This window comes from Sphaerodactylus townsendi, linkage group LG13 (genome assembly GCF_021028975.2).
Source record: "Sphaerodactylus townsendi isolate TG3544 linkage group LG13, MPM_Stown_v2.3, whole genome shotgun sequence".
Lineage (NCBI taxonomy): Eukaryota > Metazoa > Chordata > Lepidosauria > Squamata > Sphaerodactylidae > Sphaerodactylus > Sphaerodactylus townsendi.
The window spans coordinates 37,797,869-38,044,877 of record NC_059437.1 but is presented as its reverse complement, the minus strand read 5'-3'; the positions used below and the strand labels follow the sequence as shown (position 1 = coordinate 38,044,877).

The 247,009-nt window shown below is 46.3% G+C and overlaps 7 protein-coding genes and 1 non-coding gene across 14 annotated transcripts; 6 read left to right on the top strand and 2 right to left on the bottom strand.

Annotated features, from left to right (window-relative positions):
* Positions 1-4,724: 4,724 nt before the first annotated feature.
* On the top strand, positions 4,725-16,713 carry NIPSNAP1 (nipsnap homolog 1). Its single transcript, XM_048514988.1, has 10 exons — positions 4,725-4,853; positions 6,889-7,016; positions 7,949-7,994; positions 9,589-9,683; positions 10,336-10,406; positions 10,941-11,081; positions 11,811-11,842; positions 13,314-13,408; positions 14,478-14,561; positions 15,287-16,713. The coding sequence occupies exons 1-10, from the start codon at positions 4,783-4,785 to the stop codon at positions 15,349-15,351; spliced, it is 828 nt and encodes a 275-aa protein (XP_048370945.1). The 5' UTR covers positions 4,725-4,782; the 3' UTR covers positions 15,352-16,713.
* A 3,882-nt stretch (positions 16,714-20,595) lies between these two features.
* Positions 20,596-22,981, top strand: LOC125442760 (phospholipase A2-like). Its single transcript, XM_048514414.1, has 3 exons — positions 20,596-20,717; positions 21,866-21,993; positions 22,795-22,981. The coding sequence occupies exons 1-3, from the start codon at positions 20,611-20,613 to the stop codon at positions 22,914-22,916; spliced, it is 357 nt and encodes a 118-aa protein (XP_048370371.1). The 5' UTR covers positions 20,596-20,610; the 3' UTR covers positions 22,917-22,981.
* Positions 22,982-25,225: 2,244 nt separating this feature from the next.
* THOC5 (THO complex 5) lies at positions 25,226-49,445 on the top strand. Of its 3 annotated transcripts, none has more exons than XM_048514872.1 (20): positions 25,226-25,342; positions 26,488-26,600; positions 28,267-28,410; positions 28,554-28,667; positions 29,319-29,416; positions 30,298-30,444; positions 31,352-31,466; positions 32,116-32,248; positions 34,132-34,209; positions 36,144-36,184; positions 37,397-37,496; positions 38,064-38,172; positions 45,205-45,306; positions 45,395-45,491; positions 45,671-45,785; positions 46,107-46,210; positions 46,407-46,494; positions 47,201-47,316; positions 47,889-48,079; positions 49,140-49,445. In XM_048514872.1, exons 2-20 carry the CDS (start codon positions 26,505-26,507, stop codon positions 49,201-49,203), a joined length of 2,052 nt encoding a protein of 683 aa, XP_048370829.1. In that variant the 5' UTR covers positions 25,226-25,342; positions 26,488-26,504; the 3' UTR covers positions 49,204-49,445. The 3 variants fall into 3 exon arrangements, with proteins under 3 accessions (XP_048370829.1, XP_048370831.1, XP_048370830.1); XM_048514874.1 differs by having other exon boundaries at positions 25,292-25,342; positions 45,674-45,785; XM_048514873.1 differs by having other exon boundaries at positions 25,341-25,472.
* Positions 49,446-55,231: 5,786 nt separating this feature from the next.
* On the bottom strand, positions 55,232-72,282 carry NEFH (neurofilament heavy chain). The gene is made up of 4 exons (XM_048514310.1): positions 71,376-72,282; positions 60,951-61,150; positions 59,783-59,907; positions 55,232-57,819 (listed from the first exon to the last, which is right to left on the bottom strand). The coding sequence occupies exons 1-4, from the start codon at positions 72,244-72,246 to the stop codon at positions 56,142-56,144; spliced, it is 2,874 nt and encodes a 957-aa protein (XP_048370267.1). The 5' UTR covers positions 72,247-72,282; the 3' UTR covers positions 55,232-56,141.
* Positions 72,283-99,468: 27,186 nt separating this feature from the next.
* Positions 99,469-146,267, top strand: AP1B1 (adaptor related protein complex 1 subunit beta 1). Of its 5 annotated transcripts, none has more exons than XM_048514460.1 (23): positions 99,469-99,569; positions 111,298-111,360; positions 113,769-113,874; positions 116,440-116,575; positions 117,810-118,055; positions 121,639-121,829; positions 123,202-123,423; positions 123,809-123,929; positions 124,103-124,198; positions 125,363-125,478; positions 126,167-126,332; positions 127,353-127,451; positions 128,956-129,215; positions 130,267-130,468; positions 131,368-131,388; positions 133,201-133,341; positions 134,207-134,352; positions 136,020-136,149; positions 137,497-137,581; positions 138,695-138,781; positions 142,251-142,405; positions 144,439-144,447; positions 145,669-146,267. In XM_048514460.1, the coding sequence occupies exons 2-23, from the start codon at positions 111,324-111,326 to the stop codon at positions 145,741-145,743; spliced, it is 2,847 nt and encodes a 948-aa protein (XP_048370417.1). In that variant the 5' UTR covers positions 99,469-99,569; positions 111,298-111,323; the 3' UTR covers positions 145,744-146,267. The 5 variants fall into 5 exon arrangements, with proteins under 5 accessions (XP_048370417.1, XP_048370420.1, XP_048370419.1 ...); XM_048514461.1 differs by having other exon boundaries at positions 99,502-99,601; XM_048514463.1 differs by lacking the exon at positions 131,368-131,388 and having other exon boundaries at positions 99,470-99,569.
* LOC125443198 lies at positions 134,432-134,529 on the top strand. Its single transcript, XR_007246097.1, has one exon. It is a non-coding gene; the product is annotated as a small nucleolar RNA SNORD125 (small nucleolar RNA).
* Positions 146,268-160,470: 14,203 nt separating the features above from the next.
* RASL10A (RAS like family 10 member A) lies at positions 160,471-176,583 on the top strand. The gene is made up of 3 exons (XM_048514940.1): positions 160,471-161,839; positions 171,953-172,077; positions 173,705-176,583. Exons 1-3 carry the CDS (start codon positions 161,624-161,626, stop codon positions 173,973-173,975), a joined length of 612 nt encoding a protein of 203 aa, XP_048370897.1. The 5' UTR covers positions 160,471-161,623; the 3' UTR covers positions 173,976-176,583.
* Positions 176,584-177,189: 606 nt separating this feature from the next.
* Positions 177,190-234,844, bottom strand: GAS2L1 (growth arrest specific 2 like 1). Its single transcript, XM_048514395.1, has 6 exons — positions 234,032-234,844; positions 228,271-228,945; positions 188,690-188,797; positions 186,159-186,255; positions 184,130-184,496; positions 177,190-179,939 (listed from the first exon to the last, which is right to left on the bottom strand). Exons 2-6 carry the CDS (start codon positions 228,919-228,921, stop codon positions 178,268-178,270), a joined length of 2,895 nt encoding a protein of 964 aa, XP_048370352.1. The 5' UTR covers positions 228,922-228,945; positions 234,032-234,844; the 3' UTR covers positions 177,190-178,267.
* Positions 234,845-247,009: the final 12,165 nt, after the last annotated feature.

Sequence of the window (247,009 nt, the reverse complement as noted above, 5' to 3'; positions counted from 1 at the left end):
AACGCGACTTTCCTCGGCCAAGTTGCTGACCATAGAGAACAAATAGAGCGTCTCCCGCCTTTCCGCTTGCCAAAAAGGTTAGTTGCAGAAAGAACCTGAGACTGGACTTGGAGAGAAGGACAGTATGCCCACTAGTGGTTAATGTAGTGAATTACTTAACATCGGTTGTAACTAGTGCCACTGTGGTATATTTCAGTTTTCTCTAGGCAGGAAGACCTAAGGGCCATTAGCTGTTCTTTCTGTGGGTTTTATGTATCGTAACCAGAGGTGGGATCCAGCAGGTTCTCACCAGTTCCCGAGAGTGGGTTACTAATTATTTGTGTGTGCCGAGAGGGAGTTACTAATTGGGTCTGCTTTTCCGTTAGAAAAACCATTAGATCCAAGAATCATAAAGTCCTGTTGTTTCCTATGTGGCTGGTTGGTGAAGGTAGAAAACAGGATAATTCTCCCTGTTGGGCTGTTTTAAAAACATGTTTTAGAAATATGGTAAAGTTCTTTGTTTAAGGAAAGTATCCTTCTTTTGATTTCTAGAAACAAATTTAAGTATTTGAAAGTATTAAGTATTTGACAGGCAGTCAATTAGAGAAGTAGTTGTTTCTGTTGGCAGTAGACTATAGGACTTGCTATAATGAGTTTAAATTATGGACAGAAAGATACCAGCTGGAAATTAGGAACCTTTTTTACAGTAAGAGGTTTTTACAGTAACAGAGAAATTATTAATGCCCCACCCCTGGAATGCCTGACCACGCCCCCATCGTGTGCCGCCCAGCCCCATTGGCGCTACGCCACTGTTTGAATCCCACCACCATGGGAACCTGTTACTAAAATTTTTGGATCCCACCACTGAGATTCGTAACCATTTTATGACTTTTTGCTCTTATTCAACTGGGTGTCAGGAAATCCTAAAAAGGGTTACTACAATCTAAGGACACTCATTTCAACGGATTTAGACTGGATTAACTCTGCATAGGATTGCACTGTGAATACGCATGTCAGTTTTGCATCAGTCATCTACAACTCAGTGCACACTATCTCAGGATTTTACACCATGTCCTGAAGCTTCTTCATTTTCCAGTGTTTCATTCTTGCGTGTCTATAGATTACAGGGCTGCGAACACTCTCAACCTAAACCGGTATATTCATCCCACTCGGGTCTATTTAATGGGGATCACTCACAGGAAAGTGTTTATTGGATTACACTGAAAGTTGAGAAACATAAATCCTACTGAATTCAACGGAACTTACTCCCAGATAAGAGGACCCTGACCTTAATCAAATGGTCTTTTAGCCAATCAACAACAGCCAGTTTTAATTATTAAGGCTAATAGTACACTGTTATTGGTTTTTTAAAGTTATTTTGGATCTACTTTGTCACTATCGGAATATGGAACCATATAGTGCAGCCCAATCTTACCACATCTTAGAAACTAAGCAGGGTTGGTACTTGGATGGGGGATCACCAAGGAAGACGCTGCAGAGGAAAGGAATGGCAAACCACCTCTGCTTCTCATGTTTTGTGGGATCACCATAAGTCAGTTGCAACTTGACAGTATATCCACACATATGTAACTATTTATCAAGAACAAAAAACACCAAAAAATCCACACCCCAGAATAACCAAGAAGAATTTGGCACTCACTTTGTTGTTTTCATGTTCTCTTATACTTTATTCAAGATATTTCCTACCCTTTTAATCTCCTAAAATGAGTTCCCAAAGCAACCAGTGTTTGTGTGTGTGTAAAGGGCCATCAAGTCGCAACCGATTTATGGCATTCAGAGGTGGTTCGCCATTGCTTTGCCTCTGCATGGGCTAAAAGAGTTCTGAGAGAACTATCACCCAGCAGGCTTCATGTGGAGGAGTGGAGAATCAAACAGGGTTCAGCAGAGTGAATTCCACACAGCATATTTATAACTATTGCAACTTGTTATAAATATGCTGTGCAGAATCACTTTAGGTCAGAGTTCAAAAGCACCCAATAGAATTTCAAAACAAAGAGAAGTACTAAGAAAAAAAATGGTAAGGTCTTTAAACAGGCACGATAGGATACTGAGCTGCAAGTCTTTTCTCCTTCAAATTAGAGAGTTAATAACTGGATTTATGTTGCTAAGATTCTGCAAACACATGAGAGTCAGACATTCAAGCATCAATCCTTGCAGAATCAGACTTGCTGGCCTATCACTCAATGCAGGTCACCTTCCTCAAGAAGAGAGATAATTCATTTTCTCAGAAGCCTGGCCAGAGAAATTGAAACACTTCTGTTTGCAGGAAAGCAAAGAAATAAGATGCATCAATGTCACACTTATTCCTGGAACCCAGATATCCTTTTGCTCTTGTTTAAATGAAAATGCAATTGTTTGACCAGACTGCATTTCTCAAATCTTGGTGCCGACATGCTTATTCCCTCTTCTCAACAAATATTTCAGGCTTTGCCTTTTCCAACTTGCTAACATCAAAACATTGTTTTTATTCTCATATGAGGATACCAAAGGAGGTTAACAGTATATTAAAGATCACCTTTATGCCTCCTTTTCAGCATATCAGGTAAGTGCTGAATGTTCCATAGAGCAACCTTAAACAGAGTTACGCCCTTCTAAATCCATTGTATTCGATGGGCTTTAGGACCAAACTGTAGGTTGAGTTTTTAAATAACTGGGCCCCGGTTCAGCCACATACCCGTTTCCCCGAAAATAAGACATCCCTTGAAAATAAGACGTAGTAGAGGTTTTGCTGAAGTGCTAAATATAAAGCATCCCCCGAAAGTAAGACGTAGCAAAGTTTTTGTTTGGAAGCATGCCCATCGACCAGAGCATGTAGCTGTGGAGCGGAAAAATAAGACATCCCCTGAAAATAAGACATAGCGCATCTTTGGGAACAAAAATTAATATAGGACACTGTCTTATTTTCAGGGGATGTCTTATTTTTCCGGGTCCCAGTTATTTAAACTGGGCCTAAGTGAAATGTATATAATCAGGACTAGTTTAAAGCTACGGGAAATACAGAACACTGACTGGGGCAGCAGAATTCCAAATACTCTAAAGCAGGGGTAGGGAACCTGCGGCTCTCCAGATGTTCAGGAACTACAATTCCCATCAGCCTCTGTCAGCATGGCCAATTGGCCATGCTGACAGAGGCTGATGGGAATTGTAGTTCCTGAACATCTGGAGAGCTGCAGGTTCCCTACCCCTGCTCTAAAGTAACTATCCATTTTCCCCTGCCTTAGACCCTATGGCATGAAATGTGAGATAATTAAACATAGTAGTTCTCCCTGCTGATTTCCCATGACTTTGTCTCTACACAGTTTGTATGACCAGTCTTTCCCAGTTCCACCCAAATAATTTTATTTATGTAGCATATTTTTGTGCCAGCTCTTCAGGGTCATGCTTGGGGCAGCTTACAATTAAAAAACAAGCCATCAGATATATGCAGCAAAAAAACTGTCCATTAAACACAGCAGACTGTTAAAAATCTGCTGCTAAAGTCCCTGATTAAATGCCTCAGTAAAAAGAAGTGTTTTAGGCTGGCACCTAAAAGAACACAAAGTAGGTGCCAGGTGAGCCTCAAGGGAAAGGGCATTCTAAAAGGGAGGTATCACCACAGAAAATGTGCTGTCTCTGGTCACCATCTGCCTCATTTCTAAAGATGGGGACATAACTAGAGAGGAAGGTCTTAATTAGTGGGGTGTATAGTAGGTGATTCTTCAGGTATCCTGCCCCCAAGTCATTTAGGGCCTTAAGGCTTAGAACCAGCACTTTGAAGAGGGGTAGTCAGTGCAGATCTTTCAGCACAGGGGTGATCTGATCCCTGTAACCAAACCTTGACAGGAGTCTGGCCACTGCATTTTGGACAGGTTGAAGTTGCTGAACCAGTGTGGTGTAGTGGTTAAGGTGGATTCTAATCTGGACAACCGGAGTCCTTTCCCCACTTTCGTCCTTCCCCTCTATGCTGCGCGCTGCTCTCAGCGCGCAGCATCCCAGGCGCGCGCCCGGCCGTCCCCACGACCCCGTGCTCTGCGCGGGGCCATCAAAAGGCGCCGTTGAGAAGAGCGCCTGGGATTCTGCGCACTGAGGGGCGGCTGCGCTGTCGCCGCCCCTCTCAGTGGGGAGTGCTGAGGGACCCCGCGCTACTCTCCTCGAGTAGCGCGGGGCTTAAGGGAAGTGGGGAAAGGCCCCGGGTTTGATTCCCCACTCCTCCATCTGAGTGGCGGAGGCTCATCTGGTGAACCAGATATGTTTCTGCATTCCTGCTGAGTGACCTTGGACTAGTCACAGTTCTTCAAAACTCTCTCAGCTCCACCCAAGGAGTCTGTTGTGGGGAGAGGAAGGGAAAGGCGCTTGTAAACCACCTTGAGTCTCCTGACAGGAGAGAAAGGTGGGATATAAATCCAATCTCCTCCTCTTCCTCTTCTTCCTCCTCTTCTGCTTCTTCAAGTTCCAAACAAAAACACAAATACTAAAATGGCATAGGCTACGTTAAGGAAGAAGAGCAAACCCTATGGGGCTTCATACATCCAGTCGGATGAGTCCATCATACATGCATGTTAAGGGGCCACTGGTGCGCGCACTGTCTAAACTCCAAAGAGTATGCGGGTGTCTTGTTGCAGAGGAAGCACGGCCAGATCTACCCCGAGGCTTAGTAGAAAACTTAAAAACCGCGCTCGGATGTAGCTCTGCGAGGAAATGTTACTTCCACGTGGGGCGGAGTTAACTATACTCGGTGGTGCCGGAGAGCCGCCCAGTTCCGTGGCTGGTCCGCCCTGGCTCCCGGGTGGCTGCAGAGTGGAAATGGCGACGCGGGTGTGCAGGATCCCGGCACGGTGTTTGCTGCTGGTGCGGGGCGGAGGACTGCACGCCCGGTGAGCAGTGGGGGCTCGGCAGGAGGGGCAACCCGAACGGAGCCGGCGCTTCCCCCCTGGGCCCTTCTCCCTCTCGGCTCTGAGGCTCACCCTGCCTCGGGGAGGCCCCTGATCCTGCTGGGCTGCGCGTCCTTCCCCCTTAACGGCCAGCAACACCACTCGCCCGGCCGCTGCTGCGCCTGGGGAGGGGGGGGGGGTCTCTTTGCAAAGGCATCCCTACTTTGCAAACACGCAGGGAGGTGCCGGGGCTCAAACAAGTGGCGCGCGGCGGAGGCGGGTTATGAGCCAGGGACTTTTTTTAACTCGGAGGCAAAGTTGCGGAGGCCGCAGGTCTTCCTTCCCCACTGCTGGTTCCTGTACTCAAGGCTGAGGCCGGACAATCGTCTCTGTCGGGCGCCCCAGAGACTCCTGCTCTGCCCATGCACAAGTATTGTGTGTCTTGCGCCTCCCTGCCTTTTGTGTGTATTTGTTTTTCTTGGGGGAAGGAGGCTGGCACTTTCTCACACTTCCCAAGGCTTCACTATATATCAGATCCCTGGTTTACACACTTGCTAAACGTCGTAGCGCCCCTTGAGAAATGTCAGGAGGTCCTTGTGTTGCAGGTGCCAGCCCCAACCAGCTGCAGATATGTTGTCGAAGGCTTTCATGGCCAGAATCTCTGGGGTGTTGTGTGGTTTCCAGACAGTATGGCCGTGTTCTAGTAGCATTTTCTCTTGACGTTTCGCCTGCATCTGTAGCCAGCTGAAGATGCCAACCACAGATGCAGGCAAAACGTCAGGAGAAAATGCTACTAGAACACGCCCATACTGCCCGGAAAGGGGTCAAAGACCCTTAGCCAACCTATATTCCGTCACACAAACACCCTATCACTGACAACCTTGACCAAAACCAATCATTTATGCTCAGTGCAGGGGGCAAAGAAGGGAGACTGTGACGTCTTCCGCCATGCAGAATAATACACTTTCAATTCACTTTCACAATTGTTTGCAAGTGGATTTTGCTATAATGGACAATAAAATCTGGCTGCAAAGTGCACTGAAGGTGGAATGAAAGTGCATTATTCTGCATGTGTGGAAGGGGCCAGAGTTATGGTCTGTTTTTGCCAGATCTGTGTATCCTGTTCTGCAGCTGAACCTGCTGGGGCATTAAAATAAATTTAGAAATTAGGGGAGGAGGGGAAAGACTCAGGCCTACGTATCGCATGGAGCATGTAGGAAATGGACTTCAGACAGAGTTGACATCTTTCTCTGCCTGAGTTCAAACTGGGGGCATGTATCACTCCTGAAGAGCTTTACTTTAACCTTTTAAAGAATTCTGCTTTCAGAAATGCCCGCACCGTTGTATTTTGTATGACTTGTATGATGTTCTTCCACACAGGAGCTATGGACAGGAAACCAGTGCAGAACAGTGATTCATGCAGAGGCATGATAAGCAGCGCTTGGCTGGATGCCCCACAAGGAGCAATAAACATACAGGCCACATTAACATTGATACCTCTGGAAATGGTTGTTTACCATAGGTTTCTGAGGTTAATGAATGACTAGAATTGGGGCAAAGGTCTTGATCCACAGAAAGTGTGTCTCTGTTTTAAATCTTTGTCTTCAAACAGAGGAACATCATGGTTTGGCAGAGTATTGGATCTATGGTGATAGCCAAGGTTGATATCCAATGCTCTTCCAGACTATCTGTACACTCCTATTTTTAAGCCATGGCAAGGCTATTTGTTTTTAATTTTGCTCACTCCTTTTTAAAAATAAAGTTTCAAAGTACTGTTCGTTCTTTAAAAATGAGGCAGGTTTGTCCAAGAAGGGTGTTCCTGCAGGTAGAAAGTTTGAAGACCATTGGACTAGGTCAAATAAGGCTTACAAAAGTCATACACAGAGATACTTATAGTTATCCCTTCCACACCACTGGGGTGAAGGGCGCGGTGCCCCCGTGATCTGGAAATCCATGTAAAAAAACTAGGCTCTCCCTTCATCTTCCCATGCCTAGTCCTCTTGGGTGCCACCATTTTGACCTGTGTCCTTTTTTCCAGGAACTACTCCAAAGACAATGAAAGTAGCTGGTTCCGCTCCCTCTTTGTCCACAAGGTGGATCCCCGGAAAGATGCTCATTCTACCCTTCTGTCCAAGAAAGAAACCAATCACCTGTACAAGATCCAGTGTAAGTTTCCACAGCAAGTCCTTTATATACTTCCCTGCCTCTCTGGGGTTAATGTGAATGACTTTGTTGCTTTGGAGGAGGGATCCGCAAGGAGCATCTGGGGAGAACACAAGGACTGTAGCTGCTGCAAGGGGATGGGAATTCCTTGTCTTCTGCAGTGGGGCCTGGTCCCATCTTGGGAGAGCAGGTGGAACTAGTAAATGGTGAATGGTCCCTACTAGGATTGGATGTTGGAGAAAGGCTTGGTCAATTGACTGGTCAAATATAGATCAACTATTTTAAAAGCATTAATTTCAGCAACTTCTGTCATCAGTAAGTGCGATTGTTTCACAGTAATCAACTATGAAGAAACTAAATTTCTAACTCAGTGAATGTATTGATCAGTGCTCAGGTTTCTATGAGCTGTTACAGCAATCCCCTGGTAGGAGCTAGGATGCTACGTCAACTTCCTACCTAGACCTGTTTCCTTCCTACCTGTGCCTTTGCTAACAAAGGTTGTTGTAATGGAATAAAAAACTAAGCTGCCTCCTACAAAGTAGCATCTGTGGTTTCACTGAATATTTGGCAGTATTTGATCGCAGTCAGATAATAAGCTTTCATAGCCTAGTAATTCAAATGTGGTGAAGAGCAACTGTGTGCTGAGTGCACAAATTGCATCACTCTCTTAATTTGTGTATTTTTTCTCCCTTGGAACTCAGGTTCCGGAATCTGGATTTTGATTCTGTTGGGCTGGCACAGCATAGAAAATTACTGGTGCAGCACCATTGCCATTCCTCAGCTGCTGTTCCCCAGCTGTGCTGTTGAGGGGAGCTGTTAGACTGGCTTGAGGTTACTTTTCAGTCCAAGCAAAGCCACTTCACACTGTTTCTGTCCCCTGCAGACTGGGGGTGATCTCAACTTTTCTCATATAGCTTCTTTTTCTCTCCTTTCAGTCCACAATGTGAAACCTGAATGTCTGGATGACTACAACAGCCTGGCGTAAGTGCTTTCAACACCACCCACCATCCATGCACTGAATTATTTGAAGGGTGCATCATGCTGTCAGGTCATAAAGGGTAGAGGTTGTAGGGCCCAAGTATCTCCCTGCACCAGCTGGCATCGTTCTCTGGAAGGTGACTGAGCTCATCCTTTGTGGGGGAAAAATGTCAATGGAGAGTAGGCCATCTTTTGTCTTCTGTCACCGACATCCTGTAGAGGATGACAACACAGAGGCCCCTTCCGCACATGCAGAATATTGCATTTTCAGTCCACTTTCACTCTGTCTTGGTCTCTGCATTCTGCTAGTTGGCCCTCCAGGACAGTTGGTTGGCCTTTCTGTGAAACGTGATGCTGGACTAGTCACTAGATGGACCTTTGGTCTGATCCAGCAGGGCAACTCTTACCATTATATAAGATGCAGGGAGCATATTCAGATTCAGTAAGACAGAGATAGGCCTTTGTTTAAGGCCATTCTGTGAGTTAACAGTCCATTTGATTTAGCTGGCCTCCCGCACCCGGTGCTATGATACCATCCGGAACATCACACAGGCTTTCCATCTTGTGTATTGGCCCTCTCCCCACGTTGTCCCTCCCCACTTTGGGAAACTGAATACCACAGGGGATGGAGAGTGTTTTTAGGTTTGGAACTTTCGTTGCCATCTGTATTAGATTAAGATTCACTAAGGTTGATTGTTGCACCGTTTTATCTTTTGCATTTGTATTTTTATACAAATGAGAGTTTTATACAAATGGGAGTGGGAGTTTTAAAGCCATCTATAATGTTTTATGGTTCTTATTTATTGATTGATGATTGTTAGCTGTTTTTAAATTTTTATCATTCATGTTGGACACTGCCCTGAGCCCTTTGGGGGAGGGCGGTATACAAAATGAATGAATGAATGAATGAATGAATGAATGAATAAATAAATAAATAAATAAATAAATAAATAAATAAATAAATAAATTTATCTGTTTGCCACTCTGAGCCCCACTTTGATCACGGGGGAGCGGGGTATAAATTCAACAGAACAAAATAAATACATAGCTGCTGTTCCTTATCCTGAGGAAAGTAACCCAGAGTGTATTTCAGCCTGGATAAAATTATATCCCTCTTCTGATGTTCATGCGGGCTCTTCCAGTTATGCAAAATGGACTGCTTCTCTTGTTATCAAATTATGGGAGGAGAAGGGCATATCATAATCTTGGGAAGGATCCTAATGGGGATCCCCAATGGCACACACACACACACACACGTCAGAGGCATATCTAGGAAAAATGTAGCTCGGTACAAATCTGAATTCCCCCCCCCCCCCATTTTGGGCGGCCACCCTCCCCCACCCCAATCAAACAACTTTTTTTGCACCAGGTCTTGAAGTCAGTGTATGGACCTGGGGGAAAGGAGAAAGAATGCTCGGGGGGGGGGGGGATTTTCTACCACCACCCCATGACTAAATGGCCGCAGCCCGGGGACATTTGATCCCATTTGTCCCCCTGGGCAGTACACCCCTACCCCCCATCATCAGGCCTGCTACACATGTACATTGACAACCAGCTAAGTCCACATTTGCCTGTTGATTCCATATCTCCTTTGCAGGGAGCAGGTCCTTCCAAAGCTGCACTTGGATCCTGGTTACCCTTGCGACCTGGTTGGGAACTGGAATACTTGGTACGGTGAACAGGACCAGGCAGGTGAGGTGAGGGGCCAACCAGGCAGGGTGGGGTTTGGGTGCTTCAGACTTTACTTTGGCAGGACACTCATTACCTAATCCATGAGGGCTGGGAGTACTTTAAAAAAAGTTTCAGGAATTGTATACAGCTTTTTAAAAAGTTTCAAGAATTGTTTAATTTCAATAACTAAGCAGAACCTCTCCGTACAGAGGCAGTATACTTTTTGTATTCAAGAGCTTAGGATTTAGTTAGCTGCATAGCCTTTCAGTTTTTCTATATATTTTTTGCCAAAAAGAAGGAAATGGTGAAGAGTGGAGGCAGTTCTGAATTGTGGGTGAATTGCTAGCGACTTGTGTACTCGCAGTGTTCAATGACCTGGATATCCTCTGGGACCAGAAAGGTAGCATCAAGGCCAGCCTTGCCATTTAGCAGGACGAGGTCACCTGCCTCACATAGCCCATCTTGAAGATCAGCTATTTATATTGTTTTATGTTTTGACCAGCTGGGGAGCATGGCACTTCGCTTTCCTGCCTGGGGCATCACCAAACATCTTGGGCTGCTCCTTGGTGACATTTTAAGGGAATGTGGCTTGGAGTTGGCACTCAGGCTGGGAGCTTAGCCGGGACTTTGTCTGGCTTTGCAAGAATACGAGGCTTGTCTTTTCTCACTGCAGTGCACCTCTGGCGATTCAGCGGTGGCTACCCAGCCCTCACAGAGTGCATGAACAAGCTGCGACAGAACCAGGTATTTAGCATGACTTTCTTTTTCCTAAAACGCTGAGGGTGACAAGGCAGCCAACTGCACTCTGTGGCAAGAGCCAGGATGTTCCAGTGGCTGCAGCCAATGTGGCATTTGTACCACTAGTACCCAAGATGCCTTAGGCCCGTGGTGGCAAACCTATGGCACTCCAGATGTTCATAGACTACAATTCCCATCAACCCCTGCCAGCATACCAATTGGCCATGCTGGCAGGGGCTGATGGGAATTGCAGTCCATGAACATTTGGAGTGCCATAGGTTCGCCACCATTGCCTTAGGCAAAACTCTTCAGTTTGCCTGAGCAGAATTAAACCACATTCACCAAGTCTGGGAATCCTCCATTCTCTTCTATCCCATTTCCTCTGCCCTCCTGATTCTGGGTTGCTTCTGCCTTCCACAGTAGATAGTACTGGATCAAATAGAGTTGTTGGTGTGCTACAAGGGTGCAGAAGTCCAGGGCTTGCACAGTCAGCCCACAGCTGCCTGCCCCACTGAGCCCTTCTTCCCTTCCCTTCCCTAGGCATACCGGGATTTCCAAAAGGAGAGGAGTAAGATGCTGCTCTCCCGGAGGAACCAACTGCTCCTGGAATTCAGCTTTTGGAATGAGCCTTTGCCACGGGCTGGACCCAACATCTATGAGCTGAGGACATACAACCTTAAGGTGAGTGGAGGCAGCCGGCCAAGTGGCTTCAGTGCAGGAGGTGATGATGGCGTAGTGCTTAAGAGCAGGTGCACTCTAATCTGGAGAAGCGGGTTTGATTCCCCGCTCTGCCACTTGAGCTGTGGAGGCTTATCTGGGGAACTAGATTAGCTTGTGCACTCCAACACATGCCAGCTGGGTGACGTTGGACTAGTCACAGCTCTTCGGAGCTCTCTCAACCCCACCCACCTCACAGGGTGTTTGTTGTGGGGGGAGGGGAAAGGAGATTGTAAGCCCCTTTGAGTCTCCTACAGAACAGAAAGGGGGGTATAAATCTAAACTCTTCTTCTTCTTATCCATCCCAAAGACGAAGGAGCAAGGGGTACTTGAAGTACCTGCCTCTGGGGATAGCAAGCGGGGGCTTCCATTCCACAGCAGTAGCCTCTTTGGGCTGGTGGGTGGAGAGGCAGGGAGCAGATTCAGGTTCCAATCTGATTCCAGAATGGGCCTGTAGAGTTTGGGGGTGATGCCTGCACAGTTATTTCAGAACGAGGAGGCCTGGAAGCCCAGGATGGTTTTTGCAAATGCAGTTTAGATTTGGGTATTGGGTGGGTTCATGTGGGGAAAGCATTCCTTAATGACCAGTTCCCAAATCTGTACCTGAGGTATTGCTGAGTTTGCTGTAACTCCAGGAAGGAAACGCCAGATACAAGCTAGATCACAGCTGTAGCTCTCTCTTCTTGCTTTCAGCCAGGAACCATGATTGAGTGGGGAAACAACTGGTAAGCACCACATTTTTCAAGTACCTTTTTAAAAGCACCTTTACCTGGAAGATGCGCTTAAGGGGAAGCTGATGGATGGATCACTTGGTGGTCTGTGATGGAACTATGGGCTGTTCTACACTTGCAACAATACAGTGATTTATGCCTTAAGTTTTCCTCCACTTTGAAATTCCCCTGGAGCTCATCTCCTCTACAAACTCACACTTTTCCTCATTTCAGTGAACTGCATCTGTCTACATAAGCAGCGATTTCCCACATCTTGTTTTATCCATTTGTATAGTGCTGGGGGGGTTGCAACAAGGCAGGCTGCTTGTGATTGATAATTCGGGGTCTTTCGCATGGAGGTTTTATTACAGTTTGCGTACTGACCTGAAGCATTGCTTCCCATCGTCCCCATTCCCCATTTATGGTCTCCGTATTTCCTTGTAATTTCTCTGTGCTTCCTCAAACCATAGTTGATCCAATTTTGAGAAAGCGCAGAGGAACAGTGAAGAAAAGACCACAAATGGACAACCAGGTTATGAGAAAGAATCACTGCCACTGGGCACCCAAACGTCAGCAAAACCTCTATATGAAAGATCCCTTGAACCACCATCTCAGTACTTTGCTGTGTCTGCTGTGTCCAGATAACCTAACAGAAAAGAAATGAATGTGTGCACTTTGGAGAGGAAAGAAACAGAGAGACTTTTCCCAAGAGATGCAGTAACTTTATGAGTCCAAGATTTATTAGGGACATTCATCTGTATAATTCACTTCTTTTATTGGGAGGGTTAGAATGTATATAGGTGACCTTGGGCTAGTCACAGCTCTTCAGAGCTCTTAGCCCCACCCACCTCACAGGGTGTTTGTTGGGAGGGGAAGGGAAAGGAGTTTGTAAGCACCTTTGAGTCTCCTTATAGGAAAGAAGGGTGGGGATATAAATCCAAACTCTTCTTCCAAGCTCTTCTTCATGGACATCAGCAATTGGTATTTAATTGCAATTTTCAGCATGCAGAGGAGAAAGGAGCGAGCCCAATAACAAGCTTGGTTCTTGGATCAACATATATATTGTTAGTTGTCCCCCACCTATCGACCGCATTGGGTCCCCAATCAAGGAGAAAAGCAGGAAAGCGCCAGGGTCCTAAACTAGAGTTCAGTCCAGGATTTGAACATTGGGAAGGGAAGAGCCTGCTTCCCCCTTCCCTTTTCACTGAGACTTCTGCCAATTGGTGATGTTCAGACGGAGCCATCCAAATGGCTGCTGTCTGGGGCACCTGCTTGCGTGCTGAAATGTGGCGCAGGTGTCAGGAAAAGCTGTCAAGCAACTGGATGGTGCCAGCAGGAGTCCACAAGTCTAGCGGGTAGCATGTCAATAGCAATCCCTGCTTCACAGGCGGCTCTTGGAGAAACCTCTCATTCAAACTAAGCATTGTAGAAATTACCCAAATGTAGACAGGTGTTTGCTTCATTCTTTCCTCCTTGGCGTTAACAGGGCGCGGGCCATTGAACACCGCCAGGAGAACCAAGAAGCGGTGGGTGGCTTTTTTTCCCAAATAGGACAGCTGTACGTCGTGCATCACTTGTGGGGTACGTGATTACCTTGAAACAGGCTCTCTTCCTTTGCAAAAGACAGGCCTCTTTTACTACCTCCTGACTCCTTCCCTGGCTGCTTTCCCTTGTCTTCCTCCCACCCCACATTGGCATGCATCCAAGAAACCAGTTGAGTTGCAAGACTCAGAATGGTGTAGATGAGAATTGGAGGGTTTGGGGGAATGGATGAGGCGTGTGAGGTGATTCTTCAGAATAAAGCTAAGTGTCAGAGGAGATGGAAGTAGCTTTAGTTTAACTGTGTAAGGGGTTTTTTATGTAAGCTTACAAGGGAAAGCTTTTGGACCAAAAGGCAGGGAAGAAGAAATCAAGTAAATAAATGTGCCTGCCAAGTCAAACTAAAGAGCCTCTTTTGCAATCATCAGAGCTGAGTGGAAATATTTTTCTAGACTATACCATTGCTGGGGGGTCATATCTGAATGTTTTCTACATGGTGGGGGCACACAGACACTTATGTGCATTGCGGACACCACACATAGAAATCTAGCATGTCAGGGAGAAGGCTTCCTCTTAGCTTTCTCCCAGATAACTCGTGGAGGTTTCATCCTCCATGTCAGGGACTGTTCAGTCATGTAATCTGAAATGCAGCCAGGCAAAGTTCTCGGATCTACTGATGATAAAAACAGGCCCAAACTGTCTGAAATGATGCTGATTAGCAGCCTTGTTGAACTGGTCCTGATTAGCAGCCTTGTTGAACTGGACCAAAGCTCTCCAGTGTCTGAGGCAGAGACCGGTCTTTCCCACTGCCTGCTACCTGGAGATGCTGAGGCAACCTGCATGCAAAGCATGACCTCTGCCACTAATCCATCATCCATTTCCAACAATGACAAGACTGAGAGAACTCCAACCGCTTGTCTCTCACACATGTGTAATGAATGTATCTGAATGTGGAAATCCTGTTCAACTGTGGTGGCTGTGAATTGGTCTAAAGTTACCTTCTTTGAAAACCATTGTAGTATTACATTTTATGAATGAACTACAGGACATCTTCCTTTCCTGTCCAGTCTGATAAGGACTCCCCTGATGGGGTTGTTGTTTCTCCTTTTAGCATACAGAGACCTGCAGTCCCGAGAGGAAACAAGGAACGCAGCCTGGAGGAAACGAGGCTGGGACGAGAATGTTTACTATACAGGTGAGGTATCTGGTGGGGCTTAATGGGGACTCCTGTGACTAGTGTTCCAGCCAGCCTCCCCTCTTTTCCCTCTTCCACCACACATACTTCTTCAGCATGATGTAGTGGTTAAGAGCAGGTGGATTCTAATCTGGAAAACCGGGTTTGATTCCCCACTCCTCCACCTGAGTGACAGAGGCTTATCTGGTGAACCTGATGTGTTTCTGCACTCCTACATTCCTGCTGGGTGACCTTGGGCTAGTCACAGTTCTTCGGAACTCTCTCAGCCCCACCTAACTCACAAGGTGTCTGTTGTGGGGAGAGGAAGGGAAAGGAGCTTGTAAGCCACCTTGAGTCTCCTTACAGGAGAGAAAAGGGGGGGTATAAATCTAAACTCTTCTTCTTCTTCCACCAAATGTTGGAGGATTTTCTAGAGACCTAGGATGAAGGCTTTGCTTTGTTGGCCAGCATGGCAGGGGCTTATGGGAATTGTAGTCCATGAACATCTGGAGAGCCACAGGTTGCAGACCCCTATAATGTGAGTGGTGAGGCAGAGATCAGGAGAAGCTTCGACAGAGTTTCCAGATAAATTCAGGAACTACAATTCCCATCAGCCCCTACCAGCATGGCCAATTGGCCATGCTGACAGAGGCTGATGGGAATTGTAGTTCCTGAACATCTGGAGAGCCGCAGGTTCCCTACCCCTGGCATAGACGAATCTGACTTTCCTTCCTTTGTTTTCACAGTACCTCTGGTTCGGAGCATGGAGTCTCGGATAATGATTCCCTTGAAGATCTCACCTTTGCAGTGATGCTGTCTTCCCATCTAGGCACCCCTCTGTCAACCGCTAGTCTCAGCAGCTGTACAGAAAGAAATTAGTCTTGCCATCTCTACATTCCCTTCCCACCTCCGTTTGCCCAGCCCCTTCTCCTGTTGCTTCATTTGTAAGCTGTATGAATTTCCACCCCTTTTTCATCAGGCTGCTGGCCTCTGACCAGGACAGTGTGTGCCAGACAGCCTCTGTGCTAGGCTCACAGCAAACTCTGCTTGGAGCCCGAAGTTGGGTGGCCTGCTGGTCGTAAGACGTGCTCCGGAAATGATTTCCTTGGGGACCAGCTGAATGAACACTCTGCACTCGACACATTCCTGACAGCCTAAGACTTCATCTAGAAGCTCTGCTAAATGCAAGAAGAACTGTATGAAAATAGGAACATTTTGTGCCTAGTTCCTCCTGCTTATGGTCATTTCGGAGGGGGCGAGGGTGTAGTCCTGGACATTTGTCCAGCAAGTCTTCACTGGCATTCCTCTGACCTGGAATCTTACTTGGTGAGCTGCATGATGGAATAGTGTGCTCTAGGGTGGGGGAAACCAAATTTCATTAAAATGTCACACTATCCAATTCGTTGGGCATACCATAGCCAGAGGTGTTTATCCAACCACCAATGGCTGTACATTCCTCTTCCCTGGGACAAAGCGACTAGAAGATTGGCTTGTCTTCCAAGAGGTGAGACTCCAAAGACAGTTTTGGGATGAGAGATGATTAATCATTCCCGTCCCCTTTACTTTTTATATTGGCTGTTTGATGTTCTTCAATCTCTTTCTTCCCCTCTCCCCCCAGTGGCATCTTTTCCTACCTCCCAGAGTAGCTAAGCCTTGATCTGATATTTTGCGTAGCTGCTATTGATCTCGTCTCACTGTACCTCATTGGGCTCGTCCAAGTTTCTGGGGTTCCAACCGAGGCACCAGGACAAGAGTGCCCTATCATGCATTGTCAGCTAGCAAAGGAAGTGGTCCTGGATGAAGTGGAGCTGTCTAAATTCTCCCTGTCCCCCCAGTTTTGGAGCTAGGAGCTGTTTCTCTTGCCAGCTCTAAACCTCTCTATGGAAATGCACAAGACCGAGGCAGAGTTTTAGGAATGTGTAACAACCTTCGCTGTCTGCCTTTCTGCCTACAATTTATTTTTCCCACTTCCAGAATACCTCTAGCTGAGCTCACAATGAGGTAGGAGGGGCTAGAGTCAGGGACGTCAGATCTCTTGACAAGCATGCGGTGCACGGCAGGTGGAGTGGACTAATGAAAGCAGTCTTGCAAGGAAACAGTCTTTTTGAAGGGAAACATTATTTTGGTAACCAGCCTAACTAACTACACATGTAATTAAATATTTAATATGGTGGTCTGTCTTTTTGAGCAGGGTTTTTTTTGGGGGGAGGGGGTTATATGTTAACATTCCACATCTTTGGAGTCAAATGTTCACAGCAATTGGGTGGCAAAGTTTTACAGCTCTGCAGCAAATCTTCTGAACTGCTGAGAGAGAAACAATATAAACCACAATGGGCTCCTATATGGGAAGAAAACTGGGTATAATTTACATAATTTATATCTTTACATAAATTAGGTCATTTTTAGAAGTATGAACACATCACAGATCCTTAGAAAATATGCCCTGTGCAACACTGTGTAGCAGAATTACATTCTACTTCACAAACAAAATTTCAAGGCAGAAAACCTGACAGCCAACCTCTCAGCAAATAAATGGCTGCTTTGCCGATGGCCTTGGTTTAATCGCTTACGACCCACATCGCCATTTGACAAAACAGGGCTGCTTATGGAAAGGCAAACAACTTCCTCTTGTTATCTTGGATCTGGGGGCCCAAGGCAAGGCCATGATATAAAAGAGCCCTATGATTATTCATATAGTCTTTCCTGCTGTACTTTGCTTGCAGGATGAACTTCATCTTTCTCTTTCTCCTGGCAACAGGTAGGATACAGTTATCCAGGCACAGTGGGTTGGTAAAGGACACAGTTTTACTTTAGAATGACTTTCATTTTGGACTTGAAAGTTGTTTTTTTAATTATGATGGCTGCATTAAACTCTTTCATTACGAGTTGGCCATCTGAAAAGCTCAGACAATGTTCTTCATGGTCCTCCCCATTGTGGAAATCCCTCCTGATGGACACTTGCCAGACTCAAGTACCTTTGAGGAACTTTATCGTATCTACTTACCTCTTGAGGTTCAAGATAGAGTCAGGAAAATGAAATTGAGAGCACCTTATTTTGTTAGGAGGGGCTTTCTTTGATGTTTGTTACCTCCCTGAACCTACAGAAAGGTGTGCACTGTAAATCTGCCTACCTATCATGCTGTCCTATTTGAGAAGGCTTGTTGGTGGTGGTCACACAGATCAATGGGAATACCATTGTATATAAAATACCCTTTTGTTCACACTGACTCAAACATCACAAAATAGCAGGCCTCTGAAGATGCCGGCCATAAATGTGGGTGAAGTGTTAGGAACAAAAGCTACCAGATTGTGGCAACATAGCCTGGAGAAACAACAGCCAGTACAAAAAAGGGGAATGAAAATATTAGAGCATGTTGACAGTCTCAAATTGCAGACAATCGGCTTCTTCATCACACCTTCAATTCTCCACCCCGCTCCCATTTTTTGTATTGAATGTTCAGCCCAATGAAGAGTTCTGTGAACCTTGAATGCTTTTTATTTTGTGAAATGTTGGTGGCTTTGAACACACAAAAAAAAGGCTGTTGTGCAATATAGCTGTTGGGTGGAAATTTCCCACAAACCAACAAGACAATCCTCAATCTTTCTGCGTTGCTGCTTGTGTGATATTTTGTTCAGTCCTTATGGGTAAAGAAATGCCTACGTGCATTTCCAGCCTCTGAAATCCAGGTGAGTGTTTCTCTTTCCTCAAGGGAGGTGGGCTGTGTTTACACAAACATTAACCCCCAAGGAATGTTGAAGATTTCTAAATGGATGTTGGGGACAACTCAGTCAAGACATCAAGTTGGGCTACGACTGGTTGCTAAATTCAGACAAAGTGGAGGTAGTAAATAGTTTAGTTGAAGATTATATTCAGCCAGCTTCACATGGCTTTAAGCACAAGGTCTGCGAAATGCGGGTGCTTTTCAGAACCTGCATGGCTAGTGGTTAAGAGTATCAGACACTGATTTGGAGAACCAGGTTTGATTCCCCATTCCTCCACATAAACTGCAGATTCTAATCTGGAGAACCAGATTAGGTTCCCCATTCTTCCATATGCAGCCTACTGGGTGATCCTGGACTAGTCACAATTCTTTCCAAATTCTTTCAATTCCACCTCCCTCTCAAGGTGTCTGTTGAGGGGAAGGGGAGGCGATTGTAAGACACTGAAAGAATCCTTAAGGGTAGAGAAAAGTGGAGCATAAAAATCCGACTCCTTTTTCTAGATCCAGCTTTGCTCCCAAGACACAGCCCAAATCCTCAACACCTGTTTGTCCAGAGTTGGCTTCATGTTTCAGCAACAGCTTCTATTTGCCACTGGCGTAGGAGTTTTAAGAGCTCGTGAATCTAATCTGGATGAACCGGGTTTGATTCTCCGCTCTGCCGCCTGAGCTGTGGAGGCTTATCTGGGGAATTCAGATTAGCCTGTACACTCCCACACACACCAGCTGGGTGACCTTGGGCAAGTCACAGCTTCTCAGAGCTCTCTCAGCCCCACCTACCTCACAGGGTGTTTGTTGTGAGCGGGGAAGGGCAAGGAGATTGTAGGCCCCTTTGAGTCTCCTGCAGGAAAGAAAGGGGGGATATAAATCCAAACTCTTCTTCTTTCCGCAGAGCTACTAATAAGAAGTATTAGAAAGCTGCAACTGGGCCAGAACAAGACTGCTAAGTGGAACTTGGTCCTATTGCAATGCTAGCTTTCTATTTTTTTCCCTTCTCTGGTCAAAGTGCTGACTTTGCTCTGTAAAACTCTGTGTGGCCTTGGACCAGGCAGTTCAGTTGAAGGGCAGCCTTCTCTGTTAGGAACCGGCCCCCTTGTTATCTTTCAAAGCCACATTCCAGGCACTTCCTCCCCCAAAGAGTTGATGGGTTTCTACTGGGGTTTCTTCCTTCCTCTCCTGCCTTCCTTGCACCTGTGAAATTCCTCCCCAGGAACATTTGCTAAGTGCTTTCATTGATTTCTTTGGGCACCAAGTAATAATGAAATACCAAAGCCTTTTCGCTGTGATTATTGATAGGCTTTCCATTCTATCTCCTGTCAATTGTGGGTGTTTTTCTTTTCTTTTGAGATCTTAAGTACAAATGGAGCATTGATGTATAACCTTGGAACAGATGGGATATATTTGAAAAATTAAATATGATAAAGTTAACACATATACCCTCTCTAAACAAAGATGGCTCACATTTTGCTACCTGGCTTGAGAGGTTGACCCCAGGATATCTTGAGAGCCAGCGTGGTGTAGTGGTTAAGAGCAAGTGGATTCTAGTCTGGAGAACCGGGTTTGATTCCACACACCTCCACCTGAGTGGCAGAGGCTTATCTGGTGAACCAGATGTGTTTCCGCACTCCTACATTACTGCTGGGTGACCTTGGGCTAGTCACAGTTCTCTCAGAACTCTCTCAGTCTTACCTACCTCACAAGGTGTCTGTTGTGGGGAGAGGAGGGGAAAGGAGCTTGTAAGCCACCTTGAGTCTCCTTACAGGAGAAAAAGGTGTGGTATAAATCCAAACTCTTCTCTTCTTCTTCAATCTTGGGACACTACACACAGATCATGCATGGCTGTACATGATCCCAAAACAGACTTAGCAGCATTATGTAAGATCCTCAACCACAATTGACAAATTCCATGTAGCTGGTTCAGGGGAACGTCTAAACATACTGTCATTGCAAGCAGATCTTTTGGGGTGGGGGGAATGGGCCAGTCATAACCATACCACAACTTAATACTATCCCTCCTTAACTTGGGGACATCTGGGTACCGCTGTGTATCTACATGAGTTGCTGCTTTCCTTCATGCCATTAGAGGCATGGCCAAACAGGTGACAAGCACACACTCAAAGGGCAGGCGTCTTTGACACCGGTGACTCAGAGTCTTTCACCATTTAAAAGAGAACCTTTTGGAGATGCACCTCCTGTTGGGGTCAAGGAGGAAAAGAAGAGTCCTTCAGCTATTTAAATAACTGGCTTGGGCCTTGCATGTGTAATCTTCTGATAAATTTGTCTCTTGCTTAGTTGGCACGCTGAGTGCAGCCATCGGCCCCTCCTTTCGGAACTTACTGCAATTCCATAACATGATAAAATGCACCATTCCAAGCAGCGACCCACTGAAGGATTACACGAACTATGGCTGCTACTGTGGCCTTGGCGGAAGTGGGACTCCAGTGGATGACCTGGACAGGTAAATAAGTTCCTTGTTACAAATGCATTCACTTTACTAGCCATTGCATCTTCTCCTTATATGGCTTTATGAAATAGATGTTGTTTTAAAATACCTACTCGTGATGTAGTCAGTTAGAGGATCGGCATTCCAAACTTCACTTCTAAGTATTTACACTAAGAGTTCACTTTGTGCACTTACAGTTTTTGGTGTGGCTGTGTGCTTCACAGTGGAATCTTCCCTCTGTTTCCACGTTCACAGGGGAGGAAAAGACCTCATGCTTCCCACATGCCTAGCCACCAATTTGCCTATCCCCTGAGAGTGGTTGTTTGCCGCCTGTTTATGATTTAGGTAGATTGACAATGTTTAATTTGTTAAACAAATCAAAAAGGAGCCCTACTGATCCCCCAGAAATGCCAACAGAACTGCTCCTGTGTGGGCAGGGAAAGGCAGAGAGGAAAGGCCAAAGGAAGCAAAATTCATAATGCTCTACTCAGTTTTCCCTGAGTAGGCAGGGGGGAAAATCGTGCTTTATTAGCTCTTAGAAACCATGAGGCTTCTCTGATCTGCAGCATGGTGAGTTCTGAAGAGGGGGGGGAAAGCATGCACAATTAAGAATCTGACCCAACGGTACTGTATGCTTGACTGCAACAGCAGCCACAGCCACTGAAGAATCAGGATTGGTAAGCACCCAGGCTCTCCGTAGTTAGTGTATGATTTCATTTCCTTCTCAAGCCTTCCTTTATATTTTGTTCCCCTCACCCCACCCCTCCCCTCGTGTTTTTTTCCTTCTTTTCAGCTTTTCTTTCTTTCTTTTTATACCTCTTCTCTGATTCTTTCACAACATGAGGTGTTGCATTAGGCTGCGCCTGCTGCAGCAGCCATGTTGGGTTTTACTTTTTCTCCTGTGAGAACCATTTTAGGGTAGTATTCACCATACCATCTTGGAAACTGATGTGAGCTTACAGACTCGAAAAGCTTGGAGACCCCCAAACAAGAGAGCCAACATTTTCATGTCCTGCTTTCATACTTCCTGGGTTGGGAGCTAGGTGGGCACTGTTGCAAACATAACGCAAGGCTAGATGGAACTTGGTCTGATCCAACATGGGCTACTCTTAAACTTTTGGTAAATTCTGTGGATGGTCTGAATGCTTCTGCTTGCCGAACAGGTGTTGCCAGACTCATGACAACTGCTATGGAGATGCCCTTAAACACCGTGATTGCAAATTCCTCATGGACAACCCTTACACAAAGACCTACGTCTACAGCTGCTCTGGCAGTGATATCACCTGCAGCGGTAACATACATCTTCACAGGATACTTATTCGTAGGGACAAAGCGCATACTTTGCTTGCAGCCTCCTCTGGGCTTAAGCTGCAGTCCTGATAACACTTTCCTCAGAGTAAGCTCCATTGAATTAAAAATGGATTTACTCATGAGTAGACCTGCTCAAGATGCTCCCTTCATCCTCCATATATTTAGTTTGAAAGGATTGTAGGGATCCGAGCTTGAGCTGGGAAAGGTCTCGCCAATGGGGCTGCTACCTTCCAATTGGCATCTGGAGGTCTCCAGAAGTTGATCTCCAGGAGGTCTCCATCGATCAGTTCATCTGGAGAAAATGGCTGCTTCGGAGGGTGGCCTCAATGGTACTATACCCTGCTGAGGTCCTTCCCCGCCCCAAACCCCACCCCCCTCAGGTTTCACCTCCCAAAATCTCCAGGTATTTCAGAACCCAATATTTAGGTGGCCACCATAAACATGAAAGAAACATTTCTATGTAATTTTCAGTATATACGCTTGGCCCTGCAGATCACTTCTCCTGTTTACTCTAGTCATGCAGCAGCCCTTCCCAGCTGTACGGCTCGAAAATATTCCCAGCAAAGATGGTGGTGGATGAACTTGAGCCTTTATGCATACAAGCTACAAAGCTACCCCAGAGATTTTTGTTTTCCTATTTTTAATGCTGGCGAGAATTCTTCCTAATGAGGAAGAATGATCTCAGCTTTTTGCTGTTGGAGAAAAGGGGGTGGGTTGTTTTCCGACACACGCCCACTCCTCCGAGAAGTCATCCACAATTCTCTTCTCATTCCCTCCCCAGAAGAGAATGACCCATGTGCAGCATTTATCTGCGACTGCGACCGAAGTGCTGCTATCTGCTTTGCGGGAGCTTCGTACAATGAGGAATACAGGAAACTGGACACCAGCGAATTCTGCAATTGAAACTCACCTGCACAAGTGCACAGGAATCAGACTTTTGCTCAGTCTTTGTATAGGCTGTTTCCCTGAGCAGGATCTCTCAAACACTTTTGCGGAGAACAGAAAGGATAGAGTTAGGAATACAAGGGAGAATGTGTTAAGGTTTCCTTATAGCAAAGGGGTCACCCTCTAATAAAATTAGGCATCTATACTGTTTTTGTTTACTGTGTTTTCTTTTGCGTTCTGTCTATTTTACAAAGCCCCATCTGGACATGTTGATTTTTCCTCAGTGCCTGTTTCTAGGGGGAAGTTAGAAAAAGGAGGCAGGCCGAGGGCTGGTGTGATTACAGTGCCCCTTAGGCCCCTTCTGCACATGTAGGACAATGCACTTTCAATCCACTTTCACAATTGTTTGCAAGTAGATTTTACTATTCCGCACAGTAAAATCCAGCTTCAAAGTGCATTGAAAGTGGACTGAAAGTGCATTATTCTGCATGTGCAGAAGGAACCTAAATTAGTATCTGGGAAATTCGGGTTCAGATGCCCACTGAGCCATGAAACCTGCTGGGCAACCCTGAGCCATGGCTCCCTTTTGCGGGGTGGTTGTGAGGATGAAACGGGTGTGTGAGGGAGACCTGTTTAATACTGTGGGCTTCTCAGAGGAAAAGAAGGCAAAAATGTAATCAAGAATAATACTGACTTGTCTGTGTTTGAACCACTGAACCCATGGTGACATCCACGGGACTCCCTGGATGCCTTTTATACAGGTTCTGGCTGTACCTGGACCTACAGCTTTTCCAGGTGCTCTCCAAATAGGGCTGCCAACTTCAGCCCGGGAAATTTTTCGATATGTGGGATTGATGCCTGGAAGAGCAGAGTCTAGAGAAGAAACTCAGCCATTTCTTCTCCATTTACACACATGTGATCTCCTTCACATTCAGTGTACATTCCCATTGAATTTACTTTTTTTGTACGCAGGCATTTTTCCTTCTTCAGCACTGACCCCGCTTTCAGTTCTGGGATTCTGTGACTGTGAATGCCCGTTGTTCTGAACTTGTGAATTAACTCTTTAAATTAGTCTTGAATCTGCTCATCACTTCTGGAATTATCTCTTTGGGCTAATGTTAGGTGTAGAGAGGAGACAATTAAAGGGAACAATAATTAAGGAGGAAGAGGAGGAGTTTGGATTTACACCCCACCTTTCTCTCCTGTAAGGAGACTCAAGGTGGCTTACAAGCGCCTTTCCCTTCCTCTCCCCACAACAGACACCTTGTGAAGTAGGTGGGGCTGTGAGAGTTCAGAAGAACTGTGACTAGCCCAAGGTCACCCAGCAGGATTGAGGGAGTGCGGAAACACACCTGGCTCACCAGATAAGCCTCTGCCACTCAGGTGGAGGAGTAGGGAATCAAACCCGGTTCTCCAGATTAGAATCCACCTGATCTTAACCACTACACCACGCTGGGTATCATGACGCCCACCAGTGTGCCCCTAGGTGCCCATTTACCTTTTCAGCAAAGCAAAATGCTAGTCCTGGTTATTTGTTGGAGCAGAAGGTGTTTCCAAGGACCCCTTAATCTGGGTGACTACGATGCATTCCTGTCATTGTAACTGCTTTTAGATATATGTACTTTGCCTGTTAAATGTAACCACTGTGTTAATGGAACATTCTTTCCTTGATCCTGCTTTCATGGTTTCACACGCTTGGTAGATAACTTGGCTTATCCCTGACACTCTCTACTCCCATGGGAAACAGGATGTTTCTGCTGCTCTGTGGGGGTAGAAGGCCAGGTGGCTTTATCTCTATCTGTTGCTGACCTTGGGGCGCTTATGCTCCAATGTAACCCTTTCTCACATTCTTTGGGGAAACGGGGGGGGGGGTCATTTCTGGATAAAGGGGGTCACAAAAGCCAGGTCTGGCAGAACTGGCTTCTTGCAAGCTGGGTGCTTCGTTACCTTTCCAATTAACACGACTGATCAACAATCCAGAGCCTGTTTATTGTTTCAAGGATCGAGACACAACAATTGCTCAAGATACATCCGCACCTTTGCTTTGCTTCCAATAAAAAGAGGAATGCAATAGAAAAGAACACCATATCAGCACGAGACATTGATGCTGCACTAGTTCGAGCATCATGGACTCTTCAGCTGATGAAGCATCTGGAAAGGGGGAGGGGAATCCATCCAGCTCTCCTGGGTACACTAAACATCCTTTCATCTGTTAAAGCGCCATAGATAATAACGCTCCTGTTTAACGCGGCTTCCAGCGCTGAACTGAAAGGCAAACAATTCACAACGCACAGACGAACGACTCTTTCCCAAGACCCTCCACTGGGGGTCGCATGAGGACTGGCGTTGACACTCTAGCAACTGCAACTCGTTGACTCCCCGATTCCGGAACATCCGGTTTGGAGTACTCGTGAGTGATCCAAGAGAACTTGCCGGCGAGCGCGGTAAGAGGGAACGGAAAGGGAGGCGTTTTTACCTTCTCGGAGCGTGTGTGTGGTTGTGTTGTGTGTGTTTCCTCTCTTCGCCCTTGAACTGTATCCCTCTCCTCTGTTGGACAACGTTGCCCGTCTCCAGGTGGGGTTTGGAGATCTCTCGGAATTATGACTGATCTCCAGACAACAGAGTTGTGAAGTCTATGACATTAGACCCCCCCCCAAAAAAAAAAACTGGGGTTGCTCCGCTTCCCAAAGCCTCCCCCAGGTTCCATTCCCAAATTTCCAGAAATTTTCTAGCCTGGACTGGGTGGTTGTGGACTTTCCGGACTGTGTGGCTGTGGTCTGGTGGATCTTGTTCCCAGTGTTTCGCCTGCATCTGTGGCTGGCATCTTCAGAGGTGTATCACAGAGAGAAGTGTTATACACTATAATACACTGTGTCCAGGTATAACAGACACAGTGTATAACAGACTTCTCTCTGTGATACACCTCTGAAGATGCCAGCCACAGATGCAGGTGAAACGTTAGGAACAAGATCTACCACACAGCCCAGAAAACTCACAACAACCCTTTGACAATACAGTCTAGCCTGGAGTTGGCAACCTATGTAGAATGATTGAGAGAAACTACAGAGAGACATGGCATGAGCTGAAACCTGCCAAACTCTAGCTCCAGTTTGCACTGCCAAGTCTTCTTCAATCACTATTTAGGTCTCTTGTCCCAAACAATAGGGGATAGGCTTCTAGAGGTTATTTTTCACAGGAGCCTTCATTCCTCTTGCTTTAGGAATTAAGCACTGCTAGAGGGAGTAGTAGTTTAGACTGAGAGGTGGCACCTTAGGAATAGCTGATGGCACCAAGAAATGGATGGAAATTCCTACTTTATATTGAATTTACTTGTGTCCTGTTGGCTTCACTTTTGTATGTTTGTTCTGGCAAGTGAATATTCAGTTGGCTTTGGATTCCAGCAACAAAGGAGGAACTTGAAACCAATAGTAACTCAATTAAGCCAGTGGTGACTTAATTGAGCCAAAGGTAGAAGATTTTTGTGATAGTGATTAGTAGAGAATAGTTCCTCCCCTCCAAATAACCAGATACACATTCTATCCATAAAATAATTATTAAATCCTTAGGATTTTTTCTCTCTCACCTGCAGATTCTGAAAAGGAAAAAATGTCATCTGACTCCAGCAAGAAACGGAAGCCCAAGGTTATCCGCACAGATGGAGGACCACAGGAGGGCAAGAGAAGCAGGCCAGATGCTGACCAGGTACCTTCTCAGTGCCAGAATGCTGATGAAGCATACAGTTAGTTAGATGTTCTTTATAAAGGTTGCTGGAAAGCAGAGAATTTGCCTGTGTCTAAAATGCAGTCTTCAGCATACAGGGCAACTCTATCATAGCAGTAGGGTTTAGAGTACTAAGCAGGTTAGTTTGGTCGCTGTTGAGCAGGGGTCCCCAAACTTTTAAAACAGGGGGCCAGTTCACTGTCCCTCAGACTGTTGGAGGGCCGGACTAAAAAAAACTATGAACAAATTCCTATGCACAAATGATTGTAAAATGTTTGATGTCACCTTTCAGCCTTTCTGTCATGGTCTATTTTTAGAACAGTGACCAAAGTATGTCAAGTACAGGGTGGGCTCCAAATATTGTTGGGGAGGCTGTGGAATACCTTCCCCTGTAAAAAACAACCACAGAACTTCCCTAATGACGCATTCCATCTAACCCAGGCTCAGGTATCTTCCTGGGTTCTTTCTTCCCTAGCAGCCAAAAGCTGAAATGATTCGCCAGCCTGGCTGATGTCAATGGGAGTGGAGGTGGAACAGAAAGCCTGCAAAGGAAGCAACACATGGAGTAGCCGTAGGAGGGAAGGGAGCAGGCGTTGCTACACATGTAAGTGGTTTCCAACTCTGGGTCAGGAAAATGGGCATGTGGAGATTTGGGGTAGCCATCATGTAACTGCAATCAACGGCCGTTGGGGCCAGTTCCTCCTCTCCCTCGAGCCCCCACTGCACATGAATGGAGCCATCACTGCCATGCCTGGCAGGCCGGATAAATGCCTTCAGGGGGCCACATTTGGCCCCCGGGCCGTAGTTTGGGGACCCCTGCTGTTGAGCTACATGGAAGTTTGACCATTCAGCACAGTAGGGCTAAAAGCAGTCTTGGAAACACACTGGAAATAGTTTGACCGCCCCTTGTAGAATATGTCTCATAAAATATATCATATGCATTTACTGTTTGAGATCTAGATATAGAATAAAGCTGGTTTACTGAATTCTAGCACTGTGGGTGGTATACACAGCACCAGCTTTTAGCTAGACCCCTTTCTATTGTGTCGAATGTTGTTTGCCTTTTCCACTTTGGTGTTGTTTGCCACTCAGTTGTTTGCCTTTTCCACTTTGGTAATGGCTCTCACCTTATGGAAAGGTCTTTCAGAGGAACTGGGGCTACCATCTTTAAGGGTTTTATGAGGCTGTGTTAGATCATCTTATTCAGGAGGGCTTTTAATGGGCTTAAAGCTGCAGGCAGAGATCCATGTGGCAGAGGGGCAAGCTGCAGTCAAAGCTCTGCTCACAAGCTGAGTTTGATCCTGCCAGGTGTCAGTTTCAGGTAGCTGGCTCAGCATTGACTCAGTCTTCCGTACTTTCAAGGTTGGTAAAATGAATACCCAGCTTGCTGGAGGTAAAGTGTAGACGTCTAAGGAAGTCAGTGATCCACCACCCCAAAAACATAGTAAATGTCATGATGTGACATCACCCCATGGGTCAGTAATGACTCAGTGCTTGCTTGTGGGATCTATCCCTAAAGTTGCAGGCATTTTTTCATAGGGGTGGTAAATGGGATTTGGCTGCATTTTGTTTGTTTTTCATTTTTGGTATTGTAAACTGCAGAGAGTGAATTAAAAAATAAGTGCCTTCATCTTTGTTCTGTTTCCAGGATGCCAGATACTACAGTGAAGAGGCAGAAGTTGATCTGCGAGACCCCAGTAAAGATTACGACCAGTACAAACAGACCTGCCAGGACCTTCAGAAGCTTATGGCAGAGATCCAGGAACTGAAAAGCAAAGGCAGCAAAGACAGCGTAAGACATGCGCAGGGGGAGAGAGTGGGTATGGATGGTAGGAAACCCCTGGCAGATCTGAGGGATGCTTGAAAGAGAAGAGATTGCTGAGCAGGAGGAAGATTTAGATGCACATCAGCTTAACTGTCCTCTCTGCTGTTCAGGCTGCTGAGATAGAGGAACGTCGCATTCAGAGCTGCGTGCACTTCATGACTCTGAAGAAACTCAATCGTTTAGCTCACATTCGCCTAAAGAAGGGAAGGGACCAGACTCATGAGGTAAGGTTGAAGGCAGAGATCCAGGAAGGGTGGTTTGAATTCTAATGGTGGTATAGTGCACAGACCGGAAAGGGTGATTTCTAGATCCACCCGCTCTAATGTATGCACATTTGAATCCAGGCATATGAGGATGAAAATGAACAACAGTTCTTTCCAACTGATTAATATAGAATTACAACAACTGCGAGATCTTTGTGACTCTGCTGTTTTTGGAGCTCATTACTTCTTTGTTTTTAATGACTGCTTTTAGTCACATGACAACAGGAAATTCCACGTTTTTGTATGACCAGCGAGTGCAGATCTTCTGTGCCTTCATTTAGGCCTGTGCAGAATAATTCACACCAGTTTGTCTTTTAAGGTCTCATCCCTCATTACAACAACTGCGAGATCTTTGTGACTCTGCTGTTTTTGGAGCTCATTACTTCTTTGTTTTTAATGACTGCTTTTAGTCACATGACAACAGGAAATTCCACGTTTTTGTATGACCAGCGAGTGCAGATCTTCTGTGCCTTCATTTAGGCCTGTGCAGAATAATTCACACCAGTTTGTCTTTTAAGGTCTCATCCCTTGAGTGCATTTTGGCTTTGAAATCTCTCTCTCTTTTTTAAGCTAACCTGAATCTTAATGCTTCTATTCCGTATTGTGTTGCAGGCCAAACAGAAAGTGGACGCGTATCACTTGCAACTCCAGAATCTGCTGTATGAAGTCATGCACCTGCAGAAGGAGATCACAAAATGCCTGGAGTTTAAGTTAGTGTAGCAAAGGAATGTGGTTTGAGGGTGGAAATGCTGAAGTTTGGGCAGCTTCAGTAGTGTGAGAAGGGGGAGTCTTCTGCTTTGCGGAGGAGAAGAATGTGTGAGTTCACTGAAGGGCTTTTGTAAGAAAAAGACTTAAGTCCAGTAACACCTTAATGCCTAACAACATTGATATCATAAAAAAAAAAAATTCAACATAAGCTCTTGCAAGTCACACCCCACTTTTTTGGGTATCTGAAGAAGGGATCGGTGATTCACAAAAGCTCATACTGTTTTTTTTAATTTAGGACAGGGGTAGGGAACCTGCGGCTCTCCAGATGTTCAGGAACTACAATTCCCATCAGCCTCTGTCAGCATGGCCAATTGGCCATGCTGGTAGGGGCTGATGGGAATTGTAGTTCCTGAACATCTGGAGAGCCGCAGGTTCCCTACCCCTGATTTAGGATATCAGTGTTGTTAGGCTTTTATCTTATTTTGCTATAGCAAATTGACATGGCTACCCCTTTGCATCTTTCAGAAAAGCCCCTCGCAAAATGCATATTATTATGATGGACCCTTCCTCACAAACCAGAAATGTTTCCCCCCATGAACAGAGAAAACAGGATTCTGACAATATGATTTCCTAGGTCCTGCCCTCCCCCCACTCGCCCAGCCGCTGTTCTCTTAGCCAGCTTGGTGAATCTCCTGCTGGTCCCATGTATCCTCTTAGAAGGTTGAAATATGTGGAATCCCTGTTTAAATGTACCGCTTTGGGGTCTTCCATCGCCAACCTGTAGCCGTTGAATCCTATGGTCCTCCTAATAAATACTAGCAGCTGGGCCAAGGCAAGGCATTGCCCCTGAGCTACATAAGCAGCTTTTGGTTTCTTCCTTTAGATCCAAACATGAGGAAATTGAGTTGGTGAGCGTCAAGGAGTTCTACGAAGAAGCCCCTGCAGAAATCAGCAAGCCAGAGATCACGACGAGTGACCTTCACCAACAGACTCTTTCCCGTCTTGATTGGGAGCTGGAGCAGCGCAAACGGTGAGGATGCACGTTCAGCCCTTCTTGTTCAGATCTGCCACTAAGGTGGCCTTGGGTATGCCAGTATTCTTAGCTCTGCCTCCTTGCCCCAATTTGCAGTACAATGATGAAGCCTTTGTTACAAATCCTTGATTTCCCTTCCATAAGTAAGCTCAACCACATGTAACGTAATTTATTCATGTTCACCTTGCCTCCGTCCCTCTCCCCTCCTTTGTGTCTCTCGTATGAAACGTTCGACTGTCAGATCCTTAAGGCAGAAACTAGTCTCAGATGCAGTAAAGTTCCACATGTGCTGATGCTTCTATGTAAATGGAATAATAAGACTGCTTGTTTCAAATAGTCCCAATGTGATATATGAAATAATTTTAAGTGCTCCCTGGAGATGTTAAACATTGCTTGTGAGTTAATATTGGGAATTTCATGCTTATTTTTCGCCAAGATAATTTTTATAGGGGTGCTGTATGGTTTCCGGGCTGCATGGCCGTGCTGCATGGCCGTCAGGATCCTCTGAAGATGCCAGCCACAGATGCAGGCGAAAAGTCAGGAGAGAATGCTGCTAGAACACGGCCATGCAGCCCGGAAACCACACAGCAGCCCAGTGATTCCGGCCGTGAAAGCCTTTGACAATACATAATTTTTATAGCTTGCAGCTTGGTGAAGCTATATGTAGCAAGGAGATCAGGGCTGGCTCTTCCTTTACTACCACTGGTTGCTTCCTCACTGATTGGCAGAGACATTCCAATTCTAGCTTTCCCTGGGATAGTCGCTTGAATTACTCTGGAAATGGCCTGAGGCTTAAATTCATAGGAGAGAGACGTTGGAGTTTGTGTTTTTTTCTTCCCTCTTCTGAAGCAACTTCTCTGCTGTTTGTCACTCCCTGTCGCTAACTGTGGACCTTCCTTGGCAGGTTGGCGGAGAAGTATAAAGAATGTCTAGCCAACAAAGAGACGATTCTGAAAGAGATAGAAGTGAAGAAGGAATACCTGAGCAACCTGCAGCCTCGGCTCAATAGCATCATGCAGGTAGATTGCAAGCCTGATTGAGTTTTCTTTTTTAAAGAGGCGTGGGGGCCTAATTAATTTTGGATAAGGTACAAGTGGTGATTCCCAGTTTGGGTAGCTTTAATCAAGGTTATTTTTTAAAAAAAGTTATCTTCCTTTCAGGATTTTTTTTTTCTGACCGTAGAAATACATAAGATGGATAAGAAATTTATAAGATAGAGATACATAAGGAGAAGCAGTGGTGTGGTGGTTAACAGCAAGTGCACTCTAATCTGGAGAACCGGGTTTGATTCCCCGCTTTGCCACCTGAGCTGTGGAGGCTTATCTGGGGAACTAGATTAGCCTGTGCACTCCAACAGTTGCCGGCTGGGTGACCTTGGGCTGGAGTCACGGCAGCCTCCACGGAGACTCTCTCGAAGCTCTCCACCCACCTCTACAAAGTGTTAGGTGGAGGCTGGGGAAGGGAAAGGAGATTGTAAGCCCCTTTGAGTCTTCTTAAAGGAGAGAAAGGGTGGTGGGGGGTATAAATCCAAACTCTTCTTCTTCTTCTAAAACAAATCAACATTAATACACCAGCGGCACAGAAAAATGTTCCTGATCAGATTGTGTCAGCCAGATTTTTTAGCACAAACCATGACATACTTTTGCATCTGACCTCTTTTCCCGCCAGGCTTCTCTCCCTGTCCAAGAGTACCTCTCCATGCCTTTTGACCAGGTGCACAAGCAGTACGAGACGGCCAGGCACCTGCCACCGCCTCTCTATGTCCTCTTTGTCCAAGCCAGTGCCTACGGCCAGGCCTGTGGTGAGTCTTTTAAACTGGTGGGGGCACGTTGCCTTTCTGTCCCCTGCAGGTTTGGATTTCACAGGTGCTTGCAGAAAATACAGCTTGTCTATTCTTATTCTAAGGCTGTTTGGTGGGAGGAAGGGTTGGGGGGGGGTGTTTTTAAAAATCTGATCAGCCAAAGGCTGTGTAGCGTGCTTCCAAAATCCGCAGAGTCTGTGGGGTATTGCAGTGGAGCCGCCTGATGAGACAGCTGTATTTGAGAACCTCCTTCGTTCGGAGGTTGGAGCTTGAAAGACCTGTCAGTTCCCTCCGTGTCTTTGAAAAATTGTTTTTCTTTGCAAAGAGCGCATTTGCATGTGTTCCTCTTCTTTTCAGTATTGTATTCCGCTTCTGACTGGTGGGGGTGGAAAGGAGCCAGATAAGCACTGTGAACTCCTGTACAGCAGTGGTGTAGTGGTTAAGAGCAGGTGCACTCTAATCTGGAGAACCGGGTTTGATTCCCCGCTCTTCCACTTGAGCTGTGGAGGCTTATCTGGGGAACTAGATTAGCCTGTGCACTCCAACACATGCCAGCTGGGTGACCTTGGGCTAGTCACAGTTCTTTGGAGCTCTCTCAGCCCCAACCACCTCACAGGGTGTTTGTTGTGAGGGGGGAAGGGAAAGGAGATTGTAAGCCCCTTTGGGAGTCTCCTTACAGGAGAGAAAGGGGGCATATAAATCCAACTCTTCTTTTACTACTTGGCCACTGAGGTTATGAGAGATAGAAAATTGTGAGAGTGGTTTGGGGAGGTTAGTTTTGTGTTAAAAAACCGAACACGATGATTCTTGTTCGGTACCACCTTCTGGCTTTTCTGCACTGCCAAAGAACTACAGCTACACACAATCCTGCAAATAACTGCTGTGGATGTCTTCCTCTTTCAACACACACCACAATGTGTTTCTGCTTCTTTTCTTTTGCTTTCTTTCCTGGTCTGCCCTCTGTATTCTTCCCTCTCATTTCTGGCCTACTGTCTTATTTCCTTCACATGCGTAAAACCCCTCCTCACTCTAGGGCAGGGGTGAGTATCTTTGGTTCCCTTTTCTCTTACCTAAGTGCTACTTTAAAAAAACACCACACATTTCATTCCATCGTTTTTAGAAATACAATCTTCTCCACAAACAGGTGTGCATATGTTAGGAAAGTGCAAGGTGTTGAGATCTCCTCCACTATGTGACTAACTTTGTAGAGTTAGATCTTCCGGCATGATGGGAACCCCCGGGAATTCTTTCAGCAAGTTCCCAGACTGTTTAGTTTGAACCACAGTGCACAGAGGTAGAGCCGTGGACTTGCTCCAGTGTAGGCTATACAGAATCCTGGACTGTATTAATGTTATGCATTAGTCAAATTGCTTTTTATCTGTAGTTGCATAGGAGTTTGGGAGGGCTGTGTCTCGACGTGTACAGAGGGCATGTTACACTTGCCCAGTTAGCCTCTATGATTCTCATTCTCGGTTAGTGCTTCTATAAATCCAACTCTTCTTCCTTTACAACCCAAGAGACTTGGGCTTGTCAAAGACGCTACAGTAGCAGCAGCTGAGCTGTCTTCTTGCACCTGAGTCTCTGGCAAGCTGTGGTCGTGCTGTTTTTTGGCTTAGTAGTAAAAAGATATTGCTTTCATTGTGAAGGGCACCACATTGGTAGCTCCGACGAAGTGTTCTCAGGCATCACCTTAGGAAAGGATCAGTTCTGCTTCAGGCTAGAGAAGGTGTGGGAGCAACATTCTGACATCACTGGACTGGCTAAGTTTCAGTGTGGATTTTTATAAAGCCATTCCTTTCCTTAGAAGGTAAGCATGCGCTGCTAAACAACCCAGAAATGACTCTTAATGCTGAGGGTGTTGTGCTTAATGGTTTCTTCCACAGATAAGAAGCTGGCTGTTGCTATAGAAGGAAACGTGGAAGAAGCCAAAGCACTCTGCAAACCCCCAGAGGACTCTCAAGGTGAGGCCCTGAGGACGTTGGTCATGTCCTTCTGCTTGCTGCCAGTGACTCGATAGTAGATAACGTCCTTTGCGCGTGTAGGATCCCAAGACTAGTCGCCATCACCTTGGGAACCTGAGCCGTGCAGTATCTGGGACAGCTGTCTCTCAACCAAAGTACACCAGAAGTGAGCGAACTACGGACCTTGTGAAGCCTTCTGTCCTTCCTTTTAAAAGCTGCAGGTGTGGAGGGATGCTGCAGTAGCGAAGCACAACTCAGAGAAGTGGTGGCTTCCCTTTCTCTTGCTGAATACACAAACGGGCTTTTTTGAGGAGGGCTCACTATTGCTCACCGAGCGCTGGTGCCTCCAGCAGCTGCACAACTAGTAGGGCAGCCACAGAAGGAGTCACCCCTTAACATCACTGTCCTTTTGCGTGGAGAAAAAGACTTAACAGTGCTGTCCTAAGGAGAGTTACTCCAGTCTAAGCCCACTCATTTCAATGGACTTAGGCCGGGGTAACTCTGCATAGGATTGTTCTGTGTAAAACTTTCTAGTTATTAAAGGCTGCTGAACGTGGCTCTTCAGTACTTTTATTGTTTTCAAAAAAGCAAGTTGAAAGCCTTCAGTATTCCAAGACAAACAAGTTGGTACGCATAATCACAGCGTAGCGCAGGTAGGCTGAGGGTGGAAGGCACACTTTGATCTTCAAAGAGCAAAAGCTTATAAAAGGCAAATTGTGAATTTTAAAAGAGCAAGCTGAAAACATATAAGGACAGAAAGGATGGAATTAGAACAATGCAAACAGTTCTGCACTGCCTGCCAGATGCTTCTCCAGGCAAGTTCCAGAGCTTATTGTCTTAGAGCACAGGAGTCAAACTCGCGACCCTCCGGATGTTATGGACTACCGTTCCCATCATCCCCTGCCAGCATGATGCTGGCAGGGGATGATGGGAACGGTAGTCCATAACATCTGGAGGGCCACGAGTTTGACACCTATGTCTTAGAGTGCCTGTCTCATGCAGATCACGCCCTTTCTCCTGTGCACTGGAGAGGCCCTGCCAAAGGCTCTGTCTTGCGGGAAGGATGGGCTGGCTACCTCTCTAGTTGTCCTAGAGTACTGGGATGCTTTGCCTCTAAAGGCTCATTTGGCCTAATTTCTTCAGGCATTCTGCCAAGCAGCAAAAACATGTCTGTTTTTTTCCAGGGCCTTTTAAGTATTTCAATTTGAGCTGTTTGAGGTTTTACACCCAGGTCATTTTATGCTGTCGCTCTCTTTGAATTCATTTCTTGCCTTAAACGTTGTGGGTTTATGTTGAAGGCCAGATTGATAGGCTAGATGTTATTTGGCACCGTTAGTTAAAATAAGTTAGAGCCCCCCCTCCTCCAGGACACCACTGAGAGCTTGAGACTGGAGGGGTACATATCAAAATAAAGTTCTACTCCTGCGGCATGTTAGAAACTAACAACATTTACTCCAGCTTAAGCCAAACTGAGCACACAGAATAAATGTTTGTAGTCTTTATGGTGCCACTGCACTTCTGTTTTATGTTGCCACTGCAAATTAACTTAGCCACTCACTTGGAAGTCACCTCCCAGTAGAGAGACTACAAACAGAGAAGGGAAATTTCTTAGGGTTGAGTCACAGCCCCTTCCGGACATGCAGAATAATGCACTTTCAATGCACTTTGCAGCTGGATTTTACAGTGCAGAGTAGCCAAATCCACTTGCAGACAATTGTGAAAGTGGATTGAAAGTGCGTTATTCTGCATGTCCGGAAGGGGCCTTAGTGTGAGATCCTGAAGAACACTAAACCTAATTTGTAACAGCAGATGTGTTGTAAAATAGGGATTGTCTGTGCATGGATTTGTGGAAGTCCTATGACCAGCAGCCAGCCTCTCTGCTTTGGATATTAAGGCTACATTCATTTCTTATGTGTATTGATTTTGATTCACAGATGATGAGAGCGATTCAGATGCTGAGGAGGAGCAAACCACGGTAAGACGCTTATGTTGCCATTATGTATTAGGATGGAAAGCAATGGGAGGAGGAGGAAGGGTGGTTGAGGTGCGAGTCAGTAGTTTTTTTTCTGCTTATGGCAAAACACATGCCCATGTTTTTGGGTGAAATGTATCCCATTACAATCTATAAAAGCAGAAGCAAAGGATTTTTTCCTTCATGTACTGATACCTCTTTATTTATTTTGTAAATGTCTACACTACTTTTCTGCCAACATGGAATCCAAGGCAGTGTCCAGTCAACCAGGAAACCTGTAGAGTAAAATCCATTTAAAAACAAAACAAAAAATCTTAACTTGCACATATAACAAGATCAGGTCAAGCATAACAGCTCAGTAGCTGTGGGGTGGGTGAAAAGGGAGGCGAGAGGTTAAAAAGCACTCGTAAACAGATAACTTCTGAAAGTTCCTTTGCTTTATCTTCCCTTTTTGACTTATCCCCATACTGTTTTTCTACCCATATGGCAGGGGATTAGTTTCACAACAGGGGCAAAATGCAGTAACGAAGTTCCAAAGATTTAAGGGTCCTTAGAAAGACTTTAAAAAGTGACAATAATTTCTGCTGATTCCCACACACCCCACACACCATTTTGTTTCTTGGGATGTCATTGAATCTTGGGAGTAGTATATTGGAGAGTCTAGAGGGTTGGTAAAAGTAGCTGCCATATCTAGATGTTTGAATTGCCCTTAAGTCTTTGGTATGTGGCAGATTCAGGCCAGGAGCTGAAGTACCCATGTTTCCCCGAAAATAAGACAGGGTCTTATATTAATCTTTGCTCCAAAAGATGTGTTAGAGCTTATTTTCAGGGGATGTCTTATTTTTTTCCCCCGTGATTTTGCGCCCCCCCCCCCATGTGACCAGATCAGCTGCATCGGGAAATCTGTAACTAGGGCTTATTTTTGGAGTAGGGCTTATATTTCAAGCGTCCTCCAAAAATCCCGAAAAATCATGCTAGGGCTTATTTTTGGAGTAGGGCTTATTTTCAGGAAAACAGGGTAGCAGTTTCTAGGGGAAGTTGAGGTATGGTTTGATAGTTTATTGCCCCGTTTGCCACAAATTACACCTGCTTTTGAAGGGATATGGACAAGGCGGGCAGTGACTTAACAGGGTACGCCATTTAACCAGTGCCAGTTTGGAGGGGGTCTGCAGAAGAATGGCCGCATATCCTTTGACTTTGCCTTTCCCATCATAGAAACGTCGTCGCTCAACGCTGGGGGTTCAGCTGGATGATAAGCGCAAGGAGATGCTAAAGAGGCACCCTCTGTCTGTCACGATTGACCTGAAATGCAAAGGTATGAGAGTGCCAGGTAAATGGATTCCTGGTCACTTGGGTTTTTATGACTTGCACATGGCACAAAACATAACAAAGGGGAACCTACCCGTAGCTCATGGAAAGTTGCAAATCAAGCCGCAATCTTTGCTCAAAGCAGATCAAACTGTGCAAGGATTCCAAAAAAATGCGATAGTGTGAGGAAACAAGGATTGGGATTTGTGTGACAGTCTTATCTAACTAGTAACTAGTGGGGAAAGGATTGGTTAGCTACCAAGGAGTGTAATTCCCTGTTTGTCACCGGAAGCCCCCTATGGCCCTTACTATTTTACATTTTGAGGGCACAGTCTTTGGCTATGTAATCCAGATGGATTCTTTGGACACTGATGGTATTATGATGTGATCAAAACAGTTCAGCAAACATCACCCAGTTCTTACTTGCTGCCAGCGATTCAAGGAGAAGAAGCAGACAGAGCTCCCCAAAACATTGGAATTCCCGAAGGTGTAATGCTATACCATCCCCCTCCCCAACCTGATAAATTCAATTTCCCTTCTGAAATCTCTTCCCTTCTTGGCCATGTTGTTGCAGACGGCAGCGTGCTCCACTTGACCTTCTACTATTTGATGAACCTCAATGTCATGACAGTCAAAGCAAAGGTGACTGCAGCAACCGAGATGACCACGGCAATCAGTGCTGGGTAAGCTTTGAATGGGGGCGGGTTGCAGGTCAGCATTAACATTCACTGTTCGGATTTTGTGGTTGCCCACAAGATCAACGTGAGCACTAGATTTGTTTTTCTTGAAGGAAGGGAAGGTATGCTAATTCAGTTGATCACTGTGGAAAGTGGCTGAATTGTTATTGAGGGGAAAAGTTTCAGTCCACTGGCACCTTTAAGACCAACAAAGTGTTATTTTTGTTGTTAAGTGTTATTTTGGATGTAAGCATGGTGTAGTGGTTAAGAGCAGGTGCATTCTAATCTGGAGAACTGGGTTTGATTCCCCACTCCTCCACCTGAGTGGCAGAGGCTTCTCTGGTGAACCAGATGTGTTTCTGCACTTCTACATTCATGCTGGGTGACCTTGGGCTAGTCACAGTTCTTCGGAACTCTCTCAGCCCACCAACCTCACAAGGTGTCTGTTGTGGGGAGAGGAAGGGAAAGGCGCTTGTAAGCCACCTTGAGTCTCCTTACAGGAGAGAAAGGTGAAGGGTAAATCCAAACTCTTCTTCTTCTTTCATGTCCACGCACACTTCTTCAGATACACTGAAACAGAAGACACCAACCATTACATATAGACAGAGGATGGGGAGAGTGTTGCCTGGAAGGGCTAGTTAAGATCAGTATCCATAAGTAACTGAGCATTAAGTAAGATAGATTGGATTATTGCAGATGGTGAAACCTGTGAATGGCAACAAACTAGCTTACCACAAGATAAAAGAATTTACAAATAGATTCAGGAACTGAGTGACATTAGTATATGTAGTGTGATAGGAATCTGATATCTCAATTGAGTCCTGGTATTTCCATTGTACTGAGTGTTGTAATAAGTTTTAATTCAACAACCTCCCATTCTAGTCTATTTCTGAATAATAATAATAATAATAATAATAATAGTAGTAGTTGTTGTTGTTGTTGTTGTTGTTGTTGTTGTTGTTGTTGTTGTTGTTATTATTTGCACTGAAACAGCATTGAATGTCCCAGAAGGTTGAAATGTTCCTCTACCAGTTTCTCAGTTTTGTGATTCCCGGTGTCAGACTTGTGTCCATTTATCCTTTGGTGTAGCATTTGACTTGTTTGCCCTATATAGAGAACTGACGTTTAATGGCATAGCAATGTTAGAAGACAAGCAAGTTAGTGACCTCCAGATGGTGTAGTTGATGTTGTTGGATGTAGTGATTGTGTTGTCTGGGTGTATGTGGCAGGAAGATTGGCATCTGGATCATTGCTTTAGGATCTCATCCAACATAAGCAGCTCTGAATTAGCAGCTAATGATAACCCATCAACCATCCATGGATCTGCCTTTTGCCGAGTCAGTTGGTTGATCCTTGTGCCCAAGACTGTCTTTGTCCAGCCGAGGTTTGTGTGATTTGGACATAGGCCTTTCCCACTCCCCGAACCTGAAATCTTTACAAAGTAGATGCACGCGCAAAATATTCACTGACTGTCCAGTGAGGTGGTCTTGAGGGTGGCTTCACAGTATTTTAACATTTTTGTATCGCTTTCAGATACTCAAGGTTCTTTGCAGACATTATCCTGTAATCCTTAAAAGGTGCCTTATGAAGAGAGTTAGTATTATGGGGAGGGGCAGAGCCTGAGCTGGTATGGTTTTCTGAAAATCACTTGGTGAGCTTTTGACAGTCGAGCTCCAAGCTTCCTGGACGATAGCTCAGCCCCCAAACCACAGGACCAGAACTTGTGTCTGCAGATTGAATCATGTCATACAATTCCCTAGCTTAATTGCTCTTCTAAAGAGGGCTACATTTGTAACCACTTCTAGTAACCTCAAAAGAGGTTATCTATTTATTGATTGTAAAGGTGTTGGCACGCGCAGAACCATCTTCTTATGTTCTTGTATTCTAATGTTGATGCAAGAAGCCGCATCTCTGGTACCTTTCCATGGGTTCACATTTAACTGAAACCAGAAGGCCTTTTATGGTACAGCTGCAAAGTCATAATGTGGCAATTCAGGAAAGGGGCTGAAATCTACCCTTTTGTTTCTCTACTGTACCCTCAAGCGTTCTTAAAAATAGTAAGTTTCTAGTTCTTGCAGAGTGTGAGCTTCCTGTTAAAATCTCAGAAGCCAGAAGTGAAGGAGGATCAGCTTTTGAATAGTTCAGCCTTTGAATAGTTCAGGGGGTGGGTTTCAGCTGTGTTACTATGTTCTGTCTCAGAAAAAGATATTACTGGGGTCAGTTGAGGGTCAGCAGTCGAGAAAACTGTATGCTTCCATATTAGAATGTAGCCCCAGATGAATAGGAGAAGTATCATTCATTTTTACACACTGGCTTTGTCAAAATTGTTATTTTATGCATTGTTGAACAGGGTACTTTGGTACAAGAGCATTTATACCAAAGTGTCTGCTTATAACCATGTTTAGCTCATCAATGAAGCCAACTGTGTTGTTTATCACAACGTGTCTGTTGTGGGGAGAGGAAGGGAAAGGAGCTTGTAAGCCTCCTTACAGGAGGGAAAGGTGGGATATAAATCCAAACTCTTCTTCTTCTGACACCGACTGTTTTATGTGCAAATCTGGAGAGGATTGTGTGACTCTGGATTCCTTACTTTGTTTGCCCTCTCCATCATCCCACGGCATCCCTTTTTCAAACACTGCAAGGAGGCCTGTCCAGCTTGTTCATTAAAAGCCAACAATTCCCCCTCCCCACTCAGTTCCCAAAATAGGACCAAAATTTTAATAACTAGGATGATTTTTATAACTAGGATGCAGGCTAAAGGAAATATATGCGGACCATCTGATATGCAGGATTTGGATTTCTTAGCCTGAAGATTTGCTGTTTTAATTTCTTCAAATTATTTCAGCAAAATCTTGGAGCACAAGAGATGGTACTTCCATCAGCTAGCAGCGAGGGGAGCTGTGGTTATTCTGGGTCCCTTAGGGATATCCTTTCCTTCAACTGGGCAATTGTGCCCCCCCCCCCCACTTGGTTGGCACTGCAAGCATCCCTCTGAGTACCCGTTGAAAGGAGGTTTTTAGTGGAAGTGACAGAATCGGCCTCTGATCTCTTTATCTCGGCTGCCAGGCGAGGAGGAGCCTGACAGAAGCCTCCTGTAGCTTTAGGTTTGATTGCCAGGGGAACAAACTGCTTGAGCTGCCCGGGGTGAACCGCTCTTGTTGCAGCTCCTGCCGATGAATTGGAGGGGCTGATGGCATCTCGTCTTGCTGTCGCATTTAATTACTCTTTTGCAGACAAATCTCTTCCCTTTGCCAGGCGGTGTGGCGTGGGCGTTCACTCGCCTCCTTCTCCCTTGTCTGCAAATCCCTGCCTCTGCCTTCCTCGCCTGCTCTGTGGGTCACCTTGTCCCAAGGACTGGCGCTTATCCTTTGAGAGCCTGGCTTGACTTGGTTGGGAAGCTGGCTGGAGCCACAACCACTGAAATGAACTCAGAAGCAGCAGCGCTTTAGCTGCATCTCTGGTGGACAGTAGAGAAGAAGAAGAAGATGAGTTTGGATTTATATCCCCCCTTTCTCTCCTGTAAGGAGATTCAAAGGGGCTGAAAATCTCCTTTCCCTTCCCCCCCCCCACAACAAACACCCTGTAAGGTGGGTGGGACTGAGAGGACTCAGAAGAACTGTGACTCGCCCAAGCTCACCCAACTGATATAGTTGTAGGGGAGGGGAGACCGATATAGTTTTCATCCCACCCTTGGAGGAAGGTGAAAAATGCACCAAAGGAATATTGATGTGGGCCCTGACTGAAAAACCCGCCTCTGGATAAACCACTTCAGACTATAAGAGAGGGATGGGGGTGGAAGGCTAACAATTTGAAATGCTTCCCCTCCACAAAAGAGAAGATCATTCTATGCAGAAAATTAGCGTGTTGGGGACAATGGCTGAGCTGCAGGCCTTCTCCCTGAAATGCTACATTTCTACATTAAGCATTTTTTTCTATGTAGGGCTTCAGCTGGGCAGTCTGCATTGGTACAGCCCTGGTCTGGTTGGTCACATTAGTGAAAACTGGGCCCAAGTAATGGTGCTGTGAAGCAGTCACGTTTCTGTTCAAATGCATCTTCTGCTATAAAGTCACCAGGTAGCCTTGGAAATGGAGCTCTCTTTTTTTTGGTCCAAGGACCAAACTGCACATTATGCTCGAGACCCCTGATTGGATTCCCCTAATTGGGGTCACACTGAATGAGACCAAGAGTTTGGATTTATATTCCCCCTTTCTCTCCTATTAGGAGACTCAAGGTGGTTTACAAGCTCTTTTCCCTTCCTCTCCCCACAACAGACACCTTGTGAGGCAGGTGGGGCTGAGAGAATTTCGAAGAACTGTGACTAGCCCAAGATCACCCAGCACGAATGCAGGAGAGTGGAAATCAACCAGGTGGAGGAGTGGGGAATCAAACCTGGTTCTCCAGATTAGAATCCACCTGCTCTTAAACAGTACACCACTGGCTCTCATTGCTGGAGAAGGAAGGGCTCTGCCCCCAAAACTTTTCTCTAGTGGAGAATCTTTCCCTCCTCAGGACTGCTTTTCACTCAGGTAGCAGATAATACTGTAACGTGTCTGCCTTATTTAATTGTGTTTTTCACTACTGAGGCTGAAAACAACCAGTGAAGGAAATTTCCACTGGCGAAAACACTATGAAAGGTGTGAACCCCACACACACGTACAGTATCCACTTCTCCAGCTGTTTTTTGAGGTTGAACTATGGATTGGGGTGTTCAGTCCCAGGTCCCCAAAATAGCCTGCCTTTTGGCCCTGAACCTCAAGGGTAAGGACCCTGGCATAACCTGTCGGTTATTTGTTGTAATTGCGGTTTGTTTATATAACACCTTCAGTATACCTACTGCTTTCCAAAGTTATATAAGAAAGAGGGGAAAAAACCTGACAAGATTCCCAGGAGCTTACAGTTTAAATATTAACAAAGACAGAGACGGCGGCGGAGGGGAAACAAGCACGGGGATCCCAGGATGTGATGCACAAGCACTGTTAGTCCCGTTTTGGGACCAGAAGGCTCGTCTGCAGTCTCACAGTTAGAGCCAGCACGGTGTAGTGGTTAAGAGCATGTGGATTCTAATCTGGAGAACCGGGTTTGATTGCCCACTCCTCCACCTGAGTGGCAGAGGCTCATCTGGTGAACCGGATGTGTTTGCACTCTCCTACATTCCTGCTGGGTGACCTTTGGCTAGTTCACAATTCTTTGGAACTCTCTCAGCCCCACCTACCTCACAAGGTGTCTGTTGTGGGGAGAGAAAGGGAAAGGAGCTTGTAAGCCACCTTGAGTCTCCTTAGAGGAGAGAAAGTTGGGGTATAAATCCAAACTCTTCTTCTTGTTTGGAAGACCACACAGAGGGCTGCTGCTTTGCTCCACTCTCACTGCGTGATAGTTTTTTTGCACTGATATTGTGTCACCGTGTCCTTGCTTTTTACCCCGACATGGAACTTGTGCCTTGTAAATAACAGTAACGTGTGAATGGCCGTTAAGATTTCTCGGGAAACGGGAGTTCATTCCTGCAGTGTCGCCATGGCAACTTAAGAAGAGGGGGGCTGGGATTCCTGCTCTACCCCCTTGTCACCTTGAACGTTCTTGCCTTCACTCTCTGATCTTTTGAAATGTAATTTCATATTCCATTATCTCTGCTGTTCCCCTTTTAAATGGGCTGCAGATTGTCATCTCTCGTACTGCGAAGAGGAAGAAACAACTTCTGTGATGAGCAGAACGTTTATGGGTGGGGGGGAGCCGAATTAAACAGGGTGATTGGCTAAGCGTGGAGCCCATAGGCATGGAATCTGACCCTGAAGCTGGCGGAGTCAGGAGTGGGGAGTGGATGGGCTTATCTCTGGTTTCAGGAATTTCCATAATTAGTATGGCCAGCCGAGTGCTGGGAAGGCTCTGGAGAAGGCTGAGCTGCGCAAAGTGGGCAGTTGTGGAAAAGGAGCACAAAACTGCAAACCTTTCCCCAATTTGGTACATAGAAAAGTATATTTTAATTGCACAGGACCATCAGTGTGTTAGACAGTTACACTTTACAGTAGGCAGTGGGGATGTGAACAGAGAGAGAAGGGCATTGCAAGGAACGTGAGCCAGTGGACCTGCGTACACCTGAGCTTATTTACAGTGTAGCAAATGAGGTCAAAGGGAAAGGCAGTGACCTTGTAGAAGGCGAGTGGGGGGGGGGGACCATCAGTTCTGAACGGAGCAGAGGAGTTGGATGGAGCCATGTTAGAAGGCAAGAGACATGAATTCACTGGGACTGGAGGAACAAAAGGTTCAGATGGCCCTAGAGATAAGGACCCTTAACGTAAAATGGGGGCAAAGGTGTCTAGTTTTAAAGTGGAGGACCAAGGAGTTTGTGCTGAGATTTGTAGAGGGGAGTCTTGTGGGCCTTCACAGCAAAGGAATAAATGGTTTTGGCAGTGACATTTTGGACAGAAACAAGGGAACTGAGTCGGATGCAGCAGGGGAAGGCCAGAGAGGTTGACGTGTTGCAGGCAGGTGGTGACCGGGACAGGAAGCAAAGGGGGAGAGAGATGGGGTGGGTCTTTACAATGTGTGGATGGAGAAACGGCATTACTTGGCAGCTGATTAACAAAGTCGAGGGAGGAATCGAAGATAAAGGCAAGACTGCGTTCCTGCTAAGCTAGGTAAACGTTGATGCTGCCAGTAGATACGGAGAGCTGTCAAGGAAGGGAAGATTTAAGAGAAAAGATGTGCTGCAGTGGATTCAAATGTATTGCATTCACATCATCTCAGATTCTAAACTTTGGATGAGTCTCTTCCCACCGTGAACTGCTTAAAATTGTGTGAAATGCTTATTTCCTGTATTTGAATTGCTCCCTCTGTTGTAATTAAGACTATAAGGCTACAGCCTATCTGTTTTTCCCATGGAACTCTATAAGCCGTAAGTACACAGACGGTATTGGGTAAGCGATACCCTACTGCAGAAGAACAGTCAAGGATTCCCAAGCTGCGTAGCAGATGGAGAGAGGTTCTTGGGCTGTGGCACCTGAAAGACTGAGAGTTCACATCATTCTTCCCTTTCTCTGCAGTGACCTGCTGTCCCCTGATTCCCTTTTGAGCTGCTTGTACCCTGGAGATCATGGGAAGCGGACTCCCAATCCTGCCAACCAGTTCCAGTTTGATAAAGTTGGGTAAGCCAAGAGCAGGCAGAGGGCTGGCCCTGTGGACCTTATTATTTTTCCTGTCTGTCTTTCCATCTTGCTCTGTATTTCTTTCCAGTATCCTGACCCTGAGTGACTATGTGATAGAGCTGGGCCATCCTTACGTGTGGGTGCAGAAGTTGGGGGGTTTGCACTTCCCCAAGGATCAGCCTCAGGTGAGCTTGACTACAGAAGGTACCTCTCCAGCGGGCTCCATCACTGTGGCTGCCGCTGATGTGGGAGGGCAAGTTTCTCAATTCTGGGTCTCCAGAGAATTTAACCTGATCGGGCCTTCCTGCTTTGCCAGGCAACAGAAGTTGTTAGTTCTCCTCTCCTTATTTTCTCTTGTTCCCAGCAGCCTGTGATAGCCGACAGCTCTCTGAGTGCCAGCCACATGGAGAGGACGATGAAATTGCTCAAGATGAGGCTGGAGTCCCGCCTGGCCCTGCACAAACAATTTGCTTCCCTTGGTATGTTCCAACGCCCGCCCACCCCTTTTCTCTGAGATGATGCTTACTTTAGTAGAAGCAGCCGCATTTTTCAGCGGCTTTCTCCATTTATTTTGAGTGCTGAAAGAGAGATTTCTGAGCAGCCTGTTTCCACATCTGCAAGGACCATTCAGGATTCAGGCTGGACTTGAATCCAGACAGCCCTGATTTGTTCCATTTGTGTATTTATCTACTTCTTTTCTATCCCATCTCCCTGCCACTGGGGACCCAAAGCAGCTTCCCTGCTTCTCCTTTCCTCTGATATCTTTGATCGATATGCTTCTCCTTGGTTTTGGTTTTCAGAGCATGGAATCCTCCCAGTCTCCAGTGAATGCCAGCACCTCTTTCCCACAAAGATCATGTCGCGTTTGGTGAAGTGGATCGCTCTCACATATGAGGATTACCTGGTAGGTAGGGGTAGGGGTTGTTTTGGGGAGGAGTGACCTGCTAATAGCTCCCTGCTATTTGTAGGGAGTTGAAGCTACCCAGCCACTCCCCAGTTGTTTTGTGAGAGACGGGGTGGGACAGAGCATAACCATTGTGTTGGCTTTCAGAGAGTATGCCTGCACACTGCTCACCAACTCGGCTTCCTTACCCTTGCAGGAGCTGCCCTACACCAAAGATGTTGTGGAGGCTGGTCTGGCTGAGGATACTCACCTGTATTACATGGCACTGGTCGAAAGAGGAACAGGTGTGTTGGTTGCCCTTCTCCTTGGCTTGCATCTAATGCCCTCTGGAATAATGCATTGCTGTCACAGGGGGAAGAATTCAAATGCCCCACAAAAATGTCCCATGTTCTGTGATGGAGCTTAACTAATGCAGCTGAAGTGCATTGGATTAGGGAGGTTGGAGTTTAGATGCGCTGCAGTCCAAGGGAAGGGGTGGAGAGGCCATGACAGCGGAGAGGGACTGAGATAGTTGAGTGATGAAAGCTTTGGACAGCCAGAGTGTCTCCTGTTAACAACTGCAGTTCTAGTGTGCTCTTATTAATCCTTCCTTGTGTACTGAATAGCCAGTGAAATGGGCAAGCAGGAGGAAAGCTACTACTCACAGCCCCTACCCCACCCCCACATACACAAAGGTCTTGTGTTCAAGACCCATTTCTTTTTCCTCTCCCCCCATCTCAGTTCTCAAAATGCAAGTTGCTGTTTTTTCAATTTGCATAATTCTGCTTACTCGACATAGGTTGCCAAAATCATGTTTAGCTTTTGGGGCGGGGGTGCAGATTAGGAGGGGAAAGGGAGAGAGACTTGTGTGAACTCTTCCCTTGTCCCAAGAGGGGCTAGATTTACTTGGATGCACGTTGATCTGTGATCAGGTCTGAGAGTTCCAGCCCTGCGCCAAATAGCTCTCTCCTCACACTCTGCTCTGCTGAGTCACCTCCCTTTGTGTCGTAGCCAAACTCCAGGCTGCTGTGGTGCTGAATCCAGGGTACTCTTCTGTGCCACCTATCTTCAGCCTGTGCCTGAACTGGAAGGGGGAAAAGACCCGCAGCAATGATGACAACATCCAGGTGAGGTGGGAGACCTAAGCCAGGTGAAGGCCTAGCCAGAGGAACTTAGGTGCACTGGGCTTGGCAGCTCTTATTTTACTCCCACTGTGCTAGCCCCAATAGTACCCAGATCTCCTATTGCTTTGCTGTGTCCCAAGTCCAACTGTCCCTATTGTACAGAGAGCTCCCTGTTTCCCTGAAAATAAGACCTACCCCAATAAATAAGCCCTAGCATGGTTTTTCAGGATTTTTGGAGGATGCTTGAAATATAAGCCCTACTCCAAAAATAAGCCCTAGTTACAGATTCCCCAGCGCAGCTGACCTGGTCACTTGGGGGACGCAAAATCATTGGGGGTGGGGGGAAATAAGACATCCCTTGAAAATAAGCCCTAATGCATCTTTTGGAGCAAAAATTAATATAAGATTCTGTCTTCTTTTTCGGGGAAACACGATATTTAACTGAAATATCTGTTGTGCTGGCCAAAAATGTATGTACTTGTTAAAATAAAACAGGAGGCTAAAGCTTTGATAATGCAAGCGGAACATCTGGGAGATTGATTACTGTCAGCGACTCCTGGGTTTATTTCCCTTAGTCCATGGAGAGTGAGGTCAATGTCTATTACAAGGAGCTGTGTGGCCCCAAGCCAGGCTACCAGCTCCTGACCAATCAGCTGCAGCGCTTGTGCGTCGTCTTGGATGTCTACCTGGAGACGGAGACCCACGACAACAGCGTGGAGGGGCCCAAGGAGTTTCCACAGGAGAAGATGTGTCTGCGCCTGGTGAGGTAATGAGTTACACAAGCTGCACAATGTGTTGGGAGGAGCCTTCGGTGAAACCTCGGCTCCTCTGTGCACGGGGGTGGGTTTCTAATCGGAGAAGAGAGGCATGATTTTGCTTAAAGTCTCCTTCACTGACATTCCATCCTTGAGGGCAGATATTGAAGATTACCTTTTAAAGAATGTGTTAGCTCATGAGGGGGTGGGAGAATGGAGACCCTGGAGCATTTGATTGAAAGATCTCTAGTCGTATTAGAGAAGCTCCTATTGCTTGTATAATTTCTCAGTTTCCTGAGAGAAGCAGGAAAACTCTTCTCTTGGTTATTTGGGCAGATAAGAATCAGGAAATTACTTGTAAAGTTGTTAAATTTGGATGGATTGCCTATAAATATCAACAAAACTTGGGGAAGCCACGGGTAAGGTTTTAGTCTCAACATAAATGGCATTTGATAAGTTTCAAAATTTGTACTTTTATTTTTAAACAGCAATTTGAAAGATATTTTTGATATAATTAATATGTTGTTTACCACTTTGGAGGGTTTTTTTTTTACTGAGTTATGTCCTGTTCATTGTACTTTTTTCCGGTTCATGACCGGACCTCTTTGGGCAACATGTGTTGCCTTCCTGCATTGTCCTGAAGCTCACCCTTTGTGTTTTGTATTCTGGTGCCTATCCTACTTCACAAGGTGACTGCTGAGGTGAAAGGAGTTTGTAAGCCACCTTGAGTCTTCTTACAGGAGAGAAAGGTGGGGTATAAATCCAAACTCTTCTCTTCTTCTTCCTCTGGTAGTTCTGCCTCGTCTTTTCAATTGTCAGCTGCTTGGGGCTGGGACCTTTTCTTTTTTATAAAGCACAAGGCATAGCGGTAGTTTGGTTCCAGCCTGTGAGGGCGTTTTTGGTCCATCAGCAGTGGGAAACGTTTGCTCCACTTGTGCAGCACTTTTTTTACAAAGGTCCGAGTGAGTTACCAATAATGCAGCCACCACTTTTTGAAAGACTTCCCCTGGTAGCCTTTGAAACTCAGCAGTCTCTCTCTCTCTCTCCCCCCCCCCTCCCTCCCTCTCTCAGGGGACCCAGCCGAATGAAACCTTTCAAGTTCAACTATCCTCAGGGGTTCTTCAGCCATCGTTGACCTTTGGTGCCAGGGATCGTCCTCTTCCAGACAGCTGCCTCCAAGGAGAGTGTCTCTTGTCTGGAATTCTTCAGTGATGGTTGTTCAAATTCCTCTTGCCCAGGCAACACCAGAGACTCCTGGTCACCTGCCACTCTGGCTCAACCATTCCACTGTCAGTTCCCTGTTGTGTGTGTGTGTGGGGGGGGGGGGGGGCGGCGGCGGCGGCACATAGGGGTATCTTTCAAGTATTAAAACCGAAAGTACAAAACTCCTAAATTCCCTGTGTAATTCTTGTTTTGTGCTCATTTCTGGTGAGCGGTCGCCCAGACATGTCGTGCTACAGGCTTGGGTTTCTCAGCTGTGCTGTCTGAGATCACGTTAACTAGAGATTCCTCAGGTTAAATCAGGGGTAGGGAACCTGCGGCTCTCCAGATGTTCAGGAACTACAATTCCCATCAGCCTCTGTCAGCATGGCCAATTGGCCGTGCTGGTAGGGGCTGATGGGAATTGTAGTTCCTGAACATCTGGAGAGCCGCAGGTTCCCTACCCCTGGGTTAAATACTCAGCGTATGCGTGCAAAGCTAGGACTCTTCCATACAGCTGGTAGGTGGATGCAGCTGTATGTGGTGTAGTGTAGTGGCTAAGAGCAGGTGGATTCTAATCTGGAGAACCGGGTTTGATTTCCCCACTCCTCCACCTGAGTGGCAGAGGCTTATCTGGTGAACCAGATGTGTTTCCACACTCCTACATTCCTACTGGGTGATCTTGGGCTAGTCACAGTTCTCTCGGAACTCTCTCAGCCCCACCTACCTCACAAGGTGTCTGTTGTGGGGAGAGAAAGGGAAAGCAGCTTGTAAGCCACCCTGAGTCTCCTTACAGGAGAGACAGACTCCTCTTCTTAAGTGGCAAGGGTGATTTGAGGGGCTGTGATTTGTGATTTGTGAGGTAGGAGGGTCTGAGAGGCTAACAGACAGGGGATCCTTGCATGATTAGAGTGCTCACTCCTACTCCAGTTTTTTGCATATATCCGCTACACCAGGAGTCTGCAACCTGCAGCTCTCCAGATGTTCATGGATTACAAATCCCATCAGCCTCTACCAGCATGGCCAATTGGTCATGCTGGCAGGGCTGATGGGAATTGTAGTCCATGAACGTCGGGAGAGCCGCAGGTTGCAGATCCTTCACTATGTATCCCTTCTTTCAGTCTGTTTTGAGCATGTTTGTCAAGTCCTTGGGGATTCGTATATGCCAGCACAGAGAGGTTAAGATCCGGTTGCTCTGAATGTTAATTAGGTGCTGCCTCTGTCAGATTTGCTGGAGAAATCTCCTGTTCAAGGCTCAGGACATTCCACTTGGCTCCCGTGGCATCTATCAACAGGAAGCTTCCTGCAAGTGGGATTCCTCAGCCCTTCAGAAGTAGACAGTGGGCAGCTTGGGGAGAAATGTCCTGAAGCAAACACATTTCAGAGCCTTGTCTGAGTGAGTGTTGACTAGCTTGCCAGTGGCTTCTGAGGGCCACTTCGTTGGTTTGTCGTAGCTCCAAAGGGTAAAAAGCAATATTTGAACATTGCAGGTGTTTGGAACTACAGCAGCCTTTTTCATGCACTTGTGTAACAGAAACATTTTTGTATGGAGCAGACCTGAGCCCTTCCCCAGTCCTGCTTTCTTATCTCTGTTTGAAAATATCACAGAGATGGCAGAGTAGTATTGGGGAGGATTTAGTTGATTAAATAAATCCTGAGATTCTTGAACTATCGCTGTTTGGGCTTAACAGCTAGGACAGAGGTCTGCAACCTGCGGCTCTCCAGATGTTCATGGACTACAATTCCCATCAGCCCCTGCCAGCATGGCCAATTGGGAATTGTAGCCTGAAGCCAATTGGCCATACTGGCAGGGGCTGATGGGAATTGTAGTCCATGAACATCTGGAGAGCTGCAGGTTGCAGACCCCTGGGCTAGGAGCTTGCGTGTGGCACGTGCACAGCAGAAGCAAGTTGGAAGAAGTTGAAGAATAAAAAATGGAAGACGGAATGGGATTGGGGGAGGCATTGGCATGCGCTGCTGCAGGGAAGTTGTAACAGTCTTCCTGAAGACAGGGCCTCCAATAGGGAGCAGTGAGAGGTCTCTCAAATCACCCTTTGCTTGATGGAGAGCTGGGGGGTGGGCAGGGCAGACTGTCTCCTTTCCCACCTTCAAAAATGTACTTCCCGACTTCCTTTTCTGTCAAGTCAGCTGGCCCCCTGCCATCAAAGAACGCGAGAAGGGAAGTCTGCATTGCAGCTTCCATTAGGACACTATTTTTAGCCCCATGTCTGACTGACTTTGGTACATGCAGCAGGAAGAGGCGGCTGGATTGCAGGCAGCCCTGGTGTGGGGGCTGGGGGAACAACAGAAGTCAGATGAGAATGGCTGGGGTGGGAAACCCAGTGTGCTTTGTGGGAAGCCAGCAAAAGCCAGGCCACCGGCTGGCTGTTTTAAAAGGCTGACACTTTGCTGTGCCTTCCACATCTCTCTACTGGTGAAGAGGAGTTAAGCCAGAGATTCTCATCGGCGGGGCTGTTGAAGCGTTTCTACAGTCATTTTGCTCAGCACCTGAAGCCCCTCTTGCCTGTTATACATAATTTTCACCACAACCTTCCAGTCGCATCTCCAAATCAGAGACTGAGGAAAGAAGGATATCGGCAACACTTCACTACATTTTATTCTTCCGGAATCTGGATTTTTTTTGTTCAGCGTGCATTCCTGCAAAAAGTGGAGTCAGAATTTATATCCCACCTTTCTGCTCCAAAGAACTCCCAAGCTGGCCCATACAAAGCCTCAATACAATACAAATATAAAATCCTATCACAATATGACACATAACTATTAAACTCTCCATCCTGACTTGGGTAGGCCGATCTTGTCAAACTGGGGAACTAAGCTGGGTCAACCCTGGCTGGTGTTTGGAAGGGAGGGCCCCCCCCCCCCCCCCGGGAAGTTGAAGGTCACGACACAGAAGCAGACAATGCCAAACCACCTTTCTTGGTCTCCTAAACCCTACAAGATCATTATGAGCATGGCTGTGACTTGATGGTGCTTTCCACCACCAACAAAATCTCCCCAGCGAGAGAGAACAGTTCCTTTTAAGAGCCGCAACAGTCAAGGCTGAGCAGGGGGAAAAATTCAACCTAGATAGAAAAGTCTCCTGGCAAAATAAGACTACTCAGAGAATGCAGTTGCTGTGGGTGAACTCGTCACTAATTGTGTGGGAGTCCAGACTTCTCTTCCACCTTGCAGTCTGCAAATACCTAAATGCCTTGCCAAAATTTCATGTGTACTTATTTGCACGTGCAGAGAGCCTGCTACAGTCCAACATACTGTCCCAGTGAGTTTTGCTAGCTCTTGGGTTAGGCGTCAGCCCTCCAAAGAAGTAACCTTCATCTCTTAACCTTTCCTAGGATTCTGGGAGTCTTGGATTACACCTGGGTAGTAAATTTCACCTGTGCAGCACGTGTAAAGGTAGCTGAAGCATTTTTTTGGTGGAGGGAGGAAAGACACTTCATGCCTCCCACTTGGAGGAAGAGATTTGCAAACATTCCCTTTCTGGCTGTGTCAGAGCCTTGGACTACCTGTGGATCAAATCTTGGGAACCTGGTTCAGTTGAAGCACCTTTACAATTCTGATACCTCCTTACGGAAGGGAAACCCAGGACGAAATTGGAAACAAGACCACTTATAGCTGTGTTGGTCTGAAGATAAACGTTAGAAACAAGGTACAAATACCTTGACATCAGGACCAAGCAAAATATCACAAGACAGGGTGCAAGATTTTGATTTTTCCAGGGCTCTTCATCAGGCAGTTATAAATGTTAAGAGATTGTGCACACAGTGTGTAACAGACTTCCCTCTGCGATACACCTCTGAAGATGCCAGATGCAGGCGAAACGTTAGGAACAAGATCCACCAGACCACGACCACACAGCCCGGAAAACCCACCACAACCATGTGCAATACTTGTTTTTTGGGGAACCAACTGGAGGCACACTTTAGTTCCTCTGTTTTGAAGGAGAGATGAACCCATTCTCCACCCCACTTTGCCCCCCATTCAGGCTTTTTTCAGACCTTTGTACTAAATGTCAGGTCTCTGGTACATCAGAGAATATCTAAAGAATGTTTATGACCTTCAGGAGTGATTGAATGACTGAATCAGTCTGGGCCAAATATAGGTGCATAATTTATAACTAATCAGCGCTTTGGCTGGCAGGCTTCGTGCAGGTGGCAGAACTGGCATCATATTTTATGTACACCATGAATGCACGGTTGATTATCCCTATGGAGCTGAGGCATGAATGGAGTCCAGGAGAGGGGGGGGAATGGCACTCCATGAAGAGCAAAGAGTTGGTCTTAATTGTACCTTGCAGGTAGCTAATCAAAAAAAGGGACTTGTGCTGCTTTCTTGAAAGCATACCAGCTCACTCTTAGAAAGGGAGGTGTCATTATCAATCAGGGATTCATTAATAAAAACTGAGGATACAAAGAAGGACAGGCTTGGACTTGGTGCCAGGAATTTTAGGCTGGAACAGGTAATGTGAGACATGAGCTCGGGAAGCATACATTAGACTTGAGCAGTGGGGATAATGGAGCCCACGATGCAAAAGCAATTTAATGGTTCACTTTGTATGTAAGACGTGGAGGGGAAGCAGCAGGGGGCCATCTTGAATATGGGCCAAGGCTCTGGCTCTGTCAAAACTTGTAACGCCTCTGCTGAATTGTCAAGAAAGGACTGTGTGGTGCCCTTTCCAGAGTGGGAGCAACAATTAAGAAGAGGAGGAGTTTGGATTTATCCCCCACCTTTCTTTCCTGTAAGGAGACTCAAGGTGGTTTACAAGCTCCTTTCCTTTCCCCACCATCAACAGATACCTTGTGAGGTAGGTGGGGCTGAGAGAGTTCTGAGAGAATTTAGCTAGCCCAAGGTGACCCAGCATAATGCCACACAGCGCACCTTCCAAAGCAGCCATTTTCTGCAGGAGCAATGGAATAAATGCTTTATTGGACAAGTGATTCATGTAGTCTGGGAGATCAGTTGCAATTCCAGGAGATCTTCAGCCCCCTTGGAGCCTGGCAACCCAAAGCACTGTTACTCCCACTTGGAGCCCGGCAACCCTAAGCACTATTACTCCCACTTGGATCCTGACATTCCTAAGCACTATTACTCCCACTTGGAGCCCGGCAACCCTAAGCACTGTTCTCCCACTTGGAGCCCGGTAACCCTAAGCATTGTTACTCCCATTTGGAGCCCGGTAACCGTAAGCACTATTATTCCCACTTGGAGCCTGACAATCCTAAGCACTATTACTCCCATCTGGGGCGGTGCTGAGGCTAAAAAAAGGGCTTGCTTAGAAAACGTCCATGCCTCTCTTGGGTCAATTAATTCCATATATTGAACCAGCTTTCTGTGACATAAACAATATAAAGCACCAAGGAGACACTACCTCCAAAGCAGAACGTTCAGCCAAGCTCTCCTTTGCTTGTCCTTGCAATACTGGAAAAGCCACCAACGTAACAAAAATGCCAGATGACTCAAGAAAGAAGGCTGCATCAGGGAAGGAGAGAGAGCGATTCTGACTGAGACTACAGAAGGGGGGGAACAGGAGGCTGTTTTGGGCAGACTTCAGAGCTCATCATAGAGGAGAAAGTGGGAAGAAGGCAGATATCTAAATAGGCCTGTGGATGCACAGTTGTGACACTCTCCTTATCAAGCAGTTTGGTTGCTTTAAACCTAAGATCGTTGCTCTCCAGTCCTCAGTATTGCTACAGTTATGCCCTTCTATTTATTCTTTAGTTGGACAAGTGATTTATTCAAGTACTGGGAAAGGAGGAGAAAAGGGGATGAGAAGGCAGCGGGGCATCAGGAAACTGGGGGCAAAAAAAAGAGAAGGGCTTAGAGGCATGAACATCCAGGCGGTTTCAGGTATCTCACTTCCATTTCTCCGCCCCTCCTTGGCTGCTTTTGAATTTTTGTGGCAATTCGTGTCCTGAAATGAAGATCACAACATGGAGGAGACAGGCAGCATTTTGTAAGCATTTTTATTTGCTCATATTGCACAAAAGCAATTGGAAGTGAACTTTTGAGTGAGTCACCATAGTGCACTTCTCCTGGTGTGTACAAGTTTGTACATGATTGTATACAGAGGGCATGTTCACCTGCAAACTGAGACCAGTTTCAAACTGGTTTACCTGGTCTGTCTCCCTCCCAAACAATTCTGAGAATGGTCATGCCTGAACCAAAAAGCACAAGGCTGTCTGGTGAGAGGACATTTCAGCACACTCTCCCAGCTATATTTCCCAGAGTCCCTTGAGATTGGGGGGGAGGAGTCAAGACCAGGAAACCTTTTCCAACCCCATATCAGCTTGCAGCGTAGGGATGCCCAGAACCTTCTTCCTCCTGAGTCTAGCTAGGGATGAAGCCGTCAAGTGAGGATGACAAAGGGTTGTGTGTATGTGATGAAGACAAGGCATTTCAGATCGTTTTGGAATTCTCTAGCCTACTGTACATCTTCCAAAGCTTAACTTTTTTCCAGCTCTACATTCATTTATTGCATTCGACCCTAGGTTGCCCATTAGGTAAATAAATGCACTTATTTGAAAAGGGCAGTCAAGTTTTGCTCTGAGATCTCCCCCCACCCCTGTAAATAATTCAAGTGTTTAAATGTGGCATTCTGCGTATATCACATTCTGCTACAGAAGCTATCATAACATAACCGAACCCCCCTTCGGTGGGGAGATTCGTTTCATTGCTTGGTTAGGGTTTTTTTATTTTTCTTTCACATAAACATATTGCTAACATGCCTTGGTGAGAGAGGGACGGCTGCTCACCAAAGCAAAGTCTGGTCTTTGGAGGGCAACGGGTGGCAGCCCTGGGGCAGGGAGACCCTCCGCAGGACCTCAAGAGGGGCCATCATGCATCTCTGGGGCCTCTTCACTTCTCACTCTTTGCTTTTGCAGCCGGCTCCACTTTCTCTGTGGCTTTGCTATCTTTAGGGTCTGTACTGGAGGACTTTTCCACTTTCTCTGTCTTGGGTTTGGCTGGCTTGGGGGCTTCCTTTGCAGGCTCTGGTTTGGGCGTCTCCTTGGAGTCTTTGCTGGGTTCCTTCTTGGCCTCTTCTTTGCTTGGCTCCTTTTTAGCCTCTTCTTTAGACTTGGCTTCAGCTTTGGGTTTCTCTTCCTGTTCCTTTTTGGGCTCCTTCTTGGGTTCTTCTTTCTTCTCTTCTGTCTTTGGTTTCTCAGATCCCTTCTCAGCTGGCTTGCTTGGTTCCTTGGTCTTTGTATCTTTCTCCTGAGGTTCTGGCTCAGGTTCTTTTTTTGTTGCTTTCTCTTCTTTCTTAGGCTCTTCTTTGGGTTTTGTTGCTGGTTTGGTGGGTTCCTTCTCTCTGGGCTCTTCAGCTTTAGCAGCTGCCTCCTTCTTCTTCTCCTCAGGGGCAGGTTTCTCAGGCTTGGTGTCTTTCTTGTGGTCACCTTTGTCCTCTGTTTTGGCCTTCTTCTCCTCCTCCACTGTCTTAACTTCAGGCTTCTGCACCTGCTTGGCTGTGGTTTCCTTCTTGGGTTCCTCTTCTTCCTTGCTTGCTTTCTTCTCTTCCGTTTTTGCTTTTGCTGGAGCTTTCTCCTCTTCTTTCTCTTTTTCTTTCTCTACTTTCTTGTCTGCCTTTGCATCCTTCTGAGGTGGCTTAGCTGGTTCCTTTTGTGGGGTTGCCTCCTTTTCTGGTGTTTTGGCCTTTTCCTTTGTGGGTGACTTGACCTTCTCTGGAGGCTTGGCCTCCTCCTTTGATGGAGACTTGACTTTCTGTGGAGGCTTGGCCTCCTCCTTTGATGGAGACTTGACCTTCCTTGGAGACTTGGCCTCCTCCTTTGTAGGGGATGCTGCCTTCTCTGGAGATTTCACCACCAGGGACTTGCCCTTCTCTGAAGACTTGCCTCCTTCCTTGGTAGGAGATGCAACCTTTGGTGGGGACTTGGCTGCTTCTTTGGTGGGGGATGGAACCTTCTCAGGAGACTTGACTGCTGGAGTCTTCGCCTCTTCCTTGGTTGGGGACTTCACTTTGGCAGGGGATTTGGCCTCCTCCTTTGTGGGAGAGGAAGGCTTTGCTGGGGATTTCGCTGCAGGAGATTTGGCTTTTTCCTTCTCTGGGGACTTCAGTTTGTCTGGAGATTTGACTGCTGCTGCTTTCTCTGCAGGCTCTTGTTCTGGGGATGTAGCTGCTTCTGCTGAAGGGGACTCTTTGCCTTTCTCTGGAGATGCAGCCCCTTCCTCCTCCTCACCTTCAGTTTCTTCCTGCTCCTCTTTTTCTTCTTCTTCTTCCTCCTCTTCTTCTTTATCTTCCTCTCCTCCTTCCTCCTCTCCTTCCTCTTCCACCTCTTCTTCTTCCTCTTCTTCTTTTTTCTCACCATCTTCCTCAGTGACCTCTTCAGTTACTTGGATTTCCTCAGTCTGCTCTTCCACAATCACCGTCTCCTTCTCTGACTTCTCCACCACTTTTATCTTCTCTTCGCTTTTGACCTTGATATGGGTGGAAATGCTAGGAGCTTTGGGGAGGGCTTCAGGGAAAGGAAATGGTCCCAATCCGGCTCCGATGCGGCACTCCTCTCCTTCCAAAAGCTTCCTGTTTCAAAGATGGGTGGTAGAGAAAAAGAAAGTCAGAACTAGTTTTTGAGTGAGTCATACGGTCACACTGCAAAAAACAAAACAAAACAGATGGGCAGGAAACTCATTTTTAAAAATTACTTCTAATTTAAACTCTAAGATCTGATGAAGAATGTATTTATTCATGTGCTTCATTTATACCTCAGTGGGGACTCTACGTGGCTTCCCCATTCTGCATTTTATTCTCACAGCAACCCTTTGAGGTAAGTTAGGCTGAAAGTATGAGACTAGCTCAGAGGTCTGCAACCTGCAGCTCTCCAGATGTTCATGGACTACAATTCTCATCAGCCCCTGCCAGCATGGCCAATTGGCAGGGGCTGTTGGGAATTGTAGTTCATGAACATCTGGAGAGCTGCAGGTTGCAGACCCCTAGACTAGCTCAAGGCTACCCAATATGCTTCCATGGCAAGGCAGGGATTTCAATTTGAGTCTCCCAGATCCTAGTCTGATCCCATTACACCATGCTGCCTTTGATTAACAAAATAATGGGATTGCCCCAATACAATTAGCAATAAAATAGATCTATGTCTAAATGTGATCCACAATTTACTTTTTGAATTGTCACACTGTGAATGGCAATGTAGTTCTATCAAAAATAGAGAGACAGATTGCATAAAGAGGTCTGCAACCTGCGGCTCTCCAGATGTTCATGGACTACAATTCCCATCAGTCCCTGCCAGCATATGTATATGTATATGTCATTGCAAATGCAGTGGTAAAGGCTGAAACTCATTGGCTAAGCCAGGGGTCTGCAACCTGCAGCTCTCCAGATGTTCATGGACTACAAATCCCATCTGCCCCTGCCAATTGGCCATGCTGGCAGGGGCTAATGGGAATTGTAATCCATGAACATCTGAAGAGCCGCAGGTTGCAGACCCCTGGGCTAAGCTAACAGATTGCCAAATGTTTTGTCACCCAGTTTCTTTGAGGGAGGGGAAGACTGTCAGTTTGGCTGAGATCAGACATACAGGCAGCACGAGGAATGGGAGCAGGAGGACCCAGAATGAAAGGAAGACAAGGGGAACAAAGCTCAGAGTCAGGGAGGATGAAAGAAGGTGTGATGAGCAGGAAATGGACTGAGGAGGAACCTCTTGGGAGGTGAGAATGAAAAGAAGGGAGGAAGCAAGCAGTGTTGGGAAGGCAGACCAAGAGTAAAGGTTATAGAATTAGACAAGCAGCAGCCCGAAAGCAACAGCTGGTTGATAAGTGGCAGTGGAGGAAGCATGATTGGGAGAACTCTGCAAAGCAGGGACGAGGCCTCACCCACCCTGCAGAAAAAAAAGGAGAGAGGGGTCATAGGGTTGGATTCCATGGGGAAATCTCACTAACAAGAGAGGGTGCCATTTTTGCTGATTGCCCCTCCCACTGCAGGCTCTCACTCTACCCTCACACTCCACCTTTAAATGCCTTCCACAAGTGGAGATTTAGCACAGGATGTAAGCAAAGGGTTGCAAGACCCCAAAAGGATAATTCGACTGGTTATGGCTTGTACTGCCACAGTAGCATTGTAACCTAGCAACCCCAGGCAAGTAACAAGGGCCAGAAAGGAGGCAAGAAGGATTTGCTTCTCATAAGGATTCGGATTAGCCAGCCACCTATGACTGTAGGAGTCTAAATGATTTCCATTATCCATAATAATAAGTATAGTCATCGTTGTATTATTTGAAGTTAGGACAGTTCTCACAGCTGATGCAGCTAAAAGATTGTTTTTCTTTAACACCTTCCCCAAATTCTCCTTTGGATAAAGACCAACAAGGATTGTCTGAATAAAAGAGTAGAAATCTGAATTCAGAGCAAAGAATCTTAAGGACAAGGGTTGTGGTACAAGAATGACTAATTTGGGCAAGTTGCCAAGGCCAACACTTAAACAGGCTGAGAAGATGGGAATGTCAAGAGCCGGGTCATTGGTGTATGAAGGGTACCTGTATGCAGCGATCTCTATATCCAGGGCCATTTTGACATTGAGCAGATCTTGGTATTCCCGGAGCTGGGCTGCCATCTCCCACTTGGTATTCCTCAGTTCATTGTCCAGCTGTGCAATTGACTCCTATGAAAGGGAAACAGAAGTGTTCTGGTTTTGGGAGGGTACCCATGTTCGTCTACAGTAGAAGAGCTGCATTTTGAGTCTGGTAGCTCCTTAGATAACAAAATTTGAGAGGCAAAGCTTCCTTCATCAGATTCGAAAGCTTATATCCCCCAAATCTTGTTAGTTTCTAAGATGTTGCTACTACACTGGAATCTACAATGGTTTTGTTCATCTTTTGCCTAGTTCCAGACTTGATGGCTCAAAGGCAGATCTGGCCCTGAAACAATTGAATCTGACAGTCAGGGCTGTTCGACAGTGGAATGCACTACCTCAGAGAGTGGTGGACTCTCCCTTCTTTGGAGGTTTTTTAAAGAGAAGTTGGATGGCCATCTGTCAGGAGTGCTTTGATTGTATGTTCCTCCATGGTGGGGGGTTGGACTTGATGGCCCTTGAGGTCTCTTTCAACTCTATGATTCTATGACCTTTTGTGGGCTTTTCCAACCTTAACCAAGCGATCTTTAAATGTGAGTCAAGTCGGAATGACCCCAGCCAACAAATAATAAGCACAATCGAAATAAATAAAGCATCTTTTGCATCACCGCTTGCTGCATCTTGGCTTGAACTTACAATATTTGCCTACCATGTTTCTCCAAAAATAAGACAGTGTCTTATATTAATTTTTGCTCCCAAAGATGCACTATGTCTTATTTTCAGGGGATGCCTTAGTTTTCCGCTCCACAGCTGCATGCTCTGGTGTTCTGTTTGACGGGCATGCTTCCAAACAAAAACTTTGCTATGTCTTACTTTCAGGGGATGTTTTATATTTAGCACTTCAGCACTTCTTATTTTCAGAGAAACAGGGTATAAACGAAACCTACAAAATTTGTCTATAAATATTTGATGTTAAGTAATAAATATGATATGCAGAGTCTCAGGAATGAATGGAGTAAGGAGTTACATCACATTTTGCAAGAACAATGGGATATGGCCTCCAAGGTTATACCTGAAATCTCTATAGATCTTAAGTTGTGAACCTCAGCAACCTTTGGAGTAAGAAGAGTTACCTGATAAGACAGGACGTCAACATGATGGCGATCTTCCATGTCAATCCTCTGCCTCTCCAAAGACTCCTTGGTCCCTTTCATAGTTTCAAGCTCAGTAGTTTTGGATTGAAGGTGTCGCCGATATTCGGAAATCTCTTCCTGGGCTGTGCGGATAGCATCCGTATTCACTTTGGCAGCTTCTGACAGCTTGTCCAGTCTTACTGATGGGAGAACAAGGGGATTGGAGGAGAAAGAGAGTGTCAATAACAAATATAAGAGGCCTTCAAGATCAGACCAAAGGCTCCTCTAGTCCAGTTTGGCTGTTTCTATCACTGGCTGATGGGCAGATGCTTCCTGGACATCCAAAAGATTGTAAAGGCATCAACATTCCTCCATCCTCCAACATATGGTATTTTGCCTCTGAAAATGGGGGTATTCCTTAGCTGTTGTCATTACTAATCCTGCAGAGAGCTTTCCTCTAGCATACCAGCACAGATTATCTAATTCAGGGTTTAATATTAGCCAAGTCATTAATAATAACAAGAGAGTCTCTGAGCATCTGCATAATGTTTCCTAACCTTGACTTGGAGGTGAGGATTCCAGTTAGGAAACAATTTTGTTTCTGGTGAATGGAAAGTAAAATAAAATTTCAGAACTTTTGGGGGGAAGGACTATATAATGCAATGCTAAACAGAGTTAATCCCATCTAAGTCACCTATGGATTGATAAGGATCTAAGTCAGTTTAGGATTGCACAGTCCATGTTGTTAAGCATTGCATGGTTCTGTTCATATGGTTTTCTCACTATTATTACTGTTTCTTCCAATGTCTCTGAAAAAGATCCTTTTGAATTGATATTCATTGAGTTATATTCACTCTTCACCTTGTATTAGCATAGAATCAACAGTAAAGAAACATCCAGCAACAGTTAATCAGATAAAATGCAGTCATTTTAAAATAGTCCCCAAAAATAAAGCAACTGTATCAGTAACATCAGGATTATGGTCCTCTAATAAGAAACGTATGGCACATTTGGAGTTTTGGATATTCCTTGACGATAACAGAGTGTGAGTTAATCAAGATTGTACATCAGCATGTATTCCAATTTGAGACGACCCAATTATTCAGTCTGGTTAGTAAGAATTTAGCATAAATTTTCCCGGTACTGATAGTAGACTAATTGGCCTGTAGTTTTCTGGAGCAAGATGGTCACCTTTTTTGAAAATAGGGACTATTATAGCCTTTGTCCAGGCCTCTGGGATTAAGCCAGTTTTATTGATTGTTGTAAAAAGGGAGGCCAAAAGTAGGGCCCACCAATCCACATGCTTTTTAAATATCTCAGGTGGTAATGCATCGGGGCCTGGCGCCTTGCCTGGCTTAAGTTGTTTAATCATAGACGTTACTTCTGTTGGGGTGACTGTAGGCCAGTCCATGGGAATGTCATGGCTTGAGTTGTAAGGCCATACTCTTCAGCACTAAAAGTGTTCTTATAATGCTGGTACCAGGCCTCAATTGAGATGCCAGCAGACAAGTTGTTATTAATCCTAGAGCTACTGGACACTATTTTCCAGAAAGACCTGGTGTCATTGGAATTGGTGGCCTGGATGAGTTTTCCCACTCTGCATTGATAATGGACATTTTAATGTCCTTTAGCCGCTGGGTAGGCCGTTTTTTAATTGAAAAATATGTATCTGGAATGGAAGGCTCATTATCAGCTCTCTGCTGTAAATACAGGGCTCTAAGTTGTTGTTTCAGATGTTGACATTCCTGGTCGAAGGCATCTGCCTGGGGTCTTTTTACTTTCTTTGGCTGATGGGTGATGTTAACTGCGCATAAGGCATTAATGTGCTGTACTAACTCTTCATATAGGCTCAGCAATGAGTCGGGAGACTCATCAGCATATAAATTGCAGTCTAAAAGAATATGAGGCAGGGAATCAAGAGAGTCGCAATGACAATATCTTTGTTACTTTGGAACTTGTTGGTATCTTCTTATTGTCCCGTTGAGTTATATAATAAATTTGGTTTGGAGCATTTCTTTGAGGCTTTGCCCATGTTATTTTCTTTAATCAGTTCACCCATATTTGTTTACTTCAGCATATTTGTATCCTGCAAGGAACTCAAGGTAGTATGTATCATTCTCCCTCCTCTATTTTATGCTCACAGCTTGTGAAGAAGGTTAAGTTGAAAGTGACTGACCCAAGGTCACCCAACAAGGTTCATGGGACAGTGGGAACTTGAACCTGAGGCCCCATCCGCACATGCAAAGTAATGCACTTTCAGCCCACTTTCACAATTGTTTGCAAATGGATTTTGCTCTTCCGCACAGCTGCAAAGTGCATTGCAAGTGGATTGAAAGTGCATTATTCTGCATGTGTGGAATTTATATCCCCCCTTTCTCTCCTGCAAGGAGACTCAAAGGGGCTTACAATCTCCCCCCCCCCACAACTACTAATGCCTACACCGCACTGATTTTATGCTCTAATCTTTTCAAATATAAGCAAGATTTTGAATGAGTAATATCTTCTAGGCACATCGCTCTTTGCTTCCATAGTTGTGCACTCTTACTTAGAGAAAAAAAAACATTCCATATTCTTCTCTCTAAGCAAGACACAAGCAATTATCGTCTAAGGCCGTGGTGGCGAACCTTTGGCACTCCAGATGTTATGGACTACAATTCCCATCAGCCCCTTCCAGCATGGCCAATTGGCCATGCTGGCAAGGGCTGGTGGGAATTGTAGTCCATAACATCTGGAGTGCCAAAGGTTCGCCACCACTGGTCTAAGGTATTTTATCATCATGCTAAATTAAAGCAAGGCAAGTTGTTAGTCTTGCAAGCAGTAGGAGAAGGAGGGAAATACAAGTGATGTGCAGAGGTGGGTTAGCATTTGATGGACAAGAGGCAGCTGTTCAGAGCAGGGCCTTCTCTGTGGCAGCACCACCCAGGAATTCTTTCTCAAGTGAAATCTACCTGTATAGCTGGCCTGTTCACTACTCATGCCTGGACAATTGCCTGGGATGTCAGTCTGTCCCAGAGTTAGCAGGGCACCAAACCAACCCTCCTGTGGAATCAAACACAGTTGGAGGCACTGTGCCAAAGCAGCTGGAGATGGACTCTTGTGGCTAGGTCTGGGATGAGATTGGGAGATGTGGCACTATGGCTAGCAGTAGCTGTGGTTGTCACCATTCTGCACTGATGCACCCAGGTGGTGGGTTGGGCCTTCCCCCATTGCCAGGTCTGGGATCAGTGGCAAACCACAGCCTTTGCCCCACTTAGAATGGCCTAAGTGGAGATGGCTTCCCTGCAGTGCTAAGAGTAGGGACAAAATAATTCACCTAGGGTGCCACACTGGTCCCATCCACTTGTTGACACAGTGTCAGACTATCCCAAATTTAATTAAATTAATTACATTCCACCCAGGTTTGTGGCTTTGAATTTTCCTTAATTTTTCTTGTACTGTGATATTTTAGGGACCATTGCATTAGAAGTGTGATTATTTTAATTGTGGCAGGTGTCTGGTAATTATGAAAAAGCATCTGAGCCAATTTAAAAATAAACTTGTTCTCAGAACATGTGGCAAAGTAGGCGTGTTTCCCTTTAACTACACAGGAGAGCGAGGCTGAGCTTTTGCAGGCTGCTACAGTCATGTATTTTGTAGGGAATACCACAAGTATTTTAACACAAACTGCCTTCCCAACCAATTGGATGGGTGTACAGTTTGTAGAAGAAGAAGAGTTTGGATTTATATCCCACCTTTCCCATAAGGAGACTCAAGGGAGCTTACAACCACCTTTCCCTTCCTCTCCCCACAACAGACACCTTGTGAGGAAGGTGGGGCTGAGAGAGTTCCAAAGAACTGTGACTAGCCCAATATCACCTAGCAGGAATGTAGGAGTGTGGAAACACATCTGGTTCACTGGATAAACCTCCGCCACTCAGGTAGAGTTGCCCCTTCCCCTTTTCCTTGCGACCCACCCCCCATGACCACCCCATGCAGCCCCCCTTGCGGTGCCCTTCCCGCCCCCTTCCCACATTTACCTTAGTTCCTTTTCTTTTTCTAGTACTTTTTCAGGCTGAAAAAAAGCAGCCTATTTACAGTTCAGGCTCAAAAACGGCCTGAGGAACTACAGTTCCCAGGAGACCTTGGGGCTCACAAGGTCTCCTGGGAAGTATAGTTCCTCAGGCAGTTTTGAGCCTGAACTGTGAAGAGGCTGCTTTTTTTCAGCCTGAAAAAGTACTAGAAAAAGAAAAGGAACTAAGGTAAATGTGGGAAGGGGGGCTGGGGGGGGCGCCGCGGGGTCCATGGGGGCGGAAAAAACACACTGCGCACCTGGCGCAGTTTGGCCCAGCTACGCTTCTGATCAAACCCGGTTCTCCAGATTAGAATCCACCTGCTATTACAATGAAAGAAATTGTCTCAACAAAATCAGCCAGGACAATAAAAAAAACTAAGAAGCAATTACTTAGGGTTATCCGGGAGTTCAGCTCAGCAGGTAACACGCCACCATCTTCCATCCTGCTATTAACCACTACACCATACTAGCTCCCTGGACAGCTGCCTTTCAGCACAAAACACAGCTGCAGAATCTACCTGGAGTACTTTGTATCCACAGTCCATTGTTAATCCATAACTAATAACATATTATAGTTTTTCATTATGTTATCGAGTGCCTTTACCCTCAGAATGGATTGCATGTGAATGGAGGAAATATGGATAGGAATCCTGTAAGACACAAGGTGTACCTGTTTATTCTAAACCTCCTTTTATTCCATAAATAGCAGCCAATCCCTCCTCTGGAAAAAAGTGAAAAGGTGTATACATGAGCACCATTGAGAACTTATGTGAAACCTCCCTCTAGTAAGTGTGGCGTGCACAGGGAAGCATTTACCCATTCTCAGCTGAGAGCCAGCATGGTATAGTGGTTAAGAGCAGGTGCACTCTAATCTGGAGGGCCAGGTTTGATTCCCCGCTCTGCCACTTGATCTATGGAGGCTTATCTGGCAAACTAGATTATCTTGTGCACTCCAACACATGCCACCTGGGTGACCTTGGGCTAGTCCAGGGGTAGGGAACCTGCGGCTCTCCAGATGTTCAGGAACTACAATTCCCATCAGCCCCTACCAGCATGGCCAATTGGCCATGCTGACAGAGGCTGATGGGAATTGTAGTTCCTGAACATCTGGAGAACCGCAGGTTCCCTACCCCTGGGCTAGTCACAGTTCTTTGGAGCTCTCTCAGCCCCACCCACCACGCAGGGTGTTTATTGTCGGGGTGGGGGGGGGAAGGGAAAGGAGTTTGTAAGCTCTGAGTCTCCTTACAGGAGAGAATGTGGGGATATAAATCCAACTCTCCTCCTCCTTCTAATAATGTTCTTTTAGTTTGTCCCATAAAACATAACAGGAATCCTTCACAGCAGAATCAGCTCCTTCTCCCCTTCACCTGGGGACTGGGGAGTTTAAATGGCCAGGGAGCAAGCTAAGCTGAGTGGCTAGTGTAGCAGTCCACCCAACCCCCACAGCACTGGCAGAAGTTCTGAGATGTGGCTCCGCTTGCTCCTACCTGCCAGTGGTCCACCAGGGAAGTGGTCCACCCTGTGCATAGCCCCAGCACAAGTTAAGAAATGAGAGAATGTCCCCCCAAACTTTTTTTAACAAACAGGTGATGAAGCCCTTTAAAGTGTTCTGGCCATTTGCATAAAAGTTAAAAACAAAACATGTTCCTCCCTCCTTGCAAATGGCAACGGGTGTAAATTAAACAAGGAGAAAAAGGGGAGCAACAAGGAATGATCTATGTAGGATGCAGCAGCCTGGCCAGTTCCTTTTTGGGATCTAAGACCTGCCCCTTTGTGATGTCATGTCCTGAGATGAAAGGGTAGCCCAGCCCCTTCTCTGGTATCTGCAAGATGACTCAGCAACCTGAACACCGTGGAGGCAAGTTCAAGGGGGTGGCTGTAACAGGGTTTCTATTAGATTTCTCCATCAAAAGGCTTTGGCTGCGCTTCGTTTTACCATATCTTAAATCTGCTTCTCTTATGTGTGTGAGTGTGTGTATGCTTGACTCAGTGTGTGTGCACTCTGCACCATTCATCTGCTCCTGCATATATTGCTACAAAACTAGACCTCTCTGTGTTATCCTCTCTCTCCACTCCTGCATATATTTTGTGTTTTACTCCCTGACTTTATCCTGCATTTATGACAGCTGGTACAAAAGCTGCCTCAGGCATTTGTAGGCATCTCATTCAGAATAATTCATCAGTTAATAAATTCACAGTGTAACTGAGGTGGGAGAAACATGGGTTTTAACTGGCATCCTACAGAAGAGTGATGATTGGTGTTAATGCATTGCTGTATTTAATCTACGAGCATGCATTAATTATGGGCTGCTATTGCTTTTCTAAGCATGTGATTTCCAACAACTTGCACAAAGATGAGGCAGGGTTTAGTTTTAATTGGCTCATTCATTACCTGCTAAAAATAAGCATTCCTTAATTTTTATAAATGAATTAGTTGAAAACAATGAATAAGTGGCTGTTTACATCTAATTCCTACCCTCAGCTCATGTCATATTTGTTTCATTTGGAAGGTTTTGTACAGCATTTGGCAGGGGCTCCAAAAATCCTGACTGGTATCAATTGCATTCCAAAAGTTCTCAACCAGTACATTTGTGTATCTGATTCTCAGGGGACACTTGCTGCAACCAACGGCAGTGGGGCCAAATCTAAGAGCCCATTTGTGATGGTACAAGGACAATTAACTTGCAGAACTTGCTGTTACAAGATGGCCATTGACTGTAAAGAGAGGTGGGTCACATTTCTGGGGTAGAATAGATCTATTTAGGGCTATTAATTAACCTTGAGGTCTGCCTTTAACAGTGCTTAGGACAAACAGCAAAGGCAGGCTGTCGTTTTTATGCCCTGCTTGTGACAACTATTGGAAACACAGGTCTACAAGGATCATAGATATGATCCAGCTTTTCTTATATTCTTGTCATTGCTTAATGCCTATTGCCTACCCCTTTAACATACTTAAACCTGTATCACATACAACTAGTGTGTGTAGTTGAAAAGGATGGGTTCTTCCGTTGCACGTTTGAGTGGATGCCTGAAAAGTCAGTTGAAGAATAACCACCTACCCACTTAGGTCAGGGGTGATTTTGTGAACCTTCAGAAAGATTATTTGGAAACCTGGAGCCCCTGTCCCAATGGTTAGTCCAGTGCAAAGATGCAGAGTGGAGACAAGGAGGGGGAAATAGGATAGCTCCTGCAGAAAGGTCAAAATATGACGGTGTGCAGCTTGCAGCTGAGGAAAATCTGCACCAGTCCCAGGCAGGGAAAAGAGGAGGAGGAAGCTAGAGATAGTCTGAATAATTTTGGAATGTAGTGTTCTTCTGGTGGAATGTATCACCAGTCTCTCTCTCCAGGGTAGGCGTGGGGCAGCCTTTTCTTACTGGGCTGCATATATAGGAGAGGAAGAGCTGCTTTTATACCCCATTTTTCTCTCTTAAATGAGTCCCAAAGCAGCTTTCAAGTATCTTCCCTCCCCCAAACAGACACCTTGTGAGGTAGGTGAGGCTGAGAGAGTTCTGGCAGAACCGTGACTGGCCCAAGGTCACCCAGCAGGCTCCTTGCAGAGGGGTGGGGGAATCGTATCCCAGTTCCCCAGATTGGGGGAGTGGAAAAATCAAATTCCTGTTCTCCAGATCTTAACCAATACACAGCACTGGGGAGTGGGGGTTAGTTCCCCTCCACCTTGTGGACAGTTACTGAAATGGTAAACTAGTTTTCACATTTTAACATATTCTTTGAAACTAGGTCATTTATAAAAACCAGACTTTCTAGTTGTCATGGTTTGGATCTTGACATTCGAGGGAGCTTGACATTTTTTAAAAAAGCTGCAGCTCTTGACAGCAATCGCTGGAGTAAAAAGAGGGCATCATCGCCATGGCTCCCTTAAGAATGGGATAATAAGGGGGTGGGGCGGGATAGATATCAACACTGAACATAAGTGCCGTGGAGATCCCCCGGAAATGAACAAGCCGCGTTGTCAATGCTCGTGAGCAGACGGATCGGCACCTTGGACAGCGCCAGTCCTTGTGGAGACGCTGGCAAGCGACCGGCCGCTAGTAGGCCCTGCTGCTCCCGCTAGTAGCAAAGAGAAAGGATTAGAATAACGCGAAGCGAATAAGGGCAGGGAGGAGGCTGGTCGCTGTGACGCGACTTGTCAGGACGTCAGGTGGGTTCGGGGAACTTTTCTGCTGCAGTCGCTGGCACTCGCCCATCTTGGGTGGGTGGGGACGGGCAAAGGGCTGTTTTCTGCATTCCCGGCTTCCGATTCGAATCGTGAGCAGCCGTGTGGACGCAGCAAGTCCAGAATCTGGAAACTCTGACTGAGAGCACATCAGGGTTTTGGGGAGGTTCTCCCCCTTTTATCCACTCTCATACACCAACACACACTAATTCGCCCTGCTTGGGTCTCTGGAGTGACTCAAATAGCGAAAGCATCTTGTAGACCCAAAGCAGCCGCAGACCGGCGCTTCTAGCAGCTGATCACCTGGCTTGGGCCAGCTCCCCCTGTCGCCTTCTGCAGCCGTTCCGGACGCCCCACCCTCCACCCCGTCTCTCTTGCTCCGCCTCTGTAACCAGCGCCAGCCGGTGAATGAATGAATCCCAGCCGGGACAGAGAAGGAAGGGGAGATCAAAGGAGTCAGTCACTCTGCGCCACCCCCAAACGACTGCAGCCTCCCACTCCGGCTCAAGTTGCGGCAGGAGGGAGGCCCTGACTCAGCAGAGAGAGGCTGAGACACGTGCTCCTTTCCAGACGGACCTCGCTTCTCCCCGCAGCCTCCCGCCGACCGCCAAGCGATTGAGATTTGCCCTTAGCCGTCTCTGCAGGACAACTGGGTCCGGGTCCGATTTCAGCGCCACCCCCCGCCATGCATCCGTCCCAATCAGCAAGACGCAGAGCCATTCACCTTCTCCCCCACCAGAAACCGTCAGCTGCCGACTACATCTGGCCTGCTCCTTGTAGCATCTCCTTTTCTCCGCAGGCTTGTGAAGGAGGAGGAGGAAGAAGAAGAGTTGGATTTATATCCCCCTTTCTCTCCTGTAAGGAGACTCAAAGGGGCATACAATCTCCTTTCCCTCTCCCTACCCCCACAACAAACACCCTGTGCGGTGGGTGGGGCTGAGAGAGCTCCGAAGAACTGTGACTAGCCCAAGGTCACCTGGCATGTGTTGGAGAGCACAAGCTAATCTGGTTCCCCAGATAAGCCTCCACAGCTCAAGTGGCAGAGAGGGGGATCAAACCCGCCTCTCCAAACCCGGATTAGAGTGCACCTGCTGTTAACCACTACACCACGCTGAAGGAAGGCATTTTTATTGCCTCTTGGCAGGGGCAAAACAACGCCTGTTCCCACCAGGTCCTCTGAACGCGCTTGTGGGCCAGAGATCATTTCCTGTCCCGGCGGTGGGGGCACCCGGACTCTCTGCTCTGGGTTCAAATGCACAGGTCTCTCCCACCCGCCCACCCCCCATTTTGATCTCTTTACTGAGCCGCCTCCTTTCTCTGCAGTTGCAAAGTCAGTCTTACCATTTATCTTCTTTTCTCCCCCGCCCCCGCCCCCGCCCCCGCCCACCTACCCCCGGCCCATTTCGCTCTTCTTTATTCTTTGCCATGGGAAGGAACTTTTCAGAATGTAAACTCGACTTCCTCGATCATCTCAGGCCCTCCCAGCCCTCAGGCCATCTCAGGAACCTCCCAGTCAGAGGGTCCTCACCCCTACTAGACTCCTTCAAGTAGGCTGGAGGGGGTGGCCTCGAACAGCCCGTTGCCCCCTTCCCTTCCATTCAAAAGGTGATATTTCCTCCGCTTCCAAGCGAGCCCTCTCTCCCCTGCATTGCGTTGATTTGTCCCGCAAGAGATACTCATCCCTTTTTGACCCAACTACACTTTTTTTTGCAGCGGGGCTGGAGCTTCAATCCCCCCCCCCCTCCCCGATGATACATGGGGCTGGGGGAAGGAACCAAGAGCTCATATACCAGTTGGCCACAACTGGGGGGGGGGGGGAGTGACAGGGGCAACATGCCTCGGGGAGAATCCTTCTTTGGGGGCGGAGTCTCGGCTCGGTTTTTTAAATAGGGATGCCACTCCCCCCGCCCGCACTGCAAAAGCGATCCTATGCAGCTGGAAGTTCCCACCTACCCGCATCTAGACACCCACGTTGGCGTCGGGGCCTGGAGAAAGAAGTGCCAGGGGGCGGGGGATTCTCAGCCATCTCCAACAGGGGGGGGGGAGGGGACGACACAGGAACCACGGGGGTTGGGGACCTCTTGCATGCGCCCTAAGAATTTGGACTGGGTGCTGCCCTTTCAAGGCGACTGGGAAGGAGAGCCCGGGCCACCCCCTCCCTCCCTCCCAGCTCTCCGGAGGCGCCTGAGCCCGGCCTTACCTCGGAACCACTCCTCGGACTGCAGAGTATTCTTGAAGGTGTGTCCCTCCATCTGGGCACGGATCTCCTTGAGGGCCGAGGTGACGTCGGCCTTGCAGGCGGACTCGAGGGTCACCTGGACCCCCCCGCCGCCGGCGCCCTGGATCTGGAGCAGCAGCTCGGCCACCTCGTCGTCGTGGCTGCGGCGCAGGAAGAGCCCCTCGTCGCGCAGCGCCTGCAACTTCTTCTCCAGCTCGCCCTTGGCCAGCAGCGCGTCGTCGGCGAACTTGGCGAGGGCGCGGGCGGCGGCGTCGGCCTCCTCGCGCTGCCGGGCCTCGTCGTCGAGGCGCTGCTTGAGGTGGGCCACGTCGTCGTCCAGGCGCTCCTGCTCGAGCTGCAGCTGCCCCTTCTCGGCGCCCAGCCGCACCAGGGCGCCGCGCATCTCGCGGATCTCGCGCTCGTACAGCTCTCCCAGCGCCGAGCGGCCGGCCTGTTGCTGGCGCAGCGCCGCCGCCTCGGCCTCCAGCTGCCGGTTGTGCAGCTCCAGCTGCCGCACCTTGTCGATGTAGCCGGCGAAGCGGTCGTTGAGCGCCTGCAGCACCTCCTTCTCGTTGCGGGCGCGCAGCTCGCCGTTCAGCGACGACTCCAGGCTCTCCGTCGACGAGCCCAGCTGGCTCAGCGCGCCCGGCCCCGCCGCCGACACCGCCCCCAGACGCCGGTAGCCCGTGGCCGTGGCCGTCGAGCCCCGCGACCACGACTGCGAGTGGAAGCCGCTGGAGGCCAGCGAGGCGCCCGAGCGAGACGCCGCATAGCGCCCGCCGCCGCCGCCGCCGCCGCCCGGCTCCTTGCGGTAGGCGCCGCCGAAGAACGGGTCCGCGCCGTAGCTCATCATGGTGCCGCCGTCGGAGCCGGAGGGCACTGCGGCAGGCCGGCCCGGGAGGAGGCTCTTATAAGCCGGCCCGACGGCCGACTTGCCGGGGCCGCCCCTTTGCCGGGAAAGGGGCGGGAGGAGGAGCCCCGGATCATCCCCACCCCTCACCCCTTGTCCGTCGGTGGCTTTGCCTCCCCACCCTCGGCAGCCGGCGAAGGAGCAGACCAGTCGCCTGGCCGAAAGAGTCTCGGGGCGACGGGGGGCAAAGCAGGGCACCGGGGATGGAAGCTCAGCTGCCCACCCCCCACCCCCGGAGAGAAGGGCTCCACCAGTCCCGGGCGACTCAGCGGCACCATCCCGGACCCAGTGAGAGCCTCCTGAACCCGCGGGAGCCCCAGGACGGCGCTGGAGGGAACCAAAGGCGCTTCTATCTGCCCCGCCCCCTTCCCTTGGCACCTCTGTTTCCAAAGGCAGTTTCTGGGAGACGCGAGTCAAGGCTGGCGCCAGGAAACCACCTCGGATCTAAACCGCCCCCCAGCCCCGTAGAGGAGGGGAGGGGACGGCGTCGGCTTTTGAAAGGTCCCGCGGCTCAGATCCGTGAGAAAAGAACAGCTCTCTTGCCTGGCTTGGGTGGGGGATGCTCTCGGCGTTTCCTGCTTGAATTGTTGAGCGGGTCCGTCCGGGGGCTGATCCCTGGATCAGTCAGAACTGAGATTTTGTCCTCCCCCAGGTACCAATTGAAAACGCGGCGATTGTGGAAGAACGTGGGCCAGTGACTGAATGGTAGAACATGAGCAAGACGGAGGAGGAGGAGTATGGATTTATACTACCCCCCTCCCTGTAAAGAGACTCAAAGTGGCTTACAAGTTCCTTTCCCTTTCTCGCCCCACAACAGACACCTTGTGAGGTAGTGGGGCTGAAAAAGTTCTGAGAGAACTGTGACTAGCCCAAGGTCACCCAGCAGGAATGTAGGAGTGCAGAAACACATCTGGTTCACCAGCTAAGCCTCTGCTCAAACCCGATTCTCCAGATTAGAACCTGCTCTTAACCACTACATCCCACTGGGGTTAAAGGAAAGGAAGAAGTAGGGAGGACCAAGAGGGAATTTCAACATGTTTCTCACATGTATTAAGATTGAGTGTGACTCCAAGGGGTTAAACCACAGAGACACAACATGCAGCCAACTGACCAAATCTGGCGGCTCAGGGAAGCAGTGGACTGAGATTTTAACCCCCAAAATGTTTTCAAGATGTTCAAGTCTAAATCTGCTTTAATTACATAATTAAACTGGGTTTTTGGAAAGATTTACTGACTTTGCCCAAATAGATATGAAGCAGTTTAGGTTTAAGTCACCTCCAGTGCTGGTTTGCCAAGTGTGGACTTTCCCTGCATTCTGACCTTCAATTATAAAGTTGCCAGATTGGATAGATTCAGGTCCATTCCACACATGCAGAATAAGGCACTTTCAATCCACTTTCAATCCACTTTGCAGCTGGATTTTACTGTGCGCAATAGCAAAATCCACTTGCAAACAATTACAAAAGTGGATTGAAAGTGCATTGTTCTGCATGTGCAGAAAGGACCTGAGATGAGTAGCTGTGTTGAGGCAGAAGGAAAAAAGCTGAATCTAGCGGCACCTTGAAGAACAACGTTTTATTCTTGGTATAAGCTTTTGTGTGCATACACACTTCTTTACATATCTGAAGAAATGTGCACACACATAGACCCTTGTACTAAAAATAATACTTGTTGGTCTTAAAAGTGCCGCTGGACTCAAACCTTTTTCTGTCGCCAGGTTGGAGTTATTGAGTGGCTAAGCCTCTGAAAGAGGCATGATGCAGTCTGCAGACCATCATAGGGCTCACTGCTGAAAAAACCTGGAGGCCTCTGGTTTAATCAAAAGGGGTTTTGGAAAGGTAGCCATCTGAAGAAAGTCTTGGAGTGACCCATCCAGACCATCCTGGAGTGGGCACTGCTCATTGGATGGACTCAATATTAAGCCATCAAAGGGCTGAGAACAGACTTCATTAGTAGACCTGAATGTGACAGTATATAAGACACTGTAACAAATACTACACCTTGGCGTTCATAAGCTCAATAGTTGAGTCATAAACAAATGATTTACAATTGTGACAATTGATGTATAATTGTGACAGTCCCAATCTTCACTTCGGCACCACCAGAAAATGGCTGCCAACTACAAAAAAAGAGAAGACCCCAGGCAGCCATTTCCAACTGAGGGCTTCATGCCAACCTAAAGATGGACACTTCGGAAGCATCTTGTGCTCTAACAAGGTGGGGGAAAGCCATAATTGGTTCTTTGCTTTGAGGAGAAGGTACTGGGGGGATGAATCAAGCAGACACCAGAAAACACACCCATGGGTACCACATTGGGAGTCACTCACTGAGCTAATTGTTGAAGCATGGCGAAGCTGTGAGCTTGGAAGTTACCTCAGCCATGAAGTCAAGAAGCGGTTTTGTACAAGAATAAGAGGCTCTTAGCCATAGCCCCCACTAGCAATACAGCACTAACCCCACTAGCAATATAGCACTAACCCCACTAGCAATATAGCAGTAATGTGTGCATGGAATACTTGAAACACCAAAGAAAGGCCTGATGGGAATTATAGCACTGGAAGGAGGAAACTGTAGAAATAGGCCTTTGAAGTCTTCAGGAACTCAAGTAATTAGTAAAAAGAGCTCTTCTGGCTAATTGTCTCTTATTTCTCTTCTTTTTAATCCATGCGGTTCCATTTATTTATTTAGCACATTTCTGTGCTGCCTCTCCAGATAGCTTTCTGACAGCAGTCGGTGAGGCAAGCAAAACAATTTTAATGATTGTAAAACAAGCCATGTTAAAATAATTCAACAGGTTCCAATTAGAACTAACACCCCCCCCCCTTCGACTCAGATGAGCAACATGATCATTAGAACCAGGAAACACACAGTGAGTGATAATTTAGAAACAACAAATTAAAGCGTCAGTATGAGCATGTAAAACAAAACAGAAACAGCCAGCTGAATCAGACCAAAATGGGTTGTAGGCCATAAAAAGGATGATATGCAGGTGGTCAGGAAAAATTATTAACTTGACAAAAAGCACAGGATAAGAAAAAAAAATTAAGCCAGTCAGTAAAAAGCAAAAGGGAAGGCATCAGGAAAGTGCTCAGAGCAGCTGGTGCCACTGTTGGAAAGGCCATGTTTCCAGTCGTCATCTACCTCAGTACCATGGACAGGGGAACACAGGGCAGGAATAAAGATCTTATTCAACCTGGGGAAAAAACAACCAGCTCTGACTTATGCCCAGAAACAAACCGGAGCCGATGCAGATCACTGAGCACTACAGCAAATATACAGATCCTGCTAAAGATCCTTGTTTTTGCTTTGGATTTTAAAGAAAGTCTTAAAATCGTTCTTATTCTAATCTATACAACAGACGCTGTAGGCTTGATAACATTGGAAAACCAAATTAGCAAATGGAGTCCTTTTGTGTTTAGTGGGGTTTGAAACTGAGCAAGGAGGAGGTAATCTATTGATCCTAGGAAAATTCAGAATTTTAAAAATGCAGATTTGCTAGCCGGCTATATCATGTCTCATACGTGGTTTACATGGCTGTCATGTCGTCCTCTGCGTGTTTTTGGCACCTTGAAAAGAATGGAGCAATCTAGACTTCAAAGTTGAGGGGAAGGCAGGGCAGGAAGAAGCCGAGCAAAGAATATAACATGTCTGATAATGATAACTAGTTTATTTGGGAAATATGGTGACTTTTATAACGGAGGTAATCCCCCCTTAATATAATAACTCAAGGCAATTACAAATCAAAATGTAAAGAACAAGCTCCAGCCAAAAGGGGGGAAACCCCCTTCAGCGCGCCCTTAAGGAACCAGATGTGATGTGGGGTGAGATTTGGGAAGGGGGGCGTGCGTCCCCGGGCAGGCAGCGAAGGAAAGTTCCGAGGTCTGCTGCGACTTTCAGACTGGGTCCGTCTGGTTTGCGTTGCAGATCAGCCTCGCTGGCAGCCGCTCTCTCTTGCTAGCCAGCCAAGCGAAGGCAGATTTGCTTATCATTTCCATCCTCCAAAAGCAGCCAGGAGATTCTTTAGCAAGCAGAGGTCAGTTCAGGCTCCCCGAGCAAAGTCGGAGGTCCATCTCTCTGCCCCACGTTTGCCCCCTTTGCCCCTCTTTCCCTCCTGACGACTCCCCTTCCCAACATCAGGCTACCTGCTTTGCAGAAGGGACACGTTCGGGGTGGGGTGGGGGGAACCGGGGACGACAATTCCTGAGCTAGGGCGGGGTCGAGGGCGGGGAAACACCTGGGCCGTCAATGGGCAAACTTGGTCCATCTAGAAGCCTTCCCCGCCCGCCCGTACGTGCCGCAATCCGAATTCCTCAAGAGCAGGAGGGAGGGGCCGCCAGCAAAGGCTGCGGCAGAGGGCTGGGTCGCTGTCTACCGATTCATACGTGCTGCTGAGCGGATCTGACTGCAGGTTATGTAAGGGAAACAGGAAAAGAATTGTGTTAACCCAGAAGTGGAGGGCTGTCAGGGAGGATGCCTGCAATCCAAGAGGAGGCTAGGCAGAGAGACCAACCAACATCTATCTATCTATCTATCTATCTATCTATCTATCTATCTATCTATCTATCTATCTATCTATCTATCTATCTATCTATCTATCTATCTATCTATCTATCTATCTATCTATCTATCTATCTATCTATCTATCTATCTATCTATCTATCTATCTATCTATCTATCTATCTATCTATCATCAGAAACACACACAATTGCAGCTGTTTAAGGCAGCAAAGAGTATGAGTTAATAGTTTTGGGGGGAAATTAAGACTTACAAAAATCATAAACGCAGTCATCAGAGGGGCTGGGAAGTTCTTAATCGAGGAAAATTCAGAATTAGAAATCCAGATTTTGGACTATAAATCACAGCCTGGACTCACAAAGAACTATTTGTCATTGACCCCTCCCCTTTTTTCTGGCTCTCTTTTCGCAACGATGCACATAGCAGACATGGAGCACCAACATCAGATTTAGAGATGGTAATGGATGGCAGTCAGAAAATATAGGCTGTGGCAGTTATTGTGGGGGGGGGAGGGGGGACACTTTGGGGATGTGGATCATTTCCAAAGAGGAAGTGAAGAGAAGCTGGTCATTTCCAAAAAGGAAAACTCTGAGGTTAGGTGGGCAGGTCCCCATGTTTGTATGCTTAATTTATATTTCATGCTTCTACCCAATGGACCCCAAAGCAGCTTGCAATATTCTCCCCTTCTCCATTTTATCCTCACAACACAGGATAAGAGCATATGAGACCTGGGCCAGGGTCACCTAGTCAAGCTTCCACTGCAAAGTGGGCATTCAAACTTGAGTCTTTCAAGTCCCAGTCCAACATTCCAACCACTAAAGAATGCTAAACTCTCTATTTCCCTGGTGTGGAATCTTGCTGCTAAATTCTAAATGTTTTGTGGCAGGGCTGAGGGGCTCAGTCTGGAGGAAAGATACTTCCTCAGGCTCAGAAGGGCTTGTTATTACACAGTAAAAGGTTGTGTATATAGATAATGATGTTGCTGCTAATATAGAATGAAAAAAGGTAGTTCTGAGCATAGATAGAGTGCCTTCTGAATATCCTTTTATGTCATTTTCTTTAATGAGGGGACACTGCTACAGACTGAAGTCAGTCCTGCTAGTTTGACATAACTGAAGAAAGTGTAACGGCCCTATAAGGATGAGATCAAATATAAGCTACTAAATGTGATTGGTTTGCTTTTGTCACTATAGGTTCGGCAGGTATCGGAACAGAAATCAGTTTGCTGTCACATATGCTAAATAAATTTGTTCTCACGTATGCTGTGCAAAATTCTCCTATGTGAATTTTGGGGTCAAAATTTTTTAACATGCTCTGTTCTCACCATCCTTTCCCTCCCAGAAGGTGATTATTTGGTAACTGTTGAGGGATGGTGGTTGTCAAAGAGAACCATTCATATACACTGGGCTCCAAATCATACACTGATCTTATGAATCACCTGGATTGTGTACTTCCCACACTGGTGCCAATGCCCACAAATCAGTTGCCATGTAAATCCAGAAGCATCAATGTAATCTGGGTGAGCCATATGATTAGCAGGAACATGCAGATCAAAGGCCCCTTCCGCACTTGCAGAATAATGTACTTTCAATCCACTTTCAATGTACTTTGAAGCTGGATTTTACTGTGCAGAATAGCAAGATCCACTTGCAAACAATTGTGAATGTGGATTGAAAGTGCATTATTCTGCATGTGTGGAAGGGGCCAAAGAATCACTGGGTGGTTGTCTTGTGTCAGCAGCCGCCTTCCCTGGACACTGTAAGTATTGTAAGTATAATAAATGGATTTCCAGTTGCTGCAGCTTCAGGATCTTGATCAGGTGCTAGGAGAGGTGCAGTCTACCACCTCTGTGTTTGACCCATCTTTAGTCCCGAAGTAACCAGTCATTTTTGCAACAGGGCTAATTCTACACCTTCCTCCCCTCAGACCAACACTAGGCACACAGATGTGATCCTTTAGAATATTGTTGCTACAAAAGAGCAGAGGAATTTGGGGGAGAATTCCTGCTTAAAAGAATGCACAGTCCCCACTACCTACCCCAACTCAGTCATTTCCCTGACCATTTGCATGCTGTTTCTATAAGATAAAGTAGATCCTTTGGCTCTTCAGTGTAAAGTGCTTGGAAGAATCTATTATTCAGAGCATCAGGACGCTTTCTGATGCTGAACATGATGGAGCAGTTTTCTCTCTTAAAGGCACAGTCACAGGCTGATGAAACCTGGCTGTGAAGCTTCTGCTGGCAGCCAGATCCATCTCCTTCCTCCCCCACCCCACAAGTGCTGCATATGACAACTCTGATGGGAGTGAAGGTGAGTTGTCCTGGCTCAGCACATCTGGGAATCTGCCCCCCAAGCGAATAAAAAAAGGAAAATGCTGAAGTGAGCTCTGACCCTGTCAACAATAATGAAGGGGGGGGGGGGAGGGGATAAATGCTGGAAGAAGCAATATCACCAAGCATCTTGGCAGGATGCTTGCGGAGAGTGGAGAGAGATCAGGTTTGCACTGGAAGGAGTGGAATTTCTCCTGCAAGCTCTTGAGCCTGTAAAACCGTTTTGCTGGCTGCCAGCAGTTTTAGGGAAGAACTCAAATCACTTTCCAACCTCTGCATTTGTTCATTGTATTATACTGGGAATGAGAAAATGTGGTTGAGTTAAGAGATCATCCTCTCCAGGCCTATAAATAACAAATTGCTACAGACATTCCTCCATTCCTCTAACAGCTTTTGGGGTTTTTTTTGGGGGGGGGGCCTGCTGGACACAGCCCACCGCACAGCTTGTCTGTGTAAAGCGCCGTGAAGTTGCAGCCAACCTATGGTGACCCCTGGTGGGGATTTCAAGGCAAGAGTTACTAACACAGCTGATTTGCCATTGCCTTCCTTGGCATAGTGGCCCTGGACTACTTTGGTGGTCTCCCATGCGAATACTGACCAGAACCAGTCCTGCTGAGCTTCCAAGTTGTATTGAGATGGGGATAGCCGGGGTCATTCAGGTCAGGACTCACATATCTTAGGCGAAGAATAAGACAAGCAGCCAGGTAGTATGAACATTGCCACTGGGAATGTTGTGAAAAGTGGATAGTCCTTGGATACATATTTTGCTGCGGGGGGGGGGGGGGGGGGGAGAATATGATGCTGCTTGAAAAACTAGCTCTGTCTTTTTGCTTGCTTTTCCTGTCTTGATGAAGAAGGAGGAGGAGGAGGAGGAGTTTGGATTTATATCCCCCCTTTCTCTCCTGTAGGAGACTCAAAGGGGTTTACAATCTCCTTGCCCTTCCCCCCTCACAACAAACACCCTGTGAGGTGGGTGGGGCTGAGAAAGCTCCAAAAAGCTGTTACTAACCCAAGGTCACCCAGCTGGTGTGTGTGGGAGTGCACAGGCTAATCTGAATTACCCAGATAAGCCTTCACAGCTCAGGCAGCAGAGCGGGGAATCAAACCCGGTTCCTCCAGATTAGAATGCACCTGCTCTTAACCACTACACCACTGCTGCTCACTTATAGATTAAAATAGGCAGAAATTCCACCTGCATCATCAATTGTATTCATTTCTTTATAGTCATCTAGTTCCCTCTACAATGAAGGTGGCATACTGTAGCACGAACTTGTCAAGTCTTGTTAGCCTAATTGCTGTGTTCAAAGTAATTTTATCTTCAGTAAAGTGGATGATTATGTATATTTTCAGCTTCCCAGTTCATCTAACTTTGCTCCTGCTCCTTTCAGGTTTTGATAAGCACTTTTGTTACGATCTTTTTAATGTTCTCTTTCTAATTCCTTTACTCTCTTTCATCTTTTCAGGCATTTCAGCTTCACAATTTCTTTTAGAAATAAGCTTTAATTCTAAAAGCAAGGCCCATAAAGAAGGCTTTGCTCCCAAGTGATAATTGATGATGTATCGCTTACTTTGTTTAAATGAGAACACTACCAAATGTAAATGAGAACACTACCAAATGTCTATACTAACCAATTCTCAATTATAAGAATTAGTATTTCCTACTTCCTCAGTCGCTTCCATAGCTTTAACAGTGTAGGTTTTCCCTCTATAAGGCTGATTCCACATAGCAAATGTAAAACGAGTTGCAGTCGCAATAGAGGAACCTGTTTTCCTGTTTACCTGTTCACATGCGTTTCGTGCAGTCAGTGGCTGGAGCCCACAGAAACAATCCAGGTTGCTGTCATGCTGTCACACGGAGATGCTTCTCTCTCTTTTTAATGACTTGCCACACGCTCTTAGCTATGCAGGCATGTACAAATGAACCCCACAGCCATGCTGATGTCCCACGATATGACTGGCTGCACCTGAGTAGCTACACAGCTGAAAGTTGCAATTATTTTTAAAAAGGAAAAGGGGCCTCCCCACAAGGGCTGGGCAATGATAGGTGGCTTCTCAAGTGGCAAAGTGAGGAATCAAACCCGGTTCTCCAGATTAGAGTGCACCTGCTCTTAACCACTACACCATGCTGGCTCTAACTTATCTCTAAAAAGGCTTTGATATAGATTTCCCCTTTTCTGCTGAGATCCTGCTACTAAGCTACACAGCCTATTTTGCCAAAGGAAAAAAGGAATCCGTTGACAGCTGCTAGACTAGTATTTGCAAGATACTGGAAATCAGACCTCAGTCCTACAGTTGACGATTGGATTCTGAAATCTAAGGAAATCTTTCTCCAAATCAAACGGACACATTTAAAGAAATGATGGGTCACAATTGCAATTTGGGAATTTGGGAAAGATTTCTTGCAAAAATATAGAATCTATGCCTATGTACATACTATAGTGTATTTTCTGAAATAAGTTATTTTCTGAAATAAAAATTGAGTTGGATATATAGCAGTGGACAAAATGAATTCCAGTAATAACAACATCAAAATGTAGGTTGAACTTCTAAAAATGCAAGCTGTAGCTATTTCAAACTCAGCTTCCAAACGTTAGAACATGAAGCAAATCTCAGTTCTAGCCCATCACTTATACGTCTGTATCACACTCTCATACAAATTGTTCAGGCCAGGATGCAAGGCAGTACCCATCTAGTGGTATTGCAAGTACCCCTAGGTCAGTGATGGCGAACCTTTTCGAGACCAAGTGCCCAAATTGCAACCCAAAACCCACTTATTTATCCCCAAGTGCCAACACGGCAATTTAACCTGAATACTGAGGTTTTAGTTTAGAAAAAATGGTTGGCTCCAAGGCGTGCGTTACTTTGGAGTAAGCTTGGTGGTAGTCGGTGGCTTTGCTTTGAAGCAACCGTGCAACTCTTCCAACGGGTGAATCACGACCCTAGGAGGGTTTACTCAGAAGCAAACCCTATTGCCAGCAACTGAGCTTACTCCCAGGTAAAGGATAGTGCTTTAGTTCTTCACATGAAAATCAATGGGGTTTAACAGTGCTTAACAGGGTCACCTACACTGCTTCCCCAAAACTAGGTCTTAGGTTTAATGCTAATAATCGAGCCCAGCGGCCCAGGCCAGCCTAGATGTGTGGAGGGGCACTCTGTTTGCACGTGCCCACAAAGAGGGCTCTGAGTGCCACCTCCGGCACCCGTGCCATAGGTTCGCCACCACTGCCCTAGGTAATTTCCTGGAATTGCCAGTTCCTTCTGTGCAGTGCAGATTGTGGACTACCTTTGCTGCGTGTGCTGAAATTTTTGAAAGCCAGTTGGATGCATTTCATTAGTTGGTGGACCTCATTCATTATCCCACACTGTAACTGCTCTTAAGTGAGACATTAATGGATGTGATGAAATTAATGGTCAGGGAGCTCAGAAGAAAAACCCTCCTTCGTACCGTATGTGCTTGCCAGCGCTGGGCTGTAATCCACTTGAAGTGCAGAGGGCCTTCTGTTGAAATGAGAAAAAGGAGCAAGGGAAAAACAGACATAGCAGATTCCTGGTTGGTCAGACCCATGGTTGCTCAGTCACAAACAGAGTATCACCTGGCCTGATGATGGTTCTACTCCATGGGACTAACCAAAAAGCAGAGGTAAGTCTCTTTTAATGCCCTCCTTTGGCCAGCATCCCCAATTCAATATCTGCTGTGGGTTTCAATCCCGACACTTGGGTGCCCTGCCAGGCAGCAGTACTAACTTGGAATCAGGGGTGTAATACCCAGGGGGACATATAAGGTCAAATGTCCCTGGACTGCGGCCATTTAGTCACGTGGGGGTGGAAAATCACCCCCCACACCCTTCCTCCTCCCCCCCAGGTCCATACACTGACTTTAAGACCTGATGTAAAAAAAGTTGTTGTTTTTAGGGGTGGGGGGGTGGCCATATGGGAGGATGGGCGCCCCCCCGGAAAACTAAGATTTTGCACCAGGCTACATTTTCCCTAGATACGCCTCTGCTTGGAATGCATGGTGAACTTGCCTATGGCTGCCTCTTATTGGGGAAAAAAGTCAGAAGCTCCATCTATTGCAGAGCAGTTTAAAAGAATTTAGCTTACAGTGCTCATGTCTGAAATGATAGATTTTAAGAGGGGTGACTCTAGACATCACAGATTAACGGATATATTGGGAAATGATGGATGATGTCTTAAATGTCTGGGGACAATGAGTTCAAAGATACATTCATCCGTATGCATTTTGCTCAGTGTTCTGTCTTTTGAAAACACTACTGCAAGTAATGAGAATGGGGTGTGTTGCGAGGAAACTTTTGAACCTCCTTGAACAGTTTTCTCTATTGCTGTTATGTCCCTCCATATCTAAATTATGTTTTTCATAATATTTAAATTACGTTTAGTTTCAATGTATGCCAGCATGGCAAAGTAGTTAAGACTCTAATCTGGAAAATTAGGTTTGACTCCCCAGTCCTCCACATGAGCAGCAGAGTCTTATGTGGTGAATCAGATTTGATTCCCCACTCCTATATTCCTGCTGGGCTAGTCACAGTTCTCTCATAACTCTCTCAGCCCCACCTACCACACAAGATGTCTGTTGGGGGAGAGGAAGGGAAAGGAGTTTGTAAGTCACCTCGAGTCTTTTTACAAGAGGGAAAGGCAGAATATAAATTCAAACTCTTCTATTTTATTATTAAGTTGGATTTTTGAAGACTGGGTTGATAGAAGGTGGGGCAGTGGAAATGTCTTCAGCAAATGAAACATAAAGGAAAAAGGGTCCATGTTGCTTGAGCTTGTATCATTGTGGCAATTCCTGATGCCCCTTCCTGATGCCCATGTACCATCTGTTTCTCTTCGGCTGTCTGCCGGTCCCCTCCCAGGGTTAGAATTGGATGCCATCCACCAAATTGTGGGTGGGTTGTATCCAGAGGTGGGATCCAGCAGGTTCTCACCAGTTCCCGAGAGTGGGTTACTAATTATTTGTGTGTGCCGAGAGGGGGTTACTAATTGGGTCCGCTTTTCCATCTCCACGCCCTCGCCTCCCCAAGAGGCATACTGCCTTTGAACGTGAAGGTTCCATATAGCAATTGCGACTAATAATGTAACTCCCTGAACTGGGTTAATCCCTTTCAAGTACTGCAATTCATTGATTCTCAGCCTTTCATACCTTTTATCTCACCAGTCTCTATCAAAGAACCTGTGTGTTTCACCATTGCTGTGTTCAGATTTGTGAGTTGAGGCATTTTCTATAATGTGATGATTATTTAGAAATGACCTGGTGCAAAAAAAATTGGGGGGGTCGTGGTGGGGTGGCTGCCCATGGGGGGAGACATCCAACTCAGGTTTTGCCCAGGGCTCAGGTTTGCCTAGGTACGCCTCTGCCCCCTTTGCTGAGGGGGCGGGGGCTGGCGAGGGAACCTGTTACTAAAAGTTTTGGATCTTACCACTGGTTGTATCGCTGCTACTGTTTTTATTGATTTATGTATTTTAATGATATTATTCAATATTTTTGTACTTTGGTATTTATTGTCTGTACACTGCTCTGAGCCTTTTGGGGGAGACGGATTATTAAGTCAAATTAAATCGAATTAAGTCAAATTAATAATAATAATAATAATAATAATAATAATAATAATAATAATAACAACAACAACAACAACGATGACGATGATAATAATAATAATAATAATAATAATAATAATAATAATAATAATAATAATAATAATAATAATAATAATAATAATACGACGATGACGACGGCGACGACTCTGGCACAAACCAGTAAAGGTGGTCCCAGTGGTGATCGGCACACTGGGTGCAGTGCCTAAAAATCCTTGGACGGCACTTAAAAACAATCGGCGCTGACAAAATCACCATATGTCAGCTGCAAAAGGCCACCCTACTCGGCTCTGCACGCATTATTCGTCGATACATCACACAGTCCTAGATGCTTGGGAACTGTCCGACATGTGATGTAATACAAAATCCAGCATATTGATCTTGTTTGCTGTGTATAACAGTTTTTGCATCAATAAAATAATAATAATATTATTAATAATAATAATATTAATAATAATGATGATGATGATCTTGTTTGCTGTGTATAACTGTTTTTGTATCAATATAATAATAATAATAATAATAATAATAATAATAATAATAATAATAATAATAATAATAATAATAATAATAATAATAATAATAATAATAATAATAATATCTCTCCCAGTTGGAAAGATTCTGCAGAGCCAACTGATTGGAAGCGCATGCCGCTGGCTTGCTGCTGTTAACTTTGCCGGTGTCTCAGTGTCACCTTCTTGGAGTTCCAGCATAAAGTATCTCCCCCACCCCGCCCCAGTTTCTGACATATCCTCTCTCCTCTTTGCACACTGGCAGGTGGGCAGCCCACTTTCCCACCCGACTATAGCAGCTGCGGGGGGGGGGGGAAGGGGGGAGAGGAACAACGCAGACTGCACCATCAGCAAGATGCGTCCCTGAAGCCTGTGAGATGCACAATTACTGCTTACTCTCAAATGATGTGAAAATGGAGAACAGCAGCAACTTTGCTGAGAAAAGTGGAAAGAGGGAAAAGCCCCAGAAGGCACCAGCACAGCCACATCTGGAGGAGCACCAGAGATGCCAGCGAGCCAGTGAGGTGGGGTTCTAGTGGCAACACCAAGAGAAATGGATTTCCTCCAATCCTGCTCTTGCTAGTCTGGCCCTGTGGTGCCCGGTCACTCTTTGCCCCAGTTGCTCTGTGAGTGTGCAGTTCCCGGCACGTGGAGAAAGCTGGCCAGGGATGGCTCCAGCCAACTCCAAGGGGGCAAAGGTTTGTGGTAATGGAACCTGGTGCCAAAGCAGTCCAGTCACACTTGTACAACTAACACAAATTAGACTTTGTCCTTGCAACAAAAAGAAAAAAAACTGCCTTCATTTCTGTCTGGCTTGTTGGCAACCTTATTTGTTACACTGGAAAACTTTGGGAAGACAAGATGGGGTTTGTGGTGGTTAAGAGCAGGTGCGCTCTAATCTGGAGCACCGGGTTTGATTCCCCACTCTACCACTTGAGCTGTGGAGACTTATCTGGTGAACCAGATTAGCTTGTGCACTCCAACGCATGCCAGCTGGGCTAGTCACAGTTCTTCAGAGTTCTCTCAGCCCCACTCACTTCACAGGGTGTTTGTTGTGGGGGGGGGGGAGGGAAAGGAGTTTGTAAGCCCCTTTGAGAAAGGGGAAATATAAATCCAAACTCCTCCTCCTCCTCCTCTTCCTCCTCCTCCTCCTCCTCTTCTTCTTCTTCTTCTTCTTCTTCTTCTTCTTCTTCTTCTTCTTCTTCTTCTTCTTCTTCTTCTTCTTCTTCTTCTTCTTCTTCTTCTTCTTCTTCTTCTTCTTCTTCTTCTTCTTCATATTGACTGAAGATGACCCTGGACTACTCCAGATCTTCCACTGGCATACCCAAGAGCTTCAGTGTAGTAAGGGGACCGTGAGAGTCAGTGACCTTTTGTTGTGCGCTGGCATCAGAGTATGCACTGATATTCTGGATTGCATGAGATCTCTCTCTGTGCATGCCTTGAATGGATTGTGCAGAATCTGTTCCAGGTTTCTGAAGCGTTGGCAGCGCAGGAGGGATTCATTCCTAGCTTGGCCAATGTGCTTTGTAGTCAAAGAAGGATCCCTGCTTATCTCAAATCTCTGCCACGTACCTCCACTGCATCTCTGCCTCCTCCCCTTCTCCTCTCTGTGAAGGGCAAGTGTCAAACATCTGTCTATTTTTTCCTCCTCCTGATCAGCATAAAAAATGGTGAGAAATGCTAGTGTGAACGTAACACTTTCTTAGGAATGGGTGCAAATTGAATGCTGCCTTCAGGCAGTGACCTCAAGCCTTGAAATGCCAGTGCTGGGTTTTGCTGTAGACGATAAGGATTCACATTTTATACTTATTGGAATTCGTGACTGACGCTGGTTGGCTTTAAGTGAAACCTGCTGCAAGCGCTGGATAATTGTTTCATGTCCAGATAAGATAATCTAATTCTGTAAAATCAATGGAGTCTGAAGAACCTTACAAATGAGGTCGACAGAAAGGATTTTTTAAAAAAACCCCAACTAGTATGTTTTTCTCCTTTCTGCAGGGAACGAATGTAATTCCATTCCAGCAATATAAAGGCAATTATCATTATTATTTGTTTTCTTATTTCAATATTAAAAATAACTGTTCAATATAATACTTTTTAAAAGAATGGAATCTTGACTATTACTGTTCCCACCTTCTCTACTGTGGCTTCATCACGCTAGCGATATGTAGGGTAGTAAGGAAATGCTGAACACAGGCCCCTTCCACACATGCAGAATAATGCACTTTAATCCACTTTAAGTGCACTTTGCAGCTGTGCAAAATAGCAAAATCCACTTGCAAACAATTGTAAAAGTGGGTTGAAAGTGCATTATTCTGCACGTGCGGAGGGGGTCTCAGTGACGCTGGCTCCTGTTCAACCAGTTATTACAGAATTAAGGGCTTCTACTTGGCAACCATTTGTTGAGGAGGAAGGTAATGTCTAATTGTACTGTAATTCTACTCAGTTTGCTCCCTGGAAGTCAGCGACGTACATTGCATGCCAGCTTGTATAATTTCAGAAAACAAGTTCTAGTCAAACGGCATAATGCACTGAGCATGAGCAATCATTCCTGCAGCACTGCAGTAAAACAGCTTAACACACGTACATTCACAAACACATGCAGCTTTGCCCCAGGGACTGTCAGATCTGCAGCGAGCACCTTTACTCTGAGGTGGAGGAGCAGACAAATTCCGTAGCATAGCATTTTTGCCTGGCTCCAGAGCTGGCTCTTGTGCCTGCTGCTGCTTATTGGCCCTCGGTTTGCCTGCTTCCGTCTCCTGACTCTCATTAGCCATACAACACTGCACAGCTTTTAACAGGATTAGCATCTGGAGATGCTTTGACAGGGGTTGACCTCAAAGATATATCAACCTCTTGGTAACATGTCCCAGAGCTTGAATTTGCCTAGCCTGCAGCTGAATGGCTCGTGTTTCACCCAGGAGGGTCCCTGCATTGTTCTCTATGTCTCCTTCAGAACCAAGAGTGCTGAATCGTGAATATTTCAAACCAACGCATTGTCATCTGGCTCAGAGAAGCAGCCACTGACCCTTTACCTGTGTGGACCTCGTTCACTTACAGCAGCTTAAGTAGCACGTCTGGCAAGTGGCTTAAGATGGAATAGCTTCTTAACTTCAGTCAAGAAGTTAATTTCATGCTGGTCTTACAGGGTTATTGTGAAGACTATGAAATGTGATGCACACAAAGCGATCGAAGGACTCCAAAGTGCCATTTAAAAGTATTGTCGAAGGCTTTCATGGCCGGATTCAACTGGTTCTGGAGGGTTTTCCGGGCTGTGTGGCCGTGGTCTGGTGGATTTTGTTCCTAATGTTTCGCTTGCATCTGTGGCTGGCATCTTCAGAGGTGTATCACAGAGAAAAGTGAAACAGACTTTTCTCTGTGATACACCTCTGAAGATGCCAGCCATAGATGCAGGCGAAACGTTAGGAACAAAATCCACCAGACTACTGCCACACAGCCCGGAAAACCCACTTGAACCTGCCATTTAAAAGTCATTCAGTAATTTTGTAATCTAGCTGGCATGAGAATTCTGCTCATGGTTCAGGTCAGAGTCCTTGTACTTTTTTTTTCTGCACAGGATTCTTCTTTTCCTTGTACAGAACAATACTAAGTACATTTTTTAAAACTCAGCTGAAAGCTCCAGAAATAGCAAAACTGCCATTATGTGGGATGACTCCTTATTCTCAAATGCGCAGCTGAAGTAATGTGGCTTATGGTTCTAAAGGAAATGCCTACACAAGCTAGGAATTGGTTCAAAGCAGAGGGATTTCTATAGTCATGACAGCACACTGCCAGTCACTCTCTTCTATGATCACTGTCTGCAACTTCGTTTTACTGTTCTGGGGAGAAGAGCGCCACCTCTCTGTCTAGTTGTAGAATTACCTCCTGCATCTTTTTAAAGGTCCTCTATGAACCTGGGCAGAACTTCCCTGTCTGGGTGGACTAACTGATCAGGTACCCTAGCAAGAGGGATGCTGGATACTTTATTCTTTTGTATAGCCCACAAGATGCAGGTGGCCTTAGGTGGTTGCTTTCCAGACGTTGCCTTTAGTCACAAAGAAAAGATTGGGGAGGGAAATAGACAGTATTTATTAGGAAATAAGACTTGATTACAGAAAAAAAGAGAGAAAATGTTCAGTTCCCTTCATGTGTGGTCCTATGCATGTTTACTTAAATCAAGGGTATTCATTTCTGGTCCTCCAGATGTTCATGGGCTGTGATTCCCATCAGCCCCTGGCAGCATAATGCTGCCAGGGGCTGATGGAAATTGTAGTCCGTGAACATCTGGAGGACCAGAGTTGGACACCCCTGACTTAAATGAACATCTCAAGTGACACTTACTCCAAGATGATTGGCACAGGGCTTGTATTTTTAAATGCCTTGCTTATTTTCCCATGCTGCCTTTTTCTGTCCAGGGAATCGTCTCTGTAGTGCCAGCTCTCTTCATCCCTCCCAAAAGGCCTCTCTTGCTAACCTGTGTGCAGACAATGAGGAAGAAGGTGCTGCTGCACTGAGAGGCACAATTTGGAAAATGTCCTTTAGCAGAACTGGGACTCTCGGCTGCTCAAAATTTGGGACTCTCAGCTGCTCAAAATTTGGGACTCTCGGCTGCTCAAAATTTGGGACTCTCAGCTGCTCAAAATGTGGGACTCTCGGCTGCTCAAAATTTGGGACTCTCGGCTGCTCAAAATTTGGGGTGCTCAGGTGCTCAAAATTTGGGACTCTTGGTTGCTCAAAATTTTTGTGAATTTTGGGGAGTGGAAATTGATGAGTGGTGTTCTGTACCTGTTTTTAACTTCCAAGTGGGTAAACATCATGTGTTTTAATGTGTTATGATTGAAACATTGTCTTCTTCTTTGTTGTTCACCGCCCTGAGCCCTCCAGGGGAGGATGGTCTAAAAGTCTAATTATAAAATAAAATAAAATAAATAAGGAGTTTTGGGAGCTGGGTCTGTGTATGTTTAGTGTGCTTGCCCTTCTTCCTTGAGCCACACATGCAATTTGGGTTAATTCACTTGCATTATTAGAGGAAGCATGATTCTAGTAAGTGTAATTCCAAAGAGGAGGGGTAGACTTACTCCAGTTAGCTCCACTCCCCAGAAAACCATCTTGATGCTGTTGGGAAAATGTCCAATAGTCTCTCAGTAATAAAGAGACATGTGGATTGGTTCAATGAAGCAAAGAAGCTTTTATTGCAATAATAGCAGGACAATGTGCTGTAATCAGCCAAAAACAGTGTTCAAAGACTACATTTCAAAGAGCAATTTCACAGAGTTTTCCTAGCAAGTAGTTAACTTTGCAAATACCTAATTGGTTACATTTTGCCACCATCCAATTGTCTGCTGGAGATTGATCTGGAGCCAGCATTGACCACCACCCGGACCAACTGTAGGGTGGAACCCCGTATCTCTTAAAAGAAAGGGTCTATTTGCAGCTAATTATTAGCGGACCCAGGTATGATTTAGTAGAGCCTGTAGCAGAGCAGAACATCAGAATCATGTCACATACTCCGTGTTTTCTCAGATAGTACATTCGTTCGTTCAAAACATGATCATATCAACAATATGAACATTGACAGCTTTCACTTGACTCTTGTCTCTGTTCCTTTTAGACACTGACACCCTGGCAGTCTGAAGAAGAGTTGGATTTATATCCCCCCCTTTCTCTCCTGTAACGAGACTCAAAGGGGCTTACAAACTCCTTTCCCTTCCCCCCTCACAACAAACACCCTGTGAGGTAGGTGGGGTTAAGAGAGCTCCGAAGAGCTGTGACTAGCCCAAGGTCACTCAGCTGGTGTGTGTGGGAGTGCACAGGCTAATCTGAATTCTCCAGATAAGCTTCCATAACTCAAGCAGCAGAGCAGGGAATCAAAAGCAGTTCCTCCAGATTAGAGTACACCTGCTCTTAACCATTACACCACTGCCTTACAATCTAATAATTCCTACAATGCAATGAGGTTGTATCATGCTTGGAAGAGTCCACCACCCAAGACAGTTTGTAGCCTCAAGTGGCTAATCCTCAAAATCTGAACGCCGCTTGCCCCAATGCAAAGCTTCTGGGTGTACCAATCAGATCATGCGCCACTCCTTTGGTGTCCAGTACAGATGCCCATTAGGGTTTCTTTTGAGCACACCCTGCACCTTCCTAGCACCAGTCTAACAATTCCACTGTCCAAGTTCATCCAAACTCTGAGGAAGACAGGTGGAAGCCACAGAATCCTACCATTTCCTCCAGGGCATGGGTCTGCAACCTGCGGCTCTCCAGATGTTCATGGACTCCAGATGTTCACGGCCGATTGGCCATGCTGGCAGGGGCTGATGGGAATTGTAGTTCATGAACATCTGGAGAGCCACGGGTTGCAGACCCCTGCTCCAGAGGAACTGAAATATGCAGATGTGAGATCAGATGTAATTCTGGAAGAACTATAGGCCCCACCTGCAAGCTGGTAATCCTCACCCTGGCACATCACCAATGTTGATCTTTGGATGAGGATTCCCAATGAAATATTTGCTTCATGGAACAGTGGCAGACGCTTCCTGGTTCCAGCCCCGCCTGATCCTGACAGACCGTTGCAAGGGCACAAAGCAGCTCAGTGCTGCCAGCTAACCTTGTCCTGTCCCCTCCCCAAATCACCAGCCTGCCCCAATTTTCAGTGCAAAAGCTGCTGCCGTGCTTTTTCTGTAGGCCACAGCTAGGAACCATTCCATCCAGAGCAACGTGTGTTGGCTCCCCCAGATGGATACAGAGCAGGCAGGAGCCTAGCTCATTCTGACAGCCTGTAAAGCTCAGCCACACAGCGTGACAGTGAAATGACTTGCTAAATTGCCAGGATGCACGGATGGTGACCCTGCTTGCACTCTCTTGTGTTTTCTGCCTGCTTTCAAAGAACTCACGAGTCTCAAGGTGTCTGGTTACTTCCCTGCCCTGGAAAGGAAAGGCAGCCCGCTGCAGTCGCAGCAACACTGCAGAGCGTTTGTGGTTTTGCCAGCCGTCGTCTGCAGGCGGCTTCCTGTCTCAGCGAGCCAGCAGCGGGCTCGTTGCAGTCAGCAAGACTGGATTCAGCTGAACTTGCTGCAGGGGCAATTTTTAGGAGCATCCGCATGGTTGCACTTTTGCATGAGGCTGGCCAAAGGAAACCCAAGGTCTGCCGCTCAGAAAGCCAAATTCAGCCATTGCAGTTAAGAAAAGAAGAACATGGTTTGTCCGTGGAATTGTGCCGCAAGAAAGCGTTCCCGCTCCATATGGGTAGAGTTCTCTCAAATTGCTCAGATTTTAAAAGGGACCGTCCTGATTTTTCGGCACTTGCCTCTTAGCTTGTGTCAGTTTGGGAAATATACTGTTTCAAGATTTGGGTGCAGATTTCAGGGCCTTTCTCCTAGTCTTAATCTTTGGTCTTGTATATGTGCTGTCTGATCTAAACATGATGCTGCTTTACACAACAGAACTCTCCCACGGGACTTTGCACCTGCACAGAATCTTGTTTAACCTGAGCTGCTATCTGTGGGTATTTCTGCATAAGGTAAAGGGGAGGAACAATGAGTCTAGGGCTCTAGTCTAGCGCACAAGATCACAAACTCCCACTGTAGTGAATTCCCATCTATCCTTCCACAATTGCCTCTCCAGATATGAAATGTTTCTGCATGTGTTTAAGACTATATTATACCCTTTTCAATGTAAAGAATTCAGGAGATGAATTAATTAATTTGCCACATTTTCCTGGAAATTGGCAACCCTCTATCTTGGAAGCCTTAAATAAACTGTCTGGGAGCCCTATAAGTGATTCTGGCTGCCTTTGGATGTGGGGCTCCATGTGGGTCTTGTATGCTTGACTTGCCTCTGGTTTTGTGCAAACTGGGGGATACAGTTGCCAGCAGACCTAAAGAACAATTTCTTGCCCTTTAATGGAGACTTTATCTGCAAAAATGACCAGCTGAAGCTTCACAAGGTATGGAAGTAAATAACATCCCATTAAGCCTCTGCTAAAGGGATAAGATGAGTTCCTCTAGGTCAGTTGACAACCCTATGGGGAGGGGGAATCTAAAATATTTAAATCTAAATATCTAAATCTAAAATATAGATATAAGCTCTATAACATTAAAATAGCTAAAACCACTGAAATACAGCATTCCAATATATAATAATATGCAGCATCCGACAACTGCAAACCCTGTCGGGAGGGGAACGGAAGGTCCCACAGATGTTGTAGGGACCACATAGGTGAAAGAAAGTAAGGGGGGGGAGGCGCCTTCAGCGGCCGACCTCTCCAAAGGCCCAGTGGAACAATTCGGTCTTGCAGGTCTTGTAAACCACCTTGGGTAAAAGTGGAGTATAAATGAAGTAGGCAAACAAATAAATAAAACCTTAACCAGCAGGAACGGGCAAATATGCCTGGGAAGAGATTTCCAGAGTCTTGGTGCCACTACTGAAAAGGTCCTCCCCAGGCATTCACCTACCTAACCTCAGAAGGGAGGACACCCAAAAGAGGCCCTCCATAGTGGTCAGGTAGGTATCTTATTTTGGATCATTTTTCCCTAGAGCCTTATTTTTTCTTCAACAGAGTACTTCTGCAAACCTTGAGGCTGATAAGCACTTATACTCAGTGATGTGAACTAACATCCCCCACCACCCACCACCTGGCTAAACGGTGGGCGCACTTCATATTTTCTCTCTTCCAAATTGAAGTCTTCAGGGTGTTACAAAAGACAGAGCAACCTGGGGGGAAAGGCAGAGTCTCGCCACCAGAGGGAGATCAAGGTACACCAGACGGAAGGCTGCTGATGCTGCGTCATTCCACTTGGTCTTCATTTGCAGGTGTTCACCACCTGGGTGGCATTAGGTCCATAAGGACATTATTAGCGTTTTTCACAAGGGGCCCAGAAACTGGGACATGGCGCACAGGCCTCCGCCAGTGTTATACAATCAATCCTTCTCTTGTGGTTGTGGTGGGTTTTCTTCAATCCTTCTCTTGTTTGGCAGGGGGAAATTAGTGAATTGGATTTAAGTTAAAACAGGGCAGTATGGCAGAGAACCCACAAAATGAGAAGCACTGTTCTTAGGCTTTCTGATAGCATGGCCTTTCCTAAGAATTTTTTGAAATGCTACTATACACTTCTGTGTAAACAAGAAGCCCTTTTTGTTCAAACTGAGGAGTCATACCTGCAACCACCTTTCTTTCCAAACCACATGTTTAGAATCAATCCATTCATTCTAGCCAGCTTCAATTCACTACCAAACAGACATAATTATGTATCAGTGGTGGGATCCAAAAATTTTAGTAACAGGTTCCCATGGTGGTGGGATTCAAGCAGTGGCATAGCGCCAATGGAGCTGAGTGGGGAATTCTGGGGCGTGGCTGGGTATTCTGGGGGTGTGGCATTAATAATTTCTCAGTTACTGTAAAAAACTCTTACTGTAAAAAAAGTTCCTAATTTCCAGCTGGTATCTTTCTGTCCATAATTTAAACTCATTATAGCAAGTCCTATTGTCTACTGCCAACAGAAACAACTACTTCTCCTCTAATTGACTGTCAAATACTTAATACTTTCAAATACTTAATTTTGTTTCTAGAAATCAAAAGAAGGATACTTTCCTTAAACAAGGAACTTTACCATATTTCTAAAACATGTTTTTAAAACAGCCCAACAGGGAGAATTATCCCGTTTTCTACCTTCGCTAACCAGCCACATAGGAAACAACAGGACTTTATGATTTTTGGACCTAATGGAATTTCTAACGGAAAAGTAGACCCAATTAGTAACCCCCTCTCGGCACACACAAATAATTAGTAACCCACTCTCGGGAACTGGTGAGAACCTGCTGGATCTCACCTCTGATTATGGTACTCATTAGTAATATTACACCCCAAGATGTTTTGACATCTGGGCAAATATCTGAAAAAAAAATTCTCCTCCCCCTGCTCAGTGGTTCATGCCCAGCCCTCCAAAACTGGTACTATACAGCATTCCAGCTGTAACACAAGTGGGATTGCTAATTCCAAGATGGGAACATCCTAGAATTTGGGGAGGGGGGCAGGCCTGGAAAGAGCAAGGTTTGGGGAGGGGAGAGACCTCAGCTGTGTATAATGCTATACAGTCCACCTGCAAAGCAGCCATTTTCCCCAGGGGAACTGATCTCTGTAGTCTGGAGTACAGCAGCAATTCTGGCAGATCTCTAAGCCCCACCTAGAGGTTGGCCACCAAATGTTATAATGGAATTGGCTTGTTGAAAATGGACAGTCTGTTCCCAGCAGATTCCAGAAGGATGCAAACTCTCCTTTTTGAGCGCCAAGGTCCTCCATATAATTTCTGGCACATTTGCATACAAAATTCCTGAGAAATTGAGGTTAGTTGGGAGAATTCTCTGCATTAATTATTGTGTTGTCCCAATGGCACTGCTTTGCTGTGCAAAAGACCATCCTGGTTCAAGCTTTTTTGCAAGAAAAAAAAGGAACCCTGTTTTATATTGTGAGAACCATGTTACAAAAACAAAACATTTATGATCTTAACTAGGAATGACTTGATTTACAAAACAACTGTCTGGAAGTGCCAAGAGAACATTCAGATTGTGAAATAAGATTTAAGCATCTATTTCCAGCCTTTCCTTTTTCAGCCTAGCTCCACCTGCTTGCATCCTCTTTGATGAAGTGACCACTGGCCAAGAACTGAAAAGCTGCATCATAGATGGTTAAACTGATGAAAAAGTCCTATAAAGCATATTAATGGAAAATACATAGCATACTATACTATGTTAACATAGATGTTGGGGACATGGGCCAGAAGCAGCAGTGGCGTAGCGGTTAAGAGCAGGTGTACTCTAATCTGGAGGAACCGGGTTTGATTCCCCATTCTGCTGTTTGAGCTGTGGAGGCTTATTGGGGAATTCCGATTGGCCTGTACACTCCAACGCATGCCAGCTGGGTGAACTTGGGCTAGTCACAGTTCTTCTGAGCTCTCTCAGTCCCACCTACCTCACAGCATGTTTGTTGTGAGGGGGAAAGAGAAAGGAGATTGTAAGCCCCTTTGAGTCTCCTTGCAGGAGAGAAAGGGGGGGGGGAATATAAATCCAACTCTTCTTCTTCTTTACGATGACTGAGGCAAGAAGGAAAAATTGCTGAGCTTTGTGATAACGTGATGACATTTAATCCATTTAAGAGGCTACTGCAAATGAAAGAGGAAGAGGTTGCACTTGGGGTCACAAACATGGATGTGTGTGCATACCGCAAACTCATAGGGCCAGTCCTTTCCCAAAACCTATTCCCTTGAAAGGCCTGGGGTGTGCATAAGGAATGACTACCTATAGTAACAGCTCACTGCATGTAAAAAATAAGTATGCCATGAAGAAGAATTTGGTCTCTCTTTCTCCTTGAGGTGCTGTTTATTTAAAAGTAGGGAACTTGTTTGTTGGGGGAGGAGAGTAAACATGCAACCGACCCCACATGTTGCCTAGAGTGCAGAATGCTGGGCAGTAGCTTCACTGTTAATCTACTGAATGTATCAACTTGGTCCACCAAGAGCACTGAGAAAAACCTGATAATTTGGAGATGGTTGCAAGCTGATCAATTGGCAACACTCCTGCCCAGCCAGGTCCCTTTAGTTACTTTTTGAGGTGTTCTGGCATGCCTAGCAGAACAACACAGAACAAGCAGACATCTGTTTCTCATTCTCTCCCCCACCCTGCTCAGACCTTGGCAGCCTTCCTGGAGCAAAGGAGGTCAGCAAGACCCGCAAAAGGGACGGTGGTGGACTCTTTACTGGAAACAGAAGTGCTGAAGCTGTGTCAGCAACCTTGGGCTCACACACTGCAGCATCACATTTGCCAAGTGCTGCAGACCAAACAGGAAACAGCTGCACAAACTGAACAGTTCCCCCTTCTCTTGAGGAATCAAGTGGCCTTCAGCTCAATTTGATCACAAACAAAAAACAGCCACTGTGAATAAAACTCTGCTTAGTGCGGCCTTGCCCAGATACCTGAAGCATACCATTCCCCAAATTAAACCAGTTAAAACCTGAAAAAATACTATTTTAAAATGTAAAAGAGTAGAACTGAAATGTTTTGGTTGAGGTTTGCTATGTCTTTCTTCTCCTGTTCTTTGTCTTCTGTTATATTTAGTTGGGGTGTACATTGCATGATGAACATTTACATTCAAATAAAAATTATTCCAGGTCTGAATGTTCCTTAGCATCAAAATACCTTGCAACAGAAAACTAGCACAGCAAGAAGAAACATTCCACCCTGTCTCTTTACTTACAGTCATGGTATTCGATCTGTAGGTATTTATTAACATAGAAAAGCATTTGGTTCTTCACTTACAGAACATTGTATCACCTCAGAGTTGGCCACTTCACTCTCCCACATATATGTACTATGCCTGTTGAGGGCTATAAATTATCTTCTCAGTTCACCAGCCTAAGCTGCAATTGCAAAGCAAGGTTTTAATATTAATGTATGTAGGGGCTTTGGGTTAACTGCATGGGAGTTTTAACTTAGCTTAAATTGGTTTGTTTTTCCCTGTGTATGTAGAGTTAAAACTTATCCTGGTAGTTCCCCTAAAGACAGTGCAGAAGAAGAAATAGGTCCCTTTGGTTCTCTCACTCCGTATAATCCGCCCTGGGTTCAAGTAAGAAAGGTAGACAATAAATAATGTAAACAAATAATAAATTATCATATTGGATGTGGCCATGCTAATACATCCTCAGACTTTTGAGAATGTTTCAAAAATGGGCCTTTGCTCTGTGTTCTGCAGATCCTCCTGACATCGCCCTCCTTTTTCAAGCTACCCTTAAAAAGGAAAGGCAGAGCCAACATATTTACAATAAATTATCTTTCTCTTTGCACCCATTCTGGGCTACTATACATTTTCCATGTATTTTTTCACATATGACTTTTGGGAGTATTTTGAAGTGTAAGATCAAATGGGTGTTGGGAGATTATTTTGTATGATTTGTAATATGAACATTAAACCCACATGGATGAGAATGCAGACTAAAACATCTCTTGATTATCTGGTTATGACATTCACAAGTGACCACAAGCTACAGCAGGAAAGGATACTTCAAGGGCAACATGTGAGAACAACCCTTCAACAAGAGCCTTTAACAATTACACGAGAGAACAGTGTTGCTGGATGATATCTGAAGTTGATTTCATATTGTACTTATCTTCAAAAAATGCTTCCCTGAGACATCTGCCCAAGCAAGGCTTGATGAGCAGATATCCAATAGATATAGTCATCTTCCTAAGGAAAAAAAGTAATAGGCAAATCTCACCTCTTGGATTTCTGTCAGCTATGCAGGTAACACAAACATAAGAGCCTCACTACAATCTTCCCCCCTATTTGAGTTCAGTCTAGTTCATGTTTACTCAAAAGTAACTCCCACTGAGTTCAGTGAGTCCTACACCTGTGATTTCAATCTTCCTCTCAAACTTTAATCTTTACACACTTTTGTAATAAATCAAAGTATGAAAGCATTTTGATCATTAAGGTTTAACATAAATGTGTTAATAGTTCAGATACGTAGCCCAAAACTGGACCTACTTACTCAGAAGTAAGTTTAATTGAATTCAGCAGGTCTTATTTCCATGCACATATGATTGGAGCCTTAAAGTAAAAACATCCCTAAGGCCAATCAGATTTATAGAACAACTCTATGTATGTCTACTCAGAAGAAAGTCATACAGATTTCATTGGGATTTGAACCCTGACAACCACAGTCAGCCCTGACCTGAATGGTCCAGGCTAGCCCAATCTCGTCAGATCTCCGAAGCTAAGCAGGGGTCAGCCTTAGCACTTGGATGAGAGACCACCAAGGAACACCAGGATCGACCTGCAGAGGAAGGCAGCGGTAAACCATCTCTGCTACCCTCTTGCCTTGAAAAGCCTATTAGGTTGCTTGACAGCACCTTGCACACAAATACTTTTGGAATGGTAAATTCACTTGGGCAAAAGCTTTCACAATCCGCAGATGTCTCCCTGCAATCGCTGTCATTGCAGCAGCAAGAACTCTCCAAGCAGCATTTTAAACGTGCACTCTCCCCATATTATCTTGTGTTATCTTATTATCATTATTGCTGCTCAAAAAAAGCACCATGCACAACAACAGCAACAACAAACGCGCTGCGCTACACAAAACAGCAATAACCACGTAAGTGCTCCTAGCACTCATCCCACTCTTTCCTCTTCTTCCGGTTCCCTCCTGCCACCCTGGAAGTGCTTCTTCGTGTCATTTTTTTCTCTTCTCCACTTCCGCTGGGGTTGAAGCCAAGAAGGGAGAACGAAGCGGCTGCAGCCGGAGAGGAGGTGAGTCGCGCCCGCGGGAGCTGCAGCGTCAGGTAGAAAGGTCCGGCCGAGCCTCCCTGCAAAGTGTCCGTCTGGGCCTGGATCAGAACTAGGAAGGCAGCGCTGTCTCCGTGCACCAGCCCGACCCACCCTCTGTTTAAAGGGTCCCTCTTAAACTGGCTCCCTAGCTGTCTAATCCCCTTCCCTCGCCTCTCTCCTCTTAAGGTGCATTGCCCTGGGTTTGTTTGTCGGTGGTGCTGTGTTGTCTTTGTAAGCAAATTGCGGGAGGGGTAGATTTTTGGGGTTCAGAAATAAGAATGAAAGTGGCTCCCCTGAGCATGTGCAGAGTGTATTTTGCGATTCTGTTGACTCGTTTGCAGGGATCGAGGGAGAGTTTCTAGATCTTGAAGGCTGTGGTTTTGTATCCAAGTGGACTCGTTTCCAGGAAATTGAGCACTGACGTGGGTTGGGTTAATGAACAAGAAAGGGGGCTTTTATTTATGTATGTATTTATTTATATTTTACATTGATAGCCTGTCAGTCTCCCAGGGACTCGAGGTGGCTTACATATATATATAAAATATAAAATAATTAAAGCAATACAAAGTACAAACGTTAAAAACTGCTTAATGGCACAAAAATTTAACATAGTAATCTAGAGGGGTTCTGGAGTGAATGGTGAGAAGGTACTGCCTGTTCTTCTTGACCCCAGGATATGTCACTGGTAAGGACACTTGTGTCCCTTTAGTCGCCTGCTTTTGGGGTATACCAACAAGATTTTAAAGTTTTTGCTTGTTTATATGGTTTTCCTGCTACCTCTCAATGAGCATTCCAGATGTGATTAGTATGGATAATGTGAGTTGGTACTGGGTGTTGTGTGATGCTAAGGGTCACACCACCTGAGGATTGATAAGTTCTGAAAAAGCTGCATTTTTGGTCAGTTCTGAGGAGACATTTGGTAAAATCTGGTTTACCATTATGTAATGTGTGAAATGGCCTAAAGTTTGGAAGGCCCCTGTTTCTAATCTTGTTTGTGCTACAGACCAGTTAGGTGGGCTCACAAGATGTTCTTTTGCCCAAACTCTTCTTTGCCTGTCTCCGCATATGAAAGGTGGAAGTCGTGCTTCTTTATGAAGTTGTTGGAACAACTGACCAAGTGTGACTTGGCTAGCTCTTAACAGCTTCTTCCGTTAGATTAGAAGTTTAATGGGCTTCCTACCCAATTGCCTGTTCAAAAAGTTGCAGCTTTAAATGATCAAGCTATGTTTGCATTTGTGATAACTAAAAAGGCTGTGTGCCTTTTTCAGCACTTGCAAATACATGAAAAAAGGAAGTCATCTGTGTGAAATTCCCAGTACAGTTCATAGTTACTCTAGACTTTGTGTGTGATTTTGTTGCCAAGTCACAGCTGACATGGCACCCTCAAAAGGTTTTAAAGGCTAGATATATTAGAGGTTGCCTGCCTCTGCATAGGCTGAGGGAGTTCTAAGAGAACTGTGACTGGCCCAGAATCACCCAGCAGGCTTCATGTGGTGGAGTGGAGAAATGAACCTGGTTTTGCAGATTAGAGTATATTGCTCTTAACCACTGTGCCATTGATTTCAGTATCTGTAATTCTGAGTAGGATCACACTACATTGTCCTTTCGTATAAGACACTGAAAGCAATTTGCATATGGTTCTCATATTGATGTTTTAATCAGGCACCTTCTAGGGATAGGCAATTGTTATTTGCATAAGAAGAACTGTATCTCTATCTTTCTTTCAGACTTCTACTCCCTTAAACCCTGCCCTGTTAATAGCACCTCTTAGTAACTTGTGGCATGGAGAGCTTGCCTGTAAATAGGGAAAGCGATTCTTAAACTTCTGTCTAGGGCTTGAAAAGTAGAAGAATAACAAGGGGAGGGCTCTTGTAAGCAGGCAGTCAGATGAATACCTGTGGACTAGTACTTTTTGCAGACTTTGTCTAGAATGGTGAGTCTATTTCAGGTGTAAGGGTGTCTCAATAATAAATATAAATATCCTGATCATGGAAACATTTCCACCTCGCACATAAGTGTAGTATCTGTTTACAGTTGTCAGGGCTGTTGTGCCACAAATCATGTCATACTCAATGGGTTAAAGGTAGGATAGAAAGTGCAGACAAAGCCAATTGCTTCTGCCAGGTATGTTTGCCTTGTTTTGCTTACACTATTTAAATATGCTGTTTATTTAAATTTGGACTGGAAAAAATGCCTAGAAAATCCACATCACTTACCACTAACTTCTAAAGATTTTAGCATACCCCTGTGTTCAGAAAAAAGTGACCATTAAGAGATCTTGGTATGAATCTTGTATCTCTTCTATAATTCAGACAGCAATGTCCTGCCAGTTTTGGGGTTACTGGCCTGCAAGCCAGTGGACTTTCATCCCCCTAACATGGATTTCTTGCTTTTTCACTTTATGCTCTTCAGAACATATGGTAAAGCCGTTGGGTTGGGACACACAGAAAACCACAATGCAAACCGTGCTTATTGATGTGTTAAATTCATTTAAAGATTATTAGCTTTTTGGCACTCGTTCATCTGCACCAGAACCGCATGATGTCTGTTATAAAGACATCTGGTTAAATTTTTGAAACAAGTTGGACGTGTTAATAAGGTAGTATGGTCTCTTTACTCCTTCAGTTCTTTTTTCTTAAAGCTTTGAAAATAAATCTACAAGAGTCATTGGCTTCAATGTTTATTAGCCAGCCATTCAGTCAAGATAAGGGCAACAGATTTCTCATTCAGCTTTTAGCTATTTTCCTGGCTGGTCAGCTAGAACTGATTGTTAATTGCCACAAGCAAATAGTTAATTAAACATCCATATTGTATCTCTAGTGCTTCTCCATCTTAAATTATTTTTCTAAAAAAAAAAGAGGAATGCTTCAGTATCCTTTTGAGATTTCCAGTACTTGGGTTTAGTCTTTATACAGTTTATAGCAGCGATATAAAACTCTGGCCCTCCAGATGTTCATGAACTACAGTTCCCATCAGCCCTCTGCCAGCAAGGGCAACATATTTGTCTTCAGGAATTGAGCTGCTAGCTTGACTTAGTGAGTGGAGGCTGGAATCTTCCCCATGAAACATGTGAATCCGTAGCCTTTGCAGCTCTTATTTTCCAGCAATTTCTGGCTTTTCAGAAGTCCAATTCAACTCTTTAAATGGAAGAAGTTCTCCAGCTGAAATCCATGTATATAAATGTCTTCTGTGTATTGTAGCTTCTAAAAACATCTGAACAGACCTTGGAGATCCTCTTGAGGCAAGGAGTCAGTATGCATGGACCTTGTTCTGGTTTGGTGAGGACTGTTTTAGACTAGATTTAGTGCAAGATTGCAACTTCACATTAGACTAGTTGGAAGTGGATTTGGTGATTGCTTTCTAGGTGAACTATCTCAGGCCTGGCCTATACATAAAATTAAGTAGAGGAAATAGTAGAATGGAGTTGCATCGCTTAATCTGAAGGTGGAGAGTACTATTTTAAATCCCATCCACCATTTTTTAAAAAGAGAGTGGAGGGGGGAGGACGAGGAGTTTGGGTTTATACCCCACCGTTCTCTGCTGTAAGGAGACTCAAGGTGACTTACAAGCTCCTTTCCCTTCCTCTCCCCACAACAGACACCTTGTGAGGGAGGTGGGGCTGAGAGAGTTCCGAAGAACTGTGACTAGCCCAAGGTCACCCAGTGGGAATGTGGGAGTGCAGAAGCACATCTGGTTCACCAGATAAGCCTCCGCCACTCAGGTGGAGGAGTGGGGAATCAAACCCGGTTGTCCAGATTAGAATCCACCTGCTCTTTACCACTACACCACTGTTAGTACAAAAGCTAGCATTGTAGGGAATTGGTGAGGCTAGGATGTGGTATGTGTGTCAAGTGCTGTCAAGTCACAGCTGACTTATGATGACCCAAGAAAGGGGCTTTCAAGGCTTGTGAGAAGCAGAAGTGGTTTGCCACTGCCTTCCTCTTCAGAGTCTTCCTTGTTGGTCTCCCTTCCAAGTACTTAGCTTCCGAGATCTGATGAGATCGGGATATGTCATGCTGCCTTCCCTCCCAGTATATTGTATAGAAACATGTAATACAGTTGCTGTTCTGCAGTACAGAGTCCCTTCTACTACCTCATCCTGTGACCCGTGAAGACCAGATCCAAAGCATTAAAAAGTTAATTGAAAGTTTGTTTTATAAAACTGGTGCAAATTTCTCTGGTGGGTTTGTTCAACTCTGTATTAAGAACTTTCTTTGCATCTGAATTTAGAGACAGTTTACCAGTTTCGAAAAAGAATGGGAGGGAGAGAATAAGATTAATATTTTCAGATTTCTAGGATGGTTTCCTCTTTGAGGGAGATTTCCTTAGGGCTCTTCCTTGGAAAGATTCTGTTTTCTCTGGGCGTGTGAGTGTGCTTCCTTTAATCACAAAATTGTCACCACATTTGGTCCTAAACTTGGCCTGAAATATAAGTCATTGATGTTCTGAAGGAAACTCTAATCAGTTCTCCTTCCCTTTTTGATGCAATTGGAACAGAATTTACTTGTGCAACAGTTAATGCAATTATAAACATAATGAAGTTGCCATTGACTCCAACAGGCAGCAGTTCTTCACAGTCTTTGGAAACATACAGTATTCCTAGATCTGCTACCTGAGATTCTTTTAATTGGAGACACCAAGAGAAAATCTGGGGTGCTATACTTGTAAAAACCTCTGCTTTGCCCATGGAATGGTGGACTTCTGCTCTTGGAAACATAGAAGATAAGTTTCTGAAAGCCACACTTTAAAAAAAAAAGATAACTTCATGGTTTCTTTTGCATCGATTGGTAAAAGGTCTGGAATCCAAGCCCTACAAAGAGAGGCTTAGGGAGCTGGGGATGTTTAGTGTGGAGAATGTAGGGAGACGTAGGGAGTGGTGTCCCCCAAGGATCCTTTTTGGGACCAGTGCTCTTTAACCTATTCATAAATGACCTGGAAGTAGGGATGGGTAGCGGCGTGGTGGCCAAGTTTGCAGATGATACAATTATGTAGGGTGGTGAGAACCACAAAGGATTGCGAAAAGCTCCAAGTGCACCTTGATAAATTAGGTGAGTGGGCTAAGAAATGGCAAATGCAGTTAAATGTAGCAAAATGCATAGTGATGCACATAGGGGCGAAAAATTCAAACTTCACATACACACTACAAGGGTCAGTGCTATCAGTCACAGACCGGGAAAGGGATTTGGGCGTCTTAGTTGATAGTTCCATGGGAATGTCAACTCAATGCATGGCAGCTGTGAAAAAGGCAAACTCTATGCTGGGGATAATTAGGAAAGGAGTTGATAATAAAACTGCAAGGATTGTCATGCCCTTATATAAAGCAGTGGTGCGACCGCACTTGGAGTACTGTGTTCAGTTCTGGTCGCCACATCTCAACAAGGATATTGAAGAGATAGAAAAAGTGCAGAGAAGGGCAACGAGGATGATTGAAGGATTGGAGCACCTTCCTTATGAGGAGAGGCTGCAGCATTTGGGGCTCTTTAGTTTGGAGAGGAGACGTCTGAGGGGGGATATGATTGAAGTCTATAAAATTATGCATGGGGTAGAAAGTGTTGACAGAGATAAATTTTTCTCTCTTTCTCACAATACTAGAACCTGGGGGCATTCATTGAAAATGCTGGGGGGAAGAATTAGGACTAATAAAAGGGAACACTTCTTCACGCAACGTGTGATTGGTATTTGGAATAGGCTGCCACAGGAGGTGGTGATGGCCACTAACCTGGATAGCTTTAAAAAGGGCTTGGACAGATTTATGGAGGAGAAGTCGATCTCTGGCTACCAATCTTGATCCTCGATCTCAGATTGCAAATGCCTTAGCAGACCAGGTGCTCAGGAGCAGCAGCAGCAGAAGGCCATTGCTTTCACATCTGCATATGGGCTCCCAAAGGCACCTGGTGGGCCACCGTGAGTAGCAGAGTGCTGGACTAGATGGACTCTGGTCTGATCAGCAGGCTAGTTCTTATGTTCTTAGAAGCGTAGGTTAAGGGTGGACATGATAGCTAGGTTTAAATATTTGAAGGGATGCCATATCAAAGAAGGAGCAAGCTTGTTTTCTGCTCCCTTGGAGAGTAGGACACGGAGCAATGGATTCAAGGTGCAGGAAAAGAGATTCCACCTAAGCATTAGGAAGAACTTTCTGACTGTCAGGGCTGTTTGACAGTGGAATTCATTGCCCCGGAGAGTTGTGAAGTCTCCTTCTTTGGTGGTTTTTAAACAGAGGTTGGATGAACATATGTTGAGAGCGCTTTGATTGTGTGTTCCTGCGTTGCAGGGGGTTATACTTGAAGGCCCTTGGGGTCTCTTCCAACTTTATGATTCTATGATTGTTTATGGAAACAAGTTGATGATCTTGATGCTGAATGGCAGGAACACAGTGATGTTTCCTTGCTGTGACATCAAAACTTGGCTGTAAATAGAAGTTTGGGGCAGTGGTGGACAAAGATTTGGCTGCCCTCATAAAACAAACTTTCACTGAAGGAATGGCTACAATGAGATCATTTCATTTAGACCCTCCCGTTAGAGTAATGTGGATTTTTATTCTCTTAGAACTTCAGACTTGTATGCTCTCTCTTCTGACCTCATTTTGATTATAAAAGATTGTTCTTGATTTTAGAAGAGCACAGAAAGGGTCGATGCAAGCTATGTTCAGCTAAGTTGCAACAGAGAGAACTGAAAGTGTTTGGAAGGACAAGTTTGGGTCAGTGTGAACATTTCATTCCATGTATTGTCGAAGGCTTTCAAGGCCGGATTCTGCTGGTTGTGGAGGGTTTTCCGGGCTGTGTGGCCCGAAAGCGCAATGTGAAACAGACTTTTCTCTGTGATACACCTCTGAAGATGCCAGCCACAGATGCAGGTGAAACATTAGGAACAAGATCTACTAGACCACGGCCACATCCCGGAAAACCCACCACAACCAATTTCATTCCATGTTCAGGACAGGACATAAGAAAGGCAAATCTGTTAAAATCCTAGTCTGAAGAGCACAAGCAAATGCATATCGGTAGAGGAGAAAGCAAAAGAGCAAATACTGTATTTTTATGCCTTCTGTGAGATGAATAGAATGAGCAACCAGTTTTGTGCAGTAAAAAACTTGCAGGATAAATAAATGTCGACAGTGGGGCACCGATCATAAGAGCCCGGCTGGATCAAATGAAAGATCTGGAGAGTCAGTCTAGCATCTCAGTGATGTGTGGTTTTTTGGGAAAATTTGAATGGGAGTTTTTTTCCAGAAGTTTTCTGATTCAAATATAAATAAATATTTAAATATTAGCAGAATACATCTTGTACTGGTACTGGAGCTTGTCCATGCTTTGCACCGCATGTTTAGCCCATCTAATGTGGTTGGGATAGCAGCACAGCAAATATAAACAGGCTATATTTACTTAAGACTATATTAATTTAAATATAGATAAACAGACTATTTAATTATGTGGGACAGAAAAAATGGCACTGAAAAATATAGCTTTGGAAAAATTTCCACCCTCTATCATTGTAGCATCCTCTTTTTGAGTGTGACCACTGGGACTCTCCCAAGTATGGCATGAAGGCAGCATAGCTGTTGATCACCACCATGAGATTCTGAGCCAGGATTCCCTGGTGTTCGTATGCCGTGTATGTTAGGTTTGGAGGTGCTTTAAGCACCTCTGAGATCTACATGGTTGCAGTGGGAAACAGTGCCCTCTCTGAGGAGGGCAGCATTGGGTTCAACCCTGCCAGATCAGCTTGGAAAGCTGCAAACCTTTTCACTGTTATATGAATGCAGTGGGCCTTGGGGTGAGCTGCTGAATGTGGTTACAGATTCCTTTTTATATTGGACGATCAATGAATATCCTTGGTACTTCACAGAGCAGCCCAAGTGTATAGTCCCCTCCCCAAGAAGGTTAAAATTTAAACTTAGCAGTGGGGCCCACTACAAAGGAGTGGATAATGGAAACAAATGTGAGAGCCAGCGTGCTGTAGCTGTTAAGAGCAGGTGGACTCTAATCTGGAGAAATGGGTTTGATTCCCCCCCTCCTCCACATGAGTGGTGGACTCTTATCTGGTGAACCAGATGTGTTTCCCCACTCCTACATTCTAGCCGAGTGACCCTGAGCTAGTCACAGTTCTCTCAGAACTCTCAGCCCCTCCTACCTCACAAGGTGTTTGTTATGGGGAGAGAGATAGCGGAGGGATCCACATCCAAACTCTTCTCCTATTCAGTTCAAAGATGTGGCCTTATTTCTTTGGTTGCTGTGATCTGCTGAGTTTAAAACAATTTGTGAGGGCTTTCATGTTTCCTTCCAATATGATTTTTTTTCAGATTGACACTGCAAGTAACAATCCTTCCTTGTTGTGTTGGTTAGTTGCTGCAGCTAGAGTCATTTTGCTTATCTGATGGCACTAAAATGCCAACCTGATCCTGGCAAATTGTGAAAGGAAAACCCCGTTGCACTTTTTTGTGGGAGGGTTTGGTGCTCAACCAAAGTACAGCAGGGTCTCATGGGAGGTGCCTTTTGTAGTACTACTGTAGTACTTCACTACCTTATTTGCCAAACAGTAGTAGGCTAGGTACCTTTCACATCCCAGGGTGATGCACAACCCAGCGACTCCTAAACTAGTTCGGGGGTATACTTTTGTTCTGCATAAATGGCTGAAATGTTGAAAAATTAAGCCTCTGCACCGAATACATCCACTATATTCTGCGTGGCAAAATCCCATTGGACTGGAAGCTAATTGAGATAAAATTTAATTTTAGAAAACACTGTATATTTTTTTGGCAACTGAGTTTTTCGTGGTGGCTATCAAACCATTAAAAAGCCAGATCTCTTCTTTGACAGTTGTCTGGTTCCAATTTTAATTCAACAAAACTTTCTGCCCCCTGAGTATCAAAAGCCTGCTTTATATTTATTACTTGTCACCATCAATCTACATGGTGCTTTTCAGTGTAACAGAGGCAAAAAGAAACAAAACAATCAGATGATTGTTGTGGGTTTTCTGGGCTGTGCGGCCGTGGATTGATAGATCTTGTTCCGAACATTTGGCGGCGAAATGCTAGGAACATCTACCAAACCATAGCCGCACAGCCTGGGAAACCCACAACAACCAGTTGAATCTGGCCATAAAAGCCTTTGACAATACATTGAAAACCTCAGATCCCTGCCCTCAGGATGCAATGGGCACATAGTACCTAAAGCCATCAGCTTGTGTCTACTGTACACCTACGTGTGTCTTTTATGGTGATAATGTTCTTCCCTGCAGGTATATATTGCCTAAAAAGCAAACACGAACCAAGGGAAAACAAAGGAGTACAGCGGTAAGGACAAGGAAACAACCAAAGCAAAACCTATTATGCTATAGCTCTCAAAATTACAAACATCAACCAATAATATAGTGCACAGTTTAACGTGAAAAAAATAAGTGCAAGTGTGATAACAAATTACATAAAGAGCCACTCTGAATTATCGAGCGACATATAAGACAAAGTACAGGAAGCGAGTGTATAAAACATACAGACATCCAGAAACTTAAGGTCCATGGGAAGAAACAGGAAGCCCTGATGGACAGGTGCCTTAATATAGGTAAGTCCTTTGATTCTTCCTGTACTATATATGAACAGGTAAGTTCCAATTATTCAGTGTGCGATGTGGAGCCAAATAAGTAGATTCTTCAAAGCAGTACGGGAATTCCGGATTCCTGCCCATTGCTTCATCAGCAACATTTTCAGTAAATACACATAGAGAAGAAGAGCTTGGATTTATACCCCCCCTTTTTCTCCTGTAAGGAGACTCAAGGAGGCTTACAAACTCCTTTCCCTTCCTCTCCCCATAACAGACACCTTGTAAGATAGGTGGGGCTGAGAGAGTTCCGAGAGAACTGTGACTAGCCCAAGGTCACCCAGCAGGAATGTAGGATTGTGGAAACACATCTGGTTCACCAGATAAGCCTCTGCCACTCAGGTGGAGGAGTAGGGAATCAATCCCGGTTCTCCAGTTTAGAATCCACCTGCTCTTAATCACCACACCACACTTGCCCAGCATGGCTCCACATTGCACAATAAATAATTGGAACTTACCTGTTCGCATGTAGCACAGGAAGAATCAAAGGACTTATCCATATTAAGGCACCTGCCCATCAGAACTTCCTGTTTCTTCATGAGGATCTTATGTTTCTGAATGTCTGATTGTATGTTCTGCATACTTGCTTCCTGTATTTTTGTCTTGTATGACGTTCGATATTTCATAGCGGTCCTTTTGTTATCACGCTCGCACTTAATTCTTTTGCCTAAAAAGCAGGCAGGATGTAGCTGAGTTTGAGACTTTCTGCTCAGGCAGAGTGCCGGCTAATGCAAGAGCTGTTTGAAAGTCCCCCCACTGTTTCAATGCAGCAAGACAATGGAGGGATTTGCCGCAAGGAGCCGAATGTCCTTAATGGAACTGTGCCGCGAGATGCTGCAGTGCCAATAGGTAGCTGCGGTGCTTCCACTGTGACGGGGCGCTTGTGTAACCAGCCCTTGGTGCAAAAATTGGCTGTCCTAAATGCAGTGGACTGGCTAATGCAGATGAGGGTGTCAACCCTTGGCTGTTAATTCTGGTATCAGAAAAGCAGGATGGTGTGGTTTCTAACATACCTGGCCTGCCCATGATAAATTTGACTCTGCTATGCCTCTGGAGTTAATGTTTTAATGACTGATACTTTGCTTCTAGGCTGTACTGCTTTAGTCGGGAACTGGTAATTTTATTTGAATGTAATTGTTCCTTTTGGCAATATTCTTGAGACATCTCTTTAGCAGTTCTGCTGTTGCCCCTAAAACTTCAAATGCTGCCAAGCAGAGAGTATGTACTGATTCTGTAAATCTATCCTGTGTGTAGTTAATCCCCAGAATTGGGCACTCTGAACAAGGGAATGATTTACCAGTTCTTCTCTTGGGTAGAGGTCTTCTTTTTGCTGACACTGAAGGCGTTTTGAGCACCAGGTCTCCCCAGCTTATGATTTATTATTAAACCACTATGTGACACTGGCCAGTTGGAGATTGTGGCTATTAGGCGTATCTGTGTAATTAACCCCCCTGCCTTATTTCAGCTCATGTATTTACACTGAATTTTGACCCAAAACGATCTTTGGATTCCAGCAGCTACAAAGGAAGTTTAAACAGAACGACGTTCTGTTCAAAAGCCATTTGGGCCAGGAGCTGCTGTGGCTTCCCGTGGCGGTGAATTCCTCAAGTGAACTCTGTGGCTTTTCTTATTGTGCCAGGCTTGTCTTTGCGTTAACAAAACGGAGAATAATTTTGTGGGGGTTTGGGAATGCACAGTTGCACACTCCAGCTGGCTCCCATAGCTGCAAGGCAGTTGGGTGACTTTTATTCAGTCCTGGTCGCTGCTGGATTATTTGATTGCTGTTCCGATCCAGGCTGTTTTTTCTGGGAACTTCCCGCCCACGCCCTGTCAGGGCCAACAGCGGCCTCTGCCTTCCCTCTACTACTGATCCTTCTGGGGAGGAGCGGTTGCAAAGTACCTTGTCAAGGCAGCACTGAAAGTTACAGATAGGCAATGACTCCTCTGTTTGCCAAGCGCAGGAATTCTCTGTCATTTCCTTTCTTTTCTCCCCGAACCTCCTTTCCCCTTCGCAGTTTATCCTAAGAAAGAATTAAGTTTGCCCTCCTTCTGAGTCTGGAGGATTATCTGGGTGTTCAAAGCTTCTGCCTAATTTGCCTCTTTTTTGTCACTTTCAGCCACACGCAGCAAACCAGAGACAAAAATGACAGATTCAAAGTACTTCACCACTACTAAGAAAGGTAACTCTTTCTAAGTAGGTAGTTTTCCTTCTTATGGAAACATGCAGATGTGGGCGTTGTTTAGTTCACCTAAAAAGCAGGTGTGATGATAAAATCGTGGACTGAATTTTGTTGGCATTGCGTGGTTGAATGCTTCCAAATTAAAAGAAAATCCTTGTGTGTAAAAAATGTCACGTCAAGGAAAAGAGTTCTGGATTTTTCTGATTCTTTCAAAGGTACTGGCTGTGCATACAAGGAACTGATTTCCCAAAAGGGAATCATTCAGCTATGCAGTCTCCCATCTGAAGTGATAGAGCCCAGGAACGGTTTTATGCTTTCATGTGGAGTTTGGGTACAATGACTTGAAATTAAGTTTTGCATTGTGTGTTTAATAGCTTTCCAAAGCAGAAGTGCACACAAATTAGTTGCTATAAAACATCATTGGATTGCAACTAAGTAAGGCCTGTGTGCTGTCCCATAGGGACAAAATCCACCACTACTCATAGTGATGTAGCCTTTATTTTGCATTCTATAATTCTGTGTGCTTAGAGATGAGAGAAGAGGCTGTAACACGAATGAGTTTTTCTTTGGCTGTGAATGTCTGAGCAGGAACCATAGACTCACTTCCTTTTAGACCAGGGGTAGGGAACCTGCGGCTCTCCAGATGTTCAGGAACTACAATTCCCATCAGCCTCTGTCAGCATGGCCAATTGGCCATGCTGGTAGGGGCTGATGGGAATTGTAGTTCCTGAACATCTGGAGAGCCGCAGGTTCCCTACCCCTGTTTTAGACAATCTAATGCAGAGTTAGATTGCACGGTATGGTGGCCCACGTGCCCAGACCATGCTAGAAACAGTGGGCAGCTAGTGGGCAAAATGGTTCAAAGACAACAAAATAGAAAGTAGCTGGCCACCTTGGTCTTTCATGTTGTCAAATATTCACAATCTGCTACGGCCTCTGCATGACACACAGCCTGGGAAACCCGCAACAGCCAGTTGATTCCAGCCTGGAAAACCTTCCTAATTGTTCACAGTCTCGTTTCTACTCCCTTCTCCCTTGAAGATAATCTTGTTGGTTAATGCTCTTGAGGGGAATAACTAGAAAGCTTGCAGTTTCCGGGGAGGGTGGTAGGCATTGGAGCATTGTCAGAACTGTCTTGTTGTGAGGAAGAAATGTTTACCTTGCATTACAGGTGTCAAACTCGTGTCCCTCCAGATGTTATGGACTACAGTTTCCATCATGCTGGCAGGGGATGATGGGAACTGTAGTCCATAACATCTAGAGGGCCACGAGTCTGACACCTATGCCTTGCATCAAGAATTTGGACAGGAGTCTTAATGACGCTCCTCAATTCTAAGCAAGGGTGGTTGGGAACTAAAACTTAGAAAACGTAGCTCAGCCAGAGTAACACACTTGGGATCCTAGTGTTAATTAAATTTTCTTGAATAAAAATCCTATTCAATCAATGGGACCTGCAAGTAATGGTGATAAGGATCTGGGCTAGGGGGTAGAGTTTGGATGCCATCTTCAATGCAGGGGCTTTTCCCTGATACATACCATGGCAAACTCCAGGCTAGATTCCTACAGTGCACTCTTTGCTGTTGAAGGGTATCTGACTTTATAGGGCAGTGGTTCTCAATCTGGGGGGTCAGGACCCCTTTGGGGGTCGAACAACCCTTTCACAGGGATCGCCTAAGACTCTCTGAATCAGTGTTCTCCATCTGTAAAATGGATAAATGTTAGGATTGGGGGTCACCACAACATGAGGAACTGTATTAAAGGGTCATGGCATTAGGAAGGTTGAGAACCACTGTTATAGGGGGACCAGAATACAAATTCTGTAATCCTGTCCAGCATTAACGGAAGGGTGTAATATCCTAAGGAGCTTTATTGATTGCTGGGTTGTTTTGAGGTTCATCTCAAAGGACCTTAAAGCCCTAAGTTACCAAGCCCAGGATATTCTAAAGTGCTTCACATGTCACGCTTTGATGAAGACATGGACGCTTTGATGAAGACATGATCACGCTTTGATGAAGACATGGACCTCGACAGAAGAATCTAAGCCTTCCCTATTGCAGTTCCCCATCTCCAGAAGGCTGCCTGGCTGATCAAGAGGGACATTAGTTGCATTGCCTTTTTGATTCTAGCCGCAACTGTGTTGCTTAAGTAATTGTTCATAAGCCTCTTGGAAAGCCTGTATTCAGGGCTGAGAAAGGTGGGACACAGCTGTCCTTGTTGTCAATCTTTTCTTTCTTTCCTTGCCGTGCACTTCCTTGCTGCCTTGCTGAAGTAAGTGTGAGACCTTTGAAATATGGAGGCAAAACACGTGAAGCAGAACACCCACTTGGTTATAGCCAGCTTGGCTGTCTTCTTCCATCAGTGTGATTGCATATGCAGTCCTCATTGACATCTCCCGCATTCCTCTCCAGGGGAGATATTTGAGCTGAAGGCAGAGCTGAACAGTGACAAGAAAGAAAAGAAGAAAGAGGCTGTGAAGAAGGTGATTGCCTCGATGACAGTTGGCAAAGATGTCAGGTGTGTTTCCCACTTTGTGATATTTAGATGGGGCTTGCAGGTGATTTTGATGAGGTTTCCAAGCTGTGGTTCTCCCCACCCCCCCCACTTTACTTGTGGTTCTGCATCTTATTTGTGCCGGAAGAGCAGCAAAGAGCCAGCTCTATCTGCAAAACATCTCTTTAAAAAATATTAGGTATATCTTGTACAAATTTAAAATCTCAGAAAATGCAGTCATACAAAGGCACATATCTTATTTGCATTTCTGTAATCCATGGGACAAGTTGAGTAAATGGTTCCTAATGCTTGTCCCATTCAATTTTCAGTGATGAGCAAATAGTCAACAAAGGGATATTTTTACACTCGATGACACATGCAAACTATTAATCATTGATATTATTTGCTATATTTTGTACTATTACCACATATACAATACTATGACAGTGCTTAACTATATTAATTATAACAATTTAAAGAATGTTGGAATTTACAGAAATACTGACTATGATCATGTGACACTCTGTTGTCTCACACAGTACAGTATAGGATGGATTCTACTAATTTCTAGGCCTTAATGTTGGTTCATCCCAGTGGACCATGTCAGTGCTCCATGTGACCTGAATGGCACTTTAGAGCAGAGGCGTAGCAAGGGGGAAAAGCACCCGGTGCACTGGTGCATCATCCCTCCACCCTGTAGCCCCGAACGCATTTCCCCACCACCATCACTTCACAGGGGTGTACACGGGTGCATGCTGGGGCCCCCCCAGGCCCCCTTGGAGCTACGCCTCTACTTTAGAGTATTACCCACAATTCTCTCTGATTCTTGGGGTGAATGTGAGCAACAGCTTACGTGTACTGTGCTGTGTACCATAATTCAGCAATCCTCTTCTGGCATCTGCAGAGGCTTTCCCTAGAGCCAAAGCCCCTCCTACACATGACAGCCTTGAGTTGTTGGGTTTGCTTCCAGTTACTAATAAGTGAAGGAGGATTGGGCTGGATTCTATGCTTCTTTGCACAGATTAAGTAAAGCTGTGATGATCTCGACCTTCAGAAAGTAGGGCATTTGGAACACACGCCAGGCATCTTGTGATTCTGAAATAAGACCCATCTGATAAGCTCGGGGGGGGGGAGGGGAGGGGAAATGTCACAGAACTGACATTTTTAAGGTCTGGAAAGCCGCGGAGAGGCACGTCATCTTCTTTGCTGTTCCAAGGCTAGTTATTTGAATACATTAGACTCTATAAATCAGATTGTGACAGAAGGAATCAATGCCAGAGGTGCTTCTGGAATAGGAGAGGGCAGATGAGCAGCATAGTAAAACTGTTCCAGGACTGACCCATTCCTGATTGTTGGTTGGAGATCAGGACCAGGTAGCCCTTTGAAACTGCTTTAAAGCTCAGACACACTAAAGCTCAGCCCCATGTACCCCACTGGGTGTTTGTTGTGAGGGGGGAAGGGAAAGGAGTTTGTTAGCCCCTTTGAGTCTCCTATAGGAGAGAAAGGGGGATATAAATTCTTCTTCTATTTCAGGAGAAAGTGTAAAGGGGTTTGGATTTAAATTCCTGGTAGCAGTAAGATGTAGGGAGATGAAACAAGGGGAAAAATAACCATTACTTTGCACCTATTACATTTATTTGTAAAGAAATAAGAGTGGGCATTGCAGGTGGTAAAAAGCGTTCAGTCATGTGACCCCTTTGGAGTCTGAGGCAGCACAGTGCAGAAGTGAGTTTGCCAAGTAGTGAGCTCGGCCAGTTAGCAAACAATCCAGATGTCTTTACCACAAGGGCAAAACTACAAGCTGTGGGTTGATGCCTAATTTGACAGAGTTGGGGAAATTCGACATGAACTGGGGGAGGGGAAGCGTAGACATCACTTAAGCCCTACACAGGATGGCAGATCCGTCCAGATCCTTTCCTAAGAAGATTTCTCTTTGGTCAAAGTCTTCTGACTCATCCAGGTTTTTCACTTGGTTGGCTGATGACTTAATATTGCAGCTCTTTGCCACACGCAGTTATGCTGAAGCCCACTTGTGTAACTGCTGTTGACAGAGGTGTGTCTCATTGACCAACCTATGAGTGTGTGTGAGCTGTCAAGTCACAGCTGATTTATAGCAACCCCTGTAGGGTTTTCAAGGCAAGAGACCGTCAGAAGTGGTCTGCCATTGGCTGCCTCCACGTGGGCTGAGAGAGTCCTGAGAGAATTGTGACTGGCTCAGGGTCACCCAGCAGGCTTCATGTGGAGGAGTGGCGGGTCGAACCTGGTTTTCCAGATCAGAGTTCACCGCTCATAACCACTACACCAAGGGTCTGCAACCTGTGGCTCTCCAGATGTTCATGGACTAATAATCAGCCCTGCTGATGGGATTTGTAGTCCATGAACATCTGGAGAGCCACAGGTTGCAGACCTCTGCCCTGCACTATGCTGGCTCTCGATCACCCAACCTGGCCCATGTGAAATCAATGTTTAAGGTTTAAGTTTCTCTGGCAAAGGGAGCAGCAGCTATAAAATATCACTCTCAGAAATCAACACCCCCCCCCAAACTGTGAGTATCCTAACTTAAGCAAATCTCATTTTTTCTCTTTCCAGCGCTCTCTTTCCAGATGTTGTCAATTGCATGCAGACAGACAATCTGGAACTGAAGAAGCTGGTTTACCTTTACCTGATGAATTATGCCAAGAGCCAGCCAGATATGGCCATCATGGCTGTGAATACGTTTGTCAAGGTGAGTGCTGTCGATTCCTTGCCCATCACCTGCGGTGTCTCAACAGCACTCTGTGTAGACAAAGGAAGATTAGAGTCCTGTTATTGGCATCTCTGACTGGGAAGCCAGAGTAGGGAAAGAGCTTAAACAGTGTGGGAATGGGGGAGGGGAAATAACTGCTAAGTGGCAGGATTCAAGGGATTGCCTTCAGATAAAGAGAGGATTATCTAGTAGCTGGTGTATTGTAGTAACGTTGTGCTGAGGAAGTTGATCTGCTAGCCAGGAAGTCCCTGGTATGAATGTTGCCTCAGCCGTGAGCTTACTGCAAGACTTGAAGCAGTGCCATTTCTATCTGCCTCTGAGCACCCCCCCCCCCCCGCCATATGCAGTATTGGATGCAAAAATGGTCTATCTTATAGGGTTATTGTCCAGAAAGACTACAAAAGATAATGTCTGAGATCCATTTCATAATGCTCTTTTAAAGCTATATAAATGCTTAGCTGTAGAACTGTAAACTTTAATAGGAAGGTAGTTAACGAAAGCGTATTAGTGGATTTTGGCGGCAGGGACTGTCTTAATGACATCGAGTGTTTTGGACTCCAGTGTCTGTGTGTGGTTTTGATGTTTGGGTTTTTTGCTAGGGAGTTAAAAAGAAAATTTTTTAAAGCCTGGACTTGCTTTTTAATCATGAGAGATGGTTTATAATTGTAAATTGGCTGAGAAATTGTAAATCGCTAACCAGGAAATTCTTATCCAAATCTTGATCTCAGTGGGTGGCATAGGCAGATTGCTTTCTCACCCCCCACCCCCACCCCCAATCTGAACAGTAATGCTGGCCTATTCTACTGGGTGGTAAGTATTATGAAGATCATTTGTGGAATGTGTTTTGAACTCTCAATTTAGTAATAGCATTCAGTAGATTGAAGTGTCTAAGTTATGGTGATATTTAAAATACAGAAAATGTACTTAAATCTCGCATCACAGATGATAAAGAATATAATTAGGAGATTGAAATCCAAGTATTCAGATAGACTGAGATTGGCGAGGGATTTATAAATTGCCAATGAATATCAAGCATTGCCCCTAAGAAGCTGAAACATGTTCCTTCTTGCTTTTTGGTTGTGAATGATCTAAAGTTTCACAGAGTTGCATCATGTGTTAGAGACTTTTTTTTTTTAAGAAAGCTTAGATCTCAAAGATAATCTGCATATATGGAAGCCAGAAACTTTAACAGACTTCCTGTAATCTCTCATAGGATTGTGAAGATCCAAACCCCCTTATTCGGGCCCTGGCAGTACGTACAATGGGCTGCATCCGGGTTGATAAGATAACAGAGTATCTGTGTGAGCCGCTGAGGAAGTGTTTGAAGGATGAGGACCCCTATGTGCGTAAGACGGCAGCAGTCTGCGTTGCAAAGCTTCACGACATCAATGCGCAACTAGTGGAGGACCAGGGCTTTTTGGATACCTTGAAGGACCTGATATCGGATTCCAACCCTATGGTGATTGATTTCTTTGTTTGGGGAATGTCCCTATCCCCTTCCTCTTTGTCCCAGCATGGTGTAGTGGTTAAGAGCAGGTGCACTCTAAACTGGGGAACCGGGCTTCCCCGCTCTGCCACTTGAGCTGCGGAGGCTTATCTGGTGAACTAAATTAGCTTGTGCACTCCCAACACATGCCAGCTGGGTGACCTTGGACTAGTCGCAGTTCTTTGGAGCTCTCTCAGCCCCACCCACCTCACAGGGTGTGTGTTGTGAGGGGGGAAGGGAAAGGAGTTTGTAAGCCCCTTTGAGTCTCCTTACAGGGGAGAAAGGTGGGATATAAACCCAACTCTCCTTCTTCATTGATGGCTTTGAAGCTAGAGGGCATGATAGTAAGATTTCCCAACAGTCTGAGGAGGGGGCTCTTCTGGCTTTCTCTAGTCTAGGGGTCTGCAACCTGTGGCTCTCCAGATGTTCATAGACTACAATTCCCATCAGCCACTGCCAGCATGGCCAGTTGGCATGCTGGCAGGGGCTAATGGGAATTGTAGTCCATGAATATCTAGAGAGCCACAGGTTGCAGACCCCTGCTCTAGTCCCACCCTTGCCTCATCAGCATGCAGCTTCATATTTCTTCCTGATAGACATCTTGAACCAATGGGTGGTGCTCTTATCCAGGGAGAAGCCAGACATTTCAAAGCTGTTGGCCGGTGTCTCCGAAAGACCAGGTTCATAGATTCAGCTGGATCAAGAGCTCAGGGTTTTCTAGGAGTGTAATGTGGCGGGGGGAAAGGATGTTTGAGTGGTACCCCACTTAAAAAGGAAACGCAGAAAACTACACAGAATGATTGCATATGTGTCCAGCCTCACCCTGTACTTTTTCTTAATATCCTAATGCTCTGTGTGTATCCATTCCTCCTTTTACACCTCTGTTTTTACTGCCTGTGTATAATTTAATCTAACTTGTCTCATTAGGACGAGTTTGTTCCAGTAGTCAAGAATCGGTCCTGGGAAACCAGGTTCTGAATTCCAGTTAGCCCTGAATTGATTTCCCTCCCCTAGGTCTGAGTTGCAGCCGTCTTCTCTTTTAAATAGCTGCTTTGAGGATAAAGTGTCATGTTGTGCTCTCTGTTATCACTCTTTGGTTAAACATGCAGCGTTTGAGAAATGCCAACCCAAGGTAGCTGCTCTTTGCTTTCCTATATTTTTAAAAGCCATGTAATTGGAGAACCACCAGCCTCCTTGTTTGGAGAGAACCAGATGAATGTTTAATGTGATGGCATACAAAACAGCTGCTTTGCTTCTGGCAGGAACTTAGTAATGAAGTTGCAGCAACCACTAATAGACTTCGTAACTTTAAAAAAACTTACCCCACACAGGTCAGGTCTAGACCAAATGTTCCCAGCCTTTTAATTCTCTTCCTTCCACTTCTGTTCAAAGCCAGCCAAGATGCAGCGCTAAGGCTGCTTGCATGTATTGTCGAAGACCTTCGTGGTCAGAATCAAGTGACTGTTGTGGGTTTTTCAGACTGTGTGGCTGTAGTTTCATGGTTGTAGCTTCTAACATTTCACCCGCACCTATGGCTGGCATCTTCAGAGGCAGGTCACAGAAAGACACATTTCTCTGTGCCACAGAGAAAAGCACATCTTTCCGTGACACGCCTCTGAAGATGCCAGCCACAGATTCGGGTGAAGCGCTAGGAGCAAAAAACACCAGACCGTGGCCATACAGCCCAAAAACCCCACAACAGCCAGGTTGTTTGTACGCTTGTTGGGTTTTTATCCCTCTTTCTCTTGTTGCTTTGTTTTTTCCTAAAATAAAACTGAAGTGAACATCAGCAGTGAGTATAAATCGGCATTAACTGTGCTTTGCTTTTTGACTAGGTCTTGCAACTCGGCTGCAACTTGTAGTTTGAAATGACCATGGTTAACCCTGAATTAGCCTCCTCCTTGCTCTTTCAATCATGGTTGAAGGACTAGGGGTGTTATATCTGAACTTCCCCAACTAGATTTAACAGTGCGAGATCAACTTGTCATCTTTCTGTCGAGAGTTTATTTAGAAAACCTGTATGCTGCCTCTTCAGTGGCCTGCTTTAGTTAGACATAGAATCCTAGAGTTGGAAGAGACCACCAGGGCCATCAAGTCCACTCCCCCATTCCCACACACAGTCCAAGCACTCCCAACGTTCATTCAGCCTCTGTTTAAAAACCTCCAAAGAAAGAGACTCCAGACAACAGAATGAAACCATATAAAACCATTTAAATCAACAAAACTTTAAAAACCTAGAATGTTAACATTTTAGCAGCCAAATGATCCTCATGACAGTCCTCAGACTAGAAGGAGACTGTAAAAACAACTTTTAACATCAACCCCTGCTAAAAAGCTTGGTGTTGAATGATGCAAAAGCTTTCTTGAATAATAGTGGTAATTGCGTTTTGGAGCATTTTTTCCCCTGAAGATTTCATGGCAAATTGGTAGTTTGCTTTCCTTTTGAGCAGGACTGAAGAAGCCTCTATCTGCAGATTTAGATATAGCCTATTGCAGTCTGCCTATCTTAATCCATTTCTTCCTCCTGAAAATGACTTCAAGCCTGCCAGCTGTCACTTTAATCATGAGTTGCCATCCCTGTACTTGGTACAGAAGCAATAGCCCTTCTGGGCTTGAACGCAGGCTGTTTTTTATGAGCAAAGCCACACCTCTCTCTATTATGGATCAAATACCACAATGCAATGGACAGCTGAGTAATAGTGGAGACCAGGTTGTCTTTAAAAGCCTGTGTTTATATGTGCCATTGACATAGCAGCTTAAAAGGGTGAAAGAAATAGCTGGTCCAATCATAGCAAAGGCCTGACTTGTTGGGCACTCTGTCTCCAGTAGTGGCCAACCAGATGCCTTTTAGCAAATGCAAGAAGGGTGCGTTAGATATGTATGTTTCTCCTTAGCAGATTGTGTATTGCTTGTGAACATGGAGATGTTCATTTTGGCTATTATGACTGGCCTGATTTTCACTGTAATGGTAGCAGTGTAGGTTTTTGGTGTGACAGCATATAGCCCGTTGTTTCTCAAACTTTTAACAGCTGAGGCAGGCCCTCACCCCCCACCCCTCCGGCCTCAAATTCAAAGATGGATGTACTTCTACTTTGGAAGCCGTACTTATTTTTGTGTGCAAGAACAGAAATGTACCCTCTGTATTTCTGAGTTGCTTTTCTAGGTGTGCCTTATGAGTGGAAGGAGGGGAGCTCAGAACAGTTACTTATTCATAGATACAACAGGAAGCCTCCTGAGAACGGGTGGCCCTGCTGCACATATGCTTTGAGTGATTCAGTCGCTCCCAAATCATACCTGATTCAGAGACACAGTCAAGGATGCAAAGAAAGAACAGTAGATCGATTTGGGATTCAGCAGGCAGCTACATCTGATGAGTAATTTGGGTTCTTAGGAGCCTTTATTGAATTTGTGTGTAATTCCTCCAAGGCATTCTCAGAATGTCCTCTGGCGCACAAGATGGGAATGTTTGATTAGTCTGATAAAGCATCTGTAGGTTTGCCCTGCTGGTTTTAAGAAATAGGATTTTTGAATGGCTCTTTCTTGGGTGTCTCGTCAGGTGGTAGCCAACGCAGTCGCAGCCCTCTCAGAGATAGCAGAATCCCACCCGAGCAGCAACCTGCTAGACCTGAACCCGCAGTCGATCAATAAGCTGCTGACGGCCTTGAACGAATGCACAGAATGGGGCCAGATCTTCATCCTCGACTGCCTGGCCAACTACATGCCCAAGGACGACCGCGAGGCCCAGAGGTGAGCGCTGTGGCTTGGCTCCTGCAAGGCTCCTCTAGTGCTGCTAAGGAGAAGCCTGGAAATCCTTTTGCCAAACCCTGGAGTGGCCACTGAAACAGCAGAAGGGAAACAGCAGTTGCTGGGCGATGCTGGCACGGGCTGCTCCAACAAATTGCAAGGAGGATGGAGCAGCTATGCTTGTTGCCATAGCAGCAGCAGCACAAGTGGCCCCAAGAGGCTCAGACATCTCACATGGCTTCCTTGTGAAACTGGAAGCAGATTGGTGGAGGAGGTAAACACCTGGGGTGGGTGAGCACCCTGACAAACGCTCAGCTTTAGGGAGGGGAGGAGGATTTCATCCTTTGCTGCCCTGAAGCCTCTACGGAGATGGGAGGATGATCATTCCCCACACCATTGGCTACCAACTGGAACTCCACATAAGAGATGGAGGCTGCAGAGAGGCTTCACTCCCACTTCGAATGAGTTGCTGTGCAGGCCCCTTTCTTTGGAGGGCCGGTTCTTTGCTTATGTGGCCTTCTCTGTCCTTTTGCAAAATTAAAGGAATTTGTATCCAGCCTTTCCACCAGCTGCTCCCAGTGGCTAACAGTCAGTTTAGCATGAAGGAATTGCACCATATCAGTCCAAAATCATAAGATGAGACACTGACTATGCTAGTGGGAGGGGTCCAATTCTCCCTAGAGCATCCTGTTCGGTCTTCCACACCATCTCTTCTTCTAAAAGTGATACTTGACTGAATGGTACTAAGGCTTAAGCCTGCCATGATGAGAGAGTGGTAGTTGGCTGAATGGTACTAAGGCTTAAGCCTGCCATGATGAGAGAGTGGTAGTTGGCTGAATGGTACTAAGGCTTAAGCCTGCCGTGATGAGAGTGGTAGTTGGCTGAGTGGTACTAAAGCTCAAGCCTGCCTTGATGAGAGAGTTCTTCCTTCTGTGAGTGATCAGGACGGCCTGTCACTTTGGGTTTTTTGCTACTTGTTCATAACTGCCTCAGCTGAAAGCCTGAAAGATGCTCCAGAGCTCAACAATCAAGGTGTCCAATTTTAACCTTTCAGTCATGCCTGGATCTCTGCATCTTTGTTCATGATTATATATTCGGTTATGTGATGAAATGTCGGCCTAGAATGTGGCCATCTTCTAAATGCAGTGCAGATTGTCTGTGTACATTAGCGTCTTGATGATCAAGGGCCATGGAGTAATTTGAAGCTAATGTGTGTGGACAATCTATGTTGCCTTTAGAAGAAGGCTACATTATGTATTTTTTTGTTACCTCTGCTTTCTCTGTGAGCTGGCAAAAATCCCCCCCTACTGCCCTTTGACACTTGGCGGCTGCATTTTATCCCTTCTTGTTCACCCCTCAATCCCTCACCTTACAGCATCTGCGAGCGGGTGACCCCCCGGCTGTCCCATGCCAACTCTGCCGTAGTCCTTTCAGCAGTGAAAGTGTTAATGAAGTTCATGGAGATGCTCTCCAAGGACCTGGATTATTACGGCACGTTGCTGAAGAAACTGGCTCCCCCGCTTGTCACCCTGCTGTCGGCAGAGCCCGAGCTGCAGTATGTGGCGCTCCGCAACATCAACCTCATAGTGCAGAAAAGGTGAGTCGTTCCTTCTTCTGCCCTATGCAGTTGGGGAGGAAGCCGGGGGCAGATAACCTGCAGGTTCCCATTTGTGCACAAGGTATAGGCCAGTGATGGTGAACCTTTGACACTCCAGATGTTATGGACTACAATTCCCATCAGCCCTACAATTGACCATGCTGGCAGGGGCTGATGGGAATTGTAGTCCATAACATCTGGAGTGCCAAAGGTTTGCCACCACGGGTATAGGCAGTATTCTTCGTGGCTCTTGTTCCCAGGGGAATTCCTCAGGCTCCCTTGTTCTGTTCCAGTTGTGAGGGGAAAAGTAACCAAAATTGTTCTTGTCACATTTGCGTGCTCTTTAGACGGTGATAGAGATTTCTCATGTCCTCGCTCCCTCCAGGCCTGAAATCCTGAAACACGAGATGAAAGTTTTCTTTGTGAAGTACAATGACCCGATCTACGTCAAATTGGAGAAACTGGACATCATGATCCGCCTTGCCTCCCAAGCCAATATTGCGCAGGTAAAGGAGAATGCACTTCGTGCCTTTCTGTGGAGTCTCCTTGCATCAGAACACTTGCAGGCTGGTGCCATGAAGTGGTAGATGTTCTGTGGGCTTTGCCTCACTGGCCATTTCAATTTTTAGGCTAAGCGGACGGTCTTGTTCTGTTCTTCTCACCTTGTGTCTCAAAACAGGTCCTTGCTGAGCTGAAGGAGTATGCGACAGAAGTGGATGTGGACTTTGTGAGGAAAGCCGTCCGAGCCATTGGCCGTTGTGCCATCAAGGTTGAGGTGAGTCTTGAGCTGGCTTCTCACTGAGAAAGGAAACCTTACCATTGATGGTGGTTCTTTGATCAGATTAGGAGGTCTGCCTGACTGGAAGCCCTTTATTAAGAAATTCCTTGCATAACGAACACGAGCGTTCGTCCCAAACGTACATGCTTTCTACGTGAGGACGGTGGCTCAGGTACCACATCTGCTTAGAATGTCAGCTGCCCCAGGTTCCATCTCCGGCCTCTCCAGTTAAAAGGACCAGGTGGTAGATGAATGACTTCTACCTGAGAACCTCTACCAATCCGAGTAGATGATACTGACCTTGGTATGCCAGGTCAGAACTTTGGTCTAGGCGGCAGCATGTGTCGAAATGAGAAGGGATTCTTTATGCATGGAGAGGCATTGCACTGTGTGACTTGCCTACCTGCAGCTGGACGTGGGGCATCCCAGAGTCCACCTCTGAGGTGATCTTCTGTAGTACAACCAAAAGTGGTTTCTGAATTGTGTTTTTCCACTAGGGCAATTGATATAACCTTGAAGGAAACTCGGGCCCCTTCCACACATACAAAATAATGCACATTCAGTCCACTCACAATTGTTTGAAAGTGGATTTTGCTATTCTGCACAGTAAAATCCAGCTTCAGAGTGCATTGAAAGTCGATTGAAAGTGCATTATTCTGCATGTCCAGGAGGGGCCTGGGTGAACATCTGTTCCATGACTTCATGTTTGAGGATGTGAAAACATCTGGTTCCCCTTGGAACCTTGTGCTACTCTTTTTTGAAATATTTGAAAGCCGTTTGTGAGTGGAGGAACACAAGGGGCACTCTGTTTTGGATTACAGAGATTGGGTGCAGCGTGGTTCAAGCGCTGTAAGCAGCCGTAAGGGAGGGGGTGTTGCCAGTGTCCATATGAATTATGCTTTTAAAAACAGTGGCCAAGGAGGGGGTTTTAGTCGCACAGGGCACTGTGCTTTCCATGAGAATTCTACAGTGTGCAGAAAGCTGTGTGACTTGCATGTATTTCTGGCTGTTTTGCCATGACCAGGAAATTCCTGGTCTTCCTGTTTACACATCCCACCCTCGCTACAAGATAATCCAGATGAGTTGTAACTTCTGTCCTGCTGTCCTTTGCAGTTTTCATTCGCCTCTTGGCTGACCTCTCTCTCTTTTCTGTCCACCCAGCAATCTGCCGAGCGTTGTGTGAGCACACTGCTTGACCTCATCCAAACCAAGGTCAACTATGTGGTGCAGGAGGCCATTGTTGTCATCAAGGACATTTTCCGCAAATACCCCAACAAGTACGTGAACTCCTTGACACCGACCTGCTGACTTTACAGCCCAATTCAGAGGATGAGGCGGCCGGAAATGGCACCATTTCTGCACCACCACATTACCTCCGAAAGGGTTTCAGGCTGTGCAGGAAGGCTCAAAAACAAAACGACCCTGGCCCACTGAGAAAACCATATAACGTGACAGGATACAAAAACAATGAAATACGTAGATAAAACCAGTATAATCTGTCAAATGTCCAGCAAAATGTGTCAGTCATCCCTAAAACGGGGGAACTGTTTTTAAACAGTGCCTTAAAGCCATGAACACAGGCACCAACTGGATAAAACAATGAGGAATTCCCAGGAGGAGAGTAAGGGGGGGGGGGGCTACATAATTTCAGAGACAGGAGCATCCAGAGCTGGACATCAGAGGCGTAGCAAGGGGGGGAACTCCCGGTGCACTGGTGCGGCCTACGCCCCTGCCCTGGAACGCCCCCTCTGTTAGACGTTTAAGGTGTCCTCTGTTTAAAATCTGATCTCTCCATCCCCATGCTCAGATCTGATCCCTCCACCGTCATGCCCTTTGGTCACTGCTTCCTCTCTGTGAATGCAAAGCCTTGGGTCAAAACCAGAATTTTTGAAAGAGCAGGAAGGCAGTTTCTTTGGGAGCTGCATGTTTGTATTACACCGTGGGTGCCTTTTCATTTGTGTCCAGGTATGAGAGTGTGATCGCCACCCTGTGTGAGAACTTGGACTCCCTGGATGAGCCAGAGGCCCGAGCTGCCATGATCTGGATTGTGGGAGAATACGCCGAGCGCATTGACAATGCGGATGAGTTGCTGGAGAGTTTCCTGGAGGGGTTCCATGATGAGAGCACTCAGGTGATGGGGCAAGGCAAAGGACACGGCTGTAGTTGAAAGGCCATCCATCATCCAAAAACCGTTGCATTGTACCACTGGAATGAGCATCCCAGGTGTACTCTGCAACATCTGGGATTATGTTGCTGTGCACAGTGAGATTGATGGTTTCTTTGGCATCTGCCTAAAGCAGGGCTTTCCTAAGCCTCTCTTTGGGATGGTTATACAGTTTGTTGGGTTGAACTTGCTGAGGTAAACAGTAAACTCTCCCAGAATTCCTTTTCCTGAGCACGTGTGTGTGGAGAGAGAGAGAGAGAGACTGATTCAGGAGAACAACTCCAAGTTGCTCACCATCTGAAGTAAACAGATTGGACACACAAGCTTGCTTGATTTCCTTGGTTCTAATAGGATGAATGGCCCGGGCCCTAGAATCATAGAGTTGGAAGAGACCCCAAGGGCCATCAAGTCCAACCCCCTGCCATGCAGGAACACACAATCAAAGCACTCCTGACATGTGATAATCGAGCCTTGTTTAAAAGCCTCCAAAGAAGGAGACTCCACCACTCTCTAAGGCAGTAGATTCCAGTGTCGAACAGCCCTGACAGTCATCTTCTGGAGGGACTGAGCAACAGAATCGCTGGCCTCCTGAAGTGCCTGTAAGTGAAGGGCCTTCCTGGGAGAAAGCAGAGTTCAGTACTGGGAGTTGTTTCAGTTCAAACAAACCCCATTCTCCATCCTTGACACCAGATTGCCTAAGCCTCATTTGATGAGCATCCCACAAGTTGGGGCAGGGGGGAATTGCAGAGTTGCAGTGCGTGTCTGTGCTTAGAGTATGCAAAGAATGGTAAAGTGTGTGTATGAAGGTGGGGGGGGGGTTCCTTTCTCATAACAAGGGTTCTCTGGATGCACACATTCTGCCCCTTCTTCATGAAGATGGCCATTTTGCTGGCCTTGCACAGTTCAGAGTTGCCCAGCTACCCTGGGGTAAAGCGCAGCAAGCAAGCAGTGCCTCTTGAGCTCACACCTTTCCCCCTCATCACACAGGTGCAGCTGCAGTTGCTGACGGCCATCGTAAAGCTTTTCCTCAAGAAGCCCACCGAAACCCAGGAGCTGGTGCAGCAGGTTCTGAGTTTGGCTACACAGGTAGGGAGCTCAGTCTCACTGGTGGCCCAATCCCCTTCCTTTTGAAGTCACTCTGTCTCCTCCTTGCTCAGAAAAGGGCCACTTTTTCACCGCCTTTTTGCATCTTGCCCTTCCTTGAGGGGGCTTCATGTGGCAAGATGTCCACTTTTATCCTTGCGACAGCTCTACAAGGTAAACTAGGATGAGAGAGACTAATTAAGCAGGGATTCTCATCCGTGGTTTCTGTGGTTCACATCCTTGGTTCTTCCCACCACAAGTCCTCATTGCTTTCATCCAACAGTTTTCTCTGCCTTTCTCTGGGCTAGGGGAGAGAATGTGCCCTAATCCAGTGGGCGGAATGCAGGCAGGTTTATACTAGGGGTGTCCAACTCTGGCGTGTCAGATGCTCATGGACTACAATTCCCATCAGCCCCTGCTGGCATGTTAGCAGGGGCTGATGGGAATTGTAGTCCATGAACATTTGAAGTGCCAGAGTTGGATACCCCTGGTCTATACTATACCTCCTGCGATATTCCTGTGCAACGATGATGCGGTTGTGGGGAGTCCCCACATATTCTCTGCTACCTCAGTTCTGTTACCTTGTTGCTCTCCTTGTCTCACCCTGCCCCACCTTGGCAACCAACAGCGGATGCAAGGGCTGGGCTCTAAATTCTGTGCTGGCGTAATCTAAACTGTATGTTGTGCACGTTGAAAACAAATGCTACAAAACTTTCTTATATGTTGGTCAAGGGGAGGATTAATGAGCTGTGCAAAGAACTGCGGTCCCATCTGTTCCCAATCACTGAAAATTTTATTCAGCCCTTCTCAGCATTGTTCGCAAGCATCTAAACGTGTTCTTGCAGTTGTCCCATGTTTTAGGCCCCTGGTATTTATCTGTGGTCATCAGGTATTGAAGTCTATGCTCTGGACCAACTTCTGCATATCGATGGTGGGTGTGCCAAATGTGAACTCCAGCAAAGAATATATCCTTTATCTTGGTGAACGCTGGAGACTTTCAGTCGCCATGACTTGGAAGGCCCACTTGAAAATCCCTAAACCAAATCAACTTTCTCTAGGCTTGGTCAATACCCTAGAAATTTGGTAAAATTCAGATTCGGATTTATTCACTTATAAAATTATCTGTATGCCCCAATAAGACAAATAACATACTCGGATATGCCCGAATATTTGGATCTGTCTGATTTTTTTGTGTTTTTTCACATTTCAGCAGGCAGGGGGCGCATTTTTAAAGCTAGCAGCACCAAAATGTCTGGGTATCATCCGGAGACTGCCCAGATGATACCACCCGAGTTTGGTGAAGTTTGGTTCAGGGGGGCCCCCTGAACCAAGTTATGGACCCCCAAATGTGACAGAACACCCCCAAAAGCCCGAATACCTTGCATTCAGATTAGTTCATATTCAGGCAGGTATTCAGCCGATTTTTGCCTGAACATGCCCAAATTCACCCAGATCTGGTATTTGTTGCATCGGAATCTCCAAGCCTAACTTTCTTCCTACTTCAAAGGACTCGGACAACCCTGACCTGAGAGACCGTGGCTACATCTACTGGCGTCTGCTTTCAACTGATCCCGTGGCAGCCAAGGAAGTGGTCCTGGCTGAGAAGCCCCTCATCTCCGAGGAGACAGACCTGATTGAACCCACTCTGCTGGACGAGCTGATCTGCTACATTGGCACGCTGGCCTCTGTCTATCACAAGCCCCCCAGCGCCTTTGTGGAGGGAAGCAGAGGCATTGTTCACAAGAACCTCCCGCCCCGTACAGGCTCGTGAGTATTCAGGCTGTCCTTTACACCAGTCCTGATGCAAGAGGCCATGAGGCAGAGGAGATGCATGTTTAGATCCACTGCTTAGCTGTGGGATGTAGAGTCTCCAGCTCTGGGTCTTGCCCCAGTTTGTAAAGTGGTTGTAGTAAGAGAGCCCTATGTATAAGTTTACATCAAAGGAGTGGAGTTATTAGGAAGAAATGGGGACGCCACCTGCTTAAAGTAAGCTTAATCATCTAAAATTTGCTTGACTGGTTCAAATCTTTAAGGGTTTGTCTATGAATAAAATAGTTTGGGAACCAAAAGTATTTCTTCTCTGTCTTTGGACAGTGCACATAGGTATCCTAGCAGCATTTCTGACGAGAGTCATTCCCTCTTAATAGAAGGGGAAGAAGGAATGCTGTTTATAAGACTGTGTGTAGTGATTTGTGTTTTAAATAGTTTAGTATTAAGCATCTTTTTTAAAAGGTGCCCCTAAGTATCAATTATTTACACTCAATCTTAAGTTTTTAAAATCAGTTATGATTATTTTTAAGTAAATCCCACAAGTATTGTAACTGTGAAACAGTATCTTTTTTTTAATGTGCATTGTATGACTATTGACCTTCTCAAAGATCTCTGAAAACAAATGTATTGTCAAAGGCTTTCATGGCCGGACTCAACTGGATATTGTGGGTTTTCTGGGCTGTGTGGCCGTGGTCTGGTGGATCTTGTTCCTAACGTTTTGCCTGCATCTGTGGCTGGCATCTTCAGAGGTGTATCACAGAGGGAAGTCTGTTACACAATGTCCAGTGAGAAAGGAATGTTTAGTGGGGTATATATTGTCCATGTCCCAGGGTGGGGAACACACTTCTCTCTGGGGTACACCTCTGAAGATGTCAGCCACAGGTGCAAGCAAAACTTTAGGAACAAGATCTACCAAACCATGGCCACACAGCCCGGAAAGCCCACAACAACCATCTGAAAGCAAAGTTTGTAATTGAATTGCACTGTGCCTCATTTTACGTTCTTCTCCCTCTCTGTCCTTCTCCTACCCCTCATCCTGGCAACTTAGAAGTGAGAGTGCAGAAAGCCCGGATGTTGCTCCTGTGGGGGCTCCACCTTCCGAGCAGCCTGCTGTCATCCCCACACAGGGTGACCTCTTGGGTGACCTACTGAATCTCGATCTTGGACCACCAGTGAGTGGCCCTCCAGTTGCCACGTCATCAGTGCAGATGGGAGCTGTGGACCTTCTGGGTGGTGGTCTGGACAGCCTGGTAAGTCCCAGTAGCCTCCAAGTCTTGTATGACTGGTACCCCTGGAATAGCAGCCTCCCCCATGTTGCTGTATGTTGCTTCTGTAGAGCTTCTTTCCCATAAATAAGCCAATGAGTTATCCGTCAGAAGCTCTAACTGGGCTGCGGCTGTTGCTTTTGGTCTGGTTATTTCACTTACGTGGATGTTGTCTGGTTTTTATGTAGTGTATATGTGCTTACATATTTGGGGGGATGCTTCATGGAAATGGATTCAAGGTGCAAGAAAAGAGATTCCACCTAAACATTAGGAAGAACTTCCTGACCGTCAGGGCTGTTCAACAGTGGAATTCACTGCGTCGGAGAGAGGTGGAGTCTCCTTTGGAGGTTTTTAAACAGAGGCTGGGTGAACATACGTCGGGAGTGCTTTGATTGTGTGTTCCTGCATGGCAGAGGGTTGGACTGGATGGCCCTTATGGTCTCTTCCAACTCTATGATTCTATGAAAGGGCAGGTAACTAATATTCCAGATCTTTTTTTCTTTTTAGTCCTAAAATGATTAGCTAAGTATAAAAGATTTGTCTTCAAGGTAAAAAGTGAACTCATAAGTCTTGCAGATGCATTACTTAGCTGACTGGTGTAGAGAGGCCGGACAGAATTTATTAAATGTGCCAGCTACTTAGAACAGACCTTTACTTTGGTTTTTTGGAATGGGATGGCAGGAGAAGTACTTTGAAGGGACTGTCTCACTTTAGTACAGCCTGTGACCAACATCTGTGTGATGGAGTCTTGACTGGCTAACTTCTTTCTTTCATCCCCCCCCCCCCTTCTCTGTTTGTCTCTCTCTTCTCCCCCCTCCTGGCTTCTGTCTCTCTCTGCATGTGGCTGGCTCTTCTCTGCACCATGCCTGCTTCTCTGCTTGGAGATGGGGGACGAAGCCGAAGGGGTATGGTTCAGCCCTCTTACTAGCTTCCTAGAACCTGCCTTGCCATTCGAGACCCTCATCCATTCCCTTTCTCCTTTCCTCTCTCTCCTCTCATTTTAGTAAACGTAGAGGGGGTGGGGGTTCAGCCATCTACAACCCCAAATGTTGCAAATCTTGGAATTGCTTGCCCAGGCTCTTCCTAGCATTCCTTGCAGCTTTAGCAAATGCTCACACTGTTAAGCTTCACAACCGAAGAGGTTACAGGTTTCCCTTATTTTGTGGCGGGGGAGGGGAGCCAAGATTCCCAAAACCTCCTAAAGACCATTCTGTTTTTTCGGGCTGGAACCCTGCTCATTCCTTTATCTCATACAGTCAACTTCAGGAGTTATAGGTGCATAATTCTAGTTCAACTTCAGGAGTTATAGGTGCATAATTCTAGTTCAATTCTAGTTCAACCTGCCTTGATTGACACGAAAGACAGGTCCCACTCTTAGTCCAAAGGAATTCCATCTAGAATTGTCCTTTGTCTAATGCAGTTCTTTCCACTAATGCAGTTCTTTCCTGGAAACTGCAGGTTGTTTTGGGATCCTAATGAGAACTCTCCACTGGTGGTCCCAGACCCCTCCCTCCCCCAATGCTAGCAATGGTTTTTGCCATGTCATTTAACCTGATTTAACCTTGTAACATAGATGTCTGCTCATTTTCAATTCTGCACATTTAAAAAGTGCTTGCAGTGGCCACTGTGATGGTTTTGTCCTCAAAGCAAACTTAGGTACGGTACAGATTCAAAAGGAAGGCCACCACCCCTCTTCAGAAATAAAAAAAAGAACCTTGATGTCCTGGGAAATTGTTGCGGGGTCTGTCCTTCATGATAAAACCCAAAGCTGTCTGTCTGGCTTCCTCACCCTGCCTTGCTTTATGTGGAATGTCTAATGCTTAGCTATGTTTAGACGTCATCATAAAACATGGCCTTGCGTGTCAAAGCTGTTTAGATATTTTAGCACATTTATCCCACTCATTCTTTGTGGAGCTCAGGTCAGCATACGTTGATCTCCCTTCCTGCATTTTATTCACACAACAACCCTGCAGAGCAGGTTAGGACGAGTGTGATTGACTGGCCAAGGTGTCCCAGAAAGTTTCATGGCAAGTGGGGATTTGATCTCACTCTTCCTAGTCCTAGTTCAGGGGTATCCAACTCTGGCGCTTCAGATATTCACAGACTACAATTCCCATCAGCCCTGATGGGAATTGTAAGGCTGATGGGAATTGTAGTCCATGAACATCTGAAGTGCCAGAGTTGGACACCCCTGTCCTAGTCCAACACTCTAACTACTATACTTCATTGCCTCTGTTCATTATGGCTATCAAACTGAGCTCGAGAACATCCAAGGAAGCCCACCAGAGAGGCTTTTTGAGTGAGTGGCTTGGTTATTAAACAAACTTCCCTGAAAGATGGTCAGCCACAATAGTAAAGTCATCCCTTGCTGTGCACAGCTGCAGAGCTGCATGTTGTAGGAGATATACTTTGGATCACATAGGACATGATCAACCCCAAAGATCTGGCCAGTGCCTTAGGACATGCCCCAGAACCCTTTGCATTGAATCCTGAGACGGTAAGAGATCCTTAGCTGATAGGTCTGTGTGGATAAATTGTTCTACAGGCAGTTAAGTTGAAAGCCATAGGGTAGAAGCCCTTTGGCTCCTTACGTGGTGCCTTGTTTCATGCTCCTCTCCTTCCCCTGAACCATCTCATTGACACCTGTCTGTCTCCAAGCACCTTCCTTTCAATTTTCTCTGAGTCCTTGTAATAACTGATGTCCTTCTCCCTGGCAGATGGGTGGGCCCAGCTTTGCAGCTCCCAGTGCAGTCATGCCCCAAAACTTGGGGGCACCCCTTGGAGGCGGTTTGGGGGACCTCTTTGACCTGGCTGGCGGTGTGGGCACTTTGTCAGGATCTTACGTGGCTCCCAAAACTGTGAGTAGCACTTCAGAGGCTTGCCAGTAGCCAGAGCTTATCTCTTGGGACCAATTCTGGTACCTGGAACTCCTTCTATCTCTCCCCCCGCCCCCACCCCCAATGTATTCAATCAATCAAACTTTATTGGAATACATATGTAGAGAGCAAAATATAAAGTTTGTGTCAAATACATTAAACTTGGAATTAATGTAAATCATTTTAAAAGCTCATAAAACAGTGTCCAAATTGGGACGGATAATCATCCTTTGTTTTTATAACTGATGCCAAAAGCTTAGCTACAACTAGGAGAAGAAGAAGAATTTGGATTTATTCCCTACCTTTCTCTCCTGTAAGGAGATTCAAGGTGGCTTACAAACTCCTTTCCCTTCCTCTCCCCACAACAGACACCTTGTGAGGTAGGTGGAACTGAGAGAGTTCTGAGAGAACTGTGACTAGCCTAAGGTCCCCCAGCAGGAATGTAGGAGTGCGGAAACACATCTGGCTCACCAGAGAAGCCTCCGCCACTCAGGTGGAGGAGTGGGGAATCAAACCCGGTTCTCCAGATTAGAATCCACTTGCTCTTAACCACTACCACGCTGGTTCTCTAAAGTGACATCAGAGTCCCAGTCAGACATCAAACACTCAAAGAGTCTGTTTAAGTTTTCCTTGGTAATGATTATAGGTCTTATTAATCTGTACTCAGTGGCAATTTTTGAAGCCCATGCCTAGAGGGGCGCTTTTTCTTGCTGGCCATTGCCAAGGCCCCGGGCCACTGCAATGTTTCTCAATTTACAAACCCTTCAGGTTGTCACATTAACTCTCAGTGTGAACCGAGACTCTGGTCTGCTCTAATAGATGTGTGTTTGGGGTTGTACTCATCTAGGTGTGGCTCCCAGCTGTGAAAGCCAAAGGCCTGGAGATTTCAGGGACCTTCAGCCGCCAGGTGGGCTCCATCAGCATGGATCTGGTCCTAGCTAACAAGGCCCTGCAAGTCATGTCCGATTTTGCCATCCAGTTCAACCGGAACAGGTAAAGCTGCCACCTCCCTTTTTCCTGTGCTGAGTCTTCCCCCTGTTCCCTAAAGAAACCCTCTGATTTGGGGGAGGGCTAGCTAGCCAGCCTCGCATGATGAATCCACTCTCTGAAGGATCGCCGTGATGAGCTTTCCTAACCCTCTAAGAAGTTGACTGAAGAGGCTTATCTGCTCCGGAGTTAGAGCTTCCTGCCAGAGCACACAAGGTGACCAGTGCACCAAATGTCGCCTTGGGACCAAAATGGCCCATTTTAGATAGATCTGTGCCAAATACTTTCCAGTTCTATTTAGGGTGAGTGGGTATGCAAATGTATTACAGTGGAACCTTGGTTTTCATTGTTAATTCATCTGGGAAGCCTCCACAAAAACTGAGGAAACCACTGGCAAGCAATGGGGAGGCATGGGTCACCGGTTTTCGTCGCAAAATTAGCACGCGCGCTGACAAAAACTGATGAAAACTGAAGCAAGTGACGAAAACAGAGTCAAAATTTTCACTTAGAGAACTGACAAAAACTGAAAACAACGAAAACCGACGGCGACGAAAACAGAGGTTCCACTGTATTTGTGTAAATCAATTTGTGTAAATCTTTGTCATATTTGGTGCCCACCCACCCCCACCCCCAGCTGCCGTTTCTTCTTCCTAGGTGATGGCAAACAGATATGATAAAACAACTCCAAGCATAAATCTCTTCCTAATGGTGGTATTCTCTTCCGCCCCCTGCCCCCCCCCCCCAATTTAAAAGGAGGGAGGCTGAGTTTTGATGGAGGGTTAATGCTTCTCCCACTGTACCATTTTGGTCAATTCCCACCTCTCACCTGAGTACTGCAGTGTGTGTTTTGCCATCGAGTCACAGCTGACTTGTGGCGACCCCTGGTGGGGCTTTCAGGGCAAGAGATGTCCAGAGGTGGTTTGCCGTTGACTGCTTATGCTTTATGCCTTTGGTATTCCTTAGAGGTCTCCCATTCAAACACTTTTCTGGGTTGAGGCTGAGAGTGTGGGACTCGTCCAAGTCACCTAGGCTTAACCACTATATCACACTGACTCTCAAGTACTACAGATGTGTATATTTTGTCTGCTGTACGACTAGTGTTTTTTTTTTGGGGGGGGGGGGTTAGAACAGGAAAACTGCCTCCATGCCCACCCCTCCCAAAAGCTCAGCAGTTTTTAAAGTGAAAATAAAAATGTGTATCTCCTGTACAGCATATGTTTTGTCCTTTTCTGTATCTGGGTGATAGGGCTTCCACAGTGAATGGGACTATGTTGCAGTTGTATGTAGCCACATTTTGACATTGGTGAGGGTAGGTGAAAGCAACGTAAAAAGATGGATGAACTGAAAAGGAAGCCTTTTTCTTGGCAGTGATTAAAAAAAAAACTTCACCGTAAACTGAATAGGGTCAGTTCTGCAGTAGTTCTCGAATCAGTACTTGGCTTACCATGAGCTGTCAGCACCAAAGAATGTACTCTGGCCAGGCATCTTTGGCAACATCTCATTTCTGAGCTTTCTACTGGCTGGCAGTGGCCTAGCATCCAAATTTCCATTGCTCACAACACATACAAGGGGGAAAAAATACTACTGCTAGCATGTCTGTCAATCCCGGTAAGGAGTCCTCTGCGCTTGCATCCGCCAAGACACTAGCTGTCACCTTTGATATTCCTCTCCAGCTTTGGTTTGGCTCCCGCTGCTCCTCTTCAAGTCCATGCCCCTCTTGCCCCGAACCAGAGTGTGGAAATCTCCCTTCCCCTGAACACAGTTGGCTCAGTCATGAAGATGGATCCTCTTAATAACCTTCAGGTGAGCCAAGGAATTAGTAGCTGGTAGTAAACTTAAGATTGACAGTTGGGTGTTCCTGTCAAGGGGAGTATTATAAAATGGGGGGGGGGGGGCGCAGTTTGATTCCTTCGTACAGAAACCAATGGATAACGTTGTCTTCTGAGGTGGCAAGAATAACTTTCACAGGAATTAACTGTGGTAATTTATTCCAAAGTGAACGCCTATGAGATTTTTTCAGAGTTCGCTGGCCAGTGGCTGCTTTCTGAAGCGTGTTGTTAATCGTGTGGCTATTGTGAGTATCCAGGCTGTGTGGCCTGGTCCTGTAGTTTTTGCTCCTAACATTGACTGGCATCTTCAGAAGCATGTCATGGTAAGATGTGTTTCTCTCAAAGGCACAGTTTCTCTCACTGCCTCAGCGAGAAACACATCTTACTGTGGCATGCCTCTGAAGATGCCAGCCATAGATGGGGGCAAAATGTTAGGAGCAAAAACTTCCAGACCGTGGCCACACAGCCCAGAATACCCACTTGATTCCAACTATACAGATCTTCACCAATACATGTTGTTAATGCTTAGCATTTATGTAGAATTTCCGGAGTTCAAAAGGTATATTATATTTTAACTCTTACAATGGCCCCATAAGGTAGGCTAGTATTATCTGCATGTTGCAGACTTTGGAGTGAGGTTTTAAGCAAGGCACTCCCAGCCTTAAAGACACCCAATGGTGGGGAATTGTGAAAGGTGGGATTTGAATAAAGGACCTCCTGGATCAGCATGGCCTCAACCTAAGGTTTTATACTTTGCTCCAAGGAAGAGCAAATGGTACAAAATGCCAGGACTGATAAACGTGTCACTTGTAGCTATTGGCTTGTCACCTTTGCCTAAACAGGTGCTATGCTTTGCAAATTCTGTTCACAACCAGTTCTGCACTAAAAACAATTCTGCACTAAAAACATTTTATTTTGTGCATGCTGGTATTGCATCATAACCTTGATTTTACTAGTTTTTGGGGATGAGCAAGAGACCAGGTAGGGCACTGGTTTCCTGCTTCCAACCACTTAATCTTATCCAGCCACCTCTGTGGCTTCTTGGAGATTCTGCTGGTTTTGTTTGTACACTTTTAAGTATAAGGTAAAGTCATGAGGGCTAGAAACCTGATTATAAACGGTTTTTGCATCCATCTGCATTACTTCAGAATTGAAGCATGTGAAATCGTTCAAAAATATCTTGTTTGGAAACCAATTGACATCTTAGTGGACAGCAGAGTTGGATTTTATATTGTTCACAACTGTATTATTGGGGGGGGGGGCAGAGAAGGAGTATATTCTGATTCATATTGTAAACTAAATCTTTCTTCCTTGGTTCCAGGTGGCCGTGAAAAACAACATAGATGTGTTCTATTTCAGCACCCTCTACCCTCTGCACATTCTCTTTGTGGAAGATGGGAAAATGGGTAAGTCGGCTGACATACCAGTGGCAATGCATAGAAGATATAAAAAAATCAATAGGGGGGATTTATTGAGTTTTGTTGACCGTTTGCATAAAGGACTTCTGATGACAGTTTAGTCTCAACCAACCTGCACAGATAGGTTCGGCTACCTGTACTCAAAACTGCTCGGTGGCCAAACAGAGGTGTGAAAGTGGCATTCTCACATCCCGAGCCTTCTGTGTGCAGTGAGGGACGGCAGAAGTATGCTCTGAAAAGGAGGTCATGTTAGGTGTGTTCCACTCTGCCTGCCCCTTGGAGTGAATGGGCCTTGTGCAATGCTGGCTTCTTCCACTCCCTAGCAATGTACAGCCAGCAGTGATGTCCTGAAGGAGAGCTAAGGGGGTCCCTGATGTGGCTTTCATTACAGCTAACAGGTGCAGAGGAATCCCAGAAGCCCTTGCCAGAAAACATGGTGTCCTCTCTGATCCCTAACTGGGCAGAGGAGAAAGCAGAGTAGCTGGAGGCAATATTAACTGAACTCTTCGGCAGTTGCAAAGTTAAAGCCGACCTTGCAGGGGTGAGGTTATGCAACTGATTGAGAGGTCTCTTATGGAAGAGGGAGTGTCCCTTCAAGCCTACTATGGACCACTCTGTTTATTTTTCTGATTTCAAACGGGGAGAGCCAGGGGGCCAGGGTGCAGTGTCGTAAGCATGTTTGCAACTTCTCATGAACACTAGGTGGAGCTGATTGTCCAGGACAGCAGCTGCATTCTGTGTGTGCTTATTTTGTACACTGGAGTTGAACTGGGGGGTCTGGTTCAGCATTTTATAATCATTGTGATCTTTTTGTCCCTCTTGAAAAGGTTTAAAGGGGACAAAGGTATCCACGGTCGAGTATCAAGATACCTCTGTAAGGGCAGCTTCATGGAACTTCTATGGTCAGAGGCAGTATATTTCTGAACAGTAGATCTCAAGGACAGTGTAGGCAAGCATATTCCCTTAATGGTGAAAGCATGGACTTAAAGCCCGGGGGGGGGGGGGCGCATCTGTCCAGAAGCTAGCATGGTCTGTGTCTTGGAAAGGGAGTTGCCCTCCTGTCCCCAGGATTCACCTGGAGTTTCTTCCTTGGTCCCTCAGAGCGGCAGATGTTCCTGGCTACCTGGAAAGACATCCCAAATGAGAACGAAGCACAATTTCAGATAAAAGACTGTCCTCTCAACGCAGGTGAGGGAAGAGCCGCCTAATCTTGCTTGGCTAGAAGTGCCGCTATTCTTGCATTCCTTCTCCGAACTCCGATCTGCTTTGGCTGGTTCCCGAGCAATCTTCCCTTGCCAGACAGCTTGCAATTTCACACTTGCCTGGCTTTAGCGTTCCTGCTGTCCAAAGGTTTTGTGACTGTTCTATCACGCAGTGAGCCTAAAACTCCTCATTCCCATCCTTAAACAAGATTCCATTATTCTGTCTTTGTCATCTTTTCATAATGTGCTCTGAGCAAATCGTAGATAACCAGTTTGAAATGGAGAAACACAACATGATGGGCTAAGGCTGCTTCCTTTTGATCTGTGTCCCTACCGTGTATTTCTGTTCTGGCCAACTTCAGTAGATTTGATCAGCATTTAATTCCTTTTCTGGTTGGTAAAATTCCTTTTCTGGTTGGTATTCCTTTTCTGGAAGGTAAAAACATTCTTGGGCCCAGAGCAGCAAAGTCGGCACCGGGCACCTCCTTCACAGAAAAGCTGCAGTCTTTTAGTTGTTATAAATATCCCTTGATTAGCTGTTTTTTAGACAGACGTGTAACCCACTGTTTCAAAAACAATCGTGCAAGTCAGCTTTTCAGAAGGTCAGACAACCATGTGCTTTATGAGTCATAAAATGTGCAACAGAAATCTTTTTGCCCGGAGCAAGCCATCCAAACACAGCAACTCCCATTCTAGATGCCTATCAAGTCAGTTTTCATTAGCTATAAAATCTGTCATAGGTTATGTCAATCTAAGAAATAGTAGGGGGCTCACTAAACTCCAGAAATGTAGGCAAGGGTCCCCAAGGGTGCAACCGTGTTCTTTAAAAGGATGGGATTCTCCCCACCCACCCCCCATCAACAATGTGTATCAAAATGCATCACAACCTTTTTATAAAACCAAACTTATCACATCATTTATGTTTTTACTAAAAGTAATAAAATGATTTATTTATTCATTCATTTGATTTCTGCACCGCCCTTTGCCGACATATCGGACTCAGGGCAGTTTCCGACCGTTTCCTTGTCAGTGAAAAAATATAATTAGCATTAGAATCTTAATTAATGCATCTCGATGGCGCTAGAACAATCAAGGGCAAATCAAAAGGAAGGGCAGGCAAATTTAAATTCTGATAAAAAGAGCAGATTACACCTATGGATAATATGAAAGAGGAAAAAGGGAGAAGGAAAGGAGATAAGGGGAAGGGAGAGGAAAATAATAATAATGTAGTATAAAAACCGATAAAATATTTTTTTAAATACTAAATAAAGGTTTTGCAATGCCTTAAAGCACATTTTTGATGGAATGCTGTGCTTCTGGCATTTGAATAGCTGGTCTTTATAGAGAGAAACTGACAAAGCCCACTGGGGAGTTATATTTTGATTTAACAAAGGGAATTTGGAATAATTAGAACATGACCAACCAATATCACTCCAGTCTTGGCCCATCCATGATGGCGCCAAGTATATTTTCAGCTACAATTCAAGGTGCTAGTGTTGCCCTTTCAAGCTGTACATGGCTCAGGGTGACCTACTCCCTCATGAACCTATCCAACCACTACGGTTATCTTCCCAGGCCCTGCTTTGGGTGTCCCTGCTGCCTGAGATTAGGCAGCTGGCAACCTGGAATGGGACCTTCTTGGCTGTGCCACCAAAACTCTGGAAATCTCTGCCCAGGGAGGCTTGTCTGTCACTTTCTGTTGCCACATTCCACAAGTGGATGGAGACTTCCTTGTTTTGCCTGACATTCCCTCAGTAATCCCTTGTGTCCTCTAGATCTCTCAAATAAAGTAGACTAATTGTGAATGAAATCTCCTTTATTGATAGAGAATCAGTAGAGTCGTGGACTAGCATTGGCCGGGGAGGGGCCTTGGGAGGGCCGAATGTCGTCACACCTTGACATGTCAAGGTGTGTGTTGACATTTCTCCTCCTTGCCTTATGCTTTGTTTGTTTTTATGTGTATTTTACCTCAAGAGCTTTATTACGCACGGTTTAAAGCAGTTAGTTGCCATGATGGTCCTGGTGAGGACAAAAACGCAGGGTACAAATTTCATAATAAATAAAGACATCAGTTCTGATTATGGATTCAGGGTAAACTGGACAATGCTGCTCGTTCACATAGAATGTACTTTCAACCGCCTCACTTGCACTCCTGTCGATATGAGTATCATCAGACATGACTGATACTTGGCTGACTTCCAGTTCTGTCCCAGGACATAACCTCATTTAACTTCCCAAGAATTCAAGTTAAACAGAGGTGTCTGGAAATCATTCTCTTCTGGTTTGTAATCTAAGGAAACAGTCTTATGAAAACAAATGGGAAAAAAAATCAAGATTTAAAGTAGCCAAGAACTTATCCCTGTGATAATATAATCTGCAAGTATTAATGACTGAGTTGCAGCCAAACAGCATGCACTTTGGTTAGTTCTTTCTAGAACAGTGATGGCGAACCTTTTCGAGACCGAGTGCCCAAATTGCAACCCCAAACCCACTTATTTATCGCAAAGTGCCAACACGGAATTTAACCTGAATACTGAGGTTTTAGTTTAGAACAAATGGTTGGCTCCAAGGCATGCGTTACTCAGGAGTTAGCTTAGTGAAGCAACCGTGCGTGAATCACGATCCTAGGAGGGTTTACTCAGAAGCAAGCCCCATTGCCAGCAGCTGAGCTTACTCCCAGGTAAAGGATCATGCCCAGGCCAGCCTAGATATGTGTTTGGGGGGGGTGATTTTCCACCCCCCTCCCACATGATGAACTCTGTGCGCGAGTGCCCACACAGAGGGCTCTGAGTGCCACCTCTGGCACCCGTGCCATAGGTTCGCCACCACTGTTCTAGAATAACTGTGTGCTCAAACTTGGAAGTGTGGACCCTGCAACCAGTGCTTATAGATGTTGCCTACTGCAACAGATTCCAAATCCTATAGGATACCCTTCTAGCTCATTTGCATACCTTTAGGGGATGAGAGATACGTCCCGTTAAGTGAGCTTTGAATTGCTACATCCCATTACTTGTAGACATCCTGTTCCTTGGTTTGTTCAATTGTTGTGAATCACACTATATTGTGGATTTGTTTGTTCCCGTGTGGATTTGTTTGTTCCCGTGCATTTACTCTAATCACCGCTTCCTGGCTCTATGAAGAGCAGCAAGATAAAAATATAGTAATCAGGATTCTATGCCTTGCAGTACAGATGAGCAGGATTGATGCAGTTCCCATAATCAGGGCTGCTTGCTGAATGAACTGTGCTGAGAAGCTGAATGAATTATGCAGATTTTATAAGTGCTTCTGTATACTGTCTGGTTTTGGTCATTGTTCCAACTCCCTTTAAATGGGAGGTAGAATTGCCAGCAGCTGGGTTTTGCATCCACTACCATATTCTGTGCTGAGGTGATAGGCTTATATAATCCCTGCTTGAGAGTGTGAGTTGGTAAAAGCAGTTTCCATTTCCCCCCTAGATGCAGTTAGTAGCAAACTACAGGGCAGCAATATCTTCACCATAGCGAAGAGGAACGTGGAAGGCCAAGATATGCTGTACCAGTCGCTGAAGCTGACCAATGGAATCTGGGTCTTGGCAGAACTGCGAATCCAACCAGGGAATGCAAACTTCACGGTAGGTCCCTTTGTTCTCTTTTTGGGTCTCAATAAGATATGAAGTGGTCCCAGGGGATGGCTGAAGACCTTCCCTGATTTTATGTGGACAGAAAATCTTTTTGTGAATTTTGAACTGAAACCTTTAGTGGCATTTTAAAACATATGATGTGCAATAGGCTTGAAGAATATAAAAAGTAAGATCATTAAGTAAAACAATCTTTTAAAAAAGAAAGGATTAAAAGTTTTGTTAAGCGAAAAATTTGGAACGTGTGGTGACGACGACACACAGAAATCTAGCCATAGGTGCCAGTATTGAGACAGAGTTGCTGTCTAACAAAAACAGTTTTGGCAGCATCCGCAATGCTGTCTAGGCCAGACAAAAGAGGTTTAAGTAAGTTTTTCCACGCAGAGTCGTAAAAAGGGCAGTGGTGAAGGACGTGGTGGACGGTTTCCTCCAATCCAAGGGTGCAACTGCAAGTTCTCTCAGTGGTTGCAATGTGATTCTCTCTGCTGAATCTTCTAGTGCACAGGTGTCAAACTCGTAGCCCTCCAGATGTTATGGACTACAGTTCCCACCATCCCCTGCCAGCATCATGCTGGCAGGGGATGATGGGAACTGTAGTCCATAACATCTGGAGGGCTGCGAGTTTGACACCTGTGTTCTAGTGGAAGGAAGCACATTGCATCTAGCCAGAGCAACAGCTCATCGCAGTTTGGGATCAGTTAAAAGATGGAGATAGCTGGCTGTGATGGTAAACAGAGGGAGGATGCCCAGGTGGATAGGGGAGCAGACTTAATTCACTTGGGCCATCAGTCTCTGTGATTCCTGCTCAAAAAGTCTGTGTTTTACTTTACGAAATATCTTATTAGCAGTTAGCCTAAGCAAAGAGTCCAGTGGCAAATCCAGATCTTGTAGTTTGGCGTTCAAATGAGCCCACCAGCCCTTTGAATGAAGGAAGATCAGAGCATGAGAAGTACAGCTAGAATCCTCGTTGTTATAGCAAATTCGTATCCAAAACTTGAAGGTGAGATACCAAGCTCTGGTTTCCATCAAATGCTGGTCTACTTCTAAGCACAAGACAGCATAGGGCACAGAATGGGAGACCTCTTTGTGTGCACTGCATATGCACCAGAATGAGTATGCTCATTCTTGCAAATACAAGAATCTACCTTTGTCAGACCCTTGGGCCCCCTAGTTTGATACTCTTTACTTCATCTTGGTGTGGTGCTCCACTAGAACTGGAGATGGAACCTCGGATCTTCTTCATCTAAAGTACGATCACCCCCACAGAGTTGGATTCCTGGCTTAGATTCCTACTCCATGCATTAGCATTTGCCATATTGACCCCGTGCCCTCACACTGAGTGCCCCTTACCCTGCTAGTGATCTGCAGCTCTGGGTTGGGGAATCTTGCAACTTTGGCGTCTGTCAGCATGAGTTTTTAAAGGGTTTTTAATTCCCATCAGGATAGGAATTTGACCCTCAGAATCAGCTGGGGTATTGAGAGCAGTAGTGTCCGAATTGTCCCTAAAATGGGACCTTTTAAAATGGGTCTTTTTCTAAAATTGGACAGTTGAAGTAAAAGATAGATTTATTTCTGTGCTGTCACTTGTTTTCATGCTTTGGGTTGGGATGTGGTTCTAGCAGATACCCAATTCCACCATCCCCAGCCATGCTTTTATGAAGGGCAGACCAGGATGCCAAGCTAGCCCTGCTGTTCAATCAGATTTCAACACTTGGCCCTTGGATGTTTGTAAAATGTGCATCTTGGTGTGGTGCTGTGATGGTAAACAGAGGGAGGATGTGCAAGTCTGACCCTTGCACTGACAAGTTTGAAGCCCCCTGGTCTGTCTGAATGATGCAGGATTAGCCTTAATATTCTTGCCTCGCACCTTCCCCCATCCCCCCCGACGACACATCAGGAACACTGGGATGGCTTGTTCTCTCTGTTTGGGTTGTGAGACCCTCTCTCTGCTTCTGGTGACAATGTCCTCTTTGTTTTTGTTGCGGCGTGTCCACCCGCCCACCACGGGCCTGTCCCTGACCTTGCAGGATTTGGAGGTTAGCAGAACATCTGTGCTCTCTCTCTTGATCTTCTGAATCCAACTGCCTACTCACCACTTCATCCTTAGCATTTTATTAATTTCCCCCAGCTCGCTTCTGACACACCTTTCAGTGGCACCTTTACCCACCCGCCTCCAGCCTGACCCATGCTAACCAATAACAGATCATGCCAATGGGCAGGTGAGCGTGCACACGCAGGGGTCAAGGGGAGTAGATGCAGCTTGTTCGGAGCCCCAAAAAGGTCATGTTTCCTATACGCTAGATGGCACGCTGCCTTCTGGAGTGTGTTTTCCTAAAGCGTTAAGGTAACATGGCTTCTCTGCAGCATCTGAAAGAAGCACCATCTTGGACCAGGATGCAAGTTAAAAAATTTCCTACCCTGCTTGTATTGGCATGTCGGCCCAAGCCATCTTGGGGCAGAACAACAGATTGGGAGGGAGGGGGAGGGAGAGCCCATTATGTGCCACAGGGGAGTGGGCGAGTATCTCTTTGCAAGCTTACCATCTCCAATAAATCAAATGCAGCTGGAAGGTTTTTAAAAAAACTACTTTAAAACCTTCATGGTCACTTATTTGGCTCTTGGAGAATCTGTGGAACCCGCGAGCCTCCTCACATTTTCTTGAGTCATTCAGTTCACTGGGTCTGTCTCCTGAGTAAACATGCATCGGACCGGGTTGCACGTCTCATTTGTGACATGGGCTGCATTTCCACTGCAAACCTGAACTGGTTCACCAGCCTTGCTGGCAGTAATGGTTTCCCTCCCCTGTCCCCAGCTTTGTTAGGATACTTTGCACTGTAGCAGCACGTGAAAACTACATTTCCCGGAGGGGGTGGGGGGAGAGGTCATGACTGTTGCTGAACCAGTTCCAAGTCTGCAGTGTAGGCATCTGTGCCTTCAGTTTCTGATGGCTGAGTGTGACATGGGAAGGCATCAGCTGGTGTGCATGGCAAGGCGTAGAGGGAAAACTTCCGTCTGGAAAACAGAGGTGGCCTCGAGGAGTTTACTGGCAAAGGCTTTACCTCCCGACAGCAGCTGGCGCTTTTCTCCTCTCCGGACGACTTGGCTTCACTGTCCTCCTCCTTAATCTCTGAGCATGTCCTTTTTCTGCCCTCCTCTGGACTCCATTTGCTCCCGGTATTAACACAGCTGCCTAGTAAAAATTGGTTGGCAAACTTTGGCTTGTTGCATTCAGATGCTCTCCTGTTCTTCCCCCGCAGCTCTCTCTGAAGTGTCGCGCCCCTGAAGTCGCACAGCATGTTTTCCAAGCCTACGAAACCATTCTGAAGAACTGATGTCCTCAGCCGCCCGCCTTCCTCTCCTCCTCCTCCTCCTCCTCCCCTCCCCAGATTCCCAAACAGAAGAAGCAGTAATGGTGTTATTGGGACCAAGACCCCTCCACGCATGCCTCCGTTTGTCCACAGAAGACATGAACTCAAGAACTCCAGGGTATTTGAACGTCCCCAAAACTGTCTCATCTCCTAGTAATTGGAAGCTTTGGGGCCTGAAGGGGGTCGGGGGTGGGGGGGCTGTCTTTGGCCTCAAGAAACAGGGTGGGGTTCAGAAAAGAATGAACAAAGGAGATGGGAGATCTGGCAGAGCCGCTTTGTGTGTGAAGTCATGCCGTGTCCCCTCTGCTGATGTTGCCCCATTCTTGAATGCCCTGCACAGTCTTTTCCCCCCCATTTATACATTTGGAACTCGAAGAGGCGGTGTGCGTACGATGCTGCGGCTGCGCGGTGCAGCAAATCACCTTGCTGTCTTGCTATCTTCCCACCCGAATAAACAATCAAAGCTCCAAACGCTGAACTAGGAAAAAGGGTTTTGTGTTTTATTGTCCAGCTCGAGAAAGTGTGGGTGGAAGGAAGGCTGTACAGAGACCCCACTTTTTATTAGCCCCTTTTTCTTGTAGTTATCTAGTCTTTTATTTCTTTTTTTAGCTTTTTTGGGGGGAGCCTGTTTTGGAGAGCCAGTGTGTAGTGCAGTGGTTCTCAACCTTCCTAATGCTGTGACCCTTTATTACAGATCCTCATGTTGTGGTGACCCCCAACCCTAACATTTATCCATTTCACAGATGGAGAACACTGATGCAGAGAGTCTTAGGCGACCCCTGTGAAAGGGTCGTTCAACCCCCAAAGGGGTCATGACCCACAGGTTGAGAACCACTAGTGTAGTGGTTAGCAAGAGAACTGGGTTCGATTCCCCACTCCTGCACGTAAAGCCTGCTGCGTGACCTTGAGCCACAGTGTTCTCAAAACTCTCTCAGTCCATGTGGAGGACGGCCATGGCAAGCCACCTCTGAGCATCTTTTGCCTTGAAAACTCTACAGGGTCGCCATCAGTCAGCTGTGACCTGACCACACACACACACACCCTCTCTCTGCTTTGGAGGATTTGCAGATGGGTCTGTGTCACTGAGAGATGGATACATTGAGACTGCAAGGAGTGGATTCTGTGGCTGAATGCCACCATATGCTAAAAATCCTCTTGCATGCAACACTAGTAATATCAGCAAGAAGGGTAGTCTTCTCCTTGGCATTGCGTTTTGTTTGGATGTGGAAGTTATTGGGTCTAGAAAAGCATCCGATGACAAACTTTCCTGTGTCGGCTTCTGGTGTTTCCTTATATTGCAAATGTGAAGTGCAGTAGACCAAAGTTAATAGCATTGTGTAAAACAATATAACTTATTAATACCCCACCTTTCTCACTGAGACTCAAGGCAGATTCCCAAATATAAATAGCAGTTCGGACAGCAGCAGCCTCCAGTAAGCTGAAGGAATGGGATTACAGAACTGGAAGACAGTGCAAGCAAACTGTTCAAGGTGTGGAATGAAGGCAATGAAGAAAGGAGGTTTTAAAGGTAGAGGACGTTATAGTAAAAGGGGACGCGTACAGTAACTGTTGCAGTAGACTACAATACCGTCCCTTGTTTGAAGCAATCTCTTGTGGTGTTCCATTATATTATCATTTATAAAAATGCCTCCAAGAACATTTCTGTTTAGCAGGGCCGTACTGGGCGAGAATGGCAGTTCTGGAACATACAGTGCTGATGGTCACTAAGTCTTTCCTTTCCCTGTTTCAATCTGTGTCGACTGATGGCTCCAAAGTTTCCGTGACCATCAGGACATACATTCCATAGCTTGGAAAGAACGCTGGGGCGGGAGTAAGAAAGATCCACACTTCTTGCTGTGATGGGCAGAGTTCTATACCAATCATACAACCTGTCACAGTCCTCAATAGCTGACCAATGGAAGGTAAGCATACAGTAATGGTATGGTTTTTTTCTTTGCCATCAGGTCAGAGCTGACTTTCGGTGCTCCTGTAGGGTTTTCAAGGCAAGAGATGTTCAAAGGTAGTTTGTCATGGTCTGATTGTTTCGCACCCTGGTGGGCCTTTGAAGGTCTCCCATCTAAGTGCTTGCCGGAGTTAAAGTTGAGTGTGTAAGACTAACCCAAGTTCACCCAGCTAGTTTCCATGGCAGAGTAGGGAGTCAAACCTGGGTTTCCAAATCCTAATCTGACATTTTAACCACTAATCACATTGGCTGTCTTTTGACATGTTTTTTTTTTTTTATTCTTTCGATTTATTAGTGTCCCTTCCCTGGAGGGCTCAGGACGACATGCAACAGAAAATAAATATAACAACGTTTAAAACCTACTTACGATATTTAAAACATAAAGCAGATGGCGATAAAAACCCTCAAGTAAATAAAGTAAATATTAAGAAGGCTGGAGAATGTGTTGAGGTTACTGCTTTCACCAATGGATAGTAGCCCAGGTTTCAGGGGATGTTTCCTCTTCCCTTCATTTTGACTTTAACACGATAATGAGTTTGTTTCTTCTGAAGAAGTGTTAAGCAGTTTATTTGGGTTGGCAAGCAAAACATAAAAGTGGAACAGTTTTCACAGTTAAGCTAGGCACAGTTCTCTTAAGAATCATTACAACATCCCTCATAAGAATCATTACAACATCCCTCATCTCTTAAGAATCATTACAAGAATCATTACAACACCCTCTCCCAGGGGTTACAGAACTGATAGACTTGCTGGGGGAGGCAGAATTATTCCAGCTGGGTGACCTTGGGCCAGTCACAGTTCATTCAGAACTCTCTCAGCCCCACCTACCTCTTATGAGTCTCCTTACAGGAGAGAAAGACGGGGTATAAATCCAACTCTTCTTCCTTTGCAAATTTCCACTCACACCATGGAAACTTGCTAAGTGACCTTTGGCCAGTCGTACACTCAACCTCGACTCCGGCTGGAAAGTATTGGAATGGGAAACTTCCAGGGAATGCCAGGGTTGTGACATAGAGGCAGGCAATGGAAAACCACTCCGGATGTTCCTTGCCATCAAAGCCCTATAAGATCACCCTCAGTCGGCTGTGACTTAACAGCGGGGGGGGGGGGGGGAACAAAGGTGTTAAGCCTGAAGGGAGGAAGGTGGAGGGGTGGTTTAAGTATTCTGGGAAGCAGTTTCCAGCATCATGGACAATATGGCTGGGCAGTAGAGGGTTGTATAACTGGAAGAATGACCATCATTGCTTGAATGCTGTGAGTGGTCCATGTCACATGTATATAGCGTTCCACTTCAGACATCCTCCTCCATTTAGTATCAGCTTCCGCTTGAATGGTATTAAACATTTGCCAACTCAGTGAAGGTTTCTACTTGAATCCCTCCATCCTGAGGACCCCTTGCTCCAACTTAAATGGCTCTTCCTCCGGCAGAAGGTCTCAAACCAGAGGGAAATGGGAGGATTTCAAGCCATTCTTTTATGTTTCAAAAACCAAAGAAGAACAGAAACATCTTGAAGCTGATGATGTAGTATAAGGCCTCTCGACCTCTCCAAAGGAACTGGGTTCTGCTATGGTTCTGCTCTTTTTCAGGATGAATTGCAGCATCCCTCAAGTATGGGGATCTGAGCCATTGGGGTCAGCTCTGTTTTCTCAATTGTTTGTGGGCCAGTTGCTACTTGCATTCCAGCACTAATGGCAGTGACCTTTTCGAGTCAGTCTTTGCTGAGGTGTTAATCTCAACAATAGGGTGCAACCAAAACTGTGTACCAACTTGTGCCAGAGGTGAAAGCCACTGCCCGTCTGGTCCTTTTTCTTTTTGCCACTTGTGTGAACATTTCAGGGCAGATTAAACGAAGCACTGAAACCATACAGGCACATCTGACTGACAGCAGTTTGATCAACCTCTCCTTCGCCATCCCGTTGGAACACAATTCTGAGTATGACATGCCTATTTGGAGAAGGAAGAAAAAGGAAGCAATCAAACCAAGCATTGTGGGATAAATAAAGCTGGCGGGGGACTTTTACCCCTCCACCGGTGCTATTTTCAACTCAGAAATCAACATGAGAGGACAGGCAGTGCGCTCCAAGCACATAGCTCTGCTGAGCTGTAGCAGCTAGATTTTGTGTGGGATGTGTGTCATGAGAGATATGTCAAGTGTTGGCGTATCTCCCCTACTACAATCGGGGGGGGGGGGGGGGGAACCCCAGCAAAAAAAAAAAGAAGGCAAGCAAAGTTTCTCCAAGCTGGTAGTTCTTGCCCCTTTCCAGTTGCAGGCCCTGTTTTCATTTCTTTTCCACCATACATACCCGCTTTCCGCCATTCATACCCCTCATAATGTGGTTAAGAGCAGGTGGAGGAGTGGGGAATCAAACCCGGTTCTCCAGATTAGAATCTGGAGAACCGGGTTTGATTCCCCACTCCTCCACCTGAGTGGCAAAGGTTTATCTGGTGAACCAGATGTGTTTCCGCACTCTTACATTGCTGCTGGGGGACCTAGGGCTAGTCACAGTTCTCTCAGAACCGTCTCAGCCTCACCTACCTCACAAGGTGTCTGTTTTGGGGATGGGAAGAGAAAGGAGTCTGTAAGTCACCTTGAGTCTCCTTACAGGAGAGAAATGTGGGATATAAATCCAAACTCCTCCTCTTCTTCTTGTCAATTGGTAGGATGCTTGAATGAAAGTAGTGGCAAGCAAATGTTTTATTAGGGGCCTACAGGGCTACTGAGAGATGCTTCTCAGAAAGGGAAATGACAGACGCGGCCAGCAGCAAGTACTCCCGTGTGAACTATGTGCAGCTTTATTCCAGTGAACTAAACTGATCCCCCCAGGGTGCTCCTGTGTTGTGCATTTATCATTGTGATCTGTCGCCACTTCCTAATGAAGGTCTCATGACAAGCAGGGTTCTGAGCTGCAGAAATTGGATGGATTGCTAACGTGTCAGTTATCAATACTGGAAAGTGGTATTCTCAGTGATGCAAGCAGGCTGTCTTATGCTGAGCTCTTGGTCTGAACGTTGATACGTTCTGGCTGTTTCATTAGAAAGGGCTGCAGGTATTTGTGCTAAGCCAATATTTGCCCTAGAAAACCCTCCTTGAGCATAATTTCAGGATGCAAGCTCTCCTCTTGTGTGCAAAGCTAATGTCTGCATTTGTTAGTGCTCACCATTGCAAGTAGCACAAACCACCTCCCCACCTCCCATTTTGGCATAAAAGTTGCTGCTTTTCCCTTTCTGTGCCCTTCCCCTTTTCTTCTCCCCTGGGCTTTGTTTCTGCTTGCTTTGTGAAAACACTTTACGGCCTCTGCCTTCTCAATGTGCCTGAACACTTGTCCATTGACCCAATTTTTTGCTGAGTGGGTTGAAGCATTTGGAAGAAGAGCTCTGCAGCTGGGTGACCATGGCAGCTGGCCAACCTGAGAGACTTTGTCAAAGCCTTGAAATCCCAGCAACAGCAAACCACAACGTAGAAGATCCCAGCTTGCTCATCCTAAAGCCTCGCCTGAGGCTGTATTTTGCTTCCAACAATGCCCACTGGGATGAGCCTAGGACCATGGTGGCGAATCTTTGGCACTCCAGATGTTATGGACTATCATTCCCATCAGCCCCTGCCAGCATGGCCAATTATCCATGCTGGCAGGGGCTGATGGGAATTGTAGTCCATAACATCTGGAGTGCCAAAGGTTCACCACCACTGGCCTAGGAAGTTCATGAGAAAGGCATACAGGTCACGTCCTCTTTCGCTGGGTTCTACTTCCACCCTCTGATACTTTGAGATGTAATGCTTCTGGAAAAAAGGTTCTGTTTCTCCATCAGTGCTTTTGAGGCAATAAACGCTTCATTTGGGCGTAAATCCTTGCTCAAACGGTTAAACATTTTTAAAGACGGGATATTAAAACAATACTTTCAAGGGGCCTCAGTGAAAAGGGGTCTCGGTGGGGCATAGGTGTCAAACTTGCAGCCCTCCAGATGTTATGGACTACAATTCCCATCATCCCTTGCCAGCATCATGCTGGCAGGGGATGATGGGAACTGTAGTCCATAACATCTGGAGGGCTGCAAGTTTGACACCTGTGCGGTGGGGTATGATGCCATAATGTCCATCCTCCAAAGCAGCCATTTCCTCCAGGGAAACTGACCGCTGTAATCTGGAGATCAGTTGGGTCTCTGGGAGATCTCAAGCCTGACCTGGCGGTTGGGAACCTTCTTGGCCTGCCTCCCCATCTAGCTCTGTCCAGCTGTTGCTCTGGCTTCCTACCCAAAATAAGGGCCGTTTTTTATCCTGAGCAATGACCCTCCTCCAGTCTGGGCTCAGAATTTGTTAGCAGCAGGCCTGTCTGTACCTCTTGAGGCATGCTCTTTTTTCGTTCCGGGGCTGGAGACTGCCCTCATTTGCAGCACCCTGGGCGGTGGGACTTTCAAGGGAGAGATTCATTCTGAGCTACCCTCGCTCAGGACAACTGCAGCCACCCCTTGGTGTGGGCTGCTCTGAAGTGCTGCTAAAAAGTTTCCCCAAAGCTCCGTTCCTTCCTCCTCCCCTGGCAGTTCCCTTCATCTTTTCTCTGGAGCCTGGATCCCAAAATACCCTCTCCCGGTGCCTCTGTTTATATTGCACGGCTGCCCCCGCTTCGCGCAGTCATATGACTTGCAGTTCCCCCAGCTCAAGCCTCACCCATCTGCTCGTCAAACCTGTGAGCCCTTCCATCTTCACTCCAGGTTCCCCGTCTGAAATAGATCTCTCGGAGCAAGGGCGATACCTCCTGCCGTCCTGAAACTCAAGCACAAAACGTTTGTCTCTTCTTTTCCCTGGCACCCCCCTCCCCAAGGGGGGGGTGTCTTGCAGTCTGTCCTGCTTAAACCATAATCAGTCTGTCCTGCTTAAACCATAATGAAGTCATTGCTGTTGGTGGCAGGTGGGTGGCGACCAACATTCCATCCAGGTGGGTAGCTAAATTCAGCCGTCCTTTGCCGCACGGGGAACCTTGTACAGGAGCAGCAAGAGCACCATTAGACGTGGCCTGTGGGGTTTTACTGGGAGAGTCCTAAGACTGCACCCTTTCACCCTTCTGCACAATATTTTAGCAGCCCTATTGGGTACTTTTCTGGAAACAGTTGCTTGATAACCCAACCAAGGGCTGCGTTCAGGATGAACCCTCAGCTTCCGTTGCCAGAAGATGCCCAAATGATCACAGCAGCCCCGGGTGCTGCTCTGTGATAGCTAGATCTGCAATTCAGCACCCCCGTGGTAGGAATAGCCAATACAGGCAGCTGCTGCTCGACTCCGGGAGTGGTGAGTTCACTTTAGCAACAACCTGTAGTAGCACTTCTCTGATGGTCATGGTCCTTTCCTGTCTATCCTCAGCATCTGATATGGAGAGGTAGATTGCTTCTTTATGTGGGGGTTCCACTTATGGATCGTGGCTAACACCCAATGAAAGACACATCCTCTCTCAAATCCATGTTTAAGGCCACCTGATGATTGGCCATGTCTGCATTTTGTGGAAGGTGAATTCCAGTTTGTGTTGTGTAATAAAGTGTTTATGGTGTGTGGTCTGTATATGATGGGAGATCCTTTCTGTTTATTAGAGAATGCCTGTCTGTTCCTTCAAAGGAAGGTGCGTGGACAGATTTAGGAGGGCAATATTGAATGACAAGACTAAAGCAGAGGCCACACCAAGGGGTGGGGGTTGGGAACAACTGTTATGTTCAGTACAGAAGCCTGGCCCATTCCTCTCTTTCCCATTGAAACCTACAGCTGCACTTCTTTCTTACATGCAATGAGGACTAGAATAATGTTTTGAAGCAAAAGTGGGATCAAATCCCCACACATAAAAATACAGAAAGAGGGCTAGGGGTATGCACCCCTTCCCTATGTGCTCTGAATATCAGCTTATGCGGATCCCATTCATTTCCAATTATTCTTCCACCAGCAGATGTCCCAGTGGATTATGTTTCATGATAATCGTTCACGGGTTGCCATTTGGATGTTTTGCCAAAAGGTCTTTGGCTGACCCTGGGCCTTTAGGGGCCAAGACAAGTGTTGCCCTAATGGGGAGATCCAGTCCCAAAAACAGATGGGCAGGGGGAAAGTGTGTTAATCTTTCTAATAGTATGTCCCTTTCTTGGGCTTTTCTGATTGGTGTCCCATGAGGCTCTGGCAAATCCATTTATGCATACACACTTAATTTCATTCCTACATCAATTTGCTAGATGATGTGAGCTCTTCCTTCCAAGAGCACCAGCGACGTTTTGCCGCAATCAGTATTCCTCCTCCCGGTCGAGCTTTTGTGCCAAGGAAGTCGCAAACAGCTTCTTTGAGGCAGGCCTCCCTTTGTGTGGGCCTTCAGCTCAGGACGATCGAGTCATTCCAGCAGTCTTGCAGGGGCACTCTTGAAACTCTGCAACAGTACAACATTTTCCAAGCAGGTAGATCTGTTTGTTGGAACCAAGGGCGCTTATTTGCCAGCTTGCAACGTGAAGTGACTTGGAGTGCAGACCGTGCTTTGCTGTCATTTGTTTGCTGAGAAATAAAGATGTAGGAGAGATGGAAACAGAAAACAGCCGCTTCTCTTTTCAGGAACCAAAAAAATATATATTTCCTGTGTATTTTACACATGCTCAGCTGACTGTCTTGGGTCATTCAAAGGTCACTGTGCTGCCCTGTAGACTCTCATGACTGTCAATGTGTACATCCCTTGCAGGAAGAAAACTGAGTGGAAGTCAAAAAGGATCTGCTTCAACACTTTGCAGCAATGTTCTGGGACGGTGGTGGCAGTGTTCAGTTGTGCTGATGGAAAGGAAGCATGTGAAAGCAGGAGGCATCAGGAGCAGTCTTAGCCAATAGGCAATAGGGTCAGCCAGAGGCGTAGCAAGGGGGGAAGGCGACTGGTGCACCGCGTCCTCTGCCCCACCCCGGAATGCCCCCGCCCCAGAACGCCCTCACCACACCCCCACAGGGGGGGGGCTGGTGCATTGTGCATCCCCGCCCCTGCCCCCTTGAAGCTATGCCTCTGGGGAGACCTGCATGGGGAGACCCATGCTATGGAAGGACCCCTACCACCGAGGCCCATGCAAGGGAGAAGAGAAAGAAGAAAAGCGGGCTCCTGACACCTTTCATGCCCAACCTATTTAGGGCGAAGCCACTTGATTTCTGCAGCTGCAGCTCCCACCTGCTTTGTGCAAAGCCTCCTGGAGTCTGCTCCTTGGTGGGATCTCTCCTGGGAGGCTATCCTTGCAGCAAAGAACTCCTGGCCTGCCACCAGGTTTCCCCAGGGGTCCTCTCGCCTTCTTTGAAGCTTCTGAGTAGTCCTGCTCCAAGAAGCTGCTCCTTCCCCTGGGGGTTTGTGTCCCAGGGCTGGCAACACAGCACGCATCCCTCAAGTCTTGATGGAGGCACCAGGGCAGCACAAAGATGATTTTCGGATCTGCTCCTGAAATTGGTGAGGCCTTGAGCCAATGAATCTTGCATCTGTCCTGCTGGAATCTTCCACCTCAATGAGATGTTGGGGTCCTGAAAGGAACAGGATTGTACTCCATTCCTCTGTCAGCAGAAGAATCTGGAAGTGTAGCAGGCTGCAGGTTCAAGCCAACCCAAGGTCAACGTTACTTTTTGGGGGGAGAGGGGGGGTCAGTTCAATGATAACTCACATCTATATGTCTTTCTGTCTGATTCTGTTGAAGGACATGCAAGGAATCCATAGGAGCCCTATCTATTGCTTTATCCTTCTTTAGGGGGGCTAATATTACATCAGCGACAGAGGAGGGAGAAGGGGGCTGATCTATATTAAGAAGTGGGCGTTGGGAGAGGGAGATAAACAATTGACAATGCACCAGCATCATGCGTGGACATTTCCCACCTCCCCACCAGACTCCTTGGTTCTCTCTCAGTCTGAGGATGGTGTCTCAAGTGCGAGGCTGATATTTCTTTTTATAGCTGAGGTAATTAAATCATTTCATTAACCACAGTCAGAAGCCGGCCAGCTTTCCGACACGCGGTTGTGCTGGGTCCCTAGAGCACGCTCTGTGCACTGGGATCTTGTCACGGATTTTGACGGGAACGGCTGGCTGGTTAGCGAGAGGGATGCCAATATTCAACTATTTCCTTGAATCTCAGAAGGACAGAAATCCCAAACAGAGATGCTCAAGTCAAACTGTTTTTATCGGGACTTCCAAGACGAACTGTTTTTATTGGGACTTAAGCTGTTGTGATGCCCAAGCCTTCTTCTGTCAGAGAAGCTGATAGAATCTGCTGTGTCCATTGGCAGAATTAGGCATTAGCTCATTAGGTTCTGGAGGCCTTAAAATCTGAATAATCAAGCAAATGATTCAGGAGACCAGGAGTCTGCCGGGAAAAAAATACATCCCTACGCCCATTCTTTAAAGTAGCTGCTAAAATATGGTAATGAAACCTGGCCAATTGCACCCAGAATTAAGTCCCTTCCTTTCCACAGTAGATAGCTTGTAGATCTAAGCTGTGGAGCCCTGAAAGATTGTCTCCCACTCCCCTTGACAGCATTATCTGAGCACACTGGACAATGTGCATTTATTTTACTTCTTTCAGGGTATATCTTTCTCAAAGAGTCTCAAGGCAGAGTACAGATTCTTGACAAATGTATTTTTCTTTTATGTACACTGAGAGCATATGCACCGGAGACAAATTCCTTGTGTGTCCAATCACACTTGGCCAATAAAGATTCTATTCTATTCTACAGAAAAGTGGATCTGAAATGGCCCAAGATTGTTTTGAATGTGGGGTACTCTCATTCTCCACTGCTAACTCAACCATACCTATTTTCTTTCCACTTTTGCTAGAATCCTGTACTTCCCACCTGGAAGTCTGATGTCTCTGCTTGATTTCTTATGTGTATTGTCCCCTTGCCCTGACCTGGATGACCCAGCTTAACCTGATTTCATCAGATCTTGGAAACTAAGCAGGGGTTGGCCCTAGTTAGTACTTGGATGGGAGACCAGCAGGAGAGTCCAGGGTCGCTATTCAGAGGAAGGAAATGGCGAAACCACCACTGAATGTGTCTTGTCTCAAAAACCACAGGAGTTGGCTGCAATTTGATGGCATTTTCCACAACCATTGTCCTCATTTCATGGTCATCTTATGCATGTGGTATAGAAGGAGGAGGAGGAGTTGGGATTTATACCCCACCTTTCTCTCTTGTAAGGTGACTCGCTTACAAGCTCCTTTCCCTTCCTCTCCCCACAACAGACACCTTGTGAGTTAGGTAACTTCCCTGTTGACTATCTTTGTATTTCATTGTGAACAAGAGAACTTTGTGTGCATACTAAACGTGTCCGGCATAAAAACTGGTACCTCTGGAAGGAAAATATTTCCCCATGAAAGATCAGGGGCAGGGCCTTTGGGTTCCTTTTTGTTGGTCTGGAAGAACTGGATCATCATCATAATCTAGAGAGCCAGCGTCATGTAGTGGTTAAGAGCAGGTGGACTCTAATCTGGAAAACTGGGTTCAATCCTCCACCTGAGTGGCAGAGGCTTATCTGGTGAACCGGATGTATTTCCACACTCCTACTTTTCTGCTGGGTGACCTTGATGCCGGTCCCAGTTCTCTCTGAACTCTCTCAGCCCCACCTAACTCACAAGGTGTCTGTTGTAGGGAGAGGAAGTGAAATGCATGGGATTTTCTAGTACAGTGGTGGCGAACCTATGGCACTCCAGATGTTCATGAACTACAATTCCCATCAGCCCCTGCCAGCATGGTCAATTGGCCATGCTGGCAGGGGCTGATAGGAATTGTAGTCCATGAACAGCTGGAGTGCAATAGGTTCGCCACCACGGTTCTAGTACTTCCTTTATAGTCAAAGGGCACTCAGAGACTTGCCCTGGCTTTATTACATTGTGACTTTAGAGACTCCATCAGCCTGCAAAATCTCTTGCCAAATACTTTGGCTGGCCAAAAGGCCGTAATAATAAATATCTATCTTGCCAAATACAGATTCTATTACCACGAATTGGAGGCGGAAAGGGAGAGGCACTGAACTAACTGAAGTCCCAGAGAGAACAAGGGATGAGCCAAAGGGGAGGTAGAGAAGAGATGAGGAACTCCTTTCCCCAGTTGCCCCCAAAAGATCCGGCTGGCCTTTACAAGGGCCAGGGCTTTTACAGTGGCCAGGGCTTTTACACCTAGTGGAGCAGGCTCCCTAAGGAGACCAGGACCCTGCGGGACCTTCAAAGTTTCCACAGGGCCTGCAAAACGGGCCTGTTCTGCCAGGCTTTTAGCCAGCTGGGATAGCCATCAGGCTCTCATGTCATCTTGGCCCCCCGTGGATGGGGATGGTTAGGAAGGTAAAGTCGCCATACTGGTTGTTTTAAATTGCAGATCTTAAATTATGTTTTATGTATTGTATTGTATTTATTAAATTATGTTGTACACCACCTTGAGCCTTTGGGGGGGGCGGTCTAGAAATATAATAAACAAACAAACCAAGAGGCAGGGCCATTGGGCAAGAGGGGAGGGTTTCAGGGCTTTGCCACTCAGGCAAGGAAAGCTTCAACTGAGTTTTGCCTTTGCTGGAGAGGGCATATTTGCCCAGCTTAATTGAGTGTTTGCCTTCCCAAATGGGCAATGAAATGCAAATACCACCTCTGTTGTCTTTCCCATACCTGAGTCCTGTGTTGATCACTGAAGCATTTCAGACTGAAAGATGTTCTTCCTGTCATTTGTGTGACCATCCTCAAGTCAAAGAAGGCTTGCTAGCAAATGAAAAGATCCTCTTGATCACCTGTCTTTTCTAACAGGGACGAGTGTTGCCATTTCATATTTTCTCCCTGCTAGAGGTGCCCCTTTCTGATACTGAAGGAAGCGTGAGATGATTTCCCTGCTTATTACATGCGTTCTTCCACTAAGGATTACAAAGAAAAGTAGCTGAAAATATTTTCTTTCCCATTCTTAATTACAGAAATACATCCGAGCCGACAGAGCCTTGGAAATGAACAAGGGTGCATTGTCGAAGGCTTTCATGGCCGGATTCAACTGGTTCTGGTGGGTTTTCCAGGCTGTGTGGCCATGGTCTGGTGGATTTTGTTCCTAACATTTTGCCTGCATCTGTGGCTGGCATCTTCAGAGGTGTATCACAGAGGAAAGTCTGTTTCTCAGTGATACACCTCTGAAGATGCCAGCCACAGATGCAGGCGAAACATTAGGAACAAAATCCACCAGACCACGGCCACACAGCCTGGAAAACCCACCAGAACAAGGGTGCATTGTACATTCCAGCCCTTCCAATTAAAAATTAATCAGCTAAAGAGTTGATTGGTTAATCAGTGAAAACAATTTGAACTGTTGGTGCTCATATGAATAGACCTACTAGAACCACTGAGTGTTTAGCCTGAACCTTTTTGGATGTTGGTTGTAGGAAGGGTGAAGGCCAGGAGTTATGAGCTCAAGGAGAAGTGCAGTGGGACAAACTCATTCATGAGGCAGAAAAATGGTTGAATCCAAAGACACCTTCATTCTCGAATAAAGAAAGAAATTTTGCTTGCCTTTTTTCTTCTGCTTCAGACCAAATGTGATTCACAAGGCACACTGCTTAAACATCTTACCTTCCCAACACACAAACTTGTGAGTACATCTGAGGCTGTGTGTGAGAGTTGCTTTTTTAAAAGAGCTGTCTCATTTTTTGGTCAACACATTGTCGGACTCTGTGTGACATGGTAGTCTAGCACCCTGAGACAGGCTTTTTACACCCCTGTGAACACAACGCATTTCTCACGCTGTGCTGCATATCAAAGCAGGTGTGCAACACCAGTCTGGCGTATTGACAAGAAACAACTGGGGTGTGTGATTCACCTGTCACGGGTTAATTGTAGCAACATCTCATCTGCCCTCTCTCAACATGTCCTTAGAGACAATATGTCCTTAGGTGGGTCCTCGGTCTCATCCAGCAGAGCACTTCTCATGAAAGGGTGTGTGTCCTCAAGATCACTTGGAACAGTTCAGTCAGTCCTTTCCTCCTTTTAAGAGTCCCTGACTATCCATTCTGGATTACTTGAACTGGCAAGGGTTCTGCACTGTCTTAGACACAGGTCTTTCGCATTATCTACCATGCAATTTCCTCTCCCCCCAACAGCATTCCCTGCAGCAGTGGCGTAGGAGGTTAAGAGCTCGTGCATCTAATCTGGAGGAACTGCGTTTGATTCCCAGCTCTGCCGCCTGAGCTGTGGAGGCTTATCTGGGGAATTCAGATTAGCCTGTACACTCTCACACACGCCAACTGGGTGACCTTGGGCTAGTCACAGCTTCTCGGAGCTCTCTCAGCCCCACCCACCTCACAGGGTGTTTGTTGTGAGGGGGGAAGGGCAAGGAGATTGTCAGCCCCTTTGAGTCTCCTGCAGGAGAGAAAGGGGGGATATAAATCCAAACTCTTCTTCTTCTTCTTCTTCTTCTGCAAGCAACCTCGGTGCTCAACCCCACAGCCCAAGCAAAACTGAAGTCAGTCCGCCTCCGGTCCAGCGGAACTTTCTTCCGCCAACTGAATTGCTGGATTCCTGCGTAAGGCGGAGAGGAGGCGGCTGCGTCCTAGCCTGGGAGTCTGAAGGCACAGTTTCTGCATCCTTGGAGAAGGAGAGGACGCTCGGGGAGGACCTGCCTCCCACCCCGGCCCTGCAGCTTACCTCGTCCCTCTCTGGCGCCAGATTGGTTGCAAACGGCCGGGCTCCCTCCTCCCCACCCCCCGCCAGGCGCAGAGCCCGCCCCGCTCTTCGCTTCCCCTCCCCTCTCCGAGCGCCCCTGCCCTTCTCACGTGCTTGACCTCCCCAACTCGGGAGCCGCTCTCCCTGCCGCAGCTCCGTCCCCGAGCCCGGCTGATGATCTCAGCGGGGGCCAAGCCTGGCCGGAGCGAGGGCCACCGCCGAGCCCTGTCCAAGGTGCTGAAAGACCGCGCGGGCCGGGCAGTCCGCGTGCAATGCGCTTGCCTCCCTTTACGCATCGCTCTCCGCTGCGCTCGGGACGGGCTTAGGTAACCAGGCGAGGCGGCAGCCACGGAGCCAGCCCTGCCCCGCCGGCCACCATCGTCGGCGGGGCGGCCATCTGCGGGACACTTGGGCGGCCAGGATGAGGCCACAGCCGGGCAGGATCCCGGTTCACTGAAGAGGCAGAGATGCCCGGGAGGGTGCACAGGCGCAGGGCCATCCTGGAGCCCCTTCGGGAAGCTGGAGCGGCTCCGCAATCCCGGGTGGCGTTTCCCATCCACACTGGCTCCTGGCTGGTAGCAAGAATCCGGAGCAAGAGCTGCCCGAGAGGGGCTGGAAAGGGACGGTGACCGCTCCGGCTTTCGCCTCTTCTCCTCCCCCCTCCCTCCCGCTGGTTCGGGACTTGGCAAGTTCTCTCCCCGCCGCCCCTCTTTCCGCGGGGCCGGCAGAAGGCGAGCGCAGCCCTCGGAGCGGCTTCACTCGGTCCCGTTGGAGAACGAGCGCGGCAGAGACACTAACCGGAGCCAGCAGCCTCCACCCCATCCCGCGAGGCCGCCTGTCAGCTCCAATCCCGCTCCCTCTCTTGACAGCCGCCCGACTCCGAGAACTTCATCTCCCCGCTCGGGTCTCCAATCGGAATGCAATTTCTTTTTATGGAGGCTCACCAGCTGCTGCTACTCCTGGGACGGCGCCTGGACGGCACAGAAGGCACTTCGCTCCTCTGGGGAGTTCTCTTTGGGGATGAGGCGTAGCAGCGAACGAGAAGGAATCCGCTCCAGATGTTGGCGAGATCCTTCCAGCTGAGCGAGGCGTAGAGAACCTGGGCCGGGAAAGTGGTAAATTCAGCCTCCTTGGACTTTTCCACGATGTGATTGATCTCCTCTCCCCTCCGCCCTTCTCTTGGGGGAGGGGGGCGCCGCCGGGGAGCTGTCCGAGGTCCTGCAAGCAGACCATGGTGGAGACCTTGTCGGTGGCTGTCTTGGGAGCCCCGAAAGTGGGCAAAACGGCCATCATCCGCCAGTTCCTCTATCACGACTTCACAGAGAAATACAGGCCCACGGAAAGCCGCTACACCTACAGGCCATCGGTCATTTTCAACGGGAACATGTATGACATGAAGGTCATGGATGTGCCCTATTTGACGGCCTTCCCTGCAAACAGCGCTCAGGTGAGTGTGTGGCTCTTCCCCCACCCCCAGCTCATTCTGAGCATGTGGAAGTATAGGCTGGAGGTAAGGTCAGGTGTGATCACATGTGGGGAAGTATAGACTGGTCAGCATAGTGGGGGAACGATTATGTGTGTGGTGGGTGTTAACTCCTCAGATCTCAACTTTGCTTGTGAACGCTGTCAGGTAATAAAGAACCAAAGTGTTTTTAACTAGACCAACTTCTGTCAAGAGTCTTCAGGCTTTTAAGCCACCTGAAACCGTCTTTAAATATGTTGGAAAGGCTCCTGGGTAACTTGAAGCTTGCCTGCCTTTATGCCTATAGAAATTAACCTCACATGAAGAGTATTTCCTTACCCATTTAATTTTTCTATCAACTGCCACAACAGAAGACATTAATTTTGTTTTTTAAAAAAGTTTCCCACTAATCCCTTTCCTCTCTTTCAAGTCCACCCCCTGTTTAAGTTAAACTACTGGCATGTTAAGCTGATTTAGACCCCCTGGCTGGACCATCAGCAAAGTGAATGGGACTGAATAACCTTCAGCCTCCCACTTTCATTTCTACTGAGTTGTGTCTCCGGCTCCCTGGAGAAGCACTTTCCCCCCCCACAACATGTCTTTAAATCGAGTTCTAAACGATCTTCTTAACCTCTAACATTTAAAGGCCTGTTTGAGATGCCAGTGGGGAAGAGCACATTTTAGCAAACAGAAAACAATCCCTTTAAGCTCATTTTTTTGTGCCAGACTAATTTCCCCCTCTGATTCATTTGTATAGAAGGCCTGCCTGAGACCAAGGACTTGGGGTAGATCATGGTTATGTGCAAACCTTGATGAAGAGAAGAGAGGGAGGGAGGGAGGGAGAGTCTTTCTTCAACATTCTTCCCATCTCAAGCTCTTCCATCTTTTCAGCCAACTTAAATCTCCAATTTTTAACTAGTTGAGCTCATGTTCAGGACTGTCAGAAAGGAAGTTTCCCTTATCTTTGCACACACTGGAAATAGCGTGGATATTGCCACACGATAGGATAGCATCTATCTTTACATCGGGTGTTGTGTGGTTTCCGGGCTGTATGGCCTTGTTCTAGTAGCATTTTTTCCTGACGTTTAATCTGCATCTGTGGCTGGCATCTTCAGAGGATCCTCTGAAGATGCCAGCCATAGATGCAGGTGAGATGTCAGGAGAAAATGCTACTAGAACATGGCCATACAGCCTGGAAATCACACAACACCCAGTGATTCTGGCCATGAAAGCCTTCGACAATGCATATCTTTACGTAGTTTGTTTTCAAAAATGGAAGTTAGTTGTGTTAACAGTTCTTGCTTACAGCAGCTAAATATTTGGGGTGATATTGAAAATAAACATTTGATCCGGTGCTTGATCCAAAGGTTCTTGTTGCTCTCTGGACCAACTTCCCAGTGCCTTTGGTGGTTCTGGCTACTCACTTTGATCACATAGTAGGATTTCTTCTGATCCAGTGTCCACTGGGCAGCTTCTGATACACCACAAAAGGTTCATCTAAGGAAAGAGAATCAGGAACCAGCAGAATGATAGAATCAGTCAAAGCTTCCCTAAGTTCTAACTACTTGGGGAAGAGGCACTGCAGAGCATCAGGAAGAGACTTGCTAGTAAGGAGGGCAGCGTTTGAGCACTTGGTTATCAAGCATAGGAACTTCCATTTATGCAGCTATAACTTAAACCGGACCTCTACCCAGGGCTGTGGCTATGCTGTGACTCCAGTGGAGGTTAGAGAAAGGGCAGAGTAGCACTGTGTTCTGGGTTCATTTCAGTGGCGTAGTGGTTAAGAGCAGGTGTACTCTAATCTGGAGGAACTGGGTTTGATTCTGCACTCTGCTGCCTGAGCTGTGGAGGCTTATCTGGGGAATTCAGATTAGCTTGTGCACTCCCACACACACCAGCTGGGTGACCTTGAGCTAGTCACAGCTTTTCAGAGCTCTGTCAGCCCCACCTACCTCACAGGTGTTCTGAGCGGGGAAAGGTAAGGGTAAGCCCCTTTGAGTTTCCTACAGAAGAGAAAGGGGGATATAAATCCAACTCTCCTTCTCCTCCTCCTCCTCCTCCCTCTTAATTTCACCTTTTCCAAAGCAGCAAAATTCCAATACTTTATGAGTTGCCAAGATCCATTTGAAAGTATTGGGGTGATGCTCACTAAGTTCTCAGAAGGCAGAGATTTCCAGGGGTTGCACTGAGGGACTCAGTGTGCAACTTAGTTCTTCTTCTCTCCTCTGAACTAGCAGAACTGGGCTCAGTTTATGCAAAACAGAAACAATTGCTTTCAGCAAAACCCAACTACCCATATAAGACAGTGTGTTTTGGCTCAGTCCCTCCATTCTGGTAATTTCCCCCTGCACAAATGCTGTTTCTGAAAGCTGCCCGTGCTTCCATCTTGGTTTCTAGGATTCCTGAAATAGCTACGCAAAGTGAAAAAACTGTGCTACCTGCTGCTCTGCCATCTAGAAACCCACTGCAGATTATGCCCCCACCCCACTCACTCTTTCACACTTCTCTCTCTATTCCACCCACCCTTCTGCTGGTCTGTTTTTCTTCCATCCTCCTCCCCTGCATCTCACGCCCCTGCTTGGAGCTGGGCAATCACAAGTGGCCAAGAAGCCTTTTTTTTGACCCCACCCACCCTACTCAAAAGAAAATATTGGAGGATAACCTCTCTGAGGTAATCCTTGTGTCTAAAAAAACCCTTCTGACATGTACCTAGCAGTCAAGATTCATTGACACCTCTTTGACAGGGTTAGATATCGTTAGGGGCAAAGACCGAGATGACTATTTGTGCCATCAGGGAATCTGACCCCTTTCCAAATCTGCCATATGGCCCGATTGTTCACATGGATGGAATTAAGCTAAACACTTGTTCTGTCAACTGGAGTTCCGTCCCTGCTTTCTCCCATCGTTGATTGCGGAGTCTCAATGGACTAGTTGAGTATTGTTTGGACAGAATTTGGGAGCAGTTTATGTTGCAGGGGAGCACACCCACTGACAAACCACTCATCCACCAGAGGTGGTTCTGCAGGGGCACTTACCTTTCGAGCTGGTCTTGCAGGTTGCTTTATAACAGCAATCTTCTTTGATGGCCGCTTGTGTTGCTGTTGAGTCCTGCAGCAAAGAACTTGGTGCTTAAAAGTTTGGTCAGAGTGCTGAACAAGAGCCTGGGATACTGGGTTCAAATCCCAATTCTGCTGCAGAGCTGGCTGGATTGCCTAAGGTAGGGGTGGCCAGCCTACGGTGCTCCAGATGTTCATGGACTACAATTCCCACCAGCCCCAATCGGCCATAATGGTAGGGGCTGATGGGAACTGTAGTCCATGAACATCTGGAGCACCATAGATTGGCCACCCCTGATCTAAAGCTAGTCACCCTGTCTCAGCCTCACCTACCTCACAGGGTTGTTATGAGGATAACACGGGGGAATGGAAGAATGCGGTCCTGAGCTCCTTGCAAAAAGGATGAGATTAAAAAGACACACGTAGGACTGCTATAAGATTCATCACAGAGGTTTAAAAATCAGTAATGGCACATAAATTTCCAGAAAGGGTTCCTAGCCGAACACTACCAACCTCTGCAGCCACATGGCAGTATTAGAGATAGCCTAAAACACACCTTCCACTTTTGCAGCCTCATGGGCTCGGCTAGCAATTTCAAGAACTGTGTGCCCTAGAATGCCTCAAGAACCCTCCACGACGCCTCTGCAGGAAGAGCCAAAAAGGGAGAAAGTTTTGAAAGGCCTAAACCCCCTCTGGCGTAATGCTGCTGCACTAGTAAGGATGAGAGTCAGCTGTAATGAAGCAGGTGGGAAGGAAATCCATCTCTCTGGCTGCTCGCTGGGGACCACTTTTCTTAATGCACTCCAATCATGTCCTCTGTGTGGTGAGAGGGGTCCGTAACAGGCTCTAGAGAGGCTGGCAGCTGGCAGCTTGAGAGACGAGGCCTCTGTGGGAAGCCGGAGCAAAACCGGATGTGTGAATTAGATTCCAAGCAGATGGTTCAGAGAGGAAAGGGCAGCTTCTGTACCTGGCAGAGCTCCCTGCAGTCTGAGCAAAAGGTGTTGGGGAAGAAAAGGCCGGTCTCTTGGGGAGCCCTTGCTGGGTTTGTACAGCAGCCCTGCCTTCGGATGTCACATATGCTGAGCTGAGTGCCAAGCCACAACTCAGCTCTAGATCTGTTTTTCACTAGCAGGCTGGATCCTAGAAATGGGAGGGGAGGCACCTTTGAATGCAGGCAGGGTGTTTTCTTTTATGCCAGAGAATTTGTAGGTTGCAGCTGATTTTTGTGCCTGAAATGTGCCCTGTTTCTGAGACTTGAAGCTGCACAGAATTTGCCTTCTACTTATAGAGTAGTAATGCATAACAGGGAAAAACCAGGCACCAGAGGTATGAGCATATTCTTTTACTAAGAAAACTAGCTAGCCTGATCTCATCAGCATGGTGTAGTAGTTAAGACCAGGTGGATTCTAATCTGGAGAACCGGGTTTGATTCCCCACTCCTCCACCAGAGTGGCAAAGGTTTATTTGGTGAACCAGATGTGTTTCCTCACTCCTGCACATGAAGCCTGCTGGGTGACCTTGGGCTAGTCACAGTTCTTCAGAACTCTCTGAGCCCCACCTACCTCACAAGGTGTCTGTTGTGGGGAGAGGAAGGGAAGGGAGCTTGTGAGCCACCTTGAGTCTCCTTACAGGAGAGAAAGGTGGGGTATAAATCCAAACTCTTTTTCTTCATCATCTGATCTCAGAAGCTAAACAGGGTCAGTCCTGATTAGTACTTGAATGGGAGACCACCCAGAATACTAGAATCACTGTGCAGAGGAAGGTCATCATGGCAAACTGCCTCTGAATGTCCCTTGCCTTGAAAACCTCATTGGGATCACCATAAGTCTGCTGTGACTTGATGACGCTTCACACACATACATGAAAAGCATCCTGCCCCCCTGTATGGAAATTGCTGGGTTTTTCTCCTGGGAAGTCCTTCTTTTAAAAGGCCCCAGTTTCTCTTTTATTTCCAAGCCAAACTACTTGTGTAAAACATGCCTTGTAAAGTCACACATCTTGTCATTTGTCCAGATTGGTAGCTGGCAACGTCATCCAGTTAAAGAAATATTCTTCCATTAATTGTAATAAATTTAATGTGGTTACAGTTGGCATGCGGGTGCAGCAAGAATTTTGATAGGGAGGGAGGATTCTTTGCTTTTTGCACCAGACATCACCCTCCCCCCTCCCCAATCCCCACCTGTGCAGTTTTAACAATCAGCACAGCAAGGTGACTTGATTCTTCCCTACTTCCAAGCGATTCAATTTGCCACTGTCTGATCCAGGCTTTTCCAGTGACTGTTCCTTCACTAGAACAGTCTGCCAGATTATATTAGGCTAATTGCTATTTATCGGGTTTTTGGAGAACTCTGCAAAATGGAACACAACATTCTATATACAGTGCTTTCTGGACACAGCTGATTTAATATTTTTCCATTGATTTAGCTGGCTAGTCAGCTAGATCTCCATTGGGTGTTGTTATCTGTGCAGTAATTTGCACTACTTAAAAGACCAAATGAAGAAACACAGCTTGGCGTGCAAGCTTTTGGGCTCTCCTGAACTCTTCATCCGTTTGGAGCTTAACAAACAAAAGAGGATGGGAGGGTGGAAATGACTCTTTGTATGCATTCTCTGCTGAAGAGGCAACTTAACTCTCATTTTGTAAAGATCCAGTTGGATGAAGAGTTCTGGAGCGCTTTAAAGCTTGTACACTGCACTGCATTATTTTATTTGGTCTTAATAAAAAGGGATGATGGGATTTTTGTTTGGGGATTTTGTTATTCACTGATGCAGCCCTCTAATTTTTGACCAAATCTTATGGCTCTTCTCTCTAACCCAGTCTCAGAAGTGTGCTTGAAAAAGTTCCAGCCATAATAATATACACAGAATAGTGGCAATAAAAGCTGTTGCTCTATAAAAATAAACATTGCTCCCCTCCATCCCTTATTCTGGATTACTCTGGTCCTTTAAAAGACAGAGGGTTTTTTTCCCCCAGCCTGCTCAGACCAAGGCTAATCCAGTTATTCCCAGCGGATAATTGACTTGGCATATGCAAATGTCCTACATGTAATGCTGATCATTACGTAACAAAATCCCACACACTCCAATTCACTCCACAGATGGAAATGTCATGCTCTTTAGCAGTGGCTCTTGTCAAACTGCTCCAAGCAAACTCTGTGATGCTTCAGAAGCGTTGAAGGAGGGTTCATCAGGAGGTCCTCACTTTTCCCACCATTCCTCTGAGAACCTCGGGGCAGTCTACAGCATTCTCCTCTTCTCCATTTTATGCTAATAACCTGAGAGTACGTGACTGGCCCAAGATCACCCAGTCAACTTCATGGCAGAGTGGGAATTTGAACCTGGTTCTCCCAGATCCTAGCCTCACACTCTGGCACCACTATGTCACACTAGCTATCATACTGTTCTTAAGCAGAGAGGCAGAACATTGCTGAAACTATCCTGGGAAGCAATAATCCCATCAAATAAAATATGCCGTGTGCTGTAGAAGCACAGGTATGCATTTGAATACACTTCTAACTGGATCACCACCAACACAGGGGATGCAAGCAAATTCTTTCCTACGATGTTCTTTTGAGAATAGGGTTGTTAACAGGCTTGGAGAAAAATGTTCTGTCTTCTTAATGGGACCTGGATGGCCCAGGCTAGTCTGATCTCCTCAGTTCTCAGGAGCTAAGCAGGGTTGGCCCTGGTTTGCAATTGAATGGGAGACCACCAAGGATGACCAGGGTCAATGCGCAAAGCAAGACAATTCCTTCGCTGTCTTGTCTTGGTCAGCTGCAACTTGATGACACTTTAAACACACACACATAATGTGTGGAAATCAGTAGCTGAAGTGTTTTAATACCTGGAGGTAAATTACATCACCTGGGGAATAGCATCCCATTAAGTTGATCTTAAGGGGACTGGCCTTCCCACACCCACCCTCAATACCATTGGTGCTCCTAGTGGAGAATGTCTTCCCAACCCCAAATAAACCTTGTGGATGAATCACTATCATCTTCTTCTAGCAATTGGCCATGCTGGCAGGGGCTGATGGGAATTGTAGTCCTTAACATCTGGAGTGCCAAAGGTTCGCCACCACGGTTCTAGAACATGTGGTTCTTCTTCACTACTGTGATTCATTCTGAGAGCTAGAGATGCTCCCTTTGAAATGGGGTAGTAGCGATTTTTGAAAGCAGCCTCTTCTGTCTGGCTCGGAGTGAATATGACCATAGGACAGTGATGGCGAACCTCTGGCACAGGTGCCAGAGGTGGCACTCAGAGCACTCTCTGTGGGCACTCGCAAACAGAGTCCCCCCCCCCCCACATCTAGGCTGGCCTGGGCTGCTGGGCTCGATTATTAGCATTAAACCTAAGACCTAGTTTTGGGGAAGCAGGTAACCCTGTTAAACGCTGTTAAACTGATTTTCATGCGAAGAACTAAAGCACAATCCTTTACCTGGAAGTAAGCTTGGTTGCTGGCAATGGGCTTGCTTCAGAGTAAACCCGCCTAGGGTTGTGATTCACCCATTGGAAGAGTTGCACGGTTGCTTCAAAGCAAAGCCACCGACTACCACCAAGCTTACTCCCAAGTAACACATGCCTAGAAATGTTTTTTCTAAACTAAAACCTTAGTATTCAGGTTAAATTGCCATGTTGGCACTTTGCAATAATAAGTGGGTTTTGGGTTGCAATTTGGGCACTCGGTCTCAAAAAGGTTCGCCATCACTGCCATAGGAAGAGTTGCTGTGGTTGTGTGCCACCCCTTTGCTGTGTTGCTGTGCTTTTTGTTTCAAAATCAGAGTTTAAAAATAGGTATTTTGCTTCTCACAACTTCTGGTTGTCAGGGAGCTCCTAATTGTGTTTCTCAGTGGGTTTCAAGGCCTCTGGAGACAGGTCAGAAATGAAGTTTAGCGATGGACAGCTACTTCTTAGATGGTCATAGGCAGAGAGAGCTTGTCTTGCCTTGCAATCAAAGTTTGTGTTAAGAGGGGTAACGGGCTCTGGTTTAACTCAGTGCTAATGAACCCGGCCTCCCAAATCCTAGCTACACTCACCAACCTCTGCATCACACTGGCGAAGAGGTCTAATTTTTCCTGTATCAGTGAGATTCTCCTTTCACTGAGTCAGTCTATTGATCCACGTTGTATTGCCTACACTGGCTGGTAGCAGCTCTCCAAAATCTTCTTCTCTGTCTTGTACCCCCAAACTACTTTTAATTGGAGATGTAAAGAATTTACTCTTGTAACCATATATTCTTCCTCTGTCTGTTGAATGAACTGTTTGGTCATTGGGCCCATTTAAGGGGAAAGCCTAGGAGAGGAGATTTGAATAGCATATACGAACATAAGAACTAGCCTGCTGGATTAGACCAGAGTCCATCTAGTCCAGCACTCTGCTACTCGCAGGGGCCCACCAGGTGCCTTTGGGAGCTCACGTGCAGGATGTGAAAGCAATGGCCTTCTGCTGCTGCTGCTCCTGAGCACCTGGACTGCTAAGGCATTTGCAATCAGAGATCAAGGAGGATCAAGATTGGTAGCCATAGAAAACTCTCCTATTTTTGAGGATTTTTCCTTGGCACTTTTGGTGATATTGAGGTCACCACTGGTGATGCAAAGAGCTGGCTAAGGTATGTTTGTGTGTTTGGGTTAGGGTTAACCCTGGTACAATCTTTGAACAATCTTTTCCAAAAGGGAATGCCCTATCCATGAAGCACAGGAGCATTATATGAACAGAGTTGCTTTATAATAGTTTTGCCTAGGGTCCTCAGGTGTCCTGGTAATTGTCCAGGAGTAACAACGCTCTTGTAATGAATGCCAGCTTTATAGAGACAAAAACATCTTCCAGATGTCAATGCATGGCATACAATATTGCAAACGAAGAGTTAATACCAGGGAACAATGAACTGGGCGAAGTGAAATGGTCTGCTTCTCCCATTGGCTCCACCTACTGGCCATGTCCTACCATGACATCCTTACAGGTCCTTTTTTAAACCAGTGGATTGCAGGCAGCTGCTGTTGGTCCACAGCAAAAGAAAATACTCTTTTGTGTAGCACCTTTTAGTAAGAACAACTGAAACAATACTGACCCTCAAGGTAGATTACAAGGTACAGAAAAAGAGCAAGTATGACCATACAGTACTGGACATGCACTGAATAATGAACTAGGAATACAGAATGTAATGCTGATGTGAACAGCAAACTGCCCAGGCCAACATGACCCAAGTAATGCAGAATGTGGGATTATAAATGTGCAAAGCACTGCAGTACCCATTCCCATATGAAGGTAGCTTTCTGGACCATTCTTTCCTACCACAGTTCCAGGTTCTGGTATTCATATTTTGTCCAGTGCTGAGGGAGCCACCCCAGAGAATGTAGGGGAACAGGCATTTGCTCATCTCACCAGTTTGGAGGGAGCAACCTTCAGAAAGTTTTGCCCAGATAATTTAAGCTGCTGTGGTGGAATATAGTAGGAGAGGCAGTCAGTCCTGCAGGTGTGAAGGGCTTTTTGGTGGTGGCCACTCCCTTGAATTGAGCCTGGTAACTGTTTGGTAGCCAATGGAGTATTGGTCCACCTTTTTCAGTATTGTCTGTGCTGACTGGCGGTGGCTCTTCAAGGCTTCAGGCAGAACAAGGGGTTTTGTGTTCTTCCTGAGATCCTTCAAACGAAGGCATCAAATGTTGGACCTTCTGCATGCAAAGCTCTACCCGGGTAGTTCCCAGGCATATTTATGCAGAAATAAATGCTATTACAGTCCAGAGCAATAAGCGTGGAGAGAGACAGAAATCAGTTTGGTAAAATATTAAAATAGATTCTGTGCTGTAGGTTGGGGTTAAATGCAATTCCGTCATCCAAAGACTATGCATGGAGGACATTCAGGCTGCCCAGCAGTGACAGGTGTCTTCATCCTCACCTTAGCCATGCCTGTAGCCTTCCTACAAGAAACCGTGAAAGATAGAGAGGGAGAAAAAAAGAGAGAGAAAGAAGCCTTCCTACAAGAAACCAAGCAGATCTGAATACTATGGCTATGCAGAGTGTGTCTGTCTGTTTTCTTCCACAAAAGGAATGGTCAGACCTCAAGAGCCGAGGGTTGAGGAACACAGATGCCTACGTGCTGGTGTACGACATCTGCAATCCCGAAAGCTTTGAGTACGTGAAAATGATCCGTCAGCAGATACAGGAAAACAGGTGAGCCCAAGGCAGGGGGAAAGAAGAGAGGGAGAGGAACAGGGATTTTGGCCAGATGTGGAAAGACAGGAGAGCCTGTGCTGTTGGGAGGGTGGGGGAAGATTCTTCCCTACTATTTCTCCTGGGGCAGTACACAAGCTCTATTTTCCAGTTTCAGTATCTGTTAGCTGAGGGAGAGGGAGGGCGACAGTCTGGGAAACACAGTTCCGGGGCTTCCTTGAACATGTGGAACTAATTGTGAAAGGCTTTGGCTCTGACACACTTCTTTAAATAAAAACATTGTGTTCAGATTTGGATAAAACAGCAGAAGTTTGACAGTTTGAAAGCAAACCACCGCTAGGGGAAAGTTGGAAAATGAAGCTCGTGTCCTTTTCCCTCTCCCTCCTTAAAAACCGACAACATCCTATCTTTATGTTACAAGACATGGTTCCTGTTTGTTTTCATCCTCTCTCCCACTACTCCTCAAATTCTCAAAAGTTCATGCTCACCTAATAGGTGAAGGGATTACCTTGATCTGAGAAGAGCCCATGCAGCAAATATGTTTCCCTGCACATAAAGTCACAGAATTTGACCCTAGGAGGAGAATTGAGGATCCAGTGAACAAATGTTTATTTTTTTGAAACAGCAAACTTTGGGCACTGGAGTTGTACACAGTCCGGCCCAGCAAAATCTGCAAGATTAGAAACAGACTTCAGTTTTTGGGTGCCAGGTAGGGCTCCGCAGCCTTCCGCTCCTCCCCTTTACTTGCAGAAGCAGAATGAATGACACAAATCAAGGAGACACCGAGGATGCAGAACTTGGGGTTAAGTTAATGCAGAACAGTGACTGCTGCTGCTGCTGCTGCTGCATAGAGTGACTTAGTTCTGCCCCTTCCACCAGTGAATCTTCCCACCTTCCTTCCTACCCTGTTTCCCGGATAATAAGACCATAGCATCATTTTTTGGGATTTTTGGAGGATGCTTGAAATATAAGCCCTGCTCCAAAAATAAGCCCTAGTTACAGATTCCCCGGCGCAGCTGATCTGGTCACGTGGGGGGCGCAAAATCATGGGGGGGCGGGAAATAAGACATCCCCTGAAAATAAGCCCTAACACATCTTTTGGAGCAAAAATTAATAGAAGACCCTGTCTAATTTTCGGGGAAACACAGTAATCTCCAGAGTTGCTTTGTTTCATCCACTGGGATGAAAATGTCCTGGTCTCAATTTGATAGACAGTTGTGGCATCCAGGAGAAGGCATCCACTGAAAAGGTGACCCATGCCAGGTGATATAAGATGCAGGGATATAGCCAGCCCTCCCCCCTCCACACCTCTGTGTGCCCTTGCTTTAGGGCAGGGGTCTGCAACCTGCGGCTCTCCAGATGTTCATGGACGACAATTCCCATCAGCCCCTGCCAGCATGGCCAATTGGCCATGAATTGTAGTCCATGTAGTCCATGAACTGTAGTCCATGGATTGTAGTCCATGTAGTCCATGAACATCTGGAGAGCCACAGGTTGCAGACTCCTGCTTTACCAGGATCCTGCCACTTTAACAGCAGCTCTTCGAGTCTGATACTGGAAATTCAGGGCAGGCTGGTGCCAGTCTTGCTCTCACCTGTCTCACGTGGGTTTCTGGCTTCTTTCCTAGGACAAGCAGTGCCAACGAAGTGCCCATCATCGTGGTAGGGAACAAGCGGGACCAGCAAAGGCAGCGCTTCATGTCCCGGCGGGCCCTTTCGGTGCTTGTGAAGAAAAGCTGGAAATGCGGCTACATGGAGTGCTCGGCCAAATACAACTGGCACGTTGTGCTCCTCTTTAAGGAGCTGATGTGCACCGTTTTGGCCCGGGGGTGCAAGAACAACCACTCTACCACGCGCCTGCAGGGGGCACTGCACAGAAACAGGTGCTGCCTTATGTGAGGAGATGCACCCTTCCAATGGCAAGCTAGTTCATGTGCTCTTCCAAGGGGTTGGGAACTTCTGAGTAGAGAGATCTGGATTTGGGAGTCAATTCCAGGTAGTCCGTTTTGGTTGCCGTAGCCATGTGAAAGGGCTGTGGATTGACTGCTGTCCAAGAAGGCAACCTTGTTGGGAAACTAAGCTTGGTAACTGCTTCCTGTGGAAGATTTAGGGTGTCCTTACGGGTGGCAGAATGGGAGGCAGATAATTCTGGAGCACAGGCCACTGAATTCACAGGAGCTGTCTAAAAGCATGACAATCCATTTTAATAGGGTTTGTGCCAGAGAATCTCTCAGTGTTCATAAGCAGAGGGGGTGGGGATAGCATTTTTCACTTGAGAGTCACAATATTTCAAACTGGCTGTCCTACACCTGAATACAAACAGCTGTAGTTAGATAGAGAGATCCTTAAAATGTCTCAGTTGAGACCAAGGGACTGTGTAGTCCAGCAGACCTCTTTTGCATGGCAACACCCCCTCCCCACAGAAGATCACCAGCAAAGTGGGAAGGCAACCGCTTGACCCAACCCCTAGCATTCAGGAAGTGGGCTGCCTCTGAATATGGATGCAGCATTCAGCTACCGTGGCTGAAAACGTGAACCAGGAAGAGCCAAAGGCCCATCGAATCCAGCACCCTGTTCCCAGCAACAGCTGGGAAGCCGCCTCCCGGAAGGCTTCGAGCAGATGAGGATCTCATGACTTCTGCTCATCAAAGCTCCACTTATCTCAGTGGCTTGTGGGTTTCCGTCCAAAGAACCCTCCAATATTTGAGGCAGTGTGGCTTCAAATGTTGGCTGCAGGCAAACGGTGTATGATGGTTAGATCTGACTAGCCTCCTTTGGAAAGAAGCCATGGTCTGGTCCAGGAAAGCAAGTCTTGTGATGGCTCTGCCCTTTCGCTCACAGGCAGGGCTAGCCCAAACTGTTTTCCTGACTGCAGCGGGAAACCTATCTCTCTCTGCTTAAGCCACTACAGGCCCCGAGCTGCTTGAGCATAGTCTGCTGGGTGCTGCTGGGTATCTCCCGGCCATTCTAATGGGGCTCAAATAAGAGGACTTTCCATTGTACATGAGAGAGCCACCCATGGCTTTCCTACGCCTGACCAACCAGAAGCACCAGCTGTCCACACCCCCAGAGGGTCTGGCTCTTTGCATGTTGCTATTCATTTCCTTGAATGTGCGGGCCTGAACGAGGCATGTATGCAAACTGCATGGTATTGTGCAGGGCAAGCAGGCACTGAAAGGCTGGCCATCATGCAGGTGAAAGGCTGGCCACCATGCAGGTGAAAGCAGCAAGCTGCCAAGCATAGCAGCTTCAAGAAGCCACGGGGAGCTTTGTGAACTGCGCCCCCCCCCAAAGAGACCGAATAGAGGAGGGGGATGTTGGGGGGGGGGAGGGATTTCTTTTTTCCAAGCCGAGAAAGGAATCAAGACTTGCAATTGCAGAAGTCCGAAAAGGAATTAATCCAGCAGTCACTTCTGCCTTCTCAGGAATTTACCATGGGAGGGCCTGTTTCTGTGGCCCCCTACCACGTACCACATCCACAAGAGCACCCACCACAAATTCACTCAGAATGAAGGTTGCACAACATTCTGTGTTGGCACTACTGCAAACGTGGCCAGCAAATGCCCTTTGAACTACTGGGTTGCATTGGAAAAGTGGAGGAGGAGGAGCGTATAGCTGCTCTCCCCTTCCTGCTTTTTTTTTATAAGTGGGTGACTTCTCTTGCCCAGTATCCTATGCTGGGCTATTTGGCTTCCTTTGGATTAAAAAGACCCTGATGCAAAGTCTTGTAAAGAGGGGTGCTTTCTTCGTCTCTCATCCTGTACCAATCCTTCTGCCAGTCTGCCCCGTGGAAGGTAGCAGGTTAAGGAACTCCTCTGAAATGTCTTGTTGGAGGTAGCTCCTCCTGTGGGTCTGTCGGGGGTAAATCCCCCCCCCCCCCGCGTACAATGCCAGTAGTGGTTGCTCCGCAAAAGCCCCACAAGGGTCCTGGAGATCCTTGCGCCCATCCCAGCTGAAATGCTGCCCTGAGCCCAATGTTGTCGAGATAGGGAGGGATATACATTAAACAAATAAATACATCTGTGTCCCACCTTTCCAAAACAGCAGCAGGAGCAGCAAGCCCACCAAGAGATTCTTCATCACGTGAGCACAAAAAGCTGCCTTATAATGAGACACGTCATTGGTACTATTGTCTGCTCCGGCTGACAGCAGTCCTAGGTGACTGAATTTCATGTTGCTCTTTTTGACCCTTTTAAATGGACACGGGGGGTGGGGGAGTTTAAATCTGGGACCTTCTGCACACAAAACAGAGGCTTTATCACTGAGCCACAAGCCTTTCCCCAAAGCTCCAGACAAATAGCAGAGCGTGGTTGTTGTTTATACAATCACAGTGCGATTGTGTGAAATTAAGTCCTGGTTAAGGGCTATCTATCCCCACTGTGCAACACCAAGCTCCAAAATCTGGACATAGAAGAAGAGGAGTTTGGATTTATATGCCCCCTTTCTCTCCTGTAAGAAGCCTCAAAGGGGCTTAAAATCTCCTTTCCCACCCCACTCCCCACAACAAACACCCTGTGAGGTGGGTAGGGCTGAGAGAGCTCTGAAGAACTGCGACTAGCACAAGGTCATCCAGCTGGCGTGTGTTGAAGTGTACAAGCTAATCTGGTTCCCCAGATAAGACTCCACAGCTCGAGTGGAGGAGTGGGGAATCAAACCCGGTTCTCCAGATTAGAGTGCACCTGCTCTTACCCACTGCGCCACGCTGGCTCTCTTAGATTAGAAGTCAGACCAGGCTGAACCTCAGACCTTTTGCATGCAAAACAGACATACACCCTGACTCCACCCAGCCCTGTTTAATCTCCTCCCTCTGTGCCATTTTCCCAGAAGAAGCAGGGGGGTGGGAGTGATTCCCTACTGGAGAAATGGCACCTCCAATCCAAATAATTCTCCCACCCACCCACATATGCCTTTGGCTGCTTTTTACACATTGGGAGATCAGTCACAGTTCCCATAAATGTAATATGTAGGCAGAACAACCATCAGAAAAAGCACTCTTCGGGTTCACACACCAAAAGGCTAACTTGCCTAAGCAAATGGCCTCACAACCCCGTGACCCGCCCCGACATGCAGACCCTCCCTCCCCTTCCTGCAATAAAGGCACAGAGACACACGGTTCGATTTGTCCATTTTTACTGTCTGGGTTTCGAGAGCTTGCAGGTCAGTTCAGTTAGCTACATTCATGGGGTCGGACGATGGGCGGGCGCTCTAGCGGAGGGGGTCGCTCCTGACCAAGTGCGACACCTCCATATTACATATATAAATATGCATAGATTATTAAAACACACCTACAGTACATCGAGGGTCAAGGGGACTCTAATGGCCCAGGTTCTAGGAAGCCGAGAGGGTCCGGCTGAAGAGAAATTCATGTGCAAGACTTCAGCACCCCCTCCCTGACCTCCTCTCCAAAACACGTCTTGTTAAAAATATAATCCGTTAAAAGAGAAGCTTCTTTTAAAAAAATAAACGCCATCACCTTGCATACCAGGGAGTTGCTCTCTGCAGGCCCCTCCCACACCCCATGCACACTTATCCCGTATCAGTAAGTATTTTCAGGACTCGGTCCCCCAAGAGGCCAGAGTTTCAGCCCTTCTCCTGAGGGAGAAATATGGGGAGGCCAGGCCAGCCAAGAGGGTCGGAGAGGCAAAGTGCTATTGAATTCAGAAGGCTAAAGGAGAGGGGGGAATTCAATAGTACTACAACAGGGAGATTTGTAAAGTACTGCAATAGTATCACAAAGGGAGATATCCAGCCCCAGAGATTTGCAGGCTGTCTTTGGAGACTCCTCCCTCTATGGATCCAGTGCTGACGGACTCTCCCCTAAAAGCATTTCACGGAGAAGGAAATTAAAAAGCCATGCCAACTTCCAGCCTCGGTTAAAAAAATAACGACGGAAGTACCACCTTCGGGATAAAAGCCACCCCCCATTCCCTCTATCTCAGAGGTGTCCAACTCTGGCACTTCAGGTGTTCATGGACTACAATCCCCAACAGCCAATTGGCCATGCCAGCAGGGGCCGATGGGAATTGTAGTCCATGAACATCTGAAGTGCCAGAGTTGGACCCCCCCCCCGCCTAACTTTTCGAAACAGCAGCAATATCAAGGTCATGAAGGAAATATGCCCATGGCAGCAGCAGGTAGGGGAAGAGCAGGGTAACGGAAGCAGCCCACGCTGCACTCTCTTCCGGGAACCCTCAGGCCCACGTGCCTTCGTCGGCCACCCCTGACTCTGCTGGGCCCCGGGCAGGCTCCACAAAGGAGGAGAACACATTGTGGAAAGTCGTCCAGGTCCTGTGCTCGGTCTGGCGCTTGGAAGGACTGTCCTTGGGCGAGGCGCCCCCTGCTGGAGATTTGCTGGCCCCCACGGCCTTGTAGCTGAGGGGCGTGGGGATCTTGGTCGGCTTCTTGTCTGGCTGAGAGTCTGTGCGGGGCTTGATCCTGGGACGCAACTTGAGCTTATAGATGGAAGGCACACGGTCGGGTTTCTTCAGGGATGTCTTCTGCCTGAGAATGACTTCCTCAGGGGGAGGAGTTCCTGGGGACCCATCGGGGAGCTGCACCGGAGGCTCCTTGCCAAATTCACAGTGCAAAGATTCCGAGTCTGCATCGGAGGCCGCCTGTTCCACAGCGCCCCACGGGCTGCCTGCTCGTGGCTTGGACAGCTCCACTCCTTCCTGCACCTCTTGCAAGCCCACGTAGCAGTTGCTTTCATCAGAGGAACTCGACAAGGCCGGCTTCCGCCAACGTGTGGCTCGCTCCAGAGTTGTGGGAGAGTCCCAGAGGTCAGAGGCGTCAGCAGAGCCATTGGGGATGTCAGAGGGAGCTGCACCCGCATCCGAGGCCCAGACCCTTTGGGAGGGAAGGTTCCTCTTGGGTTCCTCTTTGGACTCGGCCTGGAGGCCGTATTTGCTGAAGAAATTGAGGGAAGAAGATGAAGAGCTGGAGGAGCAGTAGGCGGAGTCAGCAGCTCCTTGGTCCGGGGTGGTTTGCAGGAGTCGAGAGCCGTCACAGCCTCGCCCCAGAGGCTCCACCTGTTCTTGCTCCTCGTCTTCCTGTAGGCCCATCATTTGGGAATTGGCCAGAAACTCCTCTTCCAGCCGTCGGTAAAGCTGCTGCTCTTGGCTCGGGTCGAGACGCAGCGGGGTCCGGAAGGTGCGGGCCGCTTCCTCCAACTCTTGCCCTAAACTGTCTGAGGGCTGCCGGACATGTGAGGGCCCCCTAGACCACTGCTCCCTTGAAGGGACTCTTGGCGCCATCAAACATGGCTGCCGCTGCCTCTGGGACCCGGAATCTGAGGACGCTCCTCGGGCTGAGGCGTCTGTGACTTTGGTAGCAGGAAGAGACCCCCTTCGGTTGGTGAGCACTGGACTCCTGGAACCCGCAGAAGCAAAGTGGCCCCTTGCCGGGCTCTTGGTCCTGGGGGTGACTCTGCCAGAGCTGCCCAAGTTCTCCTTCGGGTCCTCAGATCGTGCCCAAGAATGTTGCCCATCCTTCCCTCGGTTGATAAGGAGCACGGGTTCTCCAACAGGCCTCCCCTGGCTGTGGGCTCTGGGGTGTGGGCTCTGGGCCACTGGCTTGCTAGACCCATTTGGCAGCCGTGGACGGCCCCGGTCGCCAGCCTCAGTCCTCTTTGCCCCCGGCGAAGGCCTCGGCAAGCTGCCCCGTTCTCGCGACTGGCTGCGGCTGTCCGGCAGCCTCTTGGGACTGGCGCTGGCGTGCAGCCCAACTCCTTCAGAGATGCGTTTTCCAGACTCCCTTCGGAGTGCCAGGCTGCCCTCTTCGTTACGTCTCCTGGGCAGACTCCCGCTCTGAACTGACGACGCTGAGGAATCACTGTCTCCAGAAAGTCGACGGGCTCTAGGGAGCCTGAAGCAAAGGAGAAAATAAATTAATTTTTAAAAACTTATTTTTGCATTCATCTGGTGCCTTTCTGAAGTGGTAAAAATGCTTCCTTACAACGCTCCTGTAAGGAAATCCAGTACTGTAGTTGCCCCAATTGCACATCTGGGGGTGGATTTAGGCTGAGGCAGTGAGACTCAATGGTGAGCTATTTATTGAAAACATCAGCTACCTTCTTCCCAAGCTGCTTACAAACATAGGCAAACAAACATCAAATAAAAATGCAATAAAATAAAAAAAACAATTTAAAAAATGATGAAGAAGAAAAGAAGAGTTTGGATTTATACGCCACATTTCTCTCCTGTAAGGAGACTCGTGGTGGCTTACAAACTCTTTTCCCTTCCCCTCCCCACAACAGATACCTTGTGAGATAGGTGGGGCTGAGATATTTCTGAGAGAACAGTAACTCGCCCAAGGTCACCCAGCAGGCTCCATGTGTAGGAGTGGGGAACACAAATTCAGTTCACCAGATAAGAGTCTGCAGCTCATGTGGAGAAGTGGGGACAGCTACTAAATGGGACAGCTACTAAACTTAACTAAATGCAGTCCGAAGGGAAACCATCTTCAACTGCCTCCTAAAGACCAAAAGTGAGGGAGCCAGACACTTCCCTGGGAAAGTTGTTCGATAATTGCGGGGCTGCCACTGAAAAGGCCCTCTCACGTGTATCCACCACACACACTTCTGTAATTGATGAGACAGTCAGGAGGGCCTCTCCTTGTGATTTTGATTCCCAGGAAGGAACATATGGGAGAAGCCGGTCCTTCAGATACCCCAGTCCCAAGCCATATAGAGCTGTAAAGGTCAAAGCCAATGCACTGAACTGGGCTCCACAGTCAGTGTAACTGTGGTAATATTGGGGTCACATGCTCCCTGACAGCTGACAGTGGTGGGATTCAAATAATTTAACAACCGGTTCTGGTGGTGGGATTCAAATAATTTAACAACTGGTTGTTTACAAGCAGCATTTTAACAACCGGTTCTGCCGAAGTGGTGCGAACCGGCTGAATCCCACCACTGCCCCCAACCAGCAATGCAGCCGCAGCATTCTTTACTAGTTGCAGCCTCCAAACACACTTCAAAGATAGCCCCAAACAGAGCACATTGCAACAGAGATTTCAAGCCAGGGTGGAATTCCTTCACACCAGAAGTCACACTCAAAACCATACTTGATTATGAGGATTTTGTACATCTGTTCCACTGGTAAAGGCATTTTCCTTCAGAGGAATGCGCCAGCAGAGTAAAATGCTGGGGGAGCCAAGATCTGGGGGAGCCAAGATCTGGGGGAGCCAAGCCTCACCTACACTCATTTCATGGAAGATCTGGAACTAGGATATCCTGGCTCCTAACTGCCCACTGCAGCCAGCGTCCAATAACACCCATTCTCACAATGAGCTGTTGCAAATCCAACCCTTCCTCCCCATTTTAGGCCTCAGTTATCAAGTAACATGCAAACTGCTTTGTGTACATATTTCAACTTATAAAAGGTTCTTTTTTTATCCCTTCCTTGGAAGAACCTGGAAACTATGACTGTGCATCGAGTCAGGCTGCCTCCTACACCCTATGAATAAAGGATGATTTGATACAGTCAGATGACGGAGATGCTTCTATGAGAGTGGGATTCGTCCTGCCACCCATCTACGCAGTTTCCCATGATCACCACCAGAGGGCAATACCAGAGAAGAAAAGAACAAGGGACAGGTTATTTTATAGGGCCAAGCCATGATGGGGAAGGGGGCAGGGGAGTTGGAACAGGACTACGGCAAGCAAGGAGAGGGGGCTTAGACCTCACTGTGTTGTGCTTCTGATCTGAAATGACCCTGGGGAACCAAAGCTTGCTCCATTTGAGAAATACAACATGTGGTCCATCAGTACATGTGGCACAAAGAGCAGTCCCCAGGGATGTCTCAGCAGTGGCGTAGTGCCAAGGGGACAGGGGCGCGCGCAACACACTGGGCGCGTGCTGGTGCAGGGGCGTGAAGGGGGCATGGCAGAGGCGTTCCGGGGTGTGGCAGGGGCGCAGGGCGCACACGTGCCCCTGGGCACAGTTCCCTCTCATTCCAGCCCTGTGTCTCAGGTTGGGAAAAAGGGGGGGGGGGATTTCTCCCAACATACAGTATACTCCTGATGTGAATTGTACCATGTATGAAAACATAACCTATGTTAGATCCTTGGTCATATTAGTTTCACAGAATATCGCTGTGTGTCTGTGGGTGTGACAGAGGAATGTTTTCTCAACAACTACAGGGCAAGATCAATATTTGAACTTGAGTCTCTCTCCCACCATGGTCCAGCCTGCCTCTGAATCACCCATGTTCTTTTGTGCTGACATTCTCTCTCACACACACCCCATCATTCCCACTTCACAAGGAACTCTGCAACCTGTACTGCAAAAACCGGGTACGTCTGGGATTTTTGCAAAGTCTGGGATCTTTATGATCCTCAGCAAATCTGAAATTTCTCAGATTCTTGGAGAGAAGCACGACAACGAAACCAAACTGGTTTAAAACAAATGTAAAAGAACTCACGGTATGTTTGCCAGCAATATTTTTGTAGGTTCATATACCTCCTGCTGTGGGCCCTGCCTTGGCTCATGGGTGTGCATAAAAAGGCATATCCTTTTTGGCACTGAGATATGAATGTAACCAGGCAATCAGATAAACACTGAATGCACATTTTGAAGCTACAAGGGAAATCAGGAAATAGGAGGGCTGATTTCAGTCAAAAGGCAAAAACTGATAACAGAAACTGACCCATGAGTTTCCGGAAAGGAAGGTTTGGCCCCAGCATTAACCAAGAGCTACCCATGCACCCTGCAAACACGTTTCCTTAAATATAATCTTATGCCCCCATTAGACATTAGTCCACCCCTTGCTCTTCTCCTCGAAACCCAGAAACTGAGGTTCCCTGACAGGAGCACAGCATTCTCTGGGGAAAGGGTACGCTCTGCTGAAGAAGCAAACGTGCAGGGGCATAACGCCCATGGGAACATATGGGATCAAATGTCCCTGGGCTGCGGCCATTTAGTCACATGGGGGGCGGGAAATCGCTCCCCCCCTCCACTCCACCCCCCCCGGGTCCATACACTGATTTCAAGATCTGGTGCAAAAAAACAGTGTTTGGTCATGGTGGGGGAGGGCAGCCGCCCATGCGGGCTGGCGGGGGCGGCTCAGATTTTGCACCGGGCTACATTTTCCCTAGATATGCCTCTGCAAATGTGTGCTAGGAAACGAACTGGGGGCACCACAGAATCCATGCACACCATGCAATCCCATGGGCACCACGCTGGGATCACTCACTTAGCCGAAGAACACTGAGCCCTACTTGGCTTTGTGGCCTGATTCAGAAGGCGGCAGCATTTATAAATGTCGTTTTAAAGATATAGTTCTAGTCCATGTTGTCATGAAGACATGCTTGAAAACATACAATGGTGCCCATCAAAACATGTGGAAACAGGCATAGTTAACACAGCTTTGTAGGATTTGGGATCTCATGGCATGGAATCTGGATGATTTTTTTCTTAGTACCAATACAAATGCATACATTTATATGAATTATTCTCCTGTAAGTAGAGGGCTAAGAAGAGGCTGTGGCTCAGTGGTAGAGCATCTGCTTGGAATGCAGAGGGCCCCAGGTTTGAACACCCGGCATCTCCAGTTAAAAGGATAGGGCAGTAGGCAAGGCTGGGAACTTTTGAATGATATCTTGGAGAATCACTGCCAGTCAGAGCAGAAATACTCACCTTGATTAACCAAGGGTCTAATTCAATATAAGGCAGCTTCATCTCTGTTCATGTGAGGCACTCAGTTTTTATTTGCATGGAGCTATAATATAGGGAGCACTAAGAATGTGATCTCCTAACCAGCAGCCTGAAATTTTATAGTCCGGGACCTCCTGTACATGAAATCTCACTCCAGAATTGGAATTTGAGTGTCATTAAAGTGACGCCAAGACTCTGGCATGTTTTCACAGTAAATGTGGTCAGTCAATCAGGGGCCACATTGTCAACAATGTCAGCTTTAGCAACATCCAAAGGTGATACTGCCTCAGGTGAAACCTCTTTGGCTCAAAACTGCAAACATGATCGGGGCCAATCACTTGATCACATGACCCAGAGCTACCAATCGGTGCGCAGCAAATCTTTCTTGGCACAGTTTACCTCAGAATGTTGGAGCCGTGTAGGTCACAGTTGTCCCGGTGGGTCTGGGCTGTGGAGCCCCTTAAGGGGCTGGCAGATCTCTGGGCAGCTGGGCCAGACCTTATGGTCAGTCCATTGTGTCTCCCAGTTGACCCCTGCCTCAGAGCAGTGGCATCTCCAGTTCCTTTAGTTGGGTAGCCTGGACGGTTCGCCTTGGCATAATTTGGATCGCCTCGCTTATCACCTGCCCGGATGGGTTCAGAGGACTTGTGCAGGCTCATAGCTTCAGCTCGGCGCTGGCTGCTGGGGCTGCCGGCTTGGGGGCTGCCTGGAGTTGCCATCTTTTGTGGAGAGAAAGCGAGGCCTCGTGTCTGTGTCAGACGGTGGGCTGCAAAAACAGGAGATAGGTGAGCTGATTGAAGAGGAGGTTTCAGCGAGGGGAGACGAAGAACAGAACTGTGTTTCATCTCTTAGGGAACGTTCACAGCAAAGAGCTTGCTTACAGCTGTGTCTCCAACCCCAGACTTGAAAACAGCCACCTGCTTGGTCACCTGCGGCGAGGAAGAATCATCAACAAATGACCGAACAAGCAAACTGTCTCTTATTGGCCACAATTGACTAACGAAGGAGGTAAGAGCAGCTGGGATAGTAAACCTTCCTATGGGTTAGTCACTTTAATGCACTTATTTGCACATCTGACTGGCGTCCCACACCCCAGCCTGGCAACAGAGTGATGATCAGACTTCCAGTCTTTGCACTAGGCCCGCAGGGGCCAATTGGCCATGCTGGCAGGGGCTGATGGGATTTGTAGTCCAAGAACAACTGGAGAGCCGCAGGTTGCAGACCCCCGCACTAGGGTCTTGCCCCATGCCATGGGGCAGAAGAAGATGGATGCCTACTTGGCTGAACACTGGCACCAACAGCCTTTGAGAATCCAAGGAACATACTTAGGAACGAGTATTCCCTTGAACCACAAGGAAGCACTACAGTAACGTTCCAAATCACTACTACCACTTTAAAGCCTGCTTTTCGCTTAGTTATGGGGTAGAGACTGTTTAGATGATTTCATACTCCCCATTTCCCACAGTAGAAAGTTCTAGAGAACTGGTTTCCTAGAAAGGGAGGAGTTACTGAAGACTTATAGGCAGTGGTACCTACTTATTGTAAAAGGTAAAGATAGTCCTCTCTGCAAGGACCGGGTAATTACTGACCCATGGGGTGACATCACATCATGACATTTACTAGGCAGACTTTGTTTGCGGAGTGGTTTGCCACTGCCTTCCCCAGTCATCGACATTTTAGCCCTAGCAAGCTGGGTACTCATTTTATTGACCTCTGAAAGATGGAAGGCTGAATCAAATTTCAGCCGGCCACCTGAAACTGACTTCCATCAGGATCAAACTCAGGTCATGGGCAGAGTTTTGACTGAGATACTGCAGCTTACCACTCTGCACCACGGAGCTCCCTACCTACTTATTGAGCAAAATGCAAATAGAGGGTCAGAGGGAAACAGTCACGTTCATGATGCAGACTCTATTCCCCCCAAAGCGAACAGCCTCCCATCCTGTTCTCAAAACCTCCCTTTCCATTACTGGCTACAATCCAGTTCCCTCTTTTGTAATTTCTGGCTTCAGCCCCACTTCAGTTGGCAGCTCACCAACACTTGCCGAAGACCCTTCTCTTAGTCACCCATGCCCCTTGAGGAAACATTTTAGCCACTACTGAACTGTTAGTTAAACCAACGACAAGCTAAGTCTCTTGCTCAGTGATGTATTCCCAAAGGCCTAAGTCTCCAAAGGCTGAAATGGAAAACTCACTTCCCCATAAAGTTGAGGACATTTGCTTGCTCCTATCTAAAGGACCTGGTGAAAGCTACTAGGCCTCAATTGAAGGTTTACTCCATTGGCCACCAACTCCGAACGGGTGCACTGGTATTTGACAAAGCCACTGGAACAAGAGACGCAAGGGCACACCAGTAAAAAGCCCCCGGGCCTCCAGAAATGCAGCATAAACACCCACCAGCCAAGAGGTCCCAAGCCTTCATACTCACAGAGAGAATTACATCGACATGGATCGTGTTTGTCTAGGTAGTGCTCCAGAGTGTCCCAGCCTCCACCAACACGAACCATTACGTGACTCCTCAGTACCTGTGCAGGCAACCAAAGAAACAAACCCTACATCAGTGATGGCGAACCTTTTCGAGACCGAGTGCCCAAATGGCAACCCCAAACCCACTTATTTATCGCAAAGTGCCAGCACGGCAATTTAATCTGAATACTGAGGTTTTAGTTTAGAAAAAACAGTTGGCTCCAAAGTATGCATTACTCAGAAGTAAGCTTGGTGGTAGTCGGTGGCTTTGCTTTGAAGCAACTGTGCAACTCTTCCAACGGGTGAATCATGATCCTAGGAGGGTTTGCTCAGAAGCAAGCCCCATTGCCAGCAACCGAGCTTACTCCCAGGTAAAGGATCGCGCTTTAGTTCTTTGCATGAAAATCAGTGGGGTTTAACAGCGCTTAACAAGGTTACCTACACTGCTTCCCCAAAACTAGGTCTTAGGTTTAATGCTAATAATTGAGCCCAGTGGCCCAGGCCAACCTAGATGTGGGGGGGGGACTCTGTTTGGATGTGCCCACAGAGAGGGCTCTGAGTGCCACCTCTGGCACCCGTGCCACAGGTTCGCCACCACTGGCTTACATCAAACATGCTGCTTGCTGGCTTAGGAAGGCGGGTGGGGTTTTCAGTGTTAGTAGGAATTGTAGGGCCAGAGCATGCTGGATGGAAAGAAGAGGGACCTCGTGGCTCAGCTGGACTCAGTCATCCCCCCTGGCCAAAGGTTTGGGTTTTTCCCTCTACACTGTTTAGATCAGGGATGGCCAACCTATGGTGCTTCAGATGCTGGCAAGGGCTGATGGGAATTGTAGTCCATGAACATCTGGAGCACCATAGGTTGGCCACCCCTAGTTTAGATACTCTGTCCTCCCTGGGACTGCACAAATGCGATGATTCCGCAAGAAAAACTGCAGAAAGCAGCCTTGGGAATGGAATTCATTTTCTAAAAATCTCCACTTGTTTTTTTAAACACAAGTTTCTTGCCCTTTGGATCTCATGCTTCAGTGTGTCTAGGTAATGCCTGCTGTGAAATCTAGGTCAGAGGAACAGCTGAGAGATATTTCCAGTGGTGGGACTTTAACACCTTTTGCGGTCTCCTGAGCAGAAGCAGAAAATTAAACTATTAAAAGCAGCAAACAACCCCACCCCCCCACCCCCAAGAATAGAACAGTATATAGAACCAGGGGGAATAATGCAAATAGAATTAACAGTGCACATTTATACAAGTTGCAGGATTAAGCTTTTTGCAGAATTCAAGTGACTTGCCAGAGAGTGCAGATCAAACACTCTGCGCCAAGTGCCCAGCAGGGCTCTCCTTATGCGCTAACGTTTGGAGACACTAACTTTCCCATCACGGATATGCAAGGCCCCCAGATGTTATCATTTAAAACAAGCAAACAAACCAGCCTCTGAGAAAGTGGGGGTAATGGGGAAAGGAAGCAATCGCAATCAAGCCATTAAAATATGCAATTGAGAAATTCTGCATCATGTGGAGTCCCTTGTGACAGAGGCTTTTTCTTTTCTTTTTTTAAAAAAAAGCTCTGGTCTAAAAATAAAAAATAGTATGATAGATTTCAAGTTACAAAACAGGCAGCTTTAGAATGTAATCCTGAAATTCCATCAATCCAAAACCAACACACGGCCTCAGCTGGCCAGCCCCAGCACTTCTAATTTGATGGCATTTTTAGCAATATATTAAAACAGACACTGCAGAGCTCTTGCAACTGAAAGTGGCATTTTCTCAAGCAGAACCTGTACGCAGTCTTCTAAGTTGCACCCTCTAGGAAGGGGCCACGGCTCGGTGGGACAGCATCTGCTTTCTGGGCAGAACCTCCCAGGTTCAATCCCTGCCACCGCCAGTTAAAAGGATCAGGTAGCTTGTGATGTGAAAGACCTCACTCAATCTGAGATCTTGGACAGCCACTCCCAGTCAGAGTAAACTTTGATAGACTAAGGGTCTCCTCCAGCATATGCATGTTCTACCTTCCTTCCTAAAAGACAGCCAGCGTAGTGCAGTGGTTAAGAGCAGGTGGATTCTAATCTGGAGAACCAGGTTTGATTCCCAACTCCTCCACCTGAGTGGCAGAGGCTTATCTGGTGAACGAGAGGCTTATCTGGTGAATTTCCGCACTCCTACATTCCTGCTGGGTGACCTTGGGCTAGTCACAGTTCTCTCAGAACTCTCTCAGCCCCATCCAACCTCACAAGGTGTCTGTTGTGGGGAGAGGAAGGGAAAGGAGCTTGTAAGTCACCTTGAGTCTCCTTACAAGAGAGAAAGGTGGGGTATAAATCCAAACTACTACTACTACTACTACTACTACTACTACTACTACTACTCTAAATTTATGAGAAACACCCAGCCAAAAGCCTAACTGAAATGAGCATTTATGAATCTGCCTTACAGATTCAGAACACAAATAAGGAGAGGAAAGAAGCACTGGAACAAAGAGACATATCCATAGAGGGTCTTACTCGAACAAAGATCAGCGCGTTGGAATCTCCCACTTTATATTTGCCCTCCGAGACCTTGACCATGGGGAACTGAGAAGGGCAGGTGCAATGGCCCAGGATCTCCCTTACCTAGGAGGGAAAAAATGGGGAAGGGGAGAGACAAGACAAGAGAAGTCAGTGTTCAGCAGCAAACTGGTTTGCAATAGCCCATTAGGTCTCTTTCCTCCCCAGCAGTACCCTAAATCCAGATCTGTGACTAAGGAAAGGATTCCTTAATTTGATCCCCACAGCCTGGTGAAAGACAGAGGCGGCAGCAGTGGCGTAACTAGGCAAACTGGAGCCCTGGGCAAAACCTGAGTTTGATGCCCCCCCCAGGCGCGTGCCCAATGCAACGCGCACCCCCCTTGTAGCTACGCCCAGTGGCGTATCTAGGCAATCCCCCATGGGCAGCCACCCTCCCCCACTGTGACCAAGCAATGATTTTTTACACCAGGTTGTTTCAAAGTCACCATCACATTATAGAACATGCCCCAACTCACAAATCTGGGCACAGCAATAAGCCATGCCACACAGCAGAAATAATTTTTTGAAAACATTTTCAAAATGCTTTCAAAATGTTTTATTACTGCTATGAAAACATTTTATGGTGTTGTATCCAGTACCCCCAATTGGGGGAAAACAGCATCACTTTCAATGTTTCAAAGGAGAATCTGGGCTCCCTAGTTTAAACAAATGATGCTGGAATCCACCCCCAAACAGCATCATTTTCAATGGTGTTTAAACTAGGGAGCCCAGATTCTCCTTTTAAATCCACCTTAAAGGGAGAATCTGGGGTCCCCAGTTTAAACAACATTGGAAGTGATGCTATTTTGGGGTTGATTCTCCCCCACCCTGAAACAGCATCACTTGCAATGTTTAAACTGGGGACCTCAGATTCTCCCTTTAAATCTATGTCAAAGGTGGGGGGATTTAAAAGGAAAATCTGGGGAAATTTGGGAGGTGCTTGCTGGCAGGGGTGCAATTGTTAAACAAGCAGCACCAAACTTTCAGGGTATCTTTAGGAGACTCCCCTAATGATACCACCCAGGTTTGGTGAAGTTTGGTTCAGGGGGTCCAAAGTTATGGACCCTCAAAGGTGTAGCCCCCATCTTCTGTTAGCTCCCATTGGAAACAATGGATGATGAAGCACCCCCTTTGGGAGTCCATAGCTTTGGACCCTCTGAACCAAACTTCACAAAACCTGGGTGGTATCAGTAAAAGATTCTCCTAATGATACCTCCCAGGTTTGGTGAAGTTTGGTTCAGGGGGTCCAAAGTTATCCACCCTCAAAGGTGCAGCCTCATCTCCTATTAGCTCCCATTGGAAACAATGGGGGATGGGCACCCCCTTTGGGAGTCCATAACTTTGGACTCCCTGAACCAAACCTTACCAAACCTGGGTGATAACATCAGGAGAGTCTTCCAAAACATCCCTGAAATTTTGGTGCTGCTAGCCTAAGAACTGCGCCCTCTGCAGGCCAAAAATGGAAAAACACTGAAAATACAAAAAATCACACAAACAAACCTGCGCCCCCCACAGGGCTGCGCCCAGGGCAACTGCCCACTTTGCCCAATGGGAGGAACGCCTCTGGGAGGCAGCATCATGCAATATTGGGAGCCACTTCATTCTCCAGGCCTGGGAATTTATTTTAATCCCCTCACAGCTGGTCAGAATCCAGTTGGTGCCATTTGTTGGCCCGTGCATTCCATCCATTTCTTACAACTTGACAACAAATGTTATGAGAGAATCTACATGGGCAAACGTTTAAAATGCTGTTAAAAATATGGCTTCCAATCATGTGTGCTTAGGACACATGTTGCCACCCCTGGTTGGTTAAGAGCATGAAACTGTGCAAAAGTACAAATTTCCATGGGCGAGTTCTTACGCTTATACCAATGTCACGTTTCAATGAGGCTTGAGTAAGGTTGCCAACATTCAGCTGGGGGCCAAGAATCTCCCAAAATTACAGCTGATCTCCAGACCACATAAGCAGTGGTGGGATTCAACTAATTTAACAACCGGTTCCAGTGGTGGGGTTTAAATAATTTAACAACTGTTCGTTTACAAGCACCATTTTAAGAACCGGTTCTGCCGAAGTAATGCGAACCGGCTGAATCCCACCACTGCACATAAGTTGCTTACTTATTATTTATTTAAACTATTTATTCCATTTCTTCTGGAGAAAATGACTGCTTTGAAAGGCGGCTTGCAGGGCATTATGCCCTACCCTTCCTTAAACTCCAATCTCCCAGGCTCCTCCATCCTCAAACCTCCAGATATTTCCAAGTCTGGGCTGGGCTTTCACTGGGCTGATAACCCTAAGCTTACGAGAATACTTGTTGCACCCAGGAGAAAAATTTGATCTTCAACTACCTTAGATCAACACACTAGTTCGCTGTTTCTCCCAAAATAAGACATCCCCTGAGAATAACACATAGTAAAGGTTTTGCTGAAATGCTAAATATAAAACATCCCCCGAAAGTAAGACGTAGCAAAGTTTTTGTTTGGAAACATGCCCATCGAACAGAACACCAGAGCATGCAGCTGTGGAGCGGAAAAATAAGACATCCCCTGAAAATAAGACATAGCGCATCTTTGGGAGCAAAAATTAATATAAGACACTGTCTTATTTTCGGAGAAACACGGTAGCTGCTAACCAACAAGAAATGGGAGGCTGACACTCAGAGATGTTTCCCCGTTTTGCCTTGGCAACCAGTTCAAAACAAGGAAGAGCCCCTCCTTGTCTGCTGCAGGAGAGATACTGCTATTGGCAGAAAGCCACTTCTAGTTTCTATAATTTATGACCTCTTGCTTCAGGGAAACTTCACAAGCAGACAGAAAAACAACAAGCCAAACAGAAACATCTTGGCAGCTGGGCCGGGCTTCTTCTTGTCTCTTACCACATGCAGGAGAGGGGACTGAGCTTTGCAACTTGGCTTGAGAGAGGTTCTCAAACCCTTCACCAGTGAACTACCCCCACTTCAAACCCACGGGGTGTTCTTAACTATAAACCAAAACCTTGTCACAGGACTAAGAAGAATCTGCAGTCTGCTACACTGAAAAAAAGCTTGACCTCCATCTCTTCTGGGAATTATTTATTCTGGTTTTCCTTGTCTGGGGGGGGGACGTTAAAGTGGAGGGGGGGGGACCTGGTCTTGATCACTGGAAAGCATGTCCAAAAACATCTCTCGCAGGAGAGATTTCAGAGGTAGCTTTAGTAAGCTGTTGCAGCAAAATCGCTGAAGACTAATCCATTTATACTGGCAGAAGTTTTTATGGATGCTTACTAGCATCTGATGAAAACAACTGGGGATCTGATAAAACGGGCTGTAAGTTACAAAACCGTCAGTCACAAGCCTGTAAGAACATAAGAAAGAGCCTGCTGAATCAGACCAGAATCCATCTAGTCCAGCACTCTGCTACTCGCAGTGGCCCACCAGGTGCCTTTGGGAGCTCACATGCAGGAGGTGAAAGCAATGGCCTGCTGCTGCTGCTCCAGAGCACCTGGTCTGCTAAGGCATTTGCAATCTCAGAACAAAGAGGATCAAGATTGGTAGCCATAATGTAATGTACATCTTTTACTGGGCTGATTAACAGGTAAGGTAAGTGGATGTTCTCTGATATGTCCACGGTCCCCGTCAGCTTCTGCAACTTTTTGTCCATCTCCCGGAGTCACAGCACACAACGGCAGCCTGCTTGTGTATCAGTTCTTCTCAGCCTCTCCCTCTTGCTATTACTTCAACAATTTTCTATCTAGCTTTCTCAGACTCACGAGGTGAAGTAGAGTCCCTGGATCATGAATCATTTCCAAGACCCTTACTGCCATAACAGACAAGTTTAGAGAGTGCCTAGATCCGTGGTGGCGAATCTATGGCACTCCAGATGTTCATGAACTACAATTCCCATCATCCCCTGTCAGCATGGTCAATTGACCATGCTGGCGAAGGCTTGATGGAGTAGTATGATCATATCTGGAGTCACCATAGGTTCACCACTGCTCTATAAAAAGTACAATTAGAGGAAACTTTGGGCCGATGAAGCTTTGAGAATAGTTTCAAGTTTTACATGCACGTTGTTAAAACCTGTAGTGAACAGGCTGAGAAATGATGAGGAAAATTACTTCATTCCTTACAGTATTTATAGCAATACCTTTGGATACATTCCTTTCATTCTATTAAAACTCTATTGTGACACGCTCGTTGGATTTTTTTTTCTGGATTGTTATTTCTCTTATTATTGTTTTAATGACCTATGACTGTAGTAATCAACTGTAACTATCTAGCTTACTCATGACATTTTCCATAAAGGAACACATGACAGGGAATGCCCTTTGAGATCATGAACAAATGAGATCTCAGTAAAGGTAGGAGCAAATCACATAATCTGGTCACAGGTCAGCAAGGTCTGGTCTGTCTGTTTTTTGGTCACAGCTGACTTGTGGCGTTCAGCAGTGGCTTCCTATTGCCTGCTTCTGCGTCATAATCCTGGTGTTCTTTGGAGGCCGCCCTTCCAAATAACCACCAGGGCTGACCCTGCTTAGCTTCTGAGATTTGACAAGTTCAGGTTAGCTGAGATCTGTCTAGACCTGGCGCCAAAATCCATATGTGGGAGGTGCATGAACAATCTCTATTTTCTCCTGTTCCTGAAACACAGCAAGAAGGGAAGAAGCTGTGGATCTGACTGGAGCGGGGTGGGGGGAGGCTTCACAGACAGCTCTGGGGTCAGGCTGGCATCCCTACAATTTGATCAACACCCCCCCCCCCCCAGGACTTTGAAGCAAGGTCCTCATTCCATGAAGACAAAATTTCTCCATGTGGTTTGCCTCTGGGAAATCAGAACATCAGAACAGAGTCTTCACAGTCTTGGTCCTGAGGCTCTGCAGTGCCCTCCCAGAGAAAAGGCCAAGTTTGCCTCTCATAAGCCTGGATGGTATCTTTCAGAAGGGCTGAGAATTCTGTTGCCCTGGCTAAGACTGCACTTGCTATTATGCATTCATTTCTAACTTGTGCTAGTTTTCAAATAGATCCAGTATACTATTATTTGCAAACGCTTTTGAGAAGTCTGTCTGATTTATAGTTACTATAATTAACAGCAGATATTTCATCCGTTCTGACTTTCAAAAGAAGTCTGGCCACCGCATCCAAAGGGGGCGGGGGGAATCCACCTGTGGGACTGGCAGCCACACCAGCGGATTCGTCCTTCCCGAGGCACTTGCCCCGGCGGAGGGGTGAATCTGCTGACGTGCAGTCGTCATGACCCTCCCTAGCGCTGGGAATGCCATGGCGGCGTCCCAACACTCCTGGCTCTGCTGGAGCAGGGGTGGCCCAGGGGAGGAGTCAAAAGTTAGTCAGCTCTCTCCTGGCCATTCGCCACCTCACACCGGTGACTGGTGGTTTAGACTTAAGCCACCAAGAAGGTAGCCTAAGTCTACTGTGCCCCCTAGGGCAGGGGTTTCCAACCTGCGGCTCTCCAGATGTTCATGGACTACAAATCCCATCAGCAGGGGCTGATTTGTACTCCATGAACATCTGGAGAGCCGCAGGTTGCAGACCCCTGCCCTAGGGGCTTCTCGAAGGCAGGAGGCTTTTCGCTTTACAAGCTTCCTCACGCTGCCGGAGAAACCTCTGTGGACACCTAGATGGGGCTGTAATCTTAACAGTTATATTACATGAATAGTTAAGAATGGCTTTATATAATTTAAAATATAACATTAATAAAAATAAATTGTGCTAGCTTTTTTAAAAATAATATGTGCTATATCGTTTTTGGTTTCTTTATTTCCCGTCAGCCACAAAAAGCTGAGAGAGAAATTGTGATGTGGAAAAATCTGTTAAGATTTGTTTTCCCTTTACAGAGCAAAATGAATTGTGGAATTTTGCCATCATGTTTTCAAACACCTCTCTCACACAGAAAGGGAGAAAATGGGGAAAAAAATTGTTGTTGAGTGACAAATGACCTCAACTTTTCCATATTAACTGTTTTAGCTTGTGGAAACAAGGACAGCATCACAAATGAGCTGGTGAACGAGATTTGTTTCCCTGCTCCTACACAGGAAGACTGTTGGATGACCTTGGGCTAGGTTAGGGGTCTGCAACCTGTGGCTCTCCAGATGTTCATGACTACAGTTCCCATCAGCCCCTTCCAGCATGGCCAATTGGCCATGCTGGGAAAGAAGGCTGATAGTGAGTCCATGAACATCTGCATAGTCTAGAAGTTTACTGAACCCAACTCGGAGGCTAGTCACAGTTCTCTCAGAACTCTTTCAGTCCCATCTGCCTCACAAGGTTTCTGTTGTGAGGAGAGGAAGGGGAAGGAGATTGTAAGCCACCATGAGTCTCCTTACAGGAGAGAAATGCAGGCTATAAATCCAAACTCTTCTCCAAATCTCACCCCCCATAAACACAAGCACCAATTAACTTAAGACATTATCCGCCAGGAAATTCTCCCGCCCAAGCTTTCCTGAGAACGGTACCAGAATAAGGCTATGCTTATTTCAAAGGCTTGTGTGGAGACCTTCCTAAAGAGCTGCACCCCACATGGTCAGCTCTCCTTTACAAAAAAAAAAAAACATTTTAAAAAGGCAGACAAATATTGTAACACAGGAAAAATATATATGGGGAAAGAGTGGCTTGCATTTTATGACTGTGTTGCATGTGCACTGGAACGTCTCTGCTGAGAAGCGAGCATCCCCTGTCACTAGTGCTTCCAACCTATGGCCCGCACATGCAGAATAATGCATTTTCAATCCACTTTCACAATTGTTTGCAAGTGGATTTTGCCATTCCACATAGTAAAATCCAGCTGCAAAGTGCATTGGAAGGAGATTGAAAGTGCATTATTCTGCATGTGCAGAAGGGGGCAGAGTTTTTCACTTAGCCCTTGTGCAAGGAAAACTGTGCTCCTTGGTAGAGGTTGTCCTGCACAGCTAGACTAAGTAAGCAGCCTCCACTTTTGTTGGGAGAATTAGCTTGAGACAGACAGTGAAAGGGGGTGGGGGAGCTGGGATCTATAATCTATGTATATCAGGATAGCCCCGGGGGAAAACTCTCAAACAAACAGGCAGTGTACAATTAAATTATAGTTTTATTAAATAATAAATATAGTAAAACAATAAAAATATTTTAAGCAATGAACCTAAGCACGCAAAGCATTCAAGAGCTGACAGTGAGCAAAAGAAGGAAGTTGGCTAGGGTTTCAGGGATGGGTGATACTTGGCAGTCTTGAGGAACATCCAGAACTGTTGATGTTGTGGGCTCTGACTTGGTGAGGTTTATGTCAGAACCACAGGACTCCTGTTTCACTCTGCCATGAAATGCACAGCCCTGTTAGTCCTTCTCCCAGGGCCAAAATAACACAATAGGAAATCCACATGGGTTCCTGTCTTAACTCACAATGATATGTTTAAGTGGGGACTCACCTTTAGAAAGCTCTATTTCTTGGTTTGGCTATGGGGGTGAGAGTCTTTGGCCTTCAGCAACATTTTTGCCACCAAAAATGGTGCCCCAGAATCCTGTCTGCCCCTTCTTCTGGGTCCCATTTACAGCCAAATTGAGGAAGGAAGAGCTTTTTGAAGACGAGACCCTTTAGTTAGGTCTGGAACCCATGTCTGAAACCCATGTCCTAATACATGTATCATGTATTTTGGCCCCCAGCCTAATCCACCTCACAAAGTTGTTGTGAGGATAAATGGAGGACAGGAGAATCCTGCACATCGCTCAAAGGAAGAGCAGAATAAAAACATTATACAAACAACTGACAGGAACAAGTCGTGCACACGATCCCGGCTACAAACTCTGTTGGTTGGTGCACACTCAAATTTAACGTCAGCTTGACATGATGTCCAACCATAGTTTAAGTAGTTCAACGAATGGTATCCAAAGGCAGAAAACAGCTCATCGCATTACAAAGGTCTCCCACTTGCTGACTTCTCATAGGCCCTCTTCATCTAGCCCAGCGGTATCCAACTCCAGCGCTTCAGATGTTCATGGACTACAATTCCCATCAGCCCCTGCTGGTATGGCTAATTGGCCATGCCAGCAGGGACTGATGGGAATTGCAGTCCATGAACATCTGAAGCATTAGAGTCGGACACCTCTGATCTAGCCTCATGTTTGAGCTGCCTCTGTAACTCCGACTCTAGGCTGGTGAACTTACTGTCAGGTGCAGGTGCTTCTGGGGAAAAGCTTTGTCTGTCTTGAACCACCCACAAAATTGGTCAGGAGGAAATTTGGATTAGAGGGTTGGCACAGTGAGCTACAAGAAACAGACAAACACCTGACAGGCCACAAATAGCTGCAACTCCTGAGGGAGGCAATCTGTTAATATAAACCGTAATCTCCCTTTCAGGAATCTAGTTCCAAAGAAGAGTTGCTTGGTGAGCATGATTCGTTCTGTTCATCTTCCTATTCAGAAATCATGGCCTGTTAATATGATAGGCTCCTGTGACCCCCCTTGAACATTCTTGGTCCTTTTGGTCTTCAGAATTATAAACAGGACTGTAGATATTATCTTGCATTGGCAGAGAGTGTGGTATAGTAGCAAGTATCAGGGTAGGATCTGGGAGTGTGTGTATGTTAAGTGTGGTCAATTGGCTTCCGACTCATCGCAACCTTATGAATCAATGTTTTCAAACTGCTCAGGTCCTACAAACTGAAGGCCATGGCTTCCTTTATAACAAACAGCTTTGGACTTACCTTTTGCACCCAAGTTATAATTGCCACTCTGCCATGGAAATTTGTTGGATGACCTTGGACTAGTCACACTCAAGCTAGCTTAATCTACCTTGCAGGACTGTTGTGAGGATAAAATGGAGGAGAGGAGAATAAAGCAAGCCACGTTGGGTCTTGACATTAGGGAGAAAAGTAGAATATAAATGAAGAAATTAAATATTTTTAAAAAATTCTGCACAGGAAGTAATCCCAATTCTGGCCTTCAGAAATCTGGACTTGCTGCAACTGATGTTGAGTTAATACAAATTCAGCACATCTGCATATGTTTGCTTTCTTCGAATTGATAATAAATACAGTTTGCATCATTGATTTTCCTTTTTGTTAATGATGGAGAAAGACAAAAGTGAAGGCATCCATTCACTGATCAATGGAAACCCTGCTCACCAAACATCCTCCAGCCACCTTCAAGGATTTTTTTGCCCGATCTACGCAGCCGTGAGAGTTAGAAACTTGATTTTTTTAAAGGAAGAAAGAAAAATAAAATGTCCAGGATGTGAAATATCAAGTTCCAGTCTTGCAGAACATAATTACGAAATCACATCTGGTCTTTTTCCTGACTTTTAAACATGAATGATTCAATTGCAATCTTGACTATTTCTTCCCTTTTTAAACTTGATGTCTAAGATACAGTGATGCAGGAGGGCTTTGGCTCAAAATTTGCCACGGTGATGAGTTCACAGATTAGTGGCTTCTCTTTCAGTCTACAATACAGAGGTAATAATACTTACCTACTTAATAGAATTGTTGTAAATGTTACAGGAAGACAAAATGGGTGATGTGCTTTGAACGCTGAAATCTCTATAGATATCCCAAGGATGACGATTATAGGACAAAAACAAGGATGCTCGGTACACTGATTCTTTTACTATCTGACATTGACTCCTATTTTACCTATAAGATGGCACTTTTTGCCCTAACGGCTAGGAAAACGCAAGCAGAGTACATGAGGAGGGAAGGCTTTGCTTAAACAGATGACTTATTAAGTCCAATGGCAATTCAGTTCAGTATGAAAGAAGCCGTCGCAGCATTTGATGTGGGCACTATTTGATGTGGCATTTTAATCTATTTGCTGAGAATGTAATTTATTTATATTTTAACCTAAAGACAAGCCTATCATTTCAATTTTAATGTTTTAATTGTATATAATATTTTTCTTTTAGACGATTCACTTTTTTTTGGATGTTATAGCCAATGGCTCAAACAATAAAGACGCTACTACAGTACAGTGACCCAACCCCACCAGTAATGTGCAGGAAGGTCTATGGGGTCCACAGGTGCATATCACTCATCTCTGATACAGTGAGTTGCAGCTGAGAACTCTGGCACAAGGATGGCAATACTGAAAATTAAGACAAAGCTTCTCAGGTAAACACGCTGTTCTGCCAAATTACCAGTTCCCCAGGTACATTTTTCCCCCAAAACATTAGTTAATGTCCGTTGTTTTGTTATTACTTAAGACTCATAACTGACATTTTGTTGGCAAAGGAAGGGGCGCTTCGAGTAAGGTAAATAGGAGGTTTTTTCCCTTCACATTTTTCAAAGTTATGTATAGAACTCACAGGTGTGTTGTGAGAATAGAACCAGGAATTGCAATTGCCCTAGATTAATTAAACCAGATTGAGGGGGATGGAATTTTTAAAATATCCTTTGAAAAAGCAAGCACTTTTGCATGCTGTCTTAACAAAAAGTGCAAACTCCTCCCAAGCCCGAGCCTTGCTGAATTTGGGGCAGGTAAAAGCTAGAATTCTGAACTATGGTTCCAAACATTTTATAGTAATGTCAGCTGCACTGTTTCCACTTTGTGTTCAAGCTTACACTTTGTGCCCTGTGCACGCACACTGGGATAATCCAGCAGCTGAGTCCAGCATCAATGCACCACTTCACCGATAACAGGATGCACATACGCAGTTCCTCCTTAAGCCAAAAACAGATGGCAAAGCAATGGAGTACACTGCCAGTGGTCAGTCTAGGGTTGCCAATCTCCAGCTGGGGACTGGAGTTCTCCTGGAGCTACAACTAATCTCCACACTACAGAGATCAGTTCCCCTGGAGAAAATGGAAGCTTTGGAAGGTGGATTTTATGGTATCAAATCCCTGCTCAGCTCCCTTCTCTCCCCAAATCTGTAGAAATTCCCCTGCTCTGGAATTGGCAACTTTGGTGGTCCCTGCAGGGGAATTGCTCTCCTCTGTGAACAGTTCCCTTTCTCTGCAGCCCCCAAAGCAGCTCATTGGTAGCAACAACTCATGTTCAATGTAAAATATGCAGTGGGGATGGGAGCCTCCAAGCAAAGCAGAATCCAGGCACAGTATAGGGTGCCTGGCTGCCTCCCACCTTCGTTCATGTTCCTTTTGCCTACAGTGCAGACTGAAGCAGAATCGTGCCTTTCTAAGTCCCTGGAAGTCAATGGGCTTAGAAGGGTGTGACTCAGATTAAGACAGCTCTGTATTTTGCAGCAAGAACAACCTGACTTTGCCAGCAGCTTTCCTGCCTCCAGGATTTGTCCTGACCTGTCTATGATGGTTATCATCTACCTGCCTATCTCACCCTTCCCCTGGGGAATATAGCCATGAGCCTGCTTAAATCTGCACAACAATCGTTGTTAATAAAGTCATCTCCCCGAGAACTCTGGCTGGTATCTATGAGACCATATTCTGATTTGATCCAAAGGGTTCATAGAATTTGGAATTAAAAAATAAGCTTTGTTTCTGTTTGCTGCAATATTTTTTCTCATCTCTTCTATATCTGGATCATGTTTTGAAGTGAAATATAGCTGAAAGAAAACTCTTTGTTTGAATGTTGCTGTTCAACAAAACGTTTAACTAGAGGGGCATCTAAGTATCTGTGTTTTATCCTGGATCTATGTTGTGATACGTGTGTTTTTAAGTGCCTCATACTCATGCCAATATAGCTAAAAGAGGAGGTTATCTTACGTTGTCAATATGAATGTGTTGATTGATGGCTAGCCCAGCAGTGTTATCTCTGAGATTCTATATCCTGTATGATATTAGATGAATGCTAAGGTATGTGATTATGTAATGTTTTTATCATTAGTAAATTAATGAAGCAGTGGTTTTCGATGTATTATTTTAGTCCTTTATATATTTTATACAGAGGGGAGAGACTTCTCTGTGAAGGGTCTTTACGACAGCATTTCAACTCAGAGTCAGAGCAAACAGTGATCCTGGGCAGCAGTGGAACGGCATTTAACACTGACATGGAGTTTCTCCCCTTTAAACGTCCAGTTGTTCTTACTGAAGAAGGTGGGAGTGACCTCCCTACGAAAAAGGATTTATTTATTTATATATATATATATGTGTGTGTGTGTGTGTGTGTGTGTGTGTGTGTGTGTGTGTGTGTGTGTGTGTGTGTGTGTGTGTGTGTGTGTGTGTGTGTGTGTGTGTGTACGGTTTACTGGACTGCTACATTGTATGGCTGTATTGTTTGTCATTATTGTTTACTGATTAAAAATGCAGTTGAGTTGTGTTTGCCTGGTTGTTTACACATTAGATTGTACACCCATGTGGGTACAGTCTCCATAACTGTATTTTTGTTTATTATTGAACTAAAAATTCAAACCCTCCTTTTGAGTGCTTGAGTGTTGTGTTATCATTTTTAGTTGCTAGTTTTTCTCATTATACCAATGTTTGTGTATTTTTTCTGATTTTACATGAGAAGCACCGCCTTCACTCCTGACTGTGGAACAATTTTGCCTGAAGCTGTGACCAGACCCCACATGGCTAGCTTTGAAAACAAACAAACCATGAGACCAGGCTACCACTTCCCATCATGGGCTGCTTTAGAAGTCATATGACTTGGAACATGATGCCTTCATCCAAATAGAAATGGAGATAAAGGTAGACCCAAATGGAGCAAAGGGAAGACTTCTCTTTTCTCAGTTGCTCAACTGGGCTTGCCAACGCTCCCACATCAAAGAAATTCCAAATAATGTTAAGGGTGATTGCTTCTTCTCTCTCCCACACACTTGAGGGTTTCCAAGCCAGACAGTACAACATTGGTCTGAGTCATATTGGTAACTACAGTCCTTACTCAGGTGCAACTATTTTTTCACAGGTATGCCATAAAAAGAGGTGGTTATCTTACATTTGCCTACAAGTTACTGTTATGTCCAATAATAACTTTTTGGTGTATAACATTTTAAAGGGGATCGTTTTATATTCAGGACCATCTTCCTTACGAGTTAATTTGGTAGTATTTGGGCTTGATGAATTAAGAAAACTTAGATTTGGTTAGTCTCTGTTCCTTAGCTGACAAATTCTGCTCTGGTCAAACCCTGATCCATCAGACTCATTCCAGATCTACCAGGTTCGCCCTAAACCAGGCACATCACAAGTCCAGACTCTACCCTCCTGAGAAATCCTGTTCCTAATAATTCAGAATTACTCAGGAGATGCAAATAAACTGCCAAGTCCCAAGGAGTTTTTAGCGATGAACCATGTATGCCAACAGAAATCTTTTCCAAAAACAAAGAGGTCCCAAAGCTGCCGATTCAGCAGTTTCTTGGCCAGAGAAACTACAAGAAGCATCAGTCACCAAGTCCAAAGGTGGCAGCCAGAAAGGCAAGGACTGAAAGACAGACAAACTGTATCAAGTTTACCTTATCCATTTCCAAATGGCTGTCCTTGCTTAGCATAGCAATGGCCTTTTCTCTCAAAGAGGATTGTGACTGGGCAGGGATAGGCTAGAAATCCCACCCCACCCCCACCCCCCGGGGCATGTTAGGACCCTTAAGTGCAAGGAGTTATTGTTTTGCATGGGAAGTTTAAATATAAACTGGAGGGGAGGGGATCCACTCTGAAATGGTACGATCAGAGGTGGGATCCAATCAGTTCTCACCACTTCTCTAGAAGTGGTTACTAATTTTTTCTGAGTGCCAAGAAGGGGTTACTAAAGCAACCTCCCTGTCCAATAGGGACTGGAGGCGTGTGTGTGCGGCGCCGCCACTGTTTGAATCCCACCACCATCGGAACCTGTTATTAAAATGTTTGGATCCCACCACTGGGTACGATCCAGACAAAGCAGCACTGAATGATTATTCCCAGAGCAATATCTTGTCTCAAGGGTGGTTCGGTAATCACAAAGGAACTGTACCGGCCCCAGCCTTGTGGAATGCTCTTCCTAGTGAAATCCGGGCCCTGTGGAGTTCTGTAGGGGCTGCAAAATAGAGCTGTTCTGCCGGGCCTTTTCTGTCGAGCCAACTGGACATCTCCTTTCTTCTTAAACTACCTCTGGTCCTCATTTGGATACGATGTATGCACCTCCTTCTTTTCTGCTCTTAAGTTGAACTTTTACGCCATCTGTATTTGTTTTTAAAACTTAGATATTTATGCTGTTTTAATGTTTTTGTATTTATTGTATTGATTATATATGTTTTATTGCAAGCCACCTTGAGTCTTTGGAGATATGGTGGGATATAAATGCAATAAATTAATAAACAAATAAATAAACAAGGTAGAATACATTTTAAAAATTAAAAAGTTCTCCAAACTTTCTGTGGAGGTTCTACAACATTATGAGAGTAGGGTATAGCAGGCAAATGTTTCCCTGAGTTATTTAGAAACAGGAACTGAACCCATCTCAGAAACATAAGCAAGCCTGAATCAGCCCATAACCAACCATGCCATCACCTTTTACCAAAAACTGTCAATTGGAATGCACGTTTCTTTACTGTCCTCTTTACTTCCTTATTTGCATGGGAAATAGCTTACAATGAGGGCTACTGAGTCATAAATCCATGTGGGAGGTGGGGGTCCACACAAGGTAGAACTGGCACACAACTCAAGTTGCTGAAAAGCATCACCTCTTTTTATACTGCAGCTAGGACTGGGATGAGGAAGATGGAAAAGTAGTGGGTATCTCAGAGACCAGCTGACTAGTTGGGATTTCCAGCTGATGGGAGCAAAGTTTCAGGGAGGAATCCAAAACAGGTCTACACAGATATATGACTCATTTTATTCAATGAGCTTACTCCTAGGAAAGTGCATTAGGATTGCAGCCTCAATCTCGTACATTACCGTTGGAACCTTCCCTTGATTCGCAGGATCAGAATTATTAGTTTGAAAAAGAAAGAGTAGAATAACTTACACAAATACAAAATTAAAACATCTGCCTAATAATTCTCACGCTGCATAATTTATGCAAAGCATAGAAATATGCTATCTGGGTGCAGCGTTTGGATTGTCTGGGTGGAGGATTTGATTGGGTTTTTGTCTGCAAAGTCTGAGTGGCTTCCATGACGCGGAATCTCCCTCTCCCCATGTTTCCTCTGAAACTTCTGCAAGGCAGGAATTTTGCCCAGGGTCACGCAACAGGTTTTGAGACAGGAGGAGGACTCTTTCACCAGGCATCCTGTTCCCAAGTCCACGCACTGTTTTGGCTTTACCCTGCCACATTGGCTGCGCATGGGTTCCCAGCACACTGTGTTTTCTTCCAGAGTTTCTGACTGCACACGCAGGCAGGCAATCACGCCAGTTTTCCTTGGGTGGGAGGAGCAGGGGAGGGACAAACGGGGATTATTAAAGCTTCCCTTATGAAATGTTTCGGAATAAGCAGATGTCGAAAAACATGGGAGAGGGCAGGGTTGACTTTAATAAAGTATCAATGGTAGAATGAGGTCTGCATCACAGAGGAAATGAATGACCAAAATCCCTTGTCACGCTGGATCTAATCCACCACGGACTCAAGTGATCTGCTTTCCCCAATCTTGTCAGGATTCGTGTCAGGATGCAGCAAGCTGCAGGCTGGTAACAAGGCCTCCCTCTTCTCTTGCGCTCCACCCCCCCCCCCCCTTTCCACACACGCAATTATTTATCACCCATCACAGAATGGGAGCCTTCCACATGTGTCACAGCTGGATGGCTGAGCAGATCTTGGCAACCCACGTGGGCTCGGCGTCACCACGGAGACCAGACCTCAACAGCTGCAGGCTCCGTGCCAAAAGAGTCGTGGAGGGGGGAAGAGCTGGTATTTTTAGCTGTTAACTGCTGTGAGCATCAAGCAGAGCCCTGACTTCTTCCATATGGGGCAAAGAGGAAGCAATAAAACTGGTAACACTCTACTGAGAACCACGGGTGACTTTTGCAACGAAACTTTTGCAAACTAAATTGGTTCCAGATTGGCCAAAAGGGGACTGGAGGAGGCAGGGCGAGTCCCACGTGATGTCCCATGCAAATGCACTGGTGGCAGGGGAAAGGAGGAGATGTCTGTTTCATCTCACTGGTCCAGTGATCTCCAATGCGGTGCCTATTGAGGTATTTCCGGACACTGGCTGCAGTTTCAATTCCTGGGATAATATGCAAAGCCTCCTGGAAAAAACAGGGGCACTTCCAGCCTCCCCGTTAGCTGACAAGCAAAGCACTGAACTCATATTAAGCAGATGTGTCTTGGGCCTCTGGGCTTAGAAACCTTCCCCTGGGACTCTTCAAGAAGCAAAGCTTTCCTTCCCTTTCCTCTGCAAAACAAAAATGCCGATGCCCACTTTCCTTTGGAGCACAGAGGGCCCACTTGGAAACAGCTTCCTCTACCCTATGAAGATACTTTCCCTCCACAATTTTGTGGTAGCCCCCAGTACCCCTAGCAGACTGTGCCCTGGTGCCCACCATGATTTCTCAACACTCCAGAAGTGCCCATGGGCTCCACAAAGTGGAGGGGAACCTGTTTATCCTAAGAAGTGGATCCACCCAGCAACAGCCAAGGCTTTATAGTGGTTAGGATTTGGGCAACCCAAGTTCTAATCCCCTGTCTCCAGTGGAGGTTTGCTGGATGACTTCAAGCCAGTCCCAGACTCTCAACTGAGCCTACCTCACAGGCTGCTATGAGGATAAAAGAGAGGAGAGGATGACAACGCAAAGCTGCTTTGGGATCTCACTGTGAAGAAAAGCACATCGGAAATGAAATAAATAAAATTCCTGGATAGCCAACATTAACGTTTCTCTTGCAACTCACTCTGCTGCCTGACACATCCTAGGAACAGACTGGCATCTCTCTCTCTCTGTCTCGCCCTGCCCTGCCATAACATAATCAGCTGCCAGAACAACATAGACATGCTCATACCATCAGCCCAGCCTCCCACCCAATCCTTCCCCATTCTTTCTTCGCCACTGGGGTGGCTGCCAACATGTGCCTATATTTGGGAAGTCTATTTGAAACTCATCCCGACGATGGATGACCTGGACCAAAGCTTAACGTCGTCACAGATTACACTGCAGCCTGTCACGAACCCAGGGCTTGCTAGAATGGATAGCTCCAATCCCCAAATCAAAGCAAGCCAGGGGGAAACACGTCTAGGGCAGGGGTAGGGAACCTGCGGCTCTCCAGATGTTCAGGAACTACAATTCCCATCAGCCCCTACCAGCATGGCCAATTGGCCATGCTGACAGAGGCTGATGGGAATTGTAGTTCCTGAACATCTGGAGAGCCGCAGGTTCCCTACCCCTGGTCTAGGGCAACCTGCAGAAAAAAAACAATGTATTACCTAGGAGGGAAAGCTGAATAGTTTCGGGGGCTCTGCTTTGGAAGGAAGTTGAGGGAAGTTAGAAGACCAAAAATAATAACAGGTTTATAAACGTGTGGATCAAGCAGTAACGCAGACACTTCCATACAACACTGAGGATCATACTTTTAGGCATTTATACCCTGTGGTTCAGAGGTGTAGAAAGGGGGGAAAGCGCCCGGTGCACTGGTGTGTCCTCCGCCCCTGCCATGCCCCCGGCCCGGCCTGGAATGCCCTCGCCACGCCCCCACAGGGGCACGTGCCCAGTGCTTCGTGTGCACCCCCCTATCCCCTTGGAGTTACACCTCTGCTGTGGTTTGTTCCCCAACAAGGATTCAAGCAACTAACAGCACTGTTTCTTCCTCTGCTGTTTTATCCTCACAGGATAACTGGCCCAAGGGCACCCAGCCACATTTCATGCAGAGTAGAGAATTGAACTTGCGTCTCCCAGAGCGTAGTTGGGCACTTTCACTACTACACTGTCCCCAACAAAGTTAGCAAATAGTAAGTGATTGACAGCCAAAAGAAAGTCATCCTCCAAGCATACATAATGGTGTAGCTGGGAAAGGCTGTGAGATGGCTCAGAGGTACAGCCTTTGCTTGGGGACTGGAGGAGGATGCAGCAAGCTGCAGATGGTCTTGGGTCCAGTCCCCAGCATCTCTGGTTAAAGGTTCTCTCAGTCTGAGCCGCTGCAGTCAAAGTAGTCAGTATTGAGTTGGATGGCTCAAGGTCTGACCCAGGTTAAGGCAGCGTCATATAATTAACATTCTGCCATAAGATGTGGAGATAGCCAGTCATTTAAAAGGGGGTTAAACAGCTACCTAGATCAGGACCACATCAGAGGCTCTGCCTCTGACATCCGCTTTGGAAGTGGAGCCAGGAGTGTAAAGCTGGATCTGGCCAGGCTGAGTATGCAGTTTAACAGGTCCAGCTTTAAACTGCAGGCTTCAGAGGCAGAGTCCACAGTTTAAAGTGGGAACCAGCCAGGAAGACTCCAGCACTGAATGGGCTTCTCTCTGCCCCTGATTGTGCCACAGCAGAAATGGGGGAAGAGGAGAGGCAGAGGGCAAGCAGCCATGGGCCAGATTAAATCATTTGGTGGGTCAGTTGTGGCCCACAGGCCATACTGTGGAGAACCCTGGTCTAGACCAGGGGTGTCCAACTCTGGCACTTCAGATGTTCATGGACCACAATTCTCATCAGCCCCTGCTGGCATGGCCAATTGGTGTCCAACTCTGGCACTTCAGATGTTCATGGACTACAATTCCCATCAGACCCTGCTGGCATGGACAATTGGTGTCCAACTCTGGCACTTCAGATGTTCATAGACTACAATTCCCATCTGCCCCTGCCAATTGGTGTCCAACTCTGGCGCTTCAGATGTTCATGGACTACAATTCCCATCAGCCCCTGCTGGAATGGCCAATTGGCCATGCCAGCAGTGGCTGATGGGAATTGTAGTCCATGAACATCTGAAGCACCAGAATTGAACACCCCTGGTCTAGATCAACTGACAATTTACCATGACAGCACAATGGAACCTCCACGATCAGACTCTGATGCTGGTGAAAAGCTTCACTGTCGGTGTCCAGATTGCGGGAGTCCAAAGACAATGGGCAGACTGTTGTAGGGAACAGGAAGCTGGACTCAATGCGCCTCCGACTTATCCAGCAAGACAATTATGGGTTTTTTTTCTACTGCTCAACAGTACAAGACAGCAAATGAAGAGGAAATTGCGGGTCTGGTAAGTCAGAAGCCAGATGGAGATGACAGAAGAGGGGTGACTTTAAGAGCAAGTGTTTGTTCCTACTGGGAGGGCAGAATAGGCTGTGCACACATTTGAAAAATGAAAAGGAACAGACTCACTCATTATCCTGTTCGCAAATCTGCTGCTGTGAAGTGGCAGGACTCTGACATGTATTAGCAGTTTCTAAAGACAGGGCGAGGGAGTAAAACACCACCAGAGGAAGGAAGCTGGAGGACCATGTCTGATCTCAGTGTGTGCACAAGTAGCTGTCAAGATCTGCATTGGCCAGAGCTGCTAGATAGGTCCTGCTGCAACACTTTGCTCTGTACAGTCCAGGGTAGGGCTGGGTCTGTTCTACAGCAGAGCAAAAATAGCCAGCAAGGGAAGAGTCAGAAAGCCAACAATTCAACCCACAACATGCCACGAAGTCTGGGTCCAGCTTGGCTCAGCCTTTCTTATGTTTATGGGTTACATCTCCTCTAACCCCTTTTATTGCTGTTCTTCTCCCCATTGTTTTAAGTGCACTGTGGTTCACAGTCTGAGCAGAGGATCAAAAACTTACCTCTAACCATCCCTCTCAGATCTGTAACATCGGCATAAACACCTTGGCTTTTCTTCCCTGGCTCTTTTAAGGCGGATAGAATATATACTTTGAATTGCTATATTTAGTTTTTATGTTGTGCTTAAGGGTCTTCATGGCACGCACCTGTCAACAGACTTTATGGTAACCCTACAAGGTGGACCACTATTTGGGACAAGCTACCTGTGATTCTGAAGTTCTTAGAGACCAGAATTTTAGGTAGGTTCTGTGGAGGCCTGTGAAATAGATCAGGGACATGGAACTGCCAAAATGGGGTGCATCTGAAGGAAGGGGTAGAAATCAATTAAATAAATAAAACTACGCTCTGGAGCTGTTCAATATCCCAGTCAGCTCCTGCTCAGGCAGCAACTCTGATGTAAGAATACAACAGCATAGAGTCCTGATTTTGAAGACCATGAAATGTCAGAGACCATGAGACTAGCGGAGTGCTGCACAAAGAAAGCCAAGCAAGAGAGTTTGGATGCTGAGCTCCTCCTCCTAGACTCAGACAATGCCCATAAAAGCTGAGCGATTGTCAAGGAGCCCAGTCATTACAAAGCAGAGAAACATTCTGGGGATGGGGAACAGGCAAGCAAGAAAACTGGGACCTTCAATCAGCCCACTGACACAGAAGCACCCGTCTCTCTTCCGGTACAAAACGGGGTCAGGGAGAGATGGAAACACCAAGTGAGTCATATCTCAGACACATGCATGCTCTCTCACAGAGCCTCCAGTTCTGGAGACAGAAAAAAAAACCACAACTACCAGAGTTCCACACAATGTCTTTCCAGTCCGATGGGGGCGGAGGGTAGGGGGGAATCAGGTTGAGAATGCTTTGTGCTGGACAACCTTTGTTCCTGGTTCCTCAGCCACAGAGGGCCCAAGTAAATCATCTCAAAAGGCTCACCTTTAGAACTGTGACTTTATGGATTAGATTTCTGATCTCTGCGAAAGAGAGATTAGGAAACGGTGGTGCCAAACCTTGTCGCTGCCAGGAACCAATATGCACGCAACCTAAAGCCAGCTGAAGATGTTTCATTGCCAGAGGCAAAAAGAAATCCAGATTGTGCCTGCCTCTCCTGCCCATTAACACAGAGCACAATGCGCCAGGAAAGTCTAAGGTACAAGCCGCATTGAAACAAACGTGCCCAAGAGCAGAGAGGGTGCTGTTCACTTCACCCAGGGAGTTCTCAGTGGACTGGGCCCCATGAGCTAGAGCTAGTCATTTCCCACCCAGTCTACCTTTTATGCCTTCGGAACCTCCCACCTGAATGGACGGTCTCATTGTAGATCCCAGCTGTGGACCAATGTGTGCTGCACAGCACACTCAGCCAGCTGCTTGCATCTGCTTTGGGGCTCCTCCGAGGCAGTACAGACCAACAGGGGATTTAGTTGATGCCACTACATCCAAGCCTCAAACCAGGATGGTTTGTAGTGGTTAAGAGCAGGTGGGTAGTATGACAACGTAGGAGAAGGGGAAAACCCATAGCATAAAGTAATCTATGCCACACTTTCCAGTGGCATAAATGTGCTGCTGGGAGGGGCCGTTCCCAAAGGCGTAGTTCCAAGGGGACAGGGGGTGTGCAACGCACCGGGCAAGTGACCCTGCAGGGGTTTGGTGAGGACATTCCGGGGCGGGGCAGATGGGGACGTGGCAGGGGCAGAGGATGCAGGAGTGCACCGGGCACTTTCCCCCTTTGCTCCGTCCCTGGTTGTTCCCAGCCTGAAAGTGCACTGCAGGTCGACTAACGTCAGCCCACCTCTGGGAATGCTCCCAGGAGGCATTCCACAGGTCAGGCAGGGGCATTTGCAGCAGAGGCCTGCCGCTGCAGGGGCCAGCTTCTGAATTTGGCCACTATGCAGCTGTGTGGAGGTAAGCAGCCCAGCACTGGCATCCATGCCGCTTTGCAGGGCACAGTGGGCACAAACGTCAACATAGGGCTCGCACCACTTCCAATGCAGCTTCAACCCACCTCCTTTGGATTGCACAGTAAGAGTGTGAAAATAATGGCCTGCTAATCAGTGTTTACATGGGAGTTCCTAGGTAAAAACACAAATTAAATAGTTTGCATGTTCTGTTTTATTTTTGTTTGCTAGATATAAATATAATAAATGAATGCATCAAACAATGTCTGGTGTAGAATGTGCAATAATAGTAAACAAATGTATGCCAAAAAAAAGAGCAGGTGGATTCTAATCTGGAGAACCGGGTTTGATTCCCCACTCCTCCACCTGAGTGGTGGAGGCTTATCTGGTGAACCAGATGTGTTTCCGCACTCCTACATTTCTGCTGGGTGACTATGGGCTAGTCACAGTTCTTCAGAACTCTCTCAGTCCCACCTACCTCCCAAGGTGTCTGTTGTGGGCAGAGGACAGGAAAGGAACTTGTAAGCCACTTTGAGTCTCCTTACAGGAGAGAAAGGTGGAGTATAAATCCAAGACTCTTCTTTTCTTCTTTTTTTGAGGGGGGGATCAGACTGTCAGTGAGACAGGAACCGTTCGTCATCTCTGAGACCACACAGAGCAACAAAAGGATGGCGTTTTGCTCCGCCATATCCTGCGCCAATTCTCCCCTGGCACCCAACAGTACCCCCATTGAGAGACGGCAGCTGCAGCAAGTCCTCTGGCAGGCACAAAGAGGTCACCCTCCCTGCCAGCAGGGGACTTAACAAGGAATCGAGGCAGGGAAGGAGTTTTAAATTAAAAAGGGCTTTGAGATTAGAGAGTCAGGGGAGGTCAGTTCCCTCCCCTCCTGAGAGGCTGTTATTAAACAGCACTTGGTAATCTAGATGGGATTCAGAACCAGCAGGGAGTAAACCGGGATGGAACTGGAATCATATGAGGACAGGAGAAGTGGTGTCAAACACCCACCAGCCCTTGGGGCTTAACACCTTCCCACAAAGGCAGGCTCAAATCCGCCTCAGCCTTCCAGAACACGCTGCGCAGAGTTTTCTCCGCATTCTGTGCTTCAGCTGACACCAGAGCTCTCAGCATGGGAACCCCAATTCCAACAGGGGCGATTAGCCCTAAAGCAAATCAGGAAAAGGCCAATCAAAAAAGACAGCTAGATCCCTGCGCCTACAAGACAAGCCCAGGTATTTTTACTGAATAGTTCTATCTCCCCAATGTCCAGGGAATTTTAGCTCTTTTTTGCCACCTTTCCTCCAAGAAGAATCAACACACATTCATTCATTCATTCATTGTTTCCCCCTTCCTTGGTTTTATGCTCACAACAAACCTGTGAGACAGGCTAAGCTGAGAGAGTGTGGCTGGTGTAAGGCCAGCCAATAAGTTTCAGGGTAGATAAAGATTTCAACGTGAGTCTTCCCAGTCCTAATCCAGCAATCTACCCACACAACACACAGGCTATGAATGTGTTAAATGCCATCCAGTCACTTTCGACGCATGGTGACCCTATGAATCAGTGTCCTCCCAAACATCAAACTGTTAACAGATTTGCTCAGGTCTTGCAAACTGAGGTCTGTGGTTCTCTTTATAGCAGCGGTTCTCAACCTGGGGGTCGAACGACCCTTTCACAGGGGTCGCCAAAGACTTTTTTCTTTCTTACTTACTTTTTTGCACTGTGGGGAAAAGAGGGGAATCATTGGAAATTGAGGTATACAGCCTTCCCCGTGGTGTTACATTGGTTTCTTCAGTGGCATAGCTATGGGTTATAGAGTACTGATTTTTAATGAGTCAAGACTCACAAGTGGGCTTTGTCTTAGCACAGTGGTTCTCAACCTGGGGGTCGAACGACCCTTTCACAGGGGTCGCCTAAGACTCTCTGCAACAGTGTTCTCCATCTGTAAAATGGATAAATGTTAGGGTTGGGGGTCACCACAACATGAGGAACTGTATTAAAGGGTTGCGGCATTAGGAAGGTTGAGAACCACTGCTTTATAGAGTCAATTCATCACATGTTGGCTACAGGGGAAAGGATACAATAATTTATTTGCAAAATAATCTCCTAAAGATAGGGAAGTTTGAAAGAATCTCAGAACCAGCCCATTGGCTTTCCAATGGATAGGCGTCCATATTGCAACACACTGGGGCTTCCTAATTAACAGTCTTGTGAGAGGTTTGGATTGTGGGGAGAAGAGACCGTCTTAGACATTGCTGTGTGTAATTTAGTTCAGACTCCTTTCTACCCCTCTTCCAAAAGCCCAGAGTGAATTACAATACAGCATCAGTCTGTGGGTAGAAGAAAGCTCATTTAAAATACAGAGATCCGTTTACAGCCCCTTTGATCTCCTCCCCCCTCCCCAAATTGCTGTCTGAAGTAGTTTATGATAGTGCCCATTTGCAAAGTGCAAAAAAGCCAACACCAGCACAGGGCTGTCTGTTTTCAAAACCGTTTTGAGAGAGGCCTTCCCAGGAAACAATAAGCATACAGAGATGTTTGATATCCCTAGTCTCTTAAAATGTGCAAGTACTTGACTGCATAGAGCAGGGGTGTCCAACTCTGGTGCTTCAGATGTTCATGGACTACAATTCCCATCAGCCCCCATCAGCAGGGGCTGATGGGAATTGTAATCCATGAACATTTAAAGCGCCAGAGTTGGACACCCCTGGTATAGAGGGCTTGTAACACATGCGTCTTCCAGGTGGAATTGAGGGAGCCACATTGCCCACTGCATGATAACAAGACCCTTTGCAGAACCTCGCTGCTTATCTCAGATAGTAGTACAGGGGTTTGGTGAGGGCAAACCCCTGTACTACTTCCCTTCTTTTCTCTGGGCACACATGCCCAGACTTGGTCACCTCTCCAGAACACGGCGTACCCCAGCCCTAGCTTAACCATCCCTTCCTCCTCAATGAAGAAGAAGAGTTGTATTTATATCCCCGCTTTCTCTCCTGTAAAGAGACTCAAAGGGGCTTACAAACTCCTTTTCCTTCCCCACTCACAACAAACATCCTGTGAGGTAGGTAGGGCTGAGAGAGCTCAGAAGAACTGTGACTAGCCCAAGGCCACCCAGCTGGCGTGTGTGGGAGAGTACAGGCTAATCTGAATTCCCCAGGTAAGCCTCCACAGCTCAAGCGGCAGAGCGGGGAATCAAACCCGGTTCCTCCAGATCAGAGTGCACCTGCTCTTAACCACTACGCCACTGCTGCTCAGGACCTTTGGGGCTGCTCCAAGGTCACCCACCATCTATGTCAATGCTCAGCTGGTTTGCAGACCATCCATCTTTGCACCTGCAGCAGTGTGCATGGATCAGCATGGGCTCACCTACCTCCAGCCAGGTGGCTGAGGCAAAGGCTCTTTTCTCAACCAGAGCAGGGAAAAAGCAACAAAACCATTTTGCACCAGGTGGCTGCCATCCCATGTGTCCTCGCCTGAGAATAAGCTCCATTAGGGCTCTTTGTGAGTGAAAATAGTGTGTGTTAATAAAGAGCGAACCCAACAAAGGAGAGTTTGGACACACGCACAGCATACGGGTCAGCTTGGCAGAGGACCAGGACTGATTGGAGCTCCTCATGAAGGGCGCATTCCACCGTCAACCTGGGTTTGTTGCAGCATCCTGTGTGAAAACAGCCTCTCAGCAAACAAAACCCGCAGTACCTTTTCGCAAAAGCCAGGTACACACATCTGCGCATTGGGGATGAAACAAATAAATGCTGATCTAAAGGCAACTTGGCCCGAAAGGCTTCCAAGAGGGCCGCGAGGCAAGAACAAGCAAGCCACGGCCATACGAGAGAGGCGACTGAGAAGCTGCCAACTGGAGCCGAGCTCAGAAAGAGCTGCAGTTTGGCTCAGGGCCTCGGTTGCGTAAAACTCCCTTTGTGAAGGACCTGCTCGAGAGAACAGAGGCCCCAGTGATCTCCCAAGAGGGAGAAGCCAACTCTCCCTCGTGTTCTCTCCCCTCGTCCCCATCCCTGGTAGCAAAAGCTGCCGCTTTTATGGTGCCAGAAGAGCAAAGAGGGGGAAGCCGGCCATTCGTCCTGCAGACTGAATGCTGTTTGTATAGGCCAGGGCATCCTCCAGATCCCAACTCGGGAACCCAACAGGCTCTTTCATGAATACTATCAGCTACTGCCTGTATCAGTTAAATGGTTCTCTTCCAACTGCTTGACACCCTGTCGTCTCGGTTTGGATCAAAGAGGGAAACAGGCAAAGGAGGGGCAGTGAAACTGTACACTTGCTGTACAGGTGCAAAATCTTGCCCCCAAGTGGTACACTAGGTGATCACCTAGCCTTGTGTTTAGCAGAGCCCTAAATAAAGATCCCCCTACATTTTTGAGAGACTTGAGTCGCACTGTACAGTGGTGGTAAACCTATGGCACTCCAGATGTTCATGGACTACAATTCCCATCCAATGAGCCCACCAGCATGGTCGGTGGCCATGCTGGCGGGGAGACTTATTGCTGGTTATGAATTTATCCTGGAGTCCTATGGATTACCACCCGCAAATCTCGAATAGACAAGCCAGATGTTGTACACCAGGATAAACTTCATTTACTGTAAAGCTCACTTGCCTCTTCCCAGTTCCTGGATGTCTCTTGACTTCCTCTAGTTTGTTGCAATGCCCCAATGCAGGTCCCTTAACAGGCTGGAATTTGCTTTTCTTTCTTTCTTTCTGATAAGGGTATCTTATGTTTACTCCAGAACAGCAAATAGATTGGGAAAACAGTATATATATATATTTTTTGGGGGGGGGGGGGGAAGAGAAGGCTTAATCCACTTCCCTTTAAGTGGTAATCCTGATGCAAACTGGGTCCCTTGCACATCTGGTTTTTGAAGGGGAAAATGTTGGGAGTTCTCATCATAACTGGGGACTCTAAACTACAGGTCAACCCAAGTTTAGAATACCAGGCAGAGAAAGAAACATCCTCCACTTTCTTGAAGGGGGCTGCATTTGGTCATTACAACCCACTAAAGTTCATTTGAATATTTCTGGAGCTTGCAGCCAACAAGGAAAGAAGAGGCACATGACCATACCATAAAAGAGTTTCCTACTCAAAACAGTGGCTTATCTTCAATAACGCTATTGCAAAACTTTTATTTGGCCAAGATAAATAGAAATTGTCAGCATTTGGCGACACTGCACCACACTGAAGCCTGTGGATTTTCATATTCCAGTACAGAAGTGGAGTAAAACATCTTCTTTCTGTGACATACGGACACCTGTACTGCAGCTTGGGTACCAAATGCCCATCCAACCACTTCTGCAGATGCTTAAGGAAGCAGGGCTCATGTGTAGACCTCCTGGACCAAGACTTTGGTTTGCTTCCCTCTGAATCCTCCACTGCCTCAGCTGTGCTCTACAGATCTCCCTCTGGAAAGGTATCCGAGAAGCCACAGAAATGGCCAGCTACCCACCTGCTATTACAGCTACGATCAATCTTTCCACTGCAGCTTTGGCTCAGAGGTCTAACCACACCTAGTCCAGCACAGAAGGTGTAATTTCACCCTGTCTCTAAGATGGACCTCAGAGGACAGCCACAAGAAAACCAATTTTAAAAATCCCATTAAAGACCAATAAAAAATGCAAGAGAAAATCAAATAAGATCCTGTTACCATAGCACTTCAAGACATCTTTGCTCATGTAGGCTGATAGACAGACCCAACAGAATGCATTAACAACCTGCATGTACATTGTAGAGCATGTGCCAGATTCCTTTACAGGATGGGGAAAGGACTTTATTTTATTTATTTGGTTTACATCTCACCCTATCCCCACATTATTTCTCTCCTTCAGGATATGAGTATTTCTCTCCTTCAGGATATGGTGCTGCTCTCCTCAATTGTTATTAGAAGCTGAATTAAGTTATGCAAACAAAGGAATTTTTCACTTTGCTTAGGATACATAATTTACACAGTTCACAAAGTCCAGCTTTTCTTGGTGCAGAGTTTTGACTTTCCTAGGGCAGAATTCTAGATGTTCTAAAGCGCAGAGCTTTTTGCATAAAGCCCAAGTTGAAACCATTCATGTTTCATACATGCAAAGAGTGTGGTAAACAATGACGTAACTTTACATATTTGCAAAGAGTGTGGTAAATGATCAGATATGTGGCAAAATGACTTGGGATCACTGTACCTGCAGTACTGCTTCTCCCAATACAGTCCCCAGAGAGCATTACACTCAGCAAATATTGACTTGCTCATCATCTCTGGCCTGAAGACTGTCGTTCCTCGACCAGAGCCTTCTCAGCGCTGGCCCCGGCCTGGCGAAATGCTGTGTGAAATGAGCAGAGACATGAGAAGGGAGGGGAATGGGGCCCGGGGCAACACCTGCTCTGCTGGCTGGAGGAGCAGCCTGGCAGGGTCAGGCTGAGGGGTGCCTGGCGGTGGCCCAGCCAGGCTGCTCCTTCGGCTGGCGAAGATTCTGCTGGCTGAAGGAGCAGCGAGATGAAGGAATCAGGGGGGAGTGGCAGCAATTCTCTGCCCATTGATAGCTAGCATGGACTGGGGACAAGTGACCCCAAGTGTCCCAGTGAGCGCTCCGCCCCTGGAAAGGAGGTCAGGGCCTTGGAGGATCTTTCAAAGGTCCACAGGACCTGTAAGAGCTGCTCTACCAGGTCTATGGCTGAGGATAGCAACAGTGTCCAACTATTCTTTTTTAATGTTTATGATTAACCATTTCCATTAACTTAAGACCATTCCATCTTTTGTTGGGTTTTATGCTAATTTAAGGTGCAACAGGATTGATATTTGTATGATTATTTTGTTTTATTTTATTGTTGGATCATAGATAGAAGCATGTTGTGAACTGTTGTGAGCCCATCTCGGGCAGGGGGAAACAGTCTAATAAACCAATAAATAAATAAGCTGAAACTTAAACCTGACTGATGCCTGGGAGGACGGCATCCAAGGCCTGATAGTCCAGAGACAAGCATTACATAAAGTCAGACGGGACTTTCATTGATCTCTGCTAAGCAGAAAACGGTAGTACCGTCTCGGTAGTACAGTCTCCAGACGGCGGCAATGGGCACACTCTAGGGCAGCTTAGTTTAGGTCTCTCAGTTCAAGACCCTTCCCCAGTGCCTTATACTGAGACTGCCTTGTTTAGGAAAGAGGCCACAGCAAGAAGCAGCGTGTCTAAGAGAGACCCAGGCAGCATCTGCATGAGAAGTTCAAAGACATTCAGGCTCTTTTTTTAAAAAATGGGAGGGACTCTGTCCCCAAGAATACCATGTTTCCCCGAATATAAGACAGTGTCTTATATTAATTTTTGCTCCCAAAGATGCGCTATGTCTTATTTTCAGGAGATGTCTTATTTTCTGTGTTCTGTTCATGGGCATGCTTCAAACAAAAAAACTGCTACGTCTTACTTTCAGGGGATGCCTTATATTTCGCACTTCAGCAAAACCTCTACTATGTCTTATTTTTCGGGGATGTCTTATATTAGGGGAAACAGGGAAGTTCTGGGCATCTTAACACAGGTCACATGAAATGCACTATGGCATTTGTTTATTTAATTCATTTCTACCCCACCTTTCTCCCCAACAGGGGTTCAAAGTGGCTTATATTCTTCTCTCGTCCATTTTATTCTCACAACAACCCAGTGGGGTAGGTGAGGCTGAGACAATGTGACTAGCCCAAGGTCATCCAGCGAGCTTCCATGGCACCGAGTGGGGATTCGAACCTGGTTCCCCCAGACACTAGTCTGACAAGCTTAACCACAACACCACACTGGTTCTCGTGATGCTGCCTATAGCCAAATCTGGTTCTTTCATCCGAACAGCTATCTTCTCTCAGCAATACAAAAATGCCCTTGATTATTCCACGCAGGCACAAATCATACCTTGTGCGAAGCATGAAGCAACCAAGGAAACAATGCCAAGGTACACACACGAAATGCCCATTTAAACTAAATTACATGGTGACCTTCTAGTTGAAGATATCCTGTCAATTCAACACTGAATCCTTTCAGAGATCCATGACATGCAGAATCCTCCCCAAATGGCCAACTTGGCCCGCACTGAGATTTGCTTTGCAAAATGGGTGTGCCTCACCTTGTAGACGTTGCTACAAGTTTCCACTGGCAAAGCTGTAAAAACAAGAAAGCCAGGTCCAAGAATAAAGTCGGCAATCTCTCCAAAGGCATTTATTTCAGGCTGCTGTAGAAGGGAGGAGGAAGCTTCAGTTGACTCATGCCCCACAATCAAATTGTAGCTTCAATCGTCCTCTGTAGCGCCTGCCCTGTACGAACCCTTTATTATGGAATGACAGACCGGGATGGGACCGCAAGAAGGGTCAATCCAAGACATTTTCCACCACAAGAGGCTGCATCATTCTGTCCCAAGATGCTTTGCAATGCTCCTTGGAAGAAGCCCTTCCACTGCTTTGCTGGTCCCTCTAAGACTGTGATGGCGAACCTTTGGCACTCCAGATGTTATGGACTACAATTCCCATCAGCCCCTGCCAGCATGGCCAGTGTATGCTGGCGAAGGCTGATAAAGTATGAATTATAACATCTGATATGCCAAAGAACCGCTCCCTCTGCTCTAAGAAGAAGAAGAGTTGGATTTATAACCCCCCTTTCTCTCCTATGAGGAGACTCAAAGGGGCTTACAAACTCCTTTCCCTTCCCCCCTCACAACGAACGCCCTGTGAGGTGGGTGGGGCTGAGAGAGCTCCAAAGAACTGTGACTAGCCCAAGGCCACCCAGCTGGCGTGTGTTGGAATGCACAAGCTAATCTAGTTCACCAGATAAGCCTCCACAGCTCAAGTGGCAGAATGGGGACTCAAACCCAGTTCTCCAGATTAGAGTGCACCTGCTCTTAACCACTACACCACACTGGCTCTAAAAGACTGCTGGTGCCCCTATTCACTGCTTAGGTGGCTTGGGGGTCAGGGCAGCCCTGACCAAAAAAGATCTTCCACAAAGCTGCACCCTAACTGAAGGTGAGTTGTAGCTCTGGTTCGGCCTCCGCTTGGGTTTTTAAAAAAATAATGACATATAGAACTTTACAAAAATTAAATACTGTCACAAGGATATAAAATCAAATGGAATCAAAAATCAAAAGCTCTCTTTATCCCAATATTTCAACAGGTTATTTAATCAATTTAGTTCCCCCAAGTACAGTGTGTGTCTCTTCCTGGAATCTCAAAATATACATCAGCATTATTAAGCCGATGTTTTCGATCCTGCTGTTACACAGTTCTTTCTCTTTCTAATTTTGCAGAATCAACATTTCAGTTGCCATCAAATGACTGTGAACTTTTTCAATGTGCTGTTTAGTTTCCAGACGTTTTAACAGAATCATCAGTGAATGCATAGGAATATTAATTCCTGAACATATTATAATGTTTTGCTTCCAGAATTCCTTAAGAACATAAGAAAGAGTCTGCTGAATCAGACCAGAGTCCATCTAGTCCAGCACTCTGCTAACCGCAGTGGCCCACTAGATGCCTTTGGGAGTTCACATGCAGGATGTGAAAGCTATATTCCTTGATAGGGGAATATAGCCATCAAATAGGTACTAAATCTATTTTTACATGTCCCTGTCACCAACAGTTTGGGTCAGCATCACAATCGACTTGCTGAAATCTCTACAGAGAAAGATTCCATCTAGCCAGCCTTGAGTAGTTTGTTGACATAGTCATTCATTGACTTGACTTATCCTTACTCTTCTCTCCTAGATCCCCCCCGCCCAGCTAAGACCAAGGAAGGAAGAGAGTTGTGAAGGGGAAAACTGCCATCCACAATGCAGAAAGATGTGTGCAAAGAATATTATGTGCAGCCAACTAAATGGAGCCTCCATATTCAGAGCCAATATACCAGACTCGTGGAGTGTACCATGGGGCATCTGGCTGGCTGTTAGAATGGACAACTGAGATTACTGGTCAGATTAAATAGGTCATTTTTAATTTCTGATTCTGGGCATTTCTGCAAGAGCTGCAGGGCATACCAATCGAAGGTGGGAACTGGGAGAATATCCAAAAAGAAGACGATGGGGAGAGCCAAGATATTAGATGGGGGTTTCACGCTTGAGGTTGGAGCCAGCTCTGAAAACAGATCATCCTCCCTTCTGCGCTTCTTCAACTACATTCCATGGAAGCCTGAAGACCCTGGGGAACATACTAGAGGCTGTATTGTCAAAGGCTTTCACAGCCTGATTCAACTGGTTGTGGTGGGTTTTCCGGGCTGTGTGGCCGTGGTCTGGTAGATCTTGTTCCTAACGTTTCGCCTACATCTGTGGCTGGCATCTTCAGAGATGTATCACAGAGAGAAGTTCCTCGGCAAGATCACCAATGGAAGATGAGCCTCCAGAAAAGGTAGTTTTCCCTTCCTGATAGGTCTGCCCTGACATTGTGCGGCTACAGAAAAGAACTGGATGTTTCAAGAGCACATCCTGAGTTCATGCAAATGTCTCAGGTCCAGAATTAACAATTAATCAGATAACCAGAGTGTTCAGGGAAGTAAACAGGGTGTCTTTTTGTCTAGAACATGAGTCATAAACTTTTTTAGTACACTACTGTTCTGTCTCAAACAGTTACCAGTTCTGGTTTGGAAAATTCCTGGAAATGTATAGGTGGAGCCTGGGGAAACCCTTTTCGGCCAGAGGCTACCAAACTAGTTGGATCTAACTAGTTGGATCTAACAAAGGCTACCAAACTAGTTGGATCTAACAAAGGCTACCAAACTAGTTGGATCTAACTCCAAACAAGGGGATTGATGTGTAGAGGTGGGTGCTGTCGTGGTCCAAAGCTGGAATTCTTTTGGTTGTTGTTGGTTTTCCAGGCCGTGTGGCCTTCAACAATACACATGGTCTCGTGGCCTTCGACAATACACTGGAGTTCTTTGTTTTTGAACTGTGTACATTCAATAATATTTTTCCATGTTGACTTGTCTGTCATAGAATGCAGGTGGCAAACCTGCAGGTGGGGCATGGAGTGCTGGAATTACCACTGACCTCAAGACAACAGAAGAAGAAGAAGAAAAAGAGGGAGTAGTAGTAGTTTGGATTTATATTCCCCCCCTTTCTCTCCTTTGAGGAGACTCAAAGGGGTTTACAATCTCCTTTTCCGTCCCCCACCCCACCCTACAACAAACACCCTGTGAGGTGGGTGGGGCTGAGAGAGCTCTGAAGAACTGTGACTACTCCAAGGTCACCCAGCTGGCATGTATTGGAGTGACAAGCTAATCTCATTCACCAGATAAGCCTCCACAGCTCAAGTGGCACAGCAGAGAATCAAACCTGGTTCTCCAGATTAGACTGCACCTGCTCTTAACCACTACACCTCGCTGGCTCTCATTGGTTCCCCTGGAGATTGGTTCCCTTGGAGAAAATAGAAGCTTTAAAAGATGGACTGTGTACCATCGCATCCCCACTGAAATCCTTTCCCTCCACAAACTCTGCTATCTCCTAACAGCCAGGTATGCCAGGGTCTGAATCAGAGATCCGCTGCAAAGAAAGCCAACATGCTCTTGCTGAGCCATGGCACCTCCCCCAGCTTAGAACATTTATGTGCCACCTCCCAGTACAATGTTCCCCAGGCATCTTCCATACCACAGTTTAAGTACATATGAAGAAGAAAAAGGAAAGCTGCTCTATAAAAGCCATTTTACCCACAGCTCAGCCTAATGGAGATTCTGAAAACAGAGACAAAGCAAACAGGGAATATACAGGAAAAAATCAAAATATGGATCAACACAAGCAAGATCAGAGTTAGGACTTCTGCGCAACTGGGGAAAAGGGCAAAGAAAGCCCACCCTACCTAGCCAATAACAAAAGATTGAGCATATGAACACATGAAGTTGCATTATACTGAGTCAAGCGCTTAGCCTCTCAAGGTCAATATTGCCTATTCTGGCTGGCAGCAGCTATCCAAAGTCTCAGGTAGGGACACTGTACATCACCCACTACCTGAGCCTTTTATGCTGGAGATGCTGAGGGCTGCTGAGACCTTCTGCACATAAAGCCAATACACTCCCACTAAGCCAGAGGTCTGCAACCTGCGGCTCTCCAGATGTTCATGGACTACAAATCCCATCAGCCCCTGCCCCATGCCCCAATTGGCCATGTTGGCAGGGGCTGATGGGAATTGTAGTCCATGAACATCTGGAAAGCCACAGGTTGCAGACCCCTGCACTAAGCCATAGCCCGTGCCTAGAAGGCTGTAACTCTGCTTAACATTGCATTATAAGGTGTCTGATAAGCCTATGTGAGCTAGGCATTTGACAACCAAAACCTTGCTATTTAGGATGCTAAGGTCATTCAAAGAGCACCACACAGACAGAACATCCTCTGTACTCCCCATGCATCTTCTCACTAGACATGTCCTAATATTTGCCCATCACAGGAATAAGAAAACAGAAGCCTGAATGGTGCTCTTCTTCCTGGGTACATGACAAACCCAAAATAAGCTATGCCTCTGATTAGGGATTTGAAGACAACGTTTATTAAAGGCCCACCCATCAATATTTAAAAACATGGTTGGTTGCCTTAAAACAGTAGTTTCCATAAAAATAACCAAAGGGAAACCTGCAAGCAGAAATAAACACATCTCTGAAGGCAAACACTGCAGCATTCAAAATTGAATGGGAACCTTTTTCTAAGTTGCCGAGGCTAGTAGTCTTCTTGTCTCCCAGAATGGTTTAAAGCTGGCAATGTCCCTTTAAGAATAAACACTCCAGAATACACAACATTCATAGGTTGCAGAATGAAGAGGACCCAGAGATGAATGGGGGTGATTCATCTGATGTTGGTTTCTCATGGCAAGCTCTGGGGGCCTCTCTACCTTTTACCATACTGGTGTATGAAAAGATTTAGAAAAACATTTCGTAGTCACCCTCTCAGCGAGGCACATCAGTATCATCATCCTCAGATGGAAGGCCATCTAAGGGCTAAACTAGGGATGCTTTCAGACACACTGATTAATGAACTTTCAGCCCAGTTTCAATGCAATTTAGCAATCATTTGCAAGTGGATTTTGCCATTTCGCAAAATAAAATCCTGCTGCAAAGTGCTCTGAAAGTGGATTTAAAGTGCATTACTCGGGATGTGTGAATTATGTTACGGCATCCATGGATCTAACCTGAGCAGCTGCCACCATTTTAGAGGTGAACTTGGGCCATTTAAAAATGCTGAGAGCCCCCCCCCCCCCCCCGCCCGCATGATCAGCAGCACAACAGGACCAGGCCATCTCGGCCCTTCTCCCACACCTTTCCAAGGGCTGAATCAGCTGTGAAGGACTAGCCACTACCCTAGACTAGCGCTAGAATGGATTAGCTGTCAAGATTGTTATGGCGCCAGAAAAAGAGAAAGCAGTTTCGGAAGACAGCATTTGTCTATTATGCTTTTATCCTTCTTTTCTTCCAGGGCACTTACGGAAGGATAAATGGTTCCCCCTTCCTTCATTTTATCTACACAGCAGCCTATGAGGTTGGATAAGCTGAGGGCACTCAGTATAGTTCAGGGGAGCAGGAGGGAGTAACTGGAGCTCCCCACTGACTTCTGCACTACACTGACTCTCAAAGCATGCATCTTTTCCACCACCACGTTATTGTCACATGCAGGAGACCAGTCATTCAGACCCAACCATCTATAAGCCTCTCTGCTCCATTCATTCATCACAGGAGCCGGAAACGTTGGTCTATCTCCGTGGTGGCGAACCTTTGGCACTCCAGATGTTATGGACTACAATTCCCAATTGGCCATGCTGGCAGGGGCTGATGGGAATTGAAGTCCATAACATCTGGAGTGCCAAAGGTTCGCCACCACTGGTCTATCTGCACAGCAAGGATCAGCATCTCTCAGCATGACACTCAGGCATCAAACTTGGCAACCAACCAGACTTTTTCTAAGATAATAAACAAAAATACGACGATCTGCAGGCTGCACCTGGCTTTTCAGATTCTTCTTGGCCACAGCTACCTAGATTTCTGCATACACAGCACTAATATATATGGTAATATGTAAGCATCAAAGCAAGTCTACTTTTATAACCGGCACAGTTACACAAATTGGCCGATAAATTTTTGCAGCTGAACCCATTTTGCCCTGTTTATGCATAATTTATTCTGATTATGCTAGCCAGGAAAAAGGCAAGGAGCTAACGAGAAAACTAAAACTCATTCCCCAACTACTGGAAATATTGTTTCAACTTGCTTTCCCTGGCTTCTGGGATTACAACAGCTGCGACCACACCCTTTCAAGCATATCTTTACAACCCCCTGAGGGCAAAACATGGGTTTCATTTGTTAAAATATAAGGTTCTCAGAAAGCTGACTATCGTAGCAGTGACGATGCCACCAATAACGTGCTGGGTTTGGCCCTGTGATCCTGGAAAAGATCCCACCACTTTCTTAGAAGTTCTTCTCCTTTTATTTTCCTAAGCTCTAGGACACTTTGGAGGTTATTTCAGCCAAAGGGTAGCCTTCGTATTCCATCCTTCCGGAACTCTCCCTTGCTGGTGCATAAGCGAATAGTGTGCTGTCCCACTGCTCAACCCTACCCCAAGTGCTCAAGGATATGGTTGGCCATCCTAGTTCTAAAGGAACTCAAAAACATCCTGCAAGGGAAGCCAAAAACCCCATTTAAAAGGTAAAGGCAGTCCCCTGCGCAAACATGACTAGGTCATTACTGACCCATGCATCAATGCCACATCTTAACGCTTACCAGGCTGATGATGTTGATGGGGTGGTTTGTCATCGCCTTCCCCAGTCATCTACACTTTACCCCAAAGCGAGCTGGGTAACTCATTTTACAGACCTCGAAAGGATAGCAGGCTGTCAAATCATAAAACTTGGGTAAACATCATGTTGAACTGTGAGGACAGTCTCAACCGCCCTTCAAAGCCTGCAAGAACCCTCTGCACAATAACAGCAGCAACACCTGGCCTGAAAGTTAGCATCCTGGACCAAAATGGCAAAGGGGGTGGGAGCCCATTTCCACCAGACCAGCAGAGTGGACACAAAAGACAGCTCTCATTCTCTCACAGTCAGTGAAGTCACAGAACCTCCTACAACTTAAAACTTCTCTTCATATATGTGAGTATTAGGAGTTAGATTTTAGGTTTACTGAACAAACTTACCTGACTCCTGCTGGAATGGGAATCTTTCATTTTATACTGAAATAAAGACTAAAGCTTTTACATGCGTGGTTTTGCTGTTTGCAAGGGTCCGACCCAGACTTGGTTATGGTTACCTTAAAGGGGGATTGAATTCTAGAGTCCAGATAAGGAAAAAGCGTTTGGATCTAGTCCCCACTTTTCTCAACCATAAGGAGTCTCCAAGCAGCTTACAAACTCATTTCCCTTCTCCCCACAACAGACACCTTGTGAGGTAGGTGGGGCTGAGAGAGTTCAGAGAAAACTTTGACTAGCGGCTAGCCCAAGATCACCCAGCTGAAATGTAGGAGAGGGGAAACAAATCTGCTTCACCAGATAAGGCTCTGCCACTCATTTGGAGGAGTGGGGAATCAAACCTGTTTCTCCAGATTAGAGCACTACACTGCTCTGGCTCCCAGGGGAATGAAAATCACCCATGCTGGTGAAATATTACCAGAGACAGGGAATTAAAATTACCCAGGCTAATGAAATACTACCAGCCGGCTCTGACATGGTGGCAGGGGAAGAATCAGGACCATCTTGCTTAGGAGTAATACCACAAGGTCCAAAAGTTCAAAATGAATTTGGTGCATTTTATTATTTTGAAAAGTCATAATGGCTCCTAGTGCAGAGACCTCAGAAGCGGGAAGCCAGAAGGTCACGGATCTTGCCAAGGCTGGAGATAAGGCACAGATTAATGTCACACTGGACCACAAGAAGGAAGATCGGCAAGGTTCAAAGACTTGAGAATCAAGCTGCAGAGAGACTATGCCAGAACGGGAGGATAATATGGGGTGAGAAACAGATCCCTCCTTCTGTACAGCAATGATGTGACTAAGTGCAAATGCAGGAAAGAGGAGGGCACTGTACTTCCTTTCTCTGCCCACAGGATTAGACTCTTAAGCCACTCTTGGCTGTGAATTTATTGGCCAGCCTTCTGAAAGGCATTCACTTGCAGCCCTTTAGAAGTAAATTGAGAGCATCCTATAGGTTTGCGCAGGCTGGACAAGTTTTCACAGGAAAGGCACAGAATGAGAAACTGGCGTCAGTATTGGACAAGGGAACAAATATCAGCTATTGATTTCAAGAGCAAGTCTATAGTCCAGGTGTGGCTGGCCTTGAATCTTTCACTCTATGACTGTGGAGATACACTAGAAAATGCATGGGCAGCAGGAGTCATTACTGGCCCAGAAGCTGAAGAAGTTGCAGAATTGCAACCGTCTGAGAAAGCGACTGGGCTCCCTGTGAACTGCAGAACCAGAATAAATTATGCAAAAATTACACCATGCAAATGTTCTCAACTTACATAACATATACAGATAATACAATTCAGATTATCTTGGATTTGAGGTTTTGTTGCGCCTACCTGTTGCACAGAGGAACACACTCAGCCCTTATTTAAAGGAATCCTCCTTCAGGGAAGACAGCCAAACTGGGCAGAAGCTTACTGCAAGGTATCTCAGGATTGTCAAGGCTTACTTCCTTTTCTCATTTAAAACTGGACATGCTCACTTCAGCCTTGTTCTTCACAGGCCCATCCCTTGTCTGTCTGCATAAGACACTGCCCTGGATATGCTTTCTAAGTGGGAAGAGGAAGCTCCAGAGCAGCAACTCTTGGAGAGACACAATGGGCAGCCTCCTCTGAAGAACTGCTACTGTGCAGAGGGATCGCAGAGATACAGTGGAATAACCTACTTTGGAAGGTGATCATAAGGATCCCAACAGTAAAGAATGTGGAGATAAAGTACAGGTGAAAACATGAAGCTGCCTTATGCAGAATCAGTCCATCAAGTTCAGTGTAGTCCACTCAGACTGGCCGTGATTCTACAAGGTCTCAGGCAGAGAGGTCTTTGACATTACCTACCTCATGATTCTTTTAACTGGAGATACTGAGGATTGAACCTTGGACAACCTACATGCCAATCAAACGCTCTACCACTGAGCTACAGCCCCTTCCCATCAAGCATCATCATTTGGGGATTGTCTTGTGGGAACCTTCCCTTATTCTATGAGTGCAAACACATGGGTGTGCCCTGGTAGACATTGTGAGAAATTGCTGACTTATTTAACCCCATACAATGTGTGCACAAAAACCACCTGAACATTAGTTATGCTGTTTCTGCAATGGAGATGGATGCCGATACCTTACTGTTCAGAGACAGCTCCTACTCCACTATCGGTGTATCAGAAGAGAAGTTGATCTCCATGGCACCAGCAGATGCTGCTTTTTGAATAGCATGTCCAGATAGGAACTTCCCCGGATACTCAGCACCAGTCCAGGACCAAGACCTCATCCCTCATCCTTCCCAATTGGTAAGGAAGACTTAAGAAGCAGGATGCCGGCCAGTAGAATTGCCACCCAAGCCAAGAAAAAGCGGCAAAGGTCCCAGCCCAAAGCAGCTTAGTCAACCATTCAGGCAGGCAGATGTTACAGTCTTCCAATGATCGCATCAAGCATGAACATGACAGCATGTACACACACACGGGAGAGGAAGGGAAGGGAGTTTGTAAGCCACCTTGAGTTTCCTTACAGGAGAGAAAGGTGGGGTATAAATCCAAACTCTCTTCTTCTTCCCATATGTTGGCAAACAACATGCCAAGAAATAGACAACTTATGAGATGCCCTCTAGAATCTCTGATCTGGATGGTACTAAGAAACTGAACTCTGGATCAGGAGATCCCTGGCTCAGATATCACCTCTACCACAGAAGCATCTATGTCAAGACAATCTCTCTCATCCTCAGTCCCCATCTGCAATATAATCCAGTTCTACCTTGCAGGACAATGATAAGGGATACTGACAGATAATGTACAAGTACTATATAAATGCTAAGGATACAGTCATGTATCAGAGGTTAAAAGATAACTCAGATATATTCCACTGATCATCTCCAAGTCTTTCCATGGGTGACCCCTGCCAATAAACACGTTAAATCCTAGTATGCTGACCAGCAGAGGCTGTGCTTATTGAAGGAGACCACCTGAAAAGAATAGACTTACCAGCTCATCCAGATTCTTGAGGTCACATAAGGTTATTCTCTGAGTCCTGCTTGGATAGACTGGCGACTGGGGCCCTAGGTCTTCGCTCGCCTGCTCCGTCTCCAGCTCTCCATAGGTGACCTGATCTCTCATTTCCTTCTCAATCTCCTCTTCCATCTGGATGAGCATGGGCGCCAGCATGCCAAACTTGGAGCCTTTCCTGGCCACCTCCAGGAGGCAGAGGACAAAGTTCTTCTCGTTCTTCTTCAGCACCAGATCATTTGTTTCGAACATCAGGACGTCTTGGATGCCCAGTTCCTGACGGCACCACTGAATGAAGTTGGAGATGTTATCCCTGGCAATGAAGGAGCCGGGCACCACGTTTTTTGCTTGGAAGATGACCTCTTTCTGCGGAATTTTCATGCGAGCTGTTGCTTCTGGGTGCAGCTGTTGAAACTCCAGGGCTATGCGGTTGACGTTGTTGGCATGCTGGCAGAGGTCGTAGCCAGTCTCCAGAACGTCCATGAAGTTCTCCACCTGGACCTCAAGGTCATAGAGGGTGTTCAGCCACTCAGCAAGGTCCTCTTTCATGGCATAGAGATACTCTTCGCTAGAGCGGAATGGGCGAATACTCTTGGAAGCTGCTGATTGGATGTTACTCTGGTCAGCCATCTTGTATATTCTCTTGGCGTGTTACTGTTGGGGGTGGGGGTGGGGAGATGGGGAATGCCAAACATTAGAGCAGCAAGAGAGGAAACCACAACAACCTCATTAGCGTGGGCATGACTTATAATCAACCAGATTGACCAAGCACTGCTAATTGTGGATGTACTGGATGTCTGCCTACCTTAAACATTTAAGATTTGCTATTTAATGTGAATCTTGTCTTTTCCTTATGAAAACAGAAAGAGAGGTGCAACCCCTCCCCAGTTGACATTCAGCTCAATGTAGAATGAACAATGCATTTTGATAAGAATTCCTTTCAAGCCCTTCTTTAGAACTCACTGCCAAAAGACACGACCATTGATTAAACCAGTTTTTAAAAAACATAAATTCATGGAAGATAGACCTACCAACATCTACCAGTGATGATATCTAAATGGAACTTCCCTTTTCAGAGGCAGTATACCTCACAAAACTCACAAAAGAGGAGAGCTGTTCATTTATGCCCTCCTTGTATGCTTCCCAAAGACATCCGGCTGGTCATAGCTGGAGCCAGGAATCTGGACCCAGTGGGTCCTTATAGTGCAATGTTAAGCAGAGTTACACCCTTCCAAGCACGGGCTCAGAAAAGAGTCACTGTGTTTAGAATGGCACCATCTGATCCATCAGGGATCACCATGTATCCTTAATAACAAGCCACTTTGTGAAAATCTTTCTTGTCGAGTCTGTCTCCCAAAATGGAAGTTGGTAAACACTTGGCAGTACCTCACCTGAGCATCCCTTCAAAGGCCATGGAGAGGGAGAAGCTTTCGTTTCCAAAGGAACATCTTCCCCTATATATTAACTATCCTCAGAAAGGACTCCGCTTCCTGTCAAAAACAGGTATCCAGCTTGATGATGAGTTCTGGAAAACTCCGAAGCCTGCACAGTCTTTAGTGTTATTTTGATAGGTCAGATAGCCTTGACTTGCATAGCCCAGACTAGCCTAATCCCCTCAGAAGATAAGCAGGGTCAACCCTGGCCGATACTTGGATGGGAGACCTCCAAGGAATACCAGGGTCAAAACGCAAAAGGCAGGCAATGGAAAACCACCTCTGAACTTCCCTTAAAAAAACCCTTTGGGGCCACCATAAGTCAGTAGTGATGACCACTTTCCACCACCAATAAAAGCTAATGCATGGCTTCTGTTTGTGAATTTTGCTCTGGACTAATTCGACTATTTCTAAGCGGCTTCCTATCAGAATCAAAAATCCTTTCACACAAATATTATCATTAACACCCAAACCTCACAAGTGAGTGAGTATCCCTAGAAGGAACTGGAAAAAAAAAATACCAAGCCTCCCATCACACCCTAAACACCCCCAGCAGACTAGAACTGGGAGAAGAGAAACCAGCAGTGTAAGGGGAAAAGCTGAGACCAAATCGGAAAGAAAACATCAGGACAAGGCTGACCAGAAGCATGTGACCAGTCAATAAAATAAAAAGTAACAGGGATAGGGAAAAGCTCTAGAAGAGGCAACTTGAAGTGAAAGCACGTGAAGAGCTGATCAACTTCCCTTCGTGTGTGTGCCGCAGTGTTTACATTTTGACAGGAAGCTAGTGTTTGATGTTGTATGGTTTGATTGAGAGCCACCATGGTGTACTGTCTGAGTGTCAGAGCAGGATCTGGGAGACCCAGATCCGAGTCCCCACTATCACAGAAACCTGCTGGGGGACCTGGGCCTAGTCATGCTCCCTCACCTTAATGCACTGTACAGTATTGTTGTGATGATAAAATGAAGGAAAGGAGCACAGCATCCGCTACTCCTAAATATTAAATGTATAGGTGAACAAATTGTAACCAATACTGAATGGACACCTCTTTATTCATCAGGATTTAGCACCTATCAATTTTTTAATACCTCTAAATAAATAAAATTGATGCTTTTCATTCAAGGATGTTATGTGCACCTTTGGCTTCGATGATGCACGAGGCCAGGGCTCGGACACCCATGTGCAAGAGCAAATGGGGTCTCTCAGCTCTGCAGCACAAGAGCGTTTGAACCTGAAGATTTAAACCAGGACTCTCTGGAGGCAAAGGACAGGCACCAGTTATGAGCCACGGACCCTTTTGCTATTCCTATTTACTCAAAAGGAAGTCTTAATGTGTTTAACTGGGCTTACTTCCAGGGAAGTGTGACTGGAACGGTACCTTTATGACTGAAGTCACTGTCACATTCTTTAAAAGTCTCTTTCATTTCTGCTCCTTTCCCCCCTAGAGTCTCCCAACTGCTTTCTTTTGGCTTGTGGAGCACTTTGATGGGGGTGGGGTGGGGGGCAGTGGTGGGACTCAAATAATTTAACAACCGGTTCAGGAGGTGGGATTCAAGTAAGTTAACAACTGGTTGTTGTTTGTTTACAAGAACCATTTTAACAACCGGTTCTGCTGAAGTGGTGCGAACCGGCTGAATCCCACCACTGGGTGGGGGGTGGAAAGTGACCAAAATCCCGCGAATATTTTTAGCCTTTGAGCATTAGGTCAATATTTTTTTTTAAAGGGAGGCGTTTTTCTCGACACAGAAGAATCCCACAGACCGGCACTGTGATCTGAATGTGAGCATTCCAGAAGAACCGGGCAATAAATCGGTCAGCACAAGAGAAGAGACCGATGTTTCTGTGGAGGGGGAGAGAGAGAAACATCGCTGGCTGGGCGAGAGCCCCCAACTCTTTTCAGGTGCCTAAACAAACTCCGTTTGGCTCAGGCCTCCCTGCCTAACGGATGACTCACATGTTGTATTCAGAGCCAGCTTGCTGAACTGCGTTTCCCATTCAAAGTCTTTGAACTTTACAGAAGGAAGGGGAGGGAGGCCCTCTTTGTACATGCTGCCGTTCTCTCTTTATTCATGCTGCCCAATGCTGGGAAAAGATCATATGGGCTGGTTACTTAATTAAACACAAGATCTGTGTTTACAGGCCAGCCATGCTTCATTGGAGACAAAGCTTGGGAACTTAGCCCGTGGGTTTTTGTGGGTTTTTTTAACGCCAGCCTGCACTCAGTCCTGGGACGAGGTGGAGAAAATGGAATACATGCAAGAATGCCTTGTGATAACCCCTGATAACTCCCAACACCTGGGAGAAAGGGAAGGCTCTGACCAATGGCCAAACCTTTTAACTTTTATACATTGCAACACTGAACACTGTGCTTCACTTGGAGGTCAGAGAGCCCATTTATTGATCTCCAAGCAATCTCTTCACCACTAACCCCAACCCTGGTTTCTATTAACTGCTTGTATAAACTTGAAAAGGCCGCTAAAGCATATGAAGAGGTAGTGCAACATAATAGTTTGAACACTGGGTGTGGTGTAGGAAGTCCCCAGTCCAAGGCTCTTCTCAACTGGGAAACTCAGTCCTTAGTCTAACCTACTTTCCTGTTTAAATAAAATGGGGGTGGGGGGGGGGAGACTAAGCTCCCTGAAGGAAGGCCAAACTGAAAAATCAATGAACTGCTAGACTCAGGATCCCTCCCCCTCAGCCTTGCTTCTATCAGGGACCTAGCAGAGACTTATGGGAAAATACAGACCTTCTTGGAGATTATAGGCCGAATCTGGTATTTAGATATACTCTTGACGGACCAACCCATTCCATTTTGAAAGCCACTTTATGTGGGTAACAGTGCAATCCTATTCAGTCAGTCGAAAACCATTGAAACGAACAGGCTTAAACTGAAGTAACTCTCCTTAGGATTGCACTGTAAGTGGCGTGGATCTTGTGATAGCAAATAACTGAGAATTACTTATCCAGCCCAGGAATTCACATATAAGCTGCAAACGCCCAAAGAGATCACAGCAATCATCTTTCCCGCAAGCGCAAGAAGCAAATTCACCGGGAATTTGACAGTGGCCTAAATTAGACGTGACAATGGACGACGCATTTGTTTAACCTTGGTCTGCTCCACTTACATATAAAGCAGTAGCTCTGCTCTGCTCCGGGGGTCTATGCCTTCTTTACAGAGCAAAAGAAGCAAGCAGAAGAAGAGAATGGAGCCACCTCTATTTCCCCCTGCAAGTTCTTTCTTCCCAACCAAGGTATCGTCTAGTATCAGAAGACAGCTGGGAAGAAAAGCACCAGGGAGAACAGACTTTATGGCTCTAAGCTGTGGATAGAAGGAACATTTCACAGTTTGTAGTGGTTTAAGTGTCACACTAAAACCTGGGAGACCTAAGTTCCAACCTCCACTCAGCTAACTGAGTGACATTGGACCGGTTATTTTCTCCATCTAACCTACCTCACAGGGCTGTTGTGAAGGCAAAATAGGGGGAGATCCTGGAGCACATTGGAAGGAGGAAGGGGAGAAAAATGCAAGACTGATGAGCGCTTACCACACACACACACACACACACTGCTCTAAAGACTGGGCACCCCACCTGCTGCTTTGTACGCAACTGAAACAGACCCAGATTTGAACAAACAGGATAGCTGCATTGCATCTAGGCCGTCCCTGGGCCAACAAGGTGTGGGGCTGCACACTCACTCAGCAGCTCAGAACAAATGGAACCATGACTCAGGACTCCGTTCTGAAATGTGTCATTTGAGCCAGAAAGGTGATCCGGCTCCAGAGGGAGCCCGGGCTCAGACTCACCAGCCCTCACGAAAACAGGGAGGAAATAGATATCCTCTGGGAGAGCAGAAGGAAACTGATAGCTGGTGAAGACAAGAACTCCCATCCCTTGTTGACTGAGGCATCAAGTGGAGAATGAATGAGCCACCACCGATGGCCCATGCTCCTAGTGACTCAAACAAAAAACTTTAAACGGTTTTATACTGATAAATGTGCTTATATATCATCCAAGGATGTCTTGCATGTGTGAATGGACTGTCTCAGCTACCACATCATAGGCAGAACTTTCCTACCCACACACAGATTATTTATCTAATTGATGACAGCCCCAATACTCACATCTGCTTGCTCAAGGGAGTAAATGCCTGAACTGAATGCCATCGAAAAACACCATGGTCAAGGCACAATAAGCTGAAATTTCAGTCCCATTCACACCTGAAAGTTATCACCTGGGTGGCAACTAGACCTGCCTGACCCAAGCCCAAACATACCCAGCACAGAAAACGTGAGCGGTGCACACACCTGTGTAAGCCAGCCAGCTCCCAATCCACACATTCAGCTACCGGTCACCAAGGAAGTGACACACCTGGGATGGGACTCGACCTGCGTCTCCATGATGGCCTTCGGGCTCACTTTTCCCCAGGTGAGGGCGGGACGGTGATCCAACGTGGACCCTCCGGGAGGGTGGGAGGAGCCGCTCAGCCCGCCCAGTCCTCGGAGCTACAGCCACGCGTCATCCCCGGGTTCTCTCGGCCTGCTTTCCCACGTGCGCTTTCCTCCGGGAACTTTACGCACGGGTGGGGGTGGGTGGGCGCTCGGCGGTTTCGTTCCGGCCTCTGCAGTTGGTTCCGAGCCTGAAAAAGGGTGGGGGCGGAGGAACACCCGAAGCTGCCCCAGGGTGGAGGAAACGAGCCCGGGAAGTCGAGGGGGGCGGCAGAGAAGCGTCGTCTTCCCCCTTTGCAGGGCCCGGGAGGCAACACGACGCAACCCAGCCGGCCTTTGCAGAGCGCCGGGGCTGGGAGGCTCCGCCTGCCGCAGGATCCGCTCTTCTTTCTAATTGCTGCCTGGGAATTAATCGGTTTATAATAGCGGCGCCCGGCTGCGAGCGAAGGAAGAGGTGGGGCCACCCGGGGAGGCCCCGCGGGCTGGTCGCCGCCAAGGTTAGCCCAGGTAGGCAGCAGAGCCCGGCCACCAGCCGCCGGGGCTGAGCGCGCCCATCTCGCGCTGCGGCATCGCCGGCTGCGGGGAGTCAATCAGGGCCGGCCCCGCCGCTCCTTCTCCTCCTCCTCCTTCCCACCGCCGGCGCCTTGATCTCATCCGGATCAGAAACGAAACCCGCCCATCTTTCTGCTCGGGGTCAGTGCCTCGGTTATTCCCAAGAGTTTGAGAGGGGCCGCTGGCCAGGAAAGCTGCCCTGGTCTATGCGTCAGTGACAAGAAGGCGCTCTGCACATGCTCAGAGATACTGAGTCATTGATGGACGAAGTCGGGTGGGGAATTGCGGCTCACGCCATTCAGTCTTAAGGGGGGAGTTCCGGACGGGGATACATTTGAAAAAGATCATTTTCTCCAGCGGGCCCCAACGAAAGGCCAGCTCTACGCGTCTCTCTCTCTCTCTCTCTCTCACACACACACACACACGCGCGCGCGCGCGCGCGTTCAATGCATTCTGCACTCGCTCAAGGGCATCGCCGATATCCTTCGGGATGGGACTGGGATTCAGATTTCGTGGGTGGAGTTTGAAATAAACCCGGGAAAGTAACGATGGCAGGAATTCTGCGGATGCTCAGAGGGACGGTTGCCAGGCTGAGGGCCCATTAACTGCAGCAATTCAGCGGTGTTAACGTGCTTCAAGTCTTTTTAGGTGGAACTTCCGAAGTTAAATTGGCCCTGGATGAGACCCGCTCCCCCCCCCCTCCCGCCCGAACCGCTGCCTTCCAATTTAATACGGTTACCAATTCCTTGTTGGAAAATTCCTGTAGGTGGGGGTGGGGTACATCGTGGAAGGGGCGGGCTTAGGGTGTAGAGAGGGACCGCTATGGGGCTTAATGCCCTAGATTCCACTCTCCAAAGCAGCCTTATTCTCCAGGGGAACCAATGCTGTCGTCTGGAAAGCAGCTCTAATTCCGGAGGGGCGGGCGGGTGTTCAGGGTCGGTCTGCAGGCTCCAGCGGGAGGCTGGCAACCCCATTTCCAAATGACGTAAGAGCCTGGGGATAGCGGGACGTGCCACTCATACAACCGCCAGGGATCTCTGGTCGGTGCCTAGAAGCCTTCCCTTTGCTCCTGAAAGCATTCCAGTGCCGCACCCTGGCAATGGAAACTGCCTCCCAGGCTGGCTCCAGACTCCATTAACCCCCCATTCCCCGGCGCAGTCTGCAGGCCATTGCGCTGGGGTTTCTCTTCCTCTTTAGGCGGGAGAGTTTGTGCTTCCCTATTGCTATGGGAACTCCCTCCCTCTATGAGAACCTGTGGGGATTTTGCGAGTGTCTGCACAACTCAGTTATAAAAGGGTTAACTGTTTGTACGTAAACAAGTTGCTGAAGTCACTGGTTAGGACCTGATCTATTGATTAGCTATTGATCAGTCAGATAGCCATTGCTTACATGTTACTGAGCATGTACATCTGAAGTTATAAAGTTCACTCTGTTTGAGCACACTAACAGGACCACAAGCACAAGACACCAGATAGGTACCAAGATGCAACCAAACAAGCAGTAATGTAGATGTGTAACAGGAAAGAAAGGATTTCTTATTTTAACTCAATGCAACCCTCCCTTTATAGTTAGTAAATTCATATGTAAAAAGCAACTGAGGATCTGTCTCTTCAGGGCCTACTTGGCCCAGCTTGCTCCAGGATGCCAGCGGAAACAGCCCTCCAAGAAGATTCCCAGGAAATCAGAAGGGTCAGTCCACTCTTGCTTAGAAGTAGCTGCCCTGTTCTTCCCCCAGGCAATAACAAATAGGACTTTTGGAAAACAGTCAAGAGCAATCTTATTGGAGGGGGAGGGAGACACACCTATTCCAATGAATTTGGGGATGCTATGTTTTATTTTGGTTTGTGCGTGCACATAGACAAAAGAATTTGGAGTGCTACTGAGGGCAGTGCTGGGACAGACAGATGTGAACCGACTGGTAGATGGCTTGCAGTCTCTCAGGAGATTCTCTTGCACAAGATCTCCCATTTGGATGAGGCTTTTTCAGGACAGCTTGCTGCTGGGCCGTTCCCCCTTACAAATTAGTTTCTGTCTGTGAAGTAGGACTGACCAAGTAGGCCCTGGAAATCTCCCAGAATTACAGCTGATCTTTACCGGATTTCTGTGAACTGTGCTTTCACGTCTGTTGACTGAGACAGAGGCTGAGTTGCCCTTCTGTGGTTGCTGACTAATGTGTGGGCATCCATGACTGGTTGACTCAGTCCCTACCTCCAGATAATATCTTTGATGGGCTATTGCTGCTGGCTTTCTGACTTTATGTCTCCCATGCTAGAACAAAAAATCTAAATGCGCTGAAGTCAATGGGCTTAGAAGGGAATCGCTGTGTTACGATTCTGCTTTCTTTTTTTAAAATTCAAAACATTCTCCTGGTACTTGGCTGCCAATCGCGATTGTTTTGCCAAAAGAAGGCCTCCTTTCCACTCAGGAAAAAAAACATATCTTAAGATGACCCGTGTCCTGACCTTGATTTCCCAGACTAGCCTGATCTTGTGAGATCACAGAAGCTAAGCAGGATTGGCCCTGATTAGTACTTGGAAGGCAATGGCCAAACTCCTCTGTTAGTCTCTTCTCTTGAAAACCCTACTGAGTTTTATAAGTGAGCTGGGACTGTATGGCATTTTAGACACGCACATGTCCTGAGTTTTCAGAGAAGTTCAAGGTGGAAAAAAATTAGATTTATCTTTCTAAAAAACTGATATGAGGGTTTGCACTGTTCCTCCTTTTGACGTCAGAGCTCTGATCATTCTGACAAGTGAGAGCCTGGGTGAATTGTTCACTTCCGTTTCCATGAAGGAGTTTTGCAGCCTTCCCTACCCACCCCTGCACATAATCATGTTTGTCTAATCTGTCATCAGACAAGAGGGCAAAGTCCCTTCCCCACCCTCTAGAAATTTGTACATATCCTGTAGGTGAGACTAAGCTATTAGGAGTGAGAGGATTTGTTCCACACAATGTAGTTAATTTCTGTGCTTCTTGCAGTTGCGCAGTTCTGTGCAGAAGTTACTAGTATTGATAGTTATTCTCCTCCCTGGGATGATGCACTGAACGCTGGGAATCTCTCCCATGTCTGGGTGCAACTTGGGTTCTCCAGGCTAATAAAATTACAAATGAAAAGGAACATTTTAGCCAACACCTTTTTTTTTGCCTACCACACTTAAACAAAATCCAAGAGGTAAGTGTAAAATTAAACGTGAGAACAATATTAAAATACTGGTGCTTGATAGGAGTATTTTGTACATGCACAATAGGTTCTCTCTCTCACACACAAACACAATGCATTGCATACAGACTGCAATACAAGCTCAATCACATTAAAACTAGTACTAAATAATTTAAGGTGTTTCGATTACTCTTTTGCATCATGTAGCTCTTTAATAATTCAGCACACCATGCAATATAAGATGCAAGGAAAGGTAAGCTAGTCCTTTTCAGCAGCCCCAGAAGTTGAGGATAGGACAGTATGCAAGCTTCCACACTAACATGGAACCATGCAACTTTCAGAGTGGAGGGATAACATTCTCAGTGACCATGGTGAAGTTACTTATAAATGGTGGGCCATGCCCCATTGTTCTGCTGTGGTAAATAGTTCATTTGCACGGAGAAGTTCACTGGATGATTAAAAGCTTATCTGCGCAAAAGCGTCACTATTAGCAGAATGAATCTGCAAGATCTTGACCCTTGTATCTGCGTAAGTTACTGCTCTGGACCAGATCAGTGATTCCTGTAGGAGAGAGAATGGCTCCATTTACACTTTTGGATTCTTTCAGGTTCTAACAGCAAATGGTTTGAGGTGCAAAAATGAAATCTTCAGCACTCCAATTTTGATTAAGAAAGAGTGTGCATCAGTTATCAGAAGATACAAGAAAGAGAAAGCAAAAACCTTCCCTAAAGAGTTTACCCAAAGAGCCAGCATTTTGCCAGGAGGGAAATCAACTTTATTCTAAACATCCCATTGGGCAATCATCCAGAGCATTGCGTGTCCTATCCAGCACTGAATTTTGTTTGTGGCTGGTAGACTAGGGATGACTGAATTATATCTTTAGAAGGGACCAAATGGGCACTGAGCCCCCAGCCCAGTGGTTCTCAACCTTCCTAATGCCACGACCCTTTAATACAGTTCCTCATGTTGTGGTGACCCCCAACCCTAACATTTATCCATTTTACAGATGGAGAACACTGATGCAGAGAGTCTTAGGCAACCCCTGTGAAAGGGTTGTTCGACCCCCAAAGGACTCGCAACCCACAGGTTGAGAACCACTACCCTAGCCTAAGACACAGCCAGCCAGCCCTTACTGCCCAACAGAACCTAGAACACATCATGCCGTGCAACCCGCAAGAAGAAAGCCAGTGCAAGGACCAGAGTTGCAAGAGTTCACTGTCCCTTTTAGTTCTGCACTCTTGTTTTCCTGGCAATTTCTCTGATTTACAGGCTCTACTTTTCTGGGCTGGAATTATCTAAATGACCCCACACATCAGAGACAGAGAAAGTCTGGCATGTAGCTTCAAAATCCTGAGAATTCAGTAGCAGGTATTAGTTTCTCTGGCATTCAAATTATGTCTGGAAATTGGTCTGGGTTGGAAGATCCACCCACACCCCAGGGATATCGTGGAGAGATAAACATATTTAACTGCATGAATGCAGGGGGAAATGAAAAACTAGGTTGCACCATTAGGGCTGTAGATAAACAGTAATTTTTGAAAGCTGACAGTTGTTTGAGAGAGGCTTCACATTTATCCAATAGGTCATGCAGGTTTTCAAAACCATATAAAAACCTGCCAGACCAATCTGGCAGTGGCTACATTAACTGTATACATGGCAAAAATCAATCCGTTTTTCAAACTGCTTTCAGTGTCCAGAGAGAGAGAAAAAAACCACTATGGTCTTTTCAGCTGAAGATGATCTCATCCCCCCTGCCTGTTGCACAGCAAAGTTGGCCAGGATTTGTCAGCGGCTAAGTCATGACCTCATTGTTAAGTTGGAAAGTTTTTTGAAAAGCTGGCACAGCAGCTGTACAGAGCAACATCCTGAGAAGATTGTTTGAAAGAGGCTCTAATACTAAGAAGCGAGAAGCAGCTGTTGCATTTCTGCAAAATGTGAGATGATGTCCTTCTTGTTCACCAGTCAAGAGTAAGGAAGCTGTATTTTCTAGTGAGCAAAAAAAGGAACACACTTAGCACTGGTTCAGAGGTGTATCTGGGAAAATGTAGCCCTGTGCAAAATCTGAGTTTTCTCTCCCCCCTCCCCCGCACTGCCATATGGGTGACCACCCTCCACCACCAAGAGCAGAGGCTCAGGCTTGCCTTAGTGTTACTTTGAATTCTAGAGCACAGTCCGACAACAGGGCTATGGTCAGTTATATATTTCTCTTTTCTGTAACGCTGTAGTAACAACGTTGTAAAGCCGTTATAACGCCGTTATAACACCATTGTAGTGCCGTTATAACACCATTGTAACGCCGTTATAACACCATTGTAACGCCGTTATAACACCATTGTAATGCCGTTAAAACGCCGTCATAACACCATGTTAACGCCGATACAACGCCGTTATAACACCAATTTTGGGAACAACTTATGACTGAATAAATTAAATAAAAATAATAAGTTAGGGTTGGGTTTAAGGCAAGGGCAGTAGCTCAGGATTGCCTTAGTGTTACATTGAGTTCTAGGGTGCAGTCCAAGAATAGGGTTATGGTCAGTTTTAGGCTTCGGGTTTTTGTTACAATTTTGGGAACAATTTATGACTGAAGAAAATTAAATAAATATAATAAGTTAGGGTTAGGATTAAGGCAAGGGCAGAAGCTCAGGCTTGCCTTAGTGTTACTTTGAATTCTAGGGCACAGTCTGAGTACAGGACTATCGTCACTTTTATATTTCTGGTGTCTGAGATGCTGTTGTAACAACATTGTAAAGCCGTTGTAAAGCCGTTATAATGCCGTTATAACACCATAGTAGTGTCATTTTAATGCTGTTATAACACCATTGTAACGCCGCTATAACGCCTCTATAACACTATTGTAGTGCCGCTATAACGCCGTTATAACAGCATTGTAATGCCGTTATAACGCCGTTATAACACCATTGTAGTGCCGTTATAACTCTGTTATAACACCATTGTAGTGCCGTTATAACTCTGTTGTAACACCATTGTAGTGCCGTTATAACTCTGTTATAACACCATTGTAACGCCGTTATAACACCATTGTAGTGCCACTTTAACTCCGTTATAACACCCGTTTGCTTAAGCGGCGTTACTATACTTGGCGTTTACTAACACACCATGTAAGTAATGCCGTTATAACACCGTATCCGTTAACGCACTGTTATAGCGCCCGTCCTTAACGCCATTCATTGCTTAGCTGTTAGAACACCATTGTAAGGCCGTTATAACGCCCTTATAACACCATGGTAACGCTGTTATAACACCGTTATAACGCCGTTATAACACCATGAAATAGCAGCTGGTATAAGCAGCTGTTATAGCATGCCATTATAACTTTACCATTATGCCATAGCATGAATGAAACGGGCATGCATTATAACACCATTGTAACGCCGTTATAACACCATTGTACCGCCGTTATAACGCTGTATTGCCGTTATAACACCATTGCAACGCCGTTATAACGCCGTTATAACGCCATTGTAGTGCCGTTATAATGCCGTTATAACACCATGTTAACGTGCCCGTTATAGCGGCTTTGTTTTAAGCAGCCCGTTATAACAGCCATGTATTAGTGCCGATTATAGCGGCGTTTATAACTTTACCATGTTAACGCCGTTATAACGCCGTTTTAACGCTGTTATAACACCATGGTAATGCTGTTATAACACCGTTATAAAACCATGTTAACGCTGATACAACGCCGTTATAACACCATTTTAACGCCGTTATAAGGCCGTTATAACACCATTGTAACACCATTTTAACGCCGTCATAACACCATTGTATTGCCATTATAACACCATTGCAACACCGTTATACGCCGTTATAACACCATTGTCGTGCCGTTATAACGCCATTATAACACCATGTAAACGCTGATAGAACACCGTTATAACACCATTTTAGCATGGATTATGGCGCGCGGCATGCAATGGTGTTATAACAATAAGTTACAATGGTGTTACTCGCGGCGATATTAACGCCCGTTTATGAACACCATAGCGGCATTACAATGTTATACCAACAGCTTATCGCAGCGTTACAATGAATGTTACCTCTAGCAGCGTTAATACAACATTACACCATTGCCGCGCCCGTTATAGCACCATTATGCGCGTTATAACACCATAACGGCATTACAATGGTGTTATAACACCGTTATAACAGCGTTACAATGGTGTTATAGCGGCTTTGAATTATTACAGCATTACCACCATTTAATAGCGCCGTTATAACTTACCATTTATAGCAGGTTATAAATGCCGTTCTCGCTAGCCACTATAACACCATTGTAATGCCGTTATAACGCCGTTATAACGCTGTTACAACGCCATTATAACGCCAGTGAAATGCCATTATAACGCCTTTAAAACACCATTGTAACGGCTGTTTGTAGCATGCGTTTATAACGCCATTACCAGCTTGCCCGTTATAGCACTTCCGTTATAAGCATGCCATTTAACTAGTGCCGTTATAACACCATGTTAACGCCGTTATAACGCCGTTATAATGCCATATTAGTGCCGTTATAACGCCGTTATAACACCATGTTAACGCCGTTTTAATGCCGTTATAACACCATGGTAATGCCGTTATAACACCATTATAACACCATGTTAACGCTGATACAACGCCGTTATAACACCATTTTAACGCCGTTATAAGGCCGTTATAACACCATTGTAACACCATTTTAACGCCGTCATAACACCATTGTATTGCGAAGTTTCATAACTTTACCATTTACTGCGCCATTATGGCACTTACCATTTTAGCGTTGATCATAACACCATTGTAGTGCCGTTATAACACCATTACAGCGTAGCCATTATGCGCATGCGTTATAACACCATTGTAGTGCGCCCGTTGCATAACGCAGTATTTTATACGCCGTTAAAGCGTGGCGGTGCAGCGTTTCGCAGCTGTTAACACCATAGGCCGTAATGCCGTTATAACACCCGTTATAACTTTACCATGTAGCGACTGAGAGCGAAGCTGTTAGCAACACGCCATTTTAACGCCGTTATAACACCATAACGGCATTACAATGGTGTTATAACAGCGTTCTCTTGCGATTACAATGGTGTTACTCGCGGCGTTATTAACGATACACCATTTAATAGCGCCCGTTATAACACCATTTATATAGCAGCGTTATAAGCACCATTATGCTTGTATTTGCTTAACACCGTTATAACACCATTAATCGCGATACCACCATTGTAACACCATTATGCGCCGTTATAAACGTTATAACACCATTATAGCGCCATTATAACACCATTAAATGCGCTGTTATCGCGCCATTGCAATTAATGGCTATAGCGCGCGTGCGTTATAACACCATTGTATGCTTGCCGTTACTTAACACCGGTTATGCAGCGGCTGTTTAACTATAGCACCGATATAACCTGCATGCGTTATAGCAGCGTTATAGCGCCCGTTATAACAACCGTTTATAACATGCATGTGGTAGCGTATTTATAGCGCCATTGCGAACTTCTCTTTGCCCGTTATAACACCATAGCGGCATTACAGCCATTTATGAATAATAAGCTACGCGTTATAACAGCCATTATTAGCGTGCATTAGCGCCCGTTATAACACCATGTTAGCGCCGTGTTAGCGTTGCACCATATGACATTACAGTGGTGTTATAACGGTGTTACAATGGTGTTATAATAAGCCTGCTTAATACAAAGCACAATACATTCGCCAATGGTGTTATAAATGCCGATGCTTATAACACCATTAATAGCATGCATGGTATGGCCGTTATAACACCATTATAACTCCATTATAACACCATTGTAGTGCCGTTATAACGCTGTTATAACACCGTTATAACACCGTTATAATATCATTGTAACGCCGTTATGACACCGTTATAACACCATTGTAACACCATTATAATGCCATTATAACGCCACTATAACACCATTGTAGTGCCGTTATAACGCCGTTATAACACCATTGTAATGCCATTATAATGCCGTTATAACACCATTGTAATGCTATTATAACGCCGTTATAACACCATGGTAACGCCGTTATAACGCTGTTATAACACCGTTGTAATGCCGTTATAATGCCGCTATAACACCATTGTAACGATGTTTTAAAGCCGTTATAACACCATTGTAACGCCGTTATAACACCATTGCAATGCCATTTTAACGCTGTTATAACACCATTGTAGCGCTGCTATAACACCATTGTAAGTCCATTATAACGCCGTTATAACACCATTGTAGTGCCGTTATAACGCCGTTATAACACCATGGTAACACCATTGTAATGCCGTTATAACACCATTGTAACGCCATTGTAACGACGTTATAACACCATTGTAGTGCCGTTATGACGCCGTTATAACACCATTGTAACGCCGTTGTAACGCCGTTATAACACGATTGTAACGCTGTTTTAACGCCGTTATAACACCTTTGTAACGCCGTTATAACACCATTATAACACCATTGTAATGCCGTTATAACACCATTGTAGTGCCATTATAAGGCCATTATAACACCATTGTAATGCCGTTATAATGATGTTCAGAACCACCTAGGAAGAGCTCCTGCACAAGTACCATGGAAATGAAGTGGTGTGTGTGTGCACAAGAGCATTGTCGTCTGCCTCTCTGTCTCCCCCCATTCATGGCACCCCCAATTTATAGTTTCAAGCAGGTATAACAGGCCCTCTCTACATTCTCCTTCTCATCTGGCAATTAAAAGCTTGGGTTATTTTATACTGGACTAGATGGAACAAAGAGTGTGTATATGTGCTGTGAGATGCTACCACCTGCTGTTGACAATCAGGCTGTGAGGGGCCCAAGGTTATTATTATTTATTACATTAAATAGATCGCCCTTGCAGGGTTGTGGTAGAAATGGAGATTCAAACCTGAGGCACCTAGGGCCCTAGTCCATCACTCTATTCCCTACACCACACTGGCTCAACACTCTTTGTTTATATGTGCCTCTCAAAGCAATAATAGGGAATGCTTAAAAGGCAAGACCAAATTATCCATGCAAAGTGTCGCATGGTTCCTGAGCCAGTTTGGCCACTTCAAATCTAGTCCATTCAGGGCAACAAACAACATAGCCATCATTTTATCCTCGCAAGTCTGAGGCAGAGTTACTGACCAAAGCCCCTTCCAAAAATGCAGAATGCACTTTCAAATCACTTGCTAACAATTGGATTGTTGAAAACAATTGTTGGATTGTTGAAAACAATTTCAATCCACTCGCAAAGGCCTTATAGCAAACAATTGTTTGCAAGTGGATTTTGCTATTCCGCACAGTGCATTGAAAGTGAATTATTCTGCATGTGCGGAAGAGGCCCTTAAGTAATCCCATGAGCTTCATGGCCCATTGGGAATTTGAACCCAGGCCTCCTAATCCAACACTGTTAAATGCGCTGGATTTATTACAGCAACGCCTCTTGCTTATTAGTGAATAGGTCAGCAAGTGGACTGTTTAATTAAAGTTAACCGTTTAATGGGTACCCCCAGCTTCTGTTATGGCAGCTCCCAAAGCGTGGTACTTCTAGAGGAAAGGTACTTTGAAGTGATAATCTTGATCCACATGTAGATTCTGTTCTTGTTCCTCTTCTCCATTTCCCGGAAAAAAACTTGGTTGTAAAAGGGCAGATGGCAGGTCTTGAATTATTAACTAGCACCAAGGCCTTATAGCCTGCTTACCCTCCACCCTGCAGAAGCACCCAATGGAAACACCTTGGAGGGCCAACCACTACCAGGGGCATGGGAGAGAAGTTGGTGGCACAGGGCCCTAATGTGGACTGGTCAGCATCAGAGAGCGCTCTCTTTCTATGAGAAAAGCCACTGCTAGCGAGGCACAGGAGATATGCAAGCCTTAGTAAGTGAAAAATATTTTGGAAACTAATATCCATGTTTCAAGTACTGGAAATAAAACATTTCATAATTAAAATTAGTTAACTTGGCCACGATGGCCGTTAAACAGAGGACAATAAGCTATGATTATTCTTTAGTAGATCAGGTTGTACTTCATGTAGATTAGATCAGAGGTTGAATTTGCATTGTTTTCTGTCCATCACCTCCATGTGCCTATTTATTTATTTATTGGCTTCTGGGACAGTAAGAGGTTCTTGGATCATCCCTGCGTTTTACTGGAGTTTGAATGAATTGTTCAGATATTATTCCTCAGCAGCTGGGTAACACAGAAAGACATGGGAAGATTTCCCCAGCAGAATTAAAAATTGTGTCACATCCAATCAGTCCACAGCAGACACAAGTGCTAAGCCGGATTAACTCATGTGAAGGAGAGCTAAAGGGGGGAAAAGGTATCCTCCTCCCTTTCTCACACTCCTGTGAACTCTTGGTTGAACAGGGGGGCATTGTTCGAAAGCAAAGCAAATTACTCTGGAAGGGAAAACTCAAACTCCTATATTTAGATATTTGGTTAATGGAGACTCTTGAGTAGAGAAACTGCGCTTTCCACAAGCAGACTTGCCACCTAGTGGCTACAGTGGATCAAGGCAGTTATTTACATCAGTCACTTGAGAGCTAAAAACAAACCCTACATTCAGTGTGGCTTCATTTCAGCAGTTTTTAGAGGCTTGACTTTGATGTAGACAAAAAGTTACTTCCATTACTGATTTTGAAGAAATGCATCTTGGGAATATGCTCTTAACCACTACACCACGTTGGCTCTCATACCCATCGAGGCTTCATTTTGCCAGTTTTTGCTTCTACAGAACAGGTCCAGCTACTTTCTTGGAATGTTCTCAAAAGAGATACAAATGTTCTCAAGAGAGACACAAGCTGTTGCTACTTCCCTTCTTGGTCCTAAAAGAAAGGGGCTAGGACCACTCCACCCATCCGATGCTCATGTTTGCTCTCAGAGAAAATACAGCTTGATCTTGCAAGGCCATTTCACTGACAGAAAAGTACACCTAGAGATCATCCATGAGACGTCTAGCCACAGAAGCTGGGATGCTGAGCCCAATGAAAAATGGGTGTTGTAGATCAGAGCTCAACCCTTTACCAAAGCAGGAGATATTGGGGGAGGTTTTTTTTTTTAGCTCTAAACGTGATAGAGGAGCTACAAGGATGGAGGAGCTGTAAAGTTCTCCTGT

Bases quoted from the DNA above. Each gene is read 5' to 3' on its own strand.
- NEFH (XM_048514310.1), bottom strand. From the start codon at position 72,246: ATGATGAGCTACGGCGCGGACCCGTTCTTCGGCGGCGCCTACCGCAAG. The intron at 59,908-60,950 runs GTAACTCTTCTT...TCCCTTTCATAG, and splicing joins TTGACGTCCTGTCTTATCAG to GAGTCAATTGCACAGCTGGA. The intron at 57,820-59,782 runs GTACCCTTCATA...TCTTTGAAACAG, and splicing joins ATAGAGATCGCTGCATACAG to GAAGCTTTTGGAAGGAGAGG.
- AP1B1 (XM_048514460.1), top strand. From the start codon at position 111,324: ATGACAGATTCAAAGTACTTCACCACTACTAAGAAAG. The intron at 133,342-134,206 runs GTGAGTAGCACT...GTACTCATCTAG, and splicing joins CTTACGTGGCTCCCAAAACT to GTGTGGCTCCCAGCTGTGAA. The intron at 134,353-136,019 runs GTAAAGCTGCCA...ATTCCTCTCCAG, and splicing joins ATCCAGTTCAACCGGAACAG to CTTTGGTTTGGCTCCCGCTG.
- NIPSNAP1 (XM_048514988.1), top strand. From the start codon at position 4,783: ATGGCGACGCGGGTGTGCAGGATCCCGGCACGGTGTTTGCTGCTGGTG. The intron at 9,684-10,335 runs GTGAGGTGAGGG...TTCTCACTGCAG, and splicing joins CGGTGAACAGGACCAGGCAG to TGCACCTCTGGCGATTCAGC. The intron at 11,082-11,810 runs GTGAGTGGAGGC...TCTTGCTTTCAG, and splicing joins TGAGGACATACAACCTTAAG to CCAGGAACCATGATTGAGTG.
- LOC125442760 (XM_048514414.1), top strand. From the start codon at position 20,611: ATGATAAAATGCACCATTCCAAGCAGCGACCCACTGAAGGATTACACG. The intron at 20,718-21,865 runs GTAAATAAGTTC...CTTGCCGAACAG, and splicing joins CCAGTGGATGACCTGGACAG to GTGTTGCCAGACTCATGACA. The intron at 21,994-22,794 runs GTAACATACATC...TTCCCTCCCCAG, and splicing joins CAGTGATATCACCTGCAGCG to AAGAGAATGACCCATGTGCA.
- RASL10A (XM_048514940.1), top strand. From the start codon at position 161,624: ATGGTGGAGACCTTGTCGGTGGCTGTCTTGGGAGCCCCGAAAGTGGGC. The intron at 161,840-171,952 runs GTGAGTGTGTGG...CTTCCACAAAAG, and splicing joins TCCCTGCAAACAGCGCTCAG to GAATGGTCAGACCTCAAGAG. The intron at 172,078-173,704 runs GTGAGCCCAAGG...CTTCTTTCCTAG, and splicing joins CAGCAGATACAGGAAAACAG to GACAAGCAGTGCCAACGAAG.
- GAS2L1 (XM_048514395.1), bottom strand. From the start codon at position 228,921: ATGGCTGACCAGAGTAACATCCAATCAGCAGCTTCCAAGAGTATTCGC. The intron at 186,256-188,689 runs GTAAGACCCTCT...TTGCCTGCACAG, and splicing joins ACGCGCTGATCTTTGTTCGA to GTACTGAGGAGTCACGTAAT. The intron at 184,497-186,158 runs GTGAGTATGAAG...CTGTTTTTGCAG, and splicing joins ATGTCGATGTAATTCTCTCT to CCCACCGTCTGACACAGACA.
- THOC5 (XM_048514872.1), top strand. From the start codon at position 26,505: ATGTCATCTGACTCCAGCAAGAAACGGAAGCCCAAGGTTATCCGCACA. The intron at 30,445-31,351 runs GTGAGGATGCAC...CTTCCTTGGCAG, and splicing joins GAGCTGGAGCAGCGCAAACG to GTTGGCGGAGAAGTATAAAG. The intron at 46,495-47,200 runs GTGTGTTGGTTG...TTTGTGTCGTAG, and splicing joins ACTGGTCGAAAGAGGAACAG to CCAAACTCCAGGCTGCTGTG.